General features: G+C 40.2%; 3 protein-coding genes and 2 long non-coding RNA genes across 12 annotated transcripts; 2 read left to right on the plus strand and 3 right to left on the minus strand.

Moving 5' to 3' along the window:
- Positions 1–22993: 22993 nt before the first annotated feature.
- On the minus strand, positions 22994–31978 carry LOC106039920 (uncharacterized). The gene is made up of 3 exons (XR_007168047.2): positions 31484–31978; positions 28352–28462; positions 22994–23124 (listed from the first exon to the last, which is right to left on the minus strand). It is a non-coding gene; the product is annotated as an uncharacterized lncRNA (long non-coding RNA).
- A 6605-nt stretch (positions 31979–38583) lies between these two features.
- CDH6 (cadherin 6) lies at positions 38584–143564 on the plus strand. Of its 3 annotated transcripts, none has more exons than XM_066992512.1 (13): positions 38584–38750; positions 69621–69734; positions 90142–90496; positions 114418–114712; positions 116251–116370; positions 118382–118549; positions 120028–120215; positions 121645–121898; positions 127694–127830; positions 132226–132347; positions 133156–133273; positions 133362–133613; positions 137347–143564. In XM_066992512.1, the coding sequence occupies exons 3-13, from the start codon at positions 90269–90271 to the stop codon at positions 137835–137837; spliced, it is 2373 nt and encodes a 790-aa protein (XP_066848613.1). In that variant the 5' UTR covers positions 38584–38750; positions 69621–69734; positions 90142–90268; the 3' UTR covers positions 137838–143564. The 3 variants fall into 3 exon arrangements, with proteins under 3 accessions (XP_066848613.1, XP_066848612.1, XP_066848611.1); XM_066992511.1 differs by lacking the exon at positions 69621–69734 and adding an exon at positions 84822–84956; XM_066992510.1 differs by lacking the exon at positions 69621–69734.
- Positions 50010–110370, minus strand: LOC106039921 (uncharacterized). 2 transcript variants are annotated; one of them, XR_010829498.1, is made up of 4 exons: positions 110220–110370; positions 110046–110120; positions 56078–56196; positions 50010–50855 (listed from the first exon to the last, which is right to left on the minus strand). It is a non-coding gene; the product is annotated as an uncharacterized lncRNA (long non-coding RNA). The 2 variants fall into 2 exon arrangements; XR_010829497.1 differs by having other exon boundaries at positions 110046–110364.
- Positions 143565–162625: 19061 nt separating the features above from the next.
- On the minus strand, positions 162626–234466 carry DROSHA (drosha ribonuclease III). 2 transcript variants are annotated; one of them, XM_048076097.2, is made up of 32 exons: positions 234354–234466; positions 231665–232522; positions 229207–229299; positions 228185–228416; positions 227191–227332; positions 224046–224200; positions 221313–221393; positions 219194–219280; positions 219002–219088; positions 216416–216487; positions 214831–214912; positions 213530–213604; positions 209908–210077; positions 205898–206022; positions 203110–203209; positions 200134–200241; positions 196161–196268; positions 193596–193734; positions 192866–192926; positions 190853–190912; positions 188770–188869; positions 185943–186045; positions 183494–183564; positions 182377–182421; positions 178819–178976; positions 176352–176457; positions 172843–172984; positions 171760–171842; positions 171547–171650; positions 169509–169601; positions 168647–168693; positions 162626–165683 (listed from the first exon to the last, which is right to left on the minus strand). In XM_048076097.2, exons 2-32 carry the CDS (start codon positions 232513–232515, stop codon positions 165553–165555), a joined length of 4011 nt encoding a protein of 1336 aa, XP_047932054.1. In that variant the 5' UTR covers positions 232516–232522; positions 234354–234466; the 3' UTR covers positions 162626–165552. The 2 variants fall into 2 exon arrangements, with proteins under 2 accessions (XP_047932054.1, XP_047932055.1); XM_048076098.2 differs by lacking the exon at positions 216416–216487.
- Positions 234453–250521, plus strand: C2H5orf22 (chromosome 2 C5orf22 homolog). Of its 4 annotated transcripts, XM_066992513.1 has the most exons (10): positions 234478–234606; positions 236197–236224; positions 236616–236761; positions 237863–238012; positions 239487–239937; positions 242000–242062; positions 244178–244299; positions 246008–246074; positions 246619–246758; positions 248116–250521. In XM_066992513.1, exons 2-10 carry the CDS (start codon positions 236222–236224, stop codon positions 248240–248242), a joined length of 1269 nt encoding a protein of 422 aa, XP_066848614.1. In that variant the 5' UTR covers positions 234478–234606; positions 236197–236221; the 3' UTR covers positions 248243–250521. The 4 variants fall into 4 exon arrangements, with proteins under 4 accessions (XP_047932056.1, XP_066848614.1, XP_013042883.1 ...); XM_048076099.2 differs by lacking the exon at positions 236197–236224 and having other exon boundaries at positions 234453–234606; XM_013187429.3 differs by lacking the exons at positions 234478–234606; positions 236197–236224 and adding an exon at positions 234954–234972.
- The last annotated feature ends 37837 nt before the right edge of the window (positions 250522–288358 follow it).

Here is a 288358-nt window from a genome sequence, read left to right on the forward strand (position 1 = left end):
CAAGCAACCTCTCGCTCTAACCTTTTCTCTTTCTTCACTGGATGTAATGTTTTCAGATTCTGTTGAGGAGTGTGTCTAATTCATTTTTCCGGCTTAGTGAGACTCGCCCCGAGTCATTTCCTATTTGCTCCCTTGCTGTGAGTGGAGTCACATTCCCAGCGAGAAGTCAGCTCCGTTCCAGTGATTATATCTGCTGTGTGAGCAAGCCCGGACCCAGGCAATGGCCTGAAAGGATGCCTGCTCATGCTGAGAACATAGTTTAACAGTATGTTAATAAACACAAGGGGAATGTGTTATGCAAACAAAGGCACACGGCCCCAGGGCAGATCCCTCCACTCCCAGAGATGCAAAGAGTCATAGGTTTAGGGGGAGCAAGGCAAGAGTACTGCATTTAAGAAGCAGCCTCATTGCAAATGCATCCAGGTTTGCAGTGGGGAGAGTTAACATGAAGACACGCTGTCTATCATTTTCTTTTGCCCTTCCTTTGAAGATCATTAGAGTTAGCATTAAGAGGAGTTATACGGATTAAAGGCAGCTAGGTCTGTTCTTGCTTCTCGATGAAACAGTTACCATCACAAAGCAGCATAGCTTCGACAGGCTATTAATTAAATTCCACTGAAGTCCTTAAAAGGTAGTTCATTTTAACTTCAAAACTTCACTGTTTGCCTGTGAGAGACCTTCCATTTATAGGATAATGCTAAAATAGAGCCTTCCAGCCACTGTAACTTCAGAATCTTTTGTACAACCACATTTTAGTTGATCTTAGAGGTCTTTTCCAACCTACGTGATTCTACAGTTCTATGATTTGGTTCTAATCTGAACTCTAACAAAGGATCAGCGCCTTCTTAACTCTCTGCATCCCCACCTCAGCACCCAACACGAAGTGGAGAAGCTGGTGCAGGTTCTTCACACAGGCTGAAATCTCACTGATCTCCCTTTTCCTTTGTCTCTCCCCAGCCCCATGGCAATTTTACACTCCAGCCACACCAAGATACACATTAGAAAGCCTTGCATTTTAATATGTCACCACAATACAGAAGAACGTTAATCTTAAAGGCACTAGGGAAAAAAAAAAAAAAGAAGATGCAGAAGTGACAAGAAATATTCATTCATTCATTAATCGAGGGCTGATTCAAAATCAGAAAGGAAAAAGCATAGGAAGACTCAGTACTTACACATACTCTCCTCATTCTTGTGTTTTCATTAACATTTGTATAATTAATTAGAGTCCTCAGGGAAAAAATAACCAACATTTTATACACTCCTTTAGTTCTGAAAAGCAATCAAGATCTATAATAGCCTCTCAGTTCTGAAGTTTAATGTAAGCTTGTGTGAGTGAGGGAACCATGGTTGTTTTCTTCTAGCTTTTCAGGAAGGAAAAAAAAGAGAGAGAGAAAGAAAGAAAAAATAATGATATGAGGCTTTGGGGATTAACGTGTTTAAAAATAATAATTCTATTTCCCAGTAGCAAATAATATATTTAGGAGCCTACGATGAATAAAACAATTTGTGTTTTTCAGTCTAGAACTGTATCATTTACATGCTAGTCAAATTGTACCAAATACAACAGAAAATCCCATAACATTCTAACATAATTTATATCTCTATGAAGTAAATAGTACTTTTTTTTTTTTTTTTTTGGTTTTGCCTTCTGTTTGCTACTTCAATCAGATTCTTGGGACACAATTCTGCATGGAAGTGGCTGTAAATATGCCCATGCATTCCCAGCCCGTGGAAGCAGTTATAATGCACATTTTAAGGCAAAGATTACAACAAATGTGAGCTGCAGACAGCTCTGTGCTGCTGAAGTTGCACACCTCTCAGGGTGGGATTAATCCCATCTAAGTTTGGCTGTTCAGAGAGCTAACCGAGGGTCCTCTATAGCACACAGAGAGAGGTAAGCAGCTCCTGTGGGGGGTTCTCCTTATCTACTTTGGACATCAATGTTTGCCTATGAATGGGCTGCCCGGTGCACTTGGCTGACTGCAGAGCACACCTAAATGTGTTACTTAGGTTAGACATCTAATTTTTGGAAAACTGATGTTAGTGACCCTAACAACACGCTGCAGGCTGCTGCACCACAGTTAGAAGTCGGTGGCAGGTTGGTGTTTTTTAATTTTCTGAGAGCTCCGAGCAGTGGGGGCACCATGAGGAGCTGGAGCCTGCCTGGCCACCTCCCCAGCCCCAGCACTGACTTCAGGGGGAACCGGGCTCCTGCCTCGCCCTCCGCCCCCAGCACCTCTCATTCAGCACGATCCCTCTCACTGCTTCCTGTGCTGAGGCTACATGCTCAGCTAACCCAGGCAAAGAAAAAGAGGAGGAGAAAAAAAAATGAGGAAGGGAAAGAGAATGAAGAGGGAAGAAGGAGGAATAGGTTTCAGCTCCATGCATGAATTGGTTCACTGGGGAATTGAGGCAAGAGAAGAGCCAGCACAGGGAGGGCATGGGACCCTGTGGGAAGGAGCAAGGGAGAGAGAAGCAGGAAGGGGGAAGAAGAAGGAGGAGGAGCTCCTTGGCAGTGCTGAGCCATTCGGCTGGTTTGGCTGCATGGTCTGAGCATCCCTGTGCTCTCAGCTGCAAGCATCACTGTTGGTATCAAAGCAATCTGGTCCAAAGGTAAGCTCAATTAAGTCTAAACACAAGGCAATTTGCTCTATGCAGTATAGATAGATACCAAGAAGACAGATTTGTTCCAAACTACAAATGGAAACTGAAAAGTTTGGTTGAGGACCAATGTTTAGCATAGTGCTCTAACCCCAGGTTCTCTAGGCAGTGTGCAGTTCACAGCTCTGCCCTGGGAATGGGCTGGCAGCAGGGAGATCAAGCAAGATAAAGTTGTGTTGAGCCTCATGTAAGTGCAGAATGCACTGTATAGCTCTGAGGGTGGAAATCAGGATGTTCCATCACTTCATGATGGGAAAGAAAATAGCTGTGCAGCACAGCATCGAGCCAGCTAATTATCAAATCTCAGTTCATACAGCCTCCTTGGTCCACCAGTAGCTAGGGACTATGAAGAAGAATGCCCTTCATGAACTGTGTATACAAGAAAGCAATGTGACAGAGAGATAAATCCAGATACTTGAGCAAAGTATGTTTGCTGCCTGCAGGGCAGAGTGACAAGGAGAAAATTATAGTCTGTATTGGGTTTTGCTGGAACATAAAATGCACAGATTTTATATCCTCATGTTCCAGATTGCTCTGCTTGACTGACAAGGTGCACAGACGCATCGGTACCAATTTACACATCTTTCTGCACAGAGGGATCCAATGCTGTGTGCGGTGCATGCATGTTTCCTACCAAGGCTCTTCCCAGCCACACCTGCAGTGCCGTAGCACAGCTTGCAGTCATCGGCAGACAGGTGCTAAAAGGCTGGCCTGTGATCATTCCTTCCCCTGCACTCACACACTGACATTTGCAGCATAACCATTACCTAGCATCGTATAAACACACAGTGCAAAAGGTTAGGTATACCACGCCGCTGGTACAATTTACATTCAGCACTTGAAACCTCCTCTCCTTCCCCCAATTTGAGGTGGAAAATGAGGCATTACAGCGCTGGGTGGACAGAAGCTGAGCATCTGTTAGGAGACTTGGCGAAATCGGGGTGTCAAGCTTAGACCTTGGCAAAACTGTAGTCCCAATAGTGATAGTGATGATGAACAGAGGAATAACTGTGAAGAGATCCTCCTTTCATAATCCCGATCCCAGGAGCTCAGATTTCTCCCAGTATAAACCAGTTGGGCCACCAGGGAGGCATGGGCTCACTGGAGGCTGCATTGCACGACCTCCTTGTGACTGCTTGGTACTGCTCCTCCCTCAGCACTACTGCTCCAGACATGCTGCCTCCCACCCACAGCCCCAAACTGAGGGCACGGTGAGGGGCAGCAGCTCCACACCAGCCAAGGGAAGATTCTTCAGTGCCTGGTGCTGGGGCTCTTAGTTCCTGAAACCTCCTGCAACAGCAGCCATCAGAGGCCATAGCAGGGGCATCTCCCCAAGCCCGAGGCACAGAGCATCGTGCCTCTACAGATGCTGGGCCCACCTTCCTGCTGCCTGACTCATTTAGCCAGCCACACTGTCCAGGGCAAGCCATGTGGGAGCAAGCGTGTGGGTTATTCTTTGGCACCGCTGCCAAGTTTTGTGCAGCTCAAATGACATTTTTCAAGGGTGCTAGAGAGTGAGCAGAACAAGCGCTTTTTTGGTTTGACCTGTCTCCTTGTCTAGTAATTATATCTTAGTGATTATACATGACACATAACATCCTCCATCTGAACTGCTTCACTACCCTGTGGAAAAAAAGGAATAGCCTCTGTCCCTACATAATTAAGGGGAAAAGTAAGGCAGTGCAAGGAAAGATGTGCTGACTGTGATGTCAGGGCACAGCTTGTGAGTACACCAGGCAACGGGACCCGCAACCATTCCTGAGCCTTAACTCTTTCCTTCTCCCATCCCACCTTGCCTTTATCACTCACTTTGTACTCACTCTTTCCCCACCACTTCTCTTCTTCGGTTTCCCTGTTAAAATTTTTCAATGCTTACATTTGTTATTAATTTCTCCAGAGTTTTCTTCCTAAACCACACAGTTCTCAGCTAGTATCTTCCAGAGAGTATTGCTTTCAGCAGCCCTGTATCTCTGACTGAGTAAACACATCAGCCCTCCATTACATTTTCTCCGGGGGGCTGGGATACTCTTTTGTTGATGCTCAAGACAGAGAAACAGATGATTGATGATGTACAAGACAGCAGGGGCTGGTTACCTCTTCCCACCTGGCAGGACTTTTCTCACTTAGACCTGCTCTCACAAGTATAGACAGAACAAAGGAGTACGATGGGTAGAAAAAAAAGAGGGAGGGAAAGAAAAAAAAAAAATGAGGAATCATTGGATGTGCTTGAAAGTACCTCACTTGCCAAGAAAGACAAAAAAGCATTGGTTTCCATGCTAGCACAGGTTGGTGTGGGACATACTCCCACAGCATATGACCCAAGTCTACCAGCCAAAGCATAAGAACACCCTAGTACAGGTCCCATTAGAATAACAGTCCAAACGTGCATGAAATTGGGCTCCTGAAGCTTGAACATCACCATAGGCAGCTAAATAACTGGGCTTATTACCAGACATAGCGAAAGCTCTCAGAATTTTAGACTTCGTTTTCTTAGACTGAGAAAAATAAGGATCAGGCCATATGATCTGCAGGGCTTATAGAAGGTATAGATTAAGATGCTTGAAAAAACTTCCTTAAAATGAAAATATCTGCTTTCCTTAGTTTAATTTCAGACAGAAAAATAGGATGGAGAAATTCAATAGTTTTGAACCAGGAACGATACCCACTTTTTCAAATAATCCTTTAATTTCAAACTGAGGTTTTGTTTAAACATAGAGAAAATTATGGTTTGGAAAACCTGTCCTAAAAACACTATCTCAGGCCTTTTCCTCCTCTCAGAATTGTCCTCACGAGGAGGTTTCTGCTTGTCAAAAAGGCACAGTAGAGTTCAAGTTCTCTTGCACTCACAGCAGCTTGGCTAGTGGGTTCAGCTAACTTGCTGTTTAGTTTTTATTTGCAAAGGACAGCATCTGGTACTTAATCTCCAGAGTAGAAAGAACCATTTACACTGATCTGAGATCACTTTGTGACAGGTGCCAAAGAGTCATTTCCAGAGCCTTGTGAGCTGACCATATGCTACATCTTTCCCCAGCTGGAATAAAGGCATTCATCCATCGTATAATTCATCAGCAACATGGGATAGATAGATAAATTTTTAAAAAAATGATGAAAAAAAAATATGTATGTTTGTACATTAGTGTATCAAACTATGCAAATAACTACGTGCAATATAATTACGAAGTAAGAACTACGCTTCAGGGTTTATCTACACTCCAGAAAAAAACGCAATGATCATGTTGAATTTATAGTTTTGCAGTGTGGTGCATCAAATTAAAGATGATATAACCCAGTACTGTCTCTGTCCCATAGTGCGTGTTCACTGTGTCACTACTCATACAAGCCTGAAATGATGCGATAAGTTACTGCAAATTCAGTGGAAATAATCAATAATAACACTAGTAAATATTATTCAATAATTACGGTGCTTTTTAGACTGAAGTTAATGAAGTTTAGTTTCTAGATCCAGAAAATAAACTCCCAGAAGAAGGAGTCAGGATACCAGAGTTTTACTTGTGGGAAGGACAAAAGCCATCAGTTTTGCCAACAAATTACAAACTGAGCTGAATTACAGAAATCATATGCAGGCCTTACTCTTTCCCAAGTAGCAGATGGTCCTGGGATTTGAGTTCAGCCATCCATATTCCTTAATGGAGGGGAAAAAGATGTGTCCACATGTTGCTCTCTTGGTCATCAAAATCCCTCAGTAGAATAGGGAGAGGTATCTGGCCAGCTATTTCCAGTGAATTTTCAGAGGCACTACTTGTGACAGAAAACTTTTCTACCTTTGTTAGATCTGGAGAGAGAAGGCAGCAGAATGCAAAGGATTTAGAGCTTTTCAGGGCAAGACAGAAAAACACTTCCTCTCATGATTAATGCTACACAAATGGTAACTCATACACTCCGTAATCCCCAGCTCTAATTCCACAGACTGAGGTAAACTGAAAGCAGACTTTGATCCATGGGTGGCCAGTGGCTTTGGGAGGGAGAGGATAAGGAGCAGTTCACATTCTCCAAATAAGCCTGCAAGAGTTTATCCAGAGTCATTCCCTGCAAAAAAAAAAGGCTTTTGGGGATCTGGACTGTGTAACCAGCATAAGCCTAGTGCTGATGGGTTCAGCCATCATTAATTTCCAGCCATTTGGGAATGGGTGATTATTTGAGAGTAAGATGTGATCTCAGAGAGGCACTGTTATAATGCAGAGAGAGCTGCTATTCTTGTACTGCAGCAGAGAGCTAATACAATGGCAGAGCAGTGTGACTGTGGTGAAATTCACGGGGGAGCAAACTTCTTCCCAGGGCTCAAATTATCAGCACATTTTCATTGCTGCCTCCAGAAAGAGACATGTAATGCTGTCAGATGCTGTTGAGCTGGGAGTTTTTAAAAAGAGATGGAAGTGCATGCAGTAAAGAAACCAATATTTACACAAGGACAATCCTCTCATGAAATATAAATGCTGGAATTCTGCTGGTTACAGTCCTTATTTTGAGATTTTACATGAGGGCAGTAAACTGGAGAGGATTTAATGCTCCCTCCCCACTCACCATTTTGATTATCATATATGAATTTTAAAGAGGATGGGTAAAATCCAATCAAAGCTGCATTTATAGATGCTTGTACTTTACACTGCTGTCCTTGGTACACACATCCCTAGTCCGAGCAAAACAACTCCAACTCAGGCTACAGTTTCTGGAAAGGAATGTGATTTTAATGAAATAAAAGGCTCATCATGCCAAGCCCAGGTTGAGAATAACACCCTATCCTGTTGCCATTACAGACAGAGACAGAAATATATCAAAGTCGCCTAGGCACTTAAAAGAGAATGGGAAATAAAAGGGACGTGTCCAAGCAGTGCTGGTGGCAGGTGCTGGAAAGTGAACATCAGCAGGATCAAATACGAGAGCTTTTCTCTGTTGCTTCTTGAAAGGAAATAAAAAACCCAAGACCCACTGATTTTTATTAAATACTAAAGAAAATTAGATTAAGGTAACTGTAAAGGAAGAGCCCGGGGGTCCTACAGCATGGGCTTGCAGAGCTTGGATTACTTGCCTCCGAGGACACAGTAGAAAGAGCATTTGTCATCAAGTCTGGCATTTCCCTATGGACTTCCTGAAAGAGCTTCTGGGTGGGCCGGGAGATACGTCAAAGCAGTTCAAGGTGCAGGAGGTACCTTTTATTCCCCCCAGCCTGGCATAACCCTTTGTGATGCCCTGCTGAAGAAGAACAGGTACATATACCAACGTGGTTAAGAGTTCACATCAGATGGGTCAGATTTGACTCCAAGAAGAAAGATAATCTGCTATGGTGCTGAGTGTATAGCTCCAGTCTCCGCTCTGGAGGGAGCTGATGTAGCTTCTGTAGTTAATGAACTAAACTAGGGCTCAGGAGAACTGGCTTAATTTCTCAGTTCTGCCGCACATGTCCCATGCGACCTCAGACGAACCACTTAGGGCACACGTCCATCACACGAGAACTGGGCTAGTACCACTCGTAGCAGAAAACACTGGTGTTCGTACAGCACTGAGCCCAAGCTAATATGCCTGACCAGGACGTGCAGTAGTGTGGAAATGCATCTAACCCACTTTCAGGACCAGAGGTGATTCTTCCCTTTAAGCACTAGGGGAAATTACCAGCTTGGTCCACAGCCAGCTTGGAAATCCCTGCACTGTGCTCCAGTGATCCATAGAGATCCGTCTGCACCTCTCTTAACAGGTGATGGAAGCTGGTACCATTTATTATACTCATTAATATTGCCTACTTACACATCATCCTATGAGCCCATGTTCAGCTGCTTTCTAACTTTACCCAATTTAACTTGTTTGGCAGAAATTTTTACTTGCCAATTATCTGTGCAGTTATTTCTATCTTTTCCTGGAAAACTTCAGCCAATGCTTTTCAGTCATTTCCAAGAAAAAGGCTAATGAGAAAATACATTATCCTCTTCATGACAATTCTTTATTTGGAATGCTCTTCTGCAATTGAGCATTAGGCAAAGATTAGAAATTTGTCTGGGGAGAGAAAGGAATGAATTAGGGCTGTGCTTTTGCCCTGTATGAAAATTAGTCCAAACGTAGCCAAGTTAAAAGCCTTTGAATAATTGCTGTTTGTGCATATCTACGAGAGGCTTCTTTGATTTTAGCAGCTGAATTCCCCAAAGAGCCTGTCTTCACGGGGCTGCTGGAGATTCTCACAGCTCTTGTGTTTGAGCAAGTGATGCCTGCACTATTTAGCTGAGAACAAGGGAGCGTGTGCAAGCCAAGGGTTATAGGTATGGTTTTCCTCTGTAATCACTGTGCTAGTTCAGATATGAGTACTGAAAACAGGATTGTCTTTCCTGTACTCTTGGTGCCCCTCCTGCTGGTATCCTAACAGCACGGGGGGGGATACAGCTGTCCCCTCTGAAGATGGAGGAGAAAGAGGAGAAAGGAGACAAATCTGACATGGACTAAGTGCAGGGTGCAGTGAAGTAGAGAAGTGCAGAAAGGTACGAGGAAGAGATGAAATAGAAGCATGATGTTATGGTGAGGCATAACAGAAAGAAGACCTAAACCTAAATGATAATATTATGTTCATTTTATAAAAAAAAAAAAAAAACTGATAAAAATGCTTATTAAAAAATGCTTATTAAAAATGCTGTATATAAAAGGTTTAAATTCTGCCTTTTCCTAATGATTGAGTACAATTCTTCACAGGTTTAATAGAAAAACATTTAGTATCAGTTTGTGCATGCAGTCCTTTGGGTTCATCTAAATACAAATAAATAAAGAAATAAAGAAAAGAAAAACAAAACACACAGAAACACAGATTTCATTATCTGGCATCTTCCTAAAACACATGCAGGTCATCTGCAGAGTCCAAAGCTTTACTGCCAACACACAGATTTTGCCACTGAGCTAATGGATCTGCTGGTCGCATTAATAGATTGCTGTCCTCCCTGCAGACAGATGCTGAAGGGGGATGTAACACCCCAATTTGGCAGATGGCTCTGGAGCAGAGCAGTGACATTCAGAGATCTTGGACACAAGATATCTGCTCAGATCTGTTCATACTCAGCAAGGGAGTGTGCCGTCTCAGCTCAGACACACGTAGTAGCTGCTACTCATAAGCCTGGTTTCTTTTGTCATTAAACCAATCATCAGAAGCCTGATCTTCTCTCTTCCTTGCCCTCAGCTCCTCGTTCAGTTGCTGTACTCATTAGCTGGTCTGTACTCAACAGGGTTCTCACTCCCCTCTCAACCTCATTGCCCACCAAGTCTCTGCAGGATGTGCAGCCTCAGGTCCCCTCAGATTTCCAGACCCAGTACCTTGCTCTGCTGTACCTTACCTTCCTGTTCACAGCCTATTGACTGGCCTTGGTCACCCAGAAACATGTGCTCTTCAGGCGGACTCCCACCTCCACCCTCCTTGCTTTGATCTTGTGACCTACCTGTTTCCTTCCCTCTCCTGGTCAGATCTGTCCCACTGTCTATCTCACCTTCTTCCAGCCCCATCAGATCTGCATCCTACCCTCCCAAACCATGCAGCTCTGTCTTCCACTCCTCCATGCCCAAGGTCCTCTTCAACACCCCCAGTCCCCATGTAAAGGCTGTATCCCCTGTGAATTTCAAAGCTTAAAGTCTTCGAGTCTTTGAGACTTCAAAAACTGCTTTAACATGGTTTAAACAACATGTTTCTGGTGAGCGTCTTTCTCTAAACCAGATGAGCCATCTGAATACCACAAAAATGTGGCCTCTTGCTGAAAGACAACAAATGGAAATCATTGCAATGCTCACTGACTGCTGCTAAATGACTAGGGAAAGGGTTGGTCAACCCTAAAATCGAGTAATGCTCCCAAACACACATACAATAAAAGCTGCTGCAGATAGACTGGTAGAGTCTAAGCTAAAGTGTACCAAAGTCAATATGAAAAACTAGCACCTAGCCTTTCCGTTTGAACATACTTTGAGTGTAGGTCAAGGAGAATAGGCCACATCAAAGTGGTCTGAATTTCACCTGTACTTCTGCACTTTGTCATTCCTACAGACTGGCTTGAAGTGCAAGTGTTTATGTACAGCTAATCCACTGCAATAGTTATTTAGGTGATGTGGTTCATGTAACTTGTGACCACTCATCATTTAGCTGACCACTCATCATTTAGCACCATCCTAAAACTACAAATAGGTTTATATTCAAATATATATTTTAAAAAAAAAAAATCAATTTGAGGCCTGGATATAAACATTTGGCAGAAAAAATAATAATCTTGCAATAAAAGATCTTTTTGCAAAACAAGAAGAATCACTAAATATGTAATTTGTTTCAAATGAGTCACTCAGATCCATTATTAATTGTGTTAACTTTGGATACTTATTGTTTTTGATTGCTTTTGATACTGTTTATTTTATGATGTTTTAATTATTGTTGTTTATTTATTACAGTAATTGTATTTTAATTGTCTTGGAGAAGCACCCTGACTGTCTTGGCAGGGAGGCACTAAATAAATAAAATCATTATTATTATAAACATAACTGATGTTTTTCACTGTGTATTGTCAGCAGTGTGGAAAAAAACTATGTATATATACACATATATATATTTCTATGACTGTATGAGAAAATTAGTAATCAGAACCCCAAGGTTATATTTCCAGCTCTGCCACTGATTATATCTGTGACTTTGAAAAGTCACACAGCCTCCTCCTTATCTCCATTTATTCATCTGTGAAAGGATTATCATAACACTGTCCAATCTCCCAGGATTAGTAGGAGAATTAGCTAATGTCTTTAAAGCATTTTGATCTCCTCAAATGAAAAGTGAAAAAAAAAAAAAGCCTTAATCTTTAGATTATTAATGATATAACAGAAAAACTGGTATAATCTACTAAGCTAGAAAGAGTTACTGTAGTATTAATATTTTTTATCTATAATTGGTGCATTTATTTTGTCTATACACTTTAATATTAAATATTTCAGAGATTCATAAATATCTACCACTAATAAAGATAAATATACATTCCAGAAAAAAACCAACATACAAACAAAACCAACCAACCAACCAACCAACCAACCCCCCCCCCCCAAAAAAAAAAAACACCTTCCAAAGTTTCCACACTGAAAAAAATGGGGGAAAAGGTATATTTAGATAGATAATGCTGAATTTTCCTCTCTCAATTGTAGGTCTGAATAATTTTCTGGTAAGAATAAGAATACAAATAAAAGAGAAAAAAAGGAAAAAAACCTATTTTTCTCTAGAATGCCCAAAGACAAAAGTTGTTTCAGTGGATTCATAGCATAAGAATGCAGAAAAGGGGTAAAAATACTGCACACTATAGCTCAGATAAGAGTTCTAAGCTTTCAAATCAAAGCCACTTTGAAAGTTACAGTAAAATAAAACTTTGAAACTGCCAGGTTGGGTGAGAAAGGGAGGTTTAACATTGTTATTGAAATTTTTGTAAGGTTAAACTGTTCTAACTTCCTTTAAACCAAATAAGATTGTTCTGGGCTCTGATTCTTTATGTCAGGCTTTGACCTTGGTAACAGGCTTATTTTCTTCTTAAGCAGCTAGTTGGAAACTCCTAAAATTTATAGAAAGGAGCACTAAGAAGAACTAGTGTACACTCCTGAATCCTACCTGCTCACTGGGTATCTTGTTGTGGCTCTCATTAATAAAAGTCCCCTTTCTGCCTCTAACCTGAGGTACTACTATTCTTTTTCCATATTCCCACCCAACTTCTTACACACCTCTTCACTGCTGCAATTAACAGCCAGCTCAGCTGAAATACAGGAAAATCCCTGCCACTCCAAACAAAACAAATTCATCTTCACCATGAAAAGGTTCTCTTACCTTCACCTAGACTCATCTTTCGTCTCATTACAGAGGCCTGCACTTGAAGTCGTGATGCTCTCAGAAGTTTGTTCAGAAAACGCTGACTTGTCATTCACAGCTGCGTGGTTTCAGTTATCCTCCCCCTTTGATCTTTGCCTTGCCATGCTTCACTCGCACACATCAATACTGATGCCTGCTGACAGTCAAATTGCTGTTCATACTCCTATTAATTAAAAATTTATACAGCTGATAATTTGTTAACACTAAGAATATTGCAGCTATTATTAATGACATTTGGCTTCCCATCCTTTTTTCTCCCCTGTGCCATTTGCAATGTTATTAATAACTGTAACAGGACATCATCAAGACACTTTACCAAATGAAGTTCTGTCTTTAAGTAGGCTGTCTTTCTTCTGGAAAAAAAAATACCAAAACACTGTAAACAAGAAATTAATACTTTACACCTATCGCATCCCCAATGCAAAGCTTTAATGTTATCCGCATTTCTTACCAGGGCACTGGCGTTGGGTAGATATCACCATCACAATTGATTTTGTATTGCGAGCTCAGACACTAAGATCATGACCAAATTTTTAGAGAGGACTCGGAATACCTCAGGTGAGCCAGCTAAGTTTTACATGTCAGATGTGCCGAGCCCTAGGTATCAGCCACGGTCAGTAAAAACTGCAGTAGCTAAACACCTCTGAAAGTCAGACCCCAGATTATTTGAGCTAGGCATCCAAAAACCCAGGGACCCGAAATCAATGACAGTTTTCAGCAACTTGCCTGAGGTAATGGAGCAAAACCTTGGCAGAGCTAGGAGTATATCCCAGTCTCCTGCTGCTCAAATTGCTGCTGTAGCTACCGTGACACTTTCTCTCCTAACAAGAGCCATGCTTAATGTGTAGTGCTTCTCCCACAAATCCGGTGTCAGAGCTCTCTGCACACACAGGCAGGGGGATCTCACCTCCCCTGATCCGTGCCGCTGACTCCTCTTAATTTCCATCAACAGCTTCAATGCGGTGGTATCCAGGGGCAGCCACAGGCATGTGACACCTGTGCAGCTGCCCAGGGCCCCATGATCACCGGGTCTTCCATCAGTCGACATCCTTTCCGGATGCTACCCGTGCTCCTCTTTCTCCCCTCTCACAGAAAGATGAATTGAAAAAGCTCAGTTCTCCAAGACCCTACAGCCACAGCATCCACATCTGTTACTATCATGTGTCACGGTGCTGGCACGCTTATTTTCCTGCCCCTAGACTGTCTGTAACAAGGATTTTGATACCCGCAATATGCTGAAACCTCACGCCTCCTCAGGCCTCCCTGTCACCTAATCACCCCCCATCTTCTGGCTTACCAAAGTCTGCCCAGGCCTCTCCTCAGTTCAGGAACACCCAAAGAGCTTTCTGCAGGGTAAGCTAAAACGTAAACCTGCAGTACCTCGCTCTCCCTTCTCCATATCCTTAAACCTATGATTAATGCATTGTGTCTTATACTTTCCCTTCTTTCACAGAAGGATGAAATACTTCAGATTGCAATTACCATGGGGTAAGAGTATGCATGCAAAAATGTTACCATGGAGCTGCTGAAACACTGCAAATTCACAGCTTCGCTTCCTCTGTAGAAACTTATTTGGGTGTCCACACCCACAGCTTATTTGCACAAGTTCTCAGAGAGACCTAAGGCTGGCACAGAGAGAATCAAACCTCCCTGCTTATTATCATGAATGGGAATTGCATATGTTGGAGTCTCTGGGCCTCTTCTTGTCAGTGAATAGCTCCCATTAACATTTATGGGGGGTATGCACAGTGAGGGAAAGAAGAGAATAGGCCCCCACTGAGAAGAGAGCAGACTCCAGTAAATCTATTCTTACCACATTGTGTGCTTTAGTCTTCACTAATCTCAGCAAAGTATCCTCGTGTAAGAGTTCTGAAATGTTTTTTTCTTTTTATCTCCATGGAAATTGTGGTGGTTATTTTTTATTTTGTGTGTGTGTGTACGTGTTTTTTGATTTTTATTTATTTTATTATTTTTTTTTAATAATAAAGGTGACAAATAGTTAGCTTATGCTCCAGTAAATCTGCAGGGCCAAATTATCTCATTTAAATATCTATTCAGCTTTCAAAACAAATATCAAAGTTGAGAATTTGCAGATACATTCTTTGCTGGAATAAGTAGGAGCCTCTCTTTTGTCCCTGTGCAGGCTACTTCAGGGTCTGCTTATTCCCTCATCTATATCTGTGTTCTCTTGTAAGCATTTTTACCTGTCAAATGAAGGTCTCTCTCTTTGTCATAGGGCCAACAGGCTTTCACAACATGAGCAGTGTCCCCAAACTTCTGTAGCTCTACCAGCAGCACAGCCTCACCACAGGGAGCATAAGCATAGACCAGGCAGTGACAGGATTTTCACTGTTGCTTGCTCTGAGCAAGAATAAAATGCCAGCAGCTAGTCCCCGCTAGCCCCTCTGACTGTTGTTATCACGAAGAGAGGTGAATCAGTGCTGTGCAAATGCTGGGAAATCTAAAGAAAAATGTTAGTGCCAGCAGATGCACAGAGGCTTAACTGAAGTGCTGATAGAGAATACTTTGGACAGCAAGAACTGATAGTTGTGCTACAGAGAGAAAAAGCCTTCAGAGCTTGCCTTTTATTCTTGAAAAAGCATGCATGAAAATTTTCATTTAGCTAAGACTTAAATTAAAGTTTTGATTTTTAAAAGGTTTATGGTTCTCTCTAGTCTGCAAGCAAGTAACGCTGGTGCGACTACATCAATATCAAATGTAAAAACTAACAGTTTCTCCTCTCTACTTCACGCTCACAATGATGAAAAAAGCCTGCATGAACTAGAACAGATTGTTTCAGCCCCCTTAATTCAGAAGTCCCACATTCCTTTCATATAATACTAACCATCAAGTGGAAAAATATTTTGAGTCTCATCTGGTTTTGCTGACATTTAATTTCTTACAAACTTGGGAAATACGTAAATGAGCAAGATTATTCTTTGCTAGAAACTAGTCAACTTGCTGTGAGGTTACTCCAGAAAGTCTTGGCATCCCAGAGTAAGGAGTGATAGGACAACGGATAAGCTTTGGACCTTGGACACTGTTCTTCTACATCCTTCCCCCAGATAAGGGACATTTGGTATGGTCCTGGAGCCTACCAAAAAAAACAGAGATGTGACCTGCAAGACAAAATCAGTTTCTCATTTGCCTGGCCCTTGTAACAAACCCTCAGGAAGGTGCAGGGGAGAGATTCCCCCAAAAGAATAACATCGCGGTGCTTGTTTTGACGGAAGAATTACAACCCAAACACACACAATTCGGTTAGATGGTTTTTACAGTGAGAGGACATCCAAGCACAGAGAAATGTTTGTGATGATGCAGGTGTTGCAAGGTATCTTGGATAAAGTTAACTACATTTGTGCTACTGGGTCGTTAAATATTATTCATTCTTCAGAGATCCTTTCTGCCTACCAGTCCCTGCTGCAGAAATCAAAAAGAAAAGCTCTCACAGCACAGCACTACCCTGCTCTGTAGAACAGGTGACGATGCCTAAAGCTATGACTGAGCAAAACAGAGCTAGGCAAGTTTTGGAACCAACATTTGGTACACAGTTTCCTCATTAGCAATATTTAGTCTCCCGACAGAGCTGGTTGATAAATATTTTCACGTTTTTTAGAATGTGATGTTCATCACAAACTGCACAGCTTTAGCGATACAGATGAAAACCCCTGACTGGTAGTTCCCTGATGCGTTTTCCCCTCTAGAGAAGATGGGGTTTTGTGTCCAGCTAATGGGGATATTGCAACCAGTTAAGGACACACACTTATTAATCAAGCAACTTGCTCCAGACTTCGACAAACAATGATTTTGTGTCATCACAAGCATCCTCTGTCATCCTGGTGCTTTCCCTGTTTCTCTGTATATGAGTGCTGTCAATGGCAGCTGTAGCCTTGCAAAACAAACAGATGCCCACACTGACAGGCAACACCATTCTTCAAAGTGCCTTCTGTTCCCCTTCCAGATATGGACTTTTTTTTTCTGACACACCATAATCCTGATAGCCTTTTTTTTTATGAAGTTCACACAAGCATTGCAGGTTGCTGCATCTTCCAGTTTCTGCATACCATGTCAGTGTAACTGCAAAGAGATCCCGGACTTTTGTTTTTGGCAACCAAGACCTTAACCAGTAAGTGGCAAATAGAAGTTGCCATGTGGAAGGAACTTTAATTAGACCCAAAACAGACTGGTAACACTGACAGTGACAGATGCCCTTGAGATGGATAGGTGATCAATAGACAGATAGTCTCGTTCTTTTGTTTTAAAATCATTATTGATAGTACATCTTAAATTAATCCATCATTCTGTAAATCTTCAGCTCTTTTAAAACAAAAGCATTCTGGAAGTTTAATTTGTCTTTACTTTTTTTTTTTTTTAAAACTAATACACACCTAGCAGCAATTGAAATGCAGGGAAAATCAAGTTCAGAACAAACTAGCTGTACTCAAACAATTGTAAATAAGCATGATAACCAATTACAGAAATACCTGGAATAGCTCGTGATTCACTCTCTCACATCAATTTGGAGGTTTCCTAATCAATTTGAAATAACTAGACACTGCTATAGAAAATAAGCAAGATCACAGCATTTGCTAATGAGTCTCAAAAATGGATTTTACTGCATGAAAATGTTCACTGTCAGGAGAAAGCCTGTGTTCCCAGAATCTTTAGGGTCGTTTCCATTTGCATTTGATTGGAGAAAAGTCTTCTTTGTTCTTTTCTTCCTTCTCACATCCTCTGCAACTCTGTTTTTTTTTTTTTCTTTTTTTCCCTCTTTCCCTTCAGTGAGTTAGTAGTATTGTATCAATGTGGTACACCAACTGCTAAAGATATATCCAAATAAGAACCAATTAAAACCCTTTGTGCTGAAGCAGCTAGTATCCACTTCGACTATTACTTAATTACTCTACGTTATACTGATTTCCTTGAATATAAATTTGGGAATGTATGACTTCTAGAAAATTACATGGCAGAAAATACGGCAGCAGAGCTCTGAAGCAGACACCAGAGTAGTGTATTATACAATGAATAATAGTACTTAAACATTTGCAAAACGTAAAGCTTTTCTGAGCTCTTCTCCTCCCCTGGGACTTGAACTCTTGTTGAACAAGCTGTTCAAAGCTCACCACTCTGATAAAAACCTACCCCAACAAAAGAGTGACAGTGCCTTTTTTTTTTTTCCTCATTATAATTATTAAATCACTGTTTTGGGTTGCTAGTTGCTTGCTCTTCCTGCAACAAAAAAAATCAGGTATCCCTTTGACCTACTTGTCCCCAACCCAGCAAGGTTCAGAGCAAAAGGAGATCTGATGATAATGAAATTATCTTGAAAAAGGAATTGCAAACTACGTCCCAGACCCTGCAATCAATTATTCATGTGAGTAACTTTGAACTCAGCAGGAGTACCCACAGGCATAAACTTTCTTAAGGGGGAACAGTTGGCAGGATCAAGACCCACCTCAGGAGGAAGACACACAGCACAACATATGAACCCTCTGTGACTCTTTTTATTTTATTATTTTTTCCCCTTTTTGTCCTTGTTATTGTTCAATTTCATTTGCTAGTGCATTTCCCACTTCCAGCTGGGACTAGAAGTGAAGATGCCAAAATACGAAGACGAAAGCTGCTGTTATGCTCAGCTTGAAGAGAAAGAACTAGAAATCTCTTCAAAAAAACGGCATGGAGACTTCCAGACCAACTTTATACTCCCCAAGGGCACTACTATAGTTCAAAGAAACTCTGTAAAACTTGTAATGGAAAGCAGAGGAGGAAAGTCAAGTTACAGGTGCAATGAAACTGCCTCATCAAACCTCCTTCAACCTAATGTATATGATCTTTCTTCTTCATCAAGACATTAACAGTCCCTACCCAGATGATGACACAGAGCCCTCTACATGCAGAAAGACCCAGGTCCATGTGCCTTGTAGCCCTCAGGCCTACTGAAAAAAAGAGAAAGGACTTCTGTTATGATCCTCCTCCCAGATAAAAGGGGCTCAAACACCAACGGGCAGAGTAGATTACATTACTTGTCTCAGGGCTCAACTAACTTCAAGGGTGGATGAGATGACTGGCTGGTGATAAAGCTTAAATGCAAAAGAGCCATCATTCCGTACCTGCATCCCTTTTTCCAAAATAGACAAATGTGGACTTAAAAAGTAAATTACTGAGTCAGAGGTATTAATATCTTACCTTCAGGTTAAAGCTGATAAGACAAAGGCAAAGAAGGAAAAAAAACACTCCAAAGAAATGAAGACCTTGCAGGAGAAAGCTATAAAACAAACAATAGATAATGTAAGGATTGTTGTTGTTCCTGAAGGGTAGAAAGGGGAAGACATCTCCAGCTTGAAGCAGACCTTGAAGTATACCTTGAGATAAATAGCACTGAGAGGGAAGCAGGGAGAGAACCTGCAACCTTCTGCATATCAACTGACTTGGGATAACTGTAACTAACATACTTCGATCACAGAATCACAGAATCACAGAATCACAGAATCACAGAATCACAGAACTGTAGGGGTTGGAAGGGACCTCAAGAGATCATCGGGTCCAACCCCCCTGCTAAAGCAGGTTCCCTGGAGCAGGTTGCCCAGGTAGGCATAAGAATTGCTCAGTAGAACTGGAACACATGGTCAGCTAGAAAAGGAACACATATTACCATACAGAATTGTTTCAAGAGTGTTGAAAAGCAAATACGTACTAGTCGTAGCACTGGCCACTGCAAATCACAAACAGTGCAACACTTCCTGGAACATCTGACTACTCTGTGCAAGCTGCACAATCAACATTAACAGTTTTTAGGATCCAACTCTGACCAAAAAAAAAAAAAAAAAAAAAAAAAAAAACCTGTTAAATTAATTCAATTCTTCTTGCAGCCTTTGGGTAAATGAGCAGAAGAATCCCAACTGAGATTAAGGTATAGGATATGGGTATTTTGCATGGTGTCAGCCTACAGAGAGAATACTGTCCTGTTCTGATGTCCACACTACAGGGGGGATGATAATAGATTGACAAAGGTTATGAGAAGAACCGCTTGGATGATTAAATGCACTGAAACACATGCCCTGTGGTGACATTTCTTAGCCTAATGACAAGAAGATTGAGGTGTGATTTGATCAAAGGCAGGGCAGCACTACCTAAGGACTCTTTATAAATGTCTCTTCATTATCTCAACTTAGCAAACAAAGCATAAGAAAAGCCAAAGTCTGAAAGTCGGAACTAGACAAAATTCAAGCCAGCCGTAAGGCAGACATTTTTAACAGTGAGGATAATTAACCACTGGAGTGTTAGAAGTGTTACAGGCTAGAATCTCCATCACTGGAAATGTTTCAGTGAGAATGGGATGTCTGAAGATATATATAGCAAGCTATATATTTGGCAAGCTCAGGTGATAATTTAGTCAATTAGGGAAGTCCTATGGTCTGCACGGCTAATGAGTCAGAAGAAATGGCTCACAAAAGCATTTCTTCTGGCTGTGCAATCTGCATCCTAAATGCAAGAAACAAATTCCTCCTGCAGCACTCCAAAACATAAAGCTGAATGTCATCTATAATATTGGGTTTGTCTTCCTTTCATCCATTGTTTTCCTTTGATTTGTTGAGCATGTCCCCAGAGATTGCCAGTGGTTAGGTTTTATCTGGTGCTTACTGGCACAATCCCACCATCTCTTAATCATCAGAGCTATAGAAAATATGGAGACCACTCTTTCCTACCACCGTACAGAATAGAAAAGTATTCGTAACTACATATTGTTCTCATTTTAGATCTTTCTCTGGATTGGGAAAAAAACAAACAAAAAAAACCCACTAATTATTCTGTTTTTGGAATTGTAGTACCATTAAGTATCAATAGGTGTCTTTGGGATCGTGGGAGCTATGGTCACAAATGGTTCATTGGTCAAAGAGAAATTAACAGCTCAAACAGTTATTGGACTATATGAGCCAAATAAAGCCATGGTTAGTCCTGGCAAGCAACTAAATAGACACAAAGAGACTTACAAATTCTACTAGCAGAAAGCAAACCTTTTCTTTTTTGGGACTTATTGAAGTCTCTGAGAACAGATAACTTCCAACATCCCGGTAGTTAGCTGAAATTGCAAACGATGCAACAATGAAGATGATTTCAGAATCAGACTGACTGCAGGAACAACAATTTGAAGATCTTGCATTTGGAAGGTGAGTTTCCCAGGCAGGCAGGGAAGCTGAGCACCTTCTTATGGCCTTTGTGGCTTTCAGGATTGATGAATGGGATACTACTGAACAAACTAGCTTTGCATTCCTGAAAACCGCAGTACTGTAAGGTATGGCAAATGCTTATATGACAGAATTATAGCATACTCTCCAGCAACATAAAAAACGAAATCTTCATAAAGGCTAATGAAAAATTGGCATCTCTACATGAAGCATTTAAATTTATACCAAAATCATACCAAAACACTACAAACTAAAAATTTGGATATAGATGAGGTAATAGTTTAAAAACCACGGTACAAAATAATAGATGAAGTTATATTTTGCCTTAACTAAAAACTGTAGAGAGAAAAGAGAAGCAGATAGATAAACTTCTAGTACATAGACTAAAACACAAATCTACGGTCAACTTCGGTTAATTCCTTCATGGCTTTTCATATTAAAAATGCCAGGAAAGAGCACTTGGGAACCTGGCTGAGTTTTGTAGAATTGGACCTAACGGTGAGAAAAATGGTAAGTCCCAAAGCAGCAATGTATTTCCAGTAGAGTTTTATTTAAACTCTAACTAAATAACCCACAGGCTCTTCGATAAGCTTAATGAGGCCAAAAGAGCAGTATCTCACCTCTGACCAAGGAAGAGGTAACAATATCTGTTACCCAGGCTAAGGAAAAGATCCTGCTGACTCTGCATGTTGGAAGCCCATTTCTTTGATAAATTATGGCATAATCATTCTTGCAAGAGCCTTACTCGTCAGTTGGAAGAAGTTATTACTCAAATTATTCACGTAAATCAGGCCAGATTCATTACATGTCAGCTTTGGATGGACCACCCCAGGCCACTCATTGGTACAAGTATGATTTCACAGCACCCACAAGAACCTTTGGGGGCCTTTTTGCTAGAAACTTACCTTAGATTTGGCTGGGATATTCCCATTATTTCTTAATAGTCTGCAGTTTGGTGGCCACTGTTGATTAGAGTGCATTAAGCTGCTTTACACCTGCTCCTCCCACCTGAGCACTTCCTTGCTTTGTTGTGAAGAAGTGTAAGGCAGGACTGCTCCAGCTCCGCTGCTGCTGGGTCAGCACTGGTATCACTGAAATGAGCTCCCGTGGGGCTTGGAGAGTACAATGCAGAGTTCAAGCTGACCAAGTACAACGACAGCAGCAGCAGACTGCATGTCTGGACCCATCATAGTCTCCATTCTTGGGTTCATAAAGCTCAGTGTCCAAAGTGTTGCACAGCTTGGGCTCTCGCCTGGGGATTGGATTGGGCTGGAAAAGGGACAAGCCTTTGGGGGGATTTCCAGTAGCTATTCTGACTGCCAGGTGACTTTGTACATCTAGGAATTAAAGTTTCTGGAAAATTAAAACATGTGCCTCATTTATCATACCAATCACAGATAAAGGAACTTTATCTCCGTAAAATTTAATAAAATCCTAACTAAGTGAAACTGTTGCCCAGACAGATCATGTTCAAGCAGCTCTACTACTGTGCTACATAAGCCAAGGCAGCCTTTCTCTTGTACTGTGTTTTTCTTTTCAAATCTCTTTTCCAATGTGATTTTGCTGTCTGTGTGGGTATTCATCTCTCTAAGACATTGTCCTAATCATTACTTTTGAACTCATTGGCCACATCTAGAAAAACCTGACAAAAGGATGGAAGCTCTTTGTCCTTTCGTCTTTTGGGGGGGGGAAAAAAAAAAAAAAAAAGGAAAAAAAGGACGGCAAGGAAGAGATCCTGCTGCTGAAAGGATGACTGAAAGGCTGTGGACTAAGCATTAGATACAGTCCTCCAAACTCAAATCACCCTTCCTAGGGAAGAAGGCTTGCTCCCAGTGCTCATGGACCAACTTCTTTCCAGAACAAGGAAGTGTCCACGTATTTTTATTTACAGAGATTATAACTACCAGCTAAGAAACAGCAGTTAAGATTCCCAGATCTGAGGCAGCATTGTGGTGCCCGTGCAACTAGTTCGCTAGTTACACACTGCTTTCCAAGGACCTGGTCCTCTTAAGTCCTAGGGTTAAGTCCTCCTGCTCCTAGGATTAGGTAAACTTTGCAGCTTCAGACACAGCTTCAGCACACTGTGGAGATACATAATCTAGCTTCCACCTAACCAGTATGAATAGCAGAGGTAATAAACTTGACACAGTAACATGGAGGTCAGCGTAGGCTATTCATTCACACTGAATTGACTCAAACTCAAACTAGTTCTTAGGTGATAATGTATCAGATCAATGCAACAGAACTAGTGCTAAATAAAGTCTGCATTTAAATTAACATACCTTCATTCTCTCTGTCCTCATCCATTCTCCCCAGTCTCAGTCCTCCGTGTGGAGTTGGGGGCTGTGTGAATACTGAGATGTACAGCTGTAGCACACGCACCCTCACATGGGCCAGCCTGCATACGATGAGCTGAAAAAACACAGCAGGATACACTTCAGCACAGCGCGCTTTCCAGCTGCTTTGGGCTCTCTCAGTCCAGCTCAGGGGGCAACAGTCTATATTAAACACACCTGCACACACCCGTGGCACAGTTGAACTGCCCACTGCATCCTCTCACCTCTACCACCAGCGCCCTTTCCTTCTCCCTGTCAGCTGCTTCTTATTTCTGCAGTTGAAGCCACTGGGAACAGTGAGAAACCAAGCACTGTAAACACACTTTTCACCTTCTCTCATTTCTGATGCATAATATTTTGGCACCCAGAATTTGCTTGATTCAAAGTACTTGAACACACAATGTAGGGAAAAAGCAAACAGAAATGAAATTGCTTCTTGGCTGAAAGTCCTGCAGTTTGTGAATCACTACAAGCTGACAGATACATACAGAACTACCACCGTTCGCAGAGCACCATTTATCTGGAAGCAGATATTATCTTTATAACACAGTGTTCACAAACTTGTATCACACGTATGCAATTTTCTTAGAAATTTGTTCTCCTCTGCTATTTTTATCCATACTATGGCAGTTCATGTAAAAAGTTCTTTTTAAATACCTGCAGTTTGGAAAAAAAAAATAAATAAAAATGAGGAGGGAACCTCCGTCACCAAGAGCTTTGAGGGTGCTCCACCTACACCTTTAACTTGAGGTGAATTCCCCCCAAAATCTAAATGCCCTGCAAGCTTAAAACTTTATTTTAATTAGAGAATAAACAAAGCCAAACAACTTTCAAAGATATGGGAAACCAGGTACAAATTTGAACCTGTTAAGTGCACTTATCAAAATGATTGGTGAGGTAGAAGAGAAATAAGAGGGCTGTAATCAAATCCCCATCACACTTGCTGCATCCCAAAGAGAGGTCCATGACTGCAGGCTTGCTTCCAGCCCAGCAGTACAGAGGTGCAGACCATGCCCTCTGGTCCCCAGAGAATGCCTTTTTCTCTCAGCCACCTATGAGCCCTGGCTCCACGCTTGTCCCCTACTCCTCTCCAGGGATGTCCCAGCCCCTGGTACCCACCGCAGCCTCCAGAGTCCCCTGTCCCTAAGTAGGCTCACAGGAAAGAAGCAGCCTCCTGCTATCTCTGCCAAGGGCTTCCTCTGACCCTGTAAATCTCTTCATGTAGGACCATGACCCAACATAAAGCAAACATTCTACATCCCACCTTTGGTAACCCAGGTGCTGATCCTACAGGGCAAAAAGGCTCTGGGGCACAGTTGCAGTGACGGTTAAGAAAAAGAATGAAAAATATTATAAAAGCTGTCAAATTATTTTCATTCTCTTTTCATTCCTCTGTTGCCTACTCATATGCAGCTGGCAGCTCATAATACTGGGAGTACCAGCCAACTCCCACAAATGGTAAAATTCATACACAGTTCAGTGGCAGAAGCGTTGAACACCTCTAGTGAGCTTGATGCTGCTCCCACTTCAGAACAGAGCGTGAACTTTTTCTGATGAAGCTACAGCGGACTGAGAAGATTCATAATACCTGTAAAGTGTCAGATATCATGGTGCTATCACCCATGCAAATAATTCAACAGATAGATTAATTTTCTTTTTCACAATTGAGATCCCTGCTTAGCACACACTTCCTTTTACTCCAGTCGATAACGTTCAAATCACCTCTTTTAGTAGGCTCCTATTCTTAACCTCTCCACTTAAATTTATGTTTGGAAATAATAGAGCTGTATAAAAAAAAAAGATATTTCATTGTTCAACTTACTCTTTACTATAATCCAACTGGCATCCTACAGCCTGATTCCTCAGAGACCCCGGAGCAGGGGAACAGGGGCAGCATTTCTACATGTCCCATGAACAGGCAGCAGCCAGAAGAGAATGGCAGCTGCTGGAGTACTTTGCATTGTGCTCTTTGAGCAGATGCTGCCCCGTCAAAGAGGCATTGCTAGGTCCTCTTTTCACTGTGAGGCAACCCCTCCAGCTGCACCATGAGCAGGAAGGGACCCGGGTAACCTTGTCTCCACTGCACTGCCCTGCAGAAGTATGTGGAGTTGCATCTTCTCAACAACAAGGTTTGCTGTTTTAATTGCAACTTCGCTCGCTGTTTCTATACCTCTCCTACTAGGGATGGTCTGAACTGGTCCCTACCCCGTGGAGCCAGAAAAGCCTTGACATTCATTAAAAGTTTATTGTAGAATGGAAATGCCCTGGACGTGCCTCACACTTTCTGTGGTGGAGCAGAAGAGATGACAGAGTTGTCCTGGCAGATGACAGAAGAGTCTGTTAGCTGGGGGCCTCTCAGTCTCAATGTTTTGGAAGAGGCTAATTTGCATAACTTCAGATTGTTCATGTCTTGTTACTTGGAATATATGTAGGCCTTCTAGGAGAATAACCAATTCCACTCATGCATACCAATATTAGAAAAAGATGTTGGTACAGTTAGCTTTGTTTCAATTCATAGGTGGAGATGAAAAAAGGTAAGAACAAAGACAGCTTCCCATGGGCATGTTACGGGGGCAGAGCCCTGACCTTCTTTGAAAACACGACTGGTGATAGCTGATGCAAGTTAGTCTTTCAAACTATATTGTGAATAAAAGCAGGAATATGGCAGCTATATTTACAGAGGGGGCCTGGGTTTAAAGTGTTGGGGTTTTTTAGATTTGAAGGCATCTACACAATATCAGTAGGAATTAATGCATACAAAGCAATGAGTTGGATTTGCTCTTTACTAGTAAGCCTGTTCCAGAGAAAGCACATATTTCTGAAAAGAGTTAAGGTAATACAGAAGTACAGAAAGAAAAAAAAAGATTTTTTCTCTGCTACAAAGCAGTTGTGACAACTTTTTTCTGTGTTCAGCAAGCCAATAACCCTAGTGTGTCTTGCAGCCCAAGAACACCTTCTAGTTGACCACAACAATGTGTCAGTAGCATGGGTGGCTAGCAGTGTATCTACAGCCTGCACAGTAGCAAAGGACAAATCAATGAGGAGGAAAAAAAAGGGGTATTTGTCTATTTCTGAACTTTCTAGTCAACCAAACATCCCACTAGGAAACATCACGTTTCTGTTTTTCAGCTTTTGCCTGCTCCACACCATGTCTTTGATCACACACTTTGGATAACTCAGTGTTTGAAGGTGAAGACTAGAAAGTCAATGAGTTTATTCTGATTAAAAGACAACAAGGATCTGACTTCAGAGCTTTACACGAATAAAATAAATGGAGTCACTGCACAAGACAACTGCCACCATGCTGGACTTATGATTCAGGCAGCGACTTTCCGCCTATTAAGGAGGAAATAGGATGGCAGAGGCCCTTCTATGCGTACCAGACAGGCACTTTGAGCCTTTTGTTAACATTCAGGAAAGCTTCTGCATGGTACCAGAGGAGAGAACAAATGAGGACAGCATTATTTCTGTTGCAACTACATCAGTTGCTGCTAATAGCAGTGGCAGCGGAAAAGAAGAGTGACCTTACCTCCTCTGCTTACTCAGCAGTTTAAAGGCCTAGAAAGGCTAAGATATAACATGAGAAACCACATCACTATAGCCAGATCCAAAGAAAAGAAAGTACCATATTAGTATATGTCCCATTAGGCAAACTTTTATTAAATACTACTCGTGTGTGCTGTACATGGATTGTGGTGTGCTAATATGTATCAGCTAATATGAGTACATTTATTATTCCAGTTACTGTACCGCCAGAAGATACTAATTTGAGATCTAATAAGAATGGGATAAACAATTCTTTTGTTGAAATGATGATGATCCAAACTGGTGAACGTTGATTAAAATAAGCAGAAATAATTGCTTTTAAGTTTGGAGTTTTGTTTAATTCTCTGGGACAGCGAACACCCAGCTTACAGTCTTTCTAGCCCCAAGCAGAAGACATGAGAGAGAAAATCCTCAGCAGTTGTAATGCAACATGACCTCACTGGGGCTTTCCTACAGGGATGATAACACCAGTTTTTGATCATGACATGGCACCCTGCAAATATGCTAGTTAGCTAGGATCTGCTAAAATTTTTACATGTATGAGTGTGGCTTTTTTGTTATGGTGCTCCAATATCCCATGGAGTTGTTATTGCAATACTAGTGTGAGAATTGTAAAATATTTACTGGATCCCTGTAACACAAAACCTAAGCACAAAGAGAAAAAAGAAAAAAAAAAAAAAGAAAAAAAACAGTACACCTTGAATTCTGGGATTCTTTTTAAGGGAAGAATGAACAGTTTAGCACCCAAATGCTGCTGAAAAGCAAAAGAAGTTTGGCATCCAAACCTGACTAGGCTAAATCTAAATGCTTATGTGTAGTTACAGGCTCTTTTAATTGCAGAGAAGCAGGAAGAGTCATAGATGAGCCTGAATCACAAATTAAATACCACAAGGATAATTTGCTCCACCTAGAGCTTTTGTTTTACTGTAAACATCTCCCAGCCTGCTCTGCCTATTTTAAGACAAAGACTACGCGGTGCGAAGTGCCAGTGTGACAGAGTGCTGTTCCTAAGATACTCATACCTCTGGGAGCAATGCTGCAAATATACACCATGTACATCAACTATGACAGGGAGGAGTTGCCACAGAGCTCGAAACATGGTGGGGTCAGCATGGTGACCTGCACTGCTCGCAGGACACGGGGGAAAAGCCGGCAGCATTTGCTCCACATCATGTAAGCTCGTCCGCAGGAGCTCTCAGTACCACTACAGTAACAGATAAACTGTCAGACAAGTCAGGGAAATGAATTTAGGCCAGTTCTAGTGACGTTTTTCTTTAGAAATTTGCCTACGGAGTGAAAGCAGCGACTGGCTGCTTTCTAACAGGCAGCTGATGCAACAAGTAGAGTTCAGCTGAAAGGGGCTTCTTTGGGAGGGAGACCTGATGTGCTGTCACCCTAAAAGCCGTGCTGGGAGAGCAACTTTCCCATAAAAGGGAACACCGCAGCTCGGAGATTTTGCAGGGAGATTTTGTGACGTGCCTGGCACAGCTCCTGCAACGGTCTGTTCCCAGTGGCAAAGCAGCCCTGGTGGCTACCAGCACAGTCAAAATTCGGCTGGGTGGCTCAGAAGTAGCAGAACGGCCCCGCGCTCTAGCTCATAGTTCAGTTCACGACACAGCCTGCACTTTGGAGAGATTATTTTGCACTTTAGAAGCAACTACCGAATACAGCAGCAGCATTCGCCTCCTTAATTGATGTGGAGCCTTTGTACATGTCATTTGTCATGGCAAGGTTTCGGATCCCTGAATAGAGCTCACCTCTTTTCACTGTAATATTCCTGATCTTCTCTTTTTCTATTGATTATGCCTCTATTCCTTGCAGATTTCAAAGAGTAGAAATGCATGGCCAGTTTTCCCCCTGTGAAGCACCTGAGAAAAGAAATGGAAGAATCTTGTAAATCCCAAATCAAGGCAACATAAGCTAGTAAGTGCAAAGGGAGAAAGAAAAAGAAAAAAAAAAAAAAAAAAAAAGCTGTAATGTTCTGGAGATAAAATGCAAAGGTAAGAAAAGGCTTCTGTGTGTGTTCTGTCCTCCTAACGCACATAAGAGAGTCGCTGCAGCCTTTAATTGCTGGTGGGGGTGGAGAAAATAGAAGGGTTGAAGAAGAGCACCAGGGAAAAAATAATGGAAACTTGACCAGTGACAGGAGCTGATTACTGTTGGCAGACCATAGAGGTTTCAGACTCACGCTGTGACTTAGGAAATAAGTCCTGGCCGGGATGCATTTTTCTGGAATATCCCTAAGGAATATCTATCAGTGATTCATCTAAGCAGCCACTGGATATCATTACTGCTCTACCAAAAATGAAGATAAAATAACAATCTGGAAGAAATAAAAGAAACAAGTGCCCCAGATTTTCTCTCAAACTGTAGCAAAGAGATCATAAGGGTGGGTAAGGAAAGGAGGGGGGAAGGAAGAGAGGGCTGAACTTTTCATCTGTACGTCCTCAATTTGCCTTTAAGCTGTGCACATTGAGTTTACTCTTGTCAGAAGCTACCACCACTGTACTTTGTAGCTCTTAAAGAAAGAGATAATTGCCTTTTTCTCCAGTCACATGCTCACTAATATAGAACTTTATTTTTTTTCCCCAGCCCTACACAGTAGGACCTCCATCACTCAAAATAACATAAGCTTTGCTAGAGATGTTAATGCACTATCCAAAGCAAACAGAATGCAGAGGCTCTGACAGGTTCACATTTTGAAGTCCCTTTTGAACTCAGAATTTCTCTTTTTTGTCTGATGAACAGTAGCCAATTATAAATTATAGCTCTTTCCTAATGCCCCACCCCAACAGTTCCTATGGGTGAAATTCCTACTGGGGTGTGTGCTGCATTAGGCTGTTTTTATATCTCTGAATAGTTGGGTATTTTCCCTATCATGATGTTTAGCTGATACATAGCTAGTCATATGGGAGAAAACAGATAAGAGAATTAATTCTAGAAAGAAAGAGCTTTATGAGTCTACGAGCTTTTTTTTTCCTTGTTTTTCCTTTTCTTTTTTTTTTCTTTCTTTTTTTTTTTTTCACTTTTGAGTCAAAGACATGCCTAGAAACCTATTTTAAACTGTAGCATCAGATACTCAGCTGGACTTCTAACAATGGTTCACTAATTTACATCAGATGCCCCATAGGGTCTATTTGACTTGCAAGTTTAAATAGAAGATTGTTACTGAGATCAGTGTTCTTATATATAAACATATAGCCGATCCAAGGAGAATGTAAATATCTACCACAAACCAAACCCAGCCTAGATTCTCTGAACCTTGTAGGAATTAATTGCAAGAATTACACTTTGGAGCTTTTAAAGTAAGAGATAATTGCCTCTTTTTCTGTCACGGGCTTACTAATACAGAACTTTAGTTTTTCCAAATCCTCCACAGTGGGACCTCCATAAGTCAAAGTAATGTAAACTGTGTGAGAGATGCTAATGTTAAGCACTAGAAAAATATTCAAATTGGCTATACAGTATTTCAAGTGTGAAAAAAAAGCCTGTGGGTTCAGGAAATATTTCCTCACCCAGTTCAAGGAGAACATGTAAACAGGATTTTTTTTAACCCTCCATAGTCCACAGGGGGCTTGCTGCAGTGCTAATCCCCATAGCGTCTCAACCCCTGATTCAAAGATGCAAACCAGACATCCCAGCCTTGGGGGAACTCAAGTGCCCAAAGTTCAGCCTGTTGCTAATTAACTTGCAGAGCTACAACCCCGGTCAATAAACCAACATTTCAGTCACAGATAAACTTATCATCCATTGAGTGTGGACAGCTCATGCTTGCCAGGAATCCAAGAGCAGCTGCTGCCTTCCTCTGCTTTATCATGGGTGCTTGCTAGTCCACTCATTTCCACTCAACTGCAAGATGGTCTGTTCTTACAAAAGCCCACTTGCATCGCTCTGATTCCTGCTGAATGTTTCCCACCCTGCTAGAAGGCCCACTGAACAAAAAATTAGAAAGAGGATCAGCTAGAAGATGTTTAGCTCTCTTTCAGTACAGTACCTATTAATGGGAACTAGGTATATCCCACAGCGTTGCACTTCCTAAAATAGCTACAGGCAGAGGAGACAGTGAAATGCAGAAAACAGTGTTAATTCCCCCATGAATTACTATCACAGTTTGCTGCTAATTGAGAAAGTAAATAAAAAAGGTCCTGACAATATGCTCTTTTCTAGTGGGGGCTATTCTCATTAAATGCAAAATAAAAGGTTGCCGCTTCTCCTTCTGACTGCAAATCCTTTACAGCGGAGCAAATGTTTCTCCTCATTTAAGGAAAAAAGACCTAAAATTACATTAATACGAGGCTGAGAAGCCAGCTGCATTATGCAGTTTCAGTATTTTCGTTGCACTTCATGGCAACCTGCAGCGAGATGCCACATCCATAGGGATCGTACTCTAAATGTCGCCCGTAGGTATAGTTGCGCAATTCCGTATGAAAGGAGACATAAAATATTCTGCCAAGGGTTTGGCTCCTGGTTCCTACAGGTTACCTGAAAGGAGCAGGGCTTGTGGGAAGAGAGAACACAGGATGACTGGGCAACCACATATACAACCCGAAGGATTAGGAGGAGGGGGTACAGGCAACCAGCATGGGAGCAGAAGAGATGGAAATTTTCAAAAGGCTGCAGCCTCCTAAGGAGAGTATGTGTATTTACAAACACTGCACAGGTATTCCTGGCCTTTTGGCTGCAATCACACCTTCATCTAAAATGTGGACATCTGCTTGAATTCACAATGTTCCTGCCTTCTTAAAATGCAGGCTTGGATTAGCGTCACCCTCTTATGGGAGCAAGACTTTTACACCCACAAGAGGTAGGGACTAGGTATCTATTAAAATATACTGGTCACTGGACTCCAAAAACTGGGATCACTAGGAGGTCTCTGATGACTGACCCACCTGGCGGCTTGAATCCAGGCACAAGAAGCTGAAGTGTCCATTCTTCAGACGAAGGCTCTTGGGAGGAAGCAGATGAGAGGAATTCCAAAAAAGAAGGAAGCAGAAAAAAGACCTGTTGTGGAGAATAATAAAACAGCCCACATAAATTTCATTGCTGAGATTCTTGCTAGCCCTTTGCCTTCAGCCAAACATCAGGAACACCGAGTTATAGCACTTACATAAAGTGTCATGCACAGGGCCCACGTGGTGTATAGGGTGTTTGTTTTTGCTGGGATGACAATATCACTCGGCAAGCAGGAAGGGTGGCAGCAGATTTGTTGATTAGCTCACGTAAATTCTCATACAAACCTCTAGCTCATTTTGCAAATTCTGTACATAGCTAGCTATTCTAGAGAAGTATCTTGGGGACTTTTCATCATTTTCATTACTATGCTGCTGTATAATTTCTCCTGAAAAGGAAATGTACCTCTTAATGTGCAATCTGACATTACTTTTTTTTTTCCAATGACATTGTCATTTAAGGAGTTCCGCAACCTCCGCATACACATGAATGTATGTATGTAAATATGTATAAACGCATATATATGCATGCATGTATGCACATGTATGTATATATATGCAGTTGTTCACTATTTCCTCATATTTTACACTGCAACAGATGACTCAAATATTTAAGCTAAAAATGACTTTAGCCAAAGTTAGGTTTCCAATGACACCAGTTTCTGTGACTGATCATACAGCACATCCCACAGTTGGTTTTGGTGACAGAAATCTGGTGAATTTTGACAGAGGCAGGAGCAACGTGACCCTGGGTTGAAGAGGGAAAAGTGACGTAAGCTACTTTGTTAATAAAAATATAATGTGGATTTAAAACCTTAGTGTAAGGTGTATGGTAGAGAATTCAGCTCTAGTGTAATCCCACAGATGACTGCGGTCAACCAAGGTTATAGGAATCAAAAAGTAGAGGAGTTGAGGGAAAGAAAAGCACCACTTTTTAGAAAACTACTCCAAACTGACCTAGTATTGCTTGTGTGGATGAACTAACCTCACACACAAGCAGGTATACGAATGAATAGCGTTATCTGGAGAGATGAAGATTTGGAATAAGTCATAATCCTGAGAAGGAGGAATTGATCAGCTGAGGAGGGAATGACCTGTGGTTCTCAGCAGGACTTATCTGAGAAGTGAGAAAGATACGCCTGGACTGAAACCTTTGGTAGGAGACAGATGTGGCAGGCACTGTGAATAGGAGGAGAAGACACTGGTGTGAGCTGGAGTGGAGCAGGAATCAGGTTTGGATTTCATCCCCAGATCTAAAGCAACCCGCTGCATGAAGCTTAACTCACTTCATCTCTTCATTTTCCTTTTCAGCATTTGAGCCTTTTGGCTCAATTTAGGTGACTAACCCTTTGGGCCTGGAAGTCTGTGAGTGGATGTGTGCACGTGTGTACTACTGAAAAATACACATGGATTCTGATGTATTAATTATTTGCCTCACCTTTTTAGTGCTTTTTGTCCCATTGTGCTAGGTGCTGTGCAAAGACAGTCAATTCTCCAGAGGTTATTAAAATATAAAGTATGTTCATGTCAGACTCACAAGCAAGTTATTACTGCACAGTGAGTAGCCTACATCAGCTGAAGCACAGACACTGTTCATATAAGCACACTTAGCCAGGAACAAATGGAAGATAATTCTTTTTAGCCGAGTCCGCGGTGAACAGGAATGACAAAGTTGAATTACATGGTGTTCTCTACCATCCGAAAGTACAGACAGACAGCTACTGTGGCTCTGGCAGGGAGGAGAAACTGGTTAAGCCAGGGTAACTTACACAGGAAGTTTGATCCCTAAAAGAAGAGAGAATTGATGAATATAAACAGACTGGGGACTGCCAAGAATGCAAGCTTCACACAAATAAATAATAGCATTCACAGCCCAAGTGGTGCACTTTCATAGCAAATGCAGCCCTGCAGACGAGTGCTGTGAGTTCCACAACAAATTAAAGGGAGTTTTCCGAGAAAATGAAGCATTTCTTGAAAAACGCTTCTGTACATTTTTTAAAATATTCCCAAAGCACCCAAAGCTTTAACAGAGCTGGCCAAACAGCACTGGCTTCTAATATAACTGCGGTATCCTTGCATGTGGAAAGGAGTAATGTCTACAGACTCTGCCTAGTGCCCATGACTAACACCTCCTACAACAGCAGCATCAGAGGAACACTGATAACATTTCTTATCAGTTACAGGGAAGCCATCAAGATTCAGAGTGCACCCAAATGACCTACAGTGAAACGTGGTCATGAACTGATCTCACTGTGTAGCGTTTGTTCAGCTGAAGGGACACAATCTGATTTTCCATTTGCTACTAGCCCATGCATGCAGATGTGTGTTGGCTCCTCACTTATCCCAATCATGCAAGCTTTTGGTTTTAAAGACCATACTGGTTGTGATGTATTTATTGCCATGGTGTTTCAAATGGAAGATGTTTCTGCCCTTTCAGGCCTCTTCTATGGCAAGCAGAAGTGCTAGCTGCTCGTGGGAGTGCTGATTAGAGCCATTATAACCTGTTGAGGCAATGAAACTCCCAATGCGTTAGCTGCTATTTACATGTCCTATTTGTCTATGCTCACATTTTTATGCTTCTGCCAGGAACGATCAGTCAGACATATTGGTAATGCCGAGGTGAAGGACTCCTTACCGTCATGCTTAAAAGCAGAGTTTCCTTGTGGTTTGCAACGAGTCTGGGCTGAACCCTGAAGTTGAACGGTTCAGTCTGGCTGAACATAACTAAATTGGATGTATGTGGGATGTATCTGCCATTCTTTAGCTTGTTGTTTTCACAACACAATTCTGTAATTACTGACTCCATAAGCAACATAACAACAGCTGTTCTTGTGATATTTCAATACCACTGGAATTAGGAGAGGCAAAAAATTCGGAGGTGTGTGACAGCTTTGAAAATATCTGTTTCAGTATGAGTTTCACTGAAACAGGGCTTGTTTTTATCATCCACGGGCAAGACACCAGAGGAAAAACTGGGGGAGGGTCATGATAGTCAGGATTATTCAATTTGGAAGTAATAGCCATTTCTTAAAGAAAAATGCTGCTGTTTTGAACAGTTCAGAGGTGCACAGAGCAGCAGAGAAATAGCATGTTAGAAAACTGAATTTCCAGAACACTTTTTAAAATAAACTGTCATCTTCAACTAAAACTTCAACCAGAAGTTCCATGCTGTTAAAAGGAGAAAACAAAGGAGAAACCAAAATTGTTATCATTTTCTAATTACCTTCATCTCCTGACTTTCACTACTGAAATTGCGAAAGACAGACGCTCAAGAAACCATAAAACTCGAGAACTCTAAGGATTTGGAGTTACAGGTTCCCTACTTGGGAGGCAGCTGAGAGGTTCAGAGAGCAAGCTACAAGGAACCAGGTAGATTTCATAATGTGTCAATGAAAAGAGCATAGGATGATGAAAATTTTGTTTCTTTGTTCTTTTGTACCTTGCAATGGGAAGCTCTTTCGCTGTAAAATATCTATGGCATAGGTAGAAATGGAGTACTTCCTCACATGGCTTATGAAGCCACAAATCTAGCTATCACCTACTTTTCTTCACCGCTTCTTGAAGGAGGTAAAAAATCCAACAAACTCAAATTAGAATGAGGCATTTAGATTTGCTGGAATAACCTCTTCTGTTTTGGGAGCCTGATTGGAAGAAGGATGTCCTCAAGAACAAAACTATTCAGAGAAGAAAAACATGCAACAGGGGGCTGTGTGCAGTCACTGGGATCCATCTAGCAAACCATTACCTCTCCAGTGGTCCACCAGACCATAGGTATGGGCAAAGAGGACAGGAAAGTGGTTGAAACTAGCCGGTTTCCTTTGTATTGCAAAGGATTGGGATTAGAAACACACACAGGGTCATGTTCAGTGCTGTGAGAAGCTTGTATGGCTTGAGGGATCTTGGCCTCTTACAATTGTCTGGCTGATCCTTGATCCCTGCACGTAGATCTACAGGACTGGGTTTAGAGACTTAGAAAACATGTAGCATTCAAGCTTGGGGAGGCAAAAAACGAAAACAGTTTGGATTCTAGTAGCAAGAATAAATGAAAAAAAAATACATGGTTTAAGCTATCCAGGAGCTCACTATTTTCTTGATCCTTAATATAATCTGACACTGCAATTAAAAGGCTATAAATATAAAGCAAACAAACATAAAAGACACATTTATACCCTATATTGTTCACCTGTGGAACTCATTATCACAGAAGGTCAGAAGTGTTAAACTGTGGATTTTTAAAGATTTGCATGGTGACCATGCATTGCATCTGTAATGATGTGACACCAGGTTAATAATTTATTCTATCTTAAAATTTTTGGCATCAGCCTATTGCTTACCAGGTTAAACAAAATTTTCTTTCCTGCTCTTGCAGTGAAGCAAAATTGTAATTTTTTTTTTTTGTGGGGGGGGGTTGTCTTCATCTGGAAAATAAAAATAAAAATGAAAAGAGTGAGGAGAAGTTCTGTTACATTGAGGTTTCCCCTTTACAAAGTCAGAAGATCCCTTCACATTTTTGAAAAATAAATAGGGCTGTGAAAACTCTGAAGTGTCTTGTTCATGTGAGAATTTACAAAGTGAGACCTTCAGATTGTTTCACAGATACTGCAGCTTGTAGTGAACTGTAGGTAGCTTTTCAGTGGCTTCAGAAAATTTCTTTCTAGTCCTTAAACCCCACATAAAATCTTCCATTGTTTAGAAATGGGATCTCTCCTGAATAGCTTAGAGGAAAATATCACATATTCCTAGCTCATGCTGTATTTTGGTTTTTGCACTGATGAGATTCATGGACATTTTGGTCACAGTTTGGGTATTCCACAGAGACCATAGAGGCAGATGTTGCCACTTTGGATCTTCGTTCTGGCCAGTTCAGTGCTATGTCTATCCATGGGCAGGAACAGTTGGTTCAGAAAACAGCCACAGGCAAGGAGGATGTGTGATGATATGTTTTACATGGAGTACTCATCCTGATTTCCAAATATCAGATGGGTTCAACAGCTGAAAAAAATTAGTTTAATCTACTTTCCTTTTTTTTTTTTTTTTTTTTTTTTTTAAGTATTAAGTGTAACAACTCTGACCACTGCAAGCTGGACACATAGCCAGCCAGTCCTTCTTTGAACCTTCTTAAATTCTCCACCTCATGTCAGGGCAGTAGGTTTCAACCAACGTTGATTTTGATTAATTTTCACATGCCTAGCTGAACATTTCACTCAGCTGATGTGTCAGGTACAGGAAACTTCATGGCCTAATGGCCTGATCCAGTCTGGGAATTCTAATATCATTATAGCTGTCAACAGAAGAGGGTTGTAGAGGAAGGGCATCACTTTGACAATGTCCCTCAAAAATGAAAACAAGTCTTCTTCACACAGCTACAGACTTAAAATTGTCAGCCACAAATTGATGTAATTAATGAGAAGACAAAAACCCCAAGCAGACACTTTGGAGAACACAACAGTTCCTGTGCTAACCTTTCCTTCTTGACGAAAATACAGAAGTCCATCTAGGACATAAATAGCCCTGTCCTGTCTGAGGAAATAATGCCAAGAAAAAAAAAAAAAAAAAGAAAAAAAAAAAGAAAAAAAAAAAAAAAAAGCCTAGAGCAGCCTTATTAAAGCTAACTAGAATGAGACACATCCAGAAATGAATAATGCCCAAGGAGACCTCAGGGTCAGAGTGGGCAGTGAATCAGACATTGACAATGCAATATGGCAGGGAAAAAGGAAGCCTGCAAATGTGGTCTGTCATGAGGGAGAGAGAGATGGTGTCCAGGAGGGACCCTGGGGAATACTCTGCAAATACTTCTGACCCGTCAATGCCAAAAAGACGGCTAATGAGGGGACCAGGGGAAGTTCAAAGAAGAGCGAGCAGAAAGATCCGCGCACTGCAACAAGCCAGCCGCGTGGAAAGGCGATGCGGCCGGGAAGAGCCGTGCCACCTAGGTGGCTTTGTGGGGCCATCTGCATTAGGGGGGCTCGCAAACACACGGCAGGCAGAATCCGGCCCCTTTCCAGTGCCTTGGCGATGGGAGGTATCACGCGGAGCCCTTACGAGTCCGATTTTGTGCTGAGGAAGGGCTCTGCCAGCACAGCCACTGCAGGGAACAGCTTGGGGGCAGCCTCAAGGAGCACAGGCCCTATGTGGGGGATGAGAGCCGTGCTGCGGAGCTGCTGCAGCACCGCAGGAGGGACAGCACGGGCAGCAGGAGAGTTACCTGGACTTGCGGTGCTCGCCGCGCTTAAATCACGCTAAAAGCCTTGAAACGGTCCAGGAGCGGGAGGACACAAAGGTGGCTTAGAGCCAGCGCAGAGCCATCCTTAAGACGTTCAGCCTGCACAGATTGCGGGAGGTGGGATGAAGAAGAAGGGAGGGGAAAAAAAAAATACCCGAAGGCTTACGGTGGGCTAGCAAGGGAGGCAAGGAGACGATAAAGATCAAACCTAAGGCCGGGGAGAGGCGCCGGGAGGCGAGGAGCGCAAAGCCGCACTTGGGGCGACATTTGCCGTGCGTCTTGCAGGGACTGAGCGCAGCTTCAGCCGCCCGGGGCTCCTTTTTTTTTGGGTGCAAACGGTGCCGGCAGGCAGCCGCCACCCCGCCCTGCGACCCCTCGTGTCCAGCCCCCGGCGGCCGGGGTCCCCCCGCGCCCCCTGCCCGCCGCACTTGTCCCCGGGGTTTGGGGGGGGACACAGAGCCGGCCGGCGGCTGCCTCCCGCACGGAGCTGCTCGGGGGGAGCTGGAGAAAAGGGGGGTCGGCGGGACAGGACCCCCCCTGCGCCCTCCCCCCGCCTCCACTCGCAGAGCCCGTCCCGCTCCGAGCATCCCGGCCCCGGGGCGGCGGCTCCGGCATCCGCAGCGCTGGGGGTGCGGGTGTGTGTGTGTCCGTGTGTCCGTGTGTCTGTGTGTGCGTATGCGGGTGTGCGCCTGCCGGGGAGGCAGGCAGGGAGGGAGGGAGGAGTTTGTCTTTTTTTTTTTTTTTTTTTCTTTCCCTCCCATCCCTCCCCCCCTCCCTCCTTTCTCTCTCCCTCTTTTTTTTTTTTTTTTTTTTTATTAATCAGGAGCACTGAATGGAAACCAATCAGATGGAGAGCCCCCTCGGCTCGGGCTGCCTGCATGCTGGAGTTAAAAAGTGCTGCCGGCCGAGCGGCAGCCCCAGAGAGAGGCGGGCGGGCTGAGCGCCGCCGAGCAGGGGCCGGGGAGCCGCCGCCGCTGCGTGCCGGTAAGGAGCGGGGGCTCCGCGCAACTTTCCGCCCTCTCCTGCCAGCCGCCTTCCCCCTTCTCCTGCCCTTTCCCTGCGCTTATCGGGAACGCTAATCCAAGGATTTGGGAGCGGGGGGGGGTGGGGGGGGGGAGCATTTATTCTGCAAAGTTGGCTGTAGGGTGGCGGGGGGCTCCTACCCCCCCCCCCCGCCCCCCAACCCTCCATCCCATCCCCAACCCTCCATCCCAACCCCAACCCTCCATCCCAGCCCCAACCCTCCCCTCCATCCCAGCCCCAACCCTCCCCTCCATCCCAGCCCCAACCCTCCATCCCAGACCCTCCCCTCCATCCCAACCCCGAGCCTCCATCCCAACCCCGACCCTCCATCCCAACCCCGACCCTCCATCCCAACCCCGACCCTCCATCCCAGCCCCGGGGCTCCCCCACGCTGTGCCCGGTGGGCTGGGGGCGGGCGGGGGGCACGGCGCTGTCACCGCAAGCCGGGCGAAGGGATGCGGCGTGTCCCCGCTGGGCAGCGAGGGGCTGGGGGTGCGGGAAGGTGGGGAAGGCAGGAGGAGGGTGGCGTGCCTTTGGAACAATGGTGGGAACAGTAATAACAAGAATAAGAGCACGAATAACGCCGGGAGAGGAGACGCAGTAGAAGAACTTATAAAATTAAAAGAGAAGAAAAAAAAAAAAAAACAAACTGTCCTGGCTTTTTGGCACTGCTGAGTCGCAGGGAAATGGATACAGGGCAAAACCCTCCGGATGAGAAGCGAAAGGCGAGGCAAAGTGCGGAGCTGAAAGGGGAGCCCAGCTGAAGCGAGGCGCTCCCTCGGTGCGAGGCAGGGGCCGAGGGGGCAGATCTGGGGACGCTGCCGGCACTGACAAACGTGAAAGCCTTCATCTGAGGAAGGCACGGGCTGGGGAGCGATGGAGCTGGGGGAAGAGAGCGGGTAGGCGTAGCGGCATTTTACAGGAGAGAAGTTGGATAATTACAGAAAGAAAGTGCTGAATCTGGTTGTTGTCAGTGTTTCTAAGGAGCTGGTAACACACTTCGTATGTCAGATAGATTGAACTGTTTCTGTATTCATGTGCATGTAACACCCACATGCACGCACGCCGGCACACGGTGCGGATACTCTCTACGTGTATTCTTGTGCAGAAGGTTGAGCCAAGAGATAAGCAATAGCGGTAGAGGTCAGTGGCTGTGGGAAGAAGTCCTGTCACTGCTGCAATAAAATCCATATTTTATGGAGAGTTAAATGCAGTACTTTGTAAGTGCAAGTGGATGGTCACCTAAGTAACTCCTGATGACATTCAAGGATCAAGAAGCTTAATGACCAGAATTACTCCCAGCGTGATGGCACAGCTGCTACTTTTATACAAATCCAGAGGCTGGGGCATCTTTTTCCTTCTACTTCTACACGATGTGAGGTTTCAAAGTTCGGTTAGCACTGCATGGGGAGGCTCTGTAGCAAAAATTACTTACCGAGCGTAAGGTCAGTCCTTTCTCTGATTGACCCTTCTTCTGGCACAGCTGGAGCAGAGGGGAAAGCTGTGCCCGTTTCCCCAGGAATCGGCGAGGGCAGCACACACGTCCACATGTGCACTTCACGGGCTGTGTGTGCGAACACATGCGCAAGGAGAACGGCACGATCAAGAGCAAGGTTATTTTCATTCCCTTTTGTCATAGGGCTGTATGTAATAGCACCCTGGAAATAACATAGTTCGGGGGGAATAAAATTGCTCGAACGTGAAGACCTCTTCGGTTTTAAGCAAAATAGGCATAATTCTCCCAGTCAAGATAAAGGCTTATCTCATGTATTTGCTGGGCTGCAATCTCTATTACGCAGCCAGTTCTGTGCACAAGTGCTTGCATATTACTTAAAGCATTCCATAAAATTGATTAACATCTGTTCCTGAGCAATATAATGCCATGAGTAATGGTGCATCCCTATTCATTTCTTTTTTCTTTTTTTTTTCTAATTCCTGTTTAAAGGTAATAAGTTTGCACGTCACAGGAGAGCCGGGTCGGGCTTGGAGGCTTGTGATCAAGATCAAGTAGATTCCTTTATCATGGATATATACAGTTTTAGAGGCCTGGCAGCAATGGCACAATTGGATAGCTCCTTTAAACAGCCCAAACATGCTAATAAAGACTGCAGGGCTGAATCCCTTTTTCCTCTCCTCTCTTCTCAGATGTTGTCTGACACGGCACCGGTAAATATATAATCTCATATGCTTCTGGCTTTCAGCTGCACCATAATCTTTCTGGACATATTTCTAGTGGCTTGCAGTTGACTTTTGAGGTGGAGGAGGCAGGGGGGGCAGGCAGCCAGTCCTTGCAGAGCAACATAATCAGAGGCAGAAATACATTTTTTATTTTATTTTATTTTTTTCAGGGAAAGTGGCATTGATTCAGTCCTGTTGTAGTTCTCTGCAATTATTCTCTGCAGCCACTTAAGGACCTGGCAAACTGGGGTCCCCATGGGGACTTATTAGTCCCTCTAGGTATTTTAGCTTTCACACCAGTTCACAGCTCTTACATATTGCCATGCCAGCACTCCAAAGAGCACATTTATAGACATGGTTGTCATTTTCCAACCAAGTTGTTCAGCTAGAAATATGCATCTTAACTTCTGACTCCTCTCTCCCTCCCGCCCTTGCACAGCTTTCCCCTGCAAGCAGTAACCTGCTGCTCAAGGCAGCCTTCCCTTTCATAAAGTTTGCGTTTTGCCATCTGCTGTTTCAAAAATATTTAGCTGAGAGACTTCCTTGAAAGCAAAACACATGCATTAAAAAATGCTTCCTCCCCCCGGCTCCTTTCTGCTGAAGATCTTGAACCCAATGTAAACTTGGTGGAAGTTGTGCTCGTGCCTGTGCAGCTCCCCAGCCGAGATCCGACCTGAGCTCCTCCGCTCGGCGACCCGAAGGCACGCCGGGTCCCTCGGGCAGGATCGTCCCCCCTCGGGTCTGCTCCATGATTTTTGCTTTGGCTGAAGATTTCAGCACGCCGACCTGCTTGGTGTTATAGACTCCTGCAATGCAAAAATTGGGGTTGGGAAGGAATCGCCGTTGGGTGCCCAGCGGGTGCCTGTGCCTTTTGCAGTGGTCGAGCAGATCCAGAGGGCATCGACATTTCTCTGCTGTTAAATGGTGGCATCCATCTCTTGCTTAACTTTTTAGCATGCTGTCTGCCCTTCGTTGACTACTTTTAAACTCTGCTCAGTTGCTAGTGCAATCTCATAGCAGTATGGCTCAAGATGGGCAGGAAATTGCTTATGGATCTCCTTGGAAATGGTGGCTAATTACTGAAACGAAAGGTAGCTGAAATCTATAAGAACGAGTGGGTAAAATCCGTTGGAAACAGCAGGCCCCACTGCGATGGTGCCTCATCCTGCATAATGGTTGCAATTCCTCTGGTGGCTCCGTTGCAATTATACCAGAATAAAACAGAATTGGTTTTCAGTATCTTTTGATTATCGTGCGTGTGCAGGAAATGCCACGGAGAGGCCCCGTGTTGGGAGCTGGGTGTCAGGGAGACTTCTTAATTAACCCCTTCAAGCCACCGCTAGCTGCACCAACTGTGCTGCTTTCTTCAAAGGCTTGGAGTCATTGGGGGGTTGCTTCTTTTTGCTTTGTTTCTAAATAATTACTTTGGTTCCCAGCTCTCAGAAACAAGGCAGATAACCGTAGCTGCGGTTATCCTCACCCCCACCGGGGGCCAAATTCGGCTCCTTTCCAACAGAAACCTTGGAGGCGAGCCCCCCATCAGCAGACGGCTCCGCGTGCTGCCGAACCCAATCTCTTCCATGGACTCTATGCGGGGTTCGAGTTGCAGCCTAAGTGCCCGAATGTGCTCTGGTGGAGATAAAATCTGGCAGCAGCTGGCTTGCTGGTGCTGCTTGCTTAGTCATGGCAGCCCTTTCCAAGGGGGCTGGAGAAATGAGGGGAGATGTCTTGACATCTCAGCTCCTTTCGTTCAGGATGGGGAGAGAAGAGATGCAGAGGGGACATTTAGCGTGATTAAACTCTGCTGCTTTCTGTCTATTTGCTTAACAAAAGGTACAGGGCAAATTAGTAGTCCCTGTTTGAGTTTTAAAAACACCCTCGAAGAATGCATAATAAATGCAAAACACCAGCAGCCTTATGCTAACCAGGGAAGTGACAGAAAAAGTCATCCTCTCGGGGTCGCGTTGTGAGTGACACTGCAGGAGAGCTAGGTGGAGAAAGTGCTGCATAAAAGCGTTTTTTAAGTCATTTTTTTTTTGAGTGCTCCTCCTCACATTGGTGTGGGTTCTTCTTGCTGTACATCTCACCCTAAGAGCTTCTCTCACCCTTCCCAAACAACTGCCCCATATCTGCTGGGGGTCCATCCAGCCTCAGGCTCCCCAGCTTCCCTAGGGCACTGCTGTGCGCCCCAATCCTCATTGCCCACCAGTGGCTTCCCCTCCCTAATTCAGGCAGCCTTCTCCAGCCTTGCACCCATGACCGTCCCTGGTACTTACTCCAGGTGTGGCCGGCTGCCAACATTGTCTCTCACTTTATTTATTTACCTGGCTGTGTGCTTGGCATTGAAAGGCCCAAACAAATATTGTGAATATTTGTATTTATACCTTTGTTTGTTAACAGGAGCATTCCCTGAAGAAATCAGCATAACTGTAGTTCAGGACTCTTTTTAGAGTGAGTGAATTAACGTGGCTGGTCAGTACATCCCATCCCATGGAGCTGCCCTCCCCTCTCAGTATTTCCCTCTTCCAAAGCAAACCAGAACAGTTTCCCCGAAGGTGCAGCCCCCTTACAGCAGCAAGGGGCAATGCTGGTGGGGAAGAGAGACCGTGCCTTTGTGGTGGGGAGCCCGTGGGCCCTGCCAGTGCAGAAAAGGTGCATTTGGCGTGGGGTTCTCCATGAGTTACGGTGCTGGACCCCCAAAAAGAATCTGGAATTGACACAGTGGTTGCTTTACTGTGACGGTGCCAGAGCCCTCGAAACTGTGCTGCGACGTCCACCATTGCACTGACACGGCTTCATCTCACCCCAGCCACAAGACGCAGTCCCCATGCCGTCCTCTCCACCAAGCACACACGCAAAGAGCAGACACACTTCCATCTGGTTGCGCTCAGGAACGGTGCCAACCTTGCTATGTTTTAAGTAACCTGCTCAATAATGGCATCATTCTGGCATTGCGGGCAGATATTTTATGGATTAATTAGCCTGCCTTGCCAGGATATACATATATATTTCTATATATTCAGAAAGTGCTCGGTTATAGCCAGAATGTGACTATTGGATTTGATTTGCAACATAAATACCCATTGTATCCCCACGGCTCTACCCTAATGACACATCGCAGCACACAGAAGAGAGCACTTTATGAATGGGATCGGTTCTGTCCTATCTGGGTACCTTAATTCCTCTCAGCTAAACTAATTCCATTATCTTGCTGTAATGTTTACAGCCACCTGCAAGATAATAGGTAGTGTTTCTTTCCCACTTCTGCATCTAATCACGGAACCAGAGCAGGAGCACCTAGGAGAAGGGTCAGCAGGAACTGGAAATTAGCACAGAAATTAAAAACAAGTCGTTTCCCCAGGTACTGCAAGTGCGTGCTGGTCTGGGTGTGAGACAGAGCTGCCTTCTCCCTAACTGCTGCCTCTCAGTCGTCAGTGAATAGCTCCTATAAGCACGAAGGCTGCTCAATCAACACCATCATTAGCACCCAGCTCAGCTTTGGTGGGACCAGGCTCAAAGAAATACTTGCCTCTGATGGTAACCCAGCAGTGGGTTCTCGAAGGAGGTGGGAATCCAGGTTTGTTCTGCACGTGGGACAGGCGGCTGGTGGGAGACCACACACCCCATGAGGTCCCAGCAGGGTGCGGACACCAAGCGGCACAGGGACCGACCTCTGTACTGATGCTCTCGCCCAGGGGAAAGCCCTCTCGCTTAGAAGGAAATCCACGTGTCCTCTTCCCCCCCAGTTCCACTACATTAACAAAAATAACAATTAAAAGCATGGTTGCTTTAAGTTTTGCCCTAAGCATTCAGGTGAAAACAGCTTCCTTGCTGAATTGATTCTCTTTGAGTGCCCGGTGGTTTGTAACTTTAGGGTGTCATTAGTCTGGCAATCATTATTTGACAAAAGCATCTTCACGGACAAAAAGAAAGCGAAATAGCTTATAGTATCATGTCACAAAAATAGCACTTTACCGTTGTGAGATGCTCTGTGGATGTCTGGTGGTCTTGCTCCACACAAGGGACAAGGCGTCGTCGATCTACATGGGGCCATCACTCAAAAGCTATTTGAGTGTTCCACCGTCTAAAAATGCACGTCTTCACCACGCAGCCCCCAGAGAGGCTGGCCTCTGCAGCCAGCCCTGTTTTACGGAGGGGGGAAGCGGATCACAGCGGAGGTGAGTGGCTTGCCCAAGGTCATGCCAGGAGTCCGCAGCACAGCAGGGATGCTGAACCAGGATCTACAGCGAGTGCAGCTTGCAGTCAACCCTCCCACCTCTCTGCTGCTTACTCAAGTTGTTGGAGCTGATCAAAGAATGTCTGGGGAAAAAAAAACAGATTTGGGTCTCTTTTTTCATCCAGAAGAAAGCCAATTATTTTTCTCAAGGACTCCTTGTAGCCGCTTTGACGCTCTCTTCCCAAAGGACTTTCTGGATGTCTTTTGCTTGTTTGTTCAGTCGTGTTCTGTGCCGAGGGGAAGGGGGAGGCCGGGTAGCTCCAGAGCAGTCTGGGACAAGACTGAATATTTTATCCTCAGGGGACAGTAGTCTGAGCTGTCCCTAAGCAAGGTGGAGATGACCTTCCTCTCCGCATTGGCCTGGTTGGAGCAGCCACAGAGTTTCTTTGCCATTCCCTGCCTTGTCCATTCCCACCTACTTATGCCTGTGAGACAGGAGGGGATAAAGAAGTCTCATAAAAAGCTGCTTCTTCTGCATGCTGCTGCCTGTGGCTTGGGGCAGCCAGAGGTCACGCTCCACTCTCTTCTTCACCTCTGTGCCTGTAGGAATTCATTTCAAAGCACCCCTGCTTTGTAAACATCTAAGGAGCAGTATTCCTAGCACATAGCTATGAAGGTGAGCCAAAGGAAAGTTACCTGAATAAGGACATGGCGCACACCAACACCCCTGCCATGGGTATTGATCCGGGAGTAAATAAATAGAGGGAGAGGCAGGAAGACATGCAAACAAAAAAGATGCCTTGAATTTGCAAGCTATGTGGTGGGGTCTGATCCAAAGAGCACCAGGCTCTGAGCTGCATGCAACCCACTGTGCCCTAATGCTTTTGGAGCTGGCCTTACAAACAGAGCAGCCACTGTAAGGATTCAAGAGAGCCTATTTCCTCATTTTCACACTGCGAAGAGTGCTCTGGGAGATCACAGAGCAGGAATATATGGAGTTAGAATCCCTTTCAGAGAGCAAATTCCTTTTGTGAAATTGGTGCTCAATTTAGCTGTCACTGCTGAAAGGGAAAAAGATGCAGAAGCAACTTTTAAGTCCACCAGCCACATCCCTTTAAGCAATCTGTGCTGTGCCAACCACTTTTATAAAACTCTGTATTTCATCTAAACTCCATTTAAGTCTAAATAATATGAATGTCCTGCTACTGTACTTCCCTTCTCACTGCTGATAATTGCCAAGTTATTTCTGCTATAAACAAAGCAGTGCTCTTCTCTCTCTCTGCCTTATCATACCTGGTCCCAGAGCAGAAAGCTGTTAAAGACATGTTTACTTTTAAACATACCACCACACTGCACCAAAGTCCACAAGACTGTTTGAATTCCTAAGTGCCTTCCTGGATCGAGATGTCAGGATCCTGTAAGGCAGTGTTTACAGCTCCCCGATTAATTCAGTGCTGACCAAACGGTGACCTCTGAAAATTTGTAAACTTGGTGTCCCTAAACAGCAGATGAGGAAAAGTACGGGTGGAAACCACTGCGTGAGGAATGATCATCATTTCCCACTGACCTCCCTTCAGTAAGTGATATGGCCCTGGCTCGTTCACACAGCGTGGAGCTGGGTTCCCTGCTGTGCTGCTGCTTCCACCGGTGGCTAGGGGAAGTCAGGGGGGGATGCAGAGCAGGGATGCCTGAATGTAGCAGGAGCATCTTTCCTTTGCACAAGCGTCGCGCCTCTAAAGCCAACGCTTAGCTCAAACTCCTCCTTCAGGTGCCTGTGCCTTCAGGTTGTCTGTACTTAAGAGAAAGTGCATACACATCTGAGGGGAAAATGCTGGCCCAGTGCATCTTATTTATGAATATTTACAGCCATCAGCACAATTCCACAGACCATCTAATCTCAAGCAGCTTTGAAATTCAGCGCATTTCAGAGCAGCGTTTCCCGTCAGAAACAGACCTGTGCGCTCTGATTTGTAGAAAGGATTTCTCTTCCTCTTAACAAAAAAAAAAAAAAAAAAAAAAAGCTCCCTCTTTTCTCAGCACAGAATTTATATTGTTATTAAATGAAATGTATTATCATATTTTAACATTTTAGGCTGTCTTTTACAGGATTTCTAAAACAGCTCCCCATTAATCTCCTGCAATCCATTTGACAGATATCTCAAAGCTACTTGATATCACAGCTACTTTAAGGTATGATAGAGTTTTCCTTAGCAACAGGTTGTAATTTCAACCATGCTGGTAATTGTGAGGTCAGAAGCTGGTTGTTGCAAACCTAGGAGATTAAAATATACTGCACATCCTTGTTTCCTCTTGAAATACCATCCTGGATCTTGGAGGAGCAAAAGTAAATACCGGGGTTACTCGGGGACAGCTTTTGTCCACTTGGAATGGCTCGTTTAATTAAGCATATTTTGTGTTTATTACAGAAGCATTTATGTTTGGCCAAACTGGCATTAAAAGCAGCCTTCACGTGGTTCAAGCACTTCAGATGCAGATTTAGTTTCGAGCCCTTACCCCAGCAAGTATCAGTTACCTCTCCGGGTCATCGGGGACGGAGCTGCTGGAGCAGCAGTGCTGCCTGAAGAGGGAAGGGGATTTGTAGCAGCCCTCCTGACCCTGGCAGGCATCTGAGCTGCAGGAGACAACCAGAAAACTTTCTCCTGGAGGCTGAACCTAGAAACAGTGGGCGCACAGACTGGAGGGCTACCAGAGGTCACAGCTTCAGTAAGTGGTTGGCCGGGGCCAGGTCAGTGCAATCCAAAACACCTGGGATGTTTTGTTAATTCCCAAACTTAGTGTAGTTGGCTATGGCGGTGACAGAAAGTAGTATATTATGGCTGTGGCAACAGCTTTCAGCTCTGTGAATGGTGAGGTGAGCACATGAAGGAGACACTCACCCAGCTGCTGCTTAAAGTCCCATTCTTCACTTCCTTTGAAGGGGAAATGGATTAAGGTTTGTTATTTTTTATATGTACCACTGATGGTAGTGCAAGACTCATGTTTATTCCAGCTCTGTTTATGGGACGTGCTGTATAAAGGGTGATGAGGACGTATTTCCAGGCACCACCCAACTTCCTATTTTCTCCTTCCCTTCCCTATTTCTGTTCTTCTATCGGATTGTTTCAAGCTCATCTGTTGTTTTATAACAAAATGATCCTTCGCCCAGCTCTCTGCATGTTGCCTCTGGGAAGACAAGACACATCGGGAAGCCAAAAGTTCAGTAGACATCAGTGCGTTGGAAGTAGGTCTCTGTCCTCACACATTGTGTCACGGGGCTGGGTGAGCTTGCTCTGCACCTGCTGGTGTACCAGGGGCTGTGACCGTCCGAGTGGAGCAGAGCACAAGCAGGATTCAGCTGCAAGCTGGGATGGGATGAATTATTGTAAATAACTGAGCTGAGCCATTCAAAATAAGTTGCTAATGTAAGCAAGATTAACTTGATGTGCTGCCTGAAATGAGATATTAGAGATGATAGGGAGAGAGAGAAAACTTTTCATTTAGATGGAAACAGGACTGATTAATTAAGCAGTAACGAACAAGAAAGCTTGCCTTGAATTACTATGAGGCTTGCAGTGCTAATTTAACACAAAGTACAGCTCCCAATTTGTTATTAAATTAAAATGGCTTTTAAAATTGTTTACTTTTTTTTTCCTTATCTGCTTCTGTGTGGCAAAATGATTATTCTGGCTAGTTAGAGAAACCAATCAGAGCAACAGAAAGTGTAGGTTGAAGGGGGAAATGATTGTCCTGTTGTGTAATTAAGAAATATACACTAATATCCACGACATCATGAATAAGCACTTCAAAGTAGCATGTTTGCTCTGTGTTGCATATTAAACCAAACAATTAGCATGCTAACAAGCTGCTGTGGACATACAGGGGGAAAGCATTGCACTTAAAGATGTAACTGCTTTTTGCTTTTTTTTTTTTTGAGTCTAAAGATCTGTTCACCTGACTGACAAGTATTGATAAGGAATAGACAAGAAACGTTTCTCCTTCTTCTGCCTTTCCTCTTTCTTGTGATTTTCAGGATAGTTTTAACTTGGTAGACTTTGTGGTTGCCCCGTACAAGGGAACTTTTGCTACGCCACCAAAGTGTGTGATGGAAATGTGAAACACTGTGGGTGATATAGATCCTATGAAACAACAAGGGGAAGAACCTTCTAGTGACTTTGCTTTCTCAATCTCAGACAAGTTTTACTCTGACAGCAATGACTCTATGTAATTTATCATAGGATAGCTCAACAGTAGCAATTTGTCATCCATTGTGATGTAATTTGATGGGTTCATTTCTTAAATGAATTATGGATTATGGATTACCTCCGTATATCAACAACAGAGCTGTATCTTTTATGTAAATATTCCCTCAACTTTTTCTTCCTCTTCCAATCCGTTTTCCATCATACAGAGATGGCTTCTCTTCCATCTAATCTTTCTACTAATAAGGTGTTTAATAATTTAGCAGCCTAAAAAATGAGCATATTTCAAAGGAGTTGGTATCAATAGTAGTATAAGAGCCTCGGGCTACAAAAATGTGGATGAAGCTACCAAAGTTTTAGAGTCAGGATCCCAACTGTCTTTGTGCTTCAGGCAGCTATTTTATTAAAGTTGGTATTAAACAACACCGCCTAGGGTCTGATTAACAATTTATGACTTCCTAAGAAGGATTAGCACAAGCCTATCATTTTTATATTTAAATCTTAATTTGCATCTAAGAGAAACCTTACCCAGGTTTACATTTTCATTATTTATTATTTTTATTATTACCATTGCTGGTTCGGAAACATTGCTTGTGTGAGCACTGCCAGCACCAGTTTGTTGTACTCATCTTTTCGCACCTCATCCCCTCACACACGTCAGAGGAAAAGCTGGCCTCCTGTGTCATGGGATGGGTCTCATCCTGCAAAATGATGAATTTTGCCTCTTGCTGGGCTCAGCTGCTTTTCACTGCCCCTGAAGTCCACTGGGATGGAAGGGATTGGCACATGGTAGAGTCAGGCTGAGATCTGCAAGCCTAGGAGCTGAACGTTGTCCAGCTAATGTTACTTTAGAGGGTGAAATCCAGATATACACGACTGAGGCTTGCCTGACATACCTTCTCAGAGAGAAGAATTTTCATTTTTGACATTTCTTTGATGCAACTAGTTGTATCTCTTTCTCAGTGATGTTTTTCGATGAGCCTCTCTGCCCTGCTTATTAGGTTACTGCTGGGCAGCCTCTGCTAGGAGAGAAGGCAGGGGGTGATCCTGCTGCTGTGTTCTGGGAAGCAGTGGAGCAGGAGCTGTCGATTTCTGTTGTAACAGAGGCAGCCCAGGAAGGAGGATGCTACCAGGTGGAAGGGGGAGGCGAGTACATACCAGTATCTCTGCTGGCCAAACTTCGCTCACAAAGGCAGGCCAAAGACATGCACCCTAGTGCAACACAGTGGAATTCATTCCACTGCAGGCAAGGCTATTTTTTATTTATTTATTTTAATGTTCAAATAGAAAATAACAACAACAGTCTGTTCTGTTATCTTGCTATTTTCAAATTGACCTAATGTTCCCTTTGACTTTTTCCTCTCCAGGTTCAGCTGCTTCAGGAAATTGTATGGCATATCTTCTTCTTTTTCTTTCTTTTTTCCCCTCTGTTTATTTCCATTTCTGTTACTCTTCAGCAGACTTAACACTCATTTCACCAAGGGTTAGATGTGGTGGTCATAGCCTGTAGAGCTAAGGGAAAAGATTGTCAACTAGGGGCTACGAGCTCAACTGGTTCACAGCAAGGAAGATGTGATTCTTGTCCTCTTGAGTTTCCCTAGTCAGTAAGACACTAAAAGGCTCAAAAGAAATGCTGGTATTTAAGCATCTTCATTGCTTTATTTGAACTCTCAACACCTCCATGGCTTTTCTTTTAATCGATAACTTAGTTTTTGTCTTGGACTTGAGGGCTTTAAGCTTTAAAATACTGGAGTCATAATCTGAAAACTGCTGGTTCTTCAAAGCAAAAACGAGCACTAACACATTCAGAGGAAGATCTCTCATATGCCTGGCTTTTCAGGTTGTGACAAACTAACTTTCAGTTTTAGGGCTGTATTCACATTTCAAGGTGTTAGGAGAAGTCTGAGAAGTGCAATCAGAATGTTTTCCTGTGGCGCTTGCATTCAGCGTGTGCTTGTGGGCCATTACTGTCAGTGGGATTTAAGCAAATGCTCAAAAGATTGTGCTGAATCAGGGACTACGCAGTATCTGTGAGGAGTAAGTCCCTTGGATCCGGGATTAGTGACACTCAAGGTTTCTATCCTACATTTCTGGCTGAAATTTTAACTAGTCACATTCTCAGTCAAAAGAGAACAAATGAATCTTATTCCTTTGACTTCTGGGGAGATGTAATGATTAATGTGAGCTGAAAAACTGGTCCAAGAAAGCAGAAGAAAACGCATAAATAAATTATCAACAGTGGACATGCCCAGGAACTGAGAGCAGTGAGCTCCCTTCACTCTCTCCCATGAAAAATCCTCAACCATGCAGCCCAAGAGCAGAAGCAATGTCATGGGACTTCGGTGGCCAGTGACATAGCAAACAGCATGAGCAAACAGTTCATACTTAATCTGTGAAATGAATTATTTATCCAAAGTATTCTACAACAACATATTATTATTTATTGGTCTTACATTAGTCCCCACAGTTCTTAATTGCATGAAGCACTGTGCTAACCTAATAGAGTCCCAGCTGGCAAATATGTTCGGAGAAATCAGTCTTCGTTGTAGGAGTATTTGACCAAACTGTGGCTAGCTTTGCAGCAAATCATATTACAACAGAGTGGCTAAGCGAGTACTACCCTGTTATAGATGTGTAAATTAAACATCAAAGATGGCTTATTGGTTCCCTTAAATGAATCAGACATGAAAAAAATGCAATATATTGAAAGTAATGCACAAGAACATCTTACATGAAGAAGCCTCAGTGGTCTTCTGGACAAATTCTGCCCTGTTTCACATGTCTTTCTACTGTATTAACAGATAGAACTGTGTCCAGAAAAAAAATGGCCTGTGGTATTTTATTTTGTTAATCGTCATTCCCCAGAATGTATAAAATCCTATTTCTTTCCTATTGCGTGGCTGCACAGTCTGAACTAGACAGTAAAATGTCCAACCATGGTCAGTAGGTATTTTATGGTTATACTGGGTTGCTTTCCACAGTAACAAAGTTTTGTGGGAAATGTTGACTTTGCTGTACATCAGTCTGCAGTAGAATGGCACAGTTTGCAGTCACAGACATGGTGTTTGGGTCAAAAGAACTGCTAGATGAAAAAAAAAATCAGGGAATGTTTCTTTTATACACCTCTCTGAATGTCTACCTTTAGATGCTGATTACTAATGAAGTTCTACCACACACCAGTGCACTTAAATTTTTCTCGTGTGGATGTCATTTCTAGAAGAACATGTGGTTATCAGCCTGTGGTGGAGTGTCAGCTGGCCTGAATCCAAACCATAAAGTCAAATACCTTCACACGATGAAGGTGTTTGGAGACTTGAACTGACGTCCATGTTGTGCAAGTGATTTCATCTTGACATGAATGAATGAATGAGGGAAATGCATGAAGTAGGTGACCTCTTAGCATCTCCTCCTACCTTATTTTCTGAATCTCTTCAGAATGAGTACAGAGACAGCCCTGCATCCACACCCCAGCTTTAAATGGGTTACCGATACCCAGCTCTGCACTTTACAGATTGAGTCTTTCTGCTGCTTCAAACCAGCCCTGAAATGTGTCCCTTCAGGTTAGCTTGCATAAACATAAAACCCCAAATTAGCATTGCAAGCAGTCATTGCCCTCAAAAACCAGTAGTTTGGCTGCGTTCAGTGCATATTTGCCATCTGCTAATGCATTAAAAAAAGACCAAAAAAAAAAAACCAATCTGGGCCAAGTCCTTAATTGGAGTAAATCCACGCGTATCTCAAGTAACTTTAAGGAACTGTCATCACCTTTACTATCTGATGAATTAGCCTCTGTGACCACAAGGTAGTGGATGCTTTGGAGCACTTGGGCTATGTGCTGCTTCTGCCTGACTGAATGGATGCCAAAGGCAGGGGTACATTTTCACGGAGGCAGCCTTCTCATTGCTGTCTGCAGTGCAGAACAAGGTATATACCTTCAAACTGCAAGCTTTCTGTACTCCCGAGTACTTGGCTCTGTGACACAACTCACATACCTTGCAATATAAATACTCAGCTTTGCTTTCTAAGCTCTAACCCTGACCATGCAAAGCCAGAAGCATGGATGCTGTGCTAAAAATAGGAGGCTGAACCCTAGGTCCTGCAGAAATGATCTCTTTAAAAGCCCTAAGCAAAGAAGGAAAAGGATGTGGAAGTATCTCATACCAGAAGGGACATTTTGATTGTCTGTGGGAGTTTATCTCTATCAGGAAAAACAAAACAAAGCAAAAAAAAAAAAAAACAGTTCTTTTGGGCATAGGAGTTTGCATTTTGACCTGTGTTCTGCTCAGGATGAGGAGCGTGTGATGACAGCCTGGCTCATGGTGCACCATTACCATGCAGGCCACTGGCACTTGAAAGCAAAACAGGACTGTCAAGGAAAGAAATGTAGAATGACACTTGTGGACCATATTAAATGGATTTATAAAGAATATATTTCCTTCTAACAGCCTTTAAAATGCTTTCTTTCTTTCTTTCTTTCTTTTTTTTTTTTTTTCAAAAAGAAAGAGAGAGACTCATAGCATTTGTCTTTTTCCCACAATGCTGTGGTTTGGTAGATGCCTCTGGGGGAGGGCTATGTGGGAACAGCACAGAACACTCTCCAAAAGCTTTTAACTAACGCTATTTGAAAAACATAATTCAGTGAGAGTGTTTAAAAGGCCTTGCAAGAGAAATTTTGTATCTTTACTTCACACCTCACCCTCACATGCCTGTCTCTTTCAATAAAACTATTACTCTGCCACTGGGAGCACCTGGCTTGCTGGCTGGTATCACACATCTTTCAGTATGTTGATATCCACATAGCTGGGATACCTCAGGGGATTGGCAAGCAGACGGGTTTTGAAAGCCCTCTACCTTCAAGGCCCTTGCTCAAAACCCAGCTAGAACAGATGCCAGCAGTCAAAAGCACCATCAGTACCACCTAATGGCTCTTCAGAGGACTGTGTAAGCAAAACAAGTAGTTTCATTCCCTTTCACAGAGGGAAAATAAATAGTGGGGGTTGTATTAACAGCATCATCTCTTGAGACCTTCAGTGGCACTGGCCCATGAGCCAGTGGCAGAAGTGGCACAGAGAGCAGCACTGCTAGCCAGCACCCAGGCACGGTCCCCGCAGAACAGGCGTGAGGCTCCTTGTCAAGCTGCAGAAACTTTCTTTGCTGCTGTTTATCCACTATCTGTTCTGTGGATAAATAAAGGTCTTCAGCCTCCACAGCTGTCAAGTGTCTACACTGCAAAAGGACTGCATCAGTAACAAGATTGAAAAAAAAAAAAAAAAAAAGAATAAATGCTCATCCCAGAGTAACTGATCTGCCATGGAGTCAGGCAAGGAAAGGATTCCTGAACCTCTGGACCCCTGTACAACACACTGAGTCACTCAGAGAGGCCATAGCTTTTGTTTTCTCATATCTGCAGAGAGCTACAGGCAGGGCAGCCTCTTATCTCAGGGTGGAATTAACTTTTCGCACACTCTAGTCATGCAGTGAAAGATCTGCAGTGATATACCTGATACATTCTGGCCACGTGTTTAAATTTTAAAACCTTGACTTGTAACATCTCCTGTGATGGAGGGGAAACAGAAAAGAGGGGACCACATACATCCACAGTACTGCAACTACCCACTAGAGAATAGTTTCTGAAAAGGAACCGGATAACTTAAGCTTGAAGTATCAGTGTCCTTCTTTTCATAAGTAATCCTTACTCATGCTGAGTTCAATTTTTTTTTTTACAAAGAGTATTGTATTACTAGCTTTTAAGGTCTTTGTACCCTGGAGCAGATCGTTTGCTCAATTACAGTGGAGAAGTTATTTCATGAAGCCAGTGATAACTCACTTAGATAGGAGTTTGCAAACCTGCACACTGGGGTTTGCAGAATCTGTATTTATGCTTTGTAGATGCGCACCTTAACAGAAACATAAGCTTGCAAAAGAGACCATGTGGCATACGTTCATAAATAGAATGGGTTTTATCCTCTTAGGAATAGATGTATATGAATCTAAAATGCATATAGCTGTTCATCTCACACAGACACCTTTTTCTTCCACTGAAGTCTAGGTTAGACATGAAATTCAGCCTGAAGTTTCGTTTCGTAAGACAGCCAAATCAGTATTCCTCCAAGGGAAAAACAAAACAGAAACATGAAAACTATAACACCTGAGGACATGATCTAGTTTTCAGTCATTTAGACAGTCTGGTCAAATGACAGGACCTACACTCACTCTTATTTACATTGAAATGTTGCTCTTCCCTCCCCACTGGAGATTCTGCCAGCATTTTCAATGAACTTCCACGAGTTTGAGAAGCTAAGATTTTACCCATTGATTTTAATGAAACTGTTTTCAGCTGATGTGAATGGTGGCAACAAATCAGACCTTTATATTTTAATTCTTGGTGGTGTTTGTTTCATTTCCAAATCCCCTGCGTGCACCATTTCTTATTGTCCACTCTAAGCATTCATTTTTCTTAAAGCTCTGAGTTGGTAAGATAAAGATATTATTATACACGGATTTTAATTTTCTCTAAAAAAAAAAAAAATCTAGCTCTTGGATATAAAGAAAGCTTTGAAAGCATAAACTCTACTGAGGGGTAAAGATAAAAGAATAATCATCTTAGCTATTTTCAAGTCAATCCAACTCAAGATTTATTTGGAGATGTGGGATTGGCAATACAGTTAATTTAATCGCAATAATTTATTACTTTCTTACTAACTAGTAATTTATTAAATCACCAGCAAACTTACCTCTCAGCTTTCTGGAGCAAGGCAGATTCCAGGGCTCCATCTCCCTGTTCCTATGGTCTCACTGGCTTCATCCGTGTATAATCTGGCCAAAGACATGCCGACTCCTTGGTCGCAAGCAGCTAAATAAACCAGAAATGTATTAAGTAAAGGTGAATGATAATGACTTAGCACTTACAGTGTTCCTTCGTGTCCAAGTGCTTCGCAAGCAGAAACTAATTACAATACGTTCGGTAGTAATGGTTCAGAGAGATACTAAATTGTGTTCTTACTGTAATAAATGGCTGTGCTGGGGTGGGAAATCACTAGATTACAAGACAGGAGGCAGCAGCTTTAGGATAATCCCTGTGTAACCTCATGCACCCAGGTCCCTCACTGGAGACAGCGCACATCTAGACTTCTGCACAAACACCTTGCTGTTTTTTGGGAGAGGTTTGCAGCTTGCCCATATTGTCCTTGCTTCAGCTGTACTGGTGCAAAGGGGCTGCAGGGCTGCCAGAACTTCTGCTGTTGTCTGTTCATGACCAGACACTGAAGAAGGGCTGGAAAAACACTTCTTAACTGCCACGGGTTTAAAGAAAGATGACTAACCCCTAAAGCATTTTCTGTTGAATATTGCAGAACAAGAAAGAAAAAAATCCCCTCTTTGCTGCTCTGCTGTAGCAGTCATCTTGTGTTTTCTCCTTGAAGTATGTGATGCCACAAAAAAATTAATTACTTTAGCAAAAAGAAATAGGATTGTAGGGGAAAAACAGATTTGTAATATTATCCTGATTATAGCTACAGGTAAGAGATAATCTCCTGCTTTCGCTTGTGCAGGAAAAGATACTTTGTCTTAGGAACTTACTCAAAAAAATCCATTTTTTATGAGGTGTCTAGCTATAAAGAAAAGGAAAAAGCATCATCTGTGGACTGTTGCATTTACTTATTTCTAGAAAAACTTTCAGGGGATAATTCACATTTCAACATCTTGTTCCTTATTAACTTCGGCCAATACCCCTTTCCAGTAATCCAGTCCACTGCATGGTGATGGCGAAAGCTCTCTAAGAGGCAAATTAATTGTGTAGGTTGTGCTTGTGCCTTGCTGAACTGAGCTCTCTCTGGACTCGGCGGGGCTGCCACAGAGCTGCTCCTCAGGGCTGCCAGGACGCCGACACTCAATCTCTTTAAAACAGAATCGTTCTGGATGAGAGGGGAGGTATTAACCAACAAAGTTTTAGACATTAAATGAACTTTGGAAACGAGCAGCACATTCTGTTGATTTGGCCAAGCTTCCACACAACTAAAGTTCATGGCATTTCTAAGCTTGCCCAGCACACATCATTGAAGGTAATTTTGGCTGAAGTGATCTTACGCGGCTTTTCCTTGGGAGGAATGGCATACAGACCAGCTTCCCTCTCCTCCTTCAGGCAGAGAAGTTCATAAAAAGATATGTAGCTAATAAATGGCAGTGGTGGAAACCCTAGTTACTGGCAATGTTCAGGGTTATGGAACAACCCCCACCTCAACTTTAGTTTCTCGACATTAAAAATTTATAGTGAAATACCAGCCCTGTAAAATCCATTGATTACTTGTTCTAATGCAAGAGAGAGGGCATTTCTGAACCTCTTCAATGTTTATAATACAGATTTAATGACGGTGGATGCTGCCAGTTTCATGGATGATAACAACCTGGGTTGTGCTCATTCGGCTGGTCCTTGCATAAGTGGCATTTGGTGGCAGTTTCCCCAGGCTAAGCTGCTGAACACCTTTTCCTCCTCTCAGCTTTCTAAAAATTAAGTGTAATTCAACCCTTGTGAAACTTAGCCTGCAGATTACAAGACAGCCATAATTTCAGTTGGTGCTGATTTAAAGAGGGGATTATTCTTTTTTAAGAAATAAAAAATTGTTCCTTTCTTTTCTCCTCAACCTACTCTACATTCAGTAAATCCTATAATGGGAATTCTGAAAGCAATTTTTACAGGTTTTACAACACAATTTTACAACAGACAGACATGCTCAACCCCCCCTCCTTATTTTTTTTTTTTTTTTGGCAAAACCTTCCTAAAACTGTATCTCTTTGACCTAAGATTTCATGGTTAGTAAAGCACTAAAAACATGGAAGATATAAGATTATTGGTAGAGTTCTCATAGCCCATGAGGTATTTAACTAGAAGAGATAGTTTATTTTCTAAAACGCTGTCTTAAGAAAACAATAGCAAACAGAAGGTGTTTACATTCAGAAGACTAGGGTAAAGCATTTATCAGAAGAAAAGCAACAAGACAGGGCTGAAAACAAACAAAGCAAAAAAAAACAAATCCCCAGCTATCCAAATAGGCTTTGGAAAATGGGAATGATTAAAAAAAATCTCTGATCAAAAAAACATCTGCATGCTAATCCTGGTGTTTTCAAGTGGAACAACAGAGTAAGAAAAAAAAAACACATATATTTAAGAAGAAATATGAGAAGCAAACAAAAAATAATTATGAATGGAAAAAAAACACATGAACAAGTAAGAAAAATATACAGAAAGAAACAGATTGAATCTGCGCGTTCTTTCACAATGGAGCTTTTGCTGGTGTAACTGCATATTCAGCAGTGTGAATATTATAATTAAAGAATGTCAGCTCAAGCAAAATGTTTTAAAATCTTCCTGTTAATAAACAGATAAACTGCTTAAAAATACTGATTATTTTAGGAAAAAGTGAAGTGCTGGATTTTTGTGCCTCGATTCCTTTCATCTGATACAACCCATTTAGATAGCAGATGTCTCTCCCAGGCAGTGTTTGATAGCGGTGCTGTTGATTTCGATACCAAGGTGATGAGAATATCTTCACGGGGCGGTTTGGCACCGTGGCGCAGATCCCAGCACTTGCTGGTACCTGTACCAGGGTCCAGCGCGGTGCTGGGCAGGGGTCCCACCAAAGCAGCCGAGCAGCACTAGCCCCGTGCCACCTCCAGGCTGATGAACGGTGCCTGTCAGCAGGATGAATTAGGCACGGTGCGGCGCGGTGCTGGGGCAGCAGCTGGGAGGGTTGGGGGCTCTGCACGTTGCAGCCCGCTGCACAGCCGCGTGCTGCGGACAGAGCTTGACCCCCAGCGAGGGCAAGCGGCAAGCACTAAGCGCTGCTTTATGCCAAGCTTGGACCCCAGCAGGAGCTCAGGAGACAGCTCTCGAGCGCTGTCAAACCTGAGTGCTAGTTCAAGGCAAAGCTCCTTCTTCTCTGGTGTTTGGAAAAAAAAATTCTCATTGAATTGCAACTAAACTTGCTGCTGCTTCTTATAATAGCAAGACGAAGTCATCAGTGTATTTAATAACAGTTGCAGTGGACTCCAGTTAGACCAGATGAGCCCAATCCTGCAAATACTTATGCCTGGGTGTATTTTTAGGGACACGAGTAGTCTCAAGCACTTACATGTGTAGCCACTCTGAGAATTTTGCTTATCATTCAGAAAGGCTTAAGGAAGATCCTATCATTGCATGTAATGATCTTAAGAAAGATTGTTATAACATACCTTGAAAACAACTCCTTTTTAGGTCTCTTTAAGATACTGTTCCAGCACAAATAACTCAAAGTTGGCTGAACCGTGAAAAATGGCAGCTGAAAAATAACCGCTGGTGTATATATTCGTCCTGGGCTCCCAGGAAAACATTTGTCATTTGGAAAGCCACTCTGAGCTTGTTTTTTCAGCGCCCGAAAGCATCAGAACATCTTAAGATTTTTGTCAGGCTCTGCCAGTGAGACTGTGGTGCACTTTTCCTCCCCATTACAGCCACGCTCTGCTTGGTGAGCAAGACAGTTTACCTGAGGTGTCATTACAAAGTGGGAGAAAATTGTGATCATAAATCATCAGTGTGAAAAATAAATGAAGCCTTTGGGATTGCGGGATTTTGTCCAAAGTTTTTGCCTTGCTATGAGCTATCCTGTAATCTAGTGCTAGATTTCTGTCTTTCTCAGTTGCTAAAGTGCTGCTCCACACTGCCAGGCTTCCAGAGGGTCACCATGGCAGTCAGACTGTCAACCCAACCCCGAAGAGCAAACAACAGCACAAGTAACAGTCTGGTTGTGAGTCTGTAAACATGACCTCATCCATTTCAGAGAAATTTTAACTTTCTTCCCCATTCGAGGCGCAAACTTCCAGCTCCAACTCCAACTGTTCAGATGCCAAAAACGTCAGACATTGTAAAATATAATTTTGAAAAATGTGGAGTAATAAAACACATAGCTGCAGCCTTTGTGAGATAGATGATTAGCTAATTTTGAGTCATTCAGAGACAAATCTAGATACGTTTCTCTCACTGTACACATTCAGCTGTGCTCTCTATCGCAGTCTCACAGAAAACGACCAAACTCTGGGACGCGGCAGATGAGCAGAAAGGAATTTGTTCCTCTGGGTTGCGCGGCACAGGACGTGAGGCAACATGAGGCACATCTAGACAAACAAAAGGCTTTGTGATTAACTAACGGCATTTCAGAAGAGCGGCGTTTAATAATGTCAATTCTCAATGTGATTTCATCCAGTTGCTGCCTCTCCATGCTATAGCAGTTTTATGTTTTGTTGTCACAGAGTCATTCACCTCTGCGTTCGGGGTCAATCTCTCTTCGTTGCACAGCCTGGCCATAACCGTGCAGTCGCTATTTCTTGCCGCACATTATTTTGTTTTAGGCCACTTAATTGGAAATAGTTAATTGGCCTTGGTGTCTTATGGCAGGGAAAATAACGCTCTTAAACTGTATTAAGCTCCCATAAATATTTCACTTCATGCTAATTTCCGTGCTTCCAGCTGAGCTGTTAAATGCGCTCAAAAGAAATAAAATTAAAAAAAAAGGAAAAAGTTTTTTTCTTTTTTTTTTAACTGTCACACTAAACACATGCCTAGAAAGCGGTGAGGTGCATGTAGCTTGCTGTAGCTGCCGCTTTGCGAAGCGCCTGCCAGCCACCGAGACCCCATTCCCCCTCCCGGCCGCCGGGAGCCCGCCTGAGGGGCCGTGGCCATGCAGCGCCGTGACCGTGCCAGGCCAGGCCGTGCCGTGCCGTGCCTCAGCCGGGCCTGCAGCGACCTCAAGCGGGGGCTGCCGGCAGCCGGGGCCGCCTCCGGGAGCCGCGGCCCAGCCCTGGGCTGGCGACCCCCGGCCGGGCACGGCCGTGGGCCCCCGGGCTCCCCGCCGGCTGCGGGGCTCCGTGCAGGCCGCAGGCGGGGGGCGGCCTCCCTGGCAAGCCCGGCCGTGCAGCCAGCACAAAGGCCGGCGGCAGCAACTTTCTCCAAGTTTTTCCTCATCCTTCTTTCCGTGTGGTTAACAAGGCAGTATGCTTTTATCTGCTGCTTCCCGCAGCTCCCAGTTTATAGCCCGCTGATGGCGTGTCAAACACCCAGATTCAGCATCACACGTGAAAGCACAGAGCTTAGTGACTCTCCCTCAACATCCCGTCCTTCCTTTATTTTTTACTATCCCCCAATAAAAGTCGTGAAGGAGCATGTTATCATACTCAGTACATTACACCTATGCTCAGAGTCACAGTGCAGTAATTCAGGCACCATTTTGCCCATCTTCTTATCTCTAAGGTGCTTTCTAATGGCTTGGTGAAGCACCCACACGGTTGAGTTGCGTTACTGGGGACTGCAAATGAGTTAAGGTGATGGCTTAATGAATGAAAACTCAGCTACCAAAAAGCTCAGCCTCCAGAAAGCTAGGTCACAGATATCAATCTTTAGCCTTAAATAAATCTGCTATTGTTAGTCCCTTTCCACAGTCTGACCCTATTTGCATTAGTGCAGATTGTCACTGTTCCTCCAGTATAAATCTGTCCTCAGCTTAAATTCAGCCCTGGAAGGCTTATCCCAAAATAGGTGAATTCACAGATTGAGCGAAGCTTTCCTAGCATTTATTCATTTATTTATTTAAATCACACCCTCTGCAGAGAATATAAGTCAGGGCTTGGTCTAAAATGTCCTTTATTGTCCTGGTGCATCCCTGCTGTGTTTAGCAGCTGGCACAACTTAAAATAGCCTTCAGGCTACTCTAAATATTGCCGAATTTCCTGGGAGCATAGCACTAGAAGGAATCTTTTGGGGCACTGAGTCCAGTTTTGCCATAATCACAAGTCTCCCCATAATAGACATCTAGTTTGCAGGAGTGCACAGCGCACTTCACCCTTTGCTACATCCTGTAGCCCACCTGAGACCTGAAGAACATGCAGAAGCAGCTTAAAAATGGCAAAACATCGCAGTAATGGAAAGGAAGAGATCAAGGGTATGATCTGGCAGAAACTGAGTGAGGACTAGTGGTGTATAAGAAGGACTTAAAGCCACCTTTAACCTTACCTTTACTCCCCAAGCTGCTCTAAAGCCACTGCTTGGAATGAATCACGCTCTCCTGTGCTCCCTTTGTGCAATGCCGACTTTGTAATCATTTCTAGAAGCACAAAGCATTGGCAGACAGATTCGTGGCACTCATTTTAAAGCCCGAATGCTTTGCAACTGCGTAGGAGTTTGTACCATATGGTTTCTGCTGGATCATGTAATGTCATACTGAGGAGTTGCGAGATGCGTGATAAAATAGTTTCACTTGATAGTGGCCAAAAGCAAGATATTGCTCATTGTGGTAATGTACTGCCCCAAGTCTTATGTCTTATGTCCCATTAATATATCCCCCTGTAAAATACAGGCTTTTACAACAAGTGAACACTGCTATACTATCTTTGTAATACACGAAAACAACAACTAAGGAATATATTGTCTCAGATTGGACCTTTTTTTTTTCTTACTTTCTAATTACATTTCCACACTAAACCAAAACATAACAAAACAAACAAATGAGTAAAACCAGCAGAGTTAATATCTTGATTGCTTTTTAGGGCCCACTAAAAAGGATTGTGATCCTGTCAGTCATTCTGGTTTCTTTCGATGAATAATTAAAACTCTGAACGTGAGATAGACTCGGAAATGATTTCCAGGAGCGTGAATTTTATTTGCCACTCCTCACCCCCCTGTTTTTTCCACTGTTTATTGGTTTGACAATTACAAGTTACTGCCCACCCAATAAATTGCTATGCGATACTGGACACTGTGGCAGGGCACCATGTTTCTCAAGAAAGGACTAATCTAAAAGCAATAATAATTGTTTTTCTTCAGAAGTCTAGCTGTTTTCAGTAGTCTGGAAAAGTCTATCTATGTCCTAATTTCCCAGTACAGTTCGGTGCTGCAGCTGAGCCAAAAGAGGCATATCATGTTTAAGAGCACTAATAAGAATATGTCCAAGAAAACAGTCTTATCAGGGCACACACAGTTGTTAGAACAAGTGATAGCAAGGGAAGGATCTTGAAATCTTCTCATGTATGAAACACAGCAGGCAGAAGGTCTTACGGAAAGACTCAAAATATCTGCTAACAGTATCTATGACATGCAAAAATCCTGCCCCTGCTTCCATTTCCTCCTCTCCCTCACTCACATGCAATATGTTGCAAGGGTGCAAGTGTGAAAAAGCACGCATACAGAGTTACATGTAGGCAGCGCGGAGACTCCTGTCATTTTTCCTGCTGTGTATATTTATTTTTGATGGCCAAACATCATTATTTGCTGTTATCATGGAATGAACTGGGCAGAAGGATTTGCACCTGGCACGTTACTGATTGCCCCAAAATCTTGCAAAGGTATCAGAAATTAGGATATCGCTTCAGATAGATAACCGGGACCTAATTTTAATTGTAATTTGAATTTAGTTTACCACCTTGCTTACATTACACTGAAAGCTCTTCTTATACACACTCTAATATAGCCATATTCTGGCAATCACCATTCATTCAAACAAAACCTTGTAAAAATCTACTTTACATAAGGATATGAATCATTTCTGACTTGTTGACTTCTGTAATAAAGCAACAGATCTTGCACCGCATTGTTTGTTGTGAGGGGAGGGAGTAGGCTGGTGGGATTTTGTTTGGAGTATTCTGACAAGCGTACAATGTTTCACGTGTTCTATGGGCTTGACTTGTCTTGCATATTTGTGCAACACTGTGGGATCAGCAGAAACAAACATCTTTTGTCAGGTGTCTCTGATTTATCAGCCCTCATTCACGTTTGTTGTAATTCTTGCTACCTTCTGCCCCACGTTATGGCTGCTTTGCAGTATGCCCCACAACACAAGCTTTGTGGTCCACTCCCAGAAGGAATAAATACCGAGGAGAGGAAATGTTTTTTCATGCAACATGAAACTGTTGTACTTCAGGAGCCACTGCAATACATAATCCTGCTAAACCCGATTTCAGTAACATCCAAAAGGGAACTGGAGATGTGTGTGGCCAGAAACACTTGTCTGTGAATGAGAATGGTCCAAGGTCCCCACAGCTGCTTTTGGAAAAGCCATAAATACCTCAGATCTTCCGAGTTCAGAGCAGTCTCTTAACTACACCAAACCAGGATCACCACACGGAAAGCAGATCACCCCCACACCAGCCTGTTGCTGGGATCTGTGACCACTCCTTTACTGCACCCAGTGCTGGCCACCTTCAAAGGAGTGACAACAGTCCAGATCTGCCACGTGTTTGTTCTCATAAAACAAAATGGCTTTCATCCTATGTTCCATATATTCTTCTGGCGTTTGCATCAGGAGTTCAAATTCTGACTCAGGCTGAGCTCTGCTGTAATAAAATACCTGTGGCCTGGCAGTGTTATGATGCCCAATCTTTTAATGCACCAGCTAGAAGAGACAGAAGAACACAGATGTAGCAAATGCCACTGCATAGTATGCTCTCTCCAGTTACCTGGAGGCGTTGTGCTGTACAAAAGCATAATGTCATCAAGCACTTGGGTGATTCAGCTCCTCCCCATCCTCAGTACTACCTTGTAAGAGGTATAATTGAGCTCTTTTTTCTGTTCTTTTCAGATTTTTTTTTTCTATGTGTTTTTGTAAAGTCAAACAAATAGGAAAATTAATGACAGCACATGAGTGCACCACAGAATAATGCTACTTAAGGACTGCTGTGCCCTTGGCTCCAATTAACCTTAGTGTTCGTTATAGGTTGCAGCCAGCTGCATCAATCACAGTTACTTCGGTTGGGGGGAAAAATATAAAAAATCCATCATTATTGCAGCCACACACAGATAGATACATTATTTTCCTAAAGTATCATAATCCTCCACTTACCAAAGAGGGCCTGTGATAGCTGGGAGGAGATGAAACTCGATTTTCCTTTCACATCTGCTTGATCCTTTCGTATAATCAGCACCGCATGCACCAGGCAAGGTCACAAACTATGGCAATGTTCATCACAACATGCAATCTCCCCATTCTAGTGCCATTAACTGCTCAGCAACCTCTCCTTCTCCATCCCACTGTTTTTAATCTCCTAGAGCACTTCAGAGCAGGAATGGGAGAGCTCGCCTTGCAGACCCGTTTCCAAGATCGCTGTCACAAACCACACTTTGAGAAAGAGTCAGCAGTGAACCACTATCCCATTTGTTTCAGTGCAATAAGATAAAGAACATCACAGTGAGATTTAATTTCAGGTTTGCTGGCCAGCACCTGCATCTAGGAAGTAATTCTGACACCACCACTGTTATAGGACTGCAGTATCTCCTCTGAGTAACATCCTGAAAGTTTGTAGAGACCCGTAGCTGATCTAGAGACAGTGGGACCAAAAACATGGTTCATTTTCTTCCTTTTATTTTTTAAAAGGGTAGAAAGTCAGTAGTACCCTCTGTTATGAAGGCAATTATTTGCAGAAAGATGCAGTCAACTTTACACTGATTTTCTGAAGGCCTATTTGCTTAACCTGCATAGTTTGGGCTGAAGTTTTGTTCAAAGCCCATAGCTGCTTGAACCAGAAATTAAAGCAGAACATGCATCGCCTGAGGCGAGGGTAGGAGGTTCTGGTGAACCCCACCTCGCACTATTTCACATGGCCCTAGTGTTGCTGCAGATGCTTTCTTTATAAAAGCAGACCTTTCCCAAGACACCTCCCTGCAGACCAGCTGGGTCAGGCACACATCTCTTGGCTTTGTTGACTACTAAAGGGCCTCTTTCCCTGACACTGGCCGGGCTCTTCTTCCCCACCCCACTCACAACTCTTCTTCCACATGGGTCCCTCCCCACCCCACTCACAAGGCAGCACCTTGGCACTGTGTTGCTTCAGCATCCCTGGGGAAAGGTTTGCCTCACGCGACGGTTAGGGCACCCAAATGTTAGCTTCTTACTTTGAGGCTGCCCTCAGCTCTAACGAGGCGAGGTAAAAGCAAGAAGTCTTACGACATAGACGAGGCAGGCCACAGGTGCACCAAAGCGAAAAGGTAACCGAGTCCCTGTCTTCCAAGCAGCAACATCAGCTCTAAATAGCTCACTCTGTATGCATCCAGCTGACGAGCTGACAGATACTTCACAGCCCTCTGGCTGAGGATTTGGTTCTTATGCAAACCTATGACTTCAGATTGCATTCATGCAAGAGGATCCGGGATTTTTATAGAACCAGATGCATCTTTTGGCAGGAGGTGTATATGCGTGTGTGTGTGCAGAGTGGGGGGCATATTCAAATTCAAATTCTCCTATCCCTTCTCTCTCCCTGCAAGGGAAATTGTTAACTCAGGAAGACATTTATGTTACCAGACAATTGTTTGCTTTTCCCAGTCTCACAAAGGCTTGGTACTTTGGGAAAGGCAAGGTGCAGGGGTTTCCAGCGTCGATGATAGAGAGTCGCCTCACGCCTGATCTGCCAGCACGCTGTAAGAGAAAATGTTCTTCTCCGTTTGGCAAAGGGGAAGTCTCAGTGCGAAACTTCCTACACAGAGCCTTCCATCACACTTACAGATGTGTTGCTGGAGGAAAACCGAGGCTGCCCCAAACTTGCTAAACAATCAGAGAAGTTTGTTCACCTTCTTCCCTAACCAAAATGCCTGTTTGGAAGGAGTAAGTTAAATAAACTTGCTGGAAACATAAAACCATTTATTTCAATGAGAGATAAGATGCAAAAATCCATTCCTCACCTGTCTGTAATCCCTACTGTTTTATGTGTATTGAAAAAGTACTTCCATCAGCATGATGCCAGCCCATCATTTCTTAGATAATGATCAAAATTTTCTCTGTAATGCTCTGCTGCTTAGGCCTCAATTCAGCAAAGCATTCAAGTACATCTTTATCTTTAGGTCTGGTAGCAGTCTTCAGTGAAAGTATACAGCTCGGAAGTAAAGTGCTCTGCTAAATTGGGTCCTTCACAGGACTAAAGTGAAAGCTCACATGAGAGCAAAGCAGCATTGCTTTCCTTCCAGTTACACTTGTTTTATTCACTTGCTCTTGCTGTGTACAGCTGTGGATTGCTGGCAGTGTGTTTGGATGGAATTTGAGGGATTCACAGCTTCAAAGATGAGATGTGCCAGCCTTTAAAACAAGCTTGTATAAACACAGGAAACAAAAGCATCCATGTAAACAAAGGGAGGCAATGCATATATTCACACCTGAGCAAACACACACACTTCTGCATGCAGCCCCTACCAGCAGTGCTCCAGCAGGTTAGATAACACTCCCTGTTTCAGCAGACGTAGCTCTCATTTCTGGTGTTGCTTTTCTCTTTGCTTCGTGATCAGAGAAGCACCGGGGCCAAGCCTGCTGCTTTTGCAGCACACTGTAAAATGTATGAAGAGGTTTCAAAACAACTGACAGTGTCTCGTCTACAGTGAACTAGCATTAGGTATATGCTCTGGGGATGTAGCAGTCTACATATCATTGGATCTCTACCTTATACTTTTCCTTGTCTTGCTGAGATTTTATGGGGAGGCAGATGTTGCTTTGTTTTTGAAAAGACAGTAAGGTTTTAAAGCATATCCTCTAATTCAAAAGGCTTGTGTAATCATAGAGATCAAGGGATTGGGAAAAGAAGAAACCCTTACATTGCAAATACTGAGCATTTCTGAACTCCCTGCCACAACAGAACCACCAGATATCCCAGTACTTCAGGGGGAGCAAGCTGCTTCCCCATAGCCTTTACTGCCTTGTCTCCTGTCCTGCCCTGCCCCTACCTATGCCAAGAAGCCGCACCATCTCCATGGGTGGCCTGAAGCGAGCCAGATTTTATCCCCGCTTCATTATGGATGGGCACATGCATGGCCCCACAGAGGTGTTCACCTTTTGAGGGCTGTCCTGGACCCCTCTCAGTACCAGGTAAATAATGACCCTGGACACACATGCGGACCTCTCGTGTGTGAGCACACTCAGCCGGATGGTACGCTAGGATGGCACACCTCTGGATTATTCAGGCTCGCTGTCAAACCTTCAGAGATGTACAGGGTTGCTTCTTCTACAGCCCCAAATCCCATTTGCTTCAATTCTATGAGAGGTAGAAATGTTCGGCACTGATCACAGTTGGCTCAGGCTTGACACAATCTTCTGAGATTTACAAAGATACAATGTTAGTTCAAGAGACTTGCAAAAGCCCCTGAGGGAGCTCATCCATGGGAGCGAGATGCCTTCTCGGGATGCACAGAAGTCAGCCTGGTGCCTAATTCCCATTAAGTTAACTCACGCAAGTATTTTTGTAAGTCCCTCTTGGCACTAATCCCTCTTGGCTTCCCTTCCCTCTTCTCCTTCCCCCTTCAATCTTTTAAATAAAGACAGCACTTAGCATAAAGAAGTGTTGCGAGGCTCCACTCAGTGCCTTTAAAGTGCTTTTCAACTCCTCTGGCAGAAGTGTCTAAGTGTGGAGTATGCAGTGAAACTGGAAAAAGTGGGGATTTTAATGGAGATGATGTGCAGGCTCCTTTCTATCAAATACATTCATCTCAAATTTCTCTGGTGTCAACGTCACACGGCTAAAAGAAGGTGCCGAATCCCCAGGGCTCTCCGTGCCTTTCGGCACCGTGATTAAATCCCCCAAGCCGATTCCCATTTCATCCATTTCTGCATGACTGAAGCAAGAGATGTGGTTTGAGGGATAAGAGAACAGGAAATATTTTAGCTAAAGCAACGTAGCTAAGTCTTAGTTATATTTTGTTATCTTCAAAGAGAAGACAGATAATATATAAATCAGCTGCATTACAAGCAAAAAAAAATGCATGGAAAGCAAGTAGGGGAGGGTGGCAGCATGCAAGTGACAAACCAGTAATTTGGTAATAGGCAGATGAAATACAACAACTGATTTGTTTATCTGACCATTCTATTAACCTCTAATGCAACATTTCATCTTTTATAATTGAGCTTTCCATTTTGCTGTTAGACCATAATAGCTAAATTGGCATCTTGCGGACCAGGCCAGAAAACAGAAGCGAGCACAGGGGCACGGACACACTTCAGTCCCTTCATCTATTCTGCACAGAAGCTGCACCGGCCCCGTTGCATGATGCAGCTGAGGTCTTGCTGCTCCATGCTCTTCTGGCTGCATGCTGTGGGTGAAGGAGAGACCGTTCCTCCACCTCCTGGCCACCATCCCAGAGCTCTTGGGATAGACTCCTCCTGAGAGCCCTCCTCACCTCCTTCAGGTCAAAATTGTAGGGGTTTGCTTGAGATCTGCAAGCTGCACTGAGTTTATTTCAGCTGAAATGTATTATGGAGTAGTACAGCTAACAGGCTCCTCTCCTGGCAGGGTGTGCAGATGAGTGTCTGGTGACAAAAAAGCTCTTAAGCCAACACAGCTGCAGCAGAAAGAACATGTGGATGAGACCTCGCTCCCCCATCTGAGCCCGCTGGGTTGTGTAAGGTAGGGCTGCAATGCAGTTTGTGCTCTACCCACTTAGGCAGGAGCGGGGAAGAGGGAAATAATCAGATGGGAGAAAGAACTTGAGCCAAAAGTTTCCTTTTGCTACTGGGCCAAAGAAAGACTGGAAAGGAGGCTTAGGTCTGGTAGACAGAGGATTCAGGTGGATGGCCTGGGTGCTAATCCGTGCTGTGAATATTATGGCACGTTACACAGCCTCAGCACAGCACATTGAAAAGGATCCAGCTCAAAGAGCCCCACCAGAGAATGGGGGCTGGAGGTGGGGAACGGGCTAGAAAGCTGTTCCAATTTGGTAGATGCATTTTGATGTCCCAGCTGGGGCTCCTGAGGGGAAATAGGAAAAGGAGGGTCTAGCTTGTGAATGGTGCCAAGCATTAGCTGCCACATTGCCTGCCTGCATCAGATTTGCATAATTTTGCCCTTTCTCAGTAGCAGAAGTGCACGCACCTGGAGGGCTTTGATGGCAGAAACACGAGTGCCTGGGGAATTTTGGCACCCCTAGGGTCAGCTGGCAGCTGAGAAAAGGTTCAAAGGCTCTAAATATTGAGCTTCAGGGCCCAAGTGCTCCTGTCCAGACTTCCTGAACTGATACTATTCACTATCTTTTTTCAGTAGTTGGACAAACATCGCTTCCATAATTTGGAAGTTGCTTTTGCAGTTTTCAACCCTCTTTGTCCCTCAAACGTCACTAATCTGTTAAAAGTCCCACATAATAACCACTCTTACTACATTCCTTTTGCCTTTTTTTTTTTTTTTAATCTTCCTGATGTACTGGTCTTTTTAAAAGAGAACAAATTCATATAGCTTGTTCCCCAAACTCTGCCAATTATATAAGTAGACATTTATCAGCCACATTTAGGAGAAAAAAGGCTTCAAATTACCTATGTTGCCAGCTTGTGCCTGAGCAGATTACATGTTCAACTGGACACCGACACGCACACCGACAATTTGGTACAACAAAATAAGTCAGTCCATGGCCACTGTTGTATGTGCAACGTGGTATGTTTCATCAAGTAGGGAAGGAAGGAGAAATCACCATTTGCTAACTGGGTATGGATCCCACCCCACTCTTCTGGAAACCCATGCAAGAATCCTCTGAACATATCAGAAAAAGTCAAAAAACAGTAAAGAATAAAGTATCATTTGCTGACCCATAAGAGGCTTTTACTAAACTACTGGCTAGTAGCAAACATGCAAGCTACAGAACTGCACTTGATGTGCATGTCTTTTTTAAAAATAAACAAACATGTTTGATTATTTGTAATCCAGTATAATCCTGTGTGTAATGTTAAATATTTTAAGAGAATTTTGCTTCCATTTGTTCTCAGCTTGCTTGGCCTGGAGCCAAAATGCTGTTATTTTTAAAGGCAACACTTTGCTATGGGTTTTGGATTTCTTTCACCCTGGTTCTTTTTATAACAATTTAAAATTGATTGTGCATAGCAAATCCACAAACAGCAAAAAAACTATAGGAGAACATCTCACTTGTGCAGGTAAACTGCTGGTCTCATGTCCCAGGGTTGTGCAGCAGGAAGGACCCTACAAAGTACTTGCTAGGAGAAGTAAAATAGACCTGTATGTGCAGAAGAACAATTAAAATGCTGCCTCCACACCTACAAAGCCAAACGACAACCAGCTCCTTTGCACCTCCGCCAGAGAAGCAACAGCAGGCAGATTTCTTAAAACACTGCAGAGCTGAGGATGCCACAGGTGAAAGAACCGGGCTGGGGGGTTAGGTCTGGAGAGAGCCCGGGTTGTGTACGGACTGGAACCAGGGCTCACGTGCTATTGGCAGTATTGCATACACTGTTCAACGGCATTTTGAAGACAAAAGACGGAGCAAATCATCTCTAAGAAGCTGTTTTCCTCAGTGAAGGTAATACAGCAATTTTTCCCTGTTAGTTTCTCGTTCTCTGGCAGAGAGCATGTCTTTGCTCCTCCTGGGGATGCAGCTAGCAGACAGAGTTTGCTGCAACTATTCTGTTCCTCCTCGTCTCAGCAGGCATCTTGCATCCCTCTCCCCTCTTCACTCCACTCCAGGCTACTATGACCCCTTCCTTCTGCTCTTCTCAGCACATTTCAGATCTTCAGTTTAAATGCCCGGAATTAACCATGCCATGATTAAAAGTCAGGGACCTGGCCCCAACATGAATGAGTTGGGTTTTCAATGCAGGAGGTATTTTGTCTCAAACAATGAAAAAACATCATAAGGACAGATTTGCTTCCATTGCATTCTAGCTTTTGGGTGGCTGGGACACAGGTTATATTTTCCAGTATTATTTGGCAAACATCAGGCTAGAAACATGCTTTCCTAAATGAAAACGAAGATTTGCACACAATAACCTATCTCCAGGAGCTGGGGCTTTAATTAAAATATCGATTATTGCAAGACTTGTAATGAAATTGCCAGTCAGCTGTGCTGAATGTCTCAGTTTCCTCCCCTACCGATACAGGTTTCTAAAAGAGGTAACATCCCTTTCTTCCTAAAACTACAGCAATGTAAAAAATAAGCAGTACGAGCAGTCCAATTCTCTTGTAAGATATTTGTATAGGCCTATAACCTCTTTCAGGGATTTCTTCTTAATTTGTATTCATTCACAACCAGCAGAGAGAATGAAAAGTGTGGCAGGGAGAAACTCATTCCAGGAGTTCTGCAGCACCCTGCAGCTTAGCAAAGGTAATTTGTGTAGTTACAGCTCTTCTTTTATTGAACACATCTGCAGCAGTCATTGGATTGGGATGTTTCCTTTATGCCTCTTTGAGAGCTAGTACATGTCCTGGGTGGAAGGTTGAATTTGAAAAATGTTCATATAGCCTGTGACCAGCTATGGGAATACAAAAGCCAGACTGCTTTGATCCTATCAGCCACAGAAATGCTACAACACACACACGTAAAAGAGAAACAACAGAGAGGACTCATGGGTAAACAGCTATTTATTTGTTATGATCTCACCCTAAAGATTTTCTCATTAAGACTTAATGTGGTTTGGTACAGAGGTGAGCTGGGGTGCGGGGTTGGAGATCAAGCCTATAAATAACCAGCAAGTAAGAAAAAAAGGTTTAAAAAAATTGTTCAGAGCTTTTTTCCTTGTCTCAAGTAAAATTTATAGATTTTACCCTATTGCCACCACACAGTGCTCTTCACTATGAGGATGAAAAGAAAGTAAGATACAATAGTTTTAGAGTGCAATTAAAAGCAAATTTGGAAAAAAAGCTAACAATGACTAAAACAAGCGTAGCTGCAGGCAGAAGGCAGAAGAGACCCAGAGGCACAAGGCTGACGTTACCCAGCCAAAAGTATAAGGAATAGGGTTATACACTCAAAGGGCTCCCCTCACAGTGACTGGAAGACATGCGATGGCAGCGTGTGCTCCCTTTTAAGCCCCAGGGGAAGTTGTGTTTGACCAAGCCACAGCTGCCTGCTGCTCCCTTCCTACCCCTCCCAGGCTGTGAAACGTTCAGCAGTCAGACAGTGACCCATTCTACTTCTGATTTTCTTCTTGCAGTTTCGCGTTTCAACATCCTTCCTGCCACAACCAGAACTGCGAGCATTACTTTCACATGTATCCAAGGAAAGAAAAAAAGATTTCAGAAGTGTAGATGCAAACCTGCAGAAGTTTTTGTCAAAGCTTCGCACAATAGACCAACTGACAATTAATCTTCCGTTCTTCCCCAGCCGCAAGCTGTGCTTACATCCCCCCATGTCAGAGAAAAGCGCATTCATCAGTTATCTGTCTGTCTCCAATCCCACTCACCAAACAGCTGTAATAAAAAAAAAATCACTTCTAAATTACTTCAGAATACAAAGGGAAATCTCTCCATTTTGTAACGACTTTGCTAATTTTAACAGGGACGAGGATTCTTTTTCCCTCGTGTTTCAAGCTAGCCTATACTTTCTAGGACATCATATTTTGTTCTCAATTTACTGCAAGTACTCATCCAGATTACTACAGGGTCCTCCAGCAAATGCAGATACAAATTGACATTAAGAAGACACACATTTCCTGTAGGAAGTCACCCTCTGTGAACCTTGCCTGCCCATAAGTATGCATAAAAGTGCACCTCCTTGAAAAAGATTGAATTCTTGTCCTGGGGGAATGGAGGAGGGAAGTTGTGCTATTAATAAATCCAAATGTTAGGCTTAACTCAATATGCAGAGTTGAGGCAGGGGTGATATATTTTACTCCCCTCTTTGAGAAAGAATGGCGAGGGAAGGACAGACATTATCATTTTTCCTTGGAGACAGCTCATTTTCCTTTATATGCTTATTCAGGATGTGTGGCTCAGGTGCTTTATCTGGGAGGCCTGGCAGGACCCTATCCCAGCCCCGTCCCCACATGTCAGCTCAATGGGTGTGTGACACCACTGAAATGCCACGCTCTGTGCTCCCTTTCTGTCTTCAGCTTTCAACAGCAGTGAGGTATATGCGGTCTGGAGGGCTGTTTTGATTTTTTTTTTTTTCCCCTCTCATGACTTAGAAAACCAAGTTGCGCATCACATTGCACACCGCAATTGGGCACAAACAAGGAGTCATCCATCACTCTCCCAGGTTCCCCGTGTTTGCTCAAGGGTCTGTTTAAGGCAGTGTTAAGGGAGCTTTAAAAGCCCCAGACACAGCCAGGAAGGACGTTCTCCCCCCGTTTTCATCATTTGCACGGGAACTGAACCTCAGCGACTCTGCTCACGTATGTGTCAGCACAGGGAGCAGCACGACCAGGATGGCTCGGACTGCAGCACCTAGATGCAGCGCCACAGACATTTTGGGAGGCGGAGACTGAGCAGCAGAGCACAGGCAGCTGCAGGGACTACAGAGCTCCCTCAGGACTGTGCGGGGCCACTTCAGGCCTCCAAAATGCCAGAAAATAAGGGTGCTTAAAGTCAGCCTCATCCACACTTCCCTCAGGCCTCTAAATTACAGGTCGCACCTCAGAGAGGCGGCACGACTTTCAGTGAGCCTCAGCTAATAACTTGACGCTGTCGGTTCCGTCACAGAGCTCGTGCCAGTGGCGTGAAACTGCTGAGAAGAGGGGGAAACTGCTTCAAGAGGAAAAAAATAAATAAATAGATGCTGTGAGCATTGATGGCAGCCTTCATGACTGCACACTGCCCAGCCTTGGGTGCAGCTCCCCACAGACAGCACGGGGAGGGACACCCGCTGCACGTGCTCGGTGGGCTGGAGCCTCATAAAATACCTGACCCTTGGGCTGTCGGCATGTCTGAGAGCCACTGACATGGGCTTAATGCAGACGTGAAGAAAAGGAGCACCTGTGCCCTGAGCCTTCCTTGCCTGGCTGCGTCCCAGGCTCGCAGCTGGATAACCAGCTGTATCCCAGCTCTGAAGCGCTGCCAAGTGAGGAACCTCTCTACTGCCACTCCTTTTCTTTCTCTGTGCTGCTACTTCTCATTAGTTTCCCTTTTTCCACACTTCTGCTGCACAAAAGTTGCCCATCTGACAAAGAGTGCTACAGTCAAAATCTCATTATGGGCACAAGGGAACACACCTCGTATGTGAAGCCAACAATTAGCATTCATTGTTAGCCTAATTAACATTTCAGCAGTAAAATCAAAATGAAACAAACAGCTATTCATCATCCAGTTACGTTGATACTAACACTTTCTGTCCATGTTATCTATTTTTTGCTAATTCCCATTAATAATACGATTCAGTTTGTTAGTCAGTGACTCCCTGGTACCTCCCCCTTTCTGTCCCATTATGCTCACCTTTCTTCTGGGCAGTCACAGCAAGTTATGACGTCCCAGGTTCCCCACTGGGAGGAGGATGCCCTCGGGGGCCAGAGTTTCTTCCTCCTCGGTCTGAGGTCTGCTTGGGGTTTTCAGACAGTCTGTTGCTAACACATTCTTAATAGGTCCATGACTTCAGCCGCGATTTCTTTAGGTTAAAACCATGCAATTTCACAGAGTTAAGGTAACACAAGAACTAAATTAGACGTTAGTCATCCGTTGGGCAATTGCTGGTTCAGCTAAAACAAGCTTCAGACCAGACAAGGCCTGAAGCAGCCTGTGTGAAGGTAGAATAAAATTTGCAGTTTGTGGCTAACAAGGGCAGCACCACATTTCCTAAGGCACAGGGCTGCAGGAGCTGTGTTCATACGGGCACTGCTGGTGCATATGTGCTCTCCTCCAAACAAGCACACGTACCAATTACCTGTGCCATAAACACTTCTGTCAGTAGAACTCTGCTTACCCCATCTTTTTCCAGTTACAGTCAAATTAACCGCCATCAAAGTGTTAGATTTTATTCCCCAGAACACCTGAGGTTTTCTTTCAAGCTGAAGTTGCTCAGCTCTGTTCACATCTGACAAAGCCATGCTTTGATTTCAAGCAACAGCGGCTTATAGTTTTAAGCCTCCATCCTATCCTGGACACTAACATGCCAGAAGCGCGTTAGTCATTCAGCACTGAAATCAAAGTTCAATTGCCACTGTTAACAGTAGCATTACTATAGCCTTTAGTAGTATAAATAGTATACAGCACACAGATACAGGCATAAATATATATTTATATACACACACACATAAGCTCAACATTTGGGATACGATACTAAATGACAATATATCACACTCTCATAGATTCATTAAGGTTGGAAAAGACCTCCAAGATCATCTGGTCCAACCATCCCCCTACCACTGATGTCACCCACTAAACCATGTCCCTAAGCACCACGTCCAACCTTTCCTTGAACAACCCCAGGGACAGTGACTCCACCACCTCCCTGGGCAACACATTCCAATGCCTGACCACTCTTTCTCTGAGAAGAAATGTCTCCTAATTTTTGACAATCATCAGGCATTTATAAACAGAAAGGAATTAAAATCTAAAATCATAAATCTCACATTGCCCATTTAATGAACTACCATATTTTTTCCATAGACAGCCTGAACCTTGGATAATCCCTGCTGCTTTATAAGTGCCCATGTTTGAAAATAAGTTCTCTTACAACCTGCAGTACAAAATAACCTGCAGTAAATCAGAAGAAAGGGGTACTGGTTAGAGATTATAGGGAGGGAGCAGAGGCAGATAACTCCGGGGTAATCTTCCCCCATATTACCTGCATGTACATAACCCTGCATTGTTGCTAAGTTCCAGGGGCTTTAAATAGCAGAGAGAACCTAATTTCTGGTTTAGAAGAGATAGACTATGGATTGCTTATATAACTGAAAAGACAACATTTCGTTACAAGACGATCAATTCTACAGATAATAAGTAGATGGTGTTAATAAACTGCTGGTGTAATTCTCATTTTGTTTTGAAACTATATTCATCCAGGAGGTGAAAAATATAAAACAGTAAACGTCTTGCAGCTTATGTAAGAAAAGATCATTAAAAACAAAATTTAAGACCTGAGTAGAAACGCATAAAATCTTACAGAGAAATGAGAAAGATAAGCATGTGCATGTTTGAGTTTATCCACGTTCAAATGACAATGATTCCCCAGATTTTTTGGTGGCCATATTATCTTCTGGTTTTGAATTAGTGCTAAAACATAATACGATAAGAGGCTTAAATTCCATTTACCTGATTGCTGTAAGTTAGGTTTCTAAATGCCTTAGAAGGTCTCATCTTTACATCTATTCAGTTTCCATTTCCAGAAATGCTAACTTTGTAGTTCTCCCAAAATGACTCTGAGGATAAATACAATAAAGATTATTAAGTGATCAAACTCCTTGGTAATTGAGACTATGCGGATACCTCAGACAGGTGAATAAACACTCATGTTTGCCTTCAGGGCAATTTGACAATTTTCAGCTTACATCAGTTTGCCCATAATTAGAGGTGAGAAGGAAACAGGAGAGCAGAAAGTGGGAGGACTTCGGGATCAAAGCTAAGTGACCTTGACAGGAAGGAGGCTTTTATCTCTCCAGAAGGAAGCTGCCTCAGTTGGCGACAGTCACAATGCATGCGATATTTAAGATTTTGGTGTGGGACATATAGTGGGTGCAAATAAGCACAATTTTTAGGAATGTCTGAGATTTAATTAAATGCATATTTTGTTGCAAGAGCATGGATTTCCCTAGGTACAATCAGTAAACGTTTGATCACTTAATTTAATATTTAGCTGTAGCATCTTCTGCTGTAGTCATTAAAGTCAGGCTAACAGAAATTTTACCAATAAAAACTAGAATAGCAGCTATTGAAAAAAAGCAATTGTATAACTAGAAATGTAAAAAAAAAAAAAAAAAAAGGCAACATCCTAGCTCTGGTGACACAAAATTCATGAAATTCTCATCATTTTCAACAAGACCAAAGCTGGTCATTTCTGTACACTGCTATCTTTAGAAGTATCAGAAAAGTTAAGTATTTTCTCAAGCCAAAACTGAAGACGTATAGAGTAGTCTTTGCAGTTATGGAAGAACAGCAGACTCACTCCTCTCTGATACAGAGCAGTGTCAGAGACTGTACTGACAGCTCAGTTGGTCAACTTCCATTTATAACTGGAATTACTTTTCCTGAACATTTACTGCTTTGGGGAATACCTTTTAGATGAAAAGGAATTTCAGAAATAAGAGGGCAGTCTCTCTTGTCCAGATTAGTATCTCATTGTTTTTTAAACAGAGACATCTGTTTACAGGCATGAAAGCACACATTATGCAGAAACAGATTCATTTAATTCTGCTCCTCCCAAACTGCTTATCCATTTCTCTCTTTGATCTTGGCTATCAATCTTGGCTACTCCACGGAATTAATTCAGAATCAAAACTCCACTGAGCAACAAGGGCCAATTTTGCAGCCTTCAGTGGATTGTACAGAGCAATGCTCCTCTGAATCCTGGACCAAGAACAACCACTTGCATCGCCCATTTTGTATATTTAGGATTAGCTCCTTCGGTTGCCTAAAACATAAGAACAGAGCTGTCTTAGATATTTCTAACCCCCTGTTTGCTGCATATGTGATCGCATAATTATTTAGCATTAACAGCATAATTAAGAGTTGCAGTATGACTCCCCACTCCCTTCCCTTGAAAACAGTAGCAAAGAGTCTAGCTGGAACAAATCTAAAAACAAAACACCATATCCAAGTCTCCATTACACAAGGGGAAGTTTTCAGTAATTCCATTACAAACCCCACTTCCAAAATATATATATGAATTCGCCTTCTATTCCAAAGAGATTCCACTTATAATTGCAAAGAACTTAACAACATTGTGAACACCCATTGTTTTAAGGCAGATCAAGAAATCTTTCCCAGACTTCTTTACTCCTAAGAAGCAACATGCTTACAGGGATCTGATCATAAATCACTGAGAGGAGCTTTCTCATGGGGTTCAATGCCCAGAGGAGCATGCCTTAATAACAGAAGCATGGGCTTAGTCACCTTCACAACATTTGATGTTAATGGTGTATGCACACTGAGCAGTGGGCACCAAAAGAGAGAAAATAAATAAATAAATTTGTGATTCAAATTTCTTCAATATTCCTAATTAAACAACTCATTAAGGTTTTTCAAAGAACTAGTGACATAAGTGGCATTATGAAATACTTCAGAAGCTATTCAGTCACAAGTAACGTTATTCTTTCATACATTTTCATATTCTAAGAAACATGAAATTACTAGCAAAAACATATTAAAAGGCCCCTTTCAAAGAAGAAAGCCACCTCTCAGATTAGCAATTTGAAAAGCAAGTATGCATGTTTCCTATTCAGGGAACTTCAAGAGTTTCAGAAACATCACTCAGCGTTCACAAAACCTCAGTTAAGTAATGAGTCACCATGGCTGGATCGCAGTGAAGTGGGGAAGTTTCTTGCCTCACCTGAAGTCACGGGCTGATTTCCCCACACAGGTTAGAGATACAGCACAGATAGTTCCAGCTTGGAGCTGTACTATGAATAAAGATCATCTTCTTTGGACAAGAATATCCTAGAGGGCAGAGTGCTAGAAAATCCCTGCCATAATAGCATGGTATTTATTCACCCTGGATGAACAGCAAGCATGCCTCATTCCCATTTAACAGTGATCATTCAGCCCTAGTAACTCTGAAGTCACTCAGAAAAGACTCAGTCCCCCTAAATGCCACAGCTTCTTTTGCCAGCTGTGAGGAGAACCCAGGACTCACCACAGGTGTTTCCACTCCTAGCCGTGTAGTCTTGCTTGAGAAGATCTCCAAGCTCCTTAATAGGATCCCAGGGAGGATCAAGAGCTGTGAGAAGGGAGGCCGGCAGATCTACATTAGCCCTCCTGCCTTCTGGTACAGCTTCTTAAGCTGTGCAGTTAATAGGGGTAACGTTAAGAGGCTTTTAAAGAAGCCATAGCCTTTTAGTGCAGCCTGTTACTGTCATGATCAAAGAAATAAGAGACTCTTTCATCAAAAAAAGAGACATGACCTACTAATCTACAGTTCTTTTAATAGCACATTTGTAATGAAATGAGTCTTAATGGGCATTCCTCTATTTTCCTGTTAATTGCTCCTGTTGGAGTGTATTTGCATAAATGGAGTTCACTTGCCCGCAATATGCTGAGCCTTACAGGGATTGCTGGTTGGTAGCAGTCCGCATCCATTTCTCCGTGGTAAATGGCTGTGGAAGTCCACAAGAAATAAGAAAGCCCTTAATGATCACATATAAAGCTAAAGTTTAGCTATTTCTACCCTTCCCAGGTCCAGTACATTATGCCCCACCTACCTATTGTTTTCTCCTAAGTTCAGAGTGGGAATTACCATATGTTACTGTCAAAAAAGCACAGACAACTAGAGAGAGCATCAAGCCTCTAGCAGAGAGAAAGAAATAAACAGCAGCTGGTGACTAGAAAACTACTTAAGAAAGATAACCGCTTTGCTCTGCCACAGATGAAATGGGGCGTGCTGGCAACGGGGGTGGTGAGGAAAGTCCCTGTAAGGGAGAACTGCAAAAGGCAAGCAGAAGAGATTAGGGTCACTAAAAAGGAATAAAATGCAGCAGTCAAAGGTGGGTTGGGGCTTTCCTAGAAATGTGAATTTACAGATGGCTGTAAATAAATAAAAAAATAAATAAATAATAATCGCTCATTAAATATGAAAAGTGTATAAACTCTAACATGCCTAAATTGGAATCAGGTGAACTCTGCTTACCTGGTTTACCTCAATTAGACCACTTTCTCTAATAATTCTGGTATCTCTGTCTGTGGGTTTCCTCTGTAGGAAACAAATTAGGACTTTAGCAATTAGTATCACACTTGACAACAATGTATACTGCCCAAAGCACAACCAAAATACTCTGTCAAAGAATTTTCTTCTATCTGTGTCTGTTATTGAACTGCCTAATTACTACTGTCAAAAATAGTCAGTCTTTGATAGGAAGATACGCTAGTGCCTGCTGAAAAAAAAGCTCCCCCCTGCTTGCTTTTATTCCTGGCTACGCATGTGGCAATATAGCCTCTGCCTTCACTGTCACACTGCAATGCTTTAAGAAGAACTGCAGTGCCACTGAAACAGCTGCAAGCCCAGCTTTTTCTCTTTTCTCAAGCCAGGTTTTGGAGAGTATCTGCGACATCTTGGCTTAGAGTAATTGCTGCTCAGCACAGAAAGGATCTGTTGCATGTGGCTCTGTCTCATTTACAGGAGCTTGAGGATGACATCAGGGGCCTCTGATGGCATGGAGGCAGGTGCCTAATAAATGGTAGGTGGATGGAAAAAGCAAAACCCGGCATCTCATCTAGTTAAGGAAAAGATAATTTTCAGGGAGAAGCTGACGAAGATTTCTTTAATATGTCTAATAATTCTGAATAGTTCCCTTAATAGAGATTTTTGGGTGGTAGCATCTCATACTATTCTAAGAATGGAGTCTTGTTTGAAATAGCTGTCTATATTCTTTAAGAAGAAAGTCTAAAAAGTCACTGATCCCTTCTAAGAGCCCGTCTATGAGACTTTCAAGTACCTGAGTCTGGAAAGAAACAGAAGAAGAGGTATTCAAACTATATAGCTTTTTCAATGAAGAGACAAAACGCTTTAACTTAGGCACTTCAAGTCACCCGAGACCCTTCCTCTCTGGGTAGGAAGACTAGGTTCCTTTTCAGACATCAAGTTTTGGTGCATAAGGTGGAGTGACTTTTTCTTTTATGGCACTCCTGCTTTAAAGAACCTGATAATTTTTATTTTTTTATTTTTTATTATTTTGTAGGTTTAATAATAGCTTATTGCATGTATGAAAACCACAGTACATTTCACAAGGGGGTGGCAAAACTGCAGATTTCCAACAAGTACTGAGATAAGGTATTCCTACAGCATTTTCATGGCTTCAAGGATATTTTTGGTACTGCTGAAAGCACTTTGGCTATCACTTCAGGCACATCTACTACTCTGCCATCAAGGTATTGATTAGGAATAAACGACCCATGTGCCAGATACGCCCAGCATCAGAAGTGCTACCAAGTTGTTTTCCTACTAAATGTAGTTGTTTTCTTAGCTGTTTTTATCTTCCCTCCATCAAGGACCAGCTTAATATTATTTAAAGTATTCTGTTGTATCACCTGCTAGTCACATACCTGTCCCCAGTTTTAGGATATAATGCAGTTTTAGCTGAATGCTTTTCTCTGCAGGGGAACAATGAAATGCCATGGATGCCTGTCCCCACATCACCTGCATGAAGCAGATGCAGCTGGAAGCCTTTGGCAAGATCAGTTCCTGCTTCCTGCTAAAGTCACGCAGAAATAGCTCACAGAAAGGGCAGGATCAACCCTTTCCATGTAGCTGCTGGCCGCAGAGGTGAACAGCCTGTGACACCCGTGTAAGGTTGCTGGAGTTGCTGCTCTTGCCTGCACACCCAGGCAACGTCAGATGCCTTTCCCAGTGCTCCTCCTGCAATGTCACCTGCCCGCACACCCTGTAGCATGCACCAGCGCGCTGCTGGTATGTGCAGCAAAGGTGGACGTGGTGATCAAAGCACAGTGACTATGTCTTGACTGGCACACCATCAGGAAGGAAAAAGAATAACAAAGTGATTAAAGTGCTGCTGTGTGACTTAGGAAAGCTGAGTCCAGGTTCCAGCCCTGCCACAGGTAGAACCATAAAATGGTTTGGGTTGGAAGGGACCTTAAAGACCACCCAGTTCCAACCCCCTGCCACGCACAGGGACACCTCCCACCAGACCAGGCTGCCCAAAGCCCCATCCAGCCTGGCCTTGAGCACCTCCAGGGATGGGGCATTCACAGCTTCTCTGGGCAGCCTGTGCCAGGGCCTCACCACCCTTACTGTAAAACAAAAATAAATATATATATATATATTCTTCCTTATATCTAAAATGTCTGATTTATATCTAAATCTTCCCTCTTTCAGTTTAAAACCATTGCTCCTTTTCCTTTCGTACACACACTGGTAAAAAGACTTTCTCCATCTTCTGTATGTTTGCATGTTGAAAGGCCACAGTAAGGTCACCCCTGAGGCTTTCTATTCTCCAGACTAAAGCCCCAGCTCTCTCAGCCTTTAGGAGAGGTGCTCCAGCCCTCTGATCATTTTTCTGTCCCTTCTCTGGACCTGCTCCAACAGGTCCACATCTTTCTGGTGTTGGGGGCCTCAGAGCTGAGCGCAGGGCTCACAAGAGCAGAGCAGAGGGAGAATCCCCTCCCTTGCCCTGCTGCCCACTCTGCTTTTGGTGCAGCCCAGGGTACAATTGACTTTCTGGGCTGTAAGCACACATTGCCAGCTCTTATCTGATTCTTCATCCACCAGCAGCCCTAAGTCTTTCTCTGCAGGGCTGCTCTGTCAATTGATCCCTAGTCTGTGCTGATATTGGCAATTACCCTGACCCAGCTGAAGGACTTTGATATTCTTGAATGACCGCAGATTAGTCACTTAATGCAGCCATACAATGGAAACAAGAATATTTCCTCTTCTGTGATATGCCTCTGTCTTGTGTGTTGACACAGTTTATGCACAGTGGATATAAGATATGATTTCAGTGTTTCTAAATACAGAGACTTAGCATCGGCATCTCCGAAACAAGACAGTACTGAGACTCTTTTCAAACAGCAGGTGAAAAAATCAAACTATCCGAAAGCAGATAAACCACATCATCAGTCCCCTCACCAGCTACTGAATAATCTTATAAAAGTCATGCAGTCGTCTACTGCCATTACCTCTGAGGCACAAAAGGGAGACAGATACCTCTCATTTTGCCTATTTTGTCAGTGTGTGCTTTTGTGAAGGCTGGTGTTTGTGTGCATTCAGGTTCACTGGGGTTAAAGCAGTTGCATTGTTCAAAAGGGCCATGCTAATAGATCCCAATGCAGGATGGAGGTAGTAGTTATCTTAACATTTCTGCTGCATTCAGTTATTTTTATAGTTCTGGACCTTTTCTCCTGCTGAGAGAACTGAAAAAAAAATGGTTTTCAAAGACACTATAATCAACCACTGCTGGCTGCAATTACATTGTGTACTTGATGTCTTCAGAAAGAACCTATGGTTAAAACTACAAATCTTTTGGTTTGAATTCTCCTGGCTCTGTTCTGTTTGGTATTTCAGAGGTGTATTTACAGAAATGATCGCTAGGGCATATGGGTTTATATAACAAAGATATCAAAAAAAAGTGAGCATCAGAAGATTAAAATTTCATCAGCTATCTTTACTCTGAAAAACTGACTTTTTTTTTTCCTGTTTATGACTGATATTTACAAAGGAATACCCCATGGAGAATGAAGGAAAAAGGGCATTTGGATTTCAGAGCAGTAAAAGCTAATTCACACTTGAGAAAATTATTAGATGGAGACTTTCAGATCTGACTGGTCATAAGAGAGACATAATTGTAAAGTAAGCTCAAACTCAACTGCTTTTTAAGTCCAAGTCAATTATGGACAAGTCTGCAATGTTACAGCTTCTGAGTACATGAAACTTAGCTATTACTGGAAATATCCAGCAAGAAATTCTTTCCTATATATGAAAACGTATCAATATGATATATTTGAATATACGAATATGGCACTGAAAATAAATGAATATGATGACTTTGAAAGCCTCTATTTTTCAAGGTTAGCTGGAATACTTTCTTTTCTTTGTGTAGCTATTGCTACTTTAACCTTTCTCCCCATGATGAGAAAGTAATTTTTTTGCAGATTTTCCTTACAGCCTTAATCCTTTTCTTGCAGTCTTGCCTGCGGGGTAGCAGAACTTGGTGTTTTTGAGGACAGCCCCAATGACAATTTGAAGTCCTGCCTCCTCTGGGTTGCTCAAATTCTTTTAGGAACTGGGATATTGCTTCTTCAGCATGGCTTTGCAGCAAGGTAAAATCCAAGCAAATAACCATTAGATCCTCACCTAGCATGCCTGGTTCCAAACCGTGGACTACCACATTCTACACACCAAATCTAGGACTCAGTATCCAGCCATTCTCCTTCCCCCAATTAATGCTTTACCCACCCTTCATTCCTCAGGCTTTGAAAACAAAATGTTGGTTCCTTCCTCTCTCTCAGGAAGGCCTGACAGGTTAAACACTTGCACCTGATCTCAAGGCCAGGGGAAGGTCGTTCCTTGCAGGAGATGGTGATTATGGAGAGCACCTCTGCCTGCCTGGTCCCAGCACAGGACTGGCAGCTGAGCCTCCTGCACTGGGAAGCTGCGAAGCTGCAACCTGTGGTCAGGCAGCCACAGCTGGCAGTTTGCTCTGTAGGACTGTTGGGGATTTATGCAGGGTCAGTCTGCCTGGTAAACTCACTTGGTGTTGGCTGGGCAAGCATCTAGAAGTTATTATATCAAAATTCTTGTACTGCTTTCCCCCATCCTTCGTCTTCTATAAAATTAAACATAAATTACAGCTTCCAGGGCAGAACCCTCCTTCTCTTCTGAAGGTAATGGTAGACACTTCAAGTGATACAGTCGTTGGTGAAGCCAGGGACTAGTTTGCGCCTTTTCACCATTGCCCATAAAACAGGCTTGATTTTGAGGCAGCAGAGGCACATGCACAGGTGCATTCACAGTGTAATACTGCTAGAATTAAACAGCGGGGTCTATTCTCTGCCTTTGTGCATTTCTTTCCCAAGAACCTAAGCAATCTTGATGAGCATAGATGCAGCTTATTTCTTCAAATAAATAAATTTAAAAAAAAAAAAAGTTAAACTAACTGTTCTTGTTAGTTGAATATTCAAGGGGTATATCTGTATCATTCCCCATACTCAGTTTCCTCAATTATTATGACACATCAGCTATTAACGTTCACCTCTTTATTCACTCTTCATGTGAGAATAACAGTAAATTACCAATTCTTGAATACAATCAATGTTAAATCAAATGTAGTAGTGGACCTTAATCCTAATATGTGAAGCTTTGTACCCAACCCTCAAACAATGAAACTATACTTAGATGACTAAGGAATAAAAGATCTATTATAATGGTACTTCTTCTTGAATAAAGGTTATGTCAGAGATTTTAGAGACACTGATGATTGTTGATATATTTAGAGACTATTTACAATCTAATCATCAGTGGCCCATAATGTTTGACATCGATATATATACAGAAACAGAACTGAATTCATGGGATCTGAAAAGAAATAATTCTCAAGTCCAGGATCTAGGACAATTTACAAGTCATATTCCTTTGGGAGTCTATTGAGGAGGGAATACGATGGGGCTGAAGAGAAAGGAATAAAAAAGCCAATGTTTTCCCTCTCCTTACTGGTGTCTCTGATGGGAAGGCTCCTTGCTAGCCTGGTTCATTTAACCACCACCTAGGAAGAGCAGCACAACCCACAGTGCTGCGAGTGGAGGTGGGACCTCTCTGGGGTTCTTCCTGCCAAGAACCTGCACCTGATGGCTGTCACTGTGCCGGAAAGCCATCTCCAGGACTGTGCTCCCTGATACATTGGCGGAACCCTGATGGACACATTTCCTCCGATTTATACTTGCAATAATGAAGTACTTTGCAGGAAGGGTGTAAATTCGCACTGAATTCTCACATCGGTGGCATGAAGACATCTACATTAACGAGATACTGGGGGAAAGGGTGAATAGAAAGGTTGACTATGAAAATCATCACCTAGGGGAAATAATTTTGAAGTAAGTTGATATTTATAGTGATTAAGCAATTGTCTGAGGTTTTGATCCTTCAAAGAGGCATGAACATAAACTTTAAATCTGCGACTTGTCACACCAAAGACAGTTCTTTGACTGCAAGTGACATTGCTTTTATGTTAACAATCATCATACCTAAACTTAGACTGGGATTTTTTTTTTTTTTTTAAGCTTGGGTATGCAGATTCCTCCTTCTCCGATAAAAAGCCCATATTTGATATATATTTGAGCTGACAGAGCTAAGCCAGTTGTCTGAGATTGTTGTACAGGAAAATCGTTTTTCACTCTTGACATTTCAGTTGATTAACACAGTGCGTTCCCCAATCAGCTGACCAGCTGATGGTTGAGGAAAGTGAGATGTCTGAAGTGCTCCTTCTGTCTTTCTGCCTGTCTTTGTATGATGTGAAGAAAACAAAGAAATTTTAACTCCCGTCCTTTGGTCTGGACCAAAGGAAATGTCCCATCAATTGTATTTGCACACCTTCAATTAGAGAAAGAAAAATGTCCCTGGTCAATGACTTGTTTTCAAACTAAAGACAGGAGTGAACACAGAGATTGCAGGTGAGCAACCATTACGTTGCAGAGACCTCTCTGGAGCACGAGGCATTGGGACTGAAGCACAAAATGTCATTTAAAAGCCACAGGAGCTCACTCTTTACTAATGGCTCAGCTCGGAGCATATTGCTCCTGTCCTTTTTATTCACCTCACTGAATTTATCATTATGACCCATAAAATAGTTATCAGCACCTATAGGGCAAAGACACCCTGGACTTCAGTGGGTACTTACCCTGACTGCACACTTAAGCCGAGGTCTGCAAAAGTGTCTCTGCTCTCTTGCCACTCACACAGAGGCTGTCAGGGCTTAGCTGCTGAGGCACTATGCAAAGACCACCCAGTCAAGAGGAACATTATGGGATCATGCCCTTATTTCAGCTTTTTGGACACATCTCTGCAGAGAAGAATAAAAGACTGTATTTGACAGCTATGATATCATTCTCGTGAGCTATATTTCAGCATGAGCCACTATAAAACCTCTCCCATGACATCAGAGCTGTGAAATATAGCTGACTTCAAGTGCAGAAAATTCCTCCATAGGAATAATTGTTTCCTGGCAATTGGCATTTGAAGGACTGATCCTTTAAAAGGATGGCACAAATCCTATGCAGGTGACTCTGCTCTAGGCAACACTGCTCAGAAAACATTACATACAGGAGGAGAGGCATAGAGCCCCACTGAGGGATTTGGCCATGGAGGCAATGAGATGAGCGCCGGGGGAGCCTGTCAAGTGGTGATTTTCATTCCCTCATGCCTCAGCAATCCACGTAGCCTTCACTAATCGCAAAATAAGAGGTTTGCTCGTACGCTGTGCTCCCTACCTCAGACCCTGCCTCCCTAGAGAAGCAAGCCACGTGTGTGCAGCCAGAACTCGCATCTCCTTGTCCTTTCCCACCCACACTCCACGCGAGCCTCATGCCAGGCGTGCTGCTAGAGGGCTCTCTCTGTGCGTGCACGTATGTTTGCACGGGGGTTGTGCCTACAGAGCCACGGGTCGGCATCTGCCTCACAGCACGCAGAGCACCCAGACCTGCAGGGCAGCGCTGTTCCTGCCTACAGAAGACTCACCCGTGCTAATGAGAGCTCACTAGGAGCCTTCCCTGCTCTCCGGAGGAAACTACACCACTTCAGAACTAATTGTGCCTTTTCCACTCCTCCTCTTAATGTTAAAAAACTGACTCCTTCCCAACCAGAAGTTACCTTCTTACGCTATTTTACCTTGTGAAGCAGTAAAATGATATTGTGCGAACAGCCCTGTTCCATTACGTACTATCCATCTAAAAGCTAAGTGGTATTTCTTTATAGAAAATGATTTACTAAGAGGAACCGTAAGAGACTTGAGGTTATTTTATACAATTTATTACTAAGAACAGTGACAACCAGAAGAGTGGCTAACCCGAGGCATTGTAAATGCTTTAACTCCATCAGTGTAGCTCAGAGGCTAAATTCTGCCTGATTTACACCTTTAAAAAAAGAAAAAAGAAAAAAAAACACATAAAATATAGCTTTAAAAATTATCTTTGATGTAGAATATGATCCAAATAGTGACACATTAAATACTTAGAAAATAAAACAAATCTCTTTTGATTTGATATGAAGCCAGATTGCTGTTCAACAATTTTATTTACAAACATTGCGAGCTGCTGTGTTGAATTTTGAGCTGGTTCAGAATGATCTATATTTTTTGATCAGGATATTGAAAGAACTTTTCCGAAGAGCATCTGTGCAAAACAAAATGAAAATCAAGCAAATGAACCTTCTTTAAGAGTATGGATCTGTTTGGACTAAAAAATTGAACAAAGTGTTTATGAAAAATACTCTTATATGTTGTAGAATGTTTCCGTCAACTAATTCTGATTTCTTCAGATTATAAAATGTTCCAGAGCTGATCATTAGGCATTTGGTTATCTGATATCATTTCTTCTTTCTGAGTAAAAGCTTTCGACTGCTTTAAAACAGAACTGTCAACACCGAGCTGTAGTACTGTATGGATGGTTTTTTTCATGATGAAAATCATGTGGTCTTCTGAGATGGGGATCATTTTCATATTTATTTTGTAGCTGCACAGATATTTAATATTAATAATAGGAAACAGTAGCTAGTAAGAGCCCACAGATAGAGATGAACTAGCTGTTTTTTACAAGTAATTAATGAAAACATTTACATATATAACTATGTATTTAAAGATTCAAAACTCAGCATAAAACTCAGGCAGTAGGTAAATAAGAAAACCAAAATGTCCACTTAATCTCCTACATAGTATTAAACAGGCCTAGCGTGTGGGACATATTGACAAATACATACATATATTTCACTAACTTGTTTACCTGACTCTTCTAAAATGAAGTTAAAGGCAACATTCCTTACATTTTAGGGGAATATTCTAGAGTTATTTTCAGTCCATAACTATAGCAACCAAAATGCTTCCTGAGAAGCGTGTGCATTCTTGCTAGCCCTTCTTCAACATAGCAAAGTAATCCCATCAAGATCGCTGGTCAGAAATTAATCAGTTATATCCTGAAGTCCAGGCCATAAAAAAGGAAATGCCTTGTTTGCCTTAGTCCATGAATGGAAGTAAATGGAGGCAAAGAAAAAAAAAAAAAAAAAAAAAAAGAAAAAAACTACAACAACAATAACAACACCAAAACACATCAACACTAGCTCTTCCAACTCAACATAGGTTAACTCCAGTTACTTAAAGGACCACCTGCAATGTTCTGAATCAGGAATAGCCCTACTTTTCAATGATCACTATTACTCTTCTACTTTTTGGACTTGCTTGCTGTAATGATGAATGTTAAATACCTTTGAAAATACTTAAAATGTTATTATTTTTCTTTTCAGAGATCCTTTGAGACTGCAAAAACTATTTAAAGAAGGAAGACGGCATGAGATTGGATTCAGTGCAGTAAAGTAGGTTAGTTTGAGGACAAGAAAAAAGTTGCTGTTTAGATCTTCTCGTGTTGTCGTGATGAGAACTTACCATTGCTTCTGGCTGCTGTTTTGGGCTGGTCAGCCCCACCAAAGTTTCTTAACTTCGTTGTCCAAAAGGACTAGTGGCTTTCCAGAGAAGGGAAAGGTTTTGGTATTGTCTGGAAACAGCAGGAGAGAACTCAGTCGTTCCAAAAGGAGCTGGATGTGGAATCAGTTCTTTTTATTGGAGGAATACACAGGAACTGACTACCAATATGTTGGCAAGGTAAGATTCTTTTAGACACATCTATGTTTTGATCTTAGAAGAGTTAGAAAGTCAGCAATAGCAAGTAGGTAAGAACAAAGCCTGCTACAACTTGCACTTCTCATTCCTATCTGCCCAGCTTCAGAGGACATTAATTCAGCAGAAAGGTTAGTACACTTCAGCTTCAAACTGTAATCCACAACAGAAAGTTCCCAGTTTAACTTGCAAGTCCTATGGCCAATCATACACAATTCTTTTAGAGTTGTTTTTTGTTTGTTGTTTTTTTAAATATATTTTTTTTTTGTCTGGAAATAATGCAACTCTATTATAGGACAGTCTAGGCCAGTTATTAGCTTTAAAATTTAATATGTGTTTTCCTTCATGCTCCTTAGCTTTGTAGCGTCAAACTATATATACCTGAAGAGGGTCTAGTCCAAGATATTTGGGATTCACAGTACCCATACTTTGGTGAGGGTTTACTCTACCCAACAGAAGGCAACCATTTCATTGCTTATTCCCCACTGCACACACCAGCACTGCAGCCATTTTCTGATGAGGTTTCGTGGTGCTCTGTGACATGACCATCATACCACAAGCCATGCTATTACAAAGAGTTGAAGAACACTGTGCTTATACACTAAGCAGTAACAAGCAGCTAAAAACTGCTAAGCTCAAAGCATGCTGACAGAAAAGGGTCTACAAAAAAAAAAAAAAAAAAATTTATACCACCCGAACTCTGAGAATATCCACCTCCCTGAGCTGTAGACCCCCATGTAGGTAACAACCTTTGTGTGAACTGTAGAGCAACTGCACTCGTGGTAAATCTAGAGAGTCTACACTGCCCAAGGTGCCATAGTCTATAGGAGTCTCTTCTTGCAGAATATAGAAATTATGCTATTGATGATGACATTCAAAGTAGAAACAATACAGCTTAGTTTTCCAAACTAAAATGGGATTGTGTCTGATCTAGTTTGATCTTTCGAGCCTCTCAGCAAAGGCTACAGATCACAGTGGTTTGACATTTTATCTCCCTCTACAAGCTTCTGAGCATCCCCATGAGAGATGGTGGCTGCTTTTCTTGCCTGCCAATCAGCTGTCACTCAAAGTTGGATGTGACACTCCTTTCCTACTAAATGGCTGCAAGGCATGATTCAAATGAAGAGCTACTCAGCTGGCGTAACACTCATAGAGCTCCAACCAGGATAATCAGCATTCACGAAGAGTACCATTGAGCCCAATCTACAGGAAAAAAGCCAAAGGCAGAAAGTCCTCAGAGAGAAGTAGAAGGGAAGATAAGAGGGTAGGAAAAAAAGCCAGAACAGAGTAAGAGGGGAGGAGTAGAAAGACAGAGGTGGATGGAGAGGAAACTTTACAAAGAGGAATCAAAACAGAGCGAGGGCAAAGGGAAATCAAATGGGGATGGGAGTCAGGAAGAAAGGTTACCTAAAGAGAGCACAATAAAAACAGAAGACGAGACAGCAAACAAAAAGCAGCAACAAAACCCCAAACAGACAAGAAATATGGAGTCAAGGAAAAAAAAAAATAAAAAATTGGAAGGCAGCACTCCTTCACGCACTCTTCTGTTCCACAGATTACCTGTGGGGGTTGAGGCAGTGGGGTCTGTCTGCAGCACATCATTTCCACTGCAAATCCTGACATTAAACCTTCTCAGTCCCAAGTCCCCCACACTTTCCACTGCAGAATTCAAGCAGAATCCATTGACTTCAGAGGGACTGATACGGGAGCAAATATTCCTGCAGGATAAATTTGCTGAGACAGTTAAAAATGGCCTAGTTGGACCAGAAAATCAAGAAAGTTTGAAGTGGAGTCACTGAGAGAGAAAAAAATGTGGATGTTATTTTAAAAAGTTATTCTCCTGTCTATTGGTACTTTAATATAATACACTTACTATTACAAAGCATAGAAATGACACATAATGTATAAATGTCATTGATTCTGTGTCCCTGGGCTGTTCACAAGTGGCCTTTCACACGTCTTTCAAATGCCAGAAATGCTCACACCCTTGTAATTGAACAATTAGCCAAAAGGCATGGAAGAGCAGCCATTTATTATTAGAGAAAGTTGAGTATTGGTGTGAGGATAAATGATAGAAACAGCTGAATGTCTCCAAATCGAGGTAACCAGGCAATTTAACTGAGCAATTAAACTTGATTGGTGTGGGCAAATGAGGATAATGAACATGTTTATGAAGCATATTTTAGCTCAGAGGACAAAATGTTAACTTCAAATATGAACTGAAAATGGTCCGAATATTTGGCTATCGTCTTTTTATTCTTATATCATAAGGAAATATTAATAGGAAGGTCTTTGAAAACGGAAGCAATATATTTATGTAAAGGGGAATTATACTCGTGTCTTACTGTATAAGCAGTCATATCTAGCTGTTCTGTTTTTTGTGTTCAGTGGTTGAAGCTAGTTGGAATTAACTTCAGAATTATAAAAAAGATGTACATAAGCTACAAGAAAAAGAAATTTTTTTAGGCTGCTTTTGCTTTTTTCTTTTCTGTTCATTGTTCACATCTGTTTAATTCAAACACCTGCACCAAAATTTGAGATATAACATGTCTGCGGTAAAAAATTCCAACAACATTATTTCGATAACTGCCCAAATTACAGTTGTAAAAGCCTGTAGCTGTTTATGCTACAAACCCCACATTTATATCATAATAGTTTTGGAGAGAAGGGAAGGAATGCATTCAGGTCTGAGATAATAAAAAAGGTAATCTCTGAGGACATCAAACAGCGGTAGAGCTCAGGGCAGTACTGAATGCAGTGCTGAAGCATCATGAGTCACGGACCAGAGCACTACAGCGCTCTGCGTACTCTACATCCAACGAACCCAAATGCCTCCATCCTTTAGGAGATAATTGCCTAAGCATATACGAAACAACATAGCCATTTTCTGGTACCCATGGCTACTGTGAACTGTTACAAAGAGGTCCCCAGTTTTGTCTGACATGTATTTTACTGTCAACCCAAATACGCTGCTGTGTCACCTTGGACACAAGAAACTGCCGGTGTTATCAATACAAGTTGATCGTATGCTGTGGCACTGACACCAGGGCCACCATTTTATCATCCGGTGCTTGAATTCCTGAATTTCATTCCCGTATATCCACAAAACAAATCCTTTTAAAAGGAATAGAAATTCACACCTCCAGTCCTGGTTAGTCTCAGACACGACAATATAAGGAACTTGTACAGAAGTTCTAGACTGGAATTATTCATTGCACTGCTGAATAACTTGTGAGCCACAGCTATTCACTGAAGTGTGATTGATGGGCATGGTGACATTTTAACCTGAAGATATATTTTCTTCTGGTTCAGGAATTATGGAACTTGGCAGGGACTCAATCCCAAAATAAAATAAAAAGATTACATGAGCATCAAAGTAGAGAAGTGCCAAGTACTACAACCCAGAAAAATCTGCAACCCTTGAGTTAGGTTTCTACAAAGATCTACTTGTACCAATGGTTGTTTTGTACACTTTTAAAGGGCTGGGGTGAATGTTTCTCTAAATCACAGGTAAGCGATGAAATGGTAGCACAGCTATACGTGAAAATATATGCTATGTTCCCTAGAGGTCTTCAGATATTACTGGGCAACAGAGTGAAACAAAATCTGCCCTGTTACAATTGCAGGCTCTGGGGTATAGGTACCATTTGTATGCACCTGATGTCTTTACACAGCTATTCCACTGGCTGCATAAAATCCATGTGCTGGCATCCATCACCGAGTCGTCTCATCAGAGCACAAACCTACAAGTCATTGTTATATAAAGGGATAGGATGCCTCTTCCTTTTAGACTAAAGAAAGATCTGAACAAGTCTTAAATCTTACTAATTAACCCAGAAACTGCTTCTAGCAGCCTGCAGTAGAAAGAAGCAACTTGCTTTCCTGATAACAGCAGGCACAACTGTGGAGCGGTTCTGTCACACTCTGTCTGTCTGACAGTAAAAGGAAACTTCCAGACACACTTTTCATTTTTCCTGTGTCTTACTGATGTTCGTATAATTCAAGCAGTATGCTTGCCTGGAAGCTATCTGATGTTTCTACCTGTACCACCCATCATAAACAATCAACCTTCGCTGACAACTCCATTTTTCAAGGAAGATAAAGTCAAAGTCCTGCCACTATGTGCCCTGGCAAAGCAGAAAGGATACTGCAGCACTCTCAGCAGAACCAGAATCCTTTCATTTGGTGTCAAAAGAGCCGCTGGGAAGGATGGGCTCCCCTCTGTCAGGAATGGCGTAGGCACCATTGATCCTGCTTCTGAGGAGGAGGGATGCACTGGATATTGCAGTATAATTTCCAGTACTATTCTGCTTTCTTCTCCCTGATTTTACTTCTGGCTACAGCTGGACTGAAGGCAAGCATCATCAGAATCAAATCAAACAAAAGGCAGAGTCTCTCCAAACCACTCTGAGTTAGTGGGACTAAGTCACGTACTAAATCACAAAACAAACAGGATTTACTTCTCTGCCTTGAAACTAATGCTGTGATATATTCCTGATGTCTTCAGTTTACCGTTCCAAATGCAGTGACCATTTGTTATCTTTACAACACCTACAATTAAAACTTCTGTTTGTGACTTCTACCTGTTGAGCGAGTCTACTCAAAACAGTTTTAGATTTCTCTTGATGTTCAGGATATCATTTCTTTAGGACTAGATTCCACGCTCTGCTTCCAGGAGAAACAAGCCAGTCTCTGGATGGCCTCTTGGTGCTGAGCAATTCCTTGGTCTTGGAGGGGCTCACAGCAAAACTGTCCACCTCTAGGTTGCATCAGCTGAGTTGATGATTGCAGCACAACCCAGAGCCCACATGGGGCTCTGTGCTGGACCCCTGTCCCCGGCAAGACCTCAACGTTGTTCTTTCACAGCCAGATGTGCATGTGAAATTTGTGCATATCACGCAGGAGGAGGAGGACTAAAGCTTTGTTCCTTTCCAGATGCAGCCTCCCTCCGGCACACCATCTGTGTGAGGGCACCAGGGTCCTCGGGGAGCAGTAATGGCTGTCAGCACCACGCTCTGCAAAGCCACTTTTCTTTTAGCAGGGCACAGGGCGTTTGTGGACCGCTGATGAAACTCCTGCCCTTGCTCCTGACAAGAAAGTCACAGGGTCCTTTACAAGTACCAATATTAGTTACTTGCAATGATATGTTGAACGCTGTGGTGAAAGAAGCATTAGCACTAGTGTTTTATAAATGAGGAAACTGATGTACAGGGAGGTTAAATGACCTATGCTAAAAATCAGAACTCTCTAAACCATGATCAAAAATAATAATAATAATAAAAAAATCAAGAGTTCTTAGCCCCCACCTGCCTCCTGCTCAACAGGCTGAATATATGTCTTTCTTGTAAAAAGTGGAACAAATGCCGTGGCACATCTGCACTTCCTTTATTCCTCATCCATCATTCATATTTTATGTTCCACCACTTGACTTTCCCAACTGCCCTTCATTCCTATATTGAATTGCACACACACACACATACTTGTCATATACTCCTCTTTGAAAGATTTACTGGCGCTGATAGAAGTTCTCTATGCTGTCAGTCCCTGTGGAATAGAGATAACTCTGAAATGAGGGACAGTTGAGAGGTTAGAGGCCCAGGACGTGAATCCAGAAACAGCTTGCAGATTTTAAGCCATCGTATGGGGACTAAGAAAGGAGATAATGAGAAATGGGTGGGATGAGCAAGGATGTTATTCAGCAAATGAAAGGGAGGAAACAAAGCATGTTTAATGTTTACGGTCCTCATAATTGTGAATCTACTTGGCATCATCCTTATGCCCAAATACATTGCACGATATTAGAGCCTTACAACCATCTGTCTCAAACATACCACATTTCCTCCTTTATGGCACACGATGGTACTTACAATGTAACGGTACATAACCTCCTCCCCTTCTTCCCTTTCTACCCAGAGAAGCCAAGGCAAGCAAATTCTGGGACCCTCAAGCCAGTATTTTTCTCTGGCTTGAGAAACGAAAAGAAATGAAAAAATCTTATTCTTCATTTTTTGTGTCCTGAACTTCATAATTTTGTTTTCTGTATGCTAATGACCCAGTGCTTACATTTGGGGCCACATCTTTTCACAGATCATCCTGTCCTCCCCTTGCCAGCAATCTGCCTGTTTTCTCGAACTGTGCGCCCTTAGACTTCTAGCTATAGAAAAATAGCTCAACACATTAATCTTTCTCCCCAAGGACGGACTACAGGTGAAGTTCACGCATTTTGGGGGGTTACTTAGATCACTGGTCTTTGGAGCTGTGATTACCATTTTCCTATTTGTTTATATAGCTGAGTAAAGTCCTCACTATAAAGCTGCAATGTCACGAATATGGAATTTGCAGGGCAGCAACAGCTAAAAAAATCCCTTTTTCAGGCTCAAGACAAAGATCCATTGTTATTCCACCATTCATTATTTACAGTTGGCTCACTGAAAATATTAAGCCATAAAGCTTAGAGAAATCTCTTTATTAAATGAAACTCTTATCCTCTGTGACTCCCCTTGCTTTTGCTGCTGTTTCTCTTGCTGGTGAACAGAGGTTCACAGTGGGGCAGCAGCAGATTGAGAGCTGTGGCCAGTCAGCATAGCATTTCAAAACACAAAGTGAAAATGTGTTGTGATGTGAATAGCTACTGCTGATCCGTATGCGTTAATGCAGACCGTGGCTTGCTTTCACCATTAATGGGGTGAAACAAACCTTCGCATGCACTTGCAAATACTTCAGGGTTCAGTGAAGCTTGTACTTAGCATCAAAGTCTGAGGTGGCAGATGAAGGAAAGGTAAGAATCACACTCTGGAAGGAGGGGAGAAAGGAAAAATATCAATCCTTTCTCTTTTTTTCTTCTAATTTCACCCCCAAGAAAGCATATACCACCACCAAGAACAACAAATTTTGTAGAGAAAACACTGAGTGAGCTGAGAGCTAACCCGTACATTACAGGAGAAGGGGAAAAACGTACCAGCAAATGTTTATTCTGGATCTATCATTCCTACTGTTTTCTTTTCAGAGTTTTTTATTCTGGGGTTATATCATCCAAAGAAGACTGCAGCCCTTCTATCCCCAGCTGCCATATGCCATGTTGTACAGAGCAGGACTCTAGAAAAGCCCAGCTGGAGTGGCACCTCTGTATAGCAATACTGTCTACCTGGCACTATTTCTTACTTTGTCTCTTCGTGAAACATCAAGTGTTCTTTCACCATTAGACGTCTATTGGAACAAATAAGGTTTTACTGCCCTGCACAGCTTCATAATCATCATTCTGTCTTCTTTAGTGTGTTTGCCATCTTTGCACCTACTATATCTTCATGTTGGAAGGCTGCATCAGTCAAGTCAAGTAATGTGTGTACCTTCTGTGTTTAGAATCATGTTATCATCAATAAGAGGTTAAAATCTCCCTAAAAGACAGAACCATATCACTGTACCTTTGGCTCTATGACATGGTTCCTCCTACATAGCAGCCCTTGTAATCCAGCTGACTCGGGCACCAACAGAGGAGTTAAAGGGCATGCAAAGAGAGGTGTCAGAGCGTTCACAGCTTCTTTCCACTCCATGCTCTTTCTGTGGTTTTACACATTTCAGGTCAGTTGCTTAAAGCAGAGTTAATGCTGCTTACAACTGCTAAAATCTCTCGCAGAATGTCCTGTACACGTAGGGAATAACAACCTCTACGGGTGTTGCAGACAGAGAGTTAATGCCCCGTGCATAACAACTCTTGCATGGATATTCATAATTGTAAACTGGTGTGAGCTTGAGCCTTGTGCTACTTCCAGTAACAAAGCCCATCAGGATCTACACAATTCACCCTGACAAACCCACCTCATGCAAATACCTCTGATTTACCTACAGAAAATATTTTCTGTAAAACTACTTTTGGATGATTTAGACTGATTGGATCATATCCACTACATGTTCTTAAGATACTTTTTTATTCCACAAATACTAGGTAGCAATTTGGAGAACACAGACACAAATATTCTCACCAAAAGAATTCCAGGCTCTCCAGTCAAAATCAGCCCTCATTCCTAGACAAGCCGTGTTGGATCTGAACTGCTGAGGACTGAATATCACTCCTGACAGAATCACAGAATAATGCAGGTTGGAAGAAACCTTTAGAGGCCCTCTGGTTGAACCCCCTGCTCAAAGCAGGTCCATTTATAGCAGGTTGCTCAAGGCTTGGTCAAGTTCTGAGTATCTCCAAGGACAGTGATTCCACACCTCTTCAGTGCTTAGCCATCTCTCCTTTCATTTTTTTCTCCTAATGTTTAATCAGAGTTTCCCTCATTGTGGCTTCTGTCTACTGCCTTTCATCCTCCATCTTCTCTAGCTCTGTCTTCTCTACACTGCCCCATTATGTAGCTGTAAACAACACTAAGCCGCCTCTTCTTAAATCTAAACAAAAACATTCCTTTCTCCTCTCTTCATACATCATACACTCCAACCTCCTAACCCTCTCGGTGACCCCCCTGTAGACTCCCTGCAGTGTGTCAATGTCTTTCTTTTACAGAGGAGGGACGAAACTAGATGCAGCGCTCCACTTGCATTCTCACAAGCCCTGAATGGAGGAGAATGATCTATGCCCTCTATCAATGGGCCACACTACCTCTAAAAGAAACCAGTATACAGTTGGCTTTCTTCTCAGCAAGGACATACTGCTGATTCATTTTCAGATTTTTGAAATGAAACACCCAGATCCTTCACTGCAAAAATGTTTACTATCTAGCCTGTACTGCTGCAAGGGATTAGTCCAGCACAGACACAGGACTTTTTGCATTTGCCTGTGCTGAACTTCACAAGGTTTCCATCATTTCATTTCTCCAGGCTGCTGATGTCCTTCCAGATAGCACCTCTACCTTCCCAATACTGAGAGCTCTCCATGCAACCAACCCCAAGTTTTTTTTATGACTTGCAAAATTGCTGAGAGCACATTCCATCATTTGAGGTGTTAATAATTAAGCAGTACTGACCCCCAGTATCATCCCCTGAGGAACACCACGAGTAATCAGCCACCAGCTGGACTTCTAACCACAGATCTCAACCCTTGGTGCTTGTCTATCCAGCCAATTTTCCACACGTTTATGCAGTCTGTATCTCACCAATTTGTCCATCAAAATACTGTGACAAAGGCTTTACTGAAGTCATGCAATATCCTCTGCTCCCTGCTCGTCCACTATGCCATCCATGTCACCACGGAAGGCAAACAGGTTGGTGAAGCAATTTGCCATTGCTAAATCCACATCACTTGTTCCCAATCACCTTGGTTTTCTTCATGTGCCTAGATTTAGCCTCCAAGCAATTTGCTCCATACCCTTCCCTGGGACTGAGGTATAGATGGCCAGTCTCTAGTTCCCAGCTCTTTCTTGTCCTTCTTTAGAATGGGTGTGACTTGCCCTGTTTTCAGAAATTAGGAACCTTCCTCAATCACTATGGCTTTTCAAATATTACAGAAAGAAAAAATTCCTTCACCATCCTTAGATGCATCCTATATTATCCCATGGACCTGAGTTTGTCTGATTTGTTTAAAAGGTCTTTATTCTTTTTATATATATATACATATATAAAATTTTATTTTATTTATTTATTTTCATTTGCTGTGTAATGCATCACGTCACCAAAATTTGCTGCTAGGCTCAAGGATCTTTGAGACCTGAGGGCAAACTGCACTTTCACATCCTCAGGAAGTTCTTCTTCTGCATGCATCCAACATAGTGCATCCTCTGGTCAACTCATCAATCTCTTGTGTGAAGAAATTGTCTTATGGCACTTTGCAGAAACCTGGGTTGCTTGCACACAGCCATATTGCCTTTCCAGCAGACATCAGAATGATTAAAGTCCCTCACGAGTACCATAGCCTGCAATCATACAGCTTCCTCCATCTGTCTAAAGAAGCCTTCACATACTTGGTTTCTTTGAGCAGGCAGCCTGTAGTGGATGCCTACCATGATATCACTTGTGGTGGTCTGTCCTTTTATCTGCAAGCTCTCGAGTGATTTGTCACCTGTTCCAAAGCAAAGCTCCATCTACCTGAGCTGATCTTTTGCTAATCCACCTTCCTGGCCTTCCTAAAGGACCTACGTTTTTCTATTGCAGCATACGTGCTGCCACGTGAGCTACCCCTTGTGTCCTGGCTTGATCCTTTGAAAGAAGAATCTACTCAATGGCAGCCTTGGCTAAGGTTTCCCATAAGCAAACACTTGGTCAAGCAGCCTTCCTCAAGAGGGCCCTGTCAAGATTTATATATGTGGCCTTTTCAATTGCCTCACACAACTCCTTAATTATCTGTTTACACAACACAAACATTAGAAACAAAGTTGGGAAACACGACAGCATGGAGATATTTTTCCTTTCTTCACTTTCTGAATTACAGCACTAGATGAGCCAGGCATGCAAATAGATTAAGGACTCTACTAAACCTGTGGATATGAATTCATTTCCTTCTTGTCAGATCTTCATTTAAATGAGAATGTGGCTTCTCCTTTGTTTGAGTGTTCGTCTATATTCTCGCTTCTCTGCTCCCTACTTTCCACCCTGCCACACACACTTTCACCTAGCATATAAAATTCATACACATACCTCTGGATTTGATTGGCAGCATTAAGTACAGCTCAGAAAATCAAGGGGTCACCTTTGTCAGTAAGCAAAGGATGAGCATTTGCTTTCACGCACATCCATCAGGGAGTAGTAAGAAGCTGTTACTTACTGAAGAAGCCTGATGTTTTATTCAACTAAATCCCAATAAAAACATTTCTGGATATTAGGCCAAGCATGTTGTGTTTTTTTTCTTCCCTAGTTCATCATTAAGTGATACCTACTCGCTCCTCCCCACCCCTCCCCAAAGAATAGAGATTTTTACTGCATTAAAAATGTATTTCTTCATCTAACTTTATGAATCCATATTATTGCCACAAAGAAAGATAAAGGCTGATATAATATTAAAATTAAGGCGCTTTATTTGCCAATGATTTAGGGATATTTTTTAAAGTTTGGAAGTCTGAGAAAAACACTTTTCAGTTAAATGGGTAATTTTGACCTCTCATAAAGAGTAAGCCCTGGGTAAATTTCCTGAGATGCCGAAGGCTATCAAAGCTGGATGTATAATACAGATTGATTTCACTAACTATTCTAATCAAGTAATTTAGACATTAAGGGACATATATTGAGACAAATTATTAGTTACCAAGGTGCATGTTTGTAGAAAGTAGTCTTTTTTTGAAAAGAAAAAAAAATCCTAATTTCAGTAAATACCTGTTGTCAGCTACTATTATTTGAGTTCCCTTTCTGACTGAGTAACGCAGTACAGGATAGAAGTCCCATAAAAGTCAGCTGGAGATCTTCAAAGATACACAGATCAACCCACAAAAAGTATTCTGCCATAAAATGACTACGTACACACACAAACTATGATACCTATTTCCTGTGTAATTTTAAAAACATTACATATATATATGTATACATGTAGTAGATAGCTATATATATGTATATATATGTCTTCTGGCTCAGCGAGTACCTTTTCTTGCAAAAATGGAAATGCAACATAGTCAATATATTATTTAATAAAGTTAAAGAGTGAAGGTACATTAACTATGCTGTAGGTATCTTTTCCTGTGCACATATCTGTCTTCGAGATATACAAGGATGTCAGGATATGGGAGGTATTTTGCTCTGACTTGAAAGAAAGCTGCAAGGAAAGTACGTGCTCTTGAATTGTATTTGCAATTCTCATTGAAAAAATGGGGATTTAGGCAAGAGACTTCCATGGAGGCATCCTTTTCTTCAGGGACTCATTGCACTCCCACTGAAACTCATTACAAGTTAGGCACTTAATTTTCCTTAACTCCACAGCTCACCCAGTAGAAGAAAAAACACACATTTATTTTCACTTTAGCACAAAGTCATAAGTTTTAAGACACCTCCAGATGTTATTTGAGCTCATATAGCCAGCCTCAGTTCAGAAACTCCCCTACCTACCCCCTCCCTTAAGTAACGTGTGATGACAGTGACTTTCAGCTAGTGGAGAATAAGCACCTGAGAGCAATTACATTTTGTAGTGTTGCAGCTGGATTAGGAATAGGACATCAACCCACCCGCTAAATGCAGCAGGCTCTGGCAAAGCCACAGTATTTGCCTTGCTTTATTCCAGTTTCTTCAGTCTTTCTACAAGCTAACATAGAGCAAATTACACCTAAGACTTTCAAATCATGTTATAATCATTATGTACAGAACTGAGAATTGTTAACAACCCACATTTTACTGCAGGGAGAATGCAGAAGCATCAAAAAGTGATCTAACATCAGACAGTAAGACTGTGACAGAGACAATATGAAAACCTGCAAGTCCTGTATTTTCAACTACAAGCCTACCTTTTCCTTGCATAACTTGTGTTTTTGTCAAAGAGATGCACTTACATGCACTTCAGTCCTTGCTGTTGTTACTTTTTTATACCAAGCAAATCATCAGTTATGCCTCAAACTAACCTTTCCATTTAGTCTTTAAGACACACACTCTAATCCAATGACTGACTATGCAGTTATGGGAGGAAACCTGCAGTGATGAGCTAGTCCGTCTACTATAACAAAATGACTTGTACAGCTCTTTATGGCTTTCAAAGCTTCAAAAGACTGAATTTTCATTGCTGACCACTAGGTAATAAAATAATTTTTAATCTCTCATAATGTTCTGCTCAGATATACATGCAAGACAGTATTCTTCATACCTGAGCTAGGGTATGCAAGTCTGGGGTGGCTAAGTCCTTCATGCTTTTTCCTAAGTGAATACTGATGCTTCAGCTAAAACCAGTCCCGCTGTCTACCAGGTACTGTTTCTAATGCACACTTTAAAAAGAATGGAAAAAAAGGGCTGGTAGTTACTATGACAAAGAAATGCCAGACGCTGACATGGATGGACCAAAAAGCATAAAAACATTTTTTCAAACAGCTTTGGCCTTCCATATGGAATTGAAAACTGGTTAACAACCATATCTTTTGTAAGGGTAATTCTAGAAGTCTGTCCAGTGCTCTTTTGTTATGATCACTGCTGTTCAGCTGGAAAGGGCAACTGCATAATGAAACCCAACTGCTGTAAGTAAAACCATAGAAAACAGTTTACAACAAATATATATATACATATATATATATTTTTTTTTTTAAGTGAGAGAAAGCAATTACTCAGAGGTGTAATGGCTTTGAGTTCTTTAGTGCCTACAGAGTGAGACTGGATCTCTTTCTTATGGTTATCAGGTAATTCAAAGAAAAGCAAGAAGTTTGGTGAAAACATGAAATTCAAGGGCCCTTATGTATAGAGAAGATCAGACTTGGACACAGTCTGCCTTATTAACTAGAGACTTACTTGTCTGTCATAACTGTGAATTTGTCATTTACAGTTATAATTGTGATAAAAGATAATAGCAAGAGGAACAAATAAAACTGCTTTACCACAGAAAACCTGAGCAGCTATCAGCTCAAGAGAATATGGTGACACCTTTACGTATTTTGCAGCCTTGTTAAATAATCATTAAGATGTGATAACAAGTTGCTCCTAGAGGGAGCGACCTACAGAATAAGAGACCTTCCCAGTTTGATGTACTGTGGTGCAGGACAAAAGCTCTTGTGTCATTGTCCCTGTGCTGCACACTGAAGAGCAGCAGCAGTTGGGGAACCCAAGAGGGAAAGAGTTGATAGGCCCTAGGCAACGTTGAAAGGACTGACACTTCCCAATTGATTTTCTGCAAAGCTGATTAGCTGTGGCTGCATGTTTGCACTTCAGGTTAGAAAACCCATTTGTGATTTTGAAGGGTGTGTAATAAAAGCATGAGTCACCACAGTACGGACGTTTAATCTTAGTTTTGCATGTTTTAAATAGGACAGCAAGTTCCTGACTACTCTTTGGGCATCCTGTCCCATAAGCCAAGGATCACAACATCAGCCAAATTATCATCCAGGTCTATCTCGGGCCATGCAGCCTCACGTATAGTCCTCACAAAAGGAGAATGAAAAGAGCCTTCCAACCTGCCTGGACGGTGTGAATCTGGAGGGTCCAAAGTGAGAGCACTTTGTCTCTTGTCCCTGGTCAAATGATAAATTCTCATTCCAGTGCCCTTTATACTCTATTTCTTACTCTTTTTTCTTTGTTTTTTTTTTTTTGATCCCAGCACCCTATACTCTTATCACAGGGCCTTTTCTACGTTTTGTTTGTTTTGAAATCAGATGCCACCATCTTTTACTCTCAGTTTGCATTTCAAGCACCTGTTTGCTTCTGAATCTTGTGATGTTCTTACTGCTTCTCAGTCTATTCATTTCCTGAAGCTGTTCAGAAGCACAATACTGTTTTTAGCTTCTCTTAGCATCATTACAGAGAATGGAATGGCACTGCTGCTTTTGAGAGTGAATGAGAAATACCACTGACATTTTGATACTCTCAAGAAGCAGATAGATACCATTACCCTGGTGGTTTTTTGTTATTGTTGTTGTGTTTTTGTTTTTGTTTTCTAGGTGTCTTTTTATTCCTCCTATAGTTCTCAGTCTCAGCACAATCTTTGCAGATGATTCTATTGTTACTGAATGCTTCTACCTGACATCTAGCTTTTTTCCCCATTTTCTGTGGGTAGAATCTTTGCATTTTTTTCTCCTTTAAACTCATGGCATGTTTATCTTGTAAAATCCTCAGGGTTAGAGCAAAGGACTAGTACCTAGGTTAAAGGGGGGCCTAGGGGACATTTTTGTTTTACCTTTGCCTCTTGATAAAACTTTTCAGTTGCATTTTGGACTTTGAATCCTTTACAGAACTTTTGGTGTTTTGTTGTTGTTGTTTGTTTTTGTTTGTTTGTTTGTTTTTGCTAATCTACCTGATTCCATGCAACTAGGGCTGATACAGTTTCTTTGTGGAAAGTAGGTTGTAGGTATGAACTTTATATAAAAACAAAACTCCATAACTCGTTTTATATTATTTTATCAATAGGGTTCCACAGCTGAATATCTTAGGGTTTAAAGTATTTCTGGATTTGCTATACCACCCTTTATAGCATTAAAAAAAAAATGTAAGCACAATACAAATAGGACATCATAGTGTATTTTCAAATAACTCCAAACAAACCAACATCCCCAGAAGTCTCATATAACCTTAGTAATTCTTCAGTTCTGTTTCATTAATTTATTACAGGTTTAATATTTGCACACCCGATTTTAGTACTGTATCATATCCACTGATCAGAATATCTCACAGAAACAAAAAGATGATCTTAAAAATGGAAGGAACAGAAACAGGATAGAAATGCAATGTTCATGAAATAGGAGTTGGGAAAAAAACATCAAATACACAATGAATGGTCCTAAATTAGAAACAGTAAGAAAAGGAGAAAAACCCGAGTGTTTTAGTCAGTCCTGGGATGACAGGAAGAAGCTAGTTCAATATGGCAATGAAAATGGCAAATGTACCTACTAGTTTGTAATAAAGAAAGGAAAATATTAACATCACTGTTTAAAAACCTGCATCCGCTCATACAGAAGGAAAGACAATCAAAATGGACCAATTACAGAAAAACTAGTAGGAACATCAGTCCTTCATATCTGGCCTTTTCTTCACTGACTGTTTTTGGAATCCACTTGACTCGAAAATGAGAGACTATGACTGTAAACAGGATTCCGAGGACTGAAAAGTGCCCATTTTACAAGAGAAGAATACATATAGGCTGTTAGCCTAGCAAAGAAAAGTACTCCGAGCATAAGGGATTATTATCTTTAAATGTTGGAAGAGGAAGAATATATGAATGTGGGAGGAGGTCCTTAAAACAGAAAAACAATCTTGGCACGAGAACACAGCTAATCTGGGAAACAAGATTTTTTCTAATCATCAGAGCAGTGATTTCTTCAAATAGGTACTGTGTACCTGTCATACCTTTTTCTTCACTAGGCGTGGTGGGAAGCAAGGAAGTTAGAACTGCATTAACAAACTCAAACACTCAGGAATCAGTCACACTGAGCCATATGAGGTTCACTGTATTAACTGTAATATAGTACCTACACTTACTATAGTAAACTAATCACTACAATAGACTAATTCATGTACTCTGTAAAACTGTAAAATCTGTAACGTCAAGAAAGTGATGAACAGTGAAGATCATAGAATCATAGAAGAGCTTGGGTTGGGAGGGACCTTAAAGATTATCTAACTCCAGCCCCCTGCCATGGGCAGGGACACCTCCCACCAGACCAGGCTGCCCAAAGCCCCATCCAGCCTGGCCTTGAGCACCTCCAGGGATGGGGCATCCACAGCTTCTCTGGGCAGCCTGTGCCAGGGCCTCACCACCCTCTGAGTGAAGAATTTCCTCCTAACTTCTAATCTAAATCTCCCCTCTTCCCATTTAAAACCATTCCCCCTTGTCCTATCATTATCTGCCTGAGCAAAAGCTGCTCTTCATCATTTTTATAAGCCCCCTTTAAGTACTGAAAAGCTGCAATGAAGTCTCCCCGGAACCTTCTCTTCTCCAGGCTGAACAGCCCCAGCACTCTCAGCCTTTCTTCATAGGGGAGGTGTTCCAGATTGCTGTATTGCTTAGGAAAGCAGATCTTGGGTTAGTGAAAAGATATAAAAAAGTGGGTATCTACTTCGAGCACCTGTCATAACAGTCTGAATAAAGCCCCTGCGTGGAGGAGCTCTTTCTGGCAGCTGCACATCTGGAATGATGGTGCTGTGCTCTGGTAAGGTCAAGTCTGTTCACATTTCTCTTTTCAGCTTGTCAATACTTTTATTTCGGTTCGTTTATTTTCTTTGGAAATGACAGTGTTTGAATCTTACTTCAAACTGCTGCTCCCCCACCTCTTTTGAGGCTGTAGAGTATAAATGTTCATATAATCTTCAAATTGCTTTGTGTAAGAATGGAATCACTTCTTATAGTTCTTTAAACACCTTTTCCTCTTCTCTTCTGAATTCTTTTTTAGCATCCTCCCATTTTTACCAGAAATTTAAGTTAATTTTTTGAAATAATGATATAAGTTAAAGGTAGGTACCTACATCTTAACATAACCATCCAGATATGTGACGTAAGCAGACAAGTAGCCTCAGTGTTCTAGCCACAGTCTCTGTTCACTGTCCCCTTTACATAATGTTAAGTCCATTAACCACTTCCAGTTAAGTTTTATGGAGGAGTAAAGGTGTTGAAACCATTCATCTCCTAAACAGTTTGGAAGAACAGTAGCTGCATGAAGCAAAGAAACCTACTTTGTGCCTTGACTGTTTGGCTGTGCCATAAATATGCATATAAGCTACTGCCAAACATAAAGCATTCTGACTCTTTTCCAGCCAGGATTTAGGGGATATGAGAAGGAGCTTAGCATTTTGCTTGCAAGAGGTTTTGAGGACACGGCTGGAGCAGGATGTATGAAATACCATGCAGTGGGCTAACTGATAGGAGGAAGAGCAGAATGCTTTGCCTAAGGGGTGCATCTGAAAGAGAGGTTATGTGAACCATGAAAGGAACCAGAGCTTTGCATAATTGAAGCCATAAGAACATGGCACACACATCCCCAGGAAATCTCTCATTTCTGGTGATGCTGGATCTCCCTGTGGATCTTGTGGAGTATCTTTTTAGAAAAAAATCTTTTATGTGTTAAAATAAATTATTTCTTTAAGTATTTGCCCTGATGATACATGACTCAGTGTATGAATTTGTAGGTATATGGAACACATTCAGTGTTTGGCAGGTAGATTTTTGGGCATTAGGAAGCAAATAAGTAAGTTTCAGCAAAATATACATAAGTACTTATTACCTAATGTACAAAAAAATGCTTTTTTTCCTTTTAACACAGAGTCACCAAGTGGAGTAAAAGCTTTTGGGATGATTATTTGGTGATATTAATGGTGTTGATTATGATATTAATTTACAAGGTTGGATGATGTTACAGGGATAGAAAGCACCAGGAGGGACAAGGAGGTTATTATTCTGAAATAGAAATCGTGTGCAATATTATAGTATTACAGTATTTTGAGTGCTTTAGTTTTTCTGAATGCTGTAGCATCGCACTGTGTAACCTCAAGCAATACATGTCGTTGAATTTGTTCAGTACTAGACAAGACTGCTGTTTGGATTTATTCAATTTGGAGTGAAATCATTGCTGTGAATGCTGCCAAGTGTAAACCAGTGATTCTCTTTGTTACCAAATGCCTACTTGCTACTTTAATAATTGGTCTCTATTTCATTATTGTGCTAGGGGAAAAAAATGTGACCACAGCAACTCCAGAATATCAAGTTCTTCTAATAAACACGAACAATAAGATATGAGGCAGTTAATTTCTGGATAATTGTAGGTTGATGGTTCAGTGTGTACATCCCAAGGTTAATTGGCTTGTGTCTTCGTAAAAGTCCAGGAACTGCTCTGAAATTCAGGGAGTTGGGGTTATATTCACAGCAGGAACCAGAACTTGGTCTGTAGGATGGATGGAAAACTGCCTAGCCCACTGAATTGCAAGGTATCATAACCAGTGATATGACATTAGTGGGAGCTAAACTGCAATTTACAGCTGTCTTACATAACCTAAAGCCACTTCCTGAATGAGATTAACTATGATGTTTAAATCAGTGTTATAGAGTGAGGTAGAGGAGGGATGTTATTTCACTCTGGAAAATATCCATGGCCTGCAATTTCATTTTTTTGGAATTTAATTACCACAGCTATAAAAGTACATTCTCAGTGAAACCTCATTACAAATATGTGTGCTGGAAAGCTGCCTCTCTCTAATGCATTCCATTTTAACACACGCACACAAAAAAAAGACAGAGCTTAATCTTAACCTATTACAATATATGGGACCTCACTTTCATTACAAAGTTCTGGTGCTGCTGTTTCATACAATTTTGTATCAAGGTGGATTTAGTGTGATTAGTAAAGGGCCCCAAAGGGCCCCACCAGACCAGGCCGTGGCCCCTCGGCAGCCCCAGAGCCACCAGCCCCAGAGCCACCAGCCCCTGCCCCATAGAGGCTGCAGCAGGGCCGGGCTCCAGCTCCCCACAGCCCTGCCCTGCCTGCCCATGGGCCCAGCCCAGCCATGGCCCCATGGAGGTGCCTGGTGCTTGGTCTGCCCCGGTGCCCCCCGTGCCCGGCTCTTGGTGGGGCACTGGGACGGGCCCTACCTGGCCCTCACCAGTGTTAGAACACACTAACACTGCTTCTTACCTGTGTACTGCCGACATTTTGGAGTACAGCTCTTGCACTTTCTAGTACCAAAGACAGACATTAGTAAGTCGCACAACTTAATGCCAATTTGATCTGCTGCTTTCATGCCGTTTCAGTTTATAGCCTTATTACGAAAGTACATGAAAGACTCCCTTAATTTCTCTCCACATATTTTGCTGAAGTAATTCCTATTTGTGTAGCATGTGTCTGATTCCATTTTTGAAAACCTGGTAAAATTTTCATGGAGCTTTGCTTTAAAGTTAAGCAATCCTATGTATCGGAGATGAACACAAATACTGTAAATATATTCACTCACACACACACACACACAAAATGCTCACAGTACAAATGCATTGTGCACAGCTTTCACCTACCTTTTCCTTTCTGTCACGGTGAGGAGACACTTGTCACTGCCCTTGATGCTTTTGGGGGCCTCTGCTGCTGTGACACTGCGGAGAGAGAAGCTGCTTCAGATTGTGTCTACTTTCAATAAAAAATCCTCTTTTAAAATTACTTATGTATGTGACAATGAGCATGATGTCAAATACAGGTAGCTAACGCTGCAGTCCTGCAAGCATTTTAAAAATCGATTTGTGTTTCTTGCTGGAGGAATTAGGCCCTGGCTGTTTTCAGGCAGCCATATTAGTATTTTGGGCCAGGATGTTTTTGGGGGTTGGGGGTTGGGGGGAGAAAGGAAAAAACTGGACAGTTTTTATTTGACTATAAATCATTAAAGGCAAACCAGATGGTTCACATAACAGTGGCATTAAAGTAAAATGAGTAAAAGTATGCCTAGGGAATAATAAAATCTTTAATTTGTCTTTCATCCTCAGCCTTAGCCAGTGATTGATGGGTGATTTCACAAAAGTGTCCTGACAAGATTCTGAGTGAATCAATTTACAATAATATTAATACAGCTCAACTGATGATGCATTTTCTGTTTATTGCACCAGCATAGACCTATTTCTTCACAATTTTCCTTACGTTTGGGGTATTGCTCAGTTCAGTGCCCCGCTGACATGAATGTCATTGAGTAACACTGAGTTCCTCAGGAAAAAAAAACTCTAATTTTAAGTGGAGCACTAAAAACATTTGGCTGTTTTAACATCATATTGAGGAACAGTAATATGATACAGTCCAGCTGACATGAGCACTGTGTCCCACAATGTATTATTCTATCCCATGACTATCTGCCATGGTCCATTTATCTGGCCTGTGACCAACTTTATGCAGAGGATAATGGACACTCTTTTGCAACACGGGTTAGCACCCAGAGTGAAGCTATAATGTCTTGTGTTGGCTACGATCTGCCCTGCTGAAAGCATCCGCAGTATACTTTATATGCATATCTCATCACAGCAAACTTCCTGTGAAATGAGGTGTCTGGGTAGTGAAAAATAACTTCAGCTTAAAAGGAAAGCAGGGTTGTTACCACTACTCATTTCATCTTCATAACCTAACAATTGTGTTAAGTTTTATGTACAACACCATCAACTGCATTTTTAAGTGCATCTCTCCTCTGGGCCCTTCTTTTGGCCTAAGCTTGCACCATTAGTTTCGCCTTCGAATTTTATTTCTTTTTTTTTTTTTTTTTTTTTTTTTAACGTGGTTAGAGCAGCAATCTCCCCTTTCATATAGGTCACACAGACAAAATATTGCTTCCAAGTAAACTGGCACTTAAGAAAAAATAGAACAGATTGCTTTTGCCTGGGTAAAATTTTATACCAAGTAAACAGTCAAGCACAGATAATGTAATCTCTAATAATAAATTGTTTTTCCAGATATTTACCTCACATGTGAATGCTGCAAATTTAACATCTGTAAGAAACTTTCCTACAGATCTGCAGGAATGTTATTTTCTGAAAAAGAAGGGTACAAAATCCAAACTATTTTGGCCTAGCTATTAAGCAGTCGATGCTAGTGCTGTGATATTGGCCTATCCCACCAAAAAGAAAAAACTAAACAAAACACCTGATGTTGAATGGTTAGAAAATCATCATAATTTACTGAAATCAAGCATTGTAATTATACCCTTTGAGAATCTTTATGAAGCATGTTCTTGAGGCCATGTGTGGTGACACACTGTAAGGGCACTGTTGGTTTGAAGAGCAGGCACTCAGCCAGACTGAGCTCTGTGTAACATACACTAGTCACAAGATGTGACCTCCTTCAGATTTCACTCTTACAGTAAATAAGCCATTTACTGTCTGACCCACTGAGCACTTAGTTTGTTCTGTCATGTTGTAGGAAAGTTTTAAAACTGAAGGTAACAGAGTTGAAAAGTATCTTGTCATGTGGAATATTTATTTTCAAAATTTAATGGTTTTACTGAAGGGCTAGAGTCCTAACCTTTCTTTGATGAAGATCACCTCATTCTCAACATTAATGAGTTAGTACACCGAGATGTACATTTTCTTAATACACAGAGTCACAATCCATCTTACTCAGGTGGATTAGTTGTGGGAAAAGAATGGAAATTTCATAAACTATTGACTTGAAAAAAATCACACATTTCTATTTTTAGCTCTTTAGGTGGTCTAGACTATGTAAAAAAAATATTATGGAAAACAATTCTCAGTGGTTCCAACACCTTTTCTAGCTTGACCTTTTTTGCTACCTTGTTCTTTGAAACCAGTTTTAATTAAAATGGTGATAAAAATTATTTTGGGAGTCAGCCTGTAATAAGTCTCACAACAGCACTATTCCATGATTAATATGAATTAATGATAGTCTGTTACCGAGGGCTGTTTTTCTCCCAATATGATGCAGACAAAATTAAAGAGGCATTCAAGGCAAACAAAAATTAAATTTTGGGGTGTGAAACAACCGTAAGAAATACACATTTTTAAAGACAGAATTCTTTCCATGCCTTTTCTGTTGCAGGTTGCCTTTGAGAAAATTATATTCAAATATCCTATTATAATTACTTCCCACAGTAGACTTCTAGTCTGACTTCTTAACAAGCAGGTCTAACAGATGTTCTTCAGAGACTTAGGTTCTATCTAGTAGTATAATTTCTGTAAGCCTGATAGCCAACTGACTGGAACTCAGGAGATTTGAACTCTATTCCATGTATAGTTTTTGGAAACTTGAAGTTTCTATACTTTGTTATTCAAAAAACAGAGCAAGTGTTATTGACTGCTTTTGTGAAGGGTTTTGAAATGTGATGAAAAGTGTTGCATACAAGCTGGCTATTGGTATTCCTATTATCAAGAGAAAGGGCTCTGTGCAAAATTACATTGAATGCTCATTTTCACACTGAAGGAGAAAATGAAGGAACAGTGCCTTGGCACGTCTGCTAATGATTAACCATGCTACAGTTCTGAGATTTTGTTTTATTGAACACTCTTTGTATGTGTGGTGTTAAAGAGATTTGCCTTTGAAGTTGGACTGGTTGCATGGAGCATGCTTTCTGTAGGGACCACAGGCACGTGGTGGAGTGCTATGCCACCAAGTGTGTTGTCAGTATGCTGCCAGCATAGCACTGATCTGGGCAGAAGGTTGGAGGAAGCCCAAAACATTGACCATATGGTCATACTGGAGGCTGCCCTTCCAGTGTGGTTGGGGCGTAGCCAAGCACTGGCAAAATCTACGTGAAGATCATAATATTCTATATTCTTTCAACTTACAAATCTTTTTGTTCTATGCAGCATGCTATCCACCAACGCTAAATACTTCACCACACATTCAGCTGGGTATATTTTTTGTTATTTGCATTCGGGAGGAGAAGCAATGAGCTGGTCGAGAAAGTCCATCTCTCCTGACTCATCAACATGTCTTTTCTGTGAAATCAACCATCTGCAGAATTTGATACCTGATCTTTTTTTTCCCCAAGAATTTCGTCATGAAATGATGAAACCAAACTTAGAATCCATTTTAATAAATATATATTTTTCCTGTAATGTATCAAGAAAATAAAATGCAGTTGATTAGCCTTGATTTTAAAGCCAGGGGAATAAATATGCCCTTATCAAGGGAAGAGCCATCACAGGAGGATTTAATCGGTTGTACTTTGTGTGTGCTAAGCAGCATTTCAAGGGAAATGGAAGTCTCCTGGGAAAAAAAGGTGGTAGTTTGGGCAGCTCATGATTTGTATGCTATCATCATTCTCTTTCCCCTGCCCTCACCATGTTTCAGCTTGGTCCATGTCCCTTTGGATAAAGGGAACTGATGTCTTCATTGCCAGTGCTGGAATGGTCTGGTACACACGCCTGCCTCTGCTCTTGGTTTGCTGCATTTGTTAATACATCTATTTTCCTGTTATATGTGTATTTAGTAGTCGAGGGGACATAACAGCACAGAACACAGAATTTAAACTCAAGAAGTGACTGGCATGGCCACTTTTTAATTCTTTGCTTACTACAGTTCACGAGTCTGCTGTTTTTCCAGCTGTAGGATCTGAGTATCCTATATATTCCTAGGATTCCACCTGAGCCACTGGCATTTAGATCAGATTAATGTATGCTTAGCTTGTGGAAGTGATCTGCAGCTGTGGTTCGTGGTTTTTCTTAGTTTCTTATAATACAGCAAATGGTTTCAATTCAATTCAGACATCAAGACACAACTCTATCAATTCAGTGCTCCTACTGAGGTATCATCTCATTTCCTAAAAGCAGTGTACAGCCTTTTGGCTGGGCATTAATAATAGTAAAGCCTGTATCATGATAACAAGATAAAGTACCTAGAATTGTGTTTCAATTATTTATTTTTCCTTTTTTTTTTTTTTAATTCCCATTTCACCACCAGCTGCATTCAGACCAGGATAAAGGAGATGGATCACTTAAGTACATCCTTTCTGGAGATGGAGCAGGAGACCTCTTCATTATCAATGAAAACACTGGTGACATCCAGGCCACAAAGAGACTAGACAGGGAAGAAAAGCCTGTATACATACTTCGTGCCCAGGCTATAAACAGAAGGACTGGAAGACCAGTGGAACCAGAATCTGAGTTCATCATTAAGATCCATGATATCAATGACAATGAGCCGATGTTTACAAAGGACGTTTACAATGCCAGCATCCCTGAAATGTCAGACGTTGGTAGGTGCTAACTAACAGTTAATTTCAGTGTCTGATACGGGTTCTTTATGTGGATTTTATTAAGGCCCCAAAGTTTAGAGACATCTGTTGTTTGAGTTGAGTAAAAGTACCTCAGCCGTTTTAAAAATTCTAACCCCAGGAGAATTAGCAACAACAGTTTGCCGAAAACAGAAGTGTCCACTGAGTGCAACCCACTCTCTCTGTTGTGCCCCAGAAAAAGCAAGTTAATGCAATCTTGTTTAGTTCACGGTGAAAGTAAGCTGAGCTTACCTCTGTTACATACCTTTAAAGGACTTAACATATATTGCTAACATGATTTATTTGCAGTTTAATAGTATATTAAGCCATGGTCACCCATGTGTGTCAACACAACCCCTAGAACTACTAAGCAAACCTTGTTTAGTTCAAGAAAGTAAAAAAAAAAAAAAAAAAAAAGGGGGAAATAGCAAGCACAGAAGTGAATGTACACACTTCAGGAGAGAAAACTATCAGCCAAGTCAACTCATCACTAATTCTTAGATATGTCATTAACTTCCTGTGACCCTTGTTGCTTTTTTTAGGCAACAAAAATGAGCTCCAAAGTCCATTGATGTCCATTGAAATCTTTCGATTGGTTTCAAATGTATCAAGCCGTAAGAATCAATCAACAAAAGAAAAGAAAATAATTTCCTTGAAATATGATTTTAAGATTGGATCTTTTTCACAGAAGTTGACAGGTTTTGATTTTTTCTCTGTGATTCTGAGGAAGGTCATTTTGATTTCTTTGTCAGAGAGCAAAGGATGGTTGAACTGCAAGAAGAACACTTCTAATCTGAAATAATACCTAGGGAAAGAAACGTTAATTAATCACGATGAAGAATGAGATTAAAATAAAGCTCAGGCAATATGAAAATAAAGACTTTGGGGCATACTCTCTCCTCTCATTCATGGGACTTGTCACATGGATGAAAACTTATCTGATGAAGGAGAACCTAATATTCACATTTTAATATGTGAAGTGAATACTTTATTTACAAATCTGTTTTAAATGTCAAAACCTAAGCTAATTTTTCATGTTTGTTAACACTTTGCCTAGGATTCAAAACCATTTCTTTCTCTAAAATGTATATGAAAAAACAGATTTACATTCTGATGTCAAGCACCTTCAAGTCTAAGATTGTTCAGATTGTAAATTTTAGTCTAACCTGTTATAAGCATGAGTAAATTTCTGAAAGTATATTCTTGACCGATATTCAAATTCTAAATACCTTCAGTATCTGGGGAAAGGTGGGTTTCAGGTTTGTTCATAAGAATTATGATAAGGAATCTACAAATACAGTCAATAACTGCATTTTAATAAACTGAGAAAAAGCCATCTATCATTTTGGTTTTGGACCTATGACCTTTATGAGCAGAGAAATTTCTGAAAAATAAGAATATCTCCACTTTTCGCCCTAAGTTTGACTTGAACATGAGCTATGCTTTTTCTACATCATAAACTGTCTTGGCCATGGAAAAAAAAAGTGCAGATTTTTATTTTGTTTAATTTATCATTGCAGGTACCTTTGTTGTGCAAGTCACTGCAACTGATGCCGATGATCCTACATATGGGAACAGTGCTAAAGTTGTCTACAGCATTCTCCAGGGACAACCATATTTCTCTGTTGAATCTGAGACAGGTCAGGAGAGCTTATCTGTCATTCTGTGACAATGTCTGCAATTTAAAATGACATGCTAAGCCAAGCTAGGACATATTAGACAAAAACTTCAAAGAGATTACATCTTATTCAGTGCAAAATCTGACAAATCTAATAGAGCGATACATCTGTAAACATGACACCTACATTATTTTAATCTTACCAGCAAAGTCTAATAAATACAATTAGTACTGAATGAGAACCAGTTTTCAATCATTTTTAACAAGCAGTGGGTACAGAGACTGCTGTAGATGCTTAAATTAAACCAAATAGGTTGGCTTTTAGAAGAAAACGAGAAACAGGTGGGTGTGGAAAAAAAGTGCTTAATCCTCATAGATCTTCATAATGGCTAAATTAAGACTGAAGGTTTGCTCTTTTTTTTTTTTTCTCCTTGTGCTTCTTCAAAACTTGTTTAAAGTAATTATAATTTCTGTACATCTGCAACATATCACTTTAATGCTAATTTTATGAAAGAAATCTTAATTAAGAATAATGATAGAAGAGGTAAAATTGGCTGTTGCGCTACACTAGCAGATCACAAATAGAATCCCAAACTTCTGAGTTCTGTTTTTGGAAGATATTTAAATTATACACAGTGACTGGAATTTTTTATGGGCTGAATAACAGACTGCTTTGGAACCTGTGCGTGTAAAACATACGAATTCTGGTGGACTGAATCTGCTGTACCACTAACTATCTCACTACATAGGTATTCTCTTCCCAAGACTTATAACAAACTTCTTCTACAAGAAACAAAGGATTTCAAGAAATTCTTTAAATGGAAACATCCATTTTGATAGGTTGCTGGAAGCTAGAGAAGACAGTTCTCCTCAGCAACCTTACAGGAAAGGAATGGATTATCCCAGACAATTAATCAGATTTTCACATTGTTTCTTAACTAAATCTTAGAGACTCAGGCAAAGTAAAGATTAGATGTCTCAGAGGAAAACGGAAGGTGAAAAAAGCTTCCCTTCAAGCATAAGGTATTAGATACTAAAATAAGAGGATTTTTGCACTGATGCACTCATTCTGACTTGGACAATATACTATGTATTCTTAGAGTACAAAAGGATAATTTACCTGGAAGTTCAGCATTAATAACCTTTTAGCAAGAGGGTTGTAAGGGGAATGGAGGGGAAGCAAGGTAAACCACAGGCTTGATTGTGCAGCAATGGAAATCAATTGCAAAACTCCTAGAGTCGAGTAAGTCTCTGTTGAAGCTGCTATGAATTTTCCCATGGATTTCAGTACGTGGATTTCACTCCTTTTGCCTACAAAGGAGTCATTTCTTAGCCTTGAGACATCCAGTAAGAATGCAAACATTTTGTTTCATGGTAAATCTAAATGACTGAATTTCAATAGGAGTTTTGCTCATAACTGACATTTGTGCTTTTGAAGAAGGAACAGACTGGCAAAATCATTTCAATCAATGTATAAATAGAAATATATATACTTGGGCATGCTTGGATGCTCACAATTTTCTTAATTAATTTCTCTTCTCCCATTTTAATGTTGTACTGCCTCTTTAATGATGTCTTGTTGAAGTTAGCTTTTTATTTATTTATTTTTTGCCATGTCTGTCAAAATGAAAATATTGACAGAACAGGAGAGAAAAGATGGAGCACATTATAATGAACAATGAGCCTTCTTCCAGTTCAGTGAGAGACTTTAGCATGGAACTGAAAAGGGGTAAATAGTTATGTAAAATAATACTGCTCACAAATAGGTAGAATATCTTTCTGGGGATGCCACTACTATTGTGTCTGTCATATAGGCAGCAGCCTGAGATCTGATATGACAAGTCTGTAATTTAATGTGCCATCTCATAACAGTAAATATTTGTACTGGGCAAAGTTTACTCATTACATAGAGATTGTTTTGTTCTTCAGGCTGTGGGTTTTTTTGTTTTGTTTTGTTTTGTTTTAAACAAGAATTTGCATCGAAGTGAGTACATTACTTGTGAATTTTGCCTCTTTAATTTTCATGTTTTCAGGCATTATTAAAACTGCTTTGCTAAACATGGACCGTGAAAACAGGGAGCAATATCAAGTGGTCATCCAGGCTAAGGACATGGGAGGCCAGATGGGCGGATTATCAGGAACCACCACCGTGAACATCACACTGACCGACGTAAACGACAATCCTCCTCGGTTCCCCCAGAGTATGGAACACTTACGTCCTATGTCTTTACAGTAAAATGGGCAAAAATTGATTCTTTTCACCCCAGATATTGTTTCTGCTGTTATGACTTTATTGAGTTTAAGACTTCACTTAAGAACGAAAAAGCAAACACATAAGCAAGCAGTAGCATCACGCTAAGGTTAATTGCAATAATTGGGAAACATATCTTTAATATTTTTACCCCAGTTGCAGTAGATAGTCTGAGAAGTGAATTAACATACAGAAACAACTCCTATTTCTCCTACCCATTAATAGCTTTGACTGATACAATCTGTATTTTCTGATCAATATTATTTCTATAATAGACCTTGTGGTTGACTGTCTTTTAACGTATCTGCTCTAATCTAACATATTTAACTTTTGAAGCATTTATTTAAGTACATAAAATGATCCCAGGAGCAATTCTATTTAAGTTAATATCTATACCCAGGAAACATTTGCCTCAATGGATTTTCTGACATTAACTGCAAACAGAAGCAAAGGCACAAGCAAATATACCAGATATTCCTGCCTATTTTCTTTCCCCTGCCTCAGATCATTTGGTAGATAGCTGTGTAATATTTAAATGAAACAGTAGAGTCAGGTCTCTTAGAAAACCATTTGTATTAATGATTGTCCATGGTTATAAGTAATTCAGTGATGCAGCTTTCATTCACTTCTCTTCCTTCCTTCCTTCCTTCCTTCCTTCCTTCCTTCCTTCTTTTTTTCTTCCTTCTTTTTTTGCTTTGTCTTACCAATTCTCAGTGTGTGCATGTGTGTGTATCAGTGTGTCAGTGTGTGTCAAAGTCAAGAGCAGCTGTTCGAGAAAATAATTGCAGATACTATCAGACAAATCAGCAAGCTTTGGCGGTTAAGTCACTGGGAAAGTTATTGAAAGCAACTTGTCATTTGAGTTCAAAGTCTGTTCTTAGCTGTGGGCAAAGCGTTTCCATTTAAATTAGAGCAAGTTAAGAGGAAATATAGCACTCTGCCTCCAATGAGTTAATTATACATCTCTGGACATGACTGTCTTCAATATAAAAGCCAAAGATACAGGCTCATAATGCCAACATTCCCCAGGTAGGATTTTCTCAGAGGAGAAATTCAGTGTAGCACATTAGTAATAGGCATTTGGGCTGGATTTGCATTTAGTGATACAAAGCTGCATCAGCCTCTGGCACCTCTAATATGTTTTAATTGTCTTTTGACCTCAAGACATTTTTCTTACACAGTTTTAACATGGCCAACAGAGACTGTGATAGTGTCCAGAAAAGGACATATGTAGCTAATGATACATATGTGTATCCTTCATAATAGAAAAAAGGTAGAAGCAGTTATTTTTCTCCATATGAAAGTAAGGCAAAAGCTTAAGGCTCAGTAACTCATCTGTGCATGCCCAACATGGACAGTGGGCTCAGAGATGTTGTCCAAGATAGTGTAAGTCCAACTGACAAAAGTTTCCTCTTCTGTCTGCTGTAGGCACATACCAATTTAGAGCACCTGAATCTACACCACCTGACTCGCCAATCGGCAGGATAAAAGCTAATGATGCAGATGTGGATGAAAATGCAGAGATTGAATACAGCATCACTGAAGGGGATGGATATGACATGTTCGGAATTACCACAGACAAGGACACACAGGAAGGAATTATAACCGTCAAAAAGGTACACATCTTTAACACGCTTCATCCCAGCCTCTGAAATACCAGCAAAAACTTTATCTACCACATATTTGTTTTCCATTTTTAGCACAACTTGTTTTGTTTATTAATTTGAATGCTGTCTATTAGGAACCTCTACAACATTACTTATGTAAAGTTTCTTTTATACAAGCAATTAGGATGCTTGCTGCTTTACTAGAACAATGCATATGCTTTAAGGGATCTGAAAGAATAATCATCTATGGAGTGGGATAGGACTGCAAAAAAAATCTTGATTTTGAACATGTCTACAGGAAAACTCAAGGAAGCACTATCCAGCTGTGACTTTGTCCCTAACATGCTTACAGGATTTGTTCACTTACTAGGAAGGTGCTGTGTTGACACCACAGAAATAAGCAGTATCACATTGCCTGCTTCACACTATCAGAAGGTATTAAGTTGCATAGCTAAAATGTATTAAAGTACATAGACAAACTTATTTTGACTCATGTTGTAAAGACGTAATTAATAAATCCATCAACATGCTCTTACTTCAGAAAAAAATAATAATCATCGTGCCTTGTTGGATCACAACAGACATCATCTACTAGGTTGCACATTGGCTGTCAGAAAAGGTTTCAGAAATATTGTTTACAGTGGGTTATCAGGCAAGCTTGATAAGGTTACAGATATCATCCTCCATCAGTTCAAGTTCAGTCATCACTAAATAGACATTGTGTAGATTTTCTGAACATGCACTTGCTTGTTGATATCAGTACGACACCTGTCATTACTCGTTTTTTAAGAGATGCCTTCCAGGGGCTGGTTATGATATCAGTCTAACTCTGTTTGCATTTCTGTCTGTTGGTGACAGAAGCTGTGAATTTTCTACAACTTAATGGAAAAGTGGGGTGACTAGTACCTCCCCACATTTCCCTAAGTACTATAACAAACTGTCCCTAAATGCTTCTTCTTCATACTTTTATCAGTGTGTGGCATAGTCATAGGCTATCATAAAATCATATTTTCTGTGCGTGGTCCAGGATGTCCTCTGACACCAGATGACAGTGATTCATTTCAGGGATGGAATGCCAATGTTTTAACAAGAAGCTCCTAGAAATCCCCACTCCCCCCCCAAACGGATAGTCAAGAAAACATCAAAAAAAAAAAAAAAAAAGAAAGAGCATGAAGAGTTGATGCTATTTGAGAAGGTACAATTACTTGGAGTTCAGAAGTTCTGGGCACATAATGCCCTGCAAAAGTGGTTTTTTTTTTAGAACTTATTGGTGGCAAAGAGGCTAGTCTTTGTCCTTTCTACTGGCATGTTAATTCCAGTTCAGACTCCTGTTATCTAGCACAGGCCTCTCCATGACACCCCCCATTCATTTAGCTCATAAGGCTGGTAGCCACAGCAGTCCCCACAGATCTCTCAAGCTTTTACTTTCTCTTCCCAGGCACTGGATTTCGAAAATAAAAACTTGTATATTCTGAAAGTGGAAGCTACCAATACTCATGTGGACCCTCGATTCCTCTACTTGGGGCCATTCAAGGACTCAGCTACAGTCAGAATTCAAGTGGAGGATGTAGATGAACCGCCCGTGTTCAGCAGACCAGCGTATATAATTGAAGTGAAAGAAGATGTGCCAATAAACAGTGTCATAGGAACAGTAACAGCTCAAGATCCAGATGCTGCCAAGAACCCTGTCAAGTAAGCATAGACTATTTCAGCTCATTATTAATTTGACTGCTGTTTTGATTTTGCTTTTTTTTGTCACCACACACACAAAAAATCACTTTTAAAAATGAAATTGTTCAGATATGCTTACATGTGCAGTAGCATAGATGGTAAATAATCTCTCACGCTTTAGCTTATCTTTGTATGTGTGATTGTGTTTGCGTGGCACTTGCATCTTGAATTACGTACTAGCCTCTTCAGTAAGTGATGTTTGTGTATTTGTGTAATATATGTTTTTTACCATGGAAGAGTTTACTGCAAAAGAACACTAAGATGATGTTAGTGTTCTTCTTCTGCCTCTAACATTTTCCAGTGCAGTGCAGTGCATCCTCTTGGCTGTATGACAGGGGAGCGATTCAGCATCTCTTTCTTCTCCTGTCCATCCAGACCTGTTTAACAGAGGTTGCATTTACCTTCTATACACCACAAGCAGAAGTACCTTAAAAGCAGCTTGGTGCGCACACAGACTCTGTTCTCACTTGTATCAGTGTAAGTTTAGTAAGAAAAGAATCAGGCTTATGGACCTCATAAATTACTCTTGCCATGAATCAATAAACTAGTCTTAGAGGAAGTGGAGGAAATGTTAAGGTTGGAGTAGCTAAACCAAAGCCTTCATTTTTTTGTAAATTAATACATCCATTGTTTCAGTGGGTATCTGAAAACATACTTGAGTACTTATATCGTATTGGATAGAGCATGAAAGAACTTTTAAATATCTGTGTGCTTTAATTAGATTTCATTGATACTGACAAGGTAGTAAGAGATGGAAATAAAAAATACAGCAATATTAAATCCACGTCAAATTTTAGCATGTCTCTGGGCACCTTGGAAATGCAATAGTTAGTCTTAAGATCAAAATAGAACAATGCAGGTTTAATAAAAATCCAATACGTCAATACTTTGCACTTCTGCAACAGCCATCTTTCATCAAGATATCTTACAATGCTTATGAAGCATAAACAAGTTTTAAGCTCTCAGCTCATCTTGTGAGATGGGTAAATATTGTCACCATAATTTCCTAGATGAAGAAACTAAACCTAAAACCCTTTCTTGCAGAAACTCTGTTTTCAGTTCGCATGCAATGTGCTGCACATGAGTTCTTGTTTAAGACTAAGCCTTCTAATTTTAATTAAGGTTTGCTCTAATTTACATCATGGCATGCAAGAATTATAGGAAGTTCTGGATTAGCAGAGCATAGTAGCTTGAAGGGCAACATAGTACTTTGTTGACTGTGGTGAATCCCAGGGACAAAATAGATAACTTCTATAGAATGTCTTAGTGGGTATGCTACAATGAAGATGACAAAATTGGTTGGGGTGAAACCCAGGCCCCTTCCAGTCTTCATATGAAACTGCTTTTTTGTATCTAATGGCACTGGAGAATGAGGGGAATGCTTCCCTGCTTCCTTCTGCTTCCCTGTGGTGATAACTACAACCATTTGCATTTCACACCAGCACCACCTCCTAATTGTTAAGTGATTTACAGTGGATAGGGATTATGCTGTGTATTGTTGAGTGTTGCCTACTGGCTGTTTTCCATTAATTGGATGTGTGTGCTAAAACTTACCTATCTTTCAAAGGGCAGTTATTAAATGCTGTACAGGTACTCTGCATATTAAAGCATAATTATTGAACAAAATTTAGTAGAGATGTCAAAATTGAAGCAAAGCAGCAGAAAACTTGTCTCTTTTATACGCTAATAACAAGCAACAATCAAGGTGAAAGGAGTAGAAAAAGAAAAATGAGGAAGAGGTTAGAGCAACAGAAATAAACACAGCGAGAAGAAATATGAAAATCTTAAGAGACGAATGAAATCAGCAGAGACTAGTAGCCTGTGAGATGTTATCTTGCAATATATGTAATTTTATGGTGCTAATATCTTGGGTATCTCCTAGAATTTAGGGTCAGGGGTTGAGTCTGCATCTTTTTGACAGGATTATTTTTTTCCATTATGCAATGGAGATGCTAAAACCGATTTTCACTCTGAGCTTCGGGGAAGATACAATTAGACTGTATATATATGACTTGTCACTTGCTTGTCAATTTTCCTTGACAGTAAAAAATAAAATCTTTAGACAGTTGATATTACAATGAAAACCTTTCATTTTCTCCTCTACTTGAGTGAAGATTTCTCTTTTTAAACAAAGTGAGCCCTAACTCTGTTAGATGAAAGCCCCTTTGATCTTCCATTAAAGGAAACCTTCACAATATCATTATGAAAATGCATTATGAAAAATTCACACACACATCCCTTCCTGACCAACAAATCTTCCTGACTTGTGGTTGCATTAGACAGCAAGCTGCTGAGCACCAGGAGACAATGAAGCAAGAGCAGAATATGAGGCGGGTACCTGACCTGGTTGTGAGAGTGCTTCATCATTCACAACCTGTGTTTTGGTAGAGAATCATTCCAGGTCTTATAAATAATCTTTGCTGCCACATGACATTAAGACAATACAAAAATACACCAATAGATGTTTGGCTATGTTTGAATAATCATCTGTGCATAGTGACATTAATACACTCACGAGTAACATTCCACTGTCCAGCTGTGTTGTAAAAAAAAAGTTTTGCATTCTGCTTGTGCTTGATCTAAACAGAAATGATGTTATGAACCACTGCATACTGGAAAAATAATGCTGCAGCTGGCACTGCTGTATTGTACATCAGATCTTTTTAAATTGCTAGTTGAGTTTTTTTGCTATAGTAACTCCTCAGAGGCATAATGAAGTTCATCAGTCACTGGAACTGTCTCCCTGCTGTGATTTGATTTACTAAAGTTTCCCAGATGAAAATGAACTGCAAACAAATGTAAGGCTTAATTTTGTTTGTGTATTTTACTGACAACATATTTGCACGTGTTTGAGTCTCTCTTTCACTCTCTCCTTCTTCCTGTTATGTACGAGGAGAGAATGGAATCTCTATAGATACCTTTAACTTCCTAGCTTGCCAGTTCCTAAAGGTTTGAAAGGGACAATGTCTGAAATCTGACAAATATGCACCAGTAATTTCATTAAATAAATGTAAAAATGAGTTTGATGTCTGCTTAATTCTTACTAGGTTATGATCCATAAGTCAGAATCACCACCAATTCAACATAATTAATGGTCCTTGATCAAAAGAGACTGGATTATACAAACTGGGAAACAGAAGTGACAGTCTAGCTTATTAAAATCATCCTTCTAGATCAGGGTTAATGGTATAATTAGAATATACTTTAACTGCAATGACCTTGTATGTATTTTCTCTTGAAGAAATAAAATTAACATTTCATTAAGAAGCTGTTCTCTGTTTTCTTTTTTTTTTTTTTTTTTGAGTTTAACTTTCCACTGCACAAATGACTAAATATACAAATTGTTTCATTGGGATTTACATGTGTTAATTCTTAACATTCTGAACACGTCCTCGATGTATACAGCTCTGGTAACCTTAGAAAAAGTCCAGAATATTTGCTTTTATTTTACTCAGAACCTTTACATCAGGTGCAATTGAACTGGGCAATTTTACAAAGTAATGATAGCGATTACAATATGCCAAAGCATTAAAATATGCTAAGGCTGTAAGAAATTTTAAGTCCATTCTTAATATAAAGAATAATTGAGGGCATAATTGAAGAAAGAAAACAACGAATGGACAACTCATGCCTACAGCTAGATGCTTACTTAAATATCTTGCTGAATAAGAGCCTGAAACATACTATTGCAGTTGGCTGGAACAGCTAATCTATGGAAAATCCTGATATTTTCATTTCAAATAAGAATGAAAAATCTAGATATACTGTGAAGTGGAAATACTGAAGTATTTCAGCTGAAAGGTATGGAAAAGATCTGAAGAATCTCTGAAAAAATAATTTAATTCACAAAATGCCAACATAATATCATATAAAAGCCTGAATGAATGAAAGTTAAAATGAAATGTTTACCATATCAAATACTTACTTTGTCAAAATATAAGAGAGTCAGACTGCTTGGTGTAAACTAGTTTCCATCAAACATTTCAGCTAAGTCAACAAATTCACGTGTAGTATTTAGATTTGGACACAACGACATGGTTTGCTGGAGCTGTCCCATCACTCAGCACTGCCTATTATGTACCTTCTCACATGCTCTGTTCAAGCTGATGGTAATGCTATAATGCTGCATAAAGGAACTAGGTTAGTGACACCACAGTTGACTTTGTGCAGCTAAAATTTTGATACTGTTAGTCAAATGACAGCAAGAATAAGGACTAAATCGACTAACAAGGCATGCCTGTGCAAGTCCTACCAAAAAAAAAAAAAAAAAAAAGTTTGCTGTGCGAGTACCTTTGAATCTCATTTGGTTGTTTCCATAGCAATTTAATGTGTAACAAGAAAAACAATAATGAATACCTACTATAATTCTGTTTAGGAAGGTACTTTACACTAAATTCTCGATTTAGAACAAGACCAGTCTAATTTGATGTGGATACTATATCCCTTTTTCTGTATATTTTATTTGAAAAGGGAAAACGTGCAGTTACAAAATAATTAGCAAGTTATTTTTTTTTAATACAAACCTTTCTTAAAATCACATTTCAGATGGACTCTTCTATTCTCTCCTGCCTCCATACAAGATTATTCTCAGAAGTTAAGAAACGCTGCACAGGCCCTGGGAAATCTGTGCAGAGTAAGGGACATGTCACGCAGCTGCTCCTAGGGCAGAGCAGGGAGTGGAAATTTTTCTTCAGCCTCTGCCTTCCCTGCAGTTCTGTAGTGACAATGAACTCTGCCTGTCATTCTCCTGGCCCAGTTTTCATCTGACTGCATGCCAGCTCAGCCGAGTCTTTATCCTGGACTAGACACAAGGGACAGCCGTAGCTTCCTTGCCTCCACCGACGTGGCCTGCAAGGAGACCAAGGGAGGACACTGGGCTTCATAAGGCTCTGTCCTGGACTGTATGCCAGCACACATTCAAGCTTGAAACGAAAGCAGACTAATGCAATTGTATTCTTGCTTTAGCAACATCATAATTTATGCAAGAATTTTCATGAGAGATGAAATGAAGCAAGAGCATTTGGATCACGGTAGTAGGGCACTGTCCCATGAACTGGAGAGTTCTGCTTTTAAAGTTGGATTCAGTTCAGCAGGAAAAAAAAAATACAAAGATCAGATTGAAAATTGCATCTGCATTTAAGCTCTGAGCTCCTCCAGAGCTTGTTAGCATTCATTTTCACGTTTAGATACCATCAAGCAGGGCTGAGCACGTTAGTTTTAATGAATTACTGCAAACCTTTATGTGAGAGGCCCTGTGGAATCTCTGTTCCGTGCCAGCTTGTTTTTTTGGGGGCAGTCTTTTTAAACACTGGGAAGTGAAAGGCAGGAAGGTGCCCCAGCTGTCAAATCTTAAATCAGAAATGATTTGGAACAGTTGAGATATCAAACCATAAAAAGGGGGTTTGATAATGGGAAAGCCAACTCAGCCTCAGAATAAACTTCCTATCTTTCAGGGCACAGACTTCACATTTCTCACTAAAAACAAAGCTTTGATGATTCTCTGAGGTATGTAAATTTCACGGTAATTCATTTATTCAGTGACAATGCCCCACCTTCTAAATCAAACCTCCAATGTGTCATTATCCAGTAGCTCAGAACAAGCTCTTTGTGTGAATATATAAAGACGCTGAAGGCTGCGCTGAAAACAAAAGGCAACCCCATTTACTGGGTGTTTTATGTCTAGTCTTAGAAAATGGTTAAAGAAGATAGAAATTAAAAGGAAAGCATTCTCCTAACTCCTCTCTCTGTATTTGCAGATACTCTGTAGATCGACACACTGATATGGACAGAGTATTCAACATCAATTCAGGAAACGGTTCGATATTTACTTCAAAATCCCTTGACCGGGAAACACTGCTATGGCACAACATTACAGTAATAGCAGCAGAGATCAGTAAGTCAAACCTAAATACCACTGCTGTCCCTGATGTAATGAATTTAGCTTTCTAGCTGAGTGTGTGGAAAGCACGGCTGGACAGATGTCAGGTTATATGGATAGTCCACTCAATACTAATGAAGAAGCTGAAACTCTGGAGGAGGTGGTCTGCAGCTTTATGTTTACTAGGGACACTGCGCATCAAGAGGTAACTTAGCTGAGCAGGGAGGAAGGCAACTATGCTATGTTTTCTGATCACTAATGGCCATTTTTTTAATGTCCTTTGAATTCACAACCCATATTACAAATTTGTCTGTTCCTTAGTTTAGGACTGCTCAGAAAACAGTCATCTGTGGTAATACTAATAATCATGTTTATTTTAAGAGCTGAATTGCTGGGGATCTAGATAAAGATGTGCACGCCATGTAGCCTTAACAAGCAATCTATTTTAAGACATTAACTATAAGCATATGACCTGCTCAAATATTAGGAAATACAATTCCGGTCGCTTTTGCAGAGTCCCATTACCTGTGACTGTGAAGCATGGTGGAATGGTAGAGCTAATGTTGCCACCAGTTCTGTGACTGTCCCAGAGTCTTTGTACAATGCAGAGACTAAATGACTTTCTTTTTTTAAACATGATCTGAGAGAAAAATAAGTTCTACTTTCTCATTTTGCATGTACGTGTGTGTATGGCTCGCTCAGCTGCTGAATAGTGAGAAGAGTGTAACGAAGGGGTATTTCACTCCAGTTTTCTTTGTTCTCTAGGTCTTTTTAAAGACGAAAACTGAAGTGATACAATACTAGTGAGGCAAGCAGATGGGGTTGTATGAGAGTAGTGCACTAGAGCCTATAGGAATGATGTTAAAAAACAGTTTTCTCCCTCTTTTGAAAGCTTGCACCTTTTTTATGCTAGGTATGTGGTTTCAGCATACCAAACACTCTGACTTTTGGCTGACTTAGCCAGTTGTTTGTGTTTCTGTTAAGTCTTTGAAGGAGTGATCTAGGGTCAAGAGTTGTGCACTACAGACTGAGCTCATGGGTAGAAGGGAAAAAATAAACACCTGAAAAGGAGAGAATAGCAAGAATATTTAGCAAGCTCACTTGCTTTGATCCCAGTGGAACTGAAATAACGTACACTACAGCAAACTGTATACTATCTGAAAACCAAGTTAGCATCTATATGAAATACCCATTTCTGTCCTTGCCTCCTCCCCTTAAGGGCAGACCTACTGGGCCAAATGCTCTCAACTAAACCTTTTGTGTCTGACACAGGTTTATGTCTTAATTACAATTCCTCTTTAGTCTGAAACCTTCCAGGCTGCAACAAGCTGCTTCCCAGGCTGTGCATCACTGAGCCCAGACTGAATTTGGCGTAACTGGGATAGATGCCTTCCAAAGGCAATTTTCTTGGCTGAAATGCAGCTACTGTTGAAATAAGCCTTGGTTTAATCCAGGCTACCACACTAATTTTAGTCTCAAGAGACTAGACTGGAAAACACCACTGCTTAATGCTCCTGGCTAAAACCAGTCACTTCTAGCAAAGCTAGCTACATTCCATTCTACTAACTTAGAGCTAACCATTAATTGCACTCAGTGACATACCATCACATCAAACTCCAGGTATATTTCACTGAAGTTAGCTAAAAGAAATAGCCAGTCAAGTTACAGGTAGTACGCACACTCAGAAAGATGTGTGCTCCCTTTGATATTAAAAAAAAAGTAAAAAAAAAAAAAATAATAATAAATGGTAGTCATGAAGAAAAACATCTTTCAGTGCTGACTGTTCACAATTTCATTTGACAGTAGAAAATAAATGGAAACGCAGAAGTTGTTTTGCCTTGAATTTTCTAAAATTGTCAGTAAGCGTAGCTAGCTGCATTTTTAATCTTCTCTTGTTTCACCAGTATGAGCTGCAGTTGCTCAGCAGCCCTGAGAATCATGCTCTTGGTGTTGCAAACAAATACTTGGTGAAACACTGGATCACTACGTCTTCCACACTCAGAGGAAAACTACTAATAAAGCTCAGTACCCAGGGCTCCTGAGTCTCAGATGCAGAATCACAGCCAATTCGCCAGAGACAATTCTGAGAGCACTTTAAAATAAATATTCTTTACTTAACACTTAAGATTAATTCAAACATTGGCAGGCCTTTGAGGCTGCATTCAGAAAAAAAACTTTAGCGGTGTAATTGCTGGCTAAACAGAAAACATAATACTACAGAGAAGGATAGATTTAAGCAGATGTATCTCTTTCATATGGTGGACCTTTTTGTTGGAGATGGAGCTCAGTAGTAATGAAAGGATAACGCAAACAAATTAATCTACACCAATTCATTTGCAAAAATAATTTGAAAGAAACAAAAAGAACTTTATGATGCATAAATATCTTTCAACCCATATTGCCATGAAATCAGAAAAAAGGCCCCTGTCCATACAGCATATAGTATCTATACAGCTTCTGTTTATTGTAGTATCATTTTCAATTGCAGGGATCTTAAGCACCTTGAAGAAGTAAAATGAAAATATGTAATGAACAGTTCCAAAAAAAAAAAAAAAAAGGCAGGAAAGAAAGAAATTGTAATTCTTGGGAGGAAAAGAAATGCATTTGGCTATATATTTAAATGCATTTGTTAGAAAGGTATGCTCTTATAAATAGTCTTGCAAGTAGTCCTGCAAATTCAAATGAGTACATTTGATTTCCACCTATTATAAAAATTCAACATTTATATTGATGTATTTTAGCATAAAATTCAGCCTAGTCTATATTGTACATAAACTGATATTTTATACATTGAATGAATTTAGCCCAATGGTTTATATTAGAAAGTGTTTTATGCCTAATGGAATCATATTAACTTCAATGGGCCTGTGGAGCTTTAAAGCACAGTATTTTGTCCAAATGACTGAGCTCTGTAATACAAATATACAGCGCCAATTTTGGAGAAGGCATTTTCAAATTTATAAAAGTTTGATAAATACAGTAATAGGGCTTTTATTAAAGCTTAACTCAACAAGCTACTATAATGAATGCTTGTAGAAGCATGTGGACTCATAGATCTGTACTTTATTCCACTATTTTTTCACTTGGATCATATGTTAAAATGTTTTAATAAACTATATTTACATGGGTTGGAAATGAATGTAGCAAAATGCAGTGTGAGTCCTCATGAAAGGAAGGGGTTGAGTATTTATTTTAAACAAAACTCATTTCGATTTCAGTCCCACTCATTCCCTCAGATTTCACTCTCGCACTCCCACAGCCATGTACTCCCAGGCACTAAGGCGGGTATGTTATGTCTAGGTGAGCCGGCCGGGATCATATTTGCGTGATGTGGAGGACAAAGGACATTGATGGTGTCCTGGAAAAAATCTCTTGGTTTCCTCTTGATTGGTGATGACCAATTAATTGGCTTGGGGCTTACAGCTTTTAGGAGCCACCGGTCACTACAATGTGTCCCTTTGCCTCAGAACTGTGCCTATTTCCTCTGTCACACCTCCCAGGCAAGGTTGCTGCCCATTGCCTTTCTTTCCTTATTTTGAGTATCTTTTTGACAAAAACCTCTCTCCTCTGTAGTCCAACAGGAAAAGGAATAGTCTAAACAATGTGCTGTATTTCCAAATGTTTTCATTTTTGTATATGAAGTTAACAATATTTTTATCAGTATTTTATGCTCAGATATATCCTTGTCAAATTCATTCTCTTGATCCTATCTAGTTCTTAAAGGTAAAAGTAAAGTTTACATATAGGTATCTACAGATTTTACATAGTGCTGATGTTCTTCAGCTGATACATTTTAATATCAACTCTAGAATATTAGCCAAATCAATCCACAGCAAGTTAGAAAATACCTGTGATCACTGCAGCAGTTATTATTTATATATCATAACAGTAGTGATGGTAGCTTAAGGAACTTTGTCGGGAGATTGCAGGGGAGGGAATATTGTCTGTTATTCATGGAGAGGGAAAAAAACACAAGCCCATCTTTCATGACTGTTCAGTCTTCCCATTTCAGAGATAAGAAAGGGAGTAAGTTCTTGGAAATACCACCAAACTGTATCCGTTAGGCTAATACACAGATTTAATTTAATTCCATTATTAGATTTATATGTGTGTATATATATATATATGAAACATACATTCATAGTTATACTTGGAATGTTCAAAGGAATTTGCAAACCTTATAATCCTATCCAGTCTTAACTGTATAGCTTACACAGAATCAGTGTGGTGATAATAGAGTACGATTTTGTGGAATTCACCCCATAACTCATTCCCCGGGAATCAGGAGAATATAATGAATGAGAAAAGAATTAAGGCAATGAGGCCCCAAGTCTGTCCTTTTCTTCTCCTGCACTGGGTCAGTAGCTAGGCTAAATAAAATCTCTGTTCTTTCTGGTTTTATCATTTCAGACAACCCAAAACAAAGCAGCCGTGTCCCAGTATTCATTAAGGTTTTGGATGTAAATGACAATGCTCCAGAGTTTGCCATGTTTTATGAGACCTTCGTCTGTGAAAATGCAAAGGCAGAACAGGTGTGTTGCGTGCTTGTACTAAGAAAATATTCCAAACGAATTGAGTTTTTCTACTACTCTTGCATCACCTCATCAAGAGATATACTTTGCATTGCATCAAACTGTCAGTTTTGCAAAATTAAACTAAACAGTGGCTGCACAGTATCTGATTACGCTTAGTATTCTTGCAGGTAATGTGGCACTATGTTTTACACCTGTTTTCTGTACTGTGCCTTGTTATCTCTGATTCATTTTCCCTCTGTGATTCTCTGTTATATTCAGGCACCTCCACTGTCTCCTTCAAAAACTGTTACAGGTCCCGTCTCTGAGATAATTATTTTCTGCCAGATAACTCTCACTCTACCAGTCCTATTACTAAATGGTTCAAAGTAGCAAATAATTTGAAGGAGTCAGCCACACAGTTCCTGTGACGGGGGATTTGGTTAGATGAATACGCAGCCACCTTAGACTGTCTCACCTGTCATTTCTGTTGCCTGTCACATGCAAAGATTTCCTACCCAGCTGGAGTGGCATCAACCCAAACCTGCTCTCTATGTCAATGCAATTTTCCTGCCAGCTTTCAGGTTCATTATGTTACTGGCTAACGGTATGGGATACAATAGCATGGTGATCTGAAACAGCATCAGTAGCACATGGATCACTTTTGTTAAGGTCAACATGGCAACATCAGCTGCCTTAAAGCAGCAGGAAAACAAAACTAAACAAAACAAAAAAACAACAACCAGTTATATCACTTCACAATCCTACAGTAGATAAATAAGCGTAAGGTCCACTGACTTCGAAGATAATTTTGTTCTTATTGTTTCAGCTGATACAAACATTAAGTGCTGTTGATAAAGATGACTCTTACAGTGGACACCAGTTTTCATTCTCCTTAGCTCCTGAGGCAGCCAGCAGCTCAAACTTTACACTCCAGGATAACAGAGGTGAATTTCTAGGAAGACCTTTCTTTATTATCTCACCCTTGCTTTTCAGTCTTCAGATGAGTATAAAATGTATGTTTTGTGTTTCCAGACAACACAGCAGGGATTTTCACCCGAAAAACCAGATACAACCGGCATGAAATGAGTACCTACCTCTTGCCAGTGGTAATATCAGACAATGACTACCCTATCCAGAGCAGCACTGAAACAGTGACTATTCGAGTATGTGCTTGTGACCATCGAGGAAAAATGTTGTCCTGTAATGCAGAAGCCTTGATTCATCCTACTGGTCTTAGCACTGGGGCTCTTATTGCCATTCTTCTCTGTATCATTATATTACTTGGTAAGTGGCTCAGTGGCATTTTGTTCCTTTCACGGTTGAATTGGGTTTGAGCATTTCACAAAACAATCAAACAAACAAACAAAAAAGGAACGTTTCTTTTCTTAACACTCCCAGAACAAACAAGCTCACCTCAAAAGAAATGGTACAAGGGGAAAGAGGGTAAGCCTTCCACATCAAAACAATTGGTGTCATAGATGACAGTGACTTATTTTGCATTGCTGCAAGTGGTTATACCAAGGCTAGGGCAAGAGCAAAGCAGAGGCATCTGTGTGTTATCCTGCATTTCTATTACTGTATTTCATCCTTTAAGGGATGCCAGAAATATGGTGTACATCCTACCTAATCTTCGCTGTCTAAAAGCTCGATGTGTCCAATCAAAATAAGACAGCTGGGCTCTACCCTCTGCTCAAGGGAAAGAGATGGGCACCTCTAGAAAACCATCCATCCCATCCCCTTACTGGTATCTGAGGAGGACGAGACTAATTACCCTCTGCAGGGTGAATGTGTCTCTTACTGTTGACCACAGAAGGAGGCCAGATAGCTTAGTTTTAAACAATTAAGGTCCCCTGTCTAACCTAAGGGGAAACGAGTCACACTCAGTCTTTCTGTTCTTCTGGAAAAGGATGCTGAAATAGGGTGGCTACTAAGGCACTCTCTCACATCTCAAGGATGTGCAAATATCTGGCTACAGTGCTTACAGGTGGTCAGCTTTTTTTTTTAATTTGAAAAATAAGGCCAGTTTGCAACGTCTCTCACATTCCTCTCAGGCAACTTCCATCCCTCTTGTTCAGCAAACAGAGAAGATCTGTCCATCAGCCATTAGCCATATCTGTTAATCTGAGGAGAACTGTAAAACAGACCACAGTCAGTCCTCGGGAAGACTTTATTAGTCACAATTAGCATCTGGCCACAAAGAAGGGAGTCAGACCAATTTTGTAGCAGTAGGGACAGGCAGGGGAGAAAATGTTTCCTCAGTGATTTCACTTGTTTCTGCCATGCTTGTATCTTCCTCAGGCATGCTTCTCACCACTGCAGAATCACCCTGATCATTAGTTACTATTAACAAATGACTTCCCTCTCCAGTGATGAGATAAAGACCTTGTTGTGACACTCAGACTTTAACAACCTAGTCATGGCTTGCCCAAATAAGCACTATCACCTCTTCAGAACAGATTCCACAATAACAATTGTGCTCTTAATTTGCCATTAAATTTATTTTTCAAAACATGATATCATTGCCTCTAAGGATTGAGCTCACTTTGCATCAAGATCCTTTCCAGAAAAAGAAATCTAGTGCTGCAGATAGTCTTGCACTAGTTAATACAACTGTACTCATTAATATCAATCTGACATTAAACGATTTCCTGTTTTATGTCAATCGAAAATAATTGATTCTGTGTGCTAAGCAGCACTTTATGTCAATTACTGCTCACGCCACCATGCACCATAAGCAGATTTTCAATTAACTCAGCTATATAAATTTCTATTTTCAGGCTGGTTACAGGGTTTGCATGTGCAACCACTACTGAGAGAAAAACAATATTCTGGGCAGACCTGAACCACAATTTAAAGTTTAGCAGCAACAAAAAGTGCCTGTAAAGTGCTGGGTTTATATTCAGATTGAGTAGGCCTAGCAGCTTATCAAGAGGCTTCAGGCATTGCTAAAAACTGACATGCAAATAAAGGTGATGTACTTTAACATATAACATATTTTTTTCCCTGCAAGTTCTATTTGCCTAGCATATTCTGTATAACACCTTTTTTTGTTAATGAGATACTTTAGAAACCCTTCCACATAAAAACTATCAATCCTGTGCTTTCTCAGATAATTCTGAGAAGCCCATTCAAAACTGACTCTATTTTTCAGGTTCTCCAAAATTTTCCCCAGCTATCTCTGTTCTCTCACATAGACCCTTCCCCTGTCTCGTGTGTAGGGTCACAGCTTTATGCTCTTAAAGACAAGACTTCTCCCTTATTGCACAGCAGCTCAAAGAAGCATTGCTCAAGTTAGGGCCTTTATGTGACACCATAAATAAATCACCATCACTGGGTTGAGAGTCTGAGGCTTTCACTATCTGAACCAGTCTTCCTCATTCTTCCAGTTTCACCAAGTTACTTATTTCCTTTTGTCTCGTATTAACAGATAATTCTTTCGTACTATTCCTATGGTAAAGACATAGTAAGAATTAGATTATTTTACCTTATCATCTCAGGATCCCTCTACAGTCAATGTAGGGAAAGAGTATGAGACACTTTCACAGCATGATTGAGCACACCTGCAGAGAGCATGTAGATCTAAGCAATTCTCCAAGGAAAAGAATTAAATAAATAAATGAAAACAAACAAACAAAAAAAAAAACCTAACAAATTAAAAAAAAAAAGTGTGGGGGGGAGGCAACAGCCAGCTTTTTGTCTGTGAGGTGAAACTACATTTCTGTGGACTTAAATTTTGCTTTGGGGATATCCTTAGTCCTTGGCATTGCCCTTAACAGAGTTACAAACAAGGAAGGGACTGCAGGCAGGAAAAAAAAAAAAGTCTTTTACAGTTACTGTGCTTTGACTCATACCATTTTAGAAATACAGTTTTAGAAATACAGCTGACATGAAAGATAACTTTGATCCACCTTATCGCCTCATATCAGTGAGTTCAGGCATTTTCTGATTTGCTTTCCTTTGCTCTGAAAGAACTATAAAGAGCAAGATTTGTCTTTTTTTCTCAGAGTTTGTACAGCAGAGCTGAAAACTGGGCACTATGGACCTCAGACTACCAAAGCAACAGTGATAGTAGTAATACATCCCTGCTTCTTGCTGCTGTTCATTTGTAAATATTCAGTCGTTTACCATTTTAAGGCAGAACCCAGCTAAGAAATTTGAAATTAACTTCAAAAGGAGATAAAACATTGAACATAGCACAATTCTCCAACAGTACCATGGATCATTACTGAGTAAAAATACTTAAGTTTGGATTGGGGCCTTGGATAGAATTCCTGCCCTCTCAATAATTTAAATTTATATATTTACACAAATTAGAATGAAAGGCATAAAATAGCTGTTTGAGAAATCTCATCCCTGTCAGATTAAATAAAACCATTGCTGTATGTTGGCAGGCTTTAAGATTTAAGCTATATAATTTATAAGGCAAGCTATATTCTTTTTAATGTGGCGTCCATTGTAAAAGCATGCCAGGAAAATTAATACAACTTGGATTTTCTGCTGGCTGAGACTCCATCCCATATTCCAAACATTTCCAGAGGAGGAAAGATTTAGTGATCATGAAGAGCAGCTTTGCTAACCTTTTATCATAGCCCAGTAGATACTAGCCTTGTCCGTAGCACAGGTTTCATTTCATCCCAGAGGTCCAAGATACATAACACTGCAGGTTGGTTGTTTTGGGGAAGGTGTTTCTCCCTTCCCAGCTCTCCTGAAACTAGTTCTGTTCTCCAAGCAATGAAGTTGCTGTTTGACTCTGGTAAAAACATGCCTACTGACAAAAAGACACTCCGTTTCTTGCAAGCTTGACATCTCCTTTCATCTTGTACACACCCATGCTGCCCCATCTCTCACAGTACTCACAAACAGAACACAGTCTAAAAATTGAATGTGTACGTTTGCAGTTTTGCAAAACATCTTAGAAAAACTTAGAATGTAAGCACCGGCGCAGCATTTCACCTGGGTTTTAATGGAGTTGGGGATTAACTTTTCCCTTCCTCTCCCCCTGTTGGTTTGTTTCTAGTTACAGTGGTGCTGTTTGCAGCACTGAGACGGCAGCGGAAAAAAGAGCCTTTGATTATTTCCAAAGAAGACATCAGAGACAACATTGTCAGTTATAATGATGAAGGTGGTGGAGAGGAAGACACCCAGGCATTTGATATCGGCACGCTGAGGAATCCTGAAGCCATAGACGATAATAAATTGCGCAGAGACATCGTGCCAGAAACGCTTTTTATGCCACGGCGGACTGCGACAGCGCGAGATAACACGGATGTCAGAGATTTCATTAACCAAAGGTTAAAGGAAAACGATACAGATCCAGCGGCCCCCCCGTATGACTCGTTAGCAACCTACGCATATGAAGGTAATGGTTCTGTGGCAGAGTCCCTCAGCTCCTTGGAGTCGGTGACCACGGACGGAGATCAGGACTACGATTACCTCAGTGACTGGGGACCACGGTTTAAAAAGCTGGCAGATATGTATGGCACGATGGACAGTGACAAAGACTCTTAATATGTTGCCTTTTTTTTTCTCCCTCATTTTCAGAAACAGCATTGAGATATGTGAAGTGGCTATTTCTTTCTAATTCTCCACAGCTCTGTGAAAGGGTTCTCTATCCGACCGGTTCCAGTTGTCTAATGACTGCAGTCTGTGTGGATCAGCTGTCAGAAAACTTTTTCTAATATCATTTTATGAGCTTCCAAGAGGCAAACTTCTTATTTTTTAGTGCATCCAGTTTACTAAGCCAACCTTACAGGCACAGCAGTAGTGGAGGGGAAAAAAAAAAGATCAGATGGGGAGCAATATTTTTACTTGTTCTGCTTATATTGTAAATTGGAGTATATTACTGTTTAAGCTCACTTGCTCTTTTTACTTGTATTCAGATTATTCAGCTCAGACGACTGCTCTGTCGATTGTGTATTGCACATCCCAATGTAATGAGGTACCCTAGTTTAACCTATGTATTATAGTCAAAAGTAGTGGTGATGGAATGAAGGTTTATTATACAAGTAGAGTCAGCTGAGAAAAAAACAAATGCATTTTACTCATGAGGAGGGTAGAGAGGCCTAATGGTCATTTAAATCTAAGTGTTTTTTTCAGAACTCTCCATTGCCCCCAATGCACTGAATCATAGTAACACACATATATATAGTTCATTGACTGCTATGTATATATTCTTCTGACCTAGCATTGCTGGAGAGATGTGTGTGCATGTGTGTGCGGTCAGTAACCCCAATATCTAGTTCTTAAGTGGTTTCCCAGTTCTGACCCAGACTTGCCTTGTGATACCGAACAAGTCATCTAATCCAACTCCAGATTGAACCACGATTTAGAGGAAGGAGCAGAACGTAGCTGTGCTTTTCTTTGTACTTGTGATGGTTTCCACCTGCACAGCAGTTCAGTGGTGAAGGCCACTGTGCTGGGAGGTGGGAGTCAGGCTTTTCATATCCATCTACTTCTGCCTGTTCCCACGTGCAGGAAGGCAGCTGTAACCTCAAGGTGACTGCCACCCATTGAGTCAAAAGAAGCAAGTGCAAAGGAGGAAGGAGTGCTTTTATGTCTTAAACTCCCCTGCCAGGGTGTCTTCTGACTGATTCTCTGCCCAGTTTTGCTATCTGTAAAGTGGGGAAATAATGCCTACCTCATCAGGATGTTGCAAGAATTAGATAAGTCATTTGGAAAATGCTTTACAGATGGACAATGCTGGTATTCTGCCAGAGGAAGTAATTTCTCATGCTTTTTTGGCTCCTTCCCCCCCAGCCCCCTTTCAGATTCAAGCCTTGAATGCAAAAATAAGTGAAAATCAATTATCATTCTAATGGCCTGAAAAGTAGGGTTTATAACTTTTTTTTTTTTTTTTTCAAATAAGCAACTCATCCAAGGTTGTTAAAGACATCACCAAAAGGTGACAGTTTAATCACGTCTTTCTATTGGTGTTCTTATCTTCTTTGCCAAGCTAAGTAATTTTTGTCCAAGGATGGGGGCAGGGAAGATGCCATAGTCTCAGGCCAGAACAATTTTATCTACGTATGACTTATGCACCACTCACTCTTTCTGTTGGTTGTCAAACCTATACAGTGTCTGGTCTTCAAATCTAGCGATCTAGGAGAGGCTAGCTGGAGAAAACTCTAAGGGGCAGCCATGGGACATACCCATTTCCAGAAGCTAGGAGCACCCCTTGGTCCCAAAGTAGGGACATGGCCTATGGCACTGTGCCAATGAAAGAAAAATTTTTATTTTTATTTTAATATACCTCATAAATAACTAATCTAATGTATTTTATTTTGAAATAGTATTTAATACTAGAATTACAGGCATGGATCTATTTCCTTCCTCCTCCCCCCTCGATTTTTTTAGTGAATCAGTTTGAAAACTAAAACAATGGCTCCAATTTACTCTAAGACACAAAGAGACAAGGGAAAAAAGTTAATAAACAGAAAATTAAAAGGGATTAAAAAATAATCCCTGGAATTCATTACTCCCAGAGAGTTAAATAAAGAGAGCAGTAAGATTCCAGAGTATGAGACGCATATAAGCACGACGACATAAATTCAGGATTTGCAGTGCCCAGCAGCACTGGGAAGGCCGCCTTTGCAGTGGGGAGCACCACATGCTCGCAGGCTTAGGGCAAGGCAGCTAATGCTTTACAGGTGCCCAGCGCTGCAGCTCAGATGGGTTTTCAGAGCAGAGGAGGCCAGAATTTCAGGGAGAGCTGATCCCCAGTGCCGCTGGTGGAGGCCTCTCAGGGGTCAGGTGCCCAAGCGTAGCAGGGCTGAGCCTGCACAACAGCAGTGACACAGCCGGATCCTTCTCTTGTTCTCCTCAGGGCCTCTCTGCAATTTAAGATAATAATCTTTGAATGCCTATCCCTTTGTAGCCTCCTAGAAATCAACACATCCAGGAGGCAACCTGCCCGGCCTGGCACAGGAGCAGGCTGCCTGGTTTCTCAGTGGCTTTCAGGCCCATAGGAGGAGGAGGCGGCGCTCAGCACCTCCTGCCACAGGCTCCTGGCTTGGGGCTACACGCAGACCCTGGAGACAGTGTACCCTCCAGGGCTCATCGCCCTTTTTGCGCAGGCCTGCCTGCAGCAAATCGCCTCAGAAACTCAGGGCAGAGCTGGATGCCGAGAGCGAGCAGGCCAATCCTCCCCACACCTCAGACCAGCAAACCACGGCAGAGGTGGCTGCCAAACCTTGAAGGCCGGGGGTTGCCTGGGCATATTCAGCCCCACAAAACCTCCCTGGCTCACGAGGGAGAGGGGGCTGTGGCCACTTCACTGGAGGCAGCCCAGGAACAGGCAGCCCGCCCGCAGCCCTGACAGGAGCAGGCACCCCGCCAGGCAGCGCTCAGCAGGCAGCCCTCCTCAGCAGGACTGCTCACCTCCTTGTAACTACTTCCCTACCTTTGTATGGTGACTTTGTCAGATTTAGTGATTGTTAGTGGCAGTTCAAGCTCAAGTTTATTTTTAATTTTTCCCGTCCTCTTCTTTTTTTTTATTGAAAGCTGGTTCTATCTTGTCCACTGAGTGACACAGTAAATAACAGAGTGGCTACTTGTTCCTGTTGTGTAAATATATATAAAATTATACAATGTCACCACAAATATGGTGCCTGAATAGCAAATGGATTCTCCTAGGAAAACTCAAGGCAAACTCACATTCAAATTCTTTATTATACATCTAGGTTTTAAGGTCTATTTTTTCTTGCAAATTAGACAGACTTAGCATCCCTCTCCCAGCAAGAAGAATTCAATTCTGTCTTTTCTTCTTGCTTGGCAGTACCACAAAGTGCAATTTATAAAATCAGTACTGCATATTAAATATTGAAAGTGCCATATTGCAGTGGATACAAAACTTCACAGTAGTATTTCTTTGCACCTTGTTGCATGCCAGCGTGCTAGATGATAGAATTAGTATTTAACAATGCTTTCACACATCGCTAGAATCATCATTTATAAATAAGCAAGTGTTAGATTTGGGGCTATAAAGTGGGTTTCAAGGCTGTTTTAAGCCTGTTGTTCTTACAACCACACCTATTTGAAGAGAAGAAACGTTACTAGCAAATTTAGCTGAGCCAGGCAGAGATGAGCAACGCAGTTGGCTTTTAATTTGGAAATGCATCTGATCTAACAATAGGGGAGCTATTAAAAGATACTGAGGAATTCATAGGGAGCTGTTTACAAGGGAGACATTTCCAGCCTTGCTATTGCAGAACAATAACATCTCCACAATTGAAATAGAATAATGTTTCTAATACAGTTTATTCCATCCCAACTCCCGAATCAGCCACTTTATTCCAGAAAAGGGATTTTTATTCCAGAAGAATAGATGTTTCAGGTTAAGAATCCCTCTATCCCACAGAAGCACCAGTATGTGGAGATGCAGCAAACCAGCGCACCCGCATACGGTGCTGACACCATTGTGCCAGGATACCTCCCTGTGCAGACTGGCCCTTGGAAATAAGCGAAGGCAAAAAACTTGCAGTGAGCTCTGAACAAGGAAATTTGGGGTTTTCCAAACGGCTCAACTGGCAGTACCACAGGGCTGGAATATGTTCCCAGACCTGATGTGGATGGATACACTATCTAATCATAAAGAAGAAAAGAAATCTCCCACAAGAACAAGTTATCTATGTTTCAGCTAGTAAAAAATGTCTGGGAAAGATCCCAAGTAGAAGAGAAACACTATATGTACCAACAACAATATTTTCTAAACTTGTCCTAAGAAACAGTTATATTTTTCTGATGATTGTTTATATTGTTAGCTGTCAGGTCTTAGTTCATTCTATGGAAAGGTATTTCATAGTTGGTAAACACAAATGGGAGAAGCAACTTTCAAATGATCCAGTTTTGGAAGAAACAGGCTGCATTACAAGGCACAACATTTCCATTTCTCTGTCAAGAAATAAACTAACAAAAACTGTTAACTGAATATGTCTAGTCCTACAGAAATACAGTGGTCATAAAGAAGTAGAGCAGGGAGAAATGCCTTTGGGAATGTGTGTGCACATGTACAGTATGCATAAAAAGAAGGGAAATAATAAAGGGAACATTGGGAGCTAGGCATGTTTCAAAATCAGACTTAACTGTGTTGAGCAGGGACAACAGCACATAGTCACTTCTACACTTCCAGATTGTCTACGACAGCCAGAGGGAGATTTGCATGGATAGGAAGACAGACATCATCTTTTCCAGACCAAGTAAATTGAATCAAGGCCATTTCCATGCAAATTTCTAGCGAAGAAAGTCCTTTTCTCTTGATTATTAAATGTGCTAAATTTCTGCATCAGATATATCTTGATGGCCTCCTGCAGTGTTTTCAGTGAATTACGGACAGTGACTCTGAGCAGGTAACTCTCTGCAGACACCATCATGTTACCTCTTCCTGCCACCATCTGTTTTAAATCTCTCCATGTTTCATTTGGCTATAAGCAGTACTGAAGTGTTTTACAAGACCACTGTCCCAACTGGATGCTGCCATCCCCTGCCCATTTGTGTTTCAATTAACACTGCAGTCTGAGATCCCTTGTCAAATGAGAGCTGACAAATTAACAGTCATTATGCTATTTCTGACAAGTATGAACTATTTTGTAAGTTGTGAAAGGCAGGGTATTTTTCCAGCCCCTCTAGACCCGTGAAACAGCAGCCTTCCCCAGTAAATGTCAGAGCCACGACATTTATTATTTTCAATTTAGCCTTCAGAAAGACTTGTTTTCTTAAAGGTTGTTTATTTAAGAAGAAAAAAAAAGGAACAAAAGTATATTTAATATCTACAGCTTCATGCTCCAGAAGAAGGGGAAAAACACAGCAGCCAACTCCATGTTTTAACACCAGCCTGTCCTCTCAGCACTTTTATTTAGGCACAGCTGAGACAATCTTGATTCTGCCCATCATTTTGCAATATTATACTTTTCAGCCCATACCCGCACTCGTCACACACTAAACACTTCCCTGAACCGTACCCAAAAGCCATGTCTAGGGTTGCAGGGAGTTCAAGAGTCAGAGACCCAGGATTTTCAGGAAGAAGAATGGAAAATGAATTGCATGGGGTGGGAGTCGGGGGGAGGTAATCAGTCACATGCAAGGCAGGCCCACGGCACTTAAAAGCCGCAAAGCTGTCATATTATACATAGAGTTACTAGATTTCAAAGGAGCTTTTACAGAAGCTGCTCTTATTTTTTTTTCTGCATGTCTTCTCTCAAAAAAAAAAAAGAAAAAAAAAGGAAAAAAAGGAGCTGTAAACTCCAAATTTCTCCTTCTGCAAATTTAATTTGACAAAGAAGATGCAAGTCCTGCACACAGAGAAATCCTTTCCACTCCCATGGGCTTTTGACCTTTCCTATGAGACTGCACTATTTATGTAAATATACTTGGAGACACTTTCTATAAGCTTTTAGTTTTCTACAATCTATTACTTTAGTGTTTATTAAGGAAACAAATGTATAGTATTATTAAGCATTCAGGTGAACACAACAAAGAAACAACACTGCAAACACAAAGTTGTTCTGGATTTTGACATATAAAGACTCTTCAGAAACACTGTACTGTTTTCATTCTGTGATTACTTTCATTGCTTTGAAAATTAAACTTAAAAAAAAAGGCCTTATAATAAATGCTATGTGCATCTTAACTGTGTTACTGAGCTAAATCAATCTGGCAAACTCTTATTGCGATTTGTGATTTTTAAACCCTTAAAATAAATGCTTTTCGGTATTGATCTTTTTTAATTAAAAATACTTCCAAGCATAAATTGAAACTAGTGCCACCACCTGGGAAGACTTACTTGCTGGTATGCTCCAGCCACACAGTCTCTCGTGACGTATCCTCTTGCGTAGGGGAAGCCTGAGCACCAGATGGATCCGCTCACCACTGCTCAGCACTGAGGAACATTTGCAGGTGACAACATTTTTCACGCCCAAGAGATTTACACCTAGAATCTTCCCTCTATTACAAAGGGATCCATGCTGAAACGATCATCTCTTCTGCAGCATGGATGGGCAATTTGTTATGGTCAGATGGCAAGTGTGCACTCTCTCCCTTATATTTCTTGTTCACTGTACTGGCTTCTTTTTTGGGGGTGGGGGGCAGGGGGGATATGAAATTTAAGGATTTAATGAGAAACCAATTTGAACAACAATTTCTCACAGACAGAGTGAATTTGCCTTTTTGCAAATTGATTTTTGTAACAAGTTATTTATATGATGCTACTTAATAAATTGTTTTTTCTAACTTGTTTTTTTTTTCTTCCCCTAATTCTCTCAAGCTGTGGTTTGTATTTACAAAGCTATCGTAACACTAAGCCTTCAAAAAGATTCTGCAATCACTTTAAAGTACAGAGGTAAACTGGCTCAGTCTTTCAAACATCATTTGTAAGTTCCTGGCTTGCAACATGCTGTAAAAGCAGTAGGATCAGTAGCCTGTGGTCAGTGAGGCATCCCAAAAGAGTGATATAATTTCAGAAAACATTCATTACTCATGCTTACTATCAAGAGGATATTAGTCTATGAAAACAAGCGACATTGACTAGCTCTGGCTTCCTTAGAAGTCAGCAGGAGCTTTGCCTAAGTAAAGCATGTGGAATACTTTCTCTGAAGGATATAAAGATCATAGAATCTACAATGGCACTGTTCAGTTACTTGCCTTTCATTGCGTGAGGTACGAAAAAAAAAAAAAAAAGGACTAAGTCTTGGTTCACTTGAGAAGAGTCCAAATGTCATTTTCATTATCTTTTTACATAAGCAGAACAACCTCCAGAGAAAAAGATTCATTTTAACATTTCCTAAATAAAAGATCTGTCTACATCTCCAGAAATTTAATCATATTTTAAATTCTTCCTAAATGTAAGGACAAAGAACAGACTGGAAAAAGTTACAACAAAGCAGTACTTCACCAAAAGCATTTGAATTAACCAAAAAGAGCAACTAGTCTAACACTGAGATCTATCTGTAGCCTGTGAATGAACTGAGGAACTTCTGTAACTGGTTAAAGGAGTTAGCCTAAACATCCACCTGCAATCTTTGGTGGACCTCAAGAAGAAAACTTCTGTATGATTAGCCCCAAACAGTTTTTTGGACACTCAATAATAGACCATAGAGCTATAAATGCAGAGGTCTACATAGTAACTAGAAGCGTTCACTTATTTTTATTTCATCATCCAAACACCAAATTACAAAAACTAAGCCCTGCACCTATCTCCTTCCCCCAAGACCCTGCAGTAAGGTCACACACTTGCAGGAGCCAGCACAGAGAAGCTACCAATACCCCATGTCTCACCTCTGTTACTTTTGGTGTTAGAGCAGCCATACAAGATCTCAAAAAACATCAGCTTGAGTGCTCCATCTTCTAAATGAAGACATTAGCAGCAGCAGCAGGAGGAGGAGGAATCCTGGTTGCCCACTGCTTGAGCAGTGGTCCAGGCTCTGCAGACCTCCACATGCACAGGGGGCTGAGTGCCAGGATCAGAACAGACGGACCCTACCCCCTTTCTTTATGGGAAAGAGGAATTGGACATGTTCCTTGTTTGATTTACTGTATCAGAGAGCAGCTCAATCACAGAAAAGTCAGCTAGAGGCTGGTATTTTAGCTAGAAAGCATATCTGGTTTTCAGACAGTCAGTTTTATCTATGTAAAACGCCTCCTTCCACCCTGCAACAAGCAACACACAAACCACAAACACACTGAAAGTTCATCGTTCATTAACACTATCAAAGTCTTCACAGAGACAAGTTAGGTAGATGAGCCATTAATGGCTACAGAGTCTTAAAAAAGGAAGTTTTACCAGTCATTGCTGAATTTCAAGGACAGCTCAAACAAGAAAACAAAGAAAAGAGCAATATGTTTCACTAAGGCTTTAATCCTTTATGATCATTTACATGAGCAGCCAAGTGAAATCAGTGCTGGTCCCTCCAATTTTAATACCAGATGATGTTACATTTGACACTGTAAATGAAATCCAAGTTTGTTGGATACAGATATAGATAAGATATAGACTATGGGGCGTGGGGGAGAAAAAAAAAAGGAATAAAAGAAAGAAAAGAAAGCTATATATTCTCATCCAAAGCCTTTAAAACCTTCCCTCTTTCTTACCAGCACTAGAATATCGTCCCATTTTAAGCACAGATGGCTGTCTAGCAAACCCCCATCCTCTGTGTTCCCTTTTCTCCAGACTGACCATACCAACTAACAGATTCTCAGCCACTGTCTGCCCAGTCAGGCCCCCAAACTTCTGTCAGAAAATCTGATTCCACTTTACTTATTCCCCACAAAACATAAAGCAAATTTCAGCATCATCAGAAGTCCCCAGCCACTCCCTGTCAACCTCAGAATTGCCCTAGTACTCCTTATGCATTTTTTAAACCGTGCCAAAGCCCTGAGTGCACAGACCCCTGTACCTTTTCACTAGCTGTGGATCTACTTTTGGCCTAATAGGACCTCATCACGCATCTTACTTCATTTAAAAAAAAAAAAAAAGAGAGAAGAGATTTACTAGGATCAGGGGAACACAAACAGGAAGGTTGCGTGCAAGGGGACACACCAACCTGAATCCTCCTGCCCCAGTGGCGTGGTTCTTCCTTTACAAAAAGCCAATAATCACCCATATAGAGCTTCTCTCTACCTCCTGCTAGAACTTTGCCTTTCTTCACTCAGAACTTTGCTGGCTGTCTGCTCATGCATGCATCTTAATTAATAAACAAATGAATAAATCCCCTCCTGATTGCTTTTACATGTTTTTCTAAACATCTGCTTCTACCTACATTGTTAGACAAAGCTGTTCACTTCCATAACTCAGCTGGGGAACTTATTTCTTTCTCTCTCTCAGGACGCAATTGGGTTTTTCACGTCAATTATCTTAATTGGAAGCAAGCTTAACCCATTTCCCAATTACAGCTCCAGCTTATTAGAACAAACAAACTCTCAAACCTCCTTTAATAAAATATAATACAACCAGAAACACCCCCAAAGAACAAATGCTAACTATGGTAACAAGACACTGAGAAAGGGACTGAATAAAACAGCTCCGGTAAGGGAAAGATTGGGGTGCTTTGGAAGCTGGAGAAGCAGGGGGAGAAAGTGGGGTCTAATTGTCCAGCTCGATTTCTTATTTAGCATTCTTAAAAGTCTGCATGCTGGTGACTCGCAGGGAGTGAGCTCTTCACCCTGTCACTCATTCCATGTGCTTTTTCCCCCACATAATCAGGGGTCCCTCTTAGAAACAAAACACTGAGCTAAATGCAACTTTGCTTTGACAACGCTGGGTATTTTGATGCCCCAGGCTCTTCACAGTTTCAGTCCAGAGCCAGGTTCTCTCCGCCTCCTCCTCCTCACTCCAGTCCCAGCCTTTATCACTCATGTTTAGAAGGACATGAGCCTAATACTTATTATTGAACATGGAAAGCCTACAAAAATAAAAAGAGCCCAGTGGCAAGAGGGAGAAGCCAACTGTTACAGCTCCAGATGATGGCTGGCGTAGCCACGCTTCCTCACATGGCCTTGGGTCTCTTTCTTAACCATTTTTCATCATAGCATCAATGCATCAAAGCTGCAGCTTCCAGTACCTGACACATGCTTCCCTATAGATTTGTGAAAACTGCAGATTTTGACCTTTCTATTTGGCTTCCCACAACTGCCACCAGCTTTTTGAGAGGCACCCACCTTTTATACACTGCTGGATTCCAGTCTAAGAAGCTATGCACGGAAATTGTTCCACTTGCACAGATCACAGGATAAATGGGCAAAATATTTAGCCCACAAAGATGTAATACTCTACAGCTGCAGCATCTGCCAGGCACGGATCCAGTGACAAGCATTTCCCCCTAGCCAAGCTTACACGTCCAGACACAGCAGCTACGATGCTGTTTTGATTCTGTTGTTCTCCGGTATTGTCAACATTTCTCTAAACAATTTTTACAGTTGTTTTTGAGTAACAGAGAAAAGTCAAAACTAAACTTGGAGATTCACCGTTCTAATATCTTGGTATTTAATCAACCTGTAATATAATATTGATTACGAATGCCCTGGAGACAAGAGATTGGTACTTTTCTTTAGAGCAAATACTTCATATAGCTCTTTATTGCAGTAAGAGCCTTTCGAATGTTCTGATAACAAATATCCATCTGGCCCATGGGCTCGATCGCTTCTGCAGTCGGAATTTTATCATTGATTCTGGCAGGAGTGAGACGGGACTCCTGGAAGGCAACACGCCTTAACTGTGTGATGGCCAGAAGGAACTGCAGCAGAGGGCAAAAGGACTCAGACTGTAGATGTTGCTCCTGAGGGCCATGAAATAAAAGAACCACACGTGAAGAAAGATTTCCGGCAGAAGGAACATAACATACAAAATATTCTGTCGAGATTTCAGCATTTCATTTCATTGCTCAGGAACAGTTACCTTGCACGAGCATAAAAGTGAAATAAAAAAACAACCCTCAGTGTATGCCAGCTGTTTCCCTGCTCTCTCCCAGTCCCTCTCCACTGGAAGGTCACATCCCTGGTGCGTCTGGTGGTCCTTATCTTGTGCCAGCTCTGGCTGCTTCTCCTGCATACCCAGCCTCTAGACTAACTGTACCAAAACCGAATGGCAGACTTACATTTCATTCAGCTCTTCTTCTGGCATCTCCTTTCTTTTATCCTCTGCACAGCCTGCATACACTCATAAAAATGTATGCTATATACTAACCCTACATATTTAGAGCTGTAACGTGAATGATGGCACAGCCTTATCCTGCTCCATCTTGTCTTTTGAAACCCTGCCAGGCACGAAGCCCATGCTCTGGGTCACCCCTCTCAGTGTGAATGGACTGCTCACGCTTCACTGCTGCCCTTAGGTCTGGGCACTCGCCAGATACCAGGTGCTGAGCACAGCACCAAAAGGATGGCGCAGAAATTAGCTTTAAGAAGCCTTTTTGATGGAGAAATCAGCGGCCAGCTAAAACTCTCCTCCCATCCCTGCAGTACTACAGAAAAGGAAGAACAGAGTGGTAGACTGGAGAAATGTTGTTCCTGACACAATTATAACTTGGACTGTCATACAGGGTTACTGGGAACGGTTACATCCATAACCCTGAACCATTAATATCACAAGCACACTAGAGCTGAGCAAGGGGAACTCAGAAATCCAAAGACTGCTCGAAAATCATGAATTCATTTCTAGAACCTGATGGGGACTCAGAAACTGACTTTATATATATACTTAGTTTGATGTTTTTTCCAGCTGCCAGTTCAATGAAACTAAAGACACTGGTCCAGGTACATAAACGAAAAATATGCATTAATCTGGGCAAGATGGGTGCCTTATTTTCTTCAGCAGCAGGACAAGGATCCAAACTGTAGCCAGTGTGAGCTGTTATTTGAAAAAATAATTCTGCACTCATGAAAACCAGAACAATCCTTTTAAAGACCATGTTATCTGCATTTTCCATCATCTCTTTGAGTCATTCTTCACTCACTCTACACCAAAAAGTATGATAAAGTTGTGCGGCGCAAATAGCTGGAGCTAGGTATATCAGCTTAAGTGCTGGGTTCACAGACAAAATTATCACATGTGGGGTTAGGCATTGTCAGTTCCAGCCCTCAAGACCCTGCTGCTTTATTGGATTAGATTTCTCATCTACTTACTATAACAACTTCAAGTCATTTACAATAAAGTCAGAATAAGCATACTTGTGCAAAGAAGCTTTGGAAAGTAAACTCATCAACATGTGAACATACTCTAGGACGGGGTTCATTAACACAATTAATGCCCTATCCACAAACTCGCTGCATTTGGAAGGACTGCTACAGTGCTCGCTTCCTTGAACTGGCTCTGTACAAATGTACCAGTGTGCCCCCCTGCAATAAACGACAAAATGAGAGCCTGTTGAATTTCCTGTTGTGTTCTGGATTAATGCAATACTCTCCTTTGTTGTCAATGGTTCTGCACCTGTCAGAGGATGGTCGTCTAATCAGATGTTTGCCATGTCCTGATTTTATGAAGATAGCTTTCTTTGCTATGCAGTAATTATATTTAAATCACCCTGAGCTGCACATTTAAGTGAATAAATAACAATTTGGCATGCATTGGAGTTAGTTTGTTTAGGGGAAAAAAAAAAAAAAAAGGAAACGCAGTCCCCAGTCTTCTATTACAGTGTGTGGACAGACGGCTGCATCAGTGCAGAGCGACACAACAAGCCAAAGAATAATTTACAAGGCTATCAAAAGGGAAAAAGATAAAATGTTACTAAACATTTAGTGTTAGTGATATATTTAAAGCCCCAGAGTACAAGCTGTTCTGTCCGTGGACAGTCTAAAAAATCACACACATGAAAGTGTTCAGACAAACAGGTTCTTTCCATGCTACAGGTTGACTTGATATAATAATTCATTTTTTCAAAAGGGTATTTTTGTCTTGGAAAAAAAAAAAAAAAAAAGGTCAGGCTCCCTCTGTTTTCTCCTACTTGCTTTTATATATGCTAGAACAAATGAGTCTGCCAGGCATAAAGACACAGTTTATGACTTAGGCTTGTTGAGAGCTGTATGGAGAATTACTATGAATTTGTATTTTGTGCTTCCTTATCTCTGGCTGAGTTGAAAGACTTGATGCTTTAATTTCAGATATTTATTTTTCAAATCATTTTAGTTACCCTAGTTGAAAAAAATTCATCAGGGAAACACTATCAGGCTTTTTAACAAGAATGGCACAAATAGTATCTTTATAATGTGGTACTTATTGTACTTAACGCTTGAGCTACAAAAAAGCACAATGCTCTTCCAAATTCCCCCTTGTACAAGAAAGGTGATTTTCTTTATTTGAGTCCCTTGAAGTGAGAAAGAAAGGGAGAGGAGATAGATATAGCTCTTTGTGGTACTGTTCAGATGTGAAAGTTAATCATAAAGTGCTCTTTTTAAATGTTTCAGAATGTAAAGCAGGGATGCATTCAGACCTGCCTCAAAAATGGGCTGTTCTAGTTGAAATTTGGAGAAATGAATTCCTGGCTCTGCTTCTTTTTACTGAGAAAGAAAACACAGTGGCCTTCTGGGGCAAGATCTTTAAAGATTTTCAATGAGATTTATGGGGCAGAAAGAGCTCTCAGAGACAAATCGATATAACTAAGTACGGCGCTCTCCTACAATCACGCTGATCAGGAAAACCGGCTGCATCATCGCAGGGCTGTCATTTTCTCACTCGCTTTGTGTGAGATCGCCTGAGGTTTCTCACAACATTGAAACCAAACCCTCTGGATGACAGCAGCCAGGGACAACAGGGGGCTCAGGAGCGGCATCACCTTCAGTTTGTGGGTTGTGATACCCATTGCTTTTCCTGCCAGACTTGAGCTTCCCCTTCCCTGGCACTGTACTGCGAGCACAAGCACACTCTCAGATTGTGGCTGCCCCTCTATTAGACAGTTTTTATAAGTGGTAATAAATATGAGGCCAGAGACTGCAAGAAAAAGTATATTCTTGCACTTTCTATGCCTCCATCCTATTTCTTTATTTAGCGATATTTTTTCATCAGACTGCTTGCAAAGAACAGAAAGACAACGCCTCACCTTGGATCAATTAGCAAGGTGTTTCTGCTTGTCAGTTCTTCACTCCCTCATCATCAGATGAGCTGATCGCATCGTGTCTGTTTGGCTTGGCTCTTTTTACTTTGCATTAAATTCACCCTGTACGGCCCCTTGGTGTTGCTTCTGTCTTGTTTTGCTGCTGTTTGCAGGCTGGTGCTGCTGAGGAGCTGGGAAGAGCAGGGCTCTGCTGTTCCCAGTACTGCATGGAGAAAAGGGCAGCTCCTGCCTAGCAAACTCACCACAACCAGGTAGAAGATGTCAGAAGGAATTCAAAGTTGGAAGGTAAAATCAAAAATTTAAGTGTTAGAAACGCAGCCAGCCTAGTAGTCACTTCTGAAAATCCCACTAGACCTCTATATGCAGGTCAATGTGCTTAAATACAGCTGGAAACCTGGCCTGACCCTTGGCAGGAAAAAGGAACGGAAAAGCATCCAAAGCAGAAAATGCATCCTGAGTGCCACTCTTGTACATTAGTTGCAGAGCACACATTCTCTACCTGCTTGTTCAAATGCACACACCAGGCACAGACACGGACCACAAGTTATGCAGGCCCTGTGCAAGTCCAGGCTGCTTGCAAATAACTATGCACCAGTAATGAATCAAAGCAATGGGAATATAATGTCCTCCTTGAAAAAAATGAAGGCTTTAGTTTTGGTTTTGCTGTGGGTTTTTGAACCCTGCAGCAGCTGCCTTAGTAATACAAGATGTTTGCTGCTGATGTATATTAAAAGCACAAAACAGTGTGAGAAATCTGGTAATATTATGTAATATTTTATGACATCCCCTGCCCCCAAACCATTTTAAGGTGAGTTCTGCTCCTTACTATTAGTCGAACACGGGAAAGAAGATCACATGTAAAATTAGTTAAGGTACTGAGCTGAACTGGTGATAGAAAAGATGGGGAACATACAAATGAGGGAAAGAGAGGAAAAAATAAAGGAACTGAAGAGAGCAATGCATGGGAGAAGTGAAACCTCGGGAGGAAAATGAACATAGCCTGTAAATATCTTCAAGGTAACAATGTAAATGAAGGAAGGAAGTAACACCAAGTCTCAGAAGATAACAGATAAAGAAGTAATGGCCACAAGCAAAGGAAGGAAAAGTTTAGGCTAAACATGAGCAAAAATCCAAGAGTAATTAGGCTAGTGAAATAAATTCAGAGATAGCTGAGATGTAATTAATGCCCGGATTTAAGAACACTAGACAAAGAAGAAAAAAAAATGGAGAGAGCAGATCTGTAAAATTTAAGCTTTGAGAGGAAGCAAAAAAGAAAGTCTTCCCTGGCTCTCTATGACTTTTCTCCACAATCGTCTGATCAACTTCAGATTGGTACTGCACTCAACTTCTGTTACTTGCAACATACCTAATTTCTCATTACACCTGCTTGTTCATAAGTTTTCTTTTGTGACAGCTGACATCAGTGCTTTTTTTTTTTTTTTATCTTTTTGACTTCTCATCAGTTATACCTCAGTCACAGCATCTCCTCGGCTCAGCTGATCATTTTCTCCTCTCTCCATCAGTTCCTTCAGTCAGTATATATGGACATATAGGTGCCTCTTTTGCAGCGAGCACGAATTCAGCTGTACGTTCCTTCAGTTGCATTTGCCCCAAGCATTTCAAATTGTCATGTTGCAAAGAGAGCCCGTAGCTGTTCAGATGTAAGTGGCCACCGTTAAAAGCTGCGCAAATGGATGACCTTTGTTCAACACGGGGGTGGTTTTCAATAGGTATTTTCTTTCAAGAGACATCTGTGTTTCACTAAGCACATTATGATTTAGTATACAGAATAGGTGTTGTTTCATCAGCACTGTCTCCTTGATATTTTCACAAACTGTAAATTCATGCTTTTAAAGTCTCAGTTACTCACATGCCAAGGTTTCATTTCAAGGTTCAACTTTCAGCTGAGTATAGGCACTTATTAAAGTCAAGGGAAGATCCTATCAACTCGGATGAGTTTAGAATGAGGCCTTATACTTCTATTCAAGTTTAAGTAACCCAGAACATAAATTTGCCATTTGGATCCTTTAACACAGTCAGTACAATAACTTCCACTTCTGCCATCACCAACTGCACTGTAATTCAACAGTCTGTCTTCAGTCCTCACAGCGCTCAATGCCTTTGTATGCGAGCACTCAGAAACCTAAAACAGACTTTCACTTCTAATGTTGTATGGCCAAGAAGTGTTCTTTTCTGCTTTTGCAGATGGGCAATTGACACGCAGTTAAAAAGGACTCGGGTGCCTACATAACCTTGGTGAACTACTCCGAAAGGACTTTTGTGGTGTTCCAGTAGCCCTTCAGATTTTCCTGGAAAAAAACACTTGAACACAAGTTTCTCAGCACGGAGGGGTCCATAAGGTAGGTAAAGCTGGATGGAGCCACAGCACAGCTATGGATGCAATGGCATGTTGGTGGAGCAGCAAGGAGCTCGAGCCAGCCCAGGGACACCAATGGGAGGCACAGGGGAGAGAAAGGGAGGACAAAGTTCCTAGTCCCTTAACATTTTTCTTCTTGTTTTGCCATTCTAAACTTGCCCTTGCTGGGCTTAATTAATATCCATCCATGCCAGTGCTAGAGAAACAATGCAGACTGCAGTTTTCACCCCTCTCCCACATTTTCCATAGCCTTGGCCAGACCTTGGGATGTAACCTCTGTGAATGCTGTCTCATTAACTTCCCACTAATTAGTTGCATACCATTTATGAGGTATATTATCTGGGGATATTATATGGTTTAACACATTAAAAAATAAAGCTTCTTGACATTTGAAAATGCTCTCACTTAGGAGAAATCGTCAATCCTCCTCACACCTGCAGGTGAAGGGATGGCCAAGGGAGTCATCTGGGGATAACGGAGCATCTTCCCCACAGCAATGACTATGCAAAGTGTTAAGGTGGCTGTGCCATGATGCCTCAATTTGTGTCTTAGCTACAGCGATATGCCACGTGCTTAAAGCCCAGATTCAGCTCCTCTGACTACAGGCACTGGACTAATCACCGAGATAAATGAGCTGTCACCCTTCAGTTTGCAGACAAGTGAGGGCAGCACATCTTGTGAGTGATTCATCCTGCCTAAGCCATGAACCAGTCTCTGGAGGCGTTGCCATCCCTCTCCACTTATTCCAGCAGTAGGCCTTAGTGTCTACTACTTGGTAGGTTGTATTTCAACCTTAGAGTTTAGGGCTACAGATGAACTTGCCAGGAGTGCTCGAGTTTGGGGCTCCTGTTTTTTCTATAGATGCAGCTTGCCACAAGTTTTAACTTCAGCCACGGTCCTTAAAAGCCTGTTGTGCCAGCCTGTGCTTCCCTCCGCTGTTCTGTGCCTTCAAGTGCACACAAGCTGAAGACAAAGGTCACTAAAAACGCATCCCTGAGCAACAGAAGCCAGATTAACACATTTCCTCCACAGAACTATGATGGCTCAGATACTTAAAATACAAAGGCTGCTCTGCAGAGCCAGGTACACTCACAGGCTGCTGGTATTCACCTCCAGCAAAATAACAGCCCTCAGTCTTTTCCCCACTATCCTTTCCTCCTCGGAGAAGTGAGAGGAATCAATGAGGATTTAACTTCTGAAAGAGCCATGCCAGAAGTCAAGAGAGAAGCTTTTTTCTCTCTCTCTCTCCACAGAACATCTGATGGGATGTCTCCTCCAGACTTGCCTTCTCTACACATGCCTCCTTGTGCAGAAAAATTGCTGAACAAAAGAAGCTGAGTTCAGGTGAACATCTCGAGTTGTATTACAAGTTTTAAGACAGAAGGAGGTGATCTATTCTGAAAGTCCCTGATGATTTATTTAGTGGGCATATTCTTACATTGTTTCCCTTAACATCAGAGAGAAGGTGCCTTTGGAGAGGCATGGCTTTTATCTCACCTGCTTTAAAATCACACCACAGATCTCGAAAGAAAGGCTATACCATGTCAGAATTTAAAAGATTCACCTTATGGCTGTCACCCACAGTAGATAAAATATGTGCCACGGAGTTTTAAATGATTGCTTATGCTGCCAATCATAGTTAATACGATGGAGTCAGACTCTCGACTGAATGATGTAAGTTCTCATTGTTTCCCTGAAAGTGATGAAACTGAATCATTTTATACCAGAAAAGGATCTGGCCTGTAAGTTTCAACTTCTTCTGAATCCAAAGTAATTTCATCTACTTGAATAATTTATCATAACCTATTTTTCATTAATGTGACTGTGCTCTCGGGCTTGGTACTTAGCGTAGCTCTACTGCAAAAACAACTATGTGAAATTAGCACTTCCTTACTCAGCAGGTCCCTTTCCTGCATGAAGTCAGAAAGAGGGTTTTTTAACTTTCCATGAAAAGTACTAAAATCCCCCTCTCTCCCCTTTTTTTTTCCTCCCCTCCCCTCCACCCTTTCCACCCAGCAGAATCCACAGAGCTAAGGGGAATCAAACCGGACAGGATTTTGGACTTGTGTATTTACAGAAGTATTAACTCAACTAAAGGGCCACCTGTGAAGCCTCTGTGTCTCCAGATTATGACCACCATCACATTCCCGCTGCAGACAACGGAGGGCTGCCAGCACACATGAAGCTTGCAAAGATCTTGCAACTGACAAATGCAACTTGAAACATGAGTCCCAATTCCCAGCTGACCTACTCAGCTCAACGCAGACAATTGCATGTTTGAAATTAATCGTAGGTGTAAGCATTGCAGAATCAGGGCCACTGCAAGTCTGGGGACTAAAAACCACATAAGGCTATTTGGAGATGTCCTGCAAAACACCTCCTGTACACACTCTTCTGCACCCATCCATTTAGCTACAATAGATGGTGCAATCAGATTCTGGGTGTCCCAGATCGAGTAAGATTTGGGGACAATTTCTTATACTGTAAGAGAGAAATTGATTGCTCTTTCAGAGACAGATAAAGTAACACTGGCATAAAATCTCCTCTCTTGTGGAAGAAGATACAGTTTGAGGCAACACACCCTCCAATATAGTCAAAATATTTCTTCTGCTTTTCAAGTTAAGTCCTTTCTAAAACTCACATTAAAAAATTAAACTTAGTATCCCCCCAAGATTGTCATTAAGTGCATGCAGTAAGTAGAAATTTTCAAAAATGCTTTCAATTTCCCTTTGCCATAAAATGCATTTTCTTTCCAGGACATTCTTCAAATTTAGACAGTCTCTAACACATGACTAAATCTGAAGTCACTTTGTCTGTCAAAAGGTAAAGGGCAAATGAGTTATAAGGGCAGCTGGGTCATCAGAAGTCTTTCTCTTTGGACCTGATGCAGTAAAAAATATCCACAGTCTTCCAAACAACGAAAGTCCCAAAAGGCCACAAATCCTAGCTTTGCAACAGGCCAACCTATTCAACACAAAGGTCAGTATCGTTAAACAGAATAAACAAAACCAATCCTATAGCCAGAAATGACAGATCTGCCGAGGAGGTGAAGGAGCCATGCAGCCTCTCTCTGGGCCTCCTTCACTCTCACTCTTGCACAGACCCAGACTTCTTCATATGTGCACACACACGCACGTCCAATTAAGTCCATACATTAACTCCACACTTCTGCACATGTGTACAAGTGGGCGAGCAGTCTTGTCCCCACCTCCATCTCCCATTACTGCCACTGAGGCTGGAGGCCGCAAACCGCCCAGGCAGAGTGAGCACACGCTGCATGCAGCACGAGGCTGGGAAGAGGGGACACTGCATGACATTAACCCATGGCTCCTTCTGCCTCTCTGTGGCCATCACTGGAAGGCAAACAATCCTCCAAACTATGCCTAAATAAGTGTGCAGCTGTTTACACGCTTATTTTCTCTTGTGACCATGCTGGAAACATATTACACTTACACAGAGCCACGCTAAGCTCAAATGGGTTTTGTTGTAGCCGAGTGTCACTTGTCCCATGGCCTGTCACGAAGACTGAAGGGTGGACATCAGAGCTACGAGGCTGAGCTGCTGCAGCAGGAGATGGACATCAAAGGCAGCAAAGACAAACACAGCGGCTGCAGAGGGAGGCTTAACATGCAGCACCAACTGGCTGTGTTTTCTTTTCCATGCATCGCTTTTTTAATTATTTCCATGAGCTTTCAATTTGAAAGAGATTATGTAAAACCACATTCTAGTCTGCTGTGCATGAAATTCAAAATGTCTACATTAATGCAGAAGTAAAGCAACTCCCACCTCTAAAGCTAAATGCTGTAAATAAATAGCTACATGGTATGAAGAGAGAACGAGTCTCAGCTGGGGCTCGACAGACTCAGGTTTTGTTCTCATTTCTACCCTTGACCTGTTCTGTGACTTTGAGCAAGTTGTTGCTTTTTTCCTATTTCTTTCTGGGTCAGGGACTATCTGTCATTTTGTGTTCATATAGTGGCTGGCATGAAAAGCCCTAGCACTAGCAGAGATCTCTGGATACCACTGCAATACAAACAATATTTTAATACCTGTTAAACAAGAAGCACAGAGGAGACATTTTTGTTTCCCAGTAAAAAAGTTTCATGCTGTAATGAGTGAAAATTTCATATGTTTCATAAATAATATATACATATATATTTGTGTTAACCCCAAACACATATTCAAATACGTTCCTAATTAAACTCCAAATGCCTATTACAGAACTGTTAAGAGTATTTCCCACCTCTGTGACTTAAGATACTGAAGTTTTATTGCCTCTCTTCTACTTCTCATAAAAAGTATTGATTTGCTATATCTTATCTTTTAGATTTATACTCAGGCTTCACATAAAACTCCACTCCCAATGCATTTTTTTAAACCATCATTATCTCAAGCAGAGGGCACAATTGTATTTATGTTAGAACAAAACCCCATATATTTGCTACATATTTGAAAGTGGTTAATGTATTTTTTTCTATTCAAATCAATCTGCTTCTCAGCAGTCAATGATGAAATAGCCCTTTTTCTAGTGTCTTAGGTAACAGGTCTGTCTTTTCTTGCCTCTTTCTCCTTGCTTACATGTACAAATGTCCATTTATAAATTGCCAGCTGACAGAGATGCCGATCTAATTTCACAAATTCACACCATAAGCTGCAAAAAGTACATCTTTAAATGCCTAAGGACTTCACAATCTCTAACGGTGTCCTACAGACTCTAATAAAACTACATTAGAAAGATTCAGTTTTTTATTTGTGTGGGTATACAGTAAGGTTTTTGTTCTTGCTCTTGGTACTTTATTTCTGATACAAATGCTGAAGTATCATTTCCAAGGACAAAGAGTTCAAGGTCCTTGCAAGGAATTGATACCTTGGAATATTCTTTGGAATAGAAGACAGTACAATACAGACTGAGTTAAACTAACAAAGAAAATTAAAACACTGAAATGAAAACTAGTATTGAAAAAAGGAATGGGAAGTCTTGAAAACCAGCTGTAGGGTAAAGCCACGAGTTTTCTGTAAGTTTGAGGGCTTGTAAGCTTAGCGCTTTATGGTGTCCCACTACTTTTGGATGGCTGGTCAAGCCCTAATTCAAAAAACTGGGAGCAATAATACATAGATCATTTTAACCTGTACGTGTACATATGCTTACGGAGCCCAGATGTTGACAGCAAAATCCAACACATTCTGACCAGTGGAAAATGTATTTAAAATATATGGCTTGATTTTTGGAAGGAGACAGCAGTATTGAATACCAAAAATATTAAACATGAAAAATTAAAACATCTGTTTTCTTATTTTTTTCCTTTAGATGCCAGGATATTTACTCTTCATTTACTTTTTTTTAAAGTGATTACAAGGCTAAAAGATTCTCATGTATTTGATAACGTTCATCAGCCCAAGAACAGAAGGTAACAGCAGCAATTTTAGATGACTTGTCCAATGAGGCCGTTAAAAATTCTTATCTTAGGGAATTTTAATTGGATTTTTTTCTTTTCTTTAAAAACAAACAAACAAAAAAACACCAGTGTATAATTGGATAGTGAATAATATTTGCATTTTCAAATACTGCTGGACTGGGAGATGGTTGCTTTTTGTTTGCCAGTTCAAGTACTCCTCTGGAAACAGAGCCACAACATTTGAATTGTAATTCTAGTTGGCAGCAAAAACGTTTCTTAGCTGGTCAGCATGTCAGGACTGTTCTGACACAGTAAGTGGCTGAAGTAATGACAGGAGGAAGCCCGCAGGGAACGAAATTTTGTTAGAAATGTTGGCTCAGCTGGCTTCAGTGGGGTCACATGGGTCCCCATGACCAACATGCCCATCTTTATTTAAAGAAAGAAGCTACCTCCAATGACAAACACTCACCCATCACTGCCGCCTCACTTCTGGACCCCCGACACAGGAGCTGCCTGTGCCACTGGTAAAAGCTCACAATTTGTCAGCTCAAGAGTCTGTCTTTTGCTAATGGATTACTTTTGAAATGTCTGCTGAAAGGGGACTTTTAAACTTACTTATGTATTTATTTCTAAAAAGAGTACAAACAACACATTGCTTGGACTCTAGCTTCTCATAGCAGGGTCCCCAATTTTAGAGACCTCCTTGGTCATTGTCTCCCAAGACTCACCCCTTGAAAAAGGGATGAGGGTGACAGTGCCCAGCTTGCACAGCCAAGTTCTCTTTTTCTCCCTCAGAGGCTTTCAGGCACAGGAAGAGAAACGTAGCATGCTTTGAAACAAAGATACCTAATCCATAGACTGGAGCATCCCCTGGATGAAACAACATTGCTCTACCACAGACCTCTGCAGACCTAGACCCCAGTGACAATTTTGTCCTTGCTTTCATTTCTCAGCAATGGGATAAATAGCTCTTTATTCCCTCCACACAGGTACTGAGAAGAGCAACAAAATCACATTTTTGAGACAATCAGATAGGATTGTAATGGAAGTAACATGTATGTCATTTATACGCTTATTCATGAAAGATTTTAGAAACGTTTTCAGGAATGCTAAGGTGATTTAGATAAAGGGAATGCACCTATTTAGCAAGGTTTCAAGTGCATCTCTTTGGTGCTTTCTTCACAAGCTGGTGAAGGAAAGTGCCTCTAAGATGCACTTGCTCCCTGATGTGTGGGGAAATCTGAATGGCTATAGCACATAACCTACTTCATCTTAGGACCCTAGAAAAAAATCTGTGAAATTTGAAGGTACCTGATAAACCAGGCATAGAAACGAAACATCCAGGTGAGCTAGGGAAGGTAAGGGCTGAGCAGCCCTTGTCTTTTTTTTTTTTTTTTTTTTTTTTTTTTTTAGTTTTAAATAGGCAAGATCTTTTCTTTCACTTCTCTTTACAGGCTCAGCCTACCTGTTCTGGCCAAAACACTCGGCTGCAGCTGCGGGACCAGCCTCTCTGACCACACTGCTGTCGTGGCACCCTGTCAGATCCTCCAGCATGCTGATACCCACCACTGCACTCTGGTCAGCAATGGTCGCAGCAATGCTCCTTTCCCTCAGCTCATTACCTTCCAGGCCAGGTACAAGCAAAAAAAAAAAAAAAAACCAGACTAAAGAGCCTAAGAAAGTCTTTTCTTCTGCAAGCTTCAGAGTTCGTCTGGATTGAACAACTCACCGCAACAGCAAAGAGGTAGGCTACCACAAACAGAAGCAAATAAGGAAAATAAGACAAGTGCAAAGTCATTTACCCTTATTTCCTCCTACAGAGAACTTTTAAAAGAGGAATCCAGTGAAACACTAACTAGTTGTTGTGATGGATGATCTCACCCAGCATTTCATTGCTAGGCAGACGTAGCATGTTCATAAACATGAAAAATTTGCTATGAAACACACCATCTGTAACTCAAGCTGGGAACACAAAATACATCAGAATACAACGGAAGAAAATCATGAAATATTTTTGAAAGGCTCTTCTCACTAAACTAAAATTTCTACCTTGCCTATAATTTGAAGTGACCAACACATCCCTAGATTTGCAGTCCATTTTAGTGAGCGTTCATATATCAAAGAGAGATTATGGCTTCAAAACACAAGGAGTTAACCTATTTTTCAACCAGACCCACTTGAGATTAGTGGAAGATGGTCTAATGGGCAGCTCTGCAGAAAGATTAAATTGTATTGAGATGTGAGAGTGACAGATGAGGGAACTGATTCCCTGCCCCACCTACTGTATCGGTATGGCAATTTTTCTTTTTTAGCACAGAAAAAAAAAGATCAACAAAAGCTTATTATGCAGCTGCTTTTCAGGTTATTCACTCTGTTTCCCAAAGGTGAATGAAAGAACACAGACAGCAGAATCCAGAACGTCTGTCCCCTGACAGCAGGCTAGCCTGGGCTTACTGGGAAAGAATAATCACCAGAAACCACTGACAGGTCGTGTCACCTTTCTTTCTGACCCTATTCATGATAAGATTTCAGTCATTCCAAGAGCTAAACATTGAGGCTTGCAGGGAAGAGCAGACAGCACTGTGATCTTCAATAGCAAGCTTTTGCTACAGCCTAGACAATGCTTCAAGGAAACAAAATGCGACCCACCTTCTGGTTCAGTATTCTCCATTTACACAAAGCTATTTAAAATGCTGGATGATGAATGTATAACCTCTAAGGGAAGGAGTGAGAAAAATGCAGGGTGGGGTATACGAGTCTCAAATTTTTATCACAATATCAGCTCCACCAAACATAATTTACACTGTGGATGATCAACTTCCGAAGCTCTTACAGGCTTTATAAACTTCCAAACAAACTTTTCACACGTGAATTGTTTCATTTAAATACGCAGCCTGTAAAATCAAATAGTCTTTGAAGTAGGAAGACATGATCAGGATTTGCCTTTTGATCTTTCCAAATTGTTTTAGCAAATAACAACCATGCCTGAAGTCTCTTCTGGAAAATTTTATTAGCAACAATGTTTACACCAGTCTTAGAAACCAAGGCTCTTTTATTGTCACCGTTGAATAATCTTCCTGAAGCCTCAAAAAGCAAACTTAAGCTCCACAAATAGTGATGTATTTCAGGTAAGTTCAATTAATATCCCCATTCAAATGAGCTGTATTTTGTATTATTATTCAATCCTCTGTATATTTATGCACGTTAAAACAAGGAAAATGTGCTTTCACAGGACCTGCTGGATCCGCACAAAACTCAGTCCTGTTCTTCTTACATCTACTGACAGACAAAACAAGTCATTGGATCTTGCATTAGCACCTAAAAATATGTCCTAATATAGATAGGAGGGCAGCTCACTCGTGAAAAATGATCATCATCTACTTTTTACTGTAGGTGACCTAGAATTCCTTGACTGTAGTAACAGAATGCAGAAATTGGTTATGTTTGTTTTCAAGCAGTTTCTGTGTCAAAGACAAAAAGAGAACAGTTCCAGGTTCCACCTCCCAAACAGCATAGCTGATGAAATCAACAACCTATTTTTATGCAAATGTTTATGAATAAGCTCATTCTTCTTACACGTGAAAAGTGGTATGATGTATAGGAGGAATAAAAGTGATGTCTAAGTATGAGCCAACACTTCCGTGGGGTACAGGTACACTGGTGATAAAAGACGTGAGGAGAGGTTTTTACAAAGCAAATTCATACCCATGAATATGCAGTCAATGCACCTTCTATTTGTTAAACACACAAATATGGTCACTTTTAAGAGAAAAATAATGATGTGCGCAATTACCTGTGACCCTCTACCACTGCACCACTTCAACTTACTACTAGAAACAGAAGGGCAATGCTACAAAAGAAGTTGAAATACAAAAGACTTGGGGGGCAGCGGAGTTGTTGCTTCTTGTTTTTTAAGTCTTCTGCTGTTCAGAAATGTTTCAGCTTTTTATTTACAGAGGGATGCTGTAAGGAGCTGCAATCACTTCTCAAAAGTCAAAGAGCAGCATCCAGCAGAGAGTAGCTCCTTGCCTTTATCTTCTTGTTTTTATCCTTTCTTTATATTTTAATGGTTTATTATCACTCTCTAAATTACTGAATGTTTTCCTCTGATACTCTGAAATGGATTCAAAGCATCAATCCATTAAGAAAAGGTAATCATACAAGCTGGAAGAAGTGAGGTAGTGCTGTGGGGTCAAGTTTTAAAAAACACATTTAAGCATGCTTCACATTGCATGTATACAAAAATTATGCTTATGAAAATACACACTGATTAGCTCAGAAGTGAAACTTTGGGAAGACAGGTGTAGTCTGATCTTTTCAGCTACACTTGAGTCTACTTTGGCACCTGCAATAAAGTGCTTTTAGTGATCTCCATCACATACCTACAGAAGGGTGCTCCAGACAACTAAAGAATTAGTACTGGAAACTAGTGCTAGTAAACACTGCTCAGAGTAGCATGGCCATTGGGCAAAAGGTCTTTTTGTTTGTTTGTTTGTTTTTCTTCAGGAGCACTGCTTGAATCCTCTGGGCCAGATTAATGCATCCTTGTTCATCACTGTGCCTGGCTACCTTATCAGGTATATCTGTTATTCATACTAGTAAAGATGCATAAATGACTCACCAAACAGGAGCTGAAGCAGGCAGAAAATGCAGAGTTCAGATTCAACTTTTTTTTTTTTTTTTGATTATCAGAAAAGAAAGATGTAGAAATGACTCAACTACACAACAGGTACTAAGGGACTGATCCAGCTCACAAGTCAGCACAACAGAAATGAATGGTTTGAAGCAGGCAAATTAAAAATACAAACACACCTACAATGAAGCCAACAGTCAGCTGGACAAAGCATCAATAGATTTGGAGGATATTCCATTATTTGGGAACATTCAAAGCTTTTCTAGAAGTGTTTTAGACAGGCCAGAAACTCCATAAATGAAGAAACTGGATTACATACATTAGTTGTCCAGGAGGTCAGCAGATCTGGTTGTCCTGGACTTAAACTTGTAACCATCTATGAAGTACACTTCTGGAACGAATTCTGCCCTGCTATGAATACAACCAATTTTCAACAGACCTATCTGGAGCAGAATTTCTATGGAGCCTCTAATACACCATTTGTCTATCAGGGCTACACTGGTACCTTCTGGACAAAGAAGCCTGTTAAGGTACACACCAGTTTGATAAAGCAGTAAGATGAGAATGAAACTAGTAAGTGTACATTTTATACATTCTCTACAAAAAATACACATTGGCATTCTCTTGCTTCAAAAGTACTATGTTCTCCCCCGCCCTTGAAGTTTCACAGTGTTGACTTAAAAAACACCTTTCACACACCTGTATCACTTTCAAAGTATGGGTCCCACTGTTTAAAACAACAGTGAGTATCTCCTTTGCTTAAGTTACTGTACCAATCTACGTAAAAGGACCAGAAGTTTATGTCTGTGGTTTAGGAGAGTCAGGAAGTACATTTAGCAGCAAAACTGGAGCTAGGTACATACTCCAGTTCTCTGAATTAGTATGTCATAACATTTTCCCCCTCCACAACTGAGTTCACGTAATAACTGACACAACAGCACTGGGACATAGGAGACACTTGTTACACAGCTTTTTCTCCCAATAGACTTTTGAAATTAATACTTTATTATTTCATACAAGATAGTAAAAACAATAAAAATAATCCCACAAATTTTCATAAAAATTAAAACTTAAAAACAACTCTTATTGGAAAAAAACAAACTTGACAGATAAAACCAAACTAACGAAACACTATATACACACTTTAAAGCAGAGATTATGTTTTTCTGTTTGATATCAACAGGCACTCCTCATTCATCATCTGCAAGAAACTAGGTTAGGTCTCCATAGGCCACAGTCAGAGTTATTAGGTAAGTAAATATGCCACTGCTTCCGTGCCCTCCTTTTATTTCCTTGCTTCTTCGGTCTCATCTGGCTCTCTCTCTTGATGCTCTCTTTCCCACCTCATTTCTTTCAACTCTTGTCTGTATTTCCGTTCAATGAACCGCTTCTGATGGGCCATCTGGGGAAAGTTATCTGACACAAGGAAAAATATTTTATATTAATAAACAAACTGGCAACACAGAAAGCTTTTTTTTTTAAAAAAAAAAAAAAAGCTTTGATGAGATTAAGGGTTGGAGGGGAATAATGCTATTACCATTTTTGCTCATTCCTAATAATCCACAGAAACAAGTGCTCTCTGTCATAAGACTTTGGTCTCTTTATGATTTCCACACCTGTTTCTCCTACAACAAAATACTGCCAAATCTAATACACGCACAAAAAATAAAATATAAAATTCTGGTATAGCAACATGGCCAGGTATTACTTAGATTTTTACATTCAGTTCCCTTAGCAACAAGTGGTCAGTACTGAAAAGTGAATGAGTCTACTGTCAATGCTGTCAAGGTTTTTTTGCCTTGTTCTCACTCCAGGAAGCATAAGTCACTGGTTCCAAGCATTGTACAGGTGTTTCCATTATTATTTTAAACCATGCAGAATCCACTAGATGCCCCCACATTATGGCAGGGTTCCTAATGGAAAAGTAATAGCGTGGCAGAATAGATTGCAGTAAAATCCGTTCTTGAAAAAGTTAGCGCTTAGTTATGTGCCAGTACACAGGCTTAGCATAGTTTATGAGCATGGATGAGTGAAGACTGGATAAAATAGACTAGATGCAGCTGAGGTGATGGAGAAATAGCTAGGGGGTGGATACTTGTGATTTCAGACATTTGCTGCTTGGCTGGTACACAGGTACACTAGTGAGAAATGAGGCTGTAAAATCAGCTTACGCAATTGCTCTCTATTTAGTGCACATCTGGCAGAATACAGTATTTTCTTCATGACCAGGGCACTGACACTAATCTATTTATGCTGCAGACAACTGCCTGGACCTGCACCTCCAGCCATTCTGAAAGCAAGAGGTGGCAGAGTGCATGGGAGCCCGCAGCTGGCAGCAAATCCTGCTGGGATCCTACAGCAACAGAGCTCTGGGATCAGCATTAGCTGTTTGTCTGTATCTGAGATGAATGCAAAAGGTTTCTACATCAACCTTTAAAGCCATAAGCAAGTTTGGGATATGTCTTGGCAAAGGATTGCTCTAGTTTGCTACCACAAGAGAATTCAGCTGAGGTTCCTCAGGGAGAGGCCCCTTGGCACCAAGAGAGATGGAGGCTCTGGTTCCCCCAGAAGAGCTTTCCTGTTCTTTCCAGGTCCCAGGCAAAAAAGATTTTTTTCTGCTCGAGAACACAGTGTGGAAGCCACCTAATTTGCAGGAGTTTCTGGTAGAGCAGAATGACTTTATTGCTATGTTTTATTGGCTGGCGAAATTTGTGTCTTCTTATAATACTACAGGAATAAAGTTTCCTCATCAGTTATTCACAACTTCGGTGTAGGAATGTATTCTTATTTAAAACAAAACGATCTAAACAAAAGCAAATTGTTTTTAAATTGTTGTTGTATTTAAAACTCCAGTGCTTTGTTTAATGGAGTTTTGGGAAATTTTGTTGCTCATGTGCACCATAAAATGAAAATTGTATTTTTGGCGTTGTGCCTATAACGTGATTCTTTAAGAACTCTGCAGAACTCAGCTTGGTAGCAATCTGTTTATAGCCCATTTATGATGTGGAGAAGGAAGTTTATATAATAAACTTATCACAACTATCATATATATAAACAGGTACGTGAAAATGACTTTTACGTGAAGTTAAATACTTACGCATTCATTAAAAAAGCACCCAAACCACTCCACAAATACACATACCAGAACACGTGCCCATAAGGACTATGGAGCCTCCATCTCTAAGGAGGGTCAAAAAGTGACTGCACAAGGACCTGAGAACATTGCCTAACTGCAAAGCTGGGCCTGCTTTGAGGGGTAGCTGGAGCAGAGACCTCTAGAGATCTCTCCCTAGCTAGATTATTCTAAAGTATCCAAACAAAAACATGTCAGAAAAGAGAGGTGAGAAGTCCTTACACCGATAGGAGATGAAGTTCACAGCTCTTCGAGAGGTGGTACTCTCACAAGGAAGTACAAAGAAAATTTCATGAAGATTCTGCAATTATTCACTAGAGAAGTTGTGTCTTCTACTTGCCAAATTTACTGGTGAGGAGTCTACATCTAGCAAATGGATACGAAAAATTCTGGTATCCCTGGAATTACAGGGATTCATTGTCTTCTGAAGGTTTTAAACCCTGAGATTTCCATATGCAGGGAACAGATTAAAACCCTTGGGCAACTGAAGAACTGCAGGCCTTTCAATCAAATGTAAAATGTACTTTAATCTTTCTGCACAGAGAGCTTCTGCTGCACAAAATGCATGTCATTTATTTGCTTACAGTATTTGCACATCTGGCATTTTAACTCAACTGAAGTTTTCATATAAGATGTTTGCATACGCTCACTGCTTTCATCTCATATTCCATTGCAACATGGGACTGCTCCCATGCTGGCTTTCCTGTGTGTAATTTTGAAAGATGCAAAGATCACTGGATCCTCAGCTGATATGAACTGTGGTTAACAAGTAAGTATCAACTTACATTAGCTGGAGACCTACCTGTTAGATTTTAACCTAGCCTGCTATAAAATTTGCAATCAAAATTTATTTTCCGAATTAGCAACTGAAAATTAATTTTCCTCCTCCCCCATATTAGAGTATGAGATAAGTCTGTTTGGTCTGACATTGAACTTATCCCACTGAGATTTTTTCCATGCTTGAATATGCTATGAAACTTCACTGCACGTGGTTCCCTCTATGTCGCGTTTACTGTACCATACTAACTCCCTTTAAAAAATACCTATTGTTACCATTAACACCTCTTTTTACAGCATTGCCTTGAAAGTACTGATTAGCAAACCTGTTGCTCAGAAGCTGACAGCATTCAACACAGCATTCATCTGCTGTGTTCGGTTTTGCTTCTCCACATAACCTGCACCTCACTTTAGTAAAGTCCAAGGATGTAATCTAAAAATAATTTTCTTTGTTGCCCAAATATCTTACATTTTTCAAGTGCATCCATTGCAGCTCCCATTTCTGCTTGCTGAATACTGTGAAAGCCAAACAAAAACATGTTAAGTATAGAATCATAGTATCATTTATGTTATGGATAAGATATGTGGGTAAGTGGATATGTTATCCACTTATTATGGATAAGACCTCTAAGATCATCAAGTATATGATTTAACTTGTAAAGAATAAACTAAAGTATATAACAAAGTTACTGTTCGGTAGTAAAACTCTTTGGATAACCACTAGCCAGTAATTCCCAGAGTACGTATCAGCCTTTCCATAAATATGTGAGCAACAGTACCACAGCTCCAGTTGAATATTTTTAAACTCTGACCAATAACGCTAACAGAATATTCTACTTCATTCTTTACTGAAGCATTTCTTTTGACATGAGAGAAAATAGGAACAAAATTTGGTAGCACAAAATGGGCTTACGGTTGAAGTCTTTGCAATTCTAGAAGCCAATCAAAAAACAACTAAAAGTGGTAATATCAGAAAAAAAATTAAGAGCCTCGCACCCCTACCTTGCTAGCTTAAGTTGAACAATAGTCTTGCAATAAAGCCACAGATGAAGTTGCTATTTCCTGCAAGCTGTTCTGCAGCTTCCATTCTCAGAGCCACAAGTAGGATATTATAGCAAGCCACCTTGTTCTTAAAAGCTAAAGACCCCAAAGTATACCAACATCAAACCCTTCAGGTATTCCAAAGCAGAAACTCAGAATGACTTGAGGAAGGCTCCACAGTTTTCATCTTCTAAGGCCAACCAGACTCTTAGCTATCTTTGTGGTTGGCCATTTTGTACACCACCACAGTCAGACTTCAACAATATGTGATTAATTTTTTTTTACTATACCTTGGACCTTTACCACATCCTATTCTTTCCCCTTTGAAATAAACAGCTACTGTGTATGTCCTGGCATGAGATGGTCCCACTGTCTGTAGAGTCCTGAAATGAGAGACATGATTTATTCAGGCAGGAATTATTAAAAAGCAGAACCTGTCAGTGGCACATATATCACCAAGCTCTCAGCCTGGTAAATACACGTAGTGGAACTAGTGCATAGCAAGGAGCAAGAGTTGAAGGATGGCCGTATAAGTTACATTAACCCAGAGATTGCCAGGATGGTGCACATGCAATAAATAGGAGCAATTTACATAAAATGCATCCCACTTATATTGAGTATACTTATTCCGCCGGGTTCAATCAGAGAGCACTATATGAAAATTAAAACAACCTATAGGCAAAAATGCATACTATGCACAAAGTGCTGAAACACTGAATACACTTGGAATAAAATCACTTAAATTGCATGTGGCAGTGCAATTGCAAATAATCACACTGATATGATTGCATGCACTAAAATTTTAGTCCTTGAGAGTTGTACAGTTAGCAAGGACTTTATATTGGTCATAGTACACCTCTCCACATTGTGAATTATCACAGTAATTTTCCATCAGCTTTGAAAAGTTACAGTTTGTCACAAAAAAAAAAAAAAATCCATTTGAGCTAAAGTCTAGGACATACACCAACAATCACCTACTGTGGAAAAAGATAATTCCCTAGACATACAATGAGTGTCTCTTCTTCCTGTCCCAAATCTCTCCCTGCTGTCAGCTTGAGTGCTGTCCACTACCTTGTTTCTTTTTGGAAGGAGTACCAATTTCACATCAATGTTTAAAGTATCTAACTATAGTACTCTGTGTGCTGCGTAACTAACATGAGCGAATAGAAGCAACCCCAAATTTAAAAGCAATACTGCTGACTGCACTGAAGCAGAACCCCAAGAAAAGGTATTTAACAAGATAATAGTGAGATAACTAAACTGTACTACAGAAATCAATTTATCATCACAGTGAAACAAAACAAACATTTCTTATCTGATACTCAGTGGCTTTTTACAAGAATCTGACATCATTTCTTTTGTATCTATCTCCCTCACTCAAGATAAAGGTGAGCTCTCACAGAGACCCTAAGGAGTCAGGTTTCCAGTGTATCAGTTACAGCGTTGAAACAATCCTATTTCTGAAGAGCACTGTTTCTCACTGAATCACTACATTTCATTGAAAACTTCACTTGCATACATGCGACAAATGAAGACTCATTCTTCATGCCTTTTTTATATAATAATCCCAACAACACAAGCCTTGAACTTTCTTATCCTCTCTCTCTTCTTTTGGGGGCTAACTTTGCACTCATCCCAGCACAATTGGGTGGATATGGATGCAGTATACAATCTTAAATTTTATTATTGCCTCCAAAGCAGCTAGTATGCTATTTTACAACTGTTTACAAAAGAGAAGGAAGGTCCATCCCATCCAGCTTCAGGGAGCTAACTGAGATTTCCAAGTTGAGATTCATTGCCCTGAGCTCTTTTATCGCTATACAGGAAGACAGACACAGGGTGAATTGCACAGTGAGCATCCAACAACTGTTACCCTTCAAATGCATCCAGTTGTGGATTACCAACAACCTACGATCAGGGTATGTATGCATTTATGTTTCCACAGGGATGTAGAGAAATTTCATACTACTGAAAAACATAATGGAGGTATCTTGACTTCATATCCAAACACCCACTGTTTGATTCATTCCATATAAAATACTCATTCCTTACACTAAAGAAGGAACCAATATAGAATGATGCCAATGAAATATTTCATCAAACATACATCAAACGTAACGTTTTCCCCTCAAACTGTAAAAGATAAAAATGCTTTATAATTCTGTAATGGCTTAAAACATCTAAAACTTGTAAAACAATAGTTCAACATTTTCCATTTTCAGACAGTGACTGGAGGGCTACAGGAAAAACAAGGTGTTTTAACACATCTTCCTCCGTATAAAATGAAGATTGATAATTAGCTGGTAGCTGTAAGATGCTGGTTCTTACTTGTAAAGAGGAATGTCTGGTTCTTTTCCTTCAGTCCTGAGAGTCAAGCAGCATTGCTGAAGCTGAGATTTAGGGTCATTCCAATCTTGATTTAAAATGAACTCCTATAAGAAGTTCACAAAGAAGATTACAGTTGAGAGATTGTGACAGGAGTCCAAAACACTGCGTTAAAATTCAGTAATGGTAGGAATGTAGGAAACTGACTGGCCTTACCTTTAGCCGTGGAAAAAAGCATACGTTCATGAAAGTGTGAACATATTCCAAATCTTTATCAATGTATAGGGCAGCAATAAAGGCTAGGAGGAAGGAGAAAAAAAAAGGTTCTCTCATTTATATCCACGGAGAATGTTAATGGCTTACACTTTTAGAAACAAATATTCCTGAGTACTCTAAAGACATACTGAAGTATGTTTCACAGCAGTGATCTGAGGAGGGTATTACTGTCTTGCACACACAGGAAAAAATAAAGTTGACCAAGAGACTAAATGACTAACCCAAATCCACTCAGTCATTTAAAGACTTAGAAACAACACTCAGCTCTAAATCTCACATTTTAACCAGCAAGCCATGGCTACTTAGTAATAACTTGCTGCTGGGTACTATGAAAACATTTTATATCTAAATCACTACTGTTTGTGTGCGATTTCCATTTGCTAAGAGATCTTGGCAAAAGCCAAGAAAGTCTGAATGGCTTACAAAATACATCAAAATATACAAGATACAGATTAACTTTCTTTGCATAATATTGATCATTGTTTCCACTTCCTTTGGGGGAAAAAAAAGTAGCACATAATTTCATAAACAGACAAACAAATCATTTAATTTCTGTGTAGCTTTCCCTCTAGTGGAATGACCATTTTGAAACCTCCTAAAGTGTAGTTAAATGAACCACAAAAATACTCACCTCCTGATGGTACTACTTTCTTCCCATAGTTCTCATAGTACCAAGAACATATTACTGAAACATTGAAACTGCTGTTAAACAGCTTGACTCAATGACAAGTTTTAACTTCCAAGACATTCTTTTGACCCAGTCATTATGACCACCATGGCCATCATTTGTAAACCTACAATTTTGTACCTGCAATTACACCTTCCTCATGCTTGCATACAGACTTCAGCAATGTAGGCTAGTGTTCAAAAATTTGGTGTGCAGAGGTATAGTCATAATTTATTTGAAAAACTGAATATACATTTTTAATAATGATCTGAGCAATTTCTGATGGCTTTCATAAATAAGCCCTGAGGATAAGAAAGTTGCATAATCACTAAGCTGTTATAACCACACTAACTCACATTCCAAGAGATCAGCCAAAGTCTTAGTTCGAAGAGCTACAGGTCTTTTCGTCTTGTCATTAGTGATGGCAAACTCTTGCATTCCCAGCTCTTCTGCCACTTTGGCCTGTGTCCTGTTGTTCACCAAAGAACTTCTCAACAGCTGCAAGAGAAAGAAGTTCCACTCAATGGTAACAATTAGTGATGCCAAACTATAAAAGGTAGGACGAGCTGGGGGGAGGTTTGTTTTATTTTTTAATCCTTGCTGCCTCTCACTTCTCAGTTTGAGAATGTTTCAGCATACCTCAAATGATTTATGTACACATGCGTTTTCTACCACTGATTTTTCCCTTCTCACCAATTTATTCTATAGATATATTCCTTCTATAGATAATTCTTGCATTTACAATGTTTTTTCTTGTGAGATTCTTTGCATTCATATGCCATCTCTTCATCAGTCCTATACTTCTTCAACTAATCTATATTCTTCTAGTCTAAGTAATGCACAAAGTTGTACACATTTATTCTACATAAAGTATAAATGTATGATATTTTGAAGCCTATAGAACAGTCTCCATTGTCTACTACATTACATTAGTGTAATGTAACATTGCTCTACTGAAGGCACTATAGCTGAACTGATGCATCCCTGATGAAAATCTGGCTCTAACATTTTCAACACATGACAACGTCCAGGACACCTGGTTTCCCAGCACAGCCCCCTAAGAGCTTACCCCTGACTCTAGGCAGATTGCTAAATTAGCAATCTAATCAGAGCTCTGTCAAAGATACAATCTGTCGCAGCCTAAAGGAGTATTTTGGTATTTCAGATTTTTGTTATATTTTCTGAACCCATGGTTAAGGTGAGCTTTGTGTTTGTGGATTTTAATTTTCTTCTTTAAATGAAACAGCGTATTTTAATAAATTGGGGTATCCTGAAAAAAATGCCTTTCTTCCACTGCTTTTATATAAACCAGAGTTGAGAAGCTGCATACAATGTTTTTCCCTCTTTTGTCTTCCATATCACATTTGCACAGCTTATTAGATCCAAGTTATATGCTACCTGGCTCCAGAACGTCAACTGAGCTTATGAAAATCAAGATTTATTCACTGTACCTGATACTTCATCTCTGACAACAGATAAATAAAGAACAATATGTTCATAATTTGTTTGGCAATGATGTATGAAGCAGATACTTGCAACTTGATCTTCATAAACTAGGCAGACTGCAGAAAGGATTACTACCAGCCCTCCTAACCTGTGCTTAAACTCACCTTCTACTTGTTCCTTTCCAAAAGCCACCTTTTTTTTTTTTCCCATAAGATACTCTTCCCAACCAAATCCTAACTACAACATGCAACCTATGAGACAGAAATGCAGTATCATGTGAGGAAAACCCATTTATTGCAATGGGAGAAGTAGGATCTCTTTTGCTGTATTTGCGAAGTATTTATTTTGACAGGACCCACATCCACTATTAGCACTATCATAAGTGAGCCACATACACACTACACAGCAAATTAGAGATGGCAAGAACCACTTACCCATCCAGCACTGGGGTTCTCAACTTATTCCATATTAAAACTTGCCTCTTCTGTAAGTGGTATCTAGCAATAAGCTCAATTCCTCTTTGTGATACAGTGAGGACCTCAATTCTAATCAAAAATGAGTTTTTCTTCCACCTTCACACAGCATACTGCTACCCATGACTGTAGCATAAGGTAGCACTGGGGAAGTATCCTCCAGTAGCCAACAAAACTTCATTCTATTTTTTGATAGACCATTTGACTATCTTAAAGTATGTATACAAGATTACATTCTCCTTTCCTTGTTCTTACATATAGTTAATTTACAGACCTCTCTTCACAAGTAATCACTACACACTGGGAAGCCGCTGCATTGCCAGTCAAGTGGTATCTTCCCATCCTTTACCAACGTTGTCTTCAACAGACACCACCCATCTGATGCTCCATTATTATTTCCAAACATCTCAAGTCAAGAGGAGAAAAGAACCCAGAGTTTGCTGTTTCTCTTCAGGTCCTGCCTCAGTCTCCCTCCACCCCACAAGTCTCATTTCATTTATCCTCATATTTAAGAGACATTCAAAGACTATTTTCTTTTCCACTGCAAGCACATCCCCAGAATTCAAATTTTATTCTCAGCACTGCCTACCTCTGTGCTGTTATGTATTTTAGCATCCATTCCACTCTTTGTAGTTTCCCCTAAATCTTGGACAACGTGCAGCTTGTTCTACTTGCCAACTCACTTATCATTAAATTAAGCAACACAGTGATGTTCTGATCGTTGTTTTGAGTATTTATACCCATTAATAGCAGCACTTGATGTCCTTCCTGCCAAATATTTTTGGAAGATTTATCTTACTATAACAACACTGATGCATATGTTCTTAAAAGTCACCTACAAAGGAAAACAACGCCAGTCTTGGATTTCTGCCTTATGCTTTTGTTTCTTCTGTAAAGAATTAATACGACAAGGCCCCTTTTAATTTTTACATCAGAAGTTCAGGCTTCATCAACTGCTTCTCCTGAATGGTGCAGAAGAACTCATACAAATATAAATGACACTTAAGAAATGGTGAGAGAAAATGAAAATGACTTAATTAGAGCACATACTTTGTCTTTTTTGTAAACACCTAAGTGGTAGTTTCTTCAAAACACGCTGCCTGTCAGAGACTTATCAGCACCATCCCTTCACTGATTTGCAAAAACCACTCCCAGTAGCTAAGAAAACCAGTCTTACTTCTTAATTTGAACTAGAGAACTTGACATATATTCTTAATACATGTATCACTTTTTTGTTCTAATCAAGACTTGAAAACTAAGAAAAATTCAGCAAACCTAAGAAAAATGTCTTCCTCTCATACTGCCTAGCTGCGGTACTAAAAGAATCAGTCAATCAGGAAATGCTACATATATTACAACCCTACATCTAAAGTAATGTAAGTAACTGAAAGATCCCCAGACTAGGTTGTTCAGAGCATGGACAAGAAATGCTGAAAGGTTACCATAATCAGCAATAGATGACTAACAATATTAAAACTAAATTCAGAAGTTATTATAGGAGCTCCAAATTAAAAGCAATAAGAAAATATAGTAAATTTTAATTTTAGATTGTAAAAATTTCTTATCTTGAAAGATAACCCCGCCTGGTTTTGGGTTCAAAGGATTAGAAGTCATGAATAAAACTCACATGATGCGCCTGTTTAAATAAATGGTTTGAAACACCTGTCATGAAACATGAACTAGTCTTATCTCCCAAGTTTGTAACTGACATCCTAAAAATATTGATCCATTTCACAGGCAACAAAAATTATTGCACTGGGCTCACAAATCACCTTTTCTTATTCATTGCAGAGCTCGTGACTTAAAATTAACAAAGTCTTATTAAGAGCAGTGGTTGCTCAGGCTTCTTTTATTAATCAAATCCAGAATAATTCACTAGTGGCTCCCATAATTTCAGTCTGTATCCCACACTTGCTCTCTCAGAGCATGATTGATGGCAGTCTCACCGTTAAGTGCCCTTCATGATGATCAGGGAAATGTATGAATAAATACTCTGTGGCTACCAGCTGCATTATGGAGTCACCCAGGAATTCCATCCTCTGATTGTGGCCTCTGAAAAATGAGACATCAATGCAGCAAAATCAATAAGCACTCAGGAAGGAAAAAACAAAACCAGCATGCACACGCAAATTAAAATAAAGAGTGATCTGAAAGTAAGCCTCACTCATTTTTGAACACACTTAAGACAAATTTCCAGAGTTAACCAGGTGAGATGAAAACACAACAAACTGCTGTAATACTGACTTTGAGGAGGAAAGCAAATCAAAGTAGCTACAGATAAACATGGTTTTTAGATCACAGATCTAGGACTAATTGAAGAAGATCAATTGAAATCAGGTTTGTGATGGGATAAGGTCTCTACCTGTAACTTCTTAAAAACAAGCAAACTAATGAATCATAAAATGGTTTGGGTTGGAAGGGATCCTTAAGGATCATCCAGTTCCAACCCCCCTGCCATGGGCAGGGACACCTCCCACCACAGCAGGTTGCCCAAAGCCCCATCCAACCTGGCCCTGATCACCTCCAGGGATGGGGCATCCACAGCTTCTCTGGGCAGCCTGTGCCTGTGCCACTCTGAGTGAAGAATTCCTTCCTAATATCTAATCTAAATCTACCCTCTTTTAGTTTAAAGTCCTTTGTTCCATCACTACACTCCGTGATAGCCTTCCCTCTACGTTCTCTCTCCAGCTTTCCTGTAGGCCTCCTTTAGGTACTGGAAGGCCACTATAACGTCTCCCCAGAGCCCTCTCCAGGCTGAACAACCCCAATTCTCTGAGCCTGTTTTTCATAGGAGAGGTGCTCCAGCCCTTTCGTCATCCCCATGGCCCTCCTCTGGGCTCACTCCAACAGGTCCACATACTTCTTGTGTTAGGGGAATCCAGAGCTGAACGCAGGACTCCAGGTGGGGTCTCACAAGAGCAGAGCAGAAAAATCCCCTCCTTTGCCCTGCTGGCCACACTTCTTTTGATGTAGTCCAGAATACGGTTGGCTTTCTAGGCTTAAGTGCACACTGCTGGCTCATGTTGAGCTTCTCACCAACCAACACTCCCAGGTCCTTCTCCTCAGGGCTGTTTTCAGTCCATTCTCCACCCAGCCTGTATTTGTGCTTGGGATTGCCTCAACCCAGATGCAGGACCTTGTAACTTGGCCTTGTTGAACTCCATGAGGTTTGCACAAGCCCACCTCTCAAGCCTTCCTATGTTCCTCTGGATGGCATCCCTTCCCTCCAGCATGCTGACTGTACCACATGGCTTGGTGTCATTGGCTGAGGGTGCACTCGATCCCACTGTGCATGTTGCTAACAAAGATATTAAATGGTGCCAGTCCCAGTACCAACCCTCGAGGAATGCCACTTACTGGTCTCCACCTGGACATTGAACTGCTGACTGCAACAATGAGTGCAACCATTCAAACAATTCCTTATCCACTGAGTGGTCCATCCACCAAATCCATGTCTCTCCAATTCAGAGACAAGGACGTTGTGTGGGACTGTCAAATGCTTTGTACAAGTCCAGGTAGATGACATCAGTTGCTCTTCCCCTACCCACCAACAATGTAACCCCATCATCAAACGCCACATGTCAGGCACGATTTGCCCTTAGTGAAGCCACGCTAGCTGTCACCAATCACCTCCTTATTCTCCATCCTTAGCATAGTTTCCAGGAGGATCTGCTCCATGATCTTGCTGGGCATGGAGGTGAGACTGACTGGCCTGTAGCTTCCCAGGTCTTCCTTTTAGTTTTTTTTTCCTCCTTTTTACAAATGTGGACTTTGTTTCCCCTCTTCCAGTCAGTGGGAACTTCAGATTGCCGTGACTTCTCAAATACAACTGATAGTGGCTTAGCAGCTTCATCTGCCAGTTCCCTCAGGACCAGCGGATGAACCTCATCTGGTCCCATGGACTTGTGCACCTTCAGGTTCCTTAGATGGTCTTGAACCTGATCTTCTCCTACAGTGGGCTGTACTTGCAGTGATTTCAACAGAGAAAGATCTGTCCATTCACAAGAAATAAAATGATCAGGGTTTAAACCCATGTTAGATCGTGGACTGGATATGCACTGGCACAACACTATTTCCTTTGTTACAGTGTCTTGCAGCTCTAGTCAGAGACCCAAGCCTACTGCATGTTCAGGTGCTGTGCTACACTGTCAAGAATGCTGTCCCAAAGTCAATGATGCAGGAAGCTCAGAAGATACACCAGGATGGTTCTTTAACACATTTGTAATTCCGAAGTTATCCACTATTGACTACTGTCAGAGACAGAATACCAAAACAGGCAGGCTGACAAACACTGCTATTCTCTCTCTTCTGAAGAAGAGATAGAACACCTAGAGTTTGTTTGCAAACAAAGCAATTTGAGATACTAACAGCAGGGCCAACAGAGCTATACAAGGACTCTTGACGCATACTCACAGAGTCAGGTGGTTAAAACCTACTGTCCTCAGAGTGAATGCACGTGCTAGAAGCCGCACGTGAGTAAAGATGACTCCAATTGCCTCCTCAAACTCCGTAAGCTTTTGAAGAACTGGAGATGTCTCAATGAGTTGCCTGTCAGTATTAGACTCCTGCAGCTGTAAATAAAATGAAGAGCAAGTAATGACAAACTGGTTCTATTTCAGAACTTTTCAGAGAAAAGAAAAGCTTTTGTAAACCAAGGGCAAAGAACACAGTGAACAAGTCATTTTGTGGACAGCAGAACTGAGAAAATCCAGCTTCTTCTGGCTTTTTGTCTTGGATATTTACTATGCAAAGAAAATGTGAGGTCTGATGAATGTGTTTTTGCTTTTTGCCTTTTAAAAACACTTAAGGTATTTATAACATGTTGCTTATGTGGTCTTGTCTCATGTCAATAGCATGTGCTACTTCATAAAATTGTCAGATCCCTGATGTTAAGAAATTGCAATTGAACAACAAATTCAAAAATTAATAGAATATGGCTGTCACACCATGCATCAAGATGAGAAAACAGTAATCTATTTCTCTCACTTGAGTATCAAAAATGAAGAACACTTAGTATGAAAAAAATCATAAGAACACAATAACATCAGAAAATTAAAACGATCACTTAGGTCAGTATCTGTCCTTATCAGTTTCTTGTCTAATGTCTTTGACGTGGTGACACTAAAATGGCTTTCTGGAGTTGGAAAATGACTTAGGCATTTTCTTCAGTCACACTGGGCATTTGTCTTGTATAACAACATCTAAGAGAAGGCATCCAGGTGATGTCTAAAGGAAAAGCAATAATAATGCAAGTCTATTAAGGACTTTCCTGATAGCTATTTAATCCTCCAACTATCAGCTGCAATGGACTGCCCAAGTCCTGTTTAAGCATACTTAGTAACCCACAATGGGTTGTGCAAGTCCTCTTCCACAAGCTCAACCCATTGGCACATATAAGCTTTCAGTATCCCCAGAGATGTTCATCAACACGTTCCACAAATCTGTTGATTTTTTTTTTTTTCCTAAAGAACCAGCTTTGTTCAAACTTGGGTCTCAAGTTTCTTTTTGATTATTCCTACTGCCTATACTGGAACAAGCAATTGGTTAACTGTTTGTCTACTTATGTTTTGGACATGCCTGTTCCAGGCCTTGCCTTCCCATCATGCCCCATCCCTGGAGGTGATCAAGGCCAGGCTGGATGGGTCTTTGAGCAACCTGCTCTGGTGGGAGGTGTCCCTGCCCATGGCAGGGGGTTGGAACCAGGTGATCTTTTAAGGTTCCTTCCAACCCAAACCATTCTGTGATCACTTCTTTTCCAGCCTGAAGATCACTAACTTGCTTGCTTTTCTTCCAAGAGAAGCTTTGATCTTTCTAGGCTATCTCTGTTGCCTCTAGTTCTTTCTTCCCACCACCTCTTATATTTCTAGTGTATCATTGTCAAAATACAAGGCAGAACAGCACATAATATTCAAGGTGTACACACAAGACACATGTTTTTTTGAAGTAGCATTATAATCTTTTTTGTTTGTTCTGTCCTTTTTCTATTAATTGATAACCATCAGTTTGTCTTTTTTGAAACACGACTGAGCTTTCGCCCTATGTCTTCACAAGGCTACATATCCCAGCACTAAAATCCCCTTTTTGATGATTATGGTCAGTTTGGAGTTCAGTTGCATGTGGAGCTGGGACTGTTTTTTTGCTTCCTTATGTGAAGCCCTATTTACCTACATGGTGTTTTGTTCTTTTTCACTTCATAGCTATTCACTCTTGAATTCTCACTGTCAGACTGCAATTCTTCAGCCTCCTGTTGTCCCTGCTACCCTGAATAATTTGGTATTGTCAAACTGCCACCTCAGTGCTCCACCTCCTCCCTAAGGTGGAGATGTGAACAGCCTGTATTTCAGCAAAGACACCTAGGGAAATCCACTGATGATCTCCATTCCCTGTAAGATGTGGAGATTTCTACTCCTTCTGTTTCTTTTGTTTCAGCCATTTCTTTAAATCTTTGTAGGATTGACAATATTCACTTTGTTGTTGTTTTGTTTTTTGCTCCATTTTACTTTTTTTTTTTTTTTTAATCACATTTTCTACTGATTTGACTAAATCAAATGACAGGGTTACAGACCTTCCAGTTCTCTTTATCTCACCCAGAGCTATTATTGTTTATTTTAAATCAGAACCTAATTTGCCATATTGTTAGAGACACTTAATAAAAAATTAAACTGCCACTTGTCAGGCTAGCTGTACCCAAGGTGCAACTTGGCAGGCCTGTGACTCCCCTTCCTGGCAAGCAGAGAGCTAGGACAGCTTCTGAGACATGGAAGAAAGAACGTTTTCATCAAAGAGAAGTTAGGATAGGGGTAACAAGTGACAATCAGCATATATAGTCTCCAATATCATATATATAGATAGATAGATAGGAGATTATCTAGCAGCATATATAGTCACCAACTCTATAAGCAGAGTCCAAGCCTTCTTCATGAAAACAAAGACAGCAGATAAAAAAATAAAATCAAAAATAAAGAAATTCAGAAAAAAAAAACTTATCTTGGGAAGAAATGCCACCACTGAGAATAGCTGATGGTGAATCGTGAAAGATCTTTCCAATAACATTCTTTTCTGTTTAGTTCTGTCTTACACCCACATAGAGTTGGTTTTAAAATGCTTCAGGTGCACTGATTTGTTGCTAAAGATTTTGCCTAAATAACCATTGCAAAATCTGTAAATCTGTATGCAACATTTCAGATGGAAGCCTCAAAGTGACCTGCTGAAGGGTGTGCTCACGAAGAAGTTTCAAAGGAGTCAAACTGACTCTGCACAAAACATCAGAGATTTGGTTGGACAAAAGAAACACTCTTAGATGTTTGTATGATCTTGAAAACCGTACTGACTGCATTGCAACTTGAATACAGCTATCCTTGCAGCACTCCTGCACCCTTGGAAGAGGTGAAGATAGGAAGCTACAATGTAGTTCTCTCAGCTTCCAAACTTGTACACTAACCACTGGTGGACCTCACAAATACATAGAAGATAAATTAGTTTTCAGACACCTTCATACTTTCAGTGTTCAGCTATTAAAGCTACCACAACCACTGAAAAAAACATGCTGTCATTGAACAACAACAAAAATCAGCATCACGCTCTTAGGCCATTTAACTAATGTGACTTTCAACTATTAAAGCTCCAGCCTTAATTTCAGGTTCAGAAAACATGTACAAAGACTGTTTTTGTAACCTTTCCCCTCCCCTAGCTTCCAGAAGATAACAGGAAGATGCCAGAACTTTACCTCTCACTAGATTTATCATACGAAAAGCACAGTTATATATCAAACATGAGCCAAAGAAAGGTGAATGATTAATCCTGAGAGGCATAGATTCATTATTTATCAAAAAATCAAAGGCAAATACATACACTCCTCTGGCTACTTTTTAGAAAATTTTCTGAGATGTCACTACAGTGGAAACCTATGGAAAAGCATCCTTGAAAATAAAACAGAGCTATGAAATTTATTACAGAAAGGAATACACTTACTTGGAGTGGGTGCAGTGGATAATTAAGCCATACATCCCGCAGGTCCTGCAAACATTGAGAGATGCCTTTAATGCTCAAGGGGGTCATTTAACAAATTCCACAGTACTAAATAAAATGTCATTACTTGAAATACTGAACTATTTCAGATGCTGACTCTGCTTATTGCAAATTCAATAGTGCTGGCAAACTAATTTTTAAAATCGTGTATTTGCTGTTCAAACTGCCTGTAGTTCTCCCAATTAGCTTGTGTCAAAGAGGTGGAAAAATCCTTGAACCAAATAGAAAGTGGTTAAAGGGAAAAAGATTTTTTTAGGCCTCAGGTCTAACTTTATTTGCACTCCTCAGTAGCAAGTTTGATTTAACCAAAAGTGAGAACTAAAATGAAGAAAAACCTTGTACTCTTGCCTTTCATACAGGTTTCCTTCATTATTTGCTGCTCAGTGCCTGTAAGCATGAGTGACAATAGGCTTCAAAATACTTCTATTTCTAATAAACTTTGTCATTTCGCAGACTCAGACTTTCAAGATGGAGAAGACTAATTCATCCCATAACTACTGCTACATGTATTGTCTCAGTAGAATGTACTGGTTACTCTTCTTAGCCATTATATGGGATAAATACGAAATAACCGCGATCTAGGATAAAATATCCAAGAATCGATCAGACTAATTATGCAATTAGGTAAATGTTGGATGAAATCCCGTGTAATTTGTTAAGGTATCTAAAACTTCTGGGGGATCTATGATTCAACTTATGAAACAGCAACAGTCACTTGATATGTGCATCCTTTCACCAAAGCACGCCATCTGGACCCACAGCACCTACCTCTTGTCAGAATAACACTCTGCATGGAAGCCTGCAGGTTTCCCACACCACACTCCCTTCCCTACCTCATCCAACCAACAAACAGCACACCTGAGTGAACACCATATTTTTTCTTTTTGCCTGAACCAGTGCAGCTTGCTTTCCTAAATGTGCTATGTTACATTGAGTTTCCAGGAATTAAGTACCACAGGTGTCTTCCTGTTCATTTGTGATTCTTTGGTAAAACGATGGGCAAGGAGACATGTCTTCAGTTATTTTTTAAATATAAAGCAAATCAAAAATACATACATACCTTGTCATTGAAGAGCAAACGTCCAAATAATTGTTTGGCCTCTTCTAGGCTCCCTTCTAGATAAACAGCTCCTATATGAGGAAAACAATATGTCCAAGTGCAACAACACATTAGTTCTTAGAAGTTTACTAAGTACAAGTTACTCAAAGGTCTCTGCTGCCTTTACTTCCAATATATCTATTTAAAAGCATGCTCTGTTAATAATCAGAATATCTGTTTTTGACAAATCTGAAGCAAATTAAACATAAGCATAAATCAATAGTTGTAAAACGCACAGAAAAAACTGACACTTAATTGATATACCCAATGAGCAAAGTTTAAGCAAATTAGGCTAGAAGCAATCTATTTCTAGAAGTAGTTTCCAGTTTTCCAGCAATCTATACCGTATATGTATTCAATAATGTCACTGTCTACATTTCAATAACCAGCAAATAGTTTACATTTATTCTGCACTTTCAACATTATATTCTGCATATAAATGTCAGACCTATTTCAAACCTCACTGTCTCCTCAGCGTCATAACGTTATCTCCCTTAACTGCAACTCTCTCTATTTCTAGAGATTAGTTGTACAAATATATATATTTTAACTGCATATGCAGCAGCCCTCACTAGCCCTCCACCTGTCCATTAGTAACAAACTGCAAAATTCGTGTTAGATTAAACTTTTGATATACCACATGCACTCTATCTGCACAGGCACTTTTAAAATTCAATATTGGCACTTTGTTCCTTGATTATCTTTATAGAAAAGCTTCTGAAAACCTCAAGTTAGTCCTTGTACACACATCTATATAAAAGCAAATGGAATACACAGCTACATGAAGAGCACAGAGCAAGGGAGTCAATGTTCTCACATAAAGGGAGAACACTCTGCATTGCTCTGCTTCCACCCCCATCCCCCTTTTTAATGCTCTCAGTAGGTCAACTACTTTCTTTGGACTATGGTTTCGGGGTTTATAAGAGCATATTGCCAGAGGCATGTTGACAGCAGCGAATTCTAAGCAGGTCCTAGGCAGTCTGCTTACAGTTTTGCTTATTATTTTCATCACAGGGAAAAAGCACCAGACTTCTAGAAGGGTTCTCAAATAGGAGCTCCAGAGCCCACATACATTTTTACAGTCCCTTTACAAGCTCCCAGATTTTAGCTATGGCCCTGACAAAGCCTTACTGCTCAATTAACTTCATGAACAACTTCATATTGGATTTAAACAGCAATCCTGCTCTCAGAAAATCTCAGTGCCTGCCAAATAGTCCTCATCACCATATCCCAGACAGGCTGAAGTATATGAATGAAGCCACAGATACATATCTAGTGTTCCTCTCCTTTTTTAAAATTAATTTTTTATTATTTATTTTTAAAGATCAAAACACTCAAAGAAAGCAAAATAGAGTTAGAAAGACAACTCCTGTTTCTTGATAAGATGAAACGCAATTTGGCCCAAGGCAGAACACACAAAACTTGCCATCTAAGCCAGCTGTGATCTGTTTTTTAAAAGCAGAACAAAGAGCTTTAGGATCCTGTATGGAATATAAAGACCTGGAACAGGGCTAATCCATTTCTATAGCTCATATCACATACAGCACATTTGTATGACTATGAAGACAAATCAGTGAAGTTTAAATTGTTTCATGTATTCAAACAAAGATTTAGAAAATTATGCTACTTAAAACAGTTCATATGGATGTAATTGATCAGACTTCCTCCTTTCTGCTTGCTGATTTTGGCAACTGTTGTCAGGTCTTCCTGACCTCTCCCATGTAAACTTATTCACTAGCACAGCCAGTCACTGATCAGCATGCTAGTGCCCAGCAGCAAAATTGACACAGCTTCCCTTTATCCTCAGCCAGTGGGTTTTGGGAGCTTTATGACATGAGTCATGGCATATTGCCATGCTTTTTTTAAAAAAAAAAATATTTGGAAGGAAAAATGAAAAGACCAAAAAAAGATTTACTTGGCAAATGTCACATTTAACCCACAGGAGAATGTTACCATGGCACAGAGAAAGTGGGCTGGTGCACTCTGAAAGCAAGTCACAGATGAAAATTCAGGGCTGATGTGGGACCCCCATTACTAATGGAAGCAGCGAGCCTCCACTTTTCCTGCCAGGCCATGGTGAACAAGCTGCTCCTGCCCAGAGGACTGCACGTGGCAGGCCACAGCATGCATGAGGAGTGAAATCCTCCAGCAATGGGTGGAAGTGCCATACCACAACATGAAATGGGTGCATCTTCTGCACTTGAGAAGCAGGATACAGAAGACAAGATTTTTCATTGTAATACTGCATATTCATCATGTCATACACATGGAGTATGTACAGGAGATGAAGAAAATGGAAATTTAAGAAGCTTTATCACTTACTCTTAGTAGAACTACTCAGCACAGACCTATGTGCTACGTGGACATCAAAACACGGCTATTTGTGCATACACAAATACACATGGTTTACCTATCAGGGCTTCAAAGCAGTTGGCCATGGCATGGCGGAGATCCGATTCCCTGCAAAGGTCTGGACCATGAGCATAAAGCATGAATCGATCTAGTTCCAGCTTCTGCAGAATGTGAAAAGAGTATAAAGCCATGGTTATAAAGTACAAGAATACAAGTTCTAGTCACTAGAGCTCAATTACACTACTGTGATGCAGAAACTGGATTTGAAGGAACATTAAAGCTGTTCTCCATAGTTTCAGTACAGACGTAGGCTTTAAGTTTAAAAATAGAACACTTGTTTTCTAGTGGCAAGCAGCTACAGTGTAATACCATGGGAAAGCTAGGAATTATCAAACCAAAGGTTCAAGGGAAGCCAGATCAAAACACATTACTAGTTAAATTTAGGAAAGAATTCAAGAGGAGGGCTGAGGGTGTGACAGAAAAATAGCCTGCTATCAGATGGATGTTACAGTGTGCCGTGTTTCTTGCTGGTAGTTTGCCCTCATGTGCTTTGCCTACAGAAATGCTGAAGCAGCAATCAAAGGGAGGGGAGTTAACGCTGAGGAAAAAGATTACTCCTACGAGAAGAGAACAAAGCAAGACAGTGAGTTACAGGAACTCTGACAGGCACAATCCAGTAAACATCTGACTTTTCCTTTATGAGTTTCAACAGGTGGCAATACCAAAACCCTCTGGGCACTGAAAGCAGAACTGATATTTTAATCCGCAGTGCCACCTAGCTTTCTTTTTCCTTTCAACTGTGAATCATTAACATTCATTTTTCCTAAGCCATATTTCTGCTTGCCAGTCAGAACCTTAGGTAGTGAGTCGGATGCATCATATAATGTATGATAATTCTGCTATAGAAATGCAGGCAAGAGCTACTAGGTTCTCCTTCTGTATTCATCTTTTTTGACACAAAACCATTATTGAGATTTTTAAGGAAGAGATTTGCACATCTTGCAAAATTTGTATGAGAATAGGTTCTTCCCAAATGGGCGTAAGTTGCTACTGACCACTTTCTCATTAACTTTCAACTTCATCTTCCCAGAGTATATTTAAGAAGTAAAAGTAGAGAAACTAAGGTATTTGAGATTAGAGGCTTAGACATCTCAATTTGAAATAAGGAATCTTCCATTTCCAATGGGAGAGAACCTATTCACAGCTCCAGAACAATGGAAAATACCACTTACCACTTTATTCAGTGCAGGGAGCACTCATTAGTTAACATCAAAGTGGAATATCATTTTATAACAAATTTAAACTTTAGATTTTTTCATTTGTTTGCATTAACTCTTTTCTCCAATGTCTTAGCTTCATTTTCAGAGCTTGCATTCAGTATATTTTGCATATGTTTTACATCTCAGTTCTGATCAAGACATGGCTCAGATTGCTTTTAAAATTTCTGCTACAATGTTTCTTACAAGCTACAGAAATTTATCCTTTGATCCTCAATTAAAACAGCATTCCACGTGCCCAAGAGAACTTAAGGAGTTGAGAAATTTATTGAGAAAGTAAACTGAGTGCAACACGGCACTGCATGGGGTTAATTAAGGGGTACGAAACCAGGATGGTCATATACAAGAGGAAAAAAGGGTAAGTTAGGAAATCAGGAATATATAGATATCTAATACTTACGGTTCTATCTAATAGAGTTTAAAAAAATGTTGCATTAAATTTTCAAAGATAGTCCATTTAGAACAGTAAGTATAGTGAAAAGAGCTGGAAGAATATATAAACTTACTTGATTCAGACTTTAAAAAAAATAAATTCAGTGTCAGACAGTTCAATATCGTATTTAAAAACAAAGCCCCAGTTGAAATGTTTTTCAATCAATTCATGCCTATCTAAATCATTAAAGAAAGCTTTGGAGGAAAATGATTTTGTTCATTCCCTACTTTACACTTCTCCAGAGGATTCAGCAAAAAGGCATGTTAGAAATCATGCAGTTTTTACCAAAATCTCAAGACTGTATATGCTTGTTTAAGTTATCGCATGAGTATGAACAGACAAGATTAAGAGAGACTTGAAAACCATCAGCAATACACCATGGGGTGGTGGTGGGAGATGTGTGCACACGTGCATGGCCTAATACTTTATACCAGCAAGTCTCAGGCTGGTTTTAAAAAAAAAAATATGTTAACAATCAAATCTGAATAAGGGAATACCAAATTATCTATGAACATAGACTTAATGAGCTTTGTATACCATATTCCCACCTCCAGTATCACGTAGGAATATAACAAGCTCCTGTCATTCACGGAATTAAATAAAATAAAAATCAGAGGCATCTCAATTTTTCCCACTATGTAATGCTACTTTTCTCCGAAAGACTTTTTAACATTTCGCTCTTTCACAGTTCACAGCAAGTTTGAAGGTAACTGCCTAGGTGAGGGAGTGGATGAAACAAACTCCCCTACCACCACCCCTCCACTGTCTCTACTGCCTGCTGCCATCTTCTACCTTAATGCTCCACCAGAGAGCCCCTTTAAAGTCCACCAATTTTATTCCCCACCTCCCCCCTTCTACTATCTATCTCAACATCTATGTTATTTAAAGTTAAATATAGAGGCACCTTCAACATAAGCATCCTAAAAACCTAATCTTCTGCTGGCAAAAATGACCCAACTATTCCTCTTAAAAACCTGCTCTGGGGGTAACACCAAGTCCCACTTCATCTCTAAAATTACTTGCAAATTAAAAAAAGCTCCTGTACCCTAAATTCTGTGCACAAAACATGATAAATGCTGATGTTTGAAGCAGACAGATCCCTCAAGAAGCAACTCATGTACTAATAGTCTCACATATGGGTTTCAGATACAGACACATAAAGCATAGGAGTGTACCTTAGCCAGCATGGCCAGATGCTGGTTCTGAACAATGGCGGTGCGGTATGTAGCTAGTCCTCCTTCCTCCAGAGTGGGAAACAGGTAGTACAAGTGGACACTGGAAAAACAAAATTAAATCAGATGCTGTCAGCATTTGGCTAAAGATAAACTGTGTACGCCTCTATAGAACACTGCCTTCCCATCAGATCCTAGCTGGTAACACAGGTCCCTTTCCAAAGTGGAAGATCAGCTTGAAGGTGAAGAAGCAATCAAAGATTAAAACAATTCTCAATAATATTGACTGGGTAGAATAGGAAGCAGGGGAGAATGAGTGCTGCTTCTTTACTGGGCAGCACATAATTTCTAAACCCCTACAGTGACAGGCAGTTCCCTCATCTGAAGGCGTCTACCAGCAGCAAAGGTGTTACCTGGAGGATGCTGAGCAATAAAAGCAGGGGAGAACCATCTGGCTTGAACTCCGTGCCACAGGTACACCACAGTGCTTTACGATGATGTTATTCAGCCTGGACCACCACTTGGGATTTATTTTGTTTTTTATTTTTTTTTTTACAGTACTTTAGCAAATAATTGCTCTTAAATGCCAATAAAAATAGTCTGTTTAAAAACAACATTACTGAACAGATGCTAACAGAGCCAAAGAACAGGAATCAACAGTCTGTATTTATCAAATGCGTGAAGTCATTAATACCACAAACAGAGAGAAAATGAGTTAAAGACACAGGCTTTCAACTGCCATTAATGATATTTATCACCATTAAAGCAATGTACTTCATTAAAAAACAAGAATTCAACGACAAAACCAAGACCTGAGTAAAGGATAAATGATACTGACTACCTCTATATGGCTATCTAACCCACATCAAGAGAAGTTGAAGAGGGTTTTCAGAACCCCACAACTGGATTACATTGGGAGGAGAGCACTAATTATTAAAATAACTTATTAATCCACTAACAAAGAGAAAAAATATCTGCAGGTGGATACAGGATTTAAGAACAAGAGTTGCTATACAACTTAGAGGCAATCTTATCAAGGATCATAATTCACAAAAGCAGAAGCCTGAAGTTGAGTTGGGAAAAAAGCTTCATATTTAAATAGGTGTTTACATGCTTTATTGAACAGAAACATAACACAGTTTTTTTCTTAATTGAGACAAAAGTTAGCTCAGAAAGTCAAGCAACGGCTGATGAACAATGACAATGAAAAATGCAAGACAATTTATTCAGCAAGTCTTCCATCTTATCAGCAAGTATTGTTCTATAGGAGAAAAGGCCATGGGTTTTAAGGGCAGTGGAGACCTTTACAGACTAATAGCTTTTAATACGGAGTAGCTAATGGGTAGTAGAAGCTAGCAGTGAATGGAGATAGGGGCAATTTTGTTATTTGTATCAAACTTACTGTAAAGCTTTTCTTTACACAAGACTATTCTCCTATTAACAGTGGTAAAACAAAGCAGTGAAAATGGATAACCCTTGTTTCATAGAAATTAGCTGCCAGCAGAACCCACTAAGAGAACCCAGTGAAGGTAACTTTTATAATATCTTTGTGTTGTTACTAATTTCAGAGTACTTGAAATGGACCCAAACTGGAGCTGTTCTGATGAAGCATGATTTTTTGCTTTTAGTTCTAAATAATTTAGATTTGTCCTCAACAATTTTATTTATATACAGACATTATGCAAGATATAGCCCTCATTACTGGAAATTAAGAGCTGCAACACATTCAATATTACCAATTAGTGTTTTTCACTTGCAGCTAAAGAAAAAGAACCTATGGAAACAAAATGGCATGCTAATAAAAATCTTTCTTGTAACAAATGGATAAAAGTTCAATTTGACTGTAGCTGAAATATTAATTTCTAAAAACCCCAATCAACTTTAAATCACATTCTGTAAAACTAACTCTAGTTTCTCATCTGTAGCATGAGAAGAATTTTCAAGAGGCACGTGCAGATGTGCATCTTGAAATATCAGGGGCAGGACTGCAAACACAGGTGGTGAACATACACGGCAAAGCTTCATAAGCCAAATGGTATGAGAATAACATACAACAATGAGGGCTACTAAAGAATTCCCCGTTTACCTTGTTAAGAATTCCACCACAGCATCTCCCAGAAATTCTAAACGCTCGTTGTGGTTAATCCTGAAAAAGGCAATTTAAGGTTCACTATTAAATAACACGTGCTTGTAACTTACACAGTACATTTGGAAAAAGTTTGAGTTGCTTGCTAATCAGACATGAATAGTCATTCCTGCAGCCTCCCCCACCCTCTCTGGAGTATGAGAGTACAAAAACAGATTAACTACATAAATCTTGAAACTCACAAGTGACAGTCTTTGAAATTTCTGTATGTTTCATTCTGAGCTATTGTCAGAGCACAATAAATGCAGAGGGGAAACTGTTGACTGGCACTGTGTAAAGCCCTACTGAGAATGGGTTTCTTTGTCCATCACAGAGCATCAGGTGGTTGAAACAAATGACCATCTTCTGCCTTTTCTGGGCAACTAGGGAAATGTACATAATTAACACCAACACCTGCAGGGTGTGGTGATTCTGCAAGACTTGTTGGTATGGCAGAGCTACAATGGAACAAGTACCTTCATTTTTCACAGCACCTTTAAACACCATACAGACATGCACCCTGTCCTGTTTTCTCTAATTTCATTTGAGCTCAAAACAAAGAACTGCTGAGCAAGATACATTCCAAGATACTGTAAAGTTCTACACGCTTTATATTCAGTGATTTCTTGTGATTGCTCCCAGTTTCCCTTTGTTTTGCATAAAGTTTCATTTCCCCCTGAACTCTCTGCCTGCTTATAAAACAAAGGAGTAACAGGACACAGCGATCACAAAGGAACATGAGTTTGTCTTCAAATATATACAAATTTCTGCTCTACACCTCTAAGCATGTAATTAGTACCATTTTGACTTCACATGTGAATGTAACAGAATTAAGGCCATAGCCACAGGATGGTTTTGTATCCAAAAGATCTTTCAAGTGTTTGACAGCTTTTATGATAATTTGCATTCCCTCTACAATTATGTAGTTTGTCTGACTTCTGAAATAGCAGACCTTTGTTATGGGCTGAAAGAATTCAAGTACCTATGCTGTGTAGAACAACGAAGTGATGAATACAGAAACTCCACTGTGTAGTGATATAGCAGAAAATACAGGTCTTTCAAAAGCAGGATTTTATTTCGTGGATTATTTAATGCAAATGCAATTTAGCCTTATCTCACATTGTTTTACGAAGGCTGAAATAATCTTGAGATTGACTCTCAAAGAAAAGGGCACAGTCTAGCTGAAACAGCATTCGGGGAACACTACAACAATCATTTATTCAGAATTCAACTACTTCTGCTCCCTATTTTCCTCCAGAGTGATGGCTCTCAAAAGGCCCAGTCATAATCACCAGTTAACCAATACACCCCATCCTCTAGTTCAGGTGGTAAGGAGACTTCACATGTAACTATTTCTTGCATTATCCCTATCAGCTTTGTTTATTCAGTTCGGCTACATCTGGTGTCTGTAGCTATTAAGCTCAAACATTTATTTGCACAGAATTCTTAGTGGTTATTTAAACTATTACACTACAACTGTAATGATTCAGCTTTTTGTCCTCAGCTGTTTATGCGTCTCTCTTTAAACTGGACCAGTACACCAGCAAAGCCCATATTTGAGATCATACTCGTGTTAACAAGGTGCCATGCCAGGAAAAGTACTGCTATAAGGAAAGGTGATGGAGAATCCAATTTACAGCAATGATAACAGTAACAGAACTTATTTTTCATTGTGCAGAAAGCAAAAGGTAGCACTTTAGCCCTCATTTCAAGGATAAGCAGAAATTATAGAATTAGCTTTTAAAACCTTCCTTAGGATTTCTCTGCAGGCAAACATTTACTATATCACTGATAAACAAAGTTCAGCACATCCCCTGAAGATAAGTCAATTCCACATGACTCTCTATTTCAACTATTTGCCAAAACTGCTGCTGCCAGTAAGTTGGTTGAAGTAACTCCTGCAACAGTTTCTCTCCTTGCAACTAGATCATAACTAACATGCTGTACAAATCTAAAAGCAATTATTTTTGTTACCTGGAAGGAGCTGGATCATCCTGTCCCAAACGGGACATAATATTTATCAAGGTGTTTATCCCTAGAAATATAAACAATATTACATATTATACAATAAGTACTATTAAACAATTGCTAATTCAATTTAAATACATAAAATAATTACTCAAAATGGTACTTTGTGATTGCTATACACAAAATCTTGCTGTTATTTATAGAGCTCACTTACAGCAAGTATAATCCTTACAGATGTTTTCTAAGTGACCACTGTCCCATTACAAGCAGCTTTTGTACGTTTGTGTTCAGAAAGCCAGATAGACATACTACCTCTGCATGAAAGACATTCTGAACATTACATAAAAATAAAAAATTACTTCTTTACATCTGAATATATTTAAGGGGTAAGGTGTATTTTAGAGCAGACACATTTTCATTTTAATAAGATACCTTTACAAAATATCCTCCAGTATGCTTACGATGTTGAATAGCAAATTAAGAAAAAAAATACTTTACAAAAAACAAAGAAAATACACTACCTCATTTATCTTGCTTTTTCTCATCAACTCAGTTGTTGACTAATTTCTAAAATCCAGTTGTTTAGAAAGATCTCACTGATTGTATGTATAACCATTGAAATCCTCCACTAGAGTTATCTCAGAAGAGCAATGGACAATGAAATAGTAACAGACAAAATTTTTTCTTACTGATTAAGAGGGAGGTGAGAGAAAATGGTAGCAGTGTAACTACATACCCTTTTTTCTCATATGCATATGGTGAACCTTTCTGTCTCCATACTTTGGCTGTCGAATTCCACAGTTGGATAAAGAATTTCTGGCATGGTCCGGATTCATTCCAAAGTTTAAGTGATGGCTTGGATGAGTCATGGCAAGCTGTATTATAGCACATGCAAGAAAATGAAGTCTTAGGTTTATTTTTTCAAATGCAATAAAAATACTAGATTGGTAGCTAATAATTATTATTTTTTTTTAGTTTGAAGAAAAGCTACAAAGTGATGTCGTCAATTAGTAGCTTGGTTCCAGCAATTTAAACATAGGATGTACGATTTCAGATGTCAGAAAGAAGCAACACTTATGCCCAATCATCACTTTACCTAATTAATTTTCAGCTTTTTTTTTTTTAAAGAAAAATTACCTTTGAAGGTAAAAGCATGAACTGTCAATTTGCCCTAACAGTTTTGCTTACCAGCTATGCTGACTTGTTTTAAATACAACTACATTTGCTTATTCAAAAATATACTCATTCTAACATTGCAGGACAAATGTTCATATTGAAAACAGGAACAGTAAAGAGTATCTCAACTATTCACATATTTGATTAAGGGTATTTAAAGATCAGTAAAGCTTTCCTACTTCCAAGTAAAAAAACCAAACAAGTACATTATCTCTGGCACAGTTATTCAAAGCAGGACTCTCAGGACTATAGAGGGCCACTCTTCAACTGAAAGTTAACATCAACAGCAGAATTGGTCTTCTGTTTTAAGTTTCTACCATCAAGCATCATCACAAGCTTCCTCTGCTGCTGATACCAAGATTGCAAAAATGGCAGCAGGTAAAGGTACTCTAACTTGCTTTTATGACTCTCTGCAAACTCATTGTTGGGTGTGTATATGTAAAGAAAATATATATTATGCATGCATAGATGTATACATTCATATGCCCCTTACATAAGAGATACACTAGCAAATTCAAGTTGCAGAAAGTTGTTTCTGAAACACTTGCAGGAATGTTGCTGCAGGCTATAAGCAAAGACATTCCAGTAGCCCTATGCACACTTCATTCAAACATTGGCTACAGCTTTCCAAAAACAAGACTTAGAGAAATTTCAGTTGCTGGGAATAAAATGATAGTCAATCAACAGTAAGAATTTTCTCCAAGTCCTTTTTAGTTCCTCACTAATGTTAGTAAGATTGTCATAATTGCATATTTTCAACTTCTGCTCCATCTGTACTGGATGAAACACTACCTTGCCTGAACTGTTAAGCTAGCATATTCTTTCTTACCCAGTCTGTGCTTTAAAAGCAACACAATATGACAGAACATGTGAAAATCAATGCAAAACTATACATCTGTTATTTTCTATGCACAAATGTTAAAGGTGCTATATAAATTTTTTAACAAGACTTTCCTGGAACGAGTTATTGTGTTTTAAATTAATGCTGATCCCTGTGCGTATTTAAGAGTTGTAACATTTCTTATAACTAAACATTAATTTGACTGATGTCAACATACTTCATTTTATGCGTTCTCCCCTTTTCATCTGTGATGTGTTTTTTAGTTTGTGTCTTTCGTCTCAACATTTAAGATTTGTCACTGCACTTTTATCTTTCATATTAAAACCAAGGCAGCCTGCAAACAAAATCTACAAGAAAAACCTACAAGATCCCCAACGTTTAATGCAACTTTCAGTAGGACTAGCCCTACAAAGCACCTTTTAGAAAACAGAGAAACTATGAAAAAAAATATCAGCAAGCCTTGACTTAGAATTCTTCGGGAAGTTTAAGGTCTACATCCATGTATAGAAACTGCATTTTTTGAACTTTGGGAAAATTAATCTTTTTTCAGCCCCTACCACAGTCAGTGGAGGGAGACTGGGTATTTTAGGGAGATATCTTGAACAGAAGCCCATTTTCCTTCAGCAACTTCAGAAGAAACATATGGGGAAAGGGAGCACCATGCCAAAAGTCAGTCTTCTGGATCTTCTGGAGCTGACCAGTTCCACACACACACTTACATAAATGGCTGGTCAAGCAACAAGGATGTATTTAAAACAAATACCAGCCCCCCCTCCAGTTCCTGCCTTTGTTTGTAAATGCAACATTTCATTACATACTTGTAGAAATCAAGAGCTGAACAGAAGTTTGCAAATTCCTTGCACTAGCTATAAATGTTGCCTTTTCATTTTGCATTTAAGTTACCCTTCTTTGAAATAACAGGCTATAAAAGGAAAAAGCAAGGCACCGACTCATCTGCAGTAAACCACTATCCATCACAAATAAGTAAAATAACGAGTACTGTACCATCCAGTCTTTTCAGTAAGACTATTCTTTTTCTTCTACACATTACAAGCAAATCCAGGTTTACCACTGAGCAAAGGCAGGTGGATGTCTACATGCACGACAGATGTGTTAATTTAAAAACCTGTTGGAATAACTAAAAGTTTTGAAAGATTTTCAGTGCAAATGATGAAGGTATGGCAAAGCAGCTCATTTTCATGATTATATACAGAAGACAGGATTACGGATAAACTAAAGTTTAGGAAGACAAAATGGCAAGTAATTTATTTTTGTATAACCTACCTGCAGCAAGCACCTATCTCGAAAAGTGTAGCCTATCAATTTGTCCAAATGCATCAGACACTGATGGTAGCGAATATGGTGGGTGAGAACAGGAAGCATCATTGCGTGCTAAAAAACAATAAGGAAAAACATTCATCTTTACTGCACAGAATACAGTGTTGACTAAGCTATAAATACAAACATCCCATTTGTCACAACATCCATTTTTAAGTGAGAAAAATAAGAAAATCATGGTTTCCCAATCCCCATCACCAGAACACTTAGTTAAGTTGGATTTGTCCACCTGCATAATCACAGTGAGAACATTCCCCTGCCAACATAAACAGAATAATAAATGCATAATAAGTTTTACTGAAGTATTCTGAATGAGGAAAAACATCTAGTCACCAGCAGGGTCAAATTTTCAAGAACCCGTGACTGAACACAATGCTAGATGCTTCAGTACCCTGCAGTTTCAGGTTGGTACCAGAGGAGGACCGACCACCTCCCTCGGCCCCTTATAACGTTAGAGAACATGTAAACCACTTTAACCTGCTTTTAACAAAGAAAAGTAATTTTCAAGCACAGTTATTACTACATTAATTTTTCTTCAAAGGAACTGAAGTTAAGGGCTTTTTGAAGTGGTACAACCTGGCAATTTCTGGGATTATGTGCTAAAAATATTGGAAAGGTTGCTGTTTTACCATCTAGGACAGAAACTTTTCTGTTGCAGGAAATTTAAATAAAAATTAAACTTATGTTGCAACAACAACAGTTTCCCTCTTTCAGAGTTTTAAAACTAATTCCACTTAGTGTTACTGATTGTGGATGATCTGGATTGGAATGATACCATTTACCAGTACAGTAGTATGATGATGATCAATATCAAAACCCTTGCATTGGAGTGAAAAGTGAGAGCACTACAAGAATTTATGCATGTGGCCGCTTTTGTGACACCAATGTCAAATTTCAGTTGATTCCTATGAGTTGCATTTCATGAATATATTCAAAAGAATAACATGTTTTAAGGGAATTAAAAATATGAGGACTATCCATATTAATTTTATAAAGAGGAATATATTATGATTACAGATGATTAATGTATAGTATGGAGAGATGCAAAAAAGCAAGCATACTAATCAGATGATGTATAATTTATGGAGTAAGTGATGTTACGGATTTCTGCATGCCATTAAAGAAAGAACAGCAGAAGAAAACTTGTGAAAGTTACAATATGGCAAAGGTTTCTGTTCAACTAAGAAACTGCTGGAACCGAACACGTAACAAAGGTAGCAATGGAAGCAAGTGGTTAACAGCACGAAAGAGACTCTCTGGATCTCTGAATAGCAGAAAAATGCAGAACCACAGCAAGCAAAACAAATACGTCCAAGTGAAACTTTATTTTGTTCATGTCACTCATTTAGAGTTTTCGGGTAATCTAAAAGCTGAGGGAACACATCTCTTATCTCCACGTAAACTCACATTTGTGCTTCATGGAAGGAATTAGTTACAGTAAGTAAAAACGTTGCTTCACAGGACAACTCTGCTTCCCTGCTTGTATGTTCCCCTGCCCAGGCTGCCAGACAGCAAAGCAAGTTTTGATACTGTTTACACTGAGCAACCAATGCATATGACCCAAAGTTTGAGACTGGAATATGAAGCTTCAGATTGTATCAGCTGTCCTGCAGTGAACAAGGAATTGGCATCTCCCTGGGAGGCACGTAGAAGGTCTTTAATTTGACTCTTGTAGTTATATTGACAAACTGCTGCTTTCATAGCACTAAATACTTGATTGATTCAATTAATGTGTGTCATGATGGATTATAGCTATTTGATGTTTCTGATGTTTTATTTATCTCTATAAGAAACTGAAATGTAGGCTTTAAAATTGTATTAGGCTCTAGAATGGCTAGTGATTAAAAAATTCTCTTTAAATTGTATGGCTATAGGAGTTAGCCCATAACCTTGGTACTTGAAGCTGGTTATAAACATACTAGTAACTTTTATGTATATGATTCCAGCCTTTGTTGCCTATTCTTTTCTTGCTGCAGCTGGCATTGCAAGGCAGAAGACTCTCCCAGATGTCCCCAGGGCTGTCCCCCAGCTTGGCAGGAGCCATGCTGCCAGTGCAACTCTGACCTGAAGCTACCAAGAATAGTCAGGCAAACTGATGTATTTTGAAATGCATCGCTTCTCTCCTCACCCTAAACACCTAATGCAGCTGTTGAGGGCATGCCAGCAGCAGTACAGGCAACGATGGGTGGGTACCTTCTTGGTTGGACCCAGTTTGCAGAGTAAATGCTGCCCATCTCAGTGACCAAGAAGTGCATTTCACCTACTGAACAATTTTAAGTAAGCCTGGCAGAAGACAGCCATTACACATTTTCAGAATATTTCACTTGCCTTTATTCCTCCCTCCCTCTACGAAGTTCATTCTGGAAGTCACGAAGATGAGTGTTACAACAGCTACGTTGAACTTGGAGCAACTTTAAACTGTTAGAATGACTTAAGCTTCAATCTTCTAATCTACAATCCTTTTAAAAACTAAGGAAAATCAGTATTTTTAAATCACTGCACTTTAGGTCTACCTACAGAGTTGATTTACATGTATTTAGGTTTAATCTTTTTTAGAAAAAAACATGCAGCAACAATAGTAGTCTTTCATTTTTACAGATTTACAGTCTGCCTACTCTTGACCTCTCAAAGAAAAAAAAAATCAAAGGACTTTCATTGTAGAACTGCCTGATTTAGGTGTTCTGGCTGCAGATGTGCAGTTTTATTCCCATCGCTCTTAGGTGATTTGTTATCCTTCAATTGCAAATGAGAACAAAAAATATCCAATGATACATTAAAAGTTGAATCTTAAAAGTTATTATGAATAACAAAAAACTTTCAAGTCTCCTAAATTAGAAGTTTATACTGTTTCCTTAACTTGTAACAGATACAGTTTACAACAAAAAATAGAAAGGGACTATAAATTTCCTCTGCTATGTGAGAGAATACTGTTCAACTATTCTTTGACTTCAGAAGCAACTGTAGAATCAAAATAAGTGTATTACACAGGAAAAAAAGCAATTTTAATTATTAGCATTTTTCTCCCATTCAAATACCCCCTCTGGCCTTATCAAGGTTCCAATACATCAATACATCTAACTAAACCTTTCCCAAGTCACCCCTAAGTTTTTATTTCATACTGTTAATACTGAAAATTTTTTTAGCCTGTAATTCTTAATCAACATCTCTGAAACAGCAAAAATAACCCAATTATACTACTAGTATATTTATTTGGCTGATACACTTACTTGAATTTTGCTAATACATTGTTAGACAAATGCATTTTATTATATTTAAACCTTTTGTTTGTAATCAAAGTAGGTGGCTGCCACCTGCTTTGGATTAGGATCCAGCAGAGATTTGCACCTTGAAAGTTTCATGCATTTGGAACATTAACTTATCTGAAAGATCTTCCTACTGAGGGTCACCCTTTTTTAACCCATGTTTGTTTTTTTTCTTTCAAGTAAAAAAAACACTTTGTGCTACAGTAAGAAAAAAATATCTCTAAATATACAGTTATCTTAAACTAAAAATATCTAATACCAACCCAATTGATGAAAACGCCCTTGATATTCAACACTTGACTCAACATACGGTTGATAGAAGTCAAGGCTACTGCATTTGAGACCTTCAGGTCTCAAATTTGCCATTCTTGGGTTCTGTCATCCCCACCCCTGCCCCACTTCATGCTAGTCAAGAGTAGCAAGCTACTGCAAGGAGCTGGAAAATTACACCTATAAAATAGCTTCTTGGGGAGGGTGTGTGTGTGTGTGCGTGGAGGGGGCTAGAACAGCTCCCTACAGCAACAGATCATGCAGAGGCAAAGGTATTAATTTCCAGTAGCTGGTTCTTCAGCACAGAATCATAGCAAACCCTTGCAAGAGGTAAGTGGCAGCAACCGAGAAAAACGATACATCATGCATCTCTGCAGTTTAGTCACCTGGCAGACGTCGGAGCGTATCCCTGTCTTCCAGAATCCCTGGCTACTCAATTCAACAGTCACTTCACGTCTCATTGTGTTCTTCTGCCGGATTTTCTGCAGTGCTTCCTAGACAGGAAGAAAACACAGCTCCTGTGAAAAACTTTCTACAACATAGCAGCAGCAAAGCACGCACGTGCATTCGCAATATTTAAGGTTCACTTTTGGCAAACAGTTTCTAAAACCATTCTAAATCTTGTAACTGCCAGCCACAGACCATGGTGGATATGGAGTACAATGCAAACAGAAGATTTTATCAGACCAAGAAGACAAAGGTGACTAGTTTTTGTTGTAGATGACAAAACAAACTAGTTCTACCTGTAACTTCTGAAGTCGTGCATACACAAGCAAGCTAACATCCTTATTATGACAACACCTTCTTTACCACTGTGCAAAACAACCTCTTTAAGTCTATGTCCATGAGTATTCCCAGTCTGAAGCATCCAGTAGGTATAAGGTATTCAACAGATTAAATAACAGAAAGGCTGTTACATGACCCCAGCTACATCATAACACTGTTGTCAGTACCCCCAGTCTGGGAAAGGGGTCAGCATTCACTGGTCCTGGATCCTATTATGCTGAAATCTATCAATATTATTACAATTAAATTAAAAGTGTTTAAAATGTTTAAAGAACACAGCCTGTTTGATGTTGCATAGTAGTGTTTTTGCCTGTATAAACTATGAAATGGGCACTTAGCTTCTCTGACAGAGCCATTTTAAAAAGGTATTTTCTGTAAAAATGGAATGAAAGAAAAACCGTTAAAATAAATCCCCTCCAGATCAGAATCTTCTGGTTCCAATACTACAGAGCCCCTGCAGTATGCAAGCTCCCCACACAGCATGCACTATTGTAAAGGCACCCCCCAGAGCTCTTCCCTCTTCAGTCAAGAAACCTTTTCAAAGCTGCAACTCATCCTTCCTCTCCTTCTCCCTACAGGGCACACGCTCAAAGCCATCTCTTCCCAGTTCCCAGTCTGAAGCCAGTGAGCATCTCTGGGCAGGAACAGGCTGTGCTTTCTGCTCCAGAGAGACTCACAGAATGGTTCCAAGAGGCACATCTACACGAACAGTTTAATCAAACCTGTTTCTAGACAGCACTGAGATGTCTACCGTAGGATGCTAGTTAGCCCAAGCTCCTTTCATGTGTAATGAAAGGGGATAAGCTGCTTCAGAAAATGCGTATCTCTCTCAACTGAAAGTTGAGAGTGAGCCTTAGGGTCCCAACTCATGCATCTTCTCTAAGAAGTCGAAGTTAGGTTAGAGCCCCTACGCACGACCTTGTCACAAATAACATCATGCAATCACACGTGGTGAATGACTGAGGGCAGAGAGGTGCTTACAGCACCACACCCCTTGGGCACTGTCTAAAACTTACATTTCAAGGCTGTGCCATTGGGTGCTTTCCAACACAGGCACTAGAGTGCTTGTGAGACCTCGCTGTACTTTCAGGCTGACAGGCTCAGGAGCACTCCAGCGTTACTCATAATACATTACTCAACCCTTAAAAGCATGTGTACCAGTTAGGTGCAGCCCTACAGCTCCTACTGTGTTATTGACACCTCCATTAGCAGGATGCAGAGGTTATCCTCGCGTAAAGCTTCTGCTTCAGCCCCACACCTCTCTCTGATTGCAGACAACTACTCGAGAAACTCATCATCCTAAATAGTCTAGAAACAAAGACCAGAACACCACACTGTAAATACCACCAGAGGAACATTTTTATCTTTTGAAGCTAAACAATCACCCCCCTACAACCAATCCACTACCCTTTTACACAAGCCATCCATTAGCCACTGATAAAAACATGTCCAAAACACAATGGTCCTCTCTTCCACTTGCTCTCCTCTGAGCATGGAAAGCTGTAGCAAAGAAAACCATGTCTTATAGGGTCCATTTTTTTTTTTTTCTTAAAAATTGTGGCACTGGTGAATTTTAACCCTGTTTTTTCCCACACATTTACAGGGAGGCAAGCTAAGGGCTTGTTTAACACCAGCATAAATAAAACATCAACTAAGACTCTTTGTCATGCAACAACATAATATGCTTTGCAGTAGTAACAAAACCAAATAGAGTGTCAAACAGCTACAGCTACCATAACTACGGACACAGAATTAGCAAATTAGAGGCAATTAAAATAGTGGCCTGGCTTTTTAATAAATAAAAACACACCACCATCCATCCTGTACCAAAGAATTTAATTTCTCCTCTATTAATTATTTATATAAGTTGTCCAATATAGAGTGCCCGATAGACAAGTCACCAGACAAATGCAAAGCTTCAGTATAAAATCTTAGATGATGGATACCTTAGAGCAGGCTACTTTTGTCTACATGTAGGTGACTATTTTTCTAATTTTAATTCCCAATTGGTTGAGCATTTACACTTTGGAATTGCTTATTGCTCATCACTCTGGGGGAAAAAATATTCATACACACACCTGTCATTAAATATTATTAAGAACAACCAGATTATCCCAACTGTTTAAGCTGTTCTGTCTACCACTCAAAGATCTTAAGGAATTCACTGAGATAGCCTAATAAATTAGTCTAAAACTATGCACAAGCGTGACAGTTTTTAATCTCAGAAGAGGAATATTTAAAATTATGAGATGCATAAAAGAGCATTCTGAAATGAAAAGTCCTTCTTTATGCTAATTCCTGAAGCCATTAAAGGCAAGGGCTGTAAAGAAGTTATGGTTCCACAAAGATCATTTCTGTAATTGGATAAAAAAAACTTGAAGTAGTATGAGAGTTGCATAAAAGGAAAAAATCCATTCACTAACAAGAAAAGATAAAAATAAAATCTGTATTAACAGCCTCAGAAGAAAACCTTTTGTGAAGGATTTCTATTGTTTCCATAAAAAGGGCACTTATACAGCTTCACTCCATCCTGAATTACAGTGCCCAATTATCAGATATGGGAAGGCCCAGCATACCTCTCTCTGTGATAATTTCTGTTTATCAGCCTGTTTGACTTTGGGACTGTTAGCCAGCAGGTGACGCAGCTTCACGTAACTCTTCCACAGCTTTTGGTATCTGAAGGACAAAACCAGAAAACAAGTATTTTAGTTGATACAACAGAAGCGTCTTGCAGTTTGGCCTTCTGAATTCACATAGACATGGATAATTTACAAGCATCTTTTTGCTCAAAAAATCTCAAAGCATTTTCCAAGAAAGGTGACAGCATCCCTACAGTTGCCACTGATGCAGACACAGCAGCATAGAGGAGGCATCAGGGTGCAAAGTGAGGTGAACAGCAAAGCTCAGGGGAGAACACAGGTCTCCCAGATACCCACCCATCCTCACTGAAAGGCCACCTCTGCCTGCTGAAAAGACTTCCCCATAGTGCAACATCTCAATTCAGGCAGAAGACTCCCTCTTCTCCATAAGATTTCCCTGTTGCTCACTGAGAAGTATTAACATTTTCCAAGAAGTGTCTGTCCTTACACTGGCTGAAACATTTTAACGAAGCACATGAAGAGAAGGCCTACGAGTCACAAGCAACACAAGCATTCTGTGAATAGTGAAATGAAGCTTCTGTTCATGCCCTACAGGAAGGGAAACTAAAAGCCAAGTTTTCTGTGGCTAGTGCATACGTAAGGTTCCTGGTTTTTACCCAAACATCTTGCCTACTTGCATTTTGGGATGGTCTAGTTAGACATTAATTTAGGCAACAGATTTTTTTCCTCAGTGGAAGCCCCTCTGTGATCTAGCACTGTTTTCCACAAAAGAGGATGTTTAAGCCCCAAAATGAGAACTTGAGACTATCAAGTAAAACATACGTTTTTCCTATTAATATCACTGGAAACAACTGTGTTACTGGAGTTATATTTGAGAAATAATAAATAGATGACAATATGACAGAAGTTCTGTATTAGAACCTCATGAAGAAAACACACTACAGGAAATTATTTCCTGGGCATTATATGCCCAGGAAAGACATGCACCACAGTTAAGCCTGAGTTATGATGACACCAGAGGTCTTCCAAAAAAAAATGTTTTGTTACTTTTATCAAAGAACACCATGTAAATTCTCCAAGCAGCTCTAGGAAAGAAAAAAGAGCCATGGAAATCTTAAAGAAAGTTAAAACATAAAACATTGGATTAGCAATCTCTGTGGGTTTTTATTGTTTTCAATTAAGAAATTCAGCATCAAAATAGAAGTGTTTTTTTACATTCTTATCTAATTATTTTCTTCTTATGGTTAAAAAAAAAACTAAAGGACAATGAGATAAAAAGTCGTGCCCAGAGCCAAAAAGAAAGTATGTTACTGTCTGGATAAGCACCCACTCTTCCCACCTCTTCCCTGAGTCTCTTCCCTGAGACTTATCTGCAATTAACATGCAAGTTTAAGTTCACATATCAGCTTTTTCCCCATTCTCAACTTATCAAAGTTAATAAAAAGAGGTCAATATTGTGCAGAATTTCACAAAATCTGTAACACTAAGTCACAAGCCTTTCAGACTAAAAAGGTATAATTTGCTCTAAATAAAAGAGCACTCCTATACACATCCTTGACAACCACAGTGAAAACACTAAGGTAAAAAAAATTGCTGATGATACAAAATTACTCAGAATATTAAATCTAAAATCCCCAAAGAACTGTAGAAGAATGTGTGTCATACATGCGCACTGGAATAACCTGGCCTCAAAACTGCAGGTGAAATTCAATGTCGTTAAATAGCACTGATCAGTAAGAGGAAAGAGCCGACCTTAACTATACATGCACAAGAGATGGGCTCTACTCTCTGTCATCATTCAGAAAACAAACCTGTGAATCATTGGAAGAATTCCCTGGAAGTGTCATAAGGTACAAAAACTTCTAGACTTCTAGAATAAAACCCAGCAATTACTTTTATGCCACTACACAAATCCATAATGAAACAGTATTCCCTGCTCTGCATGAAGTTCTGCTTCCCTCTTCACTCTGTTCCTATATCTGTAAGGATAGGAAAGGTACATGCAAAAGTAGTGAATGCAATATCTCCCAAGCTAAAAGAAGCAGACAGACTCAACCCTTTAAGTCATAAAAAAAAGACGAAGAAGGATATGACAGAGAAACATAAGCGTCATGAAGAAAGAAAATAGGAAATGGCTACATTATACATTACTAGATGTAAGACCTGGAGAGCATCTAATCAAGTCACGTAGATGCTTCGAAGAAAAAAGAAATTCAGTCTTTTTTTTTTAAATATAATGTACAACAGCACTCAGAAAGTGCTTACCTGGAATCTTCTTCCTGTCAGTACACTAAGAAAGTTCAAGCAGTGACTTGAGAAATTTACAAAAGGTAGGTTCACTCAGGCCTGCTAAACAAAGTGATCTAAACATGGCCTCTAGCTCACAAGTCCACATACTGCAGAGCCTGAGGAAGGATGTGTTTTCCTTCTTTCCTGTTAATACTATTCTCTGGGAAAAAAACAAAAAACAAACAACAACAACAAAAAAAAACCACAACTGACTTCTCAGAGAAATAATACAGAGCTAGACCTTTGGTCTGACTTAAAGCTGTTCTTGCATGTGCATGCATGTTTACTTCAGAAGATCCTGAGTTAATCCAAAAGAAATTACACCTCATTCTCTAATTCACAAAAGCTAGTGTCCAATACCATAAGCACTAAGCTTTGTATCGGACTTGATAAGCACATAAACAAGCCCTATTTAAGTCACAAATGACAACAGTAATGAGTTTCTGAATGGAAGATGGAAGGAAAAGCATCTTACTGAGGATCTCCAGCGTAGCTGAGTTGAGCAGGTCGTATCCCAAAGTGGACAATAATGGGGAAAGTAATTACATCAGGATTGAATTGTTCGCGGTCCAGTTGATCAATACGAACTGAGCTGGGTTTCTAGAAGAAAAACAAAATACACCTAATTGACAACAGTTCCATGGAAAATTTATTGCCTCTAGCCCACACTGTCCAGGAACCACGAAGCAGCAATATTCCAAGCTTATTAAAATACATGTAAAACTAATCATTTATATTATAATCAATATTTGGCGATGGCAATGACTGAAACAAAGTTAATTAACTTAGCTCTCCCAGCGAAAAAAGGGAAGACTATTTTCATTTTGCAAGTTAGGAAATCTACAGTTTTATTATTTCTGAGAACCTAAAGCAGGATTCTTCGGTTGAGCATCATACTGGAAATAAAATCAGGATTAGCATTCTGGCATTCAGGCTCCCCCAAGCCTGAGCACTTCTCTAAGATCAGGTTACCTCTTTGATTTAGTTCTTTTCCTTATTTCCCAGTGTAAGTGCAGAAATTATTAGATCAAATCACACAGACTAAGTGATATAAAAAATTTTTAGGCATCTTGCTACTCTTAGAAAAGGCTCCCAGGCTGATGCATATAATGAGGAATACAGTTTTGTATATTAAGGAGACTTTTGTCCTTTTTACATTTCAAAACAGAAGGGTTTTTTTAGTTAAAAAGGACAGCATAAGAGAAGGTGACTTTCACTTCACCTTTAAAAATGCAGAAAATGAGTTATTACACATTGTTGTAGATGACATGCTGCTTACAGAGCTCTTGATCACCCATCTAACATTAAAAAAAACTCAGTTGAAGTTGCAGTTTGTCTCCAAGTAAATATTTTCTCCATTATCTTCCAAGCTGCTTTGTTATGCGCCTGCTTACTCCCCACTTTGCAATCAGATGTATGAAGCCGATACTTTCTGCTTGTCTAAGGTTTCAGAAAAAGGGCATTACTTCTAGTTACCTGCACCTCAAAACTTCTAATTCAGCACTGTGAATTTCTCAAAGACAAGTTTCAAAGTTACAAAAACAGCTCCCACCATTCTCTTCACAAAACAATAAAAATTGTGTCAAGAACAAAGCTTTCACCCTTCAAACCACCTTTGAAGAACTGTTCACAGGAATCATTTTCTGCATGGATAAGCAAAGCCTATTCTAGAAATGAAGGCAAACCTCCTCAGGTGGCAAAACTTCCAATCTATTCTAAAAAAGATTACCTAAAACTTGGACTTTCAGATAGAGAAACATTTTCCAAGGGAAAAATACTTATCAGCTTCCCTTTGGGTATGATGACAGAACACAGCTACATCTTCCCACTAAAAAAAAAGTTGCTCATGCTGGCAAGTTGAAAAGAGATGAAAAAGGGTTTCCCCACAGCACTGCCAATAAAAGAGGAATAGGACAGCAAAATCTAATGAAAAACAGGAACGATTTCTAGCAGGTATAAAGTAGATCTCTAATCCAGAGCTGAAATTCCTGAGGTTTTGTGAGTTTTGCAGAAAGACAAATTGAAAAGCTTCATTTTTTTTTTTTTTAAACTTGACACAAGTTGCTTGCTGTCCCGTTCTCCCCCTGCCTCCTTAACATTAGGAATGAGGAAATGAGGAACTCCCCCCCACCCTCTTTTCTTTAAGAACGCAGCCTTGCTTCACAACAATTCCTCTGAGAATCAGGAAGGCAAAATATGGTTAACAGAACACGTAACAATAAGTATATTGAATATACCGATTAAAAATCAATATGTTAAGGCTACAGGCAATATTTTCCTATATGTTCCACATTCTAGACATGGGAAGATAATGCAGATATAGTATAAAAGTATGTTAAAAATATATGGATTTGTACTGGCAGAAAAAGCAGCAGCATTTTAAAAGAGTGAAGTATTAAAAAGGATTAAAATCTGAACATTTAAATCTCTTCCAATACAAATTTTTACTGAACTAATGAAGCACTATGAATAAATTACTTTTAAATAATGGTGAGCTATTTATTGGTAGTTGTTAAATGGGACATATGCCTATCAATTCCCCCATCACACATATATACACCTCATTTTAGAAAAGAAAATACGTAGAAAGTCTGTTCACAAGAGAAATTATTTCTGAAGTGACACTGTGGAGGAGAGCAGCAAAATAAAATTTAGTGGTTTTACTTTGTCATGTCAAATGCATAAAATTGAATTTAAAAGTTGTCTTTTACTAAAACAGTTTCACATTGTCTCTATTAGAACTGTTTCATCTTCCAACATTGTAAAATGCACTGAAAACACTTTCACAGCATTTTTCACTTTCATTGTCAATAGAATATGCCGCAATGAACAGAAAAAAATCCACAAACTAAGAAAAAAATCTTTGCAATCTTGAGAGAAAAACATGTTCCAAGGATGACATTATAACATGACAACGTTTCAAAGTGTTGCAGATTTTCTTTATGCTTACATATTTTGATGTCCACACACATCTTTAAAAACATCTTGTAGAACACAAAGTTTGTCAATAAAAATCATGGGAAATCAAAGTTAACACTACCACTCAAACTGTGTCGCCTGGTGCATGAAAGCATTTAGTTTTTTGAGTGATGCACAAAAGGAGCATATAGACATACCCTCATGCTAAAGAAAAAAGAGCAAGCTTTCAGCTAGCTGAAGTCAGCATATCATCAGCCAAACCACTGAAGATATGTCATTAAGATGCTGAAAACTTGCATACTACCAAGTACTCTGTATCACAGAAACCACAGGCAATGTTAAATTAAGCAATTAAGGCTAACAATTTATATTACAAGGTTCTACCTTCATTTTAACCACCTCCAGTAGGACTTTCCATACTGAGAGTTCATGTGTTCTGTATTTCACACTCCCACACATGGTCTTATTTTCCTCAGTATAGGAAGTTTTAGCCAGAAAAAACCACTCAACGAAATGAAGGGGAAAATAATCTGATAAATTATGATTAACTTAAGGTAATTTACTAAATGTAATGCTGCCGTACTTAAAAATAGAGGCTTGAAATATATATATCTAGAAGGGTGTCATGGCTTCAGTCTGGGAACAGGTTCTTCAGTCAGCACACGAAGTTTCCCTTTAAGCACGATTCCAATTCATTTATTTCCTCTCACATGTTGTGCAATAAAGGTGGAAAATGAAGTTAGAGAAGGGAAGGTCTTACAACATAGAAAGTTGCATGGCAGTTTAAAACGTGAGGTCTAAAACATGCCCATTACCAAGATACCATCTTTGTGATGCTGGCCAAACCATGAAAACAGAAGTCCACAGTTTTTAGCGGACATCATGTAATTCTTGTGTCCCACATTTCTTAACTACAAAATTTAGAAAAATGGACCAAATCTGCATACATATGGGATTTGAAAGAAGCTGAGAACTTATGCTTTAAATGCTAACTGTTCCAGAAATTAAGGCCATTTAGGTTTCAAGTTTGTCACTGGAAATTAATAGTTTTGTTCAATTATGTACACAAAATTTTTCGTTGTGAAAGCAGCATAAAAAATGATGGGGGGTGGAGAAAGCACAGAGGCAGAAACTTTTCTATACTCAGGGCAGAGTCTATAGAGAGTATATTAAACAGAGCCAGGGAATCAAAAGAGGAACATGAAAGAAAATAGCAAATAATTACTAATTCTCTGGTTCTGTGAAAACAGAACAAGATCATGCACCAAGACTGCTTGAGAAAATATGAAAGCAGAGGAGAAAGTTACTATTTCCTATACTTAAAACATAGCTATTCCTTTTAATGTACACATTGAAACAGTGCTTCTCTGGAAACCAGCCTTTTGGTAGCACAGCATAGGGTACAAATCTCCCCAGGGTTGGAACAAGTCAGTAAACTGTTCCTATAGCAATCTGCAACTGCCACTGGTCAACTTTGCCCTTTCCAATTCAGACTGTAGCAGACTCCCAGAAACAAGAGATGCACACGTCATTGGCTTGTTAATGAATCAGAATTATTTGTTCTACCATGCCAGGGCTGGTGACAATCATCCCTTTGCATTCTTCCGCATATTTCTGCCATTCCAGCTCTTCCCACTGAAGCATGTTGGCAATCTCTTCTTCAGGCACCAGAGCTTTATTGCATCGTAATAAGTAGAGAAGAATCTGATGCATTGATAGCACTTCTTTTCCTCCATCTTAAAAACATAAATATAATGCATTTCAGTTATTCAGTCCTAAAGCACAGGGGAAAGAAAATATGCAGCACATAAAATATTCAGATGAGAAAAATAAAATGCAAAATGTTTAAGCAACTTGACAAATAAGAAGGCAAATGTTTTAGTGATGAATAGTACACATGCATAAACACTTCTTTGCTAAACTGGAAGCAATAACGTTAACAGTAGCAAGAATAACAGTTTCATCTTACTGAATGCTGAAGTTTCTAACTTGCCTGAAAAACTTCTAAATGAGGAGGCAGAACAAATCAGCTACATTGTCCATTGATGTCTCCCTTTTCACACTTATCATCCCTTTTACAACACAAGTTAAAAAGCCTTTAGGCATTTATGCAGTTTTTTTAATGAACACTCAAAATTTTACAGGATCCTTCTGGATGAATGTAGTAAGTTATCCTTGTATATTGAATTTATCTATAGTGCTTACGTGCTGCACCCGCAGTAATGAAGGGTAAAGAGCCTCATGCTGTCTTCTGTCACTAAATGAATCGAGCACGTGTGAAAACTGCTAAATACTTCTGAGACCCCTGGAAACATGCACAGCAAAGGCTGCTTGCAAGGAATTAACACAGTATAATACACATCTGACCAGGTCCAGGCAGTCAGATATAGATGTTAACAGCAAAAGATAAGTGATAGTCCTGATAGACCACCACTCAGAAGACACTGTCTGTTCATACAGTCCAATCCAAGTTGGAAGGGACCTGCAGGGATCATTGGGTCCAACTCCTGGGTCCCCAAAGGATCACCCAAAAAAATCAGACCATGTGTCTGAGAGCATTGTCCAAATGCTTCTTGAACTCCAGCAGGTTGGGTGCTGTGACCACTGCCCTGGGGGGCCCGTTCCAGTGCCCGACCACGCTTTGGGTGAAGAACCTTTTCCCTATATCCAGCCTGAACCACCCCAATTCAAAATCAAAATTAAAACACTTTAGTTGTGTGTCTTCCTTCTTATTCATGTGAACAAACATACCGAATTTGAAAGAAGGAGATCAGAGATATTTGTACCAAAACCAGGGGTTAAATTCCAGTTATGGAGGCATCTTCAAGTTTCAGCCCCTCAGAAGTATAAACATTCATTTCCCTTCCTAAGGGAAGCAAGATCATTACAGTCCTGCCACAGAGGAGGATATTACTATACACACAATAAGGAATAGAAAAAGTAAAGCTTTCAAGTGATATGAGAATAATGCCACAGCACAAGGAATGTGATTCCAGGCACACACGAAGAGCCTTGCAGAACCGCAATGTACAGCAGCGCTGTGCAAGACGTCTTCCACAAGACGTGCAAGGGAACAAGCACTCCTCCTACTCTAGCTAGGATTGCAGCACTGTACTTTAACAGGAAAGATGAAAAGGAATAATATAACTTGACCTGTTAGCATAATTAACCTCATTCAAGCTCTAAGAATCTAAAATGGGTAAAACATACCCCAAACCTCAATGGAAACAGAAAATATTTCTGAATAGCTACAGAGACATTTTTAATGTAAAATTTTCCTTCAAATTAAAGAGGGTCTCAATTCGCAAGACTTTTGTCTTTGTTTCAGTGATTGCTGGCTATGGGCTGCATCTTGCATAACAATATGAACTAGTTGACAGTGTGTAGCCTTACACACTGAAGACTGTACAGGAAGAACAGGTTGCTATAGACAGCTGTGCCAAATAGCAGTAGTTCAGAGACCTGACTTTTCTTGGGTCAAAACATGCAGTATCTGGGAATTGAAAACAGTTTTCTATCATTTTAATCTTCAATATATTCTTCATCAAAAATCTATGACAAAATCCAATACAGCAGCTATTCTGCATGTTATACACCTCTGGCACTCAGCAAACCTGACATGATTATCTCAAAGCTCAGAGCTACCTCAAGGCCTGTCTCTAAGTATCCCACATAGAAAATCTGACATCCCAAACTTCACATTTTTAGACCATGTTAGAAAGATAAGAAAGAAAAGTAGGGGGAAATGGGAAATCACCAATTCATTTCTATCTTTAAGGAGGCAGTTGATGGATGCATGGAGAGATCTGTTGCACCAACGTATCATTATCTTTGAATAGACACAAATAATGTACCACAAACACCTGAAGGAAAATAGATTCCCATCTTCTGGAAATTAAAAATCTCAAGAACATACATAAAATGTATACTTAATGAAAAATAAATTTAGCATAAAGATTCTAGAAGGTAACTATATATGTAGAAGCATCAGGAAAAATACATTTTTAGGAGGAGTTAGAGGGCTGGGAACCTTACAAAGGAGTCACATAGGAATACATGTTAGAGAGACTTATCTCTCCCTGTCAATAAACAATCCAACAGTGCAGAAAGAGCTGACTTCAAAACTAAAACAAATCAGACTACAAAAACCCCAAAGTAACTGGAAAACACCCTTGAGCTACACAATCCAGGCAGGTCAAACTTGTTCTCATTTTGTGATGAGGTCAAGTTAATCAGCCACATGTGGCTTGATGGCTTATTTTGTAAATTGCTTCAGCAGAACCAAATCAATGTTTGCTAGCAAGCCTCAGAGCTCTGCTTCTGATTGAATAGTGTTGTGTATCCAGGAAGGAACAACAATTAGAAACATAGTAATCTAGCCATCAGTACTCTCCACAGTAGCAAGCCAAACCTCATTTAGCTGAAGCTATAATTAATATCACAACGAAGTTCCAAAGCCCAAAGCAGAGAGCACCTTCAGGCCACAGCCCTCCTGACGTAGGCTGTGCCACATCTCATCTGCCCTCTCAGTTAAGCAGATGAGCACATCCTCCTTTCCACACAACGCTCCTGGAACAGTCACTGACAGAATCTCAGCAGGACACATTTTCAGTGGAGCCATGACATTTATGTCAACTGAAAGTCTGTCCTACTATCTTCGGATGTGTTAAATGCTTGTAAAAGCTGTTCACTCAGACTAAGCACAACTCTCCACACGAGCTTGTCCTTGGCTGGCAGGCTGGGGTTGAATTGCACTGGAATGGTGTTTTTCTGTCTTTCACTGTTTGCTGCAAGGTCTCAGCTTACATTAAGATAAAAGGAAGAAGGAAACAAAGCAACCTGTGCTCAGGAGTGCCAAGCTTGCTGACCCTCAAAACTGCACATCAATAATTTCCATGTAATTGCATGACATGCACCCTGAGGAGCAGAAGGGAGATGAAATTCAGTTTCATATGTGAGAATAAATAATAGCACTACCCAAATCCCACAGCTCCATCACAGGACGAGTTAAGAAGGACCCAGCACTGCCTACCGTCACCACATGGCAGACAAAAGCTGGATGCAAGACCTGGCCTGTCTATCACAATACTGGTGCTGAGTAAACCATGCACAGCATCAGTGAGTATGAAAGACTTCACATGGAAGCACCAGATCAACTTGCAATGCATTTAAGATCTTACTACATTACCTGGAAGAAACCTCACAAATCGTGGCATGAAGTGAAATCTGGGGCAGGAAATAGCATCATCTTCAAGTGAAGGTCCTTAAAGATGAAAAAACACATAGAAAATTAATGAACAGCAACATATTTACAAAAGAAAATAAATGAAGCCTTGCCTCAGATGAAATCAATGAACAATGATTACATTTGATAGGGCTTAAGTTTGACAGAAAAGTATCAAAATGCTCAGAGGAACAGAGTAGCAACTTCTAATAAAATCATCCATGTGGACAAAATCAAACGAAATTGAAATATCTTAAAAAAAAAAAATCTAAAACACACACTACTCTATTTAAAACAGCGATACAGGGGAAAAAATCTGTTTTATATAGCTAATCCACATCAGTCTGGTAGACACAAACACTAGTTTTTGATTAGTGGTTTGTGTTTTTTTTCCTTGTTACAGCAAATATAACACAGAAATTTCCATGATACTGTTTTGTGTTTTTCCTTTCCTATTTCATTATCCAAAGCTTTACATGAAAACAAGAACAGTAAGTACCTGGCATTAAAACAAAAAATTAAAATCAAAACCAGGGATATGAGACATTACTATTTGAATACATTTAGCCAAAGAAGGCTACACAAAACATAGTTAAACAAAAGGAGCGTACAAGTTTCATGCAAGTGCAGAGTGCATCTCTGTAGACAAAGAGAAGACAAAAAAACACACCTACAGATTCTGAAATGAAGTTCCTTTGAAATTCTCTTGTTTTCTTTTAGACCAAGGGAAGGATTATTCCTGAAATTCTCCTTTGTCAGTCTTCATAGGAACACATTTTCATCTTTCCAAGTTCAAAACAATCAGCTATAATAATTTACCCTTCTATAGCTGTCTGTATGACACTGCTTTGTAAGCTGACTGCACAGAAATACTGCATGAGTAATTATTTGTTAGCTTATAAAAACAGAGGATAGTTCACCTGACACCTTACACATGACAATGCCATGCATACAACACTGTAATATGAAACAAGCAATAACAGTTACTATCCAATTAAAACAATTTTTTGGATTAAGGAAGCGATTTATTTTTCTGTGAGAATATAATGCATGACTTTTGCATTTTTGATATAACCCACAATAATGAATCTTAATAAGTTTCAACTTCTTGAAGAAGAAAGAAGTTTGTTACTCTCAGTACAGTATTTGACTATTATTGAGACCACTCCCCACTTTTTTCTTTCTTTTAAAAAGAATGTAGCAAAACAGATCTATTTACTAAAGCTGCTACTATTTTTGTATTTTTTCCAGTAAGTATAAGTTACCTTTAAGATTCCAGTCATAGAGCTCCAAAATATCTTTGAATAGATAAGAAGAGAACAGCTCAAGACCTTTCACACAAAAATTCTAGGAAAAAAAAAAAAAAAACACAAAACAAGCTTATAATTACATAGTACTGGAATATAGATAATGCCACTAACAGATAGCATCTTCATATTTGTCAACTTCTAGACATTGTCCTTTGGAAAGTATTAATGCATCTCTAATCATTTACTGTAACACAGTGGTCTCTTCAGAAAAAAACTGTCAAGAAAGCATTGTAATGAAGATTTTTTGTGCAATGTCCAAATCCACTCTATAGGCAGAAGTTACGAATCTCATAATTCACCTTGCACCAAAACCCTTTCACTTGAGTAAGCTAAGCAGATAATATTTCTGAGAAGGATCTTTCATAATTCCCTTTTTCCTACATGTTCATATTAAAAGCTTAAAAATCACCATCTGTGGTATCATGTTCACTTCTTCCATAGCAACAAATCAGTACAAGGCAAATAGAGATTATGACCTTAACACCCAGCAGGAAAGGGGAAAAAAGTTCTTGCTCAACAAGTAGGAAAGCAGCTCCTCCAAAAGCAAAGAGCTTTCACTCAGAAGCGAAAGAACCATTGCTTTGAAAAGCCTTTCTAAACAAATTCGGGAGAGGATAATATAAGTTGTACATGTATAAAGATGGCTATAAATTCCAAAGCCAACAACATAATCTTTCACAAGGGTGCATTAGGTAAAGGTTGTTTAAAAGTACTGTGCTTTAGCAACAGGCAACTGACCAGGAGTCCAAAAAAATGTAAAATTCCCTAACTCACTCCGTGGCCGTTAATTGTTTTAGAAAAAGATTGAGACAACACAGCAGATTCAGTAACAAAAAGTGAAGTGCATTGATCACATTAATCTTACTGAGGAATCTCAGGGCTCTTGCATATATTTAGTTGTTGTTGAGCAAGAAAAAACAGATAACTAGAAAGAAAGATGTAATTATGACTACAATACTGATCCTATCTTTGTAGTTAACATGCAGGGGTATTTCTGTGCTGCAGTGGAATAGCAGGTGTAGGTAATTTACTTCACAAACTGGCTACACCAGTGATTAATTTGTCATAAACAGATTATGAACTGAATGCGCTTTGTTTGTATCCACAGGAAATTTGTTTTGGCAACAGCTTATATTAAGTATTGATAAGTGATCTTCAGAGCTTCACATTCAAGATTAAGTTTCAGCCCTGGCATTAGTTTTTGTGGTCCTGGAAAACCAGCACCTCCACATGCCTTTCATCAACTGTAAAAGAAGGATAATGGCTATGTCAGCTCACAGATAAGAGTATCTGACATATAACTTAAAATGAAAAGATGCTACGGGTATAAGCACTTCTTACTATTTGATTTTAATGTATGATAGCCTAGGTAGATGGATTTATGCTAGTACCTTTAAGTGCAAATTCCTTTTCAGCCATTCACTCTGAACACAGCCTGTCTCTTACCATCTCTTCACAAGATGGGATTCTGAAGAGTTTAATCCATTAAGCGTATCAACTCTTAACCCAGTCTGACTTTTTAACTAATTATCCTTCTTACCTCAGGCATCATCTCCTCAATAAAATGAATAGTATAGTCAATGTTAAATCTGATTACTTTACATAGAGGAATCTGGAAGGAAAAGAGATTCAGCATGAAAAGCTATACAGTGTCAAATGTACAGTTAATACAATTTTGAATGCAAAGGTATTACTGTCTGCTGAAAACGGCACTTACTAGAACAGCTGCTTACTGAGATCACGCAAAGACAGGAACGCAAGCGCGTGCAAGAGAAGCAACAATTCTAACCTCGACCTCCGATAACACAGGGCTGACAGGAGGGATGGTAATGCAAGATTAAATAATGCCATCTACTGGAGATGAAATTTTGTTTAGGAGAAAAAGCAAAGTTCAGTAAACCCACATCTGCTCTCCCTTGTAAAGCTGGAAGTGAATTTATTGTTGACAATACATGTCAGATCAATACACTGACCTGAAGACAAGGTGGTTTTTTGTACACTGCCAATTCTTTTAGCTATACCATCCTAAAATATGTTGTTAAGTGGTGAAAACACAATGTAGGAATTTTCAGAATAAATGTACAGGATTATACAAATCTCATCCAATAAAAATCCCTAGAAGTTAGTTCTTCAGGGGTTGCACTGAAATCAGTGGACTTAGAGACACAGTGTTCTGCTTTCATCTTTTTGCAGCCCACTGTTAAAAACTTGACTGTTTGTCTACATTTCTGCTGATGGCATGATAAATAAGAAGCTACACCAAACAACCAAATACAAAAATGGCATTTCTAGGAAATGACACAAATCTTTCAATATTAAATTTTGTGAATACAAAATAAAAAACTTTTAAAGTAAGATGTCCCATTTAAAATGTGAGAGGAAAACCTGTCACACTTAAATCGGTGGTTCTTTTAACAAAGTACACAGAGTGTTTTCTTACTTTCTAACATTCAAGCTCAACCAGAACAGGATATGCTCAGAGAGTCAATAAGCTGGGTTATTTTTCTTGGTAACAGGAAAACAAGCTTTGCAGAGGTAACGATGAGGTAACCATGAATTAAGAGTTCCACATACATAAAAAAAAAAAAAAAAAGCATAATAAAGGAGCATTTCTCTGGTACTATAAAATTGCTGTGGCAGCTGTATTAAAGAATTTATAATTTCTCTTACGACTGTACAAACCATTTTCCCCTAATATCTGACTTTCTCAATTGTTACTGAACAACTGTAATAACAGAAGTAAGACTTCCAACAGTTTGCAAGCTAAGACTTCATATTATACAAATCTGGTTCAAAGATGTTGGTGTTTGGACCTCTATTTCTGCTACCCTTTGTCACATTCCTTTTATCAAATACGTTCCAAAATGTCTGTCTCAAACAGCAGTTATGATGCCCCAAATAATCTCAGGATAGCAAGGCACTCTATTTAAAAACAGCTATGCCTGTTGGCAACAAGAACAAGCAGTGTTGCTTTGTATTCAAGTCTGTAAAAATGAAATCATTTGCTGCTAATCATTTCCCCTAGTTAGGTTGAGAAATTCCAATTTGATTCCGGCCTAAATGCACCTACTCTACAGTAATGTTCAAGGTCTGCACTAACTGCTTGTGTCAGACAAGAAGAATTTTCCTTGTTCTCCATATAAAACAAGTATTTCCGTAACACTCTGCCTTCTGGTCATACAGTAGACATTAAATGATAAAGGTGGCCTCTTTATCCTTTAAATAGGAGAAAAAACACATAACCGTTCCCTTTTTGCTCATTTGCAAAATGAAACTGTAAAGCCCTGGGATAAATCTGCCTTGAACCCCAAGGCTGAGTTAATGCTGCAGGGCAGGAGTGCTTCGCAGTGCCACCCCACCACCTGAGTGAGCACCACCCACTCACTGGCTTGTCAACTTCCCCTGCTCACCAGAACTTAAGTGTTGTCATATACATTATGTAAGCAAAACATCAGCTAAAAATGCTTTCCTCCAGTGCTTTTCCTTCAGTGTCCCTCAGTCCCAGGTGTTAGAGTCCAGTCTTGTACTGATGAGCATTTTAATACCAAGTTTTGGGACTTGTGGCGAAGCTAGTAACAGGTATAAAACACAAAGAAACAATGCCCCAGAGCACCTGAAAAGTTCTTAAAATACCAAGATATAAAAATCTAAGGTACAGATATTTTAAGTATTTGCATATTTTTGATTCTGATATTGCTAACTCAGCTTATATTGCAAAAGCAGGGTCATCTGGCAGCAATCATTTTTGTTATGTTTGCTTTCAGAAAATAAAATCTGTTATTATTATTAAAAAAAAAACACTTTTCAACTTAATAAAACCTCCTCATCCAGCTTAAATCCAATTAACAGTTTTAACAAGTCATTCCATGGTTTATTTCACTTTCAAACTGTGAAACATAAAGAACATTACTTTGATGCACATCACAGTCTCAGTCACAGTTTGAAGGCAATGCCTACCACAATTACTCAAGACAAAACCTGAGACTCATTAGCACAAATATCTTCCTCCAGTTCCAAATGCTGGCAAGATGTTTGTAGCACACGCATGTGAGAAAAGCTCTACTGTGGGGCAGAAACAGCTTGCCTTCCAAACAAATCCCACGTATGCAGTAATGAACATACTTACATTCGTTAGTGGGGCATGTGAAAACATGGAGAACCCTTCAAAGATATATTCATGGTCATCATACTCAATAACAGTAGGTCTGTCTGTCTAAAAAAGTAAACAAAACCACCATGGAGTAAACAAGAAGCAGTACTACTTCCCCCACTGAAAGCAAAATTAGAACTACTCAGAATTATTTATAAAGATACTTACTAAGAAGTTTGTGGGAGGTGACACTGTAATTCGATAGTGGTATAGTCTTCCAGCATTGTTGGTCATGGGGCGACATGGTTTAATAGGCTTAAAGAAAAAGATAAGTAGAATTATGTGTAAAGTCAAGGCAAATTTAGATTAAAAGAGAGAATAAAGCATTTCTAATAGCCATGAAATATGCACTAGGAAAAATTAAATAAAGCAGGTAGTCATAATTAGCTCTTACAGGAAGAAAGTGGGCCTTATCTGTAGCCACTTCTGGAAGTATTTCTAAAGCTATTCAAAGCAAAAAAAAAAAAAAAAAGTGAAAAATGCTGCTGTAGTTTATTAATTTTCCATTTGACTCTCTATCTTTCCTAAGCACAGCAGTTAGCTGCCTACATACCAGACTGATCTCCTTCTTTTGGGGGGGGGTATTAATAAGTTTCAGGGAACTAATTTTAAAACTTCAAAAAAAATACATTTGGACATTGCATAAGAAGATCTCAGAACGTTATCAAGAGAGACAAGTATCCACTCATCTGCTGGGGGCAAGTCTGGAGCTCCATAGAGAAGGGACCGGACCATCACTGCAGAGCAAGGCACAGGCAGCCCTGCTCTGGTAGGTCGTGATGCTCTCTGGTGAGAACAGTAGACCAGCAGGCAGCCTCTCCCTGCACTCTGATGCAAGGCCAAACTGTGGGATTTGCAGTTTGCTCCAGCTAGTTCTGAAGCAGTCCTTTTTAAAGACCTAAAAATCCTCAGCAGTCAGACAAAAACAGAGTTCCTCCTGCGTACAATATGCTGCAGTTCAGAGGCTGCCACCAACCTGTTCATGAGTCTGTCTGCAGGAAAAACCCCTGTGGTGAGTGGGGTACTACACAAAACATTACAAAAGTTGGCCTTGTGCAACAGCAAGGCAGCTGTACCACTGCACAGCTATGCGCAGTCTGCAAAATCCATCCAAGAAGTAGGGTAATTATTTTGTTCAGCTCCAAATTAAGTTTCTCATTGCTATGACAAGGCAGGTAAGAACCAGCTAGTTTAAAAGCTAAGCGTGATTATCTGCAGGACACTAAAAATTCATACATCCCAAATTTTCTGAAGCCTCAGGTTCCAAGCTGGCCTTGCTCCAGTGAGTAGCTGCCTTTGTGCAGCAGGTTTTATTCATCAGTTTTCTCCCACTAAAATTTTCTCCTCCCTTCTCTGCAAGAAAAATACTACAAACAATGTGGAAAAGAATTGATCCTGGAGTGAGTTACAGACAGCTTCAGACCAAAGCCATTTTTCTGAAACAGAATAATTTATGCTTTGCAACATTCACAAATCTTCAACCACAGAGAAATAAAAGAATGTTTCAGTAAATACGTGTAAAAAGGCATACTGAAAAATTAAATTCTTAAAGAGAAATTACAAAGGTAAATTGTAAAACTACACATTAACATTCTTAAAAGTTTAGAACAAAGTTTTTTAAAATATAAACTTTAGGTGGTCCAAGCACTACTATTTCCAGAAATACTGATCACAAAACATACTCTGTACAAATGAACATTTCTACAGAAAATAACCAAACAGTATTTTGACAACACTTTTCAAAACAAAAGCAACTACCATTATAAGAGTTCCAGGAAGCTGATGGACTGTTTCAGGTACTCATCAAGAACTTAGTAACCTGTTTGACAGTCTGCAGTGCAGACATGCTGTAGTGCTGAGACAACACCTCCTCTTGGAAAGCTTGCTGCTGCTCCAGCAGCAGATTTAGTGATTTATTTACTTTTCCTTTTAAAGCAATCCCTTCACAAAAAGGGTCCTCATAACATGCTCGTCCACTTGTAGATCTTGTAGATGGGAGACATTTGACTACTTTTTTTTTTTTTTTTTTTTAAGGCAATTGTGTTTCAGAAGCTTATAAAACTTACAACTGAACATAAACAGACAAAAGTTTTCCACAGCTCTCTAGTGGATTTCATTACTGGTACTGCATTTTAAATGTGAGGTTACATGATCAAGGGATTTAATGTCATACAGGAGTTTTTACGAAGCCTGTAAGCCATGGAAGAAAAAGCAAGATAGATCAACCCAAGTACAAGCCTACTGCAGCAAGTTTGTATTCAAAATTGCAATTCTTACAACTATTTACCTCTTCACCAGGATAAATGCCATGCCTTATCCCTGTTCTTCGGGCTTTAGCACTGCATTTGCACAGTGGTCCATCATTCATCTGTCAAAAACAAAACAGGATTCTGCTTTTATTGAAAAATCAAAAGTGATTGTATCTGGACAATTATGTTGGTTTCAATGCCAGAAGTACTGATGCTTCTAAAAACATGTCATTCTTAGATTAAGTGGATGTTCTTAAGACAGTAAAAAAGAAAACAGTATACACTGTTATAAACAGTATAGACTAGCATAAGAAAACTGCAAACTAGCATTAGAACTTCGTCACTGATTCAGAAGCACAAAACGGGTAAACGGTGTCAGCAGAACTGTACCTTCCTACTATCATATGCCTCTTTCCCACTTTATATACACACAAACAGCATGTCATCCACCTAAAACAAAATTCAGGCCCTAAACACGCACATGCAATTATTTACATGCCCAAACCTCCACATTCAAACAGTTCCACTCAGTTCATTGACTGAAACCTTGTCCCTGATTAACCCATCTGCAACGCGGCACTGCTACCACCATAGAGCACAGAGAGCAGACAATTTGAAAGTTTTACTTGATCCTTTCAAGTAATGGAAAAAAATCAAATGTATCCTGTGAACAGATCAGTAAAGAAGAAGAAAGGGGAAAAAGATACATCAGTATTGCATGTAGGTACATCAAGTAGCTATACTTAAAAGGGTCACAGCACACTATAAAGCTAGTCTCTTTTCACTTCTACAACCACATTTGATGCAGGCTATCAATTACTGCAACGTCCTAAAGCTTTCTGCTCTTAACATCATGTCCATTGCTGAAATCCAACCAGAACCAAACCAGAGACACAGTGACATGATGGGTTCTCTTCACTTTTTTTAATCCCACACTGAGAGACCCTGAGGAAAGCACAGGTTTAATGAAACTGATTCATGTCTATAGGTAGAAATATACTTCCTCACTGGTTTATACGGTCATAGAGCAGACAAGTTAAATAATGCAGTCAGTATCCAGCTGCTCAGCACTCCACCAGAAGTAAGGCCTACTTGAGGCTATTGAAATAATCACCACTTACTTAAAAAAAAAAATATCTTGTCCTTAGTTCTTAAAAACTGTTCAGCCCTAATACTGCCTCTGCTACTTTAAATGGACAGACCAAGACTGACAGAGATGTGAAGTACCTGTATGGCCCAGGACTTGAGAAGCAAGACAGATACCTATCTACCCCCCTCCTCAACAACACAACTAACAGAAGGAAATGCAGAAAGAGCCATCACAAAGTGGTCACAAAACACTGAAATACCATTATCTCACATAAACTAGGGCAATGGCTTCTAACCTCCTCTGCCCAAACAAGGAAACAAGCAGATAACACTTGCAAGAAAAAGGGTATGATGGTAGTATCAGCTATAACAATTTATTTTTTGACTACCGCAAGCACTTCTGGACATTAACTGAAGTAACAAACACCACTCAGATTAAAGGGTTGGGAAGATCCATCATAAAAGTCCGGTTACTTGTTGGATAACACTATCCAGCTGGTAACTTGTATGTGCCAGTGTGCACAGAAATCATTCCCATCTTATGTAACAATGGTTAGAAAGCATTTTGGCATACCAGATAAATACTGAGGAAAAATAGCAAACCTTCGAATAAAATTACTCGAAAGAAATACAGTACTGACAAGCTCACCATGATTTGATTTCAGCCCCTTCTAGAAAGACAAGGGGGAGCAAATCTCAAGGAAGTCTGGGAAAGAGCTTTTCAGCAGGGAATTCATAAGCCATTTATTCCTGAAACTATCCATCCAAGTTATTCCACTTTTTATTTAGCCAATATTATAGGCTAGAACATTACTTTGAAATGTGCCCAAGAGCAACACACATTTTTTTCAGTTAAATGCCTAAACAGTTTGCTAATTTTGTTTTTCATATAAAACCAGCTAGCTAGGCTCAGTCTTCTTTTTTATATAACTAGAGCATAAATATGAGTTGGCAATAGGATATTCAACAGACCTTTGAATTACCATACTGGCAATAAGCATTGCAGTATCTCTTGGCACTAGGATTTGCTGCATGCCAGCCTCGTGAATCATACAAAACACCAGTTAAATAAGTTTATTGAGGTGCCATTTGACAAGGAGTTAGAATAGACTGTAAAATATTTAAGTAAGAAAGATGAAAATGGCAAATTTGCAAACAAAAGCTAGTCTTCTGTGCAATGTATACATTCAAAACAACATTTCATGAGCTCAGCAATTACATTTAATGAGAGCTATAATCTCCATCCAATTACAAAAGAACCATTAGACAAGAAATTAGGAGCATTAACAGCATATTTAAAACATTATTTATTATGATCCAAGAGCTTTTAGGTGAATAATATGTAAAACAGATAAACATGCTGCCTTCCCTCCATCTCAAAACTCATCTGTGTACCTTTATCTCAGGGGTAATAGGACAGCATAAATACACTGTTTACAATTTAGGTTTTATTACCGCTGCCAGACATGACTCTAGCTGAATACTCCCCAGGATTCATGAGCTGGAATCACACACTTGAAATCAAAAGTGGGGTGGTTAAAAAAAAAAAAAGAGACAGAAAAGAGAAAGGAAGAAGAACTGATATTGAAAAAGATGTCACCCAGCATGTTCGACAACAATTCCGAATTTTAGGTCTACAGGGGAGAGACTTTCAGAAACGGGCCTTTTTCCTCTCACCATACCTGTCCTGGATCATTGTACCACAATTCTTCATGGAGACGATCAGGGTGTGCTTTTTTACGCTTAATTTCTGCAATGACGTCAAAAACTTCCGAATCCGAACTGCTAGAGCAGCTGCTGTCATCCTCAGAGTCACAGTCTGAATCACTGGAGCTCTCTGATTCATGCAGGGAAAATAAAGTTAGCTGAAACATTTCCACACATCCTCTTCCCCAGAATCAATACGTTCTCTAACATGTCATAGCTCAGCAGCATACTGAAAGTTATTGAAGAAGTGCATGACATTCACACTAATGAAAATGACAGCAACTACATTTTTTAATTAAAAGTGGCAGCAAATGCTATGGATATTACAGGCCTACACCAATGGAGTGCTTGCTGTTCGGCTGTCCAGCAGCACCACTGATCAGCTGTAGAACAGCAAGTTCAGTTACTTGACAATAAAATACTTCATGGAACAAGACTATAAAGTTATAACCAACACAAATATTACTCTAAAATTAAAAAAAAAAAAAAAAAAAAAGGAATACATGACCTCCTGCTGTTTAAAAAGCTAATTCTGATTGCTATGAGTAAAGTGCTTACATCTAGCTTCATTTTATCTAAAAAATGCTCCCTATCTGTAGTAGGGCATGATCTATTCAAAAGGTTCAAGAAAGCACACGTGGATAGAATTATTACAGGATGTGTACTGTTACTCTTTTTTTCAAATCAAGTATCTCTAATAAATCAGTTATCACATTAAAATCACAGATGTGAAGAAAGCTTTTTCCCATGATTGAAAAAAGCTGATGATAGCTGAGTGAATCCATCCTCAAGTTTTACAGAAACCCTGTTCCATGAGTTTTCCCCAAAGCTTTTTTTTTTGACTTTTTTTTGACTCTGTACTTACTAAAGCAATTTTTCAGATACATCAAAGGAAAGAAAAATTCTAAACAACAAAACAAAACAAAAAAAAACACACAGGTTTCATGCCTGTTAAAATGTCTCCTTTGCATTGTTGCCAAAGAGATGCTATTAAGTGTTGGACTTACCATAAAAAACCCAGGGCCTGATGTCATATATCCCTAAACTCCTGTGGTACTTAAAAGCAACTCTTCTATATGTAATGTCACTTGTTTTCACCGATATCCTCAGCTCCAATTTAAATAAATACTTTCATAGCCAAGACATATAGCATGATACAAATAAGGTTTATTATTCTTGGAAGGTGGGATGTAACGCTCCTTCCATTTTTTTCATTTTTATTTAAGTGAAAGTATATTACTGTACTGCTGGTGCTTTGAAATATCCCGGGGAAAAAAAATGTAAATGTATATTTATTAAATGTTTCCCCTTAGCTAAAAGAAAGAAAAATGAAGTGAAAGAACATAAGAACAAAAGTAATAAGCTATTTTTTTTAAGAAAGGGAAAAATCAAGATGTATTTTGATACAGTCCTTAATTCAGTACAAGATGCTTGTCCTTGGGACATATGGTTTACATAGGTCATATGTTCAGTTGCAAGTATATATGCATGTTTGAATGCACATGTATGCATATTCATAGAAAAATATGTAAACATATTTTTTGAAATTTTAAAAGTTTTCTGTAAATATTAATGAGCTGTGCAAATCTAATTTTAAATGCAAAAAGAGCGTGGGGCTTGTGAGAATAAACCAGAGTTCTGAAAGACCAGTATAAAATATTTGGATTTAATGTATTGAAGTAAGCCTTTCATAATCTAAAAATGGTCTTGGAGCACATTGCTATCTCACTAAAATACACATCTACTTTTAATGAAAGGCACAACGGAGGCCTTTGGTGAGATACAAAGACAACAAACTATTAGACCCAACAGAAATATGGTTGTAGGAGAAACTGGTACAGGCACCATGTCAGCCCAGGTACAGTGCAAATGCAGAGCCTTTGGCTCCCCCAGTAACAGCGGAGAAGGGAACACAGCTAAAGTTGCTCTTGCCCCATCATATTTTATCCTAGAGCAGAGAAGAACATCCTGTGGAGATCCAAGCAAGTGAAGCTTTAGACAGGTAGGCTGAATGTAGAAGTTTTGTCCTTCCCTCATGTGCGTGAAAATACCTTCTGAATAACTGCAGCAGACTTTGCTAGCGATTCTTGAGTAAACTTAAACACGCAAATCTGATGTTCAAAAAGGTGTTTTCTTTACACAGCTTAATAAAATAGGATTTTTTTTTCTTTCCTTTCATCTTTATGTTATTTTAAGCTAGCAGCACATAACTGACCCTGTCATTATATACGTATTTCATCTGTATTTCATCTTTAGAATTTTTGGTATTTGATTGTGAAAGTTACTAGGCTCAGATCTGAGAATCTAAGCATCTCAACAGGAGAACATGAAACATCATTTACAAAGCAAGCCCAAGAGTATCTAAATTAATGTGATATGCCTAAGGATTTCTTGAACACTACTTTCATGGTGGAAAAGATACACTACGTAATACTGAGATGCTGGAAGTATAGTAAGAACAGCTAACAGTTGTAAGTAAACTAAATCAGAAAAAACAGCTTTCAATGAATTCTGAGTGGATAAATTGCTAGCAAAAACTATGCCCTGCTGTTTCAACCAATATTTCCCCAATAGTTGATACAGCTAGCAGATATATTTCTCTGTGAAAAGATCCATATGTGAACCATGACAGTGCAGATCAACTCATTTGGCTGCTTGTTACGGCACTGAATTCATTTTCCTTCTACACTGTATTTTAGTTGTGCAATTCTGCTTATTGTGATCTTATGCAGAAATATCAGTTTTTAAAACAGTATAGCATCACTACTCTTGTTTCCTTTTTTTTTTTTTTTTTAATAAATATGAAGAGCAGGAGCTCCTTACAGCCCCTTAAGCACCATATTTTGGCCTATCTGATCGTGCTCAGGGTGCTTCCATGCCGTGGAAGAGACTTCAGCATTAGGCAGTGCTGGATTCTGTCTTCCCTTAAGCCTTCTAGGTAAAGCATCTAGCTCTACTTCAGTCAAAAGCAACAGTAAAACTCTGTGGAACTGCAATATAAAGGATGGATTTAAAAACATGTATTAGCCTACTGACATCATTAAACATGCACAAGTACTAAAAAGAAAAGGTTAACTAGAGTTTGCTCCATTTCAAAGCTTTGCCATCATCTCTGCATACCCAAATCCTCATCCAGTTTGGTCTTAGGTGGCTCCCATGGTGGTCTGGCTGCTTTGGCCTTTGCCTGTCGCTTTCCTAACTCCTCTTCAAACTTTTCATACAGATCTCGGAGCTTGCTTGTTCCTACCACAGTAGAGTCCCCCTGTTAATTAAAAGACAGGGAAAAAAGCAAAGGCAGTGTTGACATTACAGTGCACAAGACAACAAAGCGTACCAGTATTTCACAAGGAAAAGTGACATTAAAAAAAAGATCTCCATGCCATAACTCAAATGAAACATGGAAGTACAAAATAAGGCTTTAACATACGCTGTCATTGCTCCACTAGGTAAATGAGCAGAGAACTTCATCTGCTGGTGCATTATCAAACCTTTGGCCCAGCCAAGCAGAGCTATGGCTAAGCATATTTAATACAGCTCAGTACTGATTTCTAACAGCTCAGATTTAGAAAAAACAGGAGACCTTCTGTGCAAGTGTTCTGCTATTCAGAAGAATCGTATCACACCCTAGGCACACAGAACTTAACCGATGTTGCCTCCTTTGAAACACTGATTTCACTCTGTGTCATTCTATAAGAGAAAGAAGAAACCTCCTCACTCAATTACTATTTCCTTACTCCCCCAGCAACTGTTATTGTCAAATAAAAAGAACTGACTTCTCCTTCTGAATGAAATTTCTCCAGGGTTATGGGATGATAGGGTAATTTAGGCAGTTTTGTTCAAATACAGGTGTTTATGGATAAAACCTTCTCTCCTGGAGACAAAAATATCCCTCTTTCATGTATCACTAATCTGAATGAAAACAGACTGAAGAAACATGAAAATAGAGAACACCAAAAAAGCCCTTATAGGGTTCAAGACTGAGATGGCTGGGAAGAGAAGGATTCAACACTGAATGACACAAAACATGATCCTGCTGAAGTACTCTCATTAATCAGGTAATCAGACAACCAATAAAGGACTGTGTACAGTGATTTCAGAGGTCTCACAAACGTACCACTTGATCCATAGGGTCATTTGAATAATAGCTTTCAGAATGGGTACAGCGAACCCAGACTGGCTTAAGCAATTCATCATCTTCATCTTCATTCTTTTCAGATGCATTCTCCTCTGACTCTTTGTCTTTGATACTAGTGTAACTTTTTTCTTTGCTGGCACTCTGGCTTTCAGACCACCTTTCTCTGTCCTCCTCCCATCGGGGTCTCTTCCTTTCTCTGCTTGGAGAGCAGCTTAGTGGAAGAAAAACAAAAGCAATTAACTTGGTTTTTAACTTGCAACTGTAAGAAGTATTCTGTAGTTTAGATATACTATAAAAAAGTTAAATTGAAAGTGCTTTTGTATTTTAAACTTTATTCAATAATTAGAATGAAAAAACACACTAGTTTAGACTGAAATTCTTACTTGTATTCTAGATCAGTTTCTTAATTTTGTTCCAAAGTTTGAAGCCCATCAACTAAGTTACAGTGTTAAGTTTTAATATATACCCCACAAGCTATTTGTATGAGAAAAAATTGATCTTATTGGAAGGATTATACAGAAACCTGTTTGGCATACCAGATAAATACTGAAGGATTATACAGAAACCCATTGCTTGTGTTAGTCTAACTCTAGCAATTCTTTGAACAAAAGAAGCTCCAAATTTAGGATTTATTTATTTTTAAATTGTCTTTAAAGCCAATAATGTCACACTGAATTCAGCTACCCAGGATTTAGAAGGAAAGGAGCGTCAAAACAAGACAAGTTCTTAAAAATATGATCTAAATATGGAATGAACTTTATGCTATCTTGGTACTTCTCAGACTGGGAGCAGATGTACAGGGGAGTCTTTGAAATGCAGTTGAGTCTCCAGAGATTAATCCTGCTTCTAACTCTACAAGGCCTTGAGAGAGCTGTGACATTTGCACGTCTATAAAGATGGCTATAAGATTAATTTCTGAGTTTCAAACCAGGCATGTATGCACACACACATGATGCACAGAGCCTCATAAATATGAGAGAGACCAAATGTGTCCTCCTTACCTTCCTGTTCTCTTGTAATCTTTTTTGTATGATCTGTCTGGTGATGGTGATCTTCTGCTGTCACGGTGCCTATGCCTCTCCCTCTCCCGCTCCCTTGAAGAGTTCAAAAACAGAAGTTAAATAAGAAATCTGGCATTTCTTACATTCCACACCTGGAAGAGACGCAGAATCAGGCTGAGATCACATTATTCAAAATGACATGACATTCAATGAAGCCATCTATCTCAATACTATACTTAATTCATACCGTATAGAGAACTATAAATTCACCACAGGAGTTGTTGCCATTTGTGCTGTTCTTCTGTTACAAATAGTGAAGAGTAAGATTACTGCACCTTTAACCATTCTTAATGCCTCAAGGAACAGAACGAAAACCTTTTCCATGCACAGTAGCTTTGGAAGCACAGCATTAACTCAAATGTTTCAAGCAAGTACTCTTCTCCTGACAGTCACCTCAGGCACATGCGAAAAAAAGCTGATAGAAAATCTACCACACTGACACCATGAATCTTACCTACAAGACTCAACATGCAGATACACGTAAGGAACTTGACCACCCAAACATATTTCTGTGGCAAAACAGCCCCAGTTAACAGGAATTATTGTGTTACGTTAGGTAGCACAGATCACACATAGGCAGGTTATCAGACTAACAGCTGACAACTCGTTAGTCCACAATCATTTGTGTAACTGTCACATCTCCTAGTAAATCGAGTATGCTGATACACAAGTAAGCACAAATACATGCCCCGGGTGGTTTTGTGGGCGAGCAGGATGATGAACCAAGATTTAGGAGTGCATATTTAGGTTTCCATATACATACAGATGAAATAGCATGCAATTTTATAAAGCACAAAGTTCATATGAATTATCTACTGGTCTTCCCCACAAACCATTCATCATTCTCCACCTGTGCCTTGCTCAGGCATGGATTTCAGCCTTCAGAGAGCACGTTCTGTTGCCCTCTGATTTGCTTGAGAGATAGAGATGCTGTGCAAAAAAACACACCAAGGCAGGTGAGAAGATATTGAGATACACTGTCAACTAGACCTGGAAACTGTTGACCTCACCAGAAATCTTTGAGAAAGAAGCTGCTGGAAATATTTTCAAAACTTAAAACTGAACTTTTAAAAACAAATTGTGAAATTATGTGGCAAATATCTGAGTCACCTACAAAACACAGAGAATTCCACAGACTCATCGTACAGTAAAGGCTCGTGACTTAAAGCCAGCCACATTCAGTTTTAGAAAATCTTATTCTGGAAACCGAAGTGAGCTCAACCAAACCAAACTAAACTCGCTAAATGTGTTTTGTTTGTTTTTGAGTACAACTATTCTGAAATTAAATATCTGCATATCTAAATAAAAATAGTTTCATTTCCACAGGCATTAAGTGTAAATTTGTGTTTCACGTGAGACACACGGAAAAGCTCAGATCTTTAGAATTAGAAGCACGTGATCCAGGTGCCCTGATAAACTCAACTTTCAAGTATCTCTGAAAACTCTGACTTAGATCGTTACACAAAAAGAGCGAGCAAGAGAGCAAATTTAAGACTAAACAATTGATGGTGTGCTCTATGCCACCATGCAGCAAACTGTATTAGGTCAGTTCATAACTCACAAGCTGCTTATATCTATGAAGCTAGGGGACAGAAACTTCATGATAGATCCCAAAATGAGCAGCCCACACTCATCTACCTGAATCATAAGACATTAATGTAGCCTACAAAACTTGTTTGTTCCTTTGGACTTGTGCGTGATAGTTTTCACCTCGGTCCTCCCTGGACATCACTGGCTGGTTTGCTAGGATCTTCATCCTGAACTGAACCATACATGCCTACACTGGTCTCCCACAAGGAGGAGGATGGAGCAGGATGAAAAACAATGTGAAAAATGTTTTTTTAGTAAAAAAAAAAAAAAAAAAACCACTCACTGTTGCTTTCCAGGGATTAGATGTGTGCATCTATCAGACTATAGACCCCTAGCCCGCTTGCTTCCTGCCTACAAATACAGGGCTTTCTCAAAGGGCAAATTCAGGTAACATCTGGGACCCTAAGTCTCACACCTAAATCTCTATTTTTTTCAAGTACTGGGACTTACTGTTTGTAAGGCTCAACTCTGAACATGGTCTTCTGCACAAAATTGTGCCCACTCTACTCTCCTGCCAGATATGTATAAAATCTTATGGTAGACTAGCGCACCACTCAGTTTTCAAACAAGCTTCTGTGCTATCAGCCATTGCCACGGACAAGGAGAACAAGTCTGCCAGCCTGCAAAGGTGAGGCTGGAGCAGTATCTGAAAGATGGCAGAACAGCAGCTCTTTCCATCAGAGCTGAGCACTGGCTACCTCCCACATTAGGATGAAAAACAAGCCTGAGGAAAGAACATGAACTCAAACAAATACTGTAGAGCAACAAACTACCTCTCCCTCTGCAGGCAAAAGCTATTCCAAGTTACCTGCTACGCTCGTAACTCCTATGATGAGGTGATATCCTTCCTCTGTCATAATCTGTCCGGTGCCGACTGCTTTCCTGCCTCCTCCTGTCAGGGCTCCGGCCTCGATCCCGCCGATCCCCATGGTTATTGGACCGATGCCTGTCCCCGTGGATGTGACTGTGCTCACGATGCCGGTGCTCATCGTAGTGCTTGTTCCTCTCCGGAGATCGTCGATCGCTTTGCGACTTCTCTCCCTGGTATTGACTTGTGTGCCGAAAATGGGTGGTGCCACCACTGCTGTTGGTAGTGCTGCTCTGAAAAGAGCCAGAGTTGTGCTGGTAGCTGTTGAAGTTGGGTGGTGGGAATGACTGCTGCGAATACCCTGCAGAGTACACAGGCTGGTAGCTGACCTGCTGTGGTATGACCGGTGGGGGGGGAGGATGCGGTACTGCTGGAGGGGGCATCATGTAAGGAAATGTGCTTTGCCCAGTAGGAGTTGCTGGCACGGGAGCATTGCTAGGGGTTGGCACTGGTGGAGGAGCAGGAGGGAAGCACGGAGGCACCGGGAAGCTCTGCCTCATCGGATGGCTCGGAAACGGTGGCCTCATAGGACACTGGCTGATGGGATTTTGCGTGGAAGGGGGCACTGGAGGAGGATACGGCACAAAGTCTGGCCTCGGAGGCATGTAACCAGTAGCTGGAGGGTTTGAATAGGAGGTTGGAGGCGCAGTTTGCTGGTCATATTGGTATTGTACAGAGGGCTGCTGCGGGTGAAGCTGCCGCAGGTTCTGAGGGCGGTAAGTCTGTGTTGAAGTTCTTGCTCCTGGTCCCCCCTGACCACGGGGACATCCTCGTCCAGAATGGAAAGACATGGCTCACCTTTAATAAGGCAAATAAAAGTCCAGTGTCACGCAAGTTTTGTGGGAGGCCCTTAGCACATTTGCAGGAACTATTCTTGAAATACTGAAATTGGTTTCTGAAATTTCCTTTAATAGAAGTGGATGATGACCACTGTCTTTCAGTGGGGATTGTACATTCCTCAAACTGTTAGTACAGATCCTTGTGGCCCTTTGATTACTCTAAACCTTTAATCCATGACAGTAGTCTACTAGTAGTAATCCAGAACCCAAACTGGATCACACTCTGGCTTAGGGTAATGTTAATTCTAACAAATGGTTGCTATGAATGGCCACAGATGCAAATATCTCTACTAACATGCACTAGATACTTTGATACAAAGCCTTCAGGTGCACTGCATCAAAGAAACCAGTCATTTTAACAACCGAGATCCCACAGTAAGGACTCCTTTCTAGCACAGCACATTGTTCTAAACCAGGCAGAATGACTTTTCTGATACCTGGTCACAAGCTACCTGGTCCAACAAATCATGTATGTTTTAAATGAGTTATGTAGCAACTTACATTGAAAACTTATGTCCCAAATTTAGTACTGAACCAAGTTCAACAGAAGTTTCACCATATTTTAAGTTAGGCAGGTAAAATTTTGTGGGATGTGAATGTTACAGGTCACGGAAGACTTCTGAGGTAAACCATGCTGGTAGTCTAATTTCATTGAAATAAATGGTTCCCAAAACTCCTCAGCTTTGTGCATGACCTTGTTACTTTACCAGCAATTGCCAGTGCTTCGAGTAGGCTGAAGTCTTGTTCAGAACTATATGTGTATTTAATGCATTGTACACCAGGCAGCTTCTGGTGAATAAGTGGGAGCATGGAAAAGAAATAAGGGGAGAAGGACACACCTCAAGGAGGAGGAACCAAGAGGACACGAAGCACCTCTTGGTACGCACAAGTGGTGTGGTGTTCATTCCCCCCCCCCCCCCTTCAGAGCACCCTGCACAAAGGCCAGAGTAAGTCAGAGCCCTGCATTTACAGGAGGCAACCTTCGAAAGGCTCTCATGAAGAAACACGATAAAGAACTCCGTATTTTCATTATTCTGCCTTGCTATTGCAAAGCAACACATTTTTTTCTTTTGCCATTGTTAATTCCAGTCCATTAGGAACTTAAATAGTTTTGCTTAAGTTCTCGGGTCATGATCTTACATAGCCCAGCCCTGTGCCAGTACACTATTTTATGCTTTACTGGCATTTACATACATCTTTTATTTAAACAGGCTGAACTAAACTTTTGTAACCTTAAATTAAAGCAGAAGCCGCTGCAGCAGGGTGCCTTAGCTTGCAGCATGTTTCTTTTTAACAAGTCAGGGCACTCAAACAAAAGGTCTTGCTCTCAGACATGGCTATAAGACCTCACCATAAGAGAGCCACACTGGTCCTACTGCCATAGCTTAGTGGCTTCAGAATGATAAAACCCTAGGTGAAAAGACTAGAGAAAACTGTGTGAAAAGATTTTAAGCACTCATGTTATTTTAAAGCTCCCTCTGCTGCAATTTTCGGCGGTGCTGTTTTCATTGAAATGGAGGTAAACTGAAAGACACTGAGGACAATCCACCCGCGTCCCATCACTCGGGAGAACAAGTTTACCCTGCTGGTGACAGCCGTCCCTTCATTAAAACCCCTTCCCCCCGCAGCCACCACCACATCCACCCCCTCCCCAGGCTCCGTGAAGGAAGCCCCCAGCCCGGCCCCCAAGTCCCACAAGGGAGCCCGGCCGCGCTCCTTCCCCGCTCCCCTCCCGGAGCCCGCCCCGGGACGCCCTCGCCCCCCGGCAGCGAGCCGAGCCCCGAGCCCACCTGCCGCCCCTCCGCCGAGCACAGCCCGGCCCGGCCCGCAGCAACCCGGCTCCGGAAGAGGAAAGCGCTGGGCGGGCGGTGCGGCGGGGAGGGAAGGAGGCAGGCGGGAGGGAAGGAGCCGTGGAGCACCGCCCTCAGGGGCCGGCCTCGCCTCGCCGCCATGAGCGGGGCTGAGGCGGCTGGTGGCCCGGCCGGGCGGCGGCTGCGGGCGTACACGGCGCTGCCGGTGCGGGTGGTGGAGGAGCACCAGGACGTGAGTGGGGCTGGGGGACATGGGGGAGCCCCTCCGGGGCTGGGGGGCTGCGGGGTAGGCAGGGGAAGGGGATCCCCGGCAGGACGGCGCAGCCAGCTCCAGGCGCCCCCTTATCAGCGCCGTCTCCTCGCCACCCCTAAATGAAGTTCGGCACCCAGGTGGCCTCAATTTCCCTCCCCATGCAGCCATTTCGGCATCTCTGTAAACAACTCAATCTGTTTCTTGTTTCTAATTTCTATATTTAAAGGGAGAGAGCACCCTCATTAGGTGTTAGTGCAGTGCTTAGGAAACTGAACCCAGTGCGGTCTGTGGCAGGCTGACAGCAAAGTGACAAATACAGGGACATACAGCAGGCAGTGAGAAATGGTCGGCTTGGAGCCCTGGTTTTTTCTTTGTTATTTATTATTATTATTTTTATTTAAGTAGTTAAAGGAGTGAAGGAGCTGTTTGCAAACTGATAAACTTGTAGGGTTTGCTTATAATGGCATAAGCTACCATAACTTTAAACTTATGTTTTGAGTTAGCTTAGCAAGGCCTGTTCATTCTAAATACATACACTGTGTTCTCCCTATATACATGTATGTGCATGGTCTGTCATGTAAAGTGTACGTGACCTTTCGTCACAAAGCATCCAAAGCTATATATAGTCCGTTTCTGATGCCGTGCAGCAGGAAGGGGTCACCAGATGCATCGCCCTATGATTAATAGTCACAGCTGGTGCGAAGGCGGTTTTGTTCTCAGTCCAAAGCAGGAGAAAGTTAGAGGTTTTAGGCTCTTCTCTCTTCCCTCATCCCCTCCTAATCTTACAGTTTGTGCTAACACCAAGATGAAACTAATTTAAATCGCAAAAATTGTAGGTTGTAAAGGTAGGCCAGATTATTGCTTTTTCCAAAAGATGTTACAGTCATGGATCAGGGTACCCTTGTTATTTTTGACCTTGTTTTATGTACTGCATAAGTAGTGGGTACACTGAGTAATTTATATCTAGACAGGTGAAATAAAGTCCAAATTTCTGCTGTCAGTCAAATTGTCTACTTAAACCCGTGCAGTGTTCAGGATTTGTGATCTTAAATCAGTTGTATTCCTAAAAGGTAGCTCTGCTTCTGCTTTAGCACAGAGTAATTTTGTTGCCCAGTGCCTTTATAGTCTTCACCTTCACTGTGTAGTAGGGCTGTGATTTACAGCCTTTACTGGATTTGTTCTGGCAGCTGGGGCAATGTAACTGCTACTGGGAGAAGCTTTGCCTACTGCAATCCAGTGAGAAGCATTGTGAATCAGCAATCAGTGTTCTCATTTCACCACCTGACATTGTTGCACGGCAGTTATTTGTTATGCTGTGAATTGATGAGTTGAGGTGCTTTCTCGGCACATACCTTTGAGTGAAGACCTCCAGTAGGAATTGAGGCTAGGTACCTGGGAAAGGTAGCATATTGCAGCCATTAAGTTACATAGGTATTAGGAATCAAGCTCTTTCTTCATAAGTGTGTAGACCTAACTGTCAGTTAAAGTGTAAACAATGGCAGCGTTAGATTTCACTCTGTATGAGTTATCTTCTAAAATCTGAGTAATGAAATGTTTTTATCTCCACAGCACCCATGCACAGTGAGGAAGTTTTATGGTATGGAAAAGGCAGTGCAGGTGCCGTGTCCTGCAGAAAGGAGAAGATAAGTTAGAAATGGAATACAAGAAAAACCTGGTCATTCAGTTGAATGATTAGTGAGAAGAGCCACTGCAAAGAAGAATTTCCATGAATAAGGAGAGGATAGAGCTGTGATTTCCTAGTAGCTTCTCATATATAGAGCTCTCAGGCTCAGTATTTGCAGCTCATGAGCAGCCTTGTTGCTGGAATTGTTTCCCCTTTGTATTGTTTTCTGTCTTCTCCTCCTTCTTCCAATACATAACCCAAATTCTAAGGGAGTAAGAGTGAGGCAAGTGTTTTTGCTGATAAAGCTGTTGTGTTTATCATCTCAGGGGTTACAGTGGAATTATTTTTGTTCATGTTGTTTTAGGTGCTGCCTTTCATCTATCGTGCCATTGGTTCAAAGCATCTTCCTGCCAGTAACATCAGCTTTGTTCATCTTGATTCCCATCCAGACCTCCTTATCCCTGTGAATATGCCTGCAGACACTGTATTTGACAAAGAAGCGCTTTTTAGGTAAGTCCTACATACTGCATCAGAATACTTCAACTCAGCTTCTTGCTGTGTTTGTTTGTGAATATTAATACAACTGTGTGTGAAGTATGAGCAAAAGATGTGTAAATCATTCTCAAGCTGTGTTTTTTGTCTTTTCACGTTTATTCAAAACTTCATGATTTTGCATGGAAGAAGTTATGTTTGTTTTATCAATGTGGTCAAACATTTATTTTGCATGTCCAGAAGGTGTAAGACTTATGAATTGACTTTGTTTAGTAACATATCATGTTATTAAACCAGATGGCTCCCCTGGCTAACAGGACAGCATTCTGAGTGGACGCTTTTTACCTGGAGAGCTGTGGTATTAGAACAGCTTTTCTCTCTTCATACTGAAAAATTGACTAAGACTGAAATAACATCTGCACTGACAAGATACAAATGTGAAGTTGAACAAGATAATTAAGACCAGTGTTTTTCCCCAATTTCTTGTGTAGGCAACAAGCTGCACAATGGTCTGTGTTCTTGTCTTTTTCTTCCTGTTTTAAAATAAATATTGATTGTTCCAGTATTATGGTGATACACAACAGTGACAAGAGGATATAAATGGTATATTAGCAATTGTATCACTCTGCTCATAGTCTGTATTTTTTTGTTGTTGTTGTTGGATAAATAAGAAGCCTTGAGGGCTGCATCATACACCCAAACATTCTGTAGGTTCTGATTGACTCACTTTCACTACTGAGGTTATATTTGAAGTCTACTTAGAACAATTTACAGTAAAATGCTCCCTTGAGCTCTGTTGTTTAGAATAGCATTGATGATGCACCTTTCACTTTCTGTCAGATATATCAATAGAGAGAAGGACAAGTCCACATAGTTTATAATCAAAGTACCATGCTAAAAGTGAAGCTGACTGTGCTTCATAATAATTTTTTTAGTTCTACTACAGACATTTTTGATTCTTCTTATAAATCAATATTTGTTGTTTTTCTTTTCTTGTTTTAATTTCTGATGATTTGCATGGGGGCTTTCAAGATGTGGAATGTATTTATGCTGTTCTTGACCATGTTTTCGTTGCAAGAAAAGTAAGTGTTATCCTTGGTCTTTTCTTCTTCATTACAGTGAATTAAGTATTGAGAACTGGATTATGCCTGCTGTTTATGCTGGCCATATTTCTCAAGTTCTGTGGCTTCACCCACCATGGGCTCAGCAGATCTCAGAGGGAAAACACAATTTTTTAGTTGGGAAAGACATATCAACAACTACAATCAGGTAAGTTGTCTGCTATCGTATGTTGGTAATATAAAAGACACGTAGTTTTAATTGACATTTTTTATATTTCTTGGATAAAGGTAGTAATACATCTGGTTTTTGCAATGAAAAATACAATCTGTATTTGTGAGGTCTTTAGGACCTAATGTGACTATATGTTTTAATGGATACAGTTTAAGTTGTGCCTTAAAGTCTCTCTTTTTTTAATATGTAATTCAAGCTATTCCCCTTGTCCATCACATGCTCCAACCCACTGATTTCCATAGCAGTCCTTTGTTAGATCCTCTTCTGTTTCTTGACATCTCTCATGTCCTGGGGGCCCAAACCTTGGCAGAGTATGTACAATGTGACCTCACCGGTGCTGAACATAGGGAGAAGTCTCTTCTCTTGGCATTTTGGGTAGTACAGAGAAATTTTTTGATGAGTCGTATTCACTGTAGGGGTGTACAGCTTGGTCGTGCTTAATTTGCTTTCTAGTGTGACTGCCCAGTCCTCTTCTGTAGCACCTTGCTGGTCTGTGCCAACCTGCTACTGCTACATGGGGTTTTTCCGTCCCAGATGTGGAACCTTTCATTTATCTTGAAATTAATGAGATTTTTGTAGGTTGTTCCTCTAGGCTGTCTACATCCCTCAGGAGGCCAACAATGGGGAACTAAACTTCTGCTGTTCATAAAATTATCTGTCTGTGGTTGATGGATGGTGGTACCCTGTAATTGGTCACAGTCTTAATACAAGTAAACAGAAGTTGGCTTCTTTCAAGGTTTTCTCAATCTGAATTTATGTTACTTAAGGCTTAATGTGCTGAAATATGGCTTGAAAATAATATTCTATACACTTCCAATCTAGGTGGAGTTTTTATTATTTTAGTTATTTGTTGTTGTTTTTAAATAAAGTGGATTCCATGGATATGTAGCTATTAATCCTTGTTACCTGCTCTCCTTACACTTAGAATAAGGAATCATATGTCAGAGGTAGAGAAAAGTTAAATACTATTAATGCATAATATTTTACTTCTAATAAAGTAAATTATATCCATGGGTTTCACAGCAGTTCTCAAACATAACTAAAATAGTTTTCCTAAAGAAAAAAGACAATCTAAGGCAAAACAGCTAGTGCTTTGCAGCCTTATATGCCGAAACATTGACAATATCTTGTTAAATTCTTGATGTAAGATATAATTCAATGTCAAACTAATCTTAGTAGCACATGATATAGAATCTTTCTCTACCTATTAGAAACCTTGTAGGGCTATCATAAAAATTCCAGAATTTTAATGTATCAATTCAGCATTGAAGAGGTAGATAGAATTCCCATTTAAACACTTGCAGATTAAAATAAATATTTTTATACACAGTTTTATTGGCTTTGTTACCCATCAAACATCTATTCATTTTTCTCCAGATGCCTTAATTGCATGTTTTTTTTGCTAAGTTCTTTACAAAGTTCTGTATTAACTTTGAGTTGTCAATTGTAGGGTTACAGGTACAGATGATTACTTTTTAAGTGATGGTCTTTATGTCCCTGCTGATCAGCTAGAAAACCAGAAGCCTTTAAATTTACATGTCATTCTCATTAATCCTACGGAAACACCAAACAACCAGGAAGAAAATGGCGAAGTAATATCTGCTAAGAGACTGAAGCTAAATACAGATGATACAGCAAACGCTGTTGCTGCCTCTTCATCAGTGACTCCTGGTGACCTTGATCACAGCTCCTCAAGTGTGAAGGACAAGGAAGTACAAAATGCAAGTGCCCTGAACAGGGCAGAATGCTCCACTTCAAGCTCTCTCAGAAATGGTGAATGCCCAGTAAGGGAGGTTGCTAAAAATATCTGCCAAGTTCTTCAGAAAGGGGATGCATTTGTTTTAGACATTGACTTAGATTTTTTTTCAGTTAAGAATCCATTCAAAGAAATGTACACACAGGTAAGCACGACAATAGAGAGTCCTCTTACCATTCATAAAAGAGTATTAATCCTTCTAGTGCTTAGTGTCTGTGGAGAAACTGTCATCTAATTTAAATCAGCAGATCAGCTGATCATGATTAATGAATCACACTAATATTTGAAAAGAGACGGTTTAAGGGAGCGTATATTCCAAAGAAGTACAAAAACCTAATAGAGCTAGGTCCTTACATTTGAAGTAGGTGTAGAGTAAGTATTCAGGCTTAGAGTTATATGGCATGCTTCTGCTTGTTGTGTGGGCCGTAAAAGCTGCTTGGATTTCCAAAGTTCATGTCCAAAGTACCCAAAGCAGGATTAATCAGGGAGCGATGACAGACCATATTTCTCGCCCCTCCTGGTAGTGTGCTATTGTAAAGCCACAACGGTACCCAGAGACTGCCTTTCCAAGAGATATGGTGGTATTGATTATTCAGAGTGGTGACTCCTCTTGATGAGAGGCTGTGATTAATTTCCTTTGTCTGGACTGCTGAGTGTAATGATGAGCAAGCAGCTGTTGTTTCTGATGTTGTGGCTCTGAGCTTAAGACTCTGCACCATATTCAATGTATAGCTTGTGGGCACAGAACTTATCTCACTTGTATAGTGTCGTAAATATGTAGACCCTCAGCTGTGCCGAGCAGTTAGGAGCTTTTCTTTATGTGAACAGGATTTTTAGGAACTAACTCATCTGCCCTGAAAATTGTGTGCAGCATTTAGGCTTACAAATTTACTGCAATATCGTGATTGTTTCTAGTGATTAAGTCTCTTCTTAACACTACTTTAAGTTCAGTCTGTGCTGGAGAACATCTGGCATTTTTGAGTTTCAGCTAGAGTACTGCTTACTTGTTCAGTGTGTAGAAGTGAATACGGTGTCCCTGACCTCTGTTAGTTTCTGACATTCAGTATTTACAATCACAGTACCTTCAGAAAATAAGCAATCCCAATCATTCTGAATCACAGAAGTGTAAGACAAAGTGGAAGCACCACAGGGGTCTTGTCATGTAAGAATAAAATTCAATACCCTCTTAGGGCTTACAGTACATTCTTCATAAAGCCATAGAGGAGTCTTACTGGGTTTTGTTTGGGCGGGGGGGGGGGGGCGGGGCGTGGAGCAGGTTCTTGTGCTGAGATAAGTTCTCAGCTCTAGGAATCACTTTCGGAAGTGGAGTTGCGCAGAGCCCCCAGTATTACCTTTTTTGATAAGAATTTCATTTGTGGTTAATATTTCTTAACTATGTTCCCTCTTCTGTAAAATACAATAATTCTATCAGAAAATGTTGCTCAAGTTAACTATTGGAATATGAGAATCCAAGAAAAAGCTAAAAAGCAAATATGTCTCACCAATTCAGAAGAGTATTCTTCTTCCACCAAAAAACAAATGAAAAAAAAACTAAAATCCAAAACACTGCACTAAAGATGCTTTATATTTTTGTAAAATTTATGGTCTCTTAGTCTACCCTTTCTTTCTCCCTCTACTCCTGAAAAATTCCTGTGTTTGCCTTTTCAATGCCGTTGAGTAAATAATGAGATCTGTTTATTGTTTAAAGAAATTTGAATATTATCAAGGAGTAGGGCTGACAAGCCCCTGTAACAGATTATTCATGAACTACTTGTTCAATCAGCCTAAAGCCTTTACCTGTCTGTTTTTCCTTTAAAATCATACTCTCCTATTCTTATCTGCCTAAATCTGCTCTCTTAGTCTTATTCATCAACTTATTGGGACCTCAGTTCAGCAAAATAGATGTTTAGCTTCAGAGACTGTTTAATTAACAGAGTTTGTAAATATGTAATTTATACAGCTCTGTTACTGAAGTCAGGTTTAAACTTTAGCTGTTTCAAAAATGCTTGGCTGAGGCAGTGAAGTAGTGCCCTCTCAAGCCTCACAGCATCTTCCTCATCTGCATTTACAGAGATTTGTCTGCAGTACTGGAGTAGAAAAGTTACGTTCAAGTGTAGGTGGGGTTTTTATTTTTAAAGACTGAGGGCTTTGAAGTTTTTGGTTGTCATTTGAAGAGACTAATTTTTTCCCCCCTTTTTTTTTTGAAGACAGAGTATAAGCTCTTACAAGAGTTGTACAACTTCAAGAAGCCTCATAAAGATGCAACAGAGGTAAGCCATTTCCTTGTGGGGTACGTTATGTGGGAATGATTCTTTTGATTTATGCAGTAAAAATGAATTATGAGAAGGAAAGAACCTATAAAAGGTGCTTAATGAAGTGGTTTCCAATTAAGCTATGCAGCATGCTGAATACTAATCAGAAGTGTCTTAGGAATTCTTTATGTTAAATATGTAACCATGTAAATATTTAGCATGAGAGTAAACATTAAGTTCTGTAAACAAATGGTAATTGACAAGATAGAAATGAAAATATACTAAGTCATCTGCGGTCTCTCTTAAGGTTCAAATTTTTTTTCTCCCTCTAGGGTCTCTTTTTCCGTGCTCTAGTTGTTCTTCCTTGATAGTGAGAGTTGTGCTAAATGCCTAATTGGTATTTTATGTATTTATTTAGATGTGGAAGGGCAAGTATTGTACCACTGCAGTGTACTCCTCATTGAATGTGTTGGGTGTTTCTGAATCATGGAAATATACACCTGCTGCAGCTGCCAAATGTTTATTTAGCCCTGAGCCCAAACCATGTAACGAGTCATATTAATGGTCATTATACCATATAATTCTAAACAAGAGCTTAGCTTTGGTTTTATAATCATTTGAAGACTTACAGAAAGAGTCAATACATATAATAATCCGAGATTAATAAATCTTAATTTGTATGTATAAAGAAATGAAGTGGATGATTGTCAGATTGGTTTTCATATTTCTTAGTCAATCTGCACGACTGTGGTAAAAACAGGTACCTATTTAAAAGGTATGAAAATGTGGAAGGGGAAAAGGATTGTGATTAAGTTCACAATGTGATTTCAGGGCATAACTCATTTACATAAGACAACAAATTTATTGGAGGCAATTGAAGTGGTTAGCAGAAAGTGAGTAATAGGTAGGTACAGAACTTAATGTAAGACCAGATCTATGGATGTTTGTAGTGAGACAATTAACTTAAAAGGTCCAAATGCAGAAAACTAGTGCAATTGGAATTTTTCCAAGACTCAGAAAATATTCTAGATGTCTAGTCTCTGAAAATCTGTTAGTAATTCCAAAGTACATTTAGATGTGTATTTCTATCATAGTGCAAGGTAGGTTGTTTTTTTTTTTTTTTAACGTATAGATAGAGATTGGATATATCTTTAAGGTTAGTTACTAGTGCTGCACAGAAAGATGTCTTACTCATCCCTCAGAAACATAAAGGTGTACTTCATGAATGGCTGGTACCCTCAGCTATTCTTAATTTAGCCTGAAGCTGACAACACTGACCAAAAGAAGCAGCATCTGTTATATGGCAGTCATTAGCATCCTAAGAGGAACAACTATGTTCTTAATTCTTAGCCATTTTATACCAATATGCTTTTTAATTTTCCTTCACGCAGCACTGCACTGAGTCTCCTTTATAATAAATGTGCTAAACATTGCTTTTCATTTGATATGCTATATAGGGCCTCTCTCTGCGAATATTTATATGCACAATTTGTATGCATGTGCATTTGTAGCCTTGCTTACTCCAAGAAGATTGCTTCTTCATGTATTCTGAACACTTTAAGAAAGTGCATAAACTTTTCCAGGATTAGAGCCATAGCAAGCATTTTAAATTAATTACAAATCCTTTCAGGCATGCACGCAGAGCTGAAAAACCTTTAGATAACACATCTTGTATTTTTTTTCCTGAAAACTTTTTCCATTCAATTGAGTAATATTCATAATTCTTATAAAATTAAAAAAAAAAAACTCGTTACAACAATGTAAAGCTTGCACTCATCTGAGTTCCTGTGTATTAATATTAAATTAATCAAATACTGCAACATTTCAATGCTATATAAACAAATCCAACAATACTGTTTATTTGCTCTAATCTTTGTTCTTTGTGTATTCTACCAGAATATAGATGCAGCTTTTTACATGCTATAGGAAAGACAGAGCAAAGAGGTGTGTTTTTCTGAAGATACCAGTTTCTGCAGGAAATCATTCTGATCATCTTGTAAAGATGTTCTGTAGCAATGAAGTAGTTGTTTCTGTTTCCCCACATACACTAGATCAATTAAGCCATGATTTAGCTAGGAAAATCATTCTTGTCTCTTTTTTTCCTAACATGTTTTTATATGTGCATATTTAAAGGAAGGCTTGCTGGATTGTGTTGAAAACCGTGTTCATCAGCTAGAAGATCTGGAAGCAGCATTTGCAGATTTGTGTGACAACGATGATGAAGAAACCCTACAGAAGTGGGCTTCATATCCTGGGTAGGAGATCTCTAAATGGCTTAAAACCCTCCTGCCGTTGGTTAATTCCCATAGCCTTTGGAGAAGAATCTTCATGAACTGGTGACACAGTTAACAGTAAAGTGTTCTTCCTTATTCCCATCATATTGGAACTCTTCCTGGTCAGCTTACTAAGCTTAAGTAAGTTGAGATAACACAATTTCAGATAAGTAAGCCTGTTGTTGCTTCCTTTAGATCAACCTCTTTCCTGCTAAAACTACTAGAATAATCTCTTCTGAAAGACCTTTACCTTTTCCATACTAGTATGGGTAGGTTTTGATTCTTCTTGGAACTCATTACGTTAGCACCTTCCTTTCCCTTATCTAAGATTCAGATGTCTATTGAAAAAAAAAAAAAAGAATCAATTTACCAGTGTCAGTAAGGTTTCTCTCCTGCAACTGCTCTTTTCTTGGGAGCCTTTCTGGAGCACAGTAGACAAGGCTGTTGTTCCTGACCTACTGCAGAAGCAGTGCTGCAGGAGACCTCCTGATTTACCCTGGTGGATAGTCTTTAAAAGTGCCGGAAGTGCAGACGGTCATAGCTCTGGAAGTCTTCTATTAGAATAACTCTGAGGAGAAAAACCAGTATATACTATAAGGCTAGTAAGCAGAGTCAAAAGGATGTGATTTCAAATCAGTTCCCTGAAAAATATGTGATAGTTATCTGTATATTTCAGTTTTAAACAGAAGAATACTTAGCTTGTGGACCTGTATATTCACATACTGTTTTGTCTAAACTTTTCCTTAAGGCCAGAAATGATAACTGTATCATTTAGTCTGTGTAAGACGTGTCTTAGATTTGCACCTAAGAACTTAAGCCTTCAGTCTGTTTTCCTTAATTTCTATAGTGCAGTTGTTTAGGAACTGATTAGCGCAGCACTTTGCTAACAGAAAAGGCAGGAATCTGGATGGGATCTGTGCAAGGCTGCCATTTTTTTCTTTGCTTTTAGAAGAGCAAGTCAGACAAAGCAAAACTTAAGTCTGTCTTCAGTGCCACATAGTAAACTTTTTACAAGATCAGCTTTATACAGCTTCATGCAAATTTTGTTGTCTCTGGAGGGAGGTAGGTTTGGCAACTTAAAAATTTAGTGATCTGTGTGAGGCAGAACTCTCATAAAAAGCAACAAACTTATTGGGGTTATACAGAAGGGCTGCTTTGGTGCTACGGAAGTCTCTGCTTTCTGTGGAAAAATGGAAATGAGTGAAAGGCTGGGTACATGAGTGAGAATGTCCACAAAACGTCAGCAGCATCTGCTATGCTTTTAAATAAATGTTTTAATCAGAAAAGAAACTGAGCAAAAGTCCAAGTTTTCCCTTAATAGGAAGATTACTCGTTTTTGCTGTCAAATACAGCAGTTACTGCCAGACTTGTGTAACAATCACTGCAAGAATTTCTTACCAAGTTAATACAACTTTTGAGTTACAACAGCTTTTCTCCAGGGCCACCCTAAAAGAAAGGGGAAGAGGCCTTGTGAAGAGTAGGTATGAATACAGGGTTTTCCTGAGACCTGGGGAAACAGCAAAGTAGTACTGATAGTCTCCATTTTTCCTAGGTGCAAGATGACACTGAGGGGCAACGTAACTCCTACTTTTTTTCTTTTTTTCTTTTTTTTTTAAACTTAGGTTAAATGTATCAGTTTTTAAGTGTTTACATAACAAGTTCTGGTTGTATTTTTTTTTTTTTATTCCAGAATGAAGCCCCTTGTTCAACTAGTTCACAGTTTGAAAAGCAGGATGGAGAGCCCAGACTATGAAATGGTAGGTCGCTGTATAAAGGAGCAGAAAGTCGATAATTTCAAAAACATAGTTTCAATATGGAGGGGAAAAGTCATGTTTAATTTTAGACTTGCCTCCTTGATTCAGGACTTCTTGGGATTTTAATAGTTTTCTTTTTTTTTAATGTTACTGCTTAGAGCAGCTTTTTTGAAAAGCTTTTGAATTTTTATTCTGCTTGTCTATACTTATGCAACATTAATATGATCTTTAGGACACTCATGTCTCAAGCTGCCTCTTTTGAAGCAAGTTTTCGCTTCACCAGGGTCTGTTGATATAATTTGTAGAACTTAAGGTACCTGTTTGAAGATGGCAGGCCTGATCTTTTACAAGGACTGCAGCATGCTCTGAATTCATAGGAGAGGTACATTGCACTGGACTACTGTCTGAAGGTGTGTAAGTTACTTCTTGGGCTAGGGATAGCAATTTAGGGAGTTCTTACACAGACAAGCCATATCAATACTTTGTCTGTATAACAAGTGAAGATCTGTTAATTGTCTGTTAATAAATCTGTTTAATTTACATGCAGGTCCATCAGGCTGGTCTGACCTGTGATTATATGGAGCTTCCCCACCATGTTAGCACGGAAGAGGAGATTGAAGGCCTCATACAATCCACTAAAGTTCTACTGAAAAATATGCCTAAGCCCACACTTGTGACAATTGCTCGGTAAGACTGTGTAGATTCTTTAAAACATTCAGACTGCTTACAAAGCTAAATGATTCTATGAATATAACATTGGTTAATATATCTTTAAAAAAATCCATCTTCAATTGCAAAACTTCGTATAGTGAAAATTGACATTTGAAAGCATTAATCATAAGGCAGTGACAATATACTGCTTAAGGGAAGTTTCTGCGCTGATGGCCAGTTTTACCAGGCTTTAGAGTGGCCAGCACAGATTTCAACAGCAGTGAAAACACGATGACTTAATGAGCTTCAGTGCAGGCTATATAAAGCCTATGATGAGGCCTTGCATGTGTTGCAGTGGATGGCTGTCATTGAGGTTCATATTACCTTTGCTACTTCTGGTAAGCAATTTAGCGTAAAGCTAGCTTGGACAAGCTTGCATGGTCTGAAATTATGCCTTCTCTACTCTTGTGCTAGGATTCATTACACTATTGGTAAGATCTCTGTTTTCAGTGAAATTTCTCATGAAAAAAATTCTGATGAAAGTGGGAGAGGTTTTCATCTAATAGTCTGAAGGGTATTTATATTCTAGGAAGCTCTAATGAAGCTTTGCATAGGGTAAAAATTACGCATCCAGGACTGTAAGGGAATTATTTGGGAGAACAGAATGGAGTTAGGGCCAACGTACTATCCTATCCTGGGAAAACTTAATTTGAAGACCACAGTGTAACTCTTGACAAATTATTGCAATTTACTCACTTTAAGAATAGCATGTGTGCCCTAAAAGTACAGGCAGCAACACCAGGATCTGACATGAAATAGTTTGTGTCAACAACAAATAGCACAGCAAATACCTACAATAAAAGAAAGCTGTATTTTCTGTGCCAGCCACAGAGTTGTTAGGCACTGTTGCAGAGGAAATACAGAATCATTTATGTAGGTCTTGACAGATCTAAAATCCTAGAAGTGTAGCTCTGGGTTTTCTACCAGCATCTGTTTGTGGTAAATAATGTTATCCCAGGAATTACACAGATATTTTTTTTCAAATTTTCCTACCCATTTTAACTAGTAGCAATTGAATCTTTCAATCTACCTTTCCACCAGTACTTTAATTGGATCATTTGCTTGAATTCTGACTGGCAACATGTTGTGTTAGAGTTGAAAGACTTAATAGTCACGTTTCTGATCTGCTGTGGGCTTTGTGTTCAACTTCAGGCAAATTTCAGTTGTTGAAAGCAGAGAGGAAAAGCACAGTAGTATGCTTTGAAGAGATACTGGGAGGCAGAACTTATCACACTTTGAAATTAGCTTCAACACCCTGGATACAAATCATTACAAGAATACAAATTAATGATATCTATACTCCCTCATTGTTTTTTTCAAATCTTTGTTACAGATCAAGTTTGGATGACTATTGCCCTTCTGAGCAGGTTGACATCATTCAAGAGAAGGTTCTCAGTTTACTAGGTTTGGTGTATGGCACTCTGGATGTGCACTTGGATTACTCAAGCAACTCTTTGTGACGTTTCTTCATATATTGCTCTCTAATGCAGTAGATTAATTTAAATCGCATATTTGCTGTGGTTGCAGGCGAAAAAACACTCTTATTTCAGCAGATGGCACTAGAACCCAAGCTGACCAAGAGCTAATTTTAAGTTGCACTGCTTTCTGTCAGCTGCATCTGAACTGTTACCTGTCTCTGATTGTTATTTTTGCTATCTTGCTTATTTTAAAAATTGGTGCAAGAGAAACTGTTTGTCCACAGAATGTATTTTTTCACCTGATTTCTTGAAGTGTGTGTAAAAAAAAAAAAAATCTAAAAATAAATGTATTTCTTTTATAAACTTAAATTTTTTGGAGTTTAGTGAGTAACAGATGTGTTCCTGAGTTGCATTCTACTCTTTTAAAAATTACCTCAGTAGTGCCAATAAGACTTCGCGTTTGCATAGTGATCTTTCCTAACTGCTGTGCTTCAGCACTCCCCTCACATTTTCAAGAGCAGTTTATGGCTTCTGCCCATCCACAGAATATTATTTGTATTTATACTCTGCATTAATGTTGTCTCTTTACCCTAGAGTATTTCAGTGGTGACTCAGATAATGACTCAGATAATGTTCCTGATATACAGACATAGAGTTTTCACAGGTTTTTTACTATTTCTGTTGTTGATGCAAATGACTGTATTGTAAATATTTAATAGAAGAAATGTTTTAAAACAATAAGTTCCATGACCACAGGACCTTTTTTCTTCTTTATGAATTCTATCACAAAGACACGTCTAATCTTGGATCCAAGCTCCTTAGTACTTCATGAATTACAGAGAGTATACATTGTGTACAGAAACCAAGTGGAGTCATTTTATGTACTGCTTGTGCAGAGAGGATTTTGTATGTGTGTAAGAGATGCTCTTTGCTGGCTTTGGGTAAGGTTGTAAAGAACTAAAAAAGCATTGAAATGCAGGTGCCAGGGGTATGTCCAGAGTACTGTGAGCCCCGGAGAGGTGCTGTAGCACAGTTCTGCCTGGCTGCCTGACAGAATTCTTCGTCAGGGTCCCCCAGCAGAGAAGCAGCAGCAGGCTGGCCTGGGCCAGGCCCTGCCCATGGGTCACTGCAAGCCTGGGGCTGCCCTGTGCCAGCTCCAACAGGGCACGGCTGGGCCCAGCAGCCCAAGATGGCAGCACCTCGCCTCGGGGACAGCCTGGGGAAGACAGGAGGGCACAGCGCTGCCCGGCAGCCAGCAGAAAGAAAGGAAGAAAGGGGGATAAACAGCCCTGCTGGCACCCAGGGGAGAGAAGGAGGAGTGCAGGAGGGGCTCCAGGAACAGGAGCAGAGATCCCCTTGCAGCCCCTGAGCAGGAGGCAGCGCTGGAGCAGGGATTTCCCTCCCTCAGCCCCTGGGCAGGCCCTGTGCTGGAGTAAGATTTAGTTTTTGTTTTGTTTCTCACCATCCTACTCTAGTTGGTAAAAATAAATAAATAAATAAAATAATAATAATAATAATAATAATAATAATAATAATAATAATAAATTTTCCCCACAGCATGTTTGCATGCGATTTTAACTGGTAAGTGATCCCCTTGTAATTATTTTGGCCTCCAATGAGCTCTTTCTGCCTCATTTTCTTCCCCCATCCTGCTGAGGAGGGGCTGAGTGGGCGCCTGGCAGCCATCCTAAGTAGCCCACCACAATGCTCAGGCTTGTTGTAGAGTGTTTACTCGACTGTCTCCGAGCTTTTGAGCAGTCCTGTATTGCAGGATTGGGTGTGACCTATGGGAGTCGATTTAAATTCTGAAATGGTTAAGACGGGTACAAGCTCTAGCCCAGGTTGTTGGTACAGTGAGTCATAACCCGGGGGAAGAATAAACTCCACAAAACCAGTGTTCACCGTGATAAACACAACCACATTACAAGTGACACTTAGAAGCCTTTTCCCTCAAATTATTAAAATGAACAAAATTAAGAACAGAAGTATTGGCAAGCCTAATTAGGTGTCTGCTGTAGGTTTTGTGCACCAATACTGCCTAGAAGTAGTGCCAATGGCATCATATCTGTCAAGAGCCAGCTACCTTTACTCCATGCAGAAAAATACTAACAAAAAAGCAAATCAGTTTTTCTTTAATTTCCAGAAATGCAAGTCGTGTAGTCTTTCCATATGCCTGTTCAGAAAGGTTGACTTCACAATACGTATTTTTTGTAGTCTGGGTGTGGCAGGGGCAACAATGAGAATTTTACAGCAGGTTAAGACAAATTATTCATGGAGTTTATACTGCATTAAGTCAAATTAAAAGTCAGCATCCTGTGCAATGTTTGTGGTGTATAATTTTATTTGGTCACTTTTTTTACTTCTCAGTGTGCTGAGAAATGTCAACTTAGTCCCAGAAATATGCTTCCGTAATGAAGTGAGGGAAGGATTAGCATGGTTTCAAGACGACATGCAGTCAATATTGACTTGATTTCCATTTTCAAATATTTCTTTACAAAAATGAATATTTGCAGTAGAATGTTTTTTGATACAGAATAGAATGGGTGGATCATGCCTACTTTTTAAATGTTACACTGACTTAGAATTCAAGTAGATGTCATTTGAAGTCACGTGGTGGCTACCTTTCTTCTCAGTAAGAAACAGTCATTTGAATTCGTATTGTTTCAGCTTAATTTTTTTTTTTTTTAGGCAACAATTAATGAGCTGTTACTACACTGATTATAGCAAAAAAGTAAACTAGTTATGCTTATTTGCAAGAACATTTATTATTATTATTATTATTATTATTATTATTATTATTATTATTATTATTATTTTAGGTGTTAAGGCAGAGTGCAGCATTTTTATCATGCAGTCTGATACCCTCCACAACACAGGTTGCTTCCCACAGTGGTTTTTCATGTAAGTAACCAGTAGTTACTGAAAGTGGTACTGAAATGCCTCTATTCCCACACTGTGCTCCTCTTCTGAAAAAGAAATGTAAACAAAATGTGAAAGCTTTTTCCCTACTCAATATTTAGCCTTGGCCTTGCTAGTTTTCTCCTTGCTTAACTTCTTACTGGTGATCTTGATGCAGTCACACTGACCCTGCCTGTAGCTGTCCTCTCTGTGAAGCAAGTGTGCCATGTAAACCTTTTTTTTTTTTTTCTGGTAGGAATCCCAATTTAGCGCGTTCATTGCCTTATGTTGTTACCTATGGTAAAATGTAGCTCCATACAGTCTTGATAGGATGCATCCACACTGGCCTATGGGCAGGGGCGTCAATTCCAATTTTAACTGGAAGATACTTTAGAGAAGTAAGAAAATAATTTGGTACAGCATTTCTGTGACAGCAAACCTGAATGGGTTATGTTTAGCCTCAAAAAGACACTGACCTGTAGTGAACAGCGTATCTCCACATAGCTGAACAAGAGAGACTTCTCCTCCACTTGGAGGGAGTCTTTTAAATGCCTGTCTTCCTGCCACACATACCTGTGCTGATGGAGCCCGAGGCTTCACTAACACAGTTAAAAGCATTTTGCCTGTTTCCCACTAGGTGGAGAGAGAAGTGCATGTTACTGTTTCCACTGTCCTAATTATCTGAAAGGCTGCAAATGTGTTTCCAGGTTCACATTGTGATTAAACTCTATTTATCCTTTGGAAATAAAAGGAGAACAGAATAACCAGCCTCTTTAATGCAGTAGAAAATTTCCAATCACAAAGAACTCTGCATCAATGTTTGCCTTTAAGATCTATCACGCAGATAGACAAGAGGTGAAATTTTCCCAAGTTAAGAAAATATAAATGATGTAAAATTAGTGCCTGAGTTAGGGGCCAAATGCAACTGAATTTTAAAGAAAACTTTTCCTGAGTTTGTTGTGGTTTAACCTGGCAGGCAGCCAAGAACCATACACCTCTGCTTCCTCCCTCCCGGTGGGACTGGGGGGTGACAAAAAGATAAACTTGTGGGTTGAGATAAAGGCAGTTTATTAGGATAAGACGGAGGGGAAAACAATAATAATAGTAACAAAAATATGCAAGTGATGCACAGCACAATTGCTCACCACCTGCTGACTGATGCCTAGCCAGGCCCTGAGCAGCGGCTGCTCCCCCGGCCAACCCTCCCATTTTTATTGTTCAGCATGACACCACAAGCTATGGGACATCCCTTTGGCCAGCCTGGGCCAGCTGTCCTGGCTGTGTCCCCTCCCAGCTCCTGGTGCACCCTGAGCCTTCTTACTGTCAGGGCAATGCGAGAAGCAGAAAAGTCCTTAGCTCTGCGCAAGCACTGCTCTGTAGCAACTAAAACATCAGTGTGTTATCAATGTTATTTTTCTCCTAAATCCAAAACACAGCAACGTATTAGCCACTATGAAGAAAATTAACTCTCTCTCAGCTGAAACCAGGACAGAGTTTTATGAATGTGAACTTGCATAGGTAAATGATACTTCAGCACTACAAGGGTGGAAGGCCTATTGCAGAATTTCAGTTAAAATTGTTAGAGGTCTGATTTCTGAGAACAACCAGTTTTCCATATACAAACAGTTTTAAGCATTAAGTTCCCAAGTGAAGTTATTCTTAAAATTGAAGTCCACTATGATAACGCTTCAGCAAATTCTCTGAAAATCTGCAGAAAACAAGGGAAATTGTTTACTTGCCAGGCTATGATGGTTTAAGATCTTTCTTTCCTCATGCATTTCCAACAACTCTCTCTCTTTCCTGTTTCTCTAACTTGCGTATTATACTTTGGATTCTGTGTCATAATTTTAATAAACCATTGGGAAATCTGTGATGGCCACTGACAGGACAGAAAAGGTTAAATGCTCCAGTTGCTGCCAAAGCAATGAACAAGTGGAAATGGGAAGGTTCCTGGCCATGTAAAGCAGTGCAGCGAGGCAGACAACCCTCACAGGATAGCTGGAGGGAAGGAGCAGAGGGGAAAGGCTGGTGCTGCTGAGCCAGTTGTCCTGCCCCTGTTTCTGACTACAAGAGGGAGATAACCCGTCAGTCCTCGTGAGCTCCTGCTTATGAGTGTGGGGGATTAATCCCACCACCTGATCTAGATTTAGATCTACGTATTACGGACTTTATCACATTGAATCAAATTAGCTTCTTGGCTCTGATGTGCAGCCCTGTTGCTTGACTGCTATCCCCCAGGGCAATTCCTGCAGAAATAATACCCTTTCTCAAGAACCTATCTCCTGATAGGAATGCTGGAAGACTGCCTAGCCCCTCCAAACACAGACTGAGGAGGTAAATCTGCATACAGATGAAGGGAATTCCTGTTTACCTGAGCTGTTTGAGGCACTTTCCTTAAACGTTGTGGAGACAGTTTTAAAGAAATCAGCCCTAATTATGTTGTAAGATTTGACAAGAGTATGGGCCCATTACTTTTTACAGCGTGTAACTTACTTTTCCCAAGGAACGATCCTTGCAGAAAAATCACATGCCTTGAAAAATTTGCTGTCAAATCAGTCTCCCTCTTCTGTGGTTTTCTGAATGAAGAAGGACAGCTTGACCTCTGTCTGGCACAAGAACATGCAATTTTTCATTGCAGTATTTCAACAATATTTTATCTATGTCTCAGAACAAACATAAAACCCGGCTTCCGTCTTCCCTCTTTTTCCCTTCCCCAAACCGTCCTTTCAAAATAAAGCATCAATCAAGACAACTTTTGGTGTGATGAGCTGAGCAGTTACCATCACCACAGGTCAGCACTCAGAGAAAACTGGGGTCTGAACCACAAAGCCAGGAAGGTTACTGCCCTTTCTTAGGGAAATATCTATTTGTCCATATTCAGCTGTTTTATAAAGATTTCACCAAAGAATAAATGTCCATTTCTGTGATGTTAAACCCTGCATATTACCACAGTATAGGCTAGGAATATATTTCATTTGCTGAGAAGAATCCTTTAGGGGAACAAGAAAAAGATCATAACTCATTAAATAAAAATGTTATCTGCTTTATTTTCTGCTAAGACAGTGTCAGGACAACTGAAAGCCTCCCTAACATACTTAACTAGGTTGAACTTATTACTGAACAAAGGCACAGCAGTAAAATCATTATTTTTATAAGGGACTTGAAATCAGAAATGAAAAAATCAGACCTGCCAAAATGGAGTAAAGATGAGGCCAAGCTTTGGAGCTGGCAGAGACACTGGGTCAGGGTTTTTTGGGGAGAAGGAAAGGGTACACTGCCTGATTTAACACAGAATGACCTGACATTACACTGCTCCATTGTTCGTGACAGTAGCCCAGTATCCCCTTTAATGGTTCCTCAGGTACGGGGCTGTCTATGGTACTAGGTGAAGGTGGTTTTATTCGTTTATAACCTTCCTCCTCCTCCACTGTGTGTTGGGGTCCTGGTGACACCACCAGCCCTCACTGCTCCTGCCTGCCAGCCTCAGGGCTCCCCCCACTCTGCCCCAGAGATGCTGCAGCAGGGCCTGAGCCCAGAACTGTGCCCGCATTAGTCTATAGATCGACCAGTTTGACCAGAGACCTGGCTTGTTTCTGTGCTTTCACCCAGCGATCACAGGACCTCCAACACGGCCTGCTGCTGTCACCACCCAGCTCTGCTGCTGTGGCTCTGCCCTGTAGGTGCAGCACAACCCAGCCCATGCTGGGGCCCTCCTGGCACTCCACTCCCAGACCAGACGGAGCCGCTGCCCTTGCTGCACCCCTACAGCCAGATGAGGCCGTCTCATGTCCTGAGCCAGCATCACCATTACCAGGTATTTTTTGCAACAGCCTCTGCTTTAGATCTCTACCTGTGCACACTTCCCATTTAATTGGCCGTATATATAAGTCTGATCATCTGATTCTTCATGCTCTGAAGGATGAGGAAGACTAAATCCTAAAAAGGCCAAAGTAATTTGAGAACTGGGAAAAGAACTGCCATGATTAGACAAAGGCTTTTTCACTGTGATGTTGCAGATGATGCACTGAGCCATCTCTGTGCCAAGGGAGCTGCATCTTTGGGAGGCACAGTATTTTCACATTGACTTTCACAGAGTCATTTTTTATACGGTCTTTTGAATACTTAACAACACTCTTAGTTCTGTCTAATTTTCATTAATTAGAACAGCTTAACAGCATATCTTATTGCAATGAGTGTTGGGGGATAGAGCTATGGGATTTCATTAGAACTTAAAACATCTACTGTGCCTTAAAATTGCACTTCATTTTCATTATTGTTCCCAAATCTATCATCACCATTTGCCTGTTCTGGCAAGTAACTAAATAAAACTAGCATTTCTCAGTGCTACTGTAGTGCATGACGTTTTGTTCCCTTGTCTGAGTTACTGGCAGGGAGAGTAGCTGTTTTTTAATAAAGATTGTTTTCTTCCCATAGGTAGCAGAGGCTTATAAAAATTGATTTTATGCCTCAGTGTGTGAAGACAGGAGAGCTGAATAGTCATACATCCTAGTTGTTAGAAAGGAAGGTAGGCAATAAACTTCTTTTACATATTCACGTGCATGCAAAGCTGGGCAATGCATCTGAAAGGGCAAAGGGGTGGGGAAAGCAGTTGTTGGACACATTTAGCAGTATCCAAAGCTCAGAAAAAACTTGCTGAATGGAAAAGACAACTGGGAAGTACCACATGCTACTGCCTCTGATATGAGTGAGATGAAAATGCTAAAAATAAAAGGTGATGGAAAAGAAGACAAAGTTTAAAATACACTTTCAACTCATTAGAAGGCTGATGTAGAGTTGATTTGCATCTTCCATGAGAGTCAGGTCCAAACAGCAGTACTACTTTGGGTGCTTCCTACAGATTTTTGTTCACCAGCAACTAAGGCATCCAGGTCTGTGGGGTGAAACACTGTTGGCCATGGTGGTCCTTGGGTGAGAGGTAACTGAGGTTCTGGTAGATACAGTATTCCAGCAAGAACATAAATTTTAACTTCAAGATACGCAGTGATGTGCTACTGCTGAATTATCACTGCCTCTTAAACACATATATATGCATCTGGAATTGCTGCTAAAGTAGACAAATTGGCTTTCTAACCATCAGGTGAAGAAAGAAGATAGCATGAAAAGAAATGTGTAGAGAACTTTGTTATACCATCTTGGACTAGCTGCTATTCCAAGTCTGTGTTGGAAGAGGAAAGAGGAAGGAATAGTCCACTACAAAGGTTCTAGAAAGGCAGGTCCTGGTGGGAGCAACCTCTGAGTAAACCCAGATGGACTTTGTTGGATTCAATTTTGCCTTGAGAGTTGTGTTTTTAATCAGTGAAGGATTCCAAAGACCATCCTCAAGCATATGATTGCACCAATATAGAAATCATCTCTTCTCAAGGAACCATCTTAATTAGACATATGAGGTGGTGGTTCCTAAATTACTTATTATTCCCACCAGGGTTGGACATGGAGAAACTGAAGGATTTGGAAGTATTACAGGATTAAAACATAAACTCAAAGTTCAGTGTTTATTAAATACAGAAGCTGTCTTCTCAAAGACAGAAGAAAGCAATATGCATTTACCTCTTAATTGCTGTTGATAGTTTTAATCTTGCTGTTAATGTGGCCGGGCCAGAAAAATGTGGCAGTGCCAGAAAAAGGAAGATGATTATCAGGTATGAGTCTTTTTGTACAAGAAGAGGTGAAGCAGAATCTTCACTCTGGTAAAGAACTGGAATTAAAGTAATGACAGGTGACATGGAGAAAGTGGAAAGGGGAGATAATTTTTTGTTTCTCTGCAACGTAAGAACTAGAGAGCATCTGATGAAGTTTTGAGATAGCAGACCTGAAAAACAGAAAAAGAATTTTTTTTTTTTTTTTCCCTAGAATACATAAATTGTGCAGCACATGGGTAGGGAATGTGTAAATACCAAAAGTTCAGATGAATTTGTCCTCCGTGCTTTCTCTCTGATAATCTTTTTAATCTATCAATCACAACTGCTGAAACACATCATAGCAATATGATCTTAGGTCCCTAAGCTGCTGGGATCTGAGAGAGTGCTGAAGCAAAGATTTTTTAGGTTTCCTTTCTTTAATAATTTCTGTAAGCATCAAATATTGTAATGAAATTGTGAAGTATTCTTTGTGAAATAGCTGAATTTGAATGACAGTCCATGACTTGCTAGTAGCACATAATAGCAAATTTAAATGTGTGCATCTTGAGAAAAGCCGTGAAGAAAAAGTCATGATGCCACAGCTAAACATGACATTACTGTTGAATTCTGCTCTAAGGAAGTACTTGCAAGAGTTACTGAAGAACCACAGGGAAAAAATATCTATTTTTTTTCCTGCATATGTAAAATTTATTTTAAAAAATGGTAATGGAGAAGGATTTGTTTGTTTGTTTGTTTGTTTGTTTTTGAGGTTTTCCTATGCTGGATAGTGTTGTTTGGGTTAAACTTTTTTCAGCTAAATTTTGAAGAAAATTAGATAATTGAATTCTATAAATCAATTTTCATAGACATTCTTATCAGAACATGATATGGACACTGTTAACACTACAGTGGGGATGTACCTAGTGCCTAACCAGGTAAACACTTTGGGGAAAATTGAATATAACTGATTTTACTCTATTTTGATAGCCTTCAGAAGAATTCCCACTGATGTTTCATGTATTGATGTTGTTTTTAAAAGTCATGTCCATGTGTTTCAAGGTTGAAACACTGATGGTAATGTCCTAAAACCCTGCATAGCTTCAGAGAAGATGAGCAGAATCTTGAATCTTTACTTTTTTTTTTTTTTTTAGTTTGTTTCTCCTCTTGCTCTGTATTTCTTCAAAGACAAGCTGAAGCCAGCACTGTTTTTGCTAATGAAAGTCAACTCTTTGACATGTGTGTAAAGTTTCCAAATCTTCAGCACATGGAATAATTTAATATGTGCTAAGTCATAGAAGTCAGTTTTCTGACAGAGACATTTTCCAAGGTTACTTTTTATTTCATTTAAAATTTTCTTATAAAGCACAGGAACTTTACTGAGGCTTCCTGCTAGTGCTATTTCTCTCTCTTCTCTATGCAGAATAAGTCACTGATTTGATCATATCCACATATCAGCTTATCCAAGTTTTGTCTTCTCTTTTCTTTCCTTCCACTTTCTCCTGCAGCTGGCTCTGTCTGGAATGGTAGTGTTACACACATCATTAGGTAGAGGGCTTGTAACCAGGTGGTTAAGGGTGATGCTCTTTTGAACAGAGGCGTACACAGGCCTTATTAAAGAACAAAATCCCCTGTTTTACATCATCTTCCCTTTATAGAAGCACTGAAGGAAGAAATACATTCCCAGGTAATTTATGGGCATTAAAAGCAGATGGATTTGAAGCCAGTTTAAAGGGCCTTTCCTCCTCCTTTAATCCTGCCCTAGATCCTCAGGGAGACAGAAGGCATCAGCACAAAGACAACTTCATAGGTTTCCCACTTCACTCAGAGTTCACAGCACGTTGGATGCCAAGCTGAAACCACAGATCATTTGCATCACTGTCACACTGGTTTATTCATCACAGCAGAACACAGAAGCTTGTCAAAGCAGCTGAGGCTTCTCCAGAAGAAAAGAAAGGGTCAATAGACCCTGGGACCATCTATGTTTTTCTTTCGTAGCCGAGCACACACGTTAATAAAAATGCTCAGAAGTGGAGCAAATCTAAAGCCAGCCTCTGGAACAAACTCAAGAATATGGTGCTGAAGAAAATGAACAAAACAAGTGTCTTTGAGTAATGCTGTTTCAGAATTTATAACAGATGTTGCAACTTGAGACACTTAAAATAACCACATGAGTAAAAAAACTTCCAAAATGAGGCAATTAGATAATAAATTAACTTTCTGACTGAATGAAAAAGACCTTTAATTTCAACCTTGCCATACATTTACCTGAAAAGAAGGGTCTTTAGCTGGTCCCCAGCCTATTCAAGATCACTGGTTCAGTCTGTCTCCTTCTCAGAAGATCAGACCTTCTCTCAGGTCAAGAAGGGTTTTGCAACAGCTGATACCTTCAGTGATGGTGTTAGAGTCCAGGCAGTGCAACCATAGTACACATTTCTAAGCTCATTGTGTGGTCTGTAAGCTCCCCTTCTGCTTCCTTCATGTCAGAAGCATTATGGATGGCTAACATGACAAAATTAAGTGTTTCCACATGCCTTTCTTTCCTGAGATTGGATACTAAGAGAATATGGGCTGTACCAAAATATTCTTACATGAAATTTCTGCCATTTTCATCCTTCTTTCTGCACAGCCACTTGAAAGATGTAAGTTAATTACTGATGTTGTAAACAATTTTACAGATAGACTTGTTTTGTCAGGGATCAAATATTTTCCTTGCTGTGGAAGAGCTTCCTGCTTAAATGCAGTATATTTAATTCTCTCTGCAATCAGCACTGCAGTAATTGCTTTTCTCAGAAGCACCTGTCAGAAGGATAAGATAATTCTTACACCCATGAAAATTGTGCTTTTGTAATAAAGCATGACTGCAAAATCACTGAGTACCCTGAAATTTATATTAGGAAATGGTGTACAAAAGATTTCATTTTGGAGATGCTGTGATAAATTGATAGACGGGCCACTGGCCCAGAGAGAAAAGACTGATTTCTTTATTTATTTATTTATTTATTTTTCCTGAAGAGGACAGAGGGAAGGGAAACTCAGAGCTCTTCTCCAGTCTGGAAGCAGGCCCACCTGGGAAAGTGGTCATCCAGAAAGAGGAGAGAATTGGTGAGAAGCAGATGCTGCTGACTTGGCTAGACCTTGCTGTCTGCTTTCCTGGCTGTAATAAATCTGGTAAGGGCTGAATTTATAAACCAGCATACACTCCTGTGAAGGATGCTCTAAGCCAAATTCAATTCTAGCTCAACCTTCAGTGCAGGTTCCTAGTTCTTTGTGTTTGTGGGTTACACCTGATCAATTTATACCAGTTTCCTACAGATAAGACATAACAATGTTTCCTTCATTTCCTATGTGGTTATTTGTATTGTAGTGAACTTCAACCAACTACCCTTGCATGGGGTTGGTTGTTGCTTTTAAAATTAAACAATATCCAGGTTGCAGGGCCTTAGTGGAAAACTGCAACACAAGTTAAAGCCTTCCCAAGAGCCTGTCTCTCCACAGCACTGATGAAAAACTAGGTAATTCATCAGATACTGATTTCAGGTTATGATGGGTATAATTGAATTTGAGTCTGAGGGACTCAATTTTTATTATAATGCTTTGATGACTTTTAAATAACCTTTTGTTGAACCTGGTGCAGTCTGTTTGCCATGAGACAACTACATAGCAAACAGGTTTTACAGCATATAATTTACTTGTCAAGAGAAAGTTTTTACCCCAAAAGCATTCCTACCAAAACCTTATCCTGTCAAACAACAACAACACTATCTTCTTGGGTGTTTTTGCCTAGCACAATGCAACATTTTCATCCTAATTTCACTCTTGATACTTGTGGAAGATCATACCTATACTTCAGATTATATTAAAAAATTTCCTACTCCCCCTTTCTCTGCAAGTCCCTCTAGATGGCCACCAATTAATGTTTTTGCCTAACTTCTGCAGCTTCCTTTGCCACAGACTGACACTTTAAGACACATAGGCAAAAAATTTCTCTGAACAACTTTACTGTGAATATAGTCATACAAACTCTTTGCGAGTCAGGGCCTTTGCTAAACAAATGCAATGAGTACTTAGAATAACTGTTGTCTTTATGGGGAAGGATTTCAGTCCTATTTTCTCTGATTCAGCCCTATTTTCTCTGCTTCATGAAGCAGGAAGTGGGTGCAATATAAGATTTTACTTATCCCAGCATCAATAGACACTTTCATTTTAAATTTTCACATATTGCCTCCAGAAATGATGTAAATAAATAAATAAAATTACATTGTCAAGAACATCAGAAAACCAGAAAAGGTTGTAATTAAATGAACCTTAAGTATACATTCCTTAAGCGGTATACTTAAGTGAAAAAGCATGTTGCATCCTTCGGTGTTTGGAAAAATAAGACTATTAGAAACAAGCCTAAGCCTAAAACAGCAAATGTGTTTTAGGCACTAGGATTATAATTAGGCACTAGGATTATAATTAACTCAGTTAAGTAAAGAGTACAGGCACATTGCTTGCAAGGAATAAGCAGCTTCCCATTTTAAGAGAATTTGAGGATTTGATTTTAAATAGGACCCGTAACAGCAGAGTGAGTTATATAGGTATTCATTACTCCATCCACCTGTGAGACTTAAGAGCATAAAGAGAGATTTGCTGCATACAGAGCAACTCCAGAAATCTCTAGCCTTTACTGCAGAAGAAGCAGTAACAGTGAAAAGATTGATGATAATTTCAGGGCACTGGCTGTCTTTGCAAACTGAATGGAATAGCCCACCTCCAATTTGGTTATTACTATTAAAACGGATGTCTGCATCTTCATCTGCTTTTGCTTTTTCAAATTTTATCATTATTCCTTTTCTCTTACTTGACTGGAAGCAAGACATTGTCAAGAAAACTCTGGGAACAGAGCTGAAAACTTCCAGAAAGTTTTTATATTAAGTAGTTCTCAAGATGTCTGCACATCAAGATGGTTGTCTCCCTGGAAACATTAATCTTAGACCTAGTATTTGCTCTGAGACTTTTGTACCAGTTACACATGATCTTTTGAACACTTAATGATATTCTTCATTCACCGTGTTAGGTAACTGATTTGCATTAATTAGCCTGGAACAACAGTAGCGTATTACAATGAAGTGCAAGTCTGAGAATGTTGTGGGGGTTCTCTTACAATTAGAATTTAAATGACTTCTTCAAATTACAGTTCATTTCCATTTTTATTCTTAAATCCACCAGCATCAGATTTTCCTCTATGTCAAGAAATGGAACGACACTGGCATTTCTCAGTACTGCAGCAATGGATACTTTGTTCTCTTTTCTGAGGCACTAATACAGGAATCACTTCAGATGAGCTTGTTTGCCATACAAGACTTTTCTTCAAGCTGTAAGAAGGAAAGCCTTTTAAAATTGCACTTATCCACTACTGCTTTGAAACACGGAATAACTAGCCTGGTTTGAATATGAATTTCATGTTTCGAAACACTGTATTTGGTGCAGCCTTATGGATCAGAGCTAGACAATGATTTATATTCCCGTTTATGGACAGATGGTGGGTTGGATAGCACAGATGGAAAGCCACAGAGCCATCCAGAAACAGTCAATAATTTCTTAGACACACAAACTTTATTAAAAGGTCTTGAAAAGATAGAGCTTTGGCTTCCTCTGTGACAGAGAAATAAACCTGAACTGAATGGAGAATTCAAGCTTATAAGTAGAAGGTAACTCCTGCACTTTCTCTCGCTTTATGTTGGTACCAAACGCAAGAATGCTCTAGAAGGATTGGCTGTTTCCTTCTGACACAATTATTACAAATGCTTAAAAATATCAGAAGGACTATAGAAGATTTTTTAAAGAGGAGGACACCCAAGGGCAGCTGGTTTGAGCATCAGCAGCCGGGTATTATTACTGAACCATGACAAGCAATATGAATTTAAATTTCTTGGTGTGCAGCAGTTGTAAGGGAACCAAGTAGTATCTCTTGAGTGAAAGTGTCACCTAGCTCATCCATACTACCATCTTATGTGCAATATGACATATTCTAAAATGTATATACATTTCTTGAGGTTGGGTCTTATTTTCATAGATGCACATGCCCCTGGAATCACCACAGTGAAACGGAATTTTACAATTTTCTGCTGATTTCAAACAAAAGAAAAAAATCAGCACATGAAGACATTCAGCTACATGGGCTAGACACAGCCATCAGATTTCTGTCTGAAGTAAAAGAGTTCAATTAATACCCTGGAAAAGCTGGAACCCCAGTCTGTGTGTGATCCAATTACATTTAATTAGCAATCACCCTTTGCTTGAGGAAAGCAAGGGTCCTAGGAGAAGTCAGAAGTCACCCCAAGGCTGAAGAAGCCTTTAGCACTGCTAGTTTAGCCACACTGTAGTAGGCAATGATTCTACTGAGACTTGCACAGTGATAGGCTTTGAATTAACTGTTATGTGTCAGAGGAGTGTTCTCTAGGGTTGGAGAAAGATGTCCAGAAACTCCAGAAGAAGCTCAGACAGCAAGTCAAGTCTAATCGAGTCCTACTGCACAGGAAACAGTTCTCTGTCTTTTAAAACCTCAAAAATCACTTGCATCCTGCACTGGGATGAAATGAAGACTTTTCAACTTCATGCGGCTTAGCATAATGCTTCATCACATCACTATCCTTTGTGCAGACCCTTTCTATGCTACCCAGATGTGATATTTGGAAAAATAAACGTCCTTGCTTTGTGGTTCTGTTCAGCTCAGAGCAGCTAAACAGCTAACCATCATCCTCTTGTGACCCTCACAGTCCTGGAGCCCCATCAGCCGCAGTCATCTCCTGGGCTGAGGAATCCTTCCAGTCCGTGGACATACTTGGTGCCATCACTAGGTGGAGCAACAGGTGCATCATTTGAAAGCTGCATGGAAGGCTGGAAACAAGGTGGAAGAAGCCTGGAGGCTTCGCAAGTTCGTCCCCTGACTGAATTGTGATCATGAAAAAGAAATGGGATAATCCCCTCTTGGGTATTCAAGGATTTCTGCTATATTGAAAGCTCAGCACTACTGTTTACCATTTTAATAGGTGATGCATCTCCTGGAAAACTTGCAGTGAAATAAGAGAGTCCCAACTAAATAAAGACGAAAAATGCACATACACTCTGAGAAAGTATGCTAAGGTATCTACTCTTGAAGGGGAAAAAAGACAAAAAAAAAACAATCTCCTAAAAGTATATATTTTTACTCACAGTTTTGACCCAAGTCCAGCATAGATGTTTTCCCTGTGAAGGGACAGGGCCTCCTGTGATACGCTGGATAAAAGTCTTAACACTGTATATGGGGACTTGGGACTACAATATGACTACTGGTAGCATACGTGGAAGTCTTCAGTAAAATTTCAGTTTGCTATTAGCATAGACATTTCTCTCTCTTCAGTTATGTCTGGAGTTTTCTTTGCTAAAATCACTAGTAAGCATATCTCAGCTGGAGCACACTTTCATTATGGTTCTGCAGACTTTAAGTAAAAACATGAATTGTCTATGTGTTAGCTAAGTTATTCAAGGAATTTTCCTTTCAGGCACAGTTTTTGTACATGAATGTCAAACTGGTATCCGCTGAAATCTATGACTAACTCAGACTGTGCATCATGTTCCAGAAAATGCCAGTCTTACATAGTTACAAAGAAATTAGTTTCTATTTTAAGAGGAAATTTGCAAGGCTACTTTCTACGTTGACTAAAAGTAATCATCAAACAAATCCAAAAGCATATATCTCTGTTTCTCCCGACTGCTGTATATGGCTGCTTTATTGACCACGTGTACAGACCCTCTGTTACCTGTGTCTGCTTCAATTTTCTTTCAGCTTATTTTCATATCTTCTGTGCAGAGCAAGACAAGGAAATAGTAATGCATAAGAGCTGTAATCCATGCTGTAAGGATGGAACATTAGTGCTCTGCAAAACTAACATTGGGGTTATCAGCATAGCGATGCCTCTTTAGGCAGCAGTGCTCTGCACTGACTTGTAGCTTGATGTCCCTGCCATCCCTGCTACTGCCTTTGTCACCACTGAGGAGTGGGGCTGCACACTTCAGAAGGTATTTACAGATGTTCCTCAGCAGCAGAGGCTTGCAGAGATAATTCTGTTAATTACATCTCAGCTTTCAAGACAGACCGTAGAATCATACAGTCATAGAATCACAGAATGGTTTGGGTTGGAAGGGAACTTAAAGACCATCTTGTTCCACCCCCTGCCATGGGCAGGGACACCTCCCACCAGACCAGGTTGCCCAAAGCCCCAGCCAGCCTGGACTTGAGCACCTCCAGGGTTGGGGCATCCACAGCTTCTCTGGGCAGCCTGTGCCAGGGCCTCACCACCCTCTGAGTGAAGAACTACTTCCAAATATCATCTAAACACACCCTCTGTTAGTTTAAAGCTATCCCCGCTTGTCCTATCCCCACACCCCCTGACAAAGAGTCCCTCGCCAGCTTTTCTCTAGGCCCCCTGTAGGCACTGGAAGGCTGCAGTAAGGTCTCCCCAGAGCCTTCTTTTCTCCAGGCTTAACAACCCCAACTCCCTCAGCCTGCCTTTGTAGGAGAGGTGTTCCAGCCCTCTGATCATCCCTGCAGCCCTCCTCTGGACTCGCTCCAACAGGTCCCTGTCTTTTTGTTACAAACGGTAAAACTGTCACGCATCTGCTTGTGCTACAAAACTGGGTTTTAATCTAGATACACTGAGTCTTGCTTGTGCATCACCAGCACACTGTGGTTTCCCTGCCTGTCACTGGAACTAGATGAGCTCTTTCAGGGAAAATGGACGGGGGATGAGTCAGATGGCTAAGGTTACCATGCCCTCTGTTACTGTTCCTTCCCCTCATTGCAGGCTTTCTGTCTCTGCCTCTGGCAGCTCTGTCCTTTCCTTCCCCAGCTGATGACTGCACTGTGAATTTGTCTCCCTGCCTGGGGACAGAGTTGGATTACGGGGTCAAAGAGTCAATTGCGTAAGAATTTCTCTTCTACCGCTGCTGCTGCGGAGGAAGAGGTAAGACAAGAAAGCAAGAAAGTCACTTTCCAGCAGAATCAGTCTCAGGAGAAGGGACCCATTTCAATGAGACGCAGGATGAGGGTTCTGCCTGATGATTGCTGCCGGGACAGGGACGCATGTCCCCATCAGTGCCACAAACTCTTTGCACGTCACATCCACTGTCAGGAGGGGCGAGGAGAGGAAAGACGGTTTTCTGCCTTCAGCTTTCAGTGTTTCTTGCACAAGAATCTCCTCTCTTGCTGCAGCGGGTTGCAGCTCTCACACCCCGAGGCAGGCAGGAGCTCAGGGACCTGGCAAGCCCAGTCCCAGCTTGTGCCTTGGCACAAACCTCCTCCCTCAGCCTCATCTGCTAAATCTGCAAATCCATAGGGGAACACCATAACACCCCTCAAAGACAGGTTAGCTCCTTACCTTTCTTTTAATTTCTGGCCCTCTGGCTGCCCCATTTCTCTGCCACAAGCAGAGGTCACAAATGTGCTGGATCTTTTTGCCAGTGCTAACCCCCCTGCAGCCTTACAGGGACTCCCATCTTCCTCCTATCAGCTCAGGCAACTCTTCTGCAAGGAAAAGCTGTTCCTCACCATATCCCCAAGCATTCGAGGAATGGTTCTGATCTGGATTTTCATCAGGTTCTGATTTTTTTACCCTTTAATTGCAATTTACTTCAGGGATTCTGTCATTTCGAATAAGGATATTTAGCCCTTCCAGGGAAGGAGCAACCTCACAGGAGAAAGACGAATCATTCCAGCCCTCCCTGGCTGAAAGCTGGTTACATATGGCCAGCAGTTTGCATCAATCTTCTAATGGTTTTGCATGTCTAACACAGGGGACTCTATTGCCTGCTAGGGAGCTTTCTTATGAGATTAGTTAACCTTAGCAGGGTCATTAGCATATAATTTTACTCAAAGCCATTGGCAAAACAGAAAAATAACATTACATTTGTGTTTGTCTTTCACTACATTACAGATTGAGGCCAGTTATGTGAAAACTTAGGGCTAGACCTCCTAAAGCAGATCTAACACATGTCCTTCCCTCTCCTGCCCTAAATGATTTTAAATCTTTATGCAATGTACAGTGTCGATTAGTAAGAAAACATCTCATGGCAGTGTTATTAATACAAAATTGAGATAATATGCTGAATCTCACTGTACTGTGTGCTATTCTAATATTTATGCCCCTTGCGCTCCGTTTCCTGTCCAGAATCTCTTTCAGCCACTCTTGTCATTGCTTTGGAAACAAGCTTTGCAAACACAAGTTTATTTAATAAGCTGTACGAAAGCAGTCTTGAATGCTCCACCCCACACAAGGTGGTCCCTCCCTGCTGCTTGATGTCACTCAGCTCTGAACACTAATGTCCAAGCTAACTCAAATACCTGACTTCAAAGTCCTCCTCAGGGCTTTCTTCTCTTTAATTCAGCTTTATTTAGTTTTTCACCTGAAGGAAGTACAGGTCACCAGCTACACAATTCCCATTAGTACAAGGCTGTCTAATGAATTACTGCTATTGTCTGTGCATTTCCAACTGCATGATACCAAATGCCCCCATGTTCCAGACAGCCCACTGCTTCTCTGAGTCCCTTTCTGTGTTGATTCTAGGCTGCTTATTAAACCAGGAGGTGAATGATCACCCTCATTTTGTATATAAAGTTAATTCTTCTCAAAAATCAGCACTGATGCGATAAACCTCAGTCCTTCCTCACATCTTGAACACAGAAAAAGAAAGACAACTCTTTCTCTCTTGGCTTTGCATTCCTGTAACTAAAGACAGATCTTGGATCGATTCTGTTTCTATGCCTCTAGGAGCCATTTTATTTCGAGTATATGTGGGACTGGTTCATGGCTCACTCATTAAAGTTGCTGAGAAGTGCAAATCAAAAGCTGATGCATTAGTGACTTCTATTTCCCAGACAGGCCAAAAGTCTCAATGCAGGCTACAATTTGTGTCAGTTAAAAATACTTTACTAACAGGATTTTTTTTTATTTCCTTGTTCATAAATTTCAAGGAGAATAGAAATAATTTTATAAAATGTAAGTGATGCACTGTAGTTTTTGTAAGGTGCTTGACAGCAAAAAAATCTAAAGCATTTTCTCAGTCTTCCAGTCACTAGTGAAACAATTTTGTTCTTACAGGTTTGACACAATAAAATATGTGCATTAAAATTATTGTCTTTGATGAGTTGTGAACACTGCTCTTTTCTTCTAACAAGTCACTTCACATATCATTACACTGCAGAAGAATAGTTGTTCACATTTTGTCTTTTCTTTCTCAAATTTCGTGGAGACGAGCAACACCAGAAAAAATCTCCGCTCACCAAAAAAAATATTCTCTGCTCCTTCCCCTCATACCTGCTCATTTTTTTTTAAAACCTATTTCCCTTCCCCAGGTCTCTTCTCTTTTCCTCTAATACTATAATTCAATTGATATTTTCTGTCTCTAGACAACAGTCATCTCCACTTCACATACTCTGAAAAACACCATTCTTATTAATCTGCCTTTGTATTAATCAATTACACAGCTTCTTTTGTTCCATTTAGTCAAGAGGAGAAAGAAAAACTACTCCTACTGCCTCAGACTTCCAGACTCTTTCTTTTGCCCTCCCTGGGTTCTGTTTTTCAGCAGGAAATGCAGGATGACTGAGTGAGCCACGTCCTACATTCAGCCACAGAGCACATTATGCACAAAACACCTCTAAGCCCTAAATGTTAGCCACTCTAATGACATGGCATTAAATATCCTACTTTAAGTCACAACCTGGTGCATGATACAAAGCGAGCAATACTAAAATAATCTGCTCACTTAAAGGTGTTTTTGGGAGAAAGTTCCAAATATAAATGAGGTTATTGTTCCCTCTTTTGTCTCCTATGTCCTTCCCTACCTGCCAACAATGCTCCTTCAGTTTCTATTTCACCCTTTTGTGTTCCAATGTTTCATTTTTTATGTCTAATTTTATAACTCATAGTTGATAAACACTGATTAAGTCATTTGAAGAAAAAAAAATCCACCTCCATTTTGATTCACTGGCAATAACAAATCTTCACTATTTTTGTTTGTAGTTTTACTAGTTTGTAAAGCCTTTTTCATGCCGAATTGGTGAGATCTGCTTTTTTTTTTTAAATGCATTTACTTCAACATAGAGACTTTAAGATATTTTTAAGTAAGATTAAAGAAAAGTAGGAATAAAAATAATTTCATCTGAAAAACAAAGTTTTACTTGAAAGAATATCAAAACGTTCCAACTTACATTCCTCAGAAGAAAACCACATTTCTTGATGGAAAAAAAAAAAAAGGAAGAAAAAAAAATATAAACTTTTCAAATAGTGGCTAATAACAAGAAAAATATTGTCAACTAGGATGCTGAAATATTGTCTAAAACTTAACAATTGTGGGTTGGGATTTATCATACTTAATTTCTTTTGTATTTTTCTTCCAGAAGCAATACTTTTCATATTTTATGTCATATTATCTAACATGAAAGAAAAATAAAAAAAGTTTATTAAAAAAACAAAATACAGTAAAACAGTATCCTGCAAATCACAGCAGCTTTACTTTAGCCACATTTCAATTCCAAGACCTCTGTTCTAGTCACGTCCACAGTCCCACAGGAGTAATCAATACAACTAGTGAAAGGGCTTTAGCAGCTAGGTTATTTATGGTAAATAATTTATTTACCACATTTAGTTTTTCTTCCCTGTTACTAAAAAGAAGGACCTACTTCTGGATTTTGCAAATTGGTTTGCTCTGTGCTGTACTTTGCTTTTTTTGTGTGTGAATGAAAGACAGCTTTCCAGAATGTTTGGTTTTGCATCAAAGAGAGTTTTCACTCCTGATAATATTTATGCCTTTTTTTTTTTTTTTTTCCTGCAAACTTTCTCCCACTGTCTGTTCTGAATTCTTAACTTTGATGATTTTCAAATCAGGCTAGTAGTACTTTTTTGTCCCCAACAGAAAAAGTTATTTTGCTACACGAACATGACTATGCTATGCTCAGCATTTCAGTCATTTTAGATTAATACCCGGAGTCCTTTAGATATCAAAAGAAAGTGATCGTTGTATTGACCACACTTTGTAACATGGCATATTAAGAATAATGAGTTAATTTAGCACAATTGGCAGCTACACATAATATATGTCATCAATGGCTTAAGAAATTTACCTGCAGAAAACATACATAGCTATAAACAGCTTGTTGATCTCTGGTCTTAGAATTATCTGTAGATAGATTCTGTAGCTGGAATCTATACAATAAAAACCCTTATATGTTCATAAGTGCATACCTCTAACAGTATGGACATCTGTGCGTAACAGTTCATCTTTTATTAAAACTTATTTTAGACATGCATCAATCTCAATCAGCTTGTGCTTTACCTGAGCTTCTCAGTCACAGGAAGCATTCCACTGAGTAAAGGAAAAAGGGAAGAAGGAAATGTTTTTGTTATTTTTCACGATTTTTATTGCATAATTTTTGTTTCCTGGATTGTGTGTGTACATCTGGTTGATCAATGCAAATATGAAAATTATGGAAAGGGTAACTATTAATATATCAGGTATCTCTGACACAACCCTAAATATAGGTCTTCTCTGAGTGTTCTCCCTGTGATAATACAAAAATACAAATAATACAAATAATACAAATAATACAAAATAGTGTAGCTGTGTTTTGATGATACAGTTTTGATTTTCAGAATTATGCATGCCATAAGGATAGAATAGCATCAGATATGAGCTATCTGCCAGCAAAGGTCAAGTTGTATATGTTATTTTCAAATACTAATAGGTAGGAAAAGGGAAACTTTTTTTTTTTTTTTTGGCTTTAAAAATAAAAATGTAACATAACAGGAAAATAATGTATTGTTAGTATTTGCCACATTCTGAAAATTAATCTTCCAGTTGCAGAAAATAAACCTGAATCTATGGACAATACAATTCTTCTCTTCTCTTCACAGAGCTCACGTATATTTACATATGCAAGTAACATGGGTATTTGATAACACAGAAAAATATTCCTAGGTGTGGTTTAGAAGCTTTAATTGTTTCATAAGCTGAGAAAGATTTCAGGACAAGGGATGCTGGAGATGATTCTCCAGTCCTGAAGGGATAGTGATAGACCTACTTACCTGAACTCTGTAATGAACAAAATAAGCAAAATGAACTGAATTAACATTTTAAGCCCTGTTCTTTCTGCAGATGGAGGACAAATAAAGAGTTTGGACTGGAGAAGAGCTGGAGAAATTCCCAGTAACATGTGGCCTCCTGAAGAAATGAGCCATATATCACCACAGTCCGGGACCAAGTATGACTGTTTCCTCCACCTTCCCATTTCCCCAGATAGCACTGATTCTGGTTGATCTGAGTCTCCTTGATCTTCACAAAGTCTGCAAATGTTTGGCCTAAAGCTGTTTATTCCAGGGGGTCACATCTTGTGCATCTAGGTTCAAGCACAAATATGGACACAACCATAAGAAACAGTGCAGCAGTCAGAAGTGAAAACAAAATTAGCAAAACAGAGGTTTGTCAGGACCCAAGCCAGCTCCAGAATACTTGCGGTAGGAGAATACAGTTAAAATTGAGATCAACAACTCGAGTGCAATGGAAGCAGCTGTTCTCTGCACCACAGTTTGCCCAGGATAAGAAAGTCCTGCAAAACACTGAGCATGGAAGAAAGGCTTGCTTTGACTTTGACGAGATTCATCTGTGAATACACTTTTACTCATTTTGAAGGCTTTTCTAACAATGGGGTAGGGGGATGAGAGAAGGAAATGGGGAAACAGTATTTTCTTACTAATCTGAAACTGTTGAGTTTCATGTGGATGGAGATGGAGTAGAAACTGTCTGAAAGCCTGAGAAGAACCAGGAGAGTATGCACCTGGGGCAACAACAACATCAAAGACAAAAATGTCTGAACCAGCCTTTTACTGCAGACAATATAGTTATTCCTTTATCTATGTGTTAAAGGAAGGTTATATAAAAAAATTAACCCTTTTAAATGACTGATGAGCCCTTTTGATACCTTAGAAAGTTTTTTTTTTCTTTTTTTAAATAACACAGCTACTAAAGGTTGTTGCATCACCTTATCTTGCAAAGTGAACCCAGGGACCTCAAGATTTTTAAAAGGGCTGGACGTTACCTCCAATAAAAATTAAGTAATTGGTAATATATATGTACAGCAGATTTCATTTCTATGAGACTTTAACTGTATTCTGAGACACAGGATTTAGAAAATAATCACAAAAATTATATAATCTTTTATTTTCCAGCTGGGGTATTTAACTTCTGTGGTAGAAGGTCCAGCTGCTTGAATGTTCATCCTGCAGACTTGAACAACTTCAAAGCAATCAAGTCCTAAGCTTTATGAAGTACTGATTCATTCAGGCTTCTGCAGGAACACATTAGCAAGCCATCTTTGTGAAAGATCGGACTTGGGAATCTGTCTTCTTCCATGAGCAGAGCTCAATAGAAGTTGACTCCAGTCAGATCCTTCAGAAATTAGTGGTGAGTTAAAAATTTATCTTTTGTTGTTTACTAAACATTTAGGACTTGAGATAGTCTTTTACATGATTTTATTTATTTATTTATTTATTTTTATTTTTGTGCCCTCAGTTTTGGGGTATGGAAGTGCCTTGCCTGGAAAATTACAGGCTCCATGAGGGCTTAAAGTTTAAGGATGTGGGAATGCAAGCCAGGTTCTCTCCATGTACATTCCTGGAAGAAATCCAGTAAAAACAGAGTGAAAGAGTTGTTGAGGTTGGAAGGGGCCTTTGGAGATTATCCTGTTCAACACCTCTGCTCACACAGGGCCATCTACCACTTAAAAATGGTTTTGGAAAGCATTTCCTTCTGTAGACCAGAGATCTTTAAAAGATCCCATGAGGTGTCTCATTGCCTTAAATAAATTTTACCTTGTACTAATCTATCCTACTCAATCTTGTATAAAATAATGATTCTCTCAGAGCTTCATATCCACCAAAGCAGACAAGAAAAATCATCAGGTAAGCTGATGGCCTTCTTATGTTTTTTTTTTGTTTTTTTTTTTTAGATATGTGCATGCACTTGTTCAGACTTCCCAGTCGAAATAGTTCAAGAATTGGGAAAGAGTGATTGCAATACAAAACATTTTGCTAAGAAACTTTTCTTACAGTACCTACTCATTAAGGGAGTTCTTTCCTCAAAAGGCAATGGCTTCAGATTTAGTTTTAGCATTCAAGGTTGAACAGTTCTTGTTATCTTCATTCACTGCTCAAGAGATTGTGATCCTAGTTCTTAAAACAATTAAATTATGCTATAATAATAGCAGCAAATTGCATTCAAATAGGAATGTGAAAAGCGTAGTAGCTTCAGATTAGACACAAAAAAAGGAATTGCTCTTTAGCATTCATTTCTTTTTCATTGTTGTTTTGTAATCCATCTGTACGGAGTCTCTCCTGCAGAGACAGGCTGAGTAAAACTGGCATTTCTCAATACTGCAGTTATTGTACCACTTTATTCTCTTCTCTAAGATAAATCATTCGTCAAGATGAAGATGAATCTGCCTTTAATGCTTGCTGATTCTTATTCAGTTTCAAGTAAAAGAAATTTAAGACTGTCTTATATTTGATTTTTCTGAAACAGAAAAGCTATGGAAATGTGGGTGTAGACCATAAAACGTATACTATAGGACTGGGCTTCCACAAGAGAAACAGAAGCACAGGCCTGTATTACTTACCCAAATGGACATACCGTCCAACAACAGGCTACAGCAATTAAATATGAGAATAGAGATTTTTCAGAAAGAGATGCTGAAGGGAATACCATTTTGAAGGTGTGCTTTTACTGTATAGAAATTCCACAGGAGAGGGAGGGTGTACTGCAGAGAAGAATGAAAAATGGGCTATTACCATTTTTTCTCCTCTCTCTCTTTTCATTTAAAACCAGTGGTGTATGTAAACTTTCTAGCTATCTGGCATTAGATAAAACAGTGAACTTTTATTTCTTCAAGGCATAAACTAGCATGGCCCTCATCAGGAGCATAGAAGCTTCATGGATTCTGTTCTTTCTCTACATGGTTGTGCATGCTGCCTCAAAATATTATATGCTTTCTGAGGTTTGGGGCCAGAGAAATATTTATTGGGGCAATTCTAAATCAGAATTCACTATTGTGTGGATGGAAGTTGGTATAACAAGCTCAGTCCCCACAGGTAAAGCTTCTCTAAGAACAGAAAAAATGAAACTAAGCAGGATGAAAAGATGATCTTTTGAAGTTGGCTTGATGTTGCTTTGCCTGAGGAAAGTTGTTCAACAGAATCCATTTTTGGGCTCAGATTTGGCAGTCTCCTGCCTCTCAGGAGGGTAATGAAAAGCAGCCATAATTATCTTTGGTGAACAGGTCTTTCTTCACTTCTTTCTGCTCAATAAGGGTGTCTTCAAAATACATGTTTTACTTCAAAACACATCCCTGATGGATATCCATGAAACACTTGCGATAAACACTAGCATGGTTTAAAAACTAAGCACTAGGTGTTCTTCTTGAAGATAACATGATAGATATATGGAATCTGAACATTTCTGTGCAAATACTGTCCTCAAATCTAGGGAGTTTCCCCCTTCGGCTTTGTCTTTTTAATTAAAGTTAATATTACTTTTTTTTTTCCCTAAGTCAGGAGAAATGATGGAGTGCAGAAAACACTGAGTTTCTAGAAATTCACCCCCTGAGTTTGGCTGTGTAGCTCACTGCCATAGTTAGTTTCATGTCACAGCACTGCATTTTATCCTGTGTCAGCAGAGAGTTAGACTCCCTGCTTTGCAGTGGTTTATCTGAGCTGAAATTCCACCCACAGTATCTTTCTTTTTAAAGGCTTGTTTCCAAATGATCATCTCCATACTCCTACCTCTAGGATTATTAACTTTTTTTTTTGAGTAATTTGTAGAAACTATGCTTTAAATTTCCCTGCCATCTAAAATTCTCCTCCTTGCAGTGCAGTATGTGGTTCAACAGGGTGAAAAACATTCTGTACATCAAGCTGCAGATCAGCCTGCAGTTCTTTTCCCAAGTGCATTTTTTACGATGTGCATGTTAGGATGTCATTAAGAACATACCAATAGAGACAAACAGCCCCATATATACCCACTGCATTATGTGGGATTGAAAACAGTAAGCAATGGACAAAAGAAGCAGATAAAATGGTGTATATTAAAGTGGAAGGAAATGTAGAGGTGATTGCAACTATCGTTCTCACTATTGCAGCATAATCATTGTTTTACCAACTGCATAGCAATTAAATCTCTCTCAGCAGTTAAGTCAGCAACGCAGACAGTACATGTGCTTCCATTAGAAATGGGATACATGCTGCATTAAAGACGGCCTATAATTGGGCTCATTTAAACAATTACTAGGTATGAAATGGATTGCTTCTTCTCACTTAGATATGATGTTCAATTAATAGAGCTCTATTAATATTCAGCTTGGAGAACAAGACAGGACTCAAAAGTTAATTGACTGTTTAGTAGCCTGTTGCATTTGAAGATCTGAAATGAACTTTCCTTCACGCTTAATGAGGTAGAGCTTCTTAAATTGGAAAAATGTTTGCTATAGTGCTCCAGCTGTTAACATTTTAAATGCCTTGGGACTCCTCTAGTTTAATTTATGTTCTTATTTAAAGTTCACGACAATGTATTTTAAGTGGTAACATATGGACCAGGAGGAAAAATCGATCACCTTTTACAGAAGATTCTTCAAAGACTGGTCAAATCTGCTTCACAGCTTTGTCAGGACTTGCAACATAGACATTAAGAGCGAGCTGTTGTTTATGGTGGGTGACAGACCTCATGTCAGAGACAAATGCCATGGTTTGGAAAAGGTGTTTACACTCTACAGAAGCCATCTGAATAACAATTTTTTTGCAACAGAGAACCTGCATTTGGGATGTTACAGTTTTTATTAGGTTGGGGAAAAAAAATCTATATATTTTGGATATAGTTCTACAGTCCTGGCTTCTGTTGCTCTGGAAAAATCAAAATGTGTGCAAAGTTTATTTTTTCATTATTTTAACTTAGCAAGTGTTCAATCAGGGTTTAAATCTGAGGGTAGCAAAAATATCTGTGAAATGGTGGTGGGAGGAATTGGTTGTTACCACTTAATTTTCAGTTCCTTCCTTGCATCAGCAAATGGCGTACAAGCACATCTGAAAAGTTCCCTTACTTAGAACAGACTTCTGTGATTGAACAGTATTTCACAGTTTTGGCTCTATATAAAAAGTAGCAGTGTAACTAGAGAAATGATCAAAGTTGTCAAAACTCTTGTTCATCGTGATTTAAAAGTAGTGTATTATGAATTCTTCTTCATATCTAGAAATTACAGAGCAGAATTTCTCAATATCATCAAGGGATTTACTTGATCACAAAGAGCATAAAAAATACATGGCTTTATCTAAATATTAATGCTGTAGTTCAACTTGTTTTATGCCTGCATATGCTTTTAAGGGAAAGAAATGCATTAGTCATAGTGTAGATTAAGGAGGAGTGACAGTGCTAGTCTCTGGAGTAGCACTCCCCAGCCAGGTTTTCTACACGAGGATTTCTACACAAGTTTTAATCCAAGTGAGACTGAGATCTTCTAGATCAAGGATTGTTGTTAGTTCCAAAACTCATAGCCTAGGAAGAAAAGTAGCCTTCTATGCACAGAAGGAGAAAGCAGGGGTTAGGCTACTGCCGGAACAACTTGAAGATTCAAGGACAAGCAGGTGATACTGCTTACTTATTTTCAGTATAGCAGAGAGACTGTGACTATCGAGAAAGTATTGGGTGCTACACTGGAAATATGAGGGAATTCCAGGACTGGCCAGGGGAAAACACATATGGGGACGGGACTATAGTATCAGCAATTGGGTAATAAGGGTCAGAGCATAGAAAACTTGTAAATTCACTTTCTAGATGTCTTCAGGAGAGAGACTGAGGACAGGGCTGACAGCCAGCCAGGAGGAGAGGGAGGTCTCAAGGTATATAAACTAGAGGTACTGAGGAGCAAGGATGTTATTATGAAGCTGGAGAAAGAATTATTGGGGTGAAATACTATTTCATGTTTAAAAGAAAGTCTGTCAGTAGAAACGTGTAAGGCACAGCACAGGGGTGATGTGGGCTAGATAGCCAACCATCTGTGAGGTTTGGAGGAATACTGCAATGACATGAAGGAGGTTGGGACAAGCCATTACCTTCAAAAAGCACCTTTAAAAGAGAAGGCTGTAGACTGCAGTCCTGCTACAACATGAGCACCCCCTTCACCAGACAAAGTTGTAGGAACATGTTGACTAAAAAGATGATCCATGTACTTGCTGCATCTGTCAACAGCACAGTGATGCTGTGTATCCATCCATAGATAATAAATATCCAGCATTATAAATATTATAAAACTAATAACCTAGTTGTGCAGTGAAGAGACTGCATAACCCCTGTCCTGTGACTGCATTTATCTGCCTTACCATGGAGCTGTTTGAATAGCAAACCCGGATGTGATTGTTCGGTGGGCTGGAGTAGGGTCTCTGGTACACACTTAAATGCAGAACAGCCGTCTATTTTCAGTAAACAAGGCTCCAATGTTACAGAGCCTGTCTTGAAAGACAGGCATTCCCTTTAAAATTACTGTACTGAGTAATGCTTTGCTTTAGTTGTTTAGTTGCTCAGTTAGCACTGTGCTTTGGAAGGAGTGGGGCTACAGCCTCCAAGTCTGCCTGCGTCTGATTTAACTCCCACCCTCCAAGCAGAGGAAGTGAGCCTGTTTTGTGCCAAGGGCTCTGTCGCTCACAGGTGGGTGTGCTCAGACACTCAGGTGGTGAGTGTGAAGTGGCGGTGCCCCCTTCCTGGTATGAGTAGCCAGCACGTTCCCTTGAAATGTGCAGGTCATCCTCCAACAGTCATGTGGTAGGGTCACAGGATTACTAGAGGTAGAACCACATAGACCCATCAGAAAGAAAGCTAGCAATAATACTGGAAGGCAGCTGAGTAGCAACTTGGTGAGGTTGTCGTCATTGTTGTTGCTTTTGTTTTGTTTTTTCAAGAGCCTGTTCTTAGGAAAAATAAATTGATTTGGCTACTCAAGCATAATGGAACCTAATTTTTCATCCATTGTCCTTGACAGAGTGTTCTGTTACCTTTACTGGGGTCAGAAGTCACAAGCCTGAAGCAAGAGTTTCTCATCTACGTCAGTACAATTGATTCATTCAGAAGTAAGGCTCTACTTTATGGTACTTCAGTGTGAAGAGACGGGTCATGCTATTTATTTATTTATTTATTTAATAGAGAAGTAATAACTGTAGGTCAATATATTTGGGCAATGAATGAGCTGACTTCTTCCTGAAAGAAACAACTTAGGAATGAAAACCTGAGGCTTATTGAGCTGATGAATCTGCAGCCTATTTATTTCTGCAGGAAAATGTGGACTCCCAGCAGCTGCCTTAAATGTTCTGCTACACAGTGATTTGTCAGTGCTGTGACAATTGCTTAACTGCTTAGGGATCATCAGATGCAATATATATTTCATTATTGTACACAATCTACATCAACAGGGAAATTGTGTTATTACAACGTATTGAACACGTCCAATTTCAGACAGAACAATTTTTTCTGAACATTGTTGCTTTGACTTGCAATGTATTTTTACAACTATCTCCGGGTAGACACTGCAAAGTGTCATTAAGAGAAGATGGAAGAAACTGTTCAGTTCTAAGCAAATTCTCACATTTCAAACTCTCTATTCCAAGAGCAGGGGGAAGGCTTGTGATATGTTGTTGAATGGAAAAAAAAAAAATACTTGCCAAGATTTCATAATAAATAATAAAATGTAAATAAATTCAGACAAGTACAGCTTGGCATTAAAAAACAAAACAAAAACAAACAAAAAACCTGAAGCATGGAACAGATACAAGCCAAAACTACAAACAGATGTTAAACTGCAGAAATTACTACTGATATCTAAGATGCTTATAGTCAGAAATAATGTTTAGGTATTCAGAGCTTCTTCAAATTTATGAGGGACTTTGAGCAAATAGTATCTGTCAATGGATTTTCAGAAACTGAAATATTAATGAAAACAAGTGTGCTACTTGTGTGTGGTGTAGATTCTGCAAATCCCATGGCATTTTAACAGGAAGCTGTAACTAGAAGATGCGACACTGTTTATCAGAATGCCCTAATGGGGTCTAAAAGTTGTCAGCTGTAAGTGGAGGTACGTCTTGTTTGAAAATGAACATTAGTTGCTTAGCAGCTCAGTTACCTAATATTTTTAAAACTCAAATATTGTTCTGGCCTTTTCTAAATGTACTCGCATGGCGGGCCCTGGTCAGCAGGTGACAAAGGCTCACTCCGAAAGATCAGCTCCTCCCGTATCTCAACTTTACCGAGACAGCAGCTCTTAAATGTGGCTTCTAACCTCCTGCTTGAACTCAAGAAATATGTGGCAGCCTGTCAAATGATGAAAACAAGTATTAAAGTTTGGCTCATGTTGTCACTGTAACATCCAAAAGCACAAGCAGTTTCTGGAGCCTCACAGGGCAAAGTAAAATCCACTGTTGATACTAGCTTGCCAAACACTTAAGTCCAGTGATTCTTGTGCCTGAGCTGAAACTCACCTCCAAGGCTGAAGAACAAGAGTATGTCTAAGCATTTACGCTAACACCTAGTAAACATGGAAAGGTCCATGAACCTGTCCTTTGTACTCACCAGTTTCTGAGCTGAGGTGATAGAAATGAAGATATACTTGGCTATTTTTCTTCTGTCACCAATAGCTTAAAAAATAAAGTCTGTAAGACTGGCTTTTGGCATTTTAAAAGTAAATAGGTCTTCCTTTTACCGTGTTTGGTAATAACTGTAGGTGTCCACAGCATACTCTAAAGGTTCAGGGTCAAAATCTGATTGCAACAGAGTTTTGCACTGAGGGAGGATTTTATATCTCTGTACTACAGGGAATTATAAATAGTCCTGCAGCTTAAAAGGTAAAGAAAACACTGTGTGAACTGTAGAGTAGAGAACTCGAGAGTAAAATATTACACTTCCTGAGGATCCTTGGTTCTGCCTCCTGCATGCTCACTGTTAGAGTTCATAAATGAGGGCATCCTGCAGAAGGAAGAGGTGCAGCTGCCTCGAGTCTACAGGCTGGGTACAGAGGAGGCTGACCCTGCATTCAAGGCAACTCACATGTGAAAATAAGCAGATCTTTCAAAAAGAGATAGAGGATCACTTCAGAAATATAGTCTAACTTCAGCTTTCTTAGGGCCTCTAAAGTCATTGACTATTGCATCTTCCTTGAATTGTGCAGCAGTAGGTAAACAAACATTGGAGAGGGATCAGAGAAATCCCAGTGTATATAGATGGGGTAAGGTAGGGATAGAGAAAAGGGACATCAGGTGGGGTAACCTCAGATGGGCTGAATGGAGAAGATAGCTACTTCTCATACACCCTAACAGTTATTCACAGGCTGTATCAAGTCCAGTTTTGTGTGGGGCTCCGAAAGAAAGACATGTAGCTTTCACAACTAGAGGAGAGCAGTTCTGCATGCATCCGTGGCACTTCACTTTTGAAAAGACTGGAATTTTTCCCATGTGAGAAGGAATCACAAACTTAGGCTAAATCAAGGATAAATAGGTGCATAAGAGCCTGGTTTGAGAATTCTCTCAGACTGGTATCTGAAGAAAAGCATCATGATATGATTAAACTACCTAAGGCATGAATGGCTGTAAAAGGCAGCCTCTGGCAAGTCATCAAAGCTGTTCCTCTGCTTTCTTTGCATTTCTAAGGATGTATCTGTAATGATGAGGAAAGAAGATTCTGAAGGCTCACTTTCTCTCTGTATATTCCCCTTTGAGGTCTGAAAGCTGGCAATAAAATACTCAGTTAACATCTCACTCTTCAACAGTTCCACTAATGAACAGACTGTCTACTTAACAAATAACGGCCAGTTAAGAATCAAGTGATTGTGCTTCATGGTGAAACCTGCTATTGCAAATTCTACCTGCCTGAAGTTTTTTGGCAGGTCTAGTCTGCTAATCTAAATATCTTTGCAGGTCTTTCTTGACAGTCAAGGGTACCTCGGTGAGAGGTAACAAGCACTTAAGCAGTGTTTAAATGTCATACCTTTGTAACAGGAAGGTAGCAGCCCAGTGGAGCTGAATACAGATCTGCCAATTTACTACTAGAAATAGATTCTGTTAAGATTTATCTTCACTGTTAAGACTCATCTCAGCTATAGACTACAGTATTTCTTAACCACAAATTAATACAGTGGGTTCAAATTCAGCTTAATCTGAGTGCTGATACATATGAAAAGATGCCTTTCATAAAGCTGTAAGAATCTATTTTCTTGTGTTTTTGTTTGTTTGTTTTTAGTACAAGTAAATCAGGATATCATTTCGTTTTTTGCACACAGATTTGCCTTTATATCTATGTGATGGCTAGATTTTAAAAACCTCTTTCAAAATTACTTCACTGAAAAAAGATAAATGCATAATGATCCTAACAAATCAGTAAATGTTGCGGTTAATGTCCTGTAACTATGAACCCTCGTGTCTTCAGTTCAGAAAGTGTTTGTGTTAATACATGAAGCTAATCCATACTGAGAAGACAATGCAAAGACAATTACAGTAGTGACCTAGCATCCCAAACATCGATTAAAGGAACTGTTAGTGTTAATTCTAATGAAAATATATTTTGAGTGCTGAAGGGTAGGATAACGAGGAAAGTGATGAACCCTCTAGTTTAATATTAAATACCACTTTAGTTAAATGTTCAAGTGGTGGGAATAACACAGGAAACAAGAGTTGGCAAAAGAAGATGAGCAATGGCATATACAGCAAACTAAATTAAATTACATTGAAGATTTATGGTTTTCATTAAATATTCTTTCTCAAGGATGGAGGCACTCAGTCACAGGGTAACACGGGAGGCAAAGACTTTCAGGGCTCTGTTACAGGCTGTGCATGTGTCAACACCACTGCATAAATGCTTTCTCAGAGTTATTCCACTGGATATATCTCTCTCAGATTAATCCAGGTCTTCTGTATCATAAACCCAGAGATCTTAATACATCAGAAGTTTATGGTGTTCCTTGTCATTATCAGCTTCCAGCTGTCTGCCTTGTCACACTCCAAAGGTGCAGACTTGGGGATTAGAAAAAAAAAACAACCCTGTGGGAAACACAGTTTGATAGCTGAAACCAACTTGAGCTGAAATCACTTGAAGTCTCCAAATAATATTCCCTAGGCACTCTAAATCACAGTCATAGCTGAAAGTGTAATACTTGGGCTCTTTTGTAACTTCTGAAATCTGTACGCTTGCACTGGCTTGCCTGTACATCCACACTTGATGTATACCTCAGCATTTGGCAAAGTCTGACAACTGTTGATCCAGATCTTTAATCTCAGCCTACTATCTGTTTCCCTTTTGTAGCGCTAAAACTTATGTACATGTAAATAAACATAGCTTGTAACTGTCTGACACAGCTAGGAATCTTAGGTGCAAAGTTTGCGGCTGAAATGTCTGCAACTCCCAAACTGGCTAGCTGAAAATCTGTCTGTGCTGTCTGTGTCTGTTTATGTATGCTATGGATGTGCAGTTGCAGTCAGCAAATGGAAATGGAGGCTTCTCGTAAAAACTTTTTTTTTTTTTTTTTTTTTTTTACAGCTTAGGGTTTTGGTGGTGTTTGGGGCTTGTTTTCTTTTTGTTTCTTTGCTTGTCTGGTAACCACTTAAATGATGTAAGCTGATATTTCCCTTTCTGGCTGCTGTTTCACACCAGCACTGCTGACCTACAGCACATCCCGTGGGGTGGCAGAACATCCGTAGCAGAACAGGGCCCGCTTATCTCCATCTTGCTTTGTTTTGGGTGCATACCTTGCCTTGCTCCTGTTCCAGGTCTAGCAAACAGACCATAAGCTGCAGTGCACAACAGCACCTACTAAACAGCTTTTCCAAGCCTGTTTTTTTTATGTTCTCAGTTAAATGTAAAACTGCTCCTCCTTTGTCTCAGCCCCTCTGATCTGTGCCACTTAATGCTTGGTCTCTAGCTGGAGGTACGGCACAGATTTACGTGCTCCATGGTGCCTTCATGTTCCTCTTCTCTGGCCCAGTTTGGCACTGGACAGGCTGGCAGTCGTTCATCCATGAGGAATGAGTGGCAGGACAGAGGTGACCCCAGTGTTGGGTTGGGCCTCCTGAGGCAGGAAAGAGCCCCACAGGCACCATGCAGGGATTCTGCCACCTCTTTGTCCCCTGCAATGGGGGACCATAAACGTGAGTTTATGACTGTGATTTTAAAATCGGGATGGGAGGATTAATTCCCATTTTGTTTCCTTAATGATGACTTCAATGTGTGAGCATTGCCTTTACATGTGAGTTGCCTTATAAAATGAATTGAGGCCACTGGGCATTTATAAGTAGACAATTAAAACAACAACAAAAGAAAAAAAGAGTCTTTTTTCAACTACAAGCTGAAAGAGCACGAAATTACTGTGGCTAACATAAGCTGAAAAAAAAAAAAAAACAGACAGCTTCCCTGTAGTGGAAGATCAGTAATTACATTTCCTAAAAAAAAAAAAAAAAAAAAAAGGCTATTAGCCCAAGTTACACCTTTGCAGCTCTTTCTAAAATTTCAGACTCAAATTTCCAGATGTGGCTGCCTCTTTGGCACTATGAGCTGGCATTTCAGAATGCTTGAACTGCTGGGAAGTAGCTTGTCTGCTTCTGGACTACCTACCAGTTGTGTCTGAACTGGCTGGGAACAAAAACTTTCTAATAAAACCTGTTTGCTGTTAATAACTGGTATCAACATGTGGCGAAAAGAGAAACAAACAAACAAAGAGAGGATAGCTATTATATAGCTATTACTTTGTGGGACAATGTGAAGAAATGCTCTGAGATTAGATTCTTGCTGTTTTATGTTCCACTATGGTAAAAAGATGCCCTGATTGACTAATTTTCTTGTTGCTTTCCTGCTTTAAATTTTGAGACTCTCTTTAAAAGACTGATTCTTTTTTCAAGTGTAGTGATCAGAAAGTCAAGCACCATTTGGCATAGCAAATAAATGGAAAACTGATGGATCGTGTTTATCCGATGTTCCAATAAGTGCTTAAAAAAAAAAACCCACAGAAAAACAAAAAAAAATCTTTTTCCCCCAAGTCTCCTACAAATTTAGTAAAAGAAACACTTGAAAAGACAGATCTATTGGAGCTGTTCCTAAGAGAAGAATTGCATACTGAAATTTGACTTCACAAATAACTTTATGGATGCCTGTAATATTTCAGTCTGGTGGAGCAAAACGAACCTCTGCAAAGCAATCAAAAGTACTGCGCTAATCTTACTTTTACTTGTTGATACAGTTCTTCAGCTTTTAAAACTGTAGAAACAATTAGGATCATCTTACTACCACAATGACATTGCCCGAGAGACAGCCCTACAACTTCCATCTCACATTACTGAGGCTTCACTCTTCTGTGGTGACACAGAGCTGAATTAAATTGCCTGCTTCTCCTCTTATTCCACCCACCTTTGCCTATTACATCAAATGATTCTGGAAACTGCCATGTCTTCTCCAGGGCCTGAAATGTATTGTAGAGTGCGTCTGCTGGAGGAAAGGTTGGGAAGGACGAAAGAAGGAAGCAAAAGGGGAGAAATTAAATATATTTTTTTTTTCCTTCCAGGAATTCGTAATACATTCACAAAGATTATTTCACTTTCTTTAATCAAACACTTTTGTACAGTTGACACAGATTTAACTACAGTAAATGGATACATCCTTTCTTTTTTACATAAGTGTAAAATTTTAAGTGACCAAATAAATGCAGAGGCAGGGAGAAGGCTTAATCAAAGCTGTAAATATGAAGTGTGTGTGTGTAATGCATATTCATTCATTTTTAGGTAGTTATTCTTTGATATGGTTATTATAATTCTAAATTGTACTGGGAAATTCAATTACTTCTACCTAAGGTCATGAAAATCCATTAGTAGTAAAATGTATAAAGAGCCTAAAAAATTGCTTTTCTGCTTGGCCGATAAATTTGGTACCTTTGTAATCCTAATGCATGACCTCAGGTTATCCAAGAAGGCCATCTTCTTGGATAACGTGAACTGAAGTCAGAGGATGAGAGAAGGCTGATTCTTTAAATAAATGGCCTTCATCCATATCAATATCATTATATATTTACTGGATTACACATAAGAGATTTTTTAAAGGTACAGTTGCTTCTCTTGACCTGCCTGGAGTCTTTTGTAATGTCCTTTAATTTTCTATCTTCTTTTGGTTACTTTTTAAAAGAAAATGGGGAAAAAAAAAAAAGATAATGTATCAATTTGAAAAAATTGTAAATACCTATTTCACAGAATCACAGAATATTAGGACTGGAAGGGACCTTGAAAGATCATCTAGTCCAATCTCCCTGCCAGAGCAGGAACAGTAATTTCTAATGTTTTTTTTTTAATGTATTTACCTCAGTAACAACCTTAATCTCTTCCTATATACTATGTCAGACATAAAATTTTATTTTTTTTTTAATGCAATCCTTTTACCATCTAAAGCTAAAGTTCCCAGCCATAGCACCAGAGCACATAACTGCCCTAAGCCCCTTTAGGTACTTGCAGAGAATGAAGGGCATGAACAGCAGTATGAATGGCAATAACTTAATTCACAGCTGATTCCCCTCATTGCCAATGGGAAGCTGGCTAGGATAAATCATTAGAATATTTTTCTGTTAGTGTGCTTAGTGTTTCATTTAAAATCTTCTTTTGGGGAGGGAAAATATGCTGAACAATTTCTACTGTTTGCTCATTTGGCTTGCTACACATGCAACTGTCTGAGTCACGCTCGGACTGCCTGCAAATGGAAGTGCCCATTTAAGTGCATGTCTGATCTGTTTGCAAATGTGACCCTTAGCTATGACTTTACTTGCAGGTTAATGCCATGCTGATGTTAATGGGAAATGTTCATGTAGCCCAAAGCTGAATTTTTCAGGCTAAGATAAAATAGCAGCTGTTCACATTTGGAAGGCAGTCTTTGCAAACCAAAAGAAACAAGTGATTTTGTCTTTCATACATTGTGACAGTATTTTTATAACATCAGACACTTATAAGTTAATAGCAATGGAAATAAGGTTGTGCACTCAAATCCAGTTCTTCCTTATTTAGTTTTTAAAACAACCTGGATGTGTCCTTCTTCCAGCAGGACCACAAACTCATTGTGCACCCATCTGGAATAGGAAAAACGGAGTTGCAGTGAAAAAAATTTCTTACTTGCAGTTCCTTTTCTTCATTTGCTGCTTATTTTGGAATCCATCTACAGTAGGGCAAGAAGGAAGAAGCTTTTTTTTTTTTTTTTTTTGGTAAGAGGTTGCCAGATCTCCCACTGGAGATTCTTATTGTACAATGGAATTGGTAAGATGTTGAGAAATTTCTCAAGAACAAGGTTTTTGTGAGTGTTCACTAATAGCACATTCCTTATATTCGACATACCTAGGCTGATCTAAGTTTATTAATACTATCCTGAGATTCTCCAGAATTACAAAGCTTTTGAGCAAACCCAAACAATTTTGCACACCACAAGTATTTATACGAGTACTGGAAGTACAGTTCCTTATCTGGAAAGCAGTTGCAATAGGTTGTAGACTCCACTTGAATGGCCCATTACATACATTAAATGTGAAAATAGTCTAACAAATAAAATGTTTCACTGACAGTTATAAAACATCTCCAATGCTTTTGATAACTATTATTCTATCCAGTTATTTTCAGGTGTTCTTCATCAATACTGACAGATATTCAAGAAGGTTCTCAAGGAATATTTTGTTGTAGATAGTAAAATCATGTAGCTCATTTATTATCAATGCTATTCAACAGAAATTCTGGATATCCTTCCAATATAAAGGAATGACTCTGATGTAAACAGCAAGATGCAGGCTGAATTTTCCCCAGATGCTGATATCAGAAGGTGATTTAACATCTCATTATGCACAGCATTGAGGATACTAAGAGTTTCTTGAATAATGAAATAATTTCAAGATATTATCCACCTACTGTAAATTCAGTTTTTGAACTGCTGCCCCCCTACCTTGAAATATTTACTAAGTTTCTGTGGTGCATTAGCTATGAAGTATGATTTATTCTAATTTCCCTTACAATATTTAGCTTTAAGTTTGTTTTATATAAAAATCTATATTTTTTCTTAATACTAGTCTCTTTTGTACAATGGTCTTTTACAAAGGTACTACATGAAACAGAAGATAATTGGAAAATAAATCAGAAAGTAACACAATAACTGCTAAATATAATTTCTATTATGTGCTACTGGGATCTCAACATCTTAAAACCTATGTTTTTTAATAATGCAGGAAAGTATTTCCTCCTCCCCACCCCCCATTGAATTCAGGTGTGAAGTCTGCTAAGTGAAAAATTAAGTTGTAAAAAAATATACCAAGGATAAGAACCTTTCACTCCCATTGAATTTTCAAGGATGGTATGTTAAAATATGCTAAGTCCATTAGTCTTTAGTTTTTCTTCAGAGGGAAACCTTTCCCACTGAGCAACCTTTTTTTTTTTTTTCTTTATATATATATATATTTTTATTATTTTAATTTTTTTTTTTGCTTGGCTGTTATTTTAAAAAAATGTAACTGTAGACCTATTGTATGCTGGATGTGTTGTATTATACAACTTGTGCTATGCAGTTGGGCAGACTGACACATTTTTGGTTATTTGTAGAAAAAAAAAACAACATGTAGAACAGAGATCTTGTGTTACACATGATTTTATGTACCTCTGTATAAAAGAAAGCTGGGGCTGTTGACATTAAGAAGAGAAGACTGAGGAGTGACTTAACTGGCAAATAATCAGGTCACACTGGAAAAATCTGTTCTGTATATCCACAACAGCTAGGGCAGGAGAAATGGGTCTAAGCTGTGGCTAGGAAAACTTTTCTAATGGTAGTATACAGAAACACTGAAATAACTAGCTGGAGAGATTTTGGCATTTCCCACATGGAAACCCCAGGGTGCAAGAGGGCCTCACAGGTTAGGAATGACCCCGGTATTGGTAGTCCTGCAGCAGCAGGAGCAGGGACTGGGCCATGGCTTGAGGATACTTTTGGCCCCGTGGCTCCAGGTTACTCCAGAGCGGTGTCAGGAGGGGAGATCTCTAGGATCAGGGATTCCCTCATTCTGCCAACATGCACCATGGTCAAGAAGACTGTGTGCTCTTTGTGTCAGCCACAACTCTGGAATGACCGACTCAGAGAGGAAGTTACCCCGTGTCTCAAAGCAGCTACATCTCAAGAATTTCTATCGACAGTCCAGGCTTCTTTCACAAAATCCTAACCAAAGCCACAGTAGAATTCTGTTTAAAGTGAAAATTGAACACACGTGTCAATTCAGAGCATGTAATCAGCTCTATGAAAACCAGACACAAACACAATTTGAAGACTCAACTTTTCTGTGCTAAATGTGTCAGGGAAAGTTTGTTTATCTGTCTTGACCTCTGTATTCATTAAACATGTAATAGCTTTTTTAATGTTAAAATTACCCTCCATACTGTGCAGTTTTTCTAATTTTCTTCCTGTTATATTTATTTTTTATTTTTTTTATCAACCACAGTCTTGGGTTCACTTTCTTTTCCCAGCCTGTAAAGCAGAAGAG

The sequence above is a fragment of the Anser cygnoides genome, chromosome 2 (genome assembly GCF_040182565.1).
Source record: "Anser cygnoides isolate HZ-2024a breed goose chromosome 2, Taihu_goose_T2T_genome, whole genome shotgun sequence".
Classification (NCBI taxonomy): Eukaryota; Metazoa; Chordata; class Aves; order Anseriformes; family Anatidae; genus Anser; species Anser cygnoides.

Excerpts from the sequence above, each read along its gene's own strand:
- CDH6 (XM_066992512.1), top strand. The coding sequence starts at position 90,269 with ATGAGAACTTACCATTGCTTCTGGCTGCTGTTTTGGGCTGGTCAGCCC. Across the intron at positions 118,550-120,027 it reads TCCTCCTCGGTTCCCCCAGA|GCACATACCAATTTAGAGCA; the intron begins GTATGGAACACT and ends TGTCTGCTGTAG. Across the intron at positions 127,831-132,225 it reads AGTAATAGCAGCAGAGATCA|ACAACCCAAAACAAAGCAGC; the intron begins GTAAGTCAAACC and ends TTATCATTTCAG.
- DROSHA (XM_048076097.2), bottom strand. The coding sequence starts at position 232,515 with ATGTCTTTCCATTCTGGACGAGGATGTCCCCGTGGTCAGGGGGGACCA. Across the intron at positions 229,300-231,664 it reads AGGAGTTACGAGCGTAGCAG|GGAGCGGGAGAGGGAGAGGC; the intron begins GTAACTTGGAAT and ends GAACTCTTCAAG. Across the intron at positions 221,394-224,045 it reads GGTACAATGATCCAGGACAG|ATGAATGATGGACCACTGTG; the intron begins GTATGGTGAGAG and ends TGTTTTTGACAG.
- C2H5orf22 (XM_048076099.2), top strand. The coding sequence starts at position 234,514 with ATGAGCGGGGCTGAGGCGGCTGGTGGCCCGGCCGGGCGGCGGCTGCGG. Across the intron at positions 244,300-246,007 it reads AAGTGGGCTTCATATCCTGG|AATGAAGCCCCTTGTTCAAC; the intron begins GTAGGAGATCTC and ends TTTTTATTCCAG. Across the intron at positions 246,075-246,618 it reads AGAGCCCAGACTATGAAATG|GTCCATCAGGCTGGTCTGAC; the intron begins GTAGGTCGCTGT and ends ATTTACATGCAG.